Here is a 226,650-nt window from a genome sequence, read left to right as displayed (position 1 = left end):
CTTAGTTCTAGCTTACACTGGTTTTCTGTAGGAATTCAGTAGAATCATAGAATCATTTTGGTTGGAAAAGACCTTTCAGGTCACCAAGTCCAACCACTAACTTAACACTGCCAAGCCCACTACTAAACCATGTCACTCAGTACCTCATCTATGCGTCTTTTAAATATATCCAGGGCTGAGGACACTACCATCTCCCTGGGCAACCCATTCCAATACTTAGAAACCCTCTTGGTGAAGAAGTTCTTCCTTATCTCTCCCCTGGCGTAACTTGAGCCCATTTCCTCTTGCCCTGTCATTCATTACTGGAGAGAAGAGACTGACCTCCACCTCATTACAACCTCCTTTCAGGTAGTTGTAGAAAGTGATCATGTTTTCTCTCAGCCTCTAAGCTAAATAACCTCAGCTATCTCAGTCGCTCCTCATAATTCACCATCTTTATTGCCCACCTGTGGCCCTATTTTAGTGCTAAAACTAAGTATAATATTCAAGGTGCAGCCTCACCAGGGCTGTGTACAGGGACATAATCACTTCCCTGGTCCTGCTGGTCACACTGTTTCTGATACAAGCCAGGAGGCCATTGGCCTTCTTGGCTACTTGGGCACACTGCTGGCTTATATTCAGCTGGTTGTCAATTAACATCCCCAGGTCCTTTTATACTGGACAGCTTTCCAGCCACTCTGCCCCAAGCCTGTAGCATCGCCTGGGGTTGTGGTTCACAAGTGCAGGACCCAGCACTTGAACCTCATGCCATTGGCCCTGGCCCATTGCTCCAGCCTGGCCAGGTCCCTCTGAAGAGCCTTTCTTCCCTCAAGCAGATCTACACACCTGCCCAGGGTGGTGTCATCAGCAAACTCACTGAGGCTGCACTCGATCCCGTCATCCAGACCATTGATAAAGGTGTTAAACAGAACAGGCCCCAGCACTGAGCCCTGGGAAACGCCACTGGTGACCAGCCACCGACTGGATTTAACTCCATTCCCCGCTATTCTCTGGGCCTGGTGATACAGACAGCTTTCCACCCAATGCAGAGTATGTCTATCCAAGCCATGAGCAGCCAATGTGATATGATCATATTCCCTGGCTGTGCCTGTATGGGCTTAGGTCTAAGACTGCTGTGGTAAATTTTTTTTCACCCATTGATCTGTTTCTTATTCAGGTCCGGTGGCTATAGAGAAGGTTTTGTTTGTCATCCATCAAAGTCAAGCAACGAAAGGACGTGAACCTGTAGAAAAGTAAACTATAGTAGTTTTAATGAGCATGGAATTGTTAATTTAAATATATCTGTTAGGAGAAATAGTGTGAGACAGTCCCTGTATCTATATGGCATTAATGGTTTATAATATGGTTAAAAATTTAGCAGTGGCTTGCTGAGACCAGCAGAAAAATAAGAACCAATTGAAGTTAAATATGTAAGATTCAGGTCACAGATCTTTTAGACTGTGGGGAAATAGCATGCCAGATTGTTTTTCAGGGTACAGGAACTAGTTATGGATTTGTTGCTGAAGTTCTCTAGGTAGGTGAAAAAATCCTTTCTTCCCTCCTGCAAGCCTGGGCTTACAGTCTTACAGCTAGTGACAATGAGAAGAAGGGAGCAGGCTGACTGTTTGCTTTGTTAGTGTTTTTTTTACAGTCTAATGTCATAAAGCATAGTGTAGTCAAAGAGAATGGTTAGATTGAGGGGCCAAGATCTTGCTCTGCAGTAAACATCCTTTTAGTAGCTAAAATAAACCTCCTTTCTTATGACTCAGAGACAAACAGTGTGTTGGGTAGCAGCCTGAGGAGACATCTGGCAGGTTGGAAGTGAGGAGGGCTATTATGTGCCTTTGCTTTAGACTTTTTAAAGCATAGAGGTCACCTCTTGACTGCTGTGCATTTATCTCTGAGGCCTGTGTGATCTCATGGGCTAGATAGCTGGCAGGTGCACCAACAGTAAGCTGACCACGTCTTTCTGCCACATGGGACCTCGGTGCAGGAAACAGGTAACAAAACAGTGAGTTACAAACCTGTCTGCAGAGGAGCAAGAAACAGAAGCTAATTTCATCTAAATGCAGGTGAATATGTTTTCTGAGATGACAGGATGGGAGATTCACACCATCTGACATACACCCCCAGAACATGTGCACACACATCACTTCCCCAATCACTTAATTACAATCCTCACACCACGCTCTCAGAAAGAATTCGATCCTCCATTTTAGTGGGATTGAGATATGTTTGGTATGGTTAAAAAAAGATCTCATGATGTCTCAATGAGCAACATCTTCCATATGCCTTAAATGTTGTAAAATGTCATCTCCTTTTTAGAACAAACAAGGTTCAGAATTAGGTACTGTCTGAACCACGCAACAGTTCTCAGTACTTCTGCTCATACACAATGATGTAATGCTTTAGTCATGTTTTTGCAGGGACTTCTGTGAAGCACTTACTGATGACAATTATGGTACATACACATTGCATTTTATCTCTAAACTCGTGAGTATTGGTAAGAAAAATTGATTGCGTGCTCCTACTTATTAAAAATAAAACCAACCCACATGTCTATTGTAGTTCATTTACCCTTCATTTGCACTAGGAAGCTCAAACTTTGAAGTGCACTCGGGATGTTCATCAGAGTTTATTGAAGAGAAAATACACTTGGAAAAAAACCCCAAACCTGTTCCCTTCCATTGATAAGGGGTTTTTTTTCATCCATGACTCATTTCTAAAACTTGGTTGTTTTGTTTGCTTTTGTTTGCTTTTCATTCCAAATGTGTACTGTTTATTATTATTAATCACATATTTGTATTGCTGTGTTGAGTGGGGTCCCGCAGTGCTGCATGGTGTCTCCATCTCAGCTTACAGGATATGCTCCAGAGAATTTAGAAATTAACTGGAAGGTGAGGTCATGCAAGGTACAGAAAGTCTTGTGAAAACCAGTGAGAAAAGTGAATGTGTGTAATTTTTTATTTGAGTGGGCGTCACACCACATGTTACAGAGGTTCCTCTGAATGCCTATTACAGTACCTACTACTATCATCTGTCTTGCTTAGAGAATGTGATTCTGTTTTGCTGTATGCCACACCATTTTCATTCACAACCATCTGAAATGTGATATTAGCATTACAGATGAAATCCTTAAAGTCCAATTTATCCTGTTTTTTTTAGTGTGTGAATTCCAGTTGAATTTTATGTCACTTAGGGTGGAAAATCATGGCTAAAGAAAGGCATAGAATGCTTCAAAGTATTATTTGCGTACTGGTAACTTATCTACAATAACTGAAACCTCAAGGGCTGAAAAATAGGTAGAGGTCTGATGCTTATTATGCTAAACAGTCTTCATTTTAATCAATGATAATGCTGAGATTCTGCAAATATATAAATCTGGACTATTACTAGCTCTTTAATTTTGTTCTTTATCTGTTGTCTTTGTTACTGTATGAGCTTTTCTTGCTACCTAAGCCGACTTTAAAATCTAGCAGAAGGGTATTGCCATTCTCATACACACATTGCTCGTTATACATCATCCAACACCCCTTCAAAGAATAGGCTGCAGTTGATATGCCAGAGTAATCGGATTTCTGTAATCAGTGAAGTCAGAGAAGTGCTTCCTTGTATGAAATAGGTGGTGTGGAAGCACACCAATGACAGAAACATGCTCTTTCTGCCCTAATTGTTATTGTTCCTCGAGTCACCAGACTTTCACACAGACATGAGGAAAGCCCTGTGTTCTCACAAGAGAGCAAAGGAAGGGAGGTGAGGGTCGGGGATTTTGTTTGCTGATGGCAGGAGAGAGGGAGGCTGCCCTAGGGCAGCTGCTGTGGTGACTGCCATGTCATTAGCTGTTGTTGGATCTCTACCTGTTCTATGATGAAGCAAATTTCCCGTCAGCATGCATGGTGAAAAGCTAAGGGGCACAGCCACTCTGCAGTTTTGGGAAGCCTGGGGAGTTTGATGAGGTGAAATAGTTGCATCCAGCAGGAACAAAGTGCCAACACCTTGAAGGAGGTGTTAAACAGGCCTTGTCTGGGGCATGTAGCAGTTTACATCAGGAGCCTTTGAACAACCTGAAGAAATTACATTAGACTACCACGTTAAGGTGGAGAGGCCTAGAGACATCTGTTTGTGGGACAACCCAGAAAGAAATTAAGACAAGGTAAGTTAAACCTTACAAAACTAACTGCCTGTGAAGTCCAATGAGCTGACACTACTGGGCAGCCCATGGCTGTTAAGTTTAGATGAACTTACATTGGCAGACACAATTAAGATCTCAATTTTAATCATACAAAATTAATTGTCTCACCTGTGTGACCTTTATGTAGCTAACTTGTGTCAATGCACAGGCAAAATCTCTTACTCTGATCACCAGGGCATATCCTAAAAGTAATATTACCTCCTTGTAAATCAGTTGTGACTTGGATTAATCTTTAGTTGGTCCTTAAAGGGTTTTGTTATGTGTGCAATTTGTTTGTTGTTACCAATGCTTTTGGTAAGGATATAATCACCCAGCCTGTGGCTGCATTCCTTGGTAAATGCTCTTCATAATCTGTCATCCTAGAGAAAGATGCCAAAACCAAACCACTGCCAATGGTTGCAATTGCTTGCCTTGGCTGTGATTACCTGCACTACTGGTCTTTTCCTACGTCTTAGAACTTTACCAAATGATTTTTTTTTCCCCTACAGGACCCACTTCTCTGAGCAATGTGCACAATAGTCACTGAATGAGCAGTTACTCAATATATTGATCTCTCTTCACATTTCAATATGGCAGTATGCCTACTTTGCTGTACACTTTAACCTCTGCTTGACATTGAGTGTTATTAACTTTTCCGTGGCATCTGAATGCTTCACAAACACTAATGAATTTTCAAAAAGCAGTTGTTATGTCCACCCTGCAGATTACACTGTGAGGCGCAGAGTTATTCAGGTGGAGAATCTGTTTCTTGTGGGGGCTCTGTTAAGGTACATGGGCTCTTATGGGTACCTACCAATACTGTAGCACTGGCTGTGTTCAGTCCATGTTTCCCCTTCAGTTCAGTTGCAACTGTGAGTCCGCCCTTTTACACATTTGACACCAAGATTTCAAATCAGGCAGTGAGAACATAAAAAGCAAACCACTAACCACAGCTTCTGAAAAGTTTAACTAATCAGCTGATTATTACATTGTCATTCTTTGGCAGAGGCAGGGTTAGATTCCCAGGAGAGCACTTAGCTATGAGGCAGTCCTTTCTCTTCCTGGAATTTCTTGCCTTATGCTATCTGCAGCTTCCCAAATTCAGCAGCATGTTGAGCAAAGGTCAACATAAGACAACATATATTTTTAAACGTACATCCCATAGAACATGTCCATCTGGTTGTCTGTCTGGTTATCTGTCTGATTAGACACTGCTAAGGCCCAGTTGGATCTGGATGTCACAACGTACGGTTACTAATGTTAAAAATTGTTATCTGTTGGAATCTAAATGCAGCTTTTGAAGTTACATCACAACAGCTGAGTTCGTAGCACCGACTGGAATTTGTCTATTTGCTTAATGTATGGATAAACTAACTAACCAAATAGGAAGTTCATGCTAGAAAGATGATAGTAGATGATCAGTGGGAGAATACATGGTACAAGAACTGATGACATGCATATAAAGTCTATTCTTTGTATTCAAGTTGCTGAACTGGTAATCCTCCCGAGATTTGGCCAGTGGATAAATCTTGCATACTTAACTTATTATTGATAATTGCTCTGCTGCCTTAATAAAGAAACCTGGATGATGAAGCTGTTGTCGAGTAGCATCTGGACAAGACTAAGTGAGTCTGGTTTCTGGAAGAGGTAAGGTTAGAAACAAAATGAAACAATCAATCAGTGTCAGTGAAAGAGCAATGCTAACAGTACCTTCAGATGCTACAAGTTTTTTGGGGTGCCAAGTAAGAGCAAGGGGCAGAGTAGACAATAATCAGAGGGAGAGGCAACGTGGAAAGAAGCAATCAACATGATGGAGATCTGACCTCACTAAAGAGAGCTGAGCACTATAAAGGATTGCTAATAATCAGCAACATTTTCCCAGTCTCAAATCTAGATATCCCTTCCTGAAATTTAACTACTTTTCACCCTGTTAACAGCAGTCACAGGGAACAGGTTATTCTCTTAGTCTTTGCAACTAAGTCTGGAAGACAGCAACCTTCTCCCCCACTTCACTTTTAGACTAAACAATTCCAGTTTCTTCAGCATTTCCCTGTAGATGTGTTTTGTAGTTCTTGATTATTGTCCTCATACTTCTTTTTTGTCTTTGTGCTTATTTCACATATTTCTTGAAATACAGGTCCCAAACTGGAAGCCAGATTGTAGCACAAGTTTTAGCAGTAGCGTGTGCTGTAGGAACTCCTTCAAATACTTCACATATTATGCTTTTGTATGCATCCAATACAAGCACCTTTTTCTCCAGCAGTGCAATGCTGACCCAGGTTTAGTTTGTCATTTAGTGTATCTCTGACACTGTCTTCTGCAAAATGATTAAGTAATTTTTTTTTATCAGCTTGTGTTTTGTGCTATCAGTTTTCCTGCGTACAGGATATTCTGTCCCAATTTGTCTAAGTTTCTCCTCATTTATGTTGAATTGCCTGTGACTGGGACAAGTTTGCCTCTTGTTACACACATCTCAGGTTCTTTCTTCACTTTGGGTTACCCTGCAATTGTGCCATTCATGTTTTCCTAAGTACCAATTTTCTGAGACTTGGGCATATTTTTCTTAGGATCTATGAGTTTATTGAATTTCACAGAAAGCAGAGTTCATGATTTGAATTTTACTCTTCTTCACCTTCTTCATGCAAACAAGGAGCACTTAATTCATAGTCTTAGTTATTTTCCCTGTCTATATTCTTAATCAGTTCCTCCCTACTGCTTGTGATCAAATACAAAATGAACTTCCTTCTAGGTGTATTCTGAATAAACACAGCATCAGTGCCTTCCAAGACAATTGGTGGACAATCTCTTCTGCTGCCTAATATATGTGCAGATGGCAAAGTCTCCATTTTTTCAAAATCTGGAGCTTTGTCTGATTCTGCTAGCTGCTCTCAAAAAGCATGTCTGCATGATCTGCCCTGTTTAGTGTCCCTGTGACACCACCCTTGTGCATTTCCTTCTTTATCCTTATCCATATGTTAATATTACAGTAACATGGATTATCCCACTCTCGGTTGTACAAATTCAGTTGTAACTGGGTTATTATATTTAAGATACCCAACATTTCTTGTTTAGCTCCTGTGTTTCTTGCGTTAATATACAGATATCTGAGATGTTCAGGGAATTGACTCATTTTCATGACCTTTTTATGACCCTTACAAACTCACAGCAAAGATACTAAGTTTGCACTTTCTTGACAAGTCGGACTGAACAGCTACCCAGTAATTTGCAGAACAGTGTTTCAGAGAACCCAGGTCCTTCTGCTGCTGCCATATATGCAGACAGGGGCTCATTTCCAAGATATGTGTCTCCCTTGCCCTTAATTCACATCTGGAAGAAGAAAAAATGAGTACAAGCTGAATCCTTTGCTGCCTAATCCTCACTCTTTGCACCTTGCAATTGCTTCTGATCCCTTGAGGCTCTCTCCTAAAAGTAAACTTAGCACTCAGATGAAGAGCAAAAAGTGAACCAGTGGGGCTTCCTCTTCTCTTTCCAGGAATTTGAATGCGCTTTTCTTGAAACAGCAGGACAGAATATTGCACAGGTCTGCACAGTTCAGGAGAGGTTGAAGCCATCTTTTTTTCCTCTGTGGACGTTATGTGTCTCGTCTTTTGGGGAATGTGACTTTCTTTCCTTCACCCTCAGTGTGAAATCCTTCCTTGCTGCCTTAGCTCTGTCTCTTTAACTTCAAAAGCAGCTGACATCTTGGAAGCTGATGATGCTTCAGTAGTCTACTCTCTGGTCAGCTTCTTTGCATGCTGTCTTTAATACAGGGTTTGAGAAATAACTAATTAGAAGTTCCTATCCTGAGGTATTCTCAGACTATGCATGAAGACACAAATCCTGGAAAGAAAGAAGCTATGAAGCATTGACTGAGAATTTTTTGCCTTCGAAGGTCTCTGACTGAGAAGTGCACAAGAGACCAGCATTGGCTGAACCATAACTAGGACTGCCCCATATTTTGGATTCTGACAGCAGTGGTGCTGATGGTGTCAGAGAGATCTGCAATTCTATACTGAGCCACAAAGCATTTTAGGAATAAATTAAATGCTATTAACAGTTTTTGATTACTGAGTAACAGTTAATGAAAATCTATCACTCCTACTGTGAGATCTGGGATGACATTAAAAATGTAAGCAAAGTTTCCTCTTAGGAGAAAAAAAGGAGAAAAAGTGGACAGAAAATCGAACAAAAAATGACACTCGGATTCTGACGGGTCTTTGGAATTTGAAGGTAAGACCTGAGGAAGCCATGTATGAACTTTTATGCACTATAGTGGGGTCTTGTTATTTTCACGGGACAACCTAAGGGACTGTAGCCCCGCTCACCACAACTGAGGATTAGAATTTTACTGCACTGGCCCACCATATATATAGAATGTGTAGCATACATATATCATACAAAGCATTCAAGCTAACAGAAGGAGTTATAGCAATTACCTGAATGAGATGATTGTCTCGGAAGCCCCTTTTAAATAGAAGTAGATTTAAGCTGTGTCAGATATAGTTCTACATTGCCTGACCATTCAGGAGTCTTTGGATGCAGAGTATTGGTGCAAGTCTTAACAGACAAATCCAATCCCAAATGCAGTAAACTGAAATGGATAGAAAATCATAGTGGTTTAAATTAATAATTTGTTAAAAGTCTGGTTTTGCTTATGATTCAGGCTTTAGACTGCCTCTCTTTTTGTCTTTGAAGTTAACATTCATTGTACACTGATCTTTTTTGTTTTTTTCTCCCAAGCACTTTCATCCTCTGCTCCAGGCCATCCCATCTACATAGGAGGAGATCTGTGCAAAAGGCTTTTTCCAAATCCCTCATTAAAATTGACTTCTACTATGAGTCTTATGAGCACTGTTATGCTGCTGTCACTGTGCTGTGCTGTGTGTGGCATTTGCCTTGTTACTCCTCACTTTTCCCACCACACACACATTTATTTTTGGCTCAAGCTTTGACCTTTAAAAATAAAGGAGCCTAATGTGACAGAAGGTGTTACCTTGGTAAGATCCACTTTGCATCTGTAGACCTTTGCAGCTGCCTGGGGATGTGAAAGCAGAAGCTGCCTGTGAAAGTGATATCTCAGTGTAAAGGTAGGCCTCTGAGGCTTTGTTGGGACAGTGACTCTACCAGTTGCTTTTATGATACCAGAGATTAAAAATGAATTGGTGCCAGATCCTGATAATTTTCTCCTCTGGTGTCTGTTTCTCTCTCACTTTCTAAAGAGTTGTTTTATTTGTCTTGTTTAGACTATAGTGTAGCTCATGTGGTGGTTTGTATATAGACAGATAGCATGTAGTCTTATGGCATAACATCCATTCCTTGCTGAGTTAATTCTGTGCTCTGGAAGGAACAATTGAGGATTAGGCAGCATGAGCAAAAAGTCTTTTCTCAAAGCAATCCAGCTAGAGCAGCTGAGCTGTTACAGCCACACATCATTGCTTGGGAACATTAACCTGACCTTGAGAATACTACAGACATTTGGCAAGGTGTTGGGCATTTCCAGAGCTAACATCTTCTCTACTATCTCCGGAATGTCTGCATTTCTTTGCTGCACACTAGACATGCCCTGAAATTCCTACAGACAGAAGTCACCTTCAGTCAGTAATTCTCTGTGAGCAAACATGAAACTGTGTGTTGCAGGCAGAAGATAAAGATATCGAAGACCACCCACTGAAATGAATGACCTGGCTGTGAACTGGCACCAAGATTCCATCATTCTTCAGAGCTGAACACAGCAATTACTTTGTGATGCCTACCCACAACAGAAGAAAAAGCCAGAAGTTTATGTGTTCTTGGAATGTGATGAAAAAACAACAGTAAGTGTGGAGATTTTAAAAGTAGGCATGGTGCATTTATCCAAATTGGATGAATCAGGGTACTAAGACTTGCTTGCTTTTGCAAGAATGACTCCAGCTAATGACTACCAGCCATTTGGATCAGTTTTGTGTCTTGTCCAAAATACAGTGTGTTGAACAATAACACCATGGGCCGTCTCCGCCCTCTGTCTGTGTTGGCCCAGTGCCACTGTGTTCAGTTGTACAATGCGAGCTTATACCAGCTGTGACTCCAGACTATCATTTGCTTATTCATCAGATTCCAAGAGAAAAATATAAACAGTATTTAGCTCTCATACTGTTCCCTACAGAAAAATGGAGGAATTCAATCTTCATTTAAGCAGAAGGGAAAAGTCAAATATTGTTAAAGTTTTTAAAGCTGCATCTTGGCCCACTAAAACAGATAGGAATATTATCACTGACTGGTAGATGTAGGATGAATCCTCAAATTGAAATAAAAGCCATTAATGAAAGTAGAATAGTTTTCATAGGATTTCAGCATCTTCTTGCTTCTACCAGTGTTAGCAATAGATTATTTTTGTGATTGTAAATAAAGGCGGCAGCCAGTTTGTGTCCTTAAGAATTTGCAAAACCCTCAGCCTTTCTCAAAAGCATTTGCTTTGTACTGAAACAGTTGTTGCCTGAAACAGAAAGAAGCATCCTTTGCTATTACCCCTGCACTGCCCAGGGAACCACATTCCCTCTCCAGTTGGTTAGACTCCCTGCCAGGCCCCTAGCATGGCCAAGAGCAGTCTTATAGCACTGTACTATTCAGAGATTGAGACTGTGAACTGGGACCTTGCCGGCATTAGTCTATGCCAGGAGAGCTGGAGGAATCCTAGCCTAGAGTCCTATCAAGCAATCTCTGTATCTCCCATCAAGCAAGCTCTTCCACCAGTTGACTGTATCATTTGAGCTTACAGAACAAAAATGTTATATGCTGTGTGCGACAGTCAGAAGCATAGCAGACAATATCTTTTGTCCCAGGTTGCGAGCAAGTTTTAAGCTGTTCTTCATGCTACTTAATTAGGTGGGTAAAAACCTTATCCTTCAGGAGAACAAAACCAGAGTAGTCACTGTGCACCCATTGAAATGTGGGTAAATAGGAGTCTGCTTTGTGTGACGCAATGATTCAGTGCCATCTACAGTATGAAATGGGTCTTGAAGACCAAAAGCTGTCAGAGCTTTAAATTACACACAAAGTGAAACAACATGGACAAAAACAACTCCTATTGATTTTAAAATAAATATAGACATGATGAAAAAACAGAAGAAATTAAATTACAGGCTTGGTATGTATCAAAATAGAAACAGGATTTAATATTGCTTAATAAGCATTCTGGTTTTCATATGCTTTATTCCAACATAAATCAGTGCATTACGAGATTTTTTTTTTCTCAAACCATTTATTTTTGCTGTTGTTGATCACACTGAGGCTGAAGTAAATGACAAAAAAATCACCTGGTGCTCTTCTTAATAAAGTTTAAGCAACAGCATACCAACATTCTCTGAGTCCTCCGGTGTCATCAGTCAGACTGACCCAGACTTCAGGAGAAGAGAATCAGGCCTCTGTTAAGTAAATCCCATTTCATGGAATTTTCACTGTTAGCGAGTCATTCACAACCTAGAAGCATGTCACTTTTTGAAGTGCTATGCTCTTGACCAAAGCACATAAATATTTTATTGCCCTTAAGTTCTCCATGAGGGAGGTTTATTCATGCCTGACTTCCTTTCCATTATCTCTTCTCTGATGTGCTCTGTTCAGGCAGTAAATGAAAAAAGAGATTTTTTTTGTATTATGATAAACTGAATCATTCACTTCTTTGTCCCTGTGTACAGTCTTGCAGCGAGAAGGCTGAGCCTAGTTGCTTTTCAGGCTTTATATGTCATAAATTAAATTTAGGATGGTTTCTGACAATTGGAGGTAGACTCATCCTCTTACACAAATTGTCAGTTGGGCTCTGAATCATTGCAAGGGCAGTTTCTCAATTTCTGTAGCACCTTAGTGCCCAACTGCAACCTCTAACAGTGATCTCTGAGTCTCTCATAGAGAATGACATCTTAATTTGCCATTAATGACATTCCAAAAAGAGAATAGGAACTGAAACAGCAGGCTCTGATCTCAAATCAAGATCCCTCTCAATCTTCCTCACTCCTCTCCTCTCTTTTCTTCTTCTTTTCTTCCTCAGTATTTATATCTTTGTAATTACATCCATTGTTTTCCAATGACACCCATGCATTGTTCTTTGGATAATACACTGTCAAAAATCAAGAACATATTTTCTCCTGTTGTCAATGGTCTAATTCCAGACAGCAACGAAGCACCACACAGCTGCTCCCTTAGCCCCACACACTCCCACCTCCTATAGGAGACCTCAGCAAGATGGGAGGAGGAAAGATACCCAAGGGCCTTGTGGATTGAGACAAGAGCACGGAGGAGTCTCTGCCAGTTATGGTTACAGGCAAAACAGATTCAACTACTTGACTTACAGAAGAAAATAAGTACAGTGTAATTGACTAACAACTAGAAACTGAACAGACAGGAAGTAAAACTAGAGCAAGATGATGAGAAAAATACAATCAGCACTTTAAGATATACTTCCCTCACCCCTCTCCTCTTCCTGTGCTCAGCTCCCTGCTCCCAATATCTCTACCTTCTCCCTCCTCAGTGGTGTAGGGGGGCAGGAAATGGGAGTTGCAGTCAGTCCATCACAAATAGTCTCTGCCGCTTCTTTCTTCTCAAAGGAAGATGACTCTTCACATTCTTCCCCTGCTCTGATGTGGGGTCCCTCCTGCAGGATACAGTCCTTAACGAATCTCTCTGGTGTGAGCTCTTCCCGTGGGCTGCAGCTCCTCACAGACTTTGCAGAGTGGGACTCCCGCATGGCTGCTGAACTCCAGGCACGTTCAGCTCCTCTGCTGCCTCCTCACAGAGTCATGGCCTCCTCCATGCACAGTCATCACCTCTGGCTTGGCATTCTCCATGGACTGCCAACAAATCTCAGCTTCACCATTACCCTCCAGGGGTGTCAGTGGGACAGCCTGCCATCTCACCATGGGATACAGAGGAGTCAGCATGGTCACCTCTCTCGCTTCCAACTCCCACTACCACTTCTTAGAAAGAAAGACCCTCCTCTTCCAGCTTCTTAAAAGTGATTGTGGAGGTGCTCACTTGATTCAGCCTCAAAGATGGGTCTGATTTAGAGCTGGGGAAAGTTTTGAGCAACTTCTTACAGGAGTCACCATTACAGCCCCTTCTGCATTGCTAGAAACAGCTCCACACAAACCCATGACACCTGTATACACACTGTGTGGAGCAAGCTTATTAAATTTTGATGCAATACTTGCAGTAACATAATGCACTGGCCTTTCTTTCTGGTATATTAATAAATAACTAGAAAGGCCAGTTTTCTTGTATTAGCAGAGGTGTTGCTAGGTCCATGCAGAGAGCCCACACCAACCGTGAAAATCAATTTGATTTTCTGAGCCTGGCAGCAGTCAGGCATGGATTCATCCCATCAAATGTCAGTACTTAACCAAGGTATCTTAGTTAGCAGCACAGTCACTCTCCAAGTTAGTAGAAGAAGAAAAGCCTCTGTGTAATGGAAAAGGTCATGTTTGTTAATCAAATCATGAAAGTTGTGCAAGGAACTGTTTAAAGTCATTGTAAAAGTCTTGTAAAACTTTAACCGTAAAGTTTCTACAATGTGCACAGGTGCAGTTGGCTGAGGTGCTTATAGGAGGTACAATAGGTTGCCCGTGAGCTGATAAGAGCCAAGAGAAGTGTTCATGAGTGGGCCACTAGAGGAAGACTACTGACTTCATCCCAGCGACCACCCTACGACCACCAGGAGGCAGGAGAAGACCCCCTAGTAACAAGACGGGCACATGCGCAGAGTACACCAGGGAGCGGTGCACCCGACCGATAAGGACTGTATGAAAGGACTGTGATACGGGGGTGGAGCAGAGTCTCCTGGCTGCCCAGCGCTGTTTTGCCTATTTGCTTAAAAAATTTGATCTATGAGTCACTTAAATTGGCTTGTGAACTTTATCACAGCAACTTATCTACTTATCACAGCAACTTCTCTGCTCTATAGGGTAGATTCAGATTTTAGCTGCATATTAGTAGGAAGGGAAGAACTATACAATAAAGAAATCAAAAACAATGATGGAAGGAATTTATAAAGTCCATGCTCCTAATTTATATACTTCAATAAAGTCTGGGGAATGAATTCACTGGAGTCGGGAGTTGAGAGGGACACTGTTTAACTTTTCAGCATAAAAGCAGTTGTAGAATTATGAACAAGTTTGTTCTGTTTTGTCAGGGGTACAACAGTTATTCAACTGTTTTTATTAAAAGAAAGACTACATTAAACAAGTACTGGCCTTGAATTTTTCATCTGCACAGAAATAACCTGTAGAATATAAAATATTTTGTCAATGCTCAAAGAAAAAGGATGTCTATAGTTAACTTGTAAATGGTTTGTTTATTCAAAATGTAATGATGACTTGAGTGTAATCAAGCCCGCTTTGGCAATGCTCTTGAGCAACAGGTATTCTGGATTATAATCAGGCAGCATCTGCTTCCAGCATTTGGTTCCTTTCTCTCAAACACTCTTGTAATTCAGTAGCAACTTCACTGCAGAGAAGGAGCTTTTCCACTTTAATATCAGCAGTCCCCAGGTGGCACTGTGTGCACTGTAAAGACATGAAAAACCCACGTCTGACTCTCAAAGAGACAGGTTACTCTCTGTGTAGGGGCCCTGTACTCACATTTAGGGTCACATTGGGAGTCAGTTTGGTCAAGTTCCATCACTGCATTTAGAAGAATCATTGCTAGCTTTTTCCCATGATTGTTGTAGTGGTGCAAGCAATATTCACTCAAAGATGTAGAGAGTCTAGGTAATGCATGTGCAGAGACATACACAGGCAATGTAGTACAACCACCAGAGTTGACTCAAAGCCACCCTTCCTTTGCTAGCTACCTCCTTATGTGCTGCTTCTGCCCATGAGATCACCCAGGGCCCAATTGATTAACTTGCAGCACCTGTTTCTGAAGTAGCTTGCCAGCTGCAATAACTTATTCCTCCCATCTTTATTCAAGCTGACTGGTCCAAGCTACATCTGTGTCTACACGTGGTAGTTCTTCTAAGAGCCCATACAACTTAATCAAGCGTTCCAGTAAAGTTCAGAATGAAAAGGTTATGAATTTATGTTAAAACACATCTAGATTGTGTCTACCCTAGAAACAGACAATAGAGTAGTTTCTATTTGCAAATTGGAAAGTGTGTTGCTCTGTATCTGAAGAAGTGGCTAAAAGGAGAATCACCACCAAATCCTCTATCTTCTACTATACTTATTATTGATCTGCAATTTATGGAAGAATAGAATATTTCTGATGTCAGGCACATTTATAAGTATGAAGTGTATTAAATTTTGTTGAAGGGAGTTGGTTTAATGTGTCCAAACAATAGAAACAGAATTGATTTTCTTCCAAATACAAAACCTATGTTGAGAAAGCTACATTAGAAATTGGCTCTGCTCTAATTTTTCTCATTAAAACTCTCAACCAAACATCTTCCAAAAAAACAAAGTAGTTGAGGTTACTTATTTTTCAAAGTAACTACTTAAATTTCACCATAGTTCTACTGGTTAAATACCATTGTCAGTACAACTCTCCTAAATTTACATTGTTGTAAGACTCCGTTTTGAATTCCTCTGTATCTTCATGCATCTTTAATCTTCTATGAGAGTAATAGTTCAGAAACTAGTTCACTCTGACTAAAAAGCAAAGATAATCAGAAATAGTCACGCAAAGATAATATCAAGGGTTTTATTTGTGGCAGTATTGTTACAGATAGACTGTGAAAAAAAATCCAAAAGGACAGACAGTGGTTAAAAATTCTCTCTCCTATGATGTCATTGGAGTAATTTTATCAGAACTGGAAAAAATCCAGATTTTTAGATTAGTGAAAATGAATTATAATTTTTGTAGAAGTTTCGACATGGATTATAGTTCTGTCTGTTCTGTTCTCTTTAAAATAAGGATTTTAATGTCCATATCTAGGGAAGGTTAATGATTTTCTGTGCAGCAAGTTTGGTTTCCTCAGGTGGTATTCTGAAACCAAGTACCATGGAAAATATGGCCCAGCATTAACTTCCTGCACACTCACTTCAACTTTTAAATAAACAAGTGGCCTCATCCTGAAATAAAACTTCTGGAATGCCCTTACACTGTTTTCTACAATCTTCCCCCTAGGAGTGAATAAGGGAGAAAATTAGCTACAACGTCAGATGGTTGATGCTCTCTGTATGTGTTAATTGAAAATGCTTTGCTCTGGCACTGGTGGGGATGTTGTAACCTGTACCACTATAGCAGTAACTGGAGAATCTGCTCTTTTAGCTGAGATGTGAAGAAATGGTGCTAGGTAATGAACATACGAGAAGGGACCTTAGCAACTCAAATGATTCCAGTGGTAGCAGTCTAAAGAGACAATACTCTTAAAAGCAGGGCTCTGAAAGAGAGAGAGAAAGTAAATATTGGGTATGTTGGGAAAAATACAAAATATATTTTCATGGTAGCAAAGAAGAAGTCCTCCTGCCACCCTGAAGGGACCAATAACAAAATTAAGAACAGCAAAAAGCTTTTCAGATATAAATTTACATGCAAGAAAACTCCTGGAGTTTTTCTTCACAAGTGGTGTTTAAGTAGTGTTTGGCAGGCTAGCAATGCAAGTACAGGTGAGGCTGCAGCAGGCTAAGCATCCCCAGGCACTAAATGACACAAACTGAGAAGCAAAAGCACCAGTGCTGAACCTGGAACAGCTGAGCCCCTTTGAGGAGACCTTGACAAATACTGTTTACTGATATGTGAAAATACAATGCCAGGTGCAGCACTGTTGTGAGCAGAGGGCTATGGTAATGGGGAAGAGTGGTTTGGACTTTGCAGCTGAGTAGCTGGAAGGTTTGCTGGAAAAATGAGATTATGTCTCGTTTTCTAGTGAATGTACAAAAAGCAGGAAAATAATGGTCAAGCCTCATAAAATTAATGAGAGCCAATGCTGCTATTGTAGGACAGTGTTTGATTTCATTTTAGGACAGGAATTAATGCTAGTGAGGTCTGTGTAGGAGATAGCTGGTAGCTGCAAGGAGAATCTCGGCATAACCTTGTGAGGTTTCCAGTCTTCACAGCTATAGAGAAAGTTCATGTAGAAAGAATGAAGGTCAAAAGCTAAATATATGTAAACAAATGTTAGAACTTGAAAGCTGTTATTTTAAAATATGCTATATCTAGGACAATCTCTTGGTATCAGAGCATCTGTCTCATGAAGTTTGGTTGCTTAGCTGTTATCTACTTTGTGCTTAGCTGCTATTGCCACAGCTGATGAATACAAATCAGTCCTTTGCTCTGTTGTTAATTTAGACCTATGTCTCAGACATATTTATTCATTAACAAATTCTGTATTTGTTACAGACAGGTCAGACATTTAGTGTTTAGGGAGGATTTACAGGAAAAAAATTGTCTCTTCCTCCATAAAATTGAGCAAGTAAATCTACGGAGATAACCAAACAACAGCAATGATAAAATATGTGCCAGATGTGTCTGTTTAGTCACTGATCCACTATGGTTTGTTTGGGTAGACTGTGAACTCTTTTCACACCTTGCTAACGTATTCTGTGCATTGTCAAAAAAACTCAAACTGAGGCTTTCACCACCACCACTGTGTTGGAGGCTGTCTTGGAGGTGAGCTTCAAGGGTGTACTCTAATGAGAAGCCTAGAGAAGCATGCCACAGTTGTCTGCTTCAGGCTTTGTTAATTAAAGGCATGAGAAACAACAGAAGAAATGAATAGAATGTATTTAGAAATGAGTAGGAATTCTAATCAGTTGCACGTTAACTGCAGCTGAATGAAAATCTTCTTGCCTGCATGTACCAAACACAGATCTCATCTGTCAAAAATGTTTGTACTGGAAATGACACAGTCCATAGCTGAGGGGAGAATTATTTACTTCTCAACCCCTTGTTCCTCCAAGTGCAGAAGTAACACATTTTATGCAGATGTTTGTAGACTGTCAGATGTCTGATTGTGAAAGCTGAGTAGCTATAAACTAGCCTCAGTCTGCACACTGCTTTGCTTAATTAGCATGGTGCTGGTTCTGGGCTAATAGCTCCTAAGCTTCGGCTTAGCACCACAGCACAGAAGCTCTCCAGCATCCATCCAGCAATGCATGCAGAGAAGTGGGCACATCCCTGTCTGAGCCTGCCCAGCTACTTTTGTTCTTAAATAATCTCCTACCAGTAATGTTGCTAACATTGTTCTGCCTTTGCCAGCTATGCTGTCACATATTCTGCTTTGATGCTCGTCCCAAGCAGGTGGTTTGACTCTTCCCTCCTGTGGATGGCTGCTGTCCCAGCATGCAGCTGCACAGTGTCTTTGCACTCCTGGATTAGCAATGTTTTGGGTAGGATGGGGAGGAAGGAGATATTCTCTGCAGTGGGGAGCAGGGAGGTAGTTTAATTGATGTACTGGTTATTTCTGAATCAGATAATTCTTTGGATGGCAGTAAGTGAAGTGCCACCCTTGCAAGTGTGGGCAAATGAGAATTCCAGAGAGTGTGTAATTGGGGGTGCAAATAATTTGTGTAGAGAGGCACATGTGCATGAATATGGGGAATAAAAACCTGCTAAGGCTCTAGTAGATGGGAGGATAGATGGTTTTCTCCATTTCACCTCATATCGTCACCAGCAGAGACAGACTCCTCCCATCTGCTGGGTTCAGCAGAATAACTCAGTAAGCCTGTGGGAGGTGGCTGCATCGTCCCAAAGTGCTCCTTTCCCAGACATACACACACTCCTGCTGGTGCTCACTCAAGAACAGCAGATACCCAGTATATTTTCATTTGGGTTGGTGCTTCTTGCACCTAACTTTAAAATGGAAGGATTTGACTGTCAACCAGAAGGATTCCTTGCCTTCACTGAGAAAAATTCAGCATGCTACAGGCTTTGAGCAACAGAAAACAGCAAAGGGCTGGCAAACTTCTGTCAGTGGTAGTTCCTGGCTGGTCAGGATACCTGAGCCATGCTCTACCCTCGCTGGAATAAAGCAATGGGCCCTATAACATCCCATGGATCCCAACTCTTCTGCTTCAGGTCTGCCAATTGGAGCAGCCGCTGCATCCACAGCTCCCCACCTGAGGAAAAAGTGGGACTGGTGGTGAGTTCTGTCTTTGTGTCCTCTCTTTTCCTTTCCTCACCCAGAGCTTGAGTGTGAGTCTGAGTCTTCTTTGAAGAGCTCTCTTTTGCTGTCCACTTCTATATAGACAATACTAGTTTTCTTCAGCCCACTTAGAAGCCAGCTCTCTTCAAGACTGTTCCCAAAGTAATCCAATCCTTGCAAAAATCCCTCTTTTCCACCTCCTAGATGACAAGTTTATTCCTAAGAGGAAGGGAATGCTGTCACAGCATCCTACAGAGACATGCATCACAAAATCCCATTTCTGTGGGATGCCTTTCTATGAGCTTTAATGATAGTCCTCAACACAAGTATTCCAGTATGTGATTATGGAAGTCATAAGTAAATTTTAGCAGCAACTATCTCCTCTGTTACATCAACTCCCAGTGTTGGTAGATACCCAGAGCTCTTCTATATGATTAGTGGTGATCTGCACTATCGCAACTGTTACACAAATAATACTGTTTCTATAAATATTTTCTTCACAAAATGTACTAAATGTGTAGGAAAATAAGAAATTTGCCATCTCTTTTAATATGTCTTTTATGCTTTTAAATGTGTCTTGTATAAACATGTTTGTGTATGGCATGGACTAAGATCACTTCTTCCAACTGCCACGGGGTATTAGTGCTTCCAGTCCAAACACGTAAAATAATCCTCTGTGGATTATTTTTCTTTTAGAATCTGTCACATCTCTGGGATTATAGCTGCAGAAGTTCAACAATATCACATAATTTGATTGGCAATAGACTGCTTACTCTGGGAGCATTCCAGTTTGTTTAGCTTTATTTAACTTTATTTCTTTTAATTTAGGAGACGATCATTGGCTTCTCAGCATTTTCACTGGCAGTTCTTGGACCGGCTGCATGGCTCCTGTGCCACCTTCCAAGCTATAAAAAGAAATAGAAAATATCCTTTCAAAATTAAGATCTGCAGGCTGCAATAAACTATAATACATCTGACTTCACAGTAGGTTGAGGGCCAGTTTAAAATAGAATGGTTGAAAAAGAAGTTCAGATTTTGTGTGTGTCTCCCTGCTTCTGTATGAAAAAAACACAACAAAAGTCCTGATAGAGAACAGGGCTAACTAAAGGATAGATATTTCTGTAGTGTCCAGTGACAGAACTAGGGGTAATGGACATAAGCTGGAACACAAAAAGTTCTGCTTAAATACAAAGAAAAACTTCATTCCTGTGAGAGTGAGGGAGCCCTGGCACAGGCTGCCCAGAGAGGCTGTGGAGTCTCTTTTTCCAGAGGTTTTCAAAACTGGCCTGGACATGTTCCTGTGTGACCCGATTGAGGGGAACTTGCTTTAGCAGGAGGTTGGACTGGATAATCTCTAGAGGTCACTTCCAACTCTGACCATTCTGTGATTATATGATAAAGGCCCAGTTCACACACTATCATCAGTCAAACACGACTGGAACAGGTCCCAGGTCAGAAAGCTTTCGCAGATATTGTAGAACTGGACGCAGATATAAACTGGTGTAGTGATGCAAAATAGTGGTAGGTTTACTCTTTCATCAACTGCTGCAGTTGGATGAGTCTGTATGGACTAGTCTGAATCTGTCATCAGATACTGTGAGAAAATATTGGAAGATCGGTGAGGAGGACTGTAAACATGTTCAAGTGACCTGCAGCTGGGTTGTTGAAAAAAATATATATCATATGAATTGTTGTTTGGCCTTGTGTGTTGGACAGGTAGAACATCTGTGTTTAGATAGCATAGACCTGTGGTAAACTTAGAGGCACCTTACCACACATGCTTGAGGTGCCTGCCCTGCTGTGGGAGAGGTGATAAACTACACCTGCACAAATCCCTGAAATACAGGCAAAGCCAGCATACCATGTTACATGTTATAAACGATTGTCTTCTAATGATTTAATGTCTGTCTCGCAAAAACCCACAGCATATTAACCTTTTGTAATGCTTAAGTACTAGTTGTGATGCTTAAGTATTAGTAGAATATGATTTGTAATTCTATGTCTAATATCAAAACATATTCTGAAAGTAGGACTGTGAAAGTGTAAAAGTTAACATTCTTGCTATACTTTTAAAGTGTGCTTCTCAAATACTTTTTTTTTTTTCCAGAGAAGACTGTTCTCTTCAGGCTTTTAGTAATGACTAAAGTTTTTGGAGAGAGAATGGAGGGATCCTGAGTGTTTAAAAAAGGGGCACTGGATTATTTTTTTAAAAAAGCTCTATCTTTGTTACTGAATTGATCAGCCTGATCTGAAAGCATAGTTCTGTATAGGGAAAGTTTCCCACAGTTTTTGATGAGTTTTACCTACATTCCTGGTATTCAGAAAAAAAGTCCATGCACGTAACTGAAATGCAGCTGAGCAAGTACTCTGAAACTCTGCTCTGGCACTCTGTGAGAACATCCACTGAAATCAGAAAGGCTATTCTGCAAAATCTGTTGTCAGAAAAGGTTTTGAACATTCTAGCATGCCCACTTGTCCTGCATCTGATTTTGTCATCCTCCTCTCACCTAGTAAAAACTAAATAAATCAGTAAGCTGTGACACTTCTGCCATTGTACTTGTCCTCCTAAATCGTGGTCATGAGTAATAAGATTGCCTGGTTATAATGCATACTCAGGGTACGTGAGTGAAGGCCAGAGAACTGCATTAGATGAAAAGCAGTAAAACGGTCATCTGGTGTTTAATATCTGTCAATATAGATATATAAGGATGTTTATACTGTAGCAGGGATAATTTTTAGAAGTTACTTACCTAGAGGACTTTTTAGACTATTATCTTTTTCATATTTCCAATCCACTTTAAGCATTTATTCCTAAAAGTAGAACAGATTACATTTTACAGGTATTTAAAAATACTTCTGTTTTCATGTAGCCCTCTTTACTGAGAGATTGTAAATGGATCTTTAACCCTGAGACTTGAAGCTCAGAGGAATGTAGTGCATAGAAAACTAAGATGAAAAGGAGAGAAGCCAAGTCATTGCAGGCACCTTTACTGCTGTTAGCATGGTATGAGTGAGCTAGTAAGCTTTACCAAGTGCAGAAGCTTTTATTTTCTGGCTTATCTCCTTCATGGAAAATCTCATGTCTTCTTTGCTCGCTGCCACTGTGTTTGCCCAGCAGAAGCTTTTCTCGAACTTTTGGTGTAGAAATACTATACTAAAGCAAAATAAAAATTATGCTCTGAGTTTCTTGTCTTCCATGTTCATGTCTTAGCCTTTGGGCCTTTTGATACTCTTATAGGTTTAAGAGGGCATATTTTTAACATTTGTCATTGGGATTCCTAAAGCATTACTAACATTGCGATGTACTTTAGCCATGTAGGTAGGTGCTATAATCAATTCTGCATAAACCTAAATTTAAAGGTAAGAAAAAAGTTCACCTTGTAGTAGAGAGATGTAATTCAGGTAGGGTGATGGCAATTTTCACAAACACAGCATGGTAGCTGTCACATATACTGTGCTCGTAAAGCCAGTCTCTGATTTTATAACAGTTCTAGTACATGCACATCAGGTTTGTGCTAGTTCTTTATACAGGTCACCATTTATTTCTCAAAACTCCACTGCTATGGCAACAAATTAAGTATTTGGTTCACTTGGAAGCTAATGAGATTACTTTAGATGAGAAGCTGGGGGCATTTTTTTTTTTTACTGTGGCAGATACTGGCAAATGTAATAACAAAGCTAACATCCATAGAGCTAGTTGAAGTAATTGTCAGATATGGAGAAAATTGCAGATTTGTAATTACAACCAAATTACCACTGTATTTCCTAATAATGTGCAGTTTTTTTGGTTTTGGTTGGTTGGCTGGTTGGTTTTTTTTCCTGTGCCTTAATTATTCTAAATTAGGGAGACAAAAAAGGTACATGAGCATCAAAAGCTGGCTGTTCTCTTGAAATCATAGTACTGTGTCATGGTTTTGCCCAGCCAGCAATGAAGCACCACGACAGTCTCTTGCTCAGTGCCCCTCATCCACCCCCATCCTCCTTAGGATGGCAGAGGCCCTAATGAGATGGGAGGAAAAGCAATAACCAAGGTTGCTGTGGATTGAGACAAGAGCAGGGAGGGCTCGCTGCTAATTATGGTTCTGGGCAAAACAGACTCCAGTACTCGACTTAGAGAGGAAAGTAGGAAAGTTTCTTCTACTACCTACAAGAAACAGAATGGAATAAAAGCAAGAAGAGTAGAATGATGAGAAAATTACAACCAACACTTTAAGATCTCCCTCCCCCATCCCTCCTTTCTTCCCAGGCCCAGCTCACTGCTCCCGATATCTCTACCTCCTCCCCGCTCAATGGCTCAGGGGGGCAGGGAGTGGGGAATGTGATCAGTCTCTCACAGATGGGCTCTGCCGCTTCTCTGTCTCAGAGAACGACTCCTGGCATTCTTCCCCTGCTGCAATATGCGGTGCCTCCCACGGGACACAGTCCTTAACAAACTTCTCTGGCGTGGGTTCTTCCCCACAGTTGCAGCTCCTGTGAATATGAGGTCCCTCACATGGGACACGGCATCCTCTGGCCATAGCCACTGCCCTTGGCACGGGTTCTTTAATGAAGTGAGTCATTGTCCCTGAAGTGGTGTCTTTAATGAAATGCAAACAAATCTCTGCTTCACCAGTCCTCTCCACAGGATGCAGGGGAGTCTCTGCTCCAGCATACCTACTCCTCCTCCTCTCTTTCCTCAGTGACCTTGGGGTCTGCATGGTCGCTTCTCTCTCTCCCAACTCCTTGCACCACCACCAGATGGAAAAGAAGAAAGGGTAGAAGAAAGAACAGGAAGAACCCTCCTCTTCTGGCTTCTTCTTAAAAGGTGATCGTGGAGGCAACTAATTGGCTCAGCCCCAGAAGTGAGTCTGGCTCAGAGCTGGGGAGAGTTTCAAGCAACTTTTTAAAGGAGCCATCTCAATAGTCCCTTCCCCATTACCAGAAACAGCTCTGTGTCAAACCATGACACACTGATAATGAGACCCAGAGTTCTTTACTGCACAGTCTCTTACTTTAAATAAACCCAAGCCAGAGATGACTGAAATGCATTTGTCACGTGCCAGATGGCATAACTGATATGGACTGGTGGCTTCATCCAAGCTTCTGATCACATCATGATCACTTCTGTCATGACTATCAACTTCTCTTCCCTATTCTAATTTCTATCTTGTATCTATCCTATACTGTACACTTTCCTCCTCGGAATAGCTGCATTCCTGTCCTCTCATGGCAGGAGATCCCATTGGGTTTGGTTTTTTTCTGTACATACTGCTGTGTGACAGTAACACCAAAGGCAAGACAGGAAGTTTTCCTTGCATTTTTAAGTCTCAGCACAGAGGCTATGACTGGACATTTCCCCCTCAGAAGAAATTATTTTCCTGCACAATATCATACAAGCTGTTGGTAATATTGTGATACTTTTATGCATAGACATGATTTTCTGTGAGCAAGAAGAGATGCCTTTCCTGTTTGCTGTCTCTTGGCTCATGCAGGTATCTGAGCCCTGAGGAAGAGCTTCAGAAATCATCCTGTGTCAACCAGGTTATATGCTGTAGCCTATCTGAGCTGAGCCTAATGGTTTATTTTAATCCCAGATAGACTTTTTCCTCAAGCGATTATCTATTTTACCATCACTCACGAGGATTAATGCTTACAGAGAGCAAAGATTTATAGACAAATTAAATTTAACGGTTCTAACTATTGCTGTCAAATGCACGTGGCTGAGCCTGAGGGACTCTATCCCCTGTTCCAATGTGACAGGTAGGAGGCTGGTTCCTGCACAGCAGTTGTGCAGGGGCTCCGGTCAGTACCAAACACCTTGCATCTGGGTTAGGTCAGCTTGGTAATGCAAATACAGAGACCTCACCATATGGACTGAGAAGTTCTGAGTGCCAGACACGCTTGTCCTCTCCTGCTCCATCTGACTTATTATGTTTGGCTTTTCTTATTGGGATTGCTCTGCTTTCCCTTGCCTCCTTTGTTTCATCACAGAGCCTTCAACTGAGACAGGCCTGTAGTGATTAAAGCAAGAATTTGAGACATTCCAAACATTTCCCCGCCTCTACTTCAGGTTTTAATATCCCTATCATAATGCAGTTAATGATAATCTCCCGACAGAAACTGTGAACAAATTTCAAAAAATTGAGACATTGGTTTCATGTAAATGATGAAATTGGAAGTCATCTGTCTTTGTTTTGTATTGTTTGATAAAACTTACAAAGCATTTAGGTCCTTCCTCTCATTTAGGCATTGCAGTCCTCATTTGTTTCAAACATTGTTTATATTACGTTTGGGTTTCCAAACGTGTCAGGCAAGGACTAATTTTTATTTAAAAATCAAATAGTCACATAATCACCTGACTCTAGAAGCTAAGCCTTTTAAGGAAAACACCATGAGAATGTATCAAGAGTTGGTAACAGTGAACATATCTCTATACAAATGCATACATGTATACCTATAAAATTATAGATAGATGCATTATACATTCATATATTCACTTTAATTTATGAACAATTTAAGACATTTTCCGTACATGATTCAAGGTAGGAGAGCTTAGGATTTGGGATTTTTCAGAAAGGATTACCTTTCTAAAAGTAGATTTGTTAATGCTTGGAGATTAAAAGCAAATGAACACTACTAGATTTTGTGTCTCTATTCAGAGCTGAATGTATGAAAGTGTAGTCCAAAGTGAAAACACATAAAATAGTGAGTTTAGATCTGGATGACTGATTTTCTTCTTATGGTATATTTCATTCATTTATTCTTGCATTATGTTGTACCTGCAAAGCACACTGTTATGGCAGACAAAGCTTATTTAAAAACCAGCACAAAGCACATGAATGGTAGGCTCTCCATCCCTTCCAAACCTTATCTACCTTATCCTGCAAAAGCTACAGTAGAAGGCAATAAGAGAACTAAATCTCTTAGTCATGGAATAGAGAATGGTTTGTAACTGATTTCTCTGTAAGAGGTAGGTATATTTTGTAGCTCTCTTGAATATAATTTTTCATGTTAATATCCAGACATCCAGGTGGCTGATTTCAAGGATAACCTCCTTCAAGTGCCAGAATGGGCCTTCCTAACAAGAAGGAAATCAAGCACAGGTCACAGGAGGCTTGCACGGCTGAACAAAGTGTTCCTGGCAAAAGCCAAACATAAAAATGAAGTGTACAAGTGGTGAAAGCAGGAGCAGGTGACTTATGAGGTACACAGAAGCAGTGTTCAAGTGTGCATGGACAGGGCCAGGAAAAGCAAAGCCCAACAGGAACTGAATCTCTTGAGGAAACACAAAGAGCAATGAGAAAGGCTTCTACAGGGACGTTAGCAGCAAAAGGAAGGCCAGGGAAGATGTGAGCCCATTGCTGAATGGGGCAGAGCACCTACTGTTGAATTAAATAAAAAAGGCCAAAGTATTACACACCTTCTTTAATTTGATCTTCTCTGGTAGGACCCATCTTCAGGAATCCCAGGCCCCTGAGGCCAGTGGGACATTCTGGAACAAGGAAGACTTATCTGTCAGTAGGGGACACTCAGATAAGGGAATATTTAAAAAAAAAACAGGCAGATGCAAATCCATAGGACATTATAGGATGTACACAAAAGTGCTGAGGGAGTTCACCAATGTCATTGTAAGACTGCTTTTGCTTGTCTTTAAAAGGCCAAGGGAACTGGGAGAGAGCCCTGAGAAATAGAAGAAAGCAAATGTCACTCCTATTTTCAAGGACAAGCAGGAGGATCTAGGAAACTACAGGCCATTCAGCTTCACCTTGATTCCTGAGAAGATGATGGAAATCAATTGCAAACACATTAAGGACAAGAAGGTGGAGTAGTCAATGTGGATGATTATTCCCCTCTACACAGCACTGGTGAGACCTTGTTTGTAGTGTAGTGTCATGTTCTGAGATTACCAGGACAAGAAAGACACAGGCATACTGGAGTGAGTCAAGGGAAGAGCTGGGTGATGAAGAGGCTGGAGTACCTGTCATATAAGGAGAAGCTGAGAGAGCTGGGATTGTTTAGCCTCAACAAGAAAAGAGGGGATGTAAAACACATACAGACCTAAACCTTGGATACTTAAAAATTATTCCAGTGGAGCACTGTACCCATTTTATTAAGCAACTTCATGAGGATCTTGCTGAGAAATGATGACTTCTTTTCAGCATGGAGAGATGAGAAATTAATTCCTAGAATGCCATGTTCCTGTCTTTGCTCCTTTATGACACCTGTTCACAATTTAAAGCACAAGTCTCTATACTTGTATTAACAAACTAGGCAAATCTATCAAATTGTTTGACCAAACAACAGATGACTTGTATCAGGATTTATCTGGGGCTTCCACATTGTTCAGGCATGCAGAAGGACTCATAAGCAATAACTTGCTTTCCCTATACCTGGATTACATGCTGGCCTGTAAAGGACTTGTTCAATAAATGCATGCCCAGCTGAAATTTTCAGGCACTTAAACCAAAGAAGAAATTTTACCTGAGAAATTGAATCAATATTTTCTCAGGGTATTCTTGTTTTATCAACCTGAATGTTTTTAGTGGGCTCACCATTGCAGTATGTGAACACTAGGTATGTTTTAAAAGATACCTATGTGAGCTCAATTCCTCTCAGCGCAGAGTTCCCTATTGTTCTGTAATGAGCAATAAAGCAGTTCAGATTGATTAGTTGCATCAACAGACAGAAATTTCATCTGAAGATGAACCTGCCTTCAATAGCTTATTACAATGAAGTCTGGCAGTCTGAAGTTCTGTGTTTTCATCACTTATGTTCTATGTTGTGGGACCTAGGGCTGGGGGAAGTGGGGCTTGTAGTGCTGTGGACAGATCCCCAATTGCAAAAAAATTATCTACACAGGAATGCAGATAAGCAGGCACTTCTTTATTATGCAGCGCTGGGAAAACACGGGGGATAGCTCCATTGTTAGTTACCATTTTGGGGGTTTTTATACAGCTCAAACAAAAGAATCACATTTGCCAACACAAGCATGCATAAAATGTCCATCTGTCAATTTAGCCCTTCACCTTGATTCGTTCCCAACAAACACAAAATTTCCAAAATCACAGTGACTGGTCAAAAAAAGATATCAGTCCCTTTGTTTTAGTAACAACTAAGGTAATAGCCAAGGTAACCTAACAAATACATTTACCAGGGTCTTGTAGCTAAGGTAACAACTAAGGTAACCTAAGAAATACATTCACCCGGGTCTCATAGCTAAGGTAACAGGTATGTAACTCTTGCAGTTTGATCCTTATGTGATTCAAATAAATACTTACTCAGTCAATAAGTATTGGAGTTATTTGCAAGTGCTCAGCTAATTGACTGAACTATTACAAGTGCTCATCAAGTGCTTGACTACCCATTGTGATGATAAGTTCTTAACTAAAATAATTGTGTATCTGCAACAGTGCCATGTGACCTCCCTGGGTACTTCATTCATGAAACATATATAGAAAAAACTCTCATTGCCTTCCACAGGTCAGTTTCAATGGAGGAATAAATGTAAATGTTTACTCTTAAAAGACAAAACTTCAATATTTATGTAGCAACCTACATAAACTTGCAGCTAGCTCAACAGGAAGAAGGAGCAAACCATATATGGGACTGGGCCAACGGTTTTTGCTTTTGTGAAGTACTGTTCAGGGAAACTCTTGAGAAGTCCACTCCTCTAACAGTTGACTCATGCCTTTCAGTTGCTGACCAGTCCCACCACAGTCATAGTATCTTGTTCATAGTAGCTAGTGGTAGTGGTTTAACTTGGTTCCCCTCTCTCTTTGGGATTTGGAAGCAGCAGGCAGTGTAGAAAAAAACCATAGCCTCAAGGAAGTACAGTAAGAGCTCTATTTTGGGCGTAATTAAGCAGTGTTAAAAAACATTGCACATGCAATATTTTTAGATGAGTGCTTTGAGAAAAAAAGCCAACCTGTTAAATGCCATTGAACAGCACCTGCCTCTTGACAGCAGTTCCCAGCACAGAATGTGCATCGTCACCAAATCAGGGCAGCAAGAATTTAGGGGCATTGCTTTGCATGATGAATAATCAAACGTACTTATTTTCCTCCACCTCCACAACACAGTTCTCTTTCGCTGCTGCAGGCCTACTCTTATGCAGCCCAGTGTTTTGAGGAGAGTGTGTTTGCAACTGGCTTTTAATTTATGAAAATCAAGGCTCCCATGCCCTGGCTGATGAAATGTTACTGCTTCCACAATACCTCTCTGAAGTGTGAAGATATTAATAAATCCTTTGGAAAGTTTTAGGGAAGAAATTCATAATTGGTTATTCATTTCTAGGAGCTGGTAAAGCCAAGTCAGGATGTTGGAGAAGCTGACAGGAAACAGACTGAGGAAATCATTTCACTTGGAGCAAACAAATCATTACTGCTGTACTCTCACCACAACTGGTCCTTCCCACTGATGGTGCCTGGGACAGCACCTATAGCTGGGATCCGGTGACAGAGAAGGGACACAGTCCAGGCTGAGCTCAGCCATTATCTCCCGGGGAAGGCACGATGGTCCACGATGCTCCTTCACTATGGAAACCGGTGAGGAAACCCGGCCAGAAGCTCCGGACTTCGTAGCTTCCTGAAGTACACGGCTGGAGCCCAGGGTTGAGAGAAGTACCCAGGAGAACAGCACTCCTGTATCAAGGAAAGACTAGGGCCCTAGCTCAGTACCCGCCCGCCTGCCGCCCCCCGCAGAACAAGGTGTCGGGCGGCAGGTACGCTGCACCAGCCCCCTCGGCAGCCCCACCTGCCCCGCAAGCCCCAGCAGGCACCGCCGCGGCCCGCGGGACTCATCAAGATCCTCCGGCAGCTCCGGCTCAGCGCTGCCGCGAGCTCGGCGCTTTGGCGAGGCACCGTCTCCGCCCGGGGCGGTGCGTCAGGCCTGCCCCGGGCGGACAGGCCCTTCTCCGGCCCCATCCGTCGCCAGGCGTCCCGCGCGATGCCGCTCCCGTCGCGCAGCCGCCCCCAGCCCCCGCCGCTAGACGCGCGTTCCCTTTAAGAGCCCGTTGCCGCCCAGCCCCGCCCGCCGCTCGCCGGCCCGCAGCCCTGCGGCAGCGGCCCCGCTGCTGAGGCGACGCGGTGGTCGTCGTCTTCCGCACGGCCGGGAGCAGGTGCTCTGCGGCGACCGAGGGGCAGCGGGCCGGCAGCATGTCAACGAAGGCGGAGCAGTGTGAGTGGCGGGGCTGTGCGGCGGGCCGGGGCTTGCAGCGAGGGGCTCGGGGGGCGGGTGGCCGGCGGTGCCTCAAGCCGGTGGCGGAGCCCGCCGCCGGCGTTCAGTGCCCCGGCGGAGTTGCGCTGCCCGGTGGCTCCCGCGGTGCGTGGCGGCCGCGGAGCAGCCAGCGCTGGCGGAGGCAGCGGTGGAGGGGGAGGTGCTGCCTTCTGGTTCTTTCTGTGTCAGCCGCCGCCGAGCGCTTGGTGGTGGCGGCCCTCGGAGCATCTCTCTGCCCGCTCCGCGCCCGTGTTTGTGCACAGGCAGCGCCAGGGACCTGAAGGGAAGAAACGAGGGGTCACGGGATGAGAGTCAAAGATTGAGACCACCGACTTGGCCCTTGGCCCCGTGGCGGGGAGAATCCAGCCTGCTTCTGCATCCCTGTCCCAAAGGGTGTAGCCACCTCAAAAACTGGAGATCTGTCTGTAGAGAGCAGAGGTGACCTATGTGTTGCTGTCTTGAAGGTGGTCTTGCTGCGAGATGGTGAGAAGGGAGGTGTGCTGGCATGGTTGCCTGTGCTGCTCACCTTTTGGGCAAGTGCACACTGGGCGTTCCTGCCTCGCCTGCTTGCAGCCTGCCGCAGCTCCCAGAGTCTCCCGGCAGGAGCCCCCCTGCCCAGGGCCTTTCATGCCTCCTCACAGCCACGCTGTGTTAACCACTGCCTTGGCCGGATCCCATGCTAGCTACTGGCCGGCGCTGTTGGTAGTGCTGATAACAACTGATGCATCTGCAAGAACCCTTGTGGGAGGCTTAAAGTGACATACGAGTATCCTTGTATTTATATATGCCTGGAAAAAGGAAAATAATTACCTTTTTGTTGTTGTTGTTTAGGATTTGCTGCTAATTTACAGTGATGGATGATGTTGCTGTTAAAATGTTATGTGGTTGCTAATTTATTGCTGTAGGGATGCACTCCTGGCCTCATAAATAGAGACACAATGTTCTGACCATGCAGCAACCCTGAAGTGTGCAATGCTCAGATCAGTAGTGTTCTATTCTTTTTGCCTTCACTACTCCCACGTCAGTTTTGTAATTGTTTGTTTTTTCTTGTGATACTTAGATGTTAATTATGCTTCTTTCACATTGGCATGTGGAAAGATTTCTGCCACCTTTGTCCCAGCACTGCCTATGGCATTTTCTTGCTTTTCTATTCTGCCTTCTCTGCTTCTTCAATGCTGATGCTTTTGCTCTGCTCTGTTTGAGCTTCTTTCATATTTTATCTTTGACTGTGTTTTCTTTCTTGTACTGTTCAAGACACTGCATCTTGACCTACCACATCCCTGTTCTCTATTTTAAGATGTAACTGGGATCTAGGTTTCAGATCTTTCCACCTCCTAATGTTCTTTCTCGTGATGCTCCAGGTAGAGTATTTAGTTAATGGATATATCCTGTGTGTTCTAACCTACTGTGAATGTATTTTGTTTACCAAGACCCCTCCCCTGACTAGGTCTTGTGGTATTACCAAATGTCTTTCTCCCTACCACCTGCAGTTTTTGACAAATGGTGATAGACTCTGTCAACGTTTACACTGATGTGCATACATCACTGCCAGGCAAACCTTCAAACTCCAGCTGTTGCTGTTGTTGCTTCTGCCCTCCTTGACTGACAGGCAAGAACCAGAATGTCTCGGGAAGGAGTCAAGTAACCAGTCATAATGAGTCTCAATTTACCAAGAAGAGCAGCAAAACACTACGAGTGAGGAAACAGAAAAGATACTGGCCTAAACATGAGTCTGTGGCCAATCCACAGCTATTTGGCAGGTTGTATGAACAAGAGGTAAAGTGGTGGCAATCTGGGAGATCATCTTGAAGTTTACCTTTTTTGTGACCACCTGCATCTCCTATCTCATACCAGCAGTATTAACAGTGACTTTCATCGTTTGATTCATCATGACATACCTGAGGTGTTCTGTTGTGTGAAAAGAAAATTAGTTCTTTTTCACCTTAAATAACAGTAGCTGGTGTTTAGTTGTGGTAAGTAATGTCCTGGGAATGCCTGATGTCCACTCTGTTCTCTAGGACAGCGAAGCAACCAGGACCATCTTTAAGAACTCCTCACGGTTTCACTCTTGATTCAGTCAGTGTTTACACAGAGGCTAGGGAGTTCAGTTAGATCTGTGTAGATTCAAGAGAGATGCCCACCGAAGTATCCTGGAATAATTTTCATTTAAAAATGTCTTTTATGTGATGACCCTATGACATTGGCTAAGTACTTCCACAAGAGGGACATCACTTTTTAAAGTGTATCTCTGGGTGCTCGGAAGCTCAAAAATTGGGTCATTTGTGCCCTTCTGTATCTCAAAAGCTGACAAAGTTTTGCTCTAGGCCTCTCCTTCAGAAGGTCCTTTGTGTTCTGGGAAGCTGTGCTGAAATTGTCAGTGTTCTGGGAAACAACTGAGAGGTGAGGTTAAAAAGATAATGTTAATATTTAGGCTTTATAAATAAGTTTTCTTGTTTGGGTATTTTGCCTGATACAATTGCATGACAATGCTGATTAATACAAATAGATTTCCTTAATTATTTAAGAACATTGATTCTGGATACCCTATGTTCTTCACTGAAAGTAAGTAGCTGTAGAGGCACACAGTTCTCTGAAATACATCTAGACCTGAATTTTTACATAATCTGTCTTTTTATCAATCCAATTCACTTACAAATATCTTGACAGCAAACCATCACAGCCACAGTAAACTGCACATCTTGCTATGCATTGTTTTTTGTGGAGTACTGTGAAATATGGTCTGTTTTCTTTGCCCGGCTTGATAGTCTCTTTTTTTTTACTGGCAAGAGAAATTAGCATCATAAAATACACTTATGAAGTAATTCCTTTTTGAATCAAATCATCTCTAGATTAGTTTCTATAGGGGTCTTCATGACAGTTGAAAAAAGAATCTGGTAAATTGACCTGCAAATCTGGGACTAAAACTGAAGATAGCGGGCAGAAAGAATGAGAGTTGGGACGAGGAGGGGAAAACAGGCCTTGGACTGTGAAAATAAACCGTAACCTGGAGTGGAGCACATCATGACCAAATATAACTATTCCAGTGGTTTTGGGAGGGGTATAGGAACCTAGTTATGACTGTTCCACAGAGACAGGGATGACCTGCAAAACACTGGCCATGGTACCACAGGCCTAGGTGATGGCCTGAAGGGCTCTTATCCTGTTTGTAACTGTAGTGAAGTGATCTGAGTCCATGAGACAAAGATTCTGTTTTCAGCTGTTTGGGGGAAGAAAAAAAAAAAAGTGGTGACTGATTTTAATTATCCATTTACATTACCTTAAAGTAAAGGTAAAGTTGTGAAGTAAAACACTTAAGAGTGAGACGATGCATGTCATTAGTTTATTACTTTTTTCATGTACATTGTGACAGTGCCCCAATTGCATTTTTACTTGCACTTTTCCCATAGACCCCATCTCCGTTCAGTCACATCATGTGCTTTCTTCCTCTCTCTGTAGAAGCTTGAATTGCTACAGAAATTGTGAGGGTATGGTCAGCACAGCAAGAAAAAGGAGAAAGGCTGATAGTGATGAGAGCAGTTGGATGCTGGAAGACTGCATTTCTTGTCATGGAATTCAAGCAAACAGTATTTTTTTTGCTTGTTTATTATCTGACAGTTATTTTATGGATAACTGATTTGAAATTGTCAAACCTCATTTGTTGTGTGACTGAGCACCCACAGATGCTTTTGTTTACTGCATGTGAAAAGTCCAGTACATACTGCTATCTATATTGGCAAAATGGCTCTCAGTATATTAAGCTGAACCTCCAGCAACAGTTATAGACACTTTGCTCTTGGTGTCTGTCCTTCAGTCTTTTTCTGTAGTATGGATACAGTGTCACCCTTTCTCATTCAACTTGTCAGTGGTACAGAGAAAAAGCAGAATGCTCATGAAATGTTCAGGTACAGCAGCAGTGAGTGACATAGCAATGTCTCTTAAGGAAATTCATAAATCAAAGGTCTCTTCCAGCTGAAACAATTCTATAGGATCATCAAGTCCAGCCTTTGTCCCAGCCCTGTCAACCATTAGATCATTTCCCTAAGTGCAACATCCACCCGTCTCTTACAGGGACAGTGACTCCAGCACCTCCCTGGGCAGCCCGTTGCAATGCCTGACAACCCTGTCAGTAAAGAAATTCCAGTAGTGGACTTAATGGTATTCATTCTTTAATAAATGCCATTTGACAGTGAGAATAAAACTAAGTATTGACTAATTGCTCGTTTAGGAAGCACAATTTATCTTCCATGCTGGAGGAGCCCTGAGGTATATCCTGGTGTAGTGAATGACTGTCATAATCCATATGCTCAAGGACTGAAGTCATTCAGAAGCGTCTCCCGTATTAAGTACCTGTTACACACAGTCTTGATGGACTTCTAACATCATGAAGGGTTCCCAGACAGCTTTTGTTGAGGCTGTGTCTGCACAGAGGAATGCTATGAACAACTGCTAAGCAGTCCAGCTGGAAGTACATTTGAGCTGGTGCAGCAGAATGGTTAGTGAGTGAGACTGTCTCATATAGGTGATCTCAGACATTGCACCTGTGGTGGGTAATCACTTTTTTCCAATACTGAACTACGATCTCTGTTAGAAAAAAAAACCCACATATTTTTCTAAAACAACAAAAAACTGTTTTCAGTAAAGATGTAGTGCTCCTAATGCTCGCCTGCTTGATCAGACTCCCCAAGGCACTTAATAAACAGCACAGATCTTTTTGTATCTTTAGTTCACTGCATAAAGTCAATGTATGGCCCAAAGTATATCACACAAACTCTCTCTGTTTTAGCTTATATCTCTTTTGGCTGTAGGAATATTTATCCATCTCACATGAACTTCTGTGATCCAATGACTCATTCATTATAAATGAATCTTGACGTGCTTGGAGACACAGAAGTGCAGGATTTTTTTATTCTTGTTACACTGTATTTTAGGGTTTTTGTTTTTAAATTTGCTAGCACTGAATTACTCTAATACTGATGCAGACATTCACTGCTGTGCTTTCCTGTCGGCATTCTTGCACTGGAGTCTCCAATTTATTCAAAGTTGGAGGAATGGAGAGATTTTTCATTTTTTAATTATTAAATAAAACCAAATCGTAAATGATAGGGATGGGTGTGATTCTGCCAAAGTCTGCAGAAAACCTAAATGAAAGTTTGTGTATTTGTTTTTTGTCTTTTATGTAGTTGCTTCCAAAATCCGTTACCTTCAGGAATACCACAACCGGGTCCTCCACAACATTTACCCTGTGCCCTCTGGGACTGACATTGCAAATACTCTGAAATACTTTTCTCAGACGTTATTGAGGTAAGTTTTAACTAATGCTCTTGAAGAAAAAAGAGCTGAAGAATTACAGGAGATATTGATTAACCTTGAATTGGTTGCAAGATTAAATGGGTCAATGCTCAGCCAAAAAGAATCAGAGCATAATTTAAGAAAAGAGTGGTATGAATTAATCTCTTCAGTGGCTGTTGCCCAATTTGCCCAGTTGAGCTGCTTACTGAGTGGCTGATTCTAAAATAAACTTGATTACACATTTGCTTGGCCCTAAGACTTAGCTTAATGCACAAACATGCTGAACTTTTGAAGAAAGGAATTTGTGACCTGTAGAGTTAGATGTGTGTACTTATGGCCTCCTTGAGAGTCCTGGTGCCACAGGATCCCAGAGTAATGAGCCAGATGAGCAGAATGATTCTTTCTGTGCCATAGTTCAGCTGGCTGTCGGGTTTGGGTTCTGGTTCAGTCTCTTATAACAACATGAGTAGACGTAGAGTTTGTATACATGTCTGGATTTGAATGGCACAGCAGATCAGGATTGTTCTGACCTGAGGTTTTTATTTAGACCAATATTGAGTGATAATGCATAGTACCAAATACCATATGATTACAGAATACCTTTTGAATAGAAAGTACAACCTCTTGTCTTGCTAAAAAGATATGAACAATTGAGAGACTTAATTAGGAGTGACATACATTCCATGGTACTACCTGGTGGATTCATATTTTCAAATTGTTTTTTAAATGACTTTTGACAGTGAAAAGGTGATGTTTGTCTGCCCAGATTTTGGCTGACACTAGTTTTCACTAGAAAAATGCAGTTGAATGCAGTTTAAGCTGCATTTCTATGCATAGCTTCCTGATTTATACGTGCAAAGATTGCTCCTTCTATCAGAAGCTAATTTGGAAATACAGCTGTTTGCCTTATTTTATGAGAAAACATTAACAAAATGGAATTAACTCATATATTTGTATTCCTAGCCCTATGGTGTACACAAGTTGAGAAGCAAGAATTTAAACTTGAAAGACTAATGGTAGTTCATTCTCACATTTATTTAAAGCACATGGGATATATCAAACTTCTTGATCCTTTTCCTAAGGAAGAAAGATACGTTGACAGAATTTCTCATTATCAGTGGAACACTTGTGAACATAAAAGCTTCTTGTTCCCTTTCAAAAATTTCAAGAGCAGAATTGTTTAACCACTGTGAAATTTGTTTCCGTCATCATTTAGAGAGTTGAAGAAACTTAGGGCAACCAGCAGGGCTTTAAGATTAATAAATTAGATGTCTCATTTTCCCCACTGCTGCAATATAGTATGTTCAAAGAGTCAGTAAACATCACTGCAAAATCTTTGTCTATTCCCAAAATCAGGCTATTTCAATGGATTATTTGCACAACACACACACACACACACACATATAAATCACATTTAAGTGAGATTCTGCATGACAAAACAGTCTCAGGTTAAGTGCTATGGGCCTTTAAGCTGTTAAAGCCAGAGTACTGAACATTTTTCTCTTAGCTGTAACTACCAAGTGCTATAATGAGATTTGCATCTTTTTGGGCAGAAGTTCATTGAGACAGGACAGATTTAAAGTCTGCTGCTTAATAAAAGTGTCTTTATACCACTCATCTTTCTAAGCAGTATGGCTAACATGTTCTGTGTGACAAACCTGGGCTTACTGAAAAAGCTTTATACTTAGTGGTTATGAGAGAAGATTGGAAATTGGGGCAACAGTTGCAAAGTAGAGCAACTTCATTTCTTTGTATCATGTTTAGAATGGGACTGAACCAAAATCCTGCTGTTGATAGTGCTGAACCTCATGGGACAGAAGTGGTACTCAAGTCTGATATTCAGGTCTACACAAATGTCTGTGTCCTTTATAATTGGGGATCTGTTTGGCCTCGGAGCTAAAAGGGCACTAGAAATTGGACAGGACTTGGACATAAATTTAAGTAGACTGAGTTCTGATACTCAGCAAAGTCAAACGCACAAAACACAAAATCCCTGTAACTACTGAATTTGAACTGCGGGTCAAAGCCTGAGTGCTATGGTTGAACCAGCAGAAGTTTATACATTTGTTGATGCTAAGAAAGAATCTGGATAAAACAGCAAAACAAAACACACCCTGTATTTAGTGTGGCAGATGGAAAGAAGGGGACTCCCACCCACTGTGTGCAGATCTCTGCAAGGTTTACTCTAAAGCTAAACAGAATGGTTAAGAACCTTTCTGAAGAGTGTGTTCAGAGATCCCTTTGAATATTCTGCATGCTGAGTCTTCTTTCTGCCTCCTACACTGAAACTTTGCAAGATTGAACATCAGTGGTAGAAATACATGGTGATGAATTATCTTTCCAGCTTGAGACAGAGCATATGCAATGAATTTGGGCTGCTAAGAGAATACCAATCAAACAGTAGCAAAGATGTCCATTGATTTCTGCAGACTTTGGGTCTGGCCTTCAGAATAGGTTGCTTGTGATCATCTGCTATTTAAAAATAATTTCCTAGTCTGATATGTACTCTCCTTGCAGCTGAATTTTTAGAACCAACATTTCTCGATGAACATATATAGTCATAGGAATACTAGAGCAATAGCAATTAGTCGGAGAAATTCCATATGATGATTGGGTTTTACAGGTGTAGCTTTTGTTGTTTATTGTACTTTTCACATTTCCATGTTACGGACACATTGACTGTGTTCTTTTCAGTGGGGCATGCCCACTGTTTTGGATCACTTCATATCTGGTGTCATTCTGCTAGCTATAGTTGGATTGCAAAAGGGATTAATTTGCTCCTTTGCTCTGTCCATAGCCTCGATATATCACAAGCTTGGGGTGGGTGGAACAGATGTGGAATGGCTGAAAAAATTAAGTTCCATATTTTTATAAACAAGCATCACATAAAATCACCATACACTCCGCATAGTACATTGATTCATTTAGTTCTTCTTTAATTTTCTCTTTGGGCAAAAGCATTTCTTTACATTACAGCATGAATTTGTTTCATGCCCTGCTCATTTTCAGTATTTTCTCCCTCATTTGAGGGATAATCTAAGACTTAATAAACATCTTGCAGAACAGCTCATTCTTTCAGACTTTCTTGGAGAAAATTCTCCATACGTGTTTCTCAGCAAAACGTTTAATATAAAGAATAGTTATAAATGCCCAGTGACTAATTAAACGATTAAGCTTGTTTTGCTGCCTTGGTGAGTTGGAATTCTCTTGTAGTCATTTTAGGAAGCCTTTCTTTCAAGGCAGTAATTTTGGGATAGATTTGCAGGAAAGTTGTGCAAATCTTGAAACAAGCCCTGTTAGCTTTGTCATTGGTTATGGAGCAAGTTCAGTATGGAGTTATGGCTTGCAGACACTCCCAAGTTCTCAGTACTTGGCTTGAACAGAAATAGGAACACACTGCAATCATTGTCTCTTGGTATTAGGGGATTTGCTAGATTTCCAGTTTGGATTCTTCAGTTTATTGCTTTTAAAACGTATGGGTTAGGCAAAAGCCTATGTCTGAAAGTTTAGGTTGTTTTTTTTTTTTTCTTGAATTAGACATGATTGCAGCTGAAATTTAGATACAGTCTCATTGCTGTTCCTAAAGTGAACAGAAAAATACCTCGACCAAGATACAAGTCTCTGTGCTTTGGCCTCTAATCCATGCATAGGCCACAGCTCTGTGTTAAAAGGAAGGGAAACCTATAGAGTAAGCTCTCCATCACTGCCTTACACTTTCCAAAGCAAGGATTAATTAATACAATAACAACATCTCTGGAAGGAAATGCACTTGAAGTGATGTGTTGGCAAGTAAAGGGATGGGTAATTGGTATCTGTTGGTAGGTAGGGAAGGAATATAAGTTAGAATCTTCATATTTCTAAACAGAAACTGCAAAGTATGGCAAATGAATATCAAGCAAATTAAAAAGAATCAGCACTCTGATAAATTGTTTTGAAAGTCATGCTAGATCTTAGGTGATTTTTCTGACGTGAGTTCATAAACACTGTCATGACAGTCACCATGTTTCTTGTACTGGACATTGGGTAACAGAAGCCAAAATAACCTGCCAAATATATATGGCATAATAAAAAGGGGAAAAAGTGTGTAGTTTCTTAAAATAGACTACGTCTGTCATCTCTGACTGAAAGTGTGATGTGATAGTAGCCACTTATTATAGAACTGTACTTGTGAAAATGTTTTCTATAAATGGCAAATGAATGACACCTCTTATGAGCACCTTAGCAAGAGTTTAGCTTACTTGTCTAAATTGTTGAATTGCCTTATGAGGTAAGGTGTATCTTTGCTGAGGTGATTATACAATTGGGTTTGCTGTACTGTTAAAAGACAACAGAGGTTTCCAGAAGTGGTCCCTCTTGATGTAACTCTGCTCTTCATGAGTCAGTGGAAATTTTAATACCACTGACTTGCCTTTTATAAGTTTTGACACAGACTTTAAGAACAAAGTTAAACCAACAGCAGCTGCTTTTGGAAATCCTGACCACAGAGAGGTGCAAAATGTGCTTTAAAAGGAAAAAAAACCATTGTATGTGATTTAAGATATTTAAAAGGTGTATTTTTTTTTAGGCACATATGAAGTTCATGAACTAACCCTATAATTGCCTGATAACTAAAATATAACATTACTTAAGCAACAGTTTATTTAAAATAGTGGGGTTTATTTTTTGAAATAAATTAGATTAACATGTTTACAACCGTGTTTACAACATTCTTAAAACGCCATAACAAGCTGATTGACTTACACTCTCTATTTTGATTCCCACTAAATCCTTTTTATTTTTTGAAATTATCTTTCCTTTAGTTTATAGTGAGTTTTGTTGAATAATAACGTAAGTAACAGCAGGAATGTATGGTAACATACTGTCTGATCTGCAGTTACATACTTGGTCTTGCTTGCTTAGCCCTTAGATTTTTGAAGGTAACTATTTACCCAAGGAGTGTTTGTATTCATAAAGTAAAATGTTTCCTCCCTAAACATGGGCAAAATTAAAAACACACATAAACAATCATTATCATTAGCTCACAAACATATGCTAAAGACCATCTACTATATATTATTTTATAACTTTTCCAAATGTAGTTTAGTTAACATTTTAGAAATATTATATTATTTCTAGATCCATGTGCCTGTTTAAACTTCATTATCTCAAATGATACTGAGTGAGTGGTCATGAAACAGTATCATAAAATACATACAGACATTATTTTAATGCAATAAACATGTGATTTTTAAGACTCTCTTAACAAACACACATGTTTATTCTTTGCTAAAACATGTTTCTGCAAGTGCCACACCTATATTTTGCACGTTTTCAGTCAGTTTGTTAAAAAGATTATGGGGGGGAAAAAAGAAATCTCTCAAAATACTCAAAATCTCAGAACAAAATACCAGCCTGTTTTGACACAACTATTTTTCCATAGCAAACACTTAATTCTCAGAATTTTTCTTAACTGTAAAACATGGGTAGGGCACTGAAACATGCATTTTTATATTTTTGCTCCTTATGAACCAGATAGCACATGAGATGCAATGAAATTTTCCTAGATGTCAATTTTTAATTCTCGTATCTTGAAGCGTGAAAAGTGAATGGTTGCTAGATTTGTAGACATGATGGTTTTGGTAGCAATTGCATCTTATGTGGGATGTATCTGGTCTTTTATTATTTGTTTTATAGTGTCATTTCAATGTAATGTGCTGTTCTTTGTGTCTTTGTTGTCTCTTTTTTTTCTTTGTCCCCCCAACAGCATTTTGTCCCGCACAGGGAAGAAGGAGAATCAAGATGCCTCCAATTTGACAGTGCCCATGACCATGTGTCTTTTTCCTGTGCCATTCCCACTCACCCCATCTCTAAGACCACAGGTCAGTTCCATCAACCCTACTGTTACTCGCTCCCTCCTTTACAGCGTCCTGCGAGATGCTCCATCTGAACGTGGCCAGCAAAGTCGTGATGCTCAGTTATCAGACTACCCATCTTTGGACTATCAAGGACTTTACGTGACACTGGTGACACTGCTGGATCTAGTTCCCTTGCTACAACATGGTCAATATGGTAAGCAGGCCCTTGAACCCTTCCAGTACGCTTAACTTCAGTGCTGTGAATCTGTGAATTATGCATAAGTGCTGTAGAAGAGATGGGCCTAAAATGACCTGGATCCGGAATACAGATTTCTTGGGATGCATTTTTACCCAAGTGTTTGATTTGCATTTCTTAAATAAAAGATGCTAACTGGGAATTTGAGTTTGAATTTTGATATACTGATGGTGCAAAGGTACGTCACAAAAACTGATACAAATGGTCTAATGAAAAATCTGGAGCTTGAATTTGAATCTGCTGGGATATCTTCAGTCTGGTCTTTTTGGGGTGGCTTTCCTAAAAAGGGCACATTGTTTGCAAATATACATTTGACCTATAACAAATATGCAGATTGAGTGTTTTGATGAAGGTCCATCTCTAAATGGGACATAGTATACCTTTAATTGAAGAAAAAACACGGCGATGGTGACTTGAGATGGCTTTAAAATATTCCTGGATAACAAGATAGCAATATCTCTGTCTGACTTGCTGAAAAGCCTTATTTTCCTATATATTGAATTTGTTAATAACTTTTTGGTTTTTTGGGACTGTGCTGTATTTATATTGTTTTCCTTCAAGTTCTGTGTCTGTCTGGCTTGTTAGTCTGTGGTTTTCCATACTGAGATTGAGGAGTCCAGTGTTCTCCCCATGTTACACAAGCCAAATATTATTTTTTGCCATGGTATCATGGTGTATTACTTAAATAATCTGGTATAGAAAGATCGTTGTCAATCTGATAGAATAGTGAAATTCCTTAGGAGGAAGTTATTTCTGTGAAATGCTAAACTGCTTTTGAGTAGGCAGTAGCATGTTTGAATCAAAGAATACTATGCTGGGTAATAGTATGATCTTGAAAAAGGAGGGCTTCTAGCAAATTACAGACTTAACTTCAGTTGCTGGAAATGGTAGAGTTAATTACCAAAATCATCTTTTTTAAATAGATAACATGGTGATAATTAACAACAATTGGAAACCTGTAAAGAACAAATAACATGAGTGAACATAATTTCTTTTTATGGTAACACAATGGCTCTCCTGGGGGGGTTTCCCTACCCTTGGTCAGGCTTTTGTTACTATGTCGCTTGATATCCTATATAGACAGTCTGGGACATACATCTCCACTTGAGTGGAGAGAATGCTTCAGGAGTGATTGCCCATGGCTTTTGTCAGCTGGAAGGGTATATCAAGGGGGAATCTTACAGGCTGGCTCCAGTGATATTAATTTTTTTTTTTTTTTACTTGGCTGATGGGGGGTTATCAAGATGGTGAGTAGTGTGTCATTTATGTGAATGATACCTGATTCCAAACAACCTTGGAAAATTGCCTTCTGTTTTGAAACATCCTCAAAGGAGAAATGTAAAATACTGTGTTTAAGCAGGGTGAAATCAAAAGCAGAAATGAAATGGTGGAAATATTAGCCTCAAAGCTGTACTGCAGAGGGATCTGGGTGTTACAGTAGATCAGAGACATTCCATAAGTCACTAATATATTAATACTATTCTAGCAATAGATAAACAGGTGTTTTGTGCATGAGACACTCAAAGCCCTTTGTGTGTGATTCTAACAGCCCAAGAAAGGCCTCAGCTGGAGTAAAATTTTCAAGTTTGTCCGTCGGGCTTCAAGAAAGACATGCACCATTTAGAAAGAGTTCAGAAAGAAGAAACAAGAATGATTTGAGGCCCAGAAAATGTGATCAGTGAGGAAAAATGGAAAGAGCTTGGTTTCTTTAACTTAGAGGAGAACTTGATTTGTCTAACTTAGAGAATGGGAGACATGATTGTCATATGCAAATATGTAAAGGTTGCTGTGGGGAGAAAAACACTAAAAATACTCTTTGTGGTTACAGTTGATCAGGATAAGAAAATATAGGCTTAAACTGCAGCAATGTGTGTGTTTGTTTTTTAAAAAGCCTTTTTATGATAAAGATGGTTAAGCACTAGGATGAATTGACAGAGAAGTAGTCTTTAAGATTTTTAAGAACAGTTTAGATAAATATCTGCTAGCAATAATTTGGTTGACTCATGCTTGGGGCAAGGGGAGGTCACTTGCTGTTTTCTATGGCTCTGTGTACAGAGACTTAAATTTTGCAATGCAACTTGTTATTTATTTCTCCCTCGGCTTAGCATTTCACTAAAAGCAATATTTTTTATCGCAACAGTCAATGTTGCTTGGGTAAGTACAACTAGTGCTCTAGGCAGTTGTGAGCTTTGGACCGAACAGACTATACAGAACTCGCAATGCTGAGCTGGTAAATGCATATTGCAATAGAGAAGCACTCTCTAGCCTGCCATAACCACTGAAATTTAGTGCTGATTTCAATTCTTATATGACTTAGGATGTTTAGAGCTACAGATCTTCTCTGAACACTTTACAAAGGCAATTTTAAATCCTACTAGTTGTACAGATAAGACTGAAGACTTGTGTAACATACTTAAGGTTATGGAGTAGGTAACAAAAGGAATCCCTCTGATGCAGAGGATATGTATTGGAATCATCATAAAGGATCCTATTTGAGGTTAAGTGCTGTGACATTTCTTGGAGAGTTATTTGCCCCAGCTCAGTTTCTCATTTGGAAGAGTTTAAAAAGATTCCCCAATTCCCAGATACCAAATAACCCATGCCTTCCTTCACTTTGGATCTTGCAGTGTTGCACATTTCCTAAGCAACCCTTCCAAAGAATTAGAGTATAATCAATCAGAATAAGTACAGAAATTCTTTATAGCTATTTCCTTCCTTTTAAGCCTTGGCTGTTTTGGCCTCAATGACTTCCCAGGAAAACAAGATTCCTACTTTAATCACATCTTGTTTGAAAAAATACAGTGATGCCACCTGTACTCTCTACGCAAGGGGTACTTTGCAGCTCTCTTGAGAATAACTAAGATCAAAATATTGTTTTTCTATGACCGATAAAGACTGAAAAACCATTCTTTTGATATCTAAGTGCATATAAATTTCTGATTCTAATACCATCTCTGCTTAAATGCAGACCTGTGTATGTTAATCACAATATGATTAAAATTGGCATTGATTTTAATCAATTATTTTACTGCTGTAGTATTCATATTCACTTCAAACTTTTCAGAGTACTGTTGAACAGCTGTTTTGCTCTGTTTTAGGAGTAGATTATAAATGATGGATGACGCTCTTGTCTATAGGAATTTTCCCAAATTACTTTGAGGGGAAAATTTGAATTATAATGTAAATTTTTGTTTATAATTTTGTAGGCCTAAAAAGTGCATAGCCATAATTATTTTTCCATTGTAATGATTCTGTATTTATTTCATTTCATCCAACAGATCTTGGGCAATCAATTTTTTACACTACTACATGCTTACTTCCTTTTCTCAATGATGATATTTTGAGTACTTTACCCTATACAATGATTTCAACACTAGCTACCTTTCCTCCATTTCTGCACAAGGATATTATAGAGTATCTCAGCACATCTTTTCTACCTATGGCTATATGTAAGTAGAACCCATTTTAGTATTGTTATGTCTCAGAAAATATGGTGCATTGATGTATTGGTATTAGACCTGTAGGATCTGTTACAGAATTGTAGTGAGACATCAGTTCATTGTATGTATTTGTGTAAAATAATTCCATGTAAGTATTGCTCAATGGGAAATAATTCAATAATTCAATTTATTTATTATATGGTGTTACTGTGTGAATTTTTCCTTTGTTTAAAGGGTAAAGTGTAGCTTAGGTACCAAATACGCTGTTTTCAGAGTCATAGAACTTTCAGTGCCAGCAGTGGGAATTTCAAACACAGAATCTACGGGCAAACTGCTCCTGAAAGAATAGATGCAATAGCAACTTGTGTAATTTTTTGCATCTGGACTGAATTTGGATGTACAAGAACGACTCTTCTCTCTACAAAGATGTAATGGATTTCAGATTTTTTTCCTCTGTCTCTTCAGGGCATTTGCTCTTTACGTTCTGTACTGAGTAGCTATGCCTGTAATGTCTTCTATCTGTGTTAAGACTGCATCTGATAGTGCCTGCCTTTTTGTCTTCTTTCTTTTTTCTTCTGCTTGCTGAGGAGTGTCACATGATTACATAATTTCATAATTCCTGCACATTTTGAATTCTGAGGTGTGTTCTGAATGCTCAGCTATGTACCTGACAAAAAACTTGATGGGATTTCTGAAGTAGCAATATATGTTCTGCAGATGGAAGCATTAGAATCAATATTAAAAGTCACTTTTGACCAACAGCCTTTTACTTTGTGGGAAATCAAACACTGGAATGGTTTGCCAGAGAGGTTGCAGATTCTCCATCCTAGCAGATGCTCAAAAAAACAACTGGTCCTGAGTACCTGCTCTAGTTGACCTTTCTTTGAGCAAAGAGGTTGGACAAGGTGGTCTTCAGAGGTCTCTTCTAATATTACCCATTCTGTGATTCTGTGAGAATGTCTTCTCATCTGTACTCCAGACCTTTATGGAAAAAACATGAACAACAACAACTTTTGTGAAGAGATCAACACTCATGTCATTTAAGCATGTGGAAGATGCTATTAGAACATGGAAAGAAGCATGGTCCAATGTTTTGAGATTAAGATTTTATGGATGTTTATCACCTACATTTCCTGGCTTTACCAGTGATGTTGGAGAGGTCCGGAACTCTTCCATACCTCAGTTTCCCCATGTAAAATAGTCCCATGTAAGACGTTGCAATGATGTTTTCTCTGTTACCATGCAGAGGTCTTAGAACCGTATGCAAATGAAAATTACATACATATGTGTACTAGGTCTTTGGGTTAGGAACAGAATGTTGCATTTGCCTTCCATTAGTTACCTGTTAAACTGTTGACGTAGGTGACTTATCCTGTCCTGTTTGTCTACAGATCTCCTTCAGAACAAGCAATTCAACCAAATCCTTGGTTTACTTAAATACATGTTCCACGCTTGCCCTTGGCAGAGATTATGTCCCTGTAGAGAATGGAAGCAACCTTTGTCATGCTGCCTTTTTCCTCAAACAGTTTTGGTTATTTCTTTGTATAAAACCAATCTGCTGTCTTCAAATTTTGCTTCTAGTACTGTGTCATACTTTTCTGCTGACGGCAACATTTTAATTGCTAGGTTAGAACTGCGGGGTATTTTGCAAATAGACCATCCTGTAGATATAAGAGTAGGGCTCATATCTCTGGATGAGAGTCAAAAAAGAATGAACGAAGTGCAATGAAGAGAGCCATAGTAATGTTGGGTCATGTGGAGAAGTACCAGATAGAAGAGAGGAATTCACTGTTATTCCCTTCCCTTCTTTTCCAGTTGCGTGTTCTTTTAATTAGTGTCCTAGTCTTTCCCTACCAGGAATTATATGCTCCTTTACAAGGCGAGTGCAGAACCTTTCCTTTCCCTAGTGTCCAGCTCTGAATCAAATTGAAAAGGAGTATGCAAGAGATTGTGTAAGCAGCTGGAGAGCTGGATTGGAGAAATGAAACCATCTCACTGAACTGGTTGCCACAGTTCTGTGCTTCTATCCCAAATGCTTGGTACTTGCATCCTGGCAGCCAGGCTTGGGAAGGTGCTGTGAATGAGGGTGGTAAGATACATGTCACATCCCAGTGCAGGAAGTTACCTTCAAAGCCATATTACCATGTTATAGTTCAGCAAATAAACACCGAAAGTCTGCAGGGTTTTTCCAAGTATACCATTTAATAGTAACCACTTTGTAGGAGGCCAGAAGGAACTGTAGCTGCTTCATGTGTGGAGTCAAAGTTACAACAGCTTAGCTACACTTCAATGCTATTGTTTATTACTGCCTTAGCATAGTTGACATAACGAGGACCACTAGGCTTTCTGATATGTAGCTATAACTAGAACTCATACCATGTGCTTCTTGAAAAGTAATCTCTGCTGTGCACCAACAGCTAGCAGCTACCATCAGTCCCAACTCATACCCTGAGGTATGTATCAGTATACCTCAACAGCAGACTTCCATTTTTTTTCATGTTTTTTTACTCTCCACTTCCTCCTTATCTTTCCTACATCCAAGCCCTAGGTGCACCTGGCTATACAAGTGACATGATTTTGACCAGGTTGTGGTTTCTGAAGGAGGGCGCCTCAGAAGATGACTGCCTTCAGTGAATGCAGCTCTGAGAATGAAATCTTGCTCATCTGGAAGACTGAGGCAATCTCATATTCTTAGTCATCTTTTTCTTCCAACAGAAAAGGAGTTTTACCCCCTCCAATAAAACAGAATATTTCTAGTTTTTTAGGGGTTTTGGTTTGGTTCTTTTATTTAAGGACAAGATTCCTTAGGAATTTTATTTATATCAGTTGGAATCAGTTATATTTTCCTATGTAATAGATTTTTTTTCCCTTTCTTTTAAGTGGGATCCTCAAAAAGAGAAGGTGTTCCAGCACATGTCAATCTATCTGCATCATCGATGCTAATGATTGCAATGCAGTACACGTCAAACCCGGGTATGTATAAACATGCAATGTGGTATCATTCTCTGAAACTATAGTTCATGAAACACTGTCAGATACAATCAGAAGAGTTTGGATGATGGGAAAAATCTGTCTCACTATCCAACACAGGGTGAAAAAGAAGTGATTTCAGTCAAAACTGGAATTTCTGAGCATCGTGCTTGAAGTAATCATTATGTAGGTAATGGATGTCATTATGATGAAGAAATAAGATCCAACCTAGGATTGGAGGATCTAATCTTGCTTGACATCAGGAAATAGTGTTGATATGTGATGTCAATGTTGGAGAAAAATCACAGTTAACTTTGTTACGATTGTCTTATACCTACAACTAATACTAATTTTTAAAAGAAGACAGATAATGCTGGCTGCAGACTGAGCAGAGCTCTAAAAGATTTAAATGCAATTGTAAGTATCTAAACACAAGGCCATTCTCTCTTGCTGTGGCACAGTCCCAGTTAAATCAGTGAAGTCACATAACCAACCCAAAATTTAATCTGAGGGAGCTGTTATATTGCACAATAGTCAAATGTCTCCTGTTTTATGTAGATGAATAGATGGTGTGTGTGAGGAGGAGCCCTACATTCCAGTACATGGGTGAGAACTGCCACATAATGCTAGAGTAGTTCATAGTGGTAAATACAAACAGCACACCATTTTTAAAAGCTACAAAGTGCAAGTTAGGTTTTCTTCATGAAATGTTCTGTTTTTGTTTGTGAATTCCGTATTCCAGCCATCTGAGGAAGATGTTGCCCTGCAGTTTTTGGAAAGTCAAACGTGTAAAGTAGTTCATTTGGCTCTCATGTTTGTTTGATGCAAGTGGCTCCTATACCCTTTGGTATACATGGGAGTAACCTATTACATGGCACTGCCATTACTGCATCAAGGTGAATGGCAAGAGACTCATTTGCTACTTTACATTGTCTCAGAGATACAAGGTTAAGTGAATTATCAGGTGTTCTTAAACTAAATGTGTTTGAAAAATATCTCCACTGCTGTGCAAAATCTGTATGCTTGTAATACTCCTCTTACTGCATTCCCCAACAGAAACTTATTACTAATATTTAATTTGTAATCTTTTGCAATGACTCGGGGCAGTGATTCCTCAACAAACCCTTTAAAATAAAGAGTGATTAAATGAGGTATAGAGTTTTGGATAGCTGATTCATTTTGCTTTGGCTAAGTATGTAACTTCTGTTACTTGAGTTTCCATTGCAGTATTATGTCTATAGTGTCTTTTCTCTCTCAGTGTATCACTGCCAATTATTGGAATGCCTCATGAAATATAAGCAAGAAGTATGGAAAGTAAGTTCATGATCATACATACTTTGTGGAAATAGCTGTATTTGGATAGTAATGAAAATCAGATTACTTGAAAATTGAACTGACTATGTGCCAAGTGGTTATAAATGATCTTAGTATCCAGTCCTTCTGGATTATGGAGAGGAAGATTCCTGTGATTTGTAGTTTACAGAAGCAGCTCCATGTTTGTAGAAAAGAGCTCCGTTTCCTAAATATAGTATAGTAGTCGCTTCACTTAGCAGAAATGACCAATCTTCTTGGTTCATGTGGGACTGCACTTTTACAATAACTACTTGTTAATACGGTTTTAGTTAGAATCTGATCTGCATCCAGTTGTTTATCTATATCACATGTCTTTGCTCTAGGGCTAGACAGAGGCTTTATTTGCTACATGTTAGTACACTATGCAGGGTGGGTGGTAGCTGTTGGATGCTGCAGTTAAACTTGAAGGCCAGTTGTGAACATGTTGAAGTTAGTCTCCTTGTGAGAGTTTAGAAAGGATGTTTGCCAATGCATGAAATGTATGTATTTTGTGTCTTCACGTATCTTTGAACGCAAGTAACATATACTGAATGCTGGTTTGTTACCTTGCAAGGTGAACATTTTGTGTGCCTTTCCTTAGGATTTATTGTATGTGATAGCCTATGGACCATCTCAAGTTAAGCCTCCAGCAGTACAAATGTTGTTCCACTATTGGCCCAATTTAAAACCCCCTGGAGCAATCAGTGAGTACAGAGGACTGCAGTACACAGGTCAGTGCAACTGGTTTTTATAAGCCAACATAAATTAAATAAAATGATAAGAAGTGTGCTAATGTCATGTTTACAGTTCTATGATGTATTTTGAAATGTTTTGAAATGTTTTGTTTGATAAGTTAGTTACTTCATATATATGTACAGTATAATTTTCTCTTTATTGTCAAAAGGTGTTCTGAAAAATAAAAACTGTGATCGTGGCTATTAAATATATTATATTATTCCTGATACTAACTAAACCAGAACAGGAGCAGAAATAAATACAGTGTTCCAAATGGTCTTTGAAACTGCATTCTCGGCCTCAAAAGAGTTCTGGAATATGTTCCTTTCACTTATTGCTTTAGTTGCTTTTGTTGTGCCAGCTGCTGTAACTGCTGGTGTTGCTAAGACTCCTTATCTGCCTGTTATTGTTAAAAAAGGCAGGTGAGGCAAAGTGCAATCAGTATAGTGGATAAGTTCTTGAGGTTGACTGTAGAGTGAAAATGAGAAACAAAGCAATATGACTGGAGATGAGTAGGTGGATGGTACAGAGTCCTCTATTCACCAGACTCCCCAGTGATAATAATAGAATTGTGCTTCTATGGCGGAGACTGTCCAGCTGCAATTCATGACTTGTTTTTCCTGCTTGCCTGCCTCAAACCGTTTCAAATACTCTCTGTCATATGGGATATGTTTTGTTCACTTATAAAATTTATGGACCAGAATGTGATGTTTTAAGTAATAAAAGTGAGTACTTGGAAGAGAACTTAAAAGACTTCCTACAACAGTTGAACTACATCCTGAATGTTCCTGATAACATGTTTGTCTAATCTGTTCTAAAGCCTTCCCTTGAAGGGTTGAGAATTTTTCAGAAGTAAAAAAAAAGTAAAATCATTCTTCTTGTACTGCTCTGTATCACTTCTTTCATTCAAGCAGATCCATAAACTAAGCGTGAGATTCCATCTGAATTCTTACTAGCACCAAGTACACTGGAATCATTTTCCTATGTATAAATTTTCTATTAATGTGTGCCAGAATGAGATGGGAAGTATCTGGAGTTGCATGGCATTTTGACATGAAGGTACCCAGTACCTCTAAGTGATGGCATCTGAAGATACCTTTGTTGTTTACTTCTGTGGCTGGACTAGTTTTCCTTTCTCATAGATGTGTTTTCATTTATCCTGGGAATGTTGCTGAATTTACTCAGCAACTCCTACCATCCTGCTTCTTGAATGAAAGGATAATTAATTAACTTAAGGTGTTGGTGAAATCAAGAAAAGTCTACAACAGGGATGTCTGTGTCTTTTTCAATTTCTTTGTTGAGTTCATGGTTCATTTCATAATTATATCCCAAACAAGTCAGTAAGCATGTGTATTTTAGGTTGTTTATTGTAATTATTAGGCTTCCTGAGGAATGGCTAGGTCTTTTCTCATATTTGTATGGTACTTAATACAAGAGGATCTTGTTCTCAATTGATACCACTAAACAAAAAAAATATAAAAATACTTTCTCCTTCTATTAATCAGATGTATTTTGGTTTTGCAGCCTGGAATCCTATTCATTGCCAGCACATTGAATGCCATAATGCAATTAACAAACCAGCTGTGAAGGTACTTCAATTTCTTCAGGGGGCAAACCCAATTATATGAGGGATGGGAGGTTGCACATTGACCCTAGGTGTATGCTCTGGTTGTACTAGTGACCAAGAGTAGCAGCTAAAGGAACAGCAAAGCTTGTTGAGTCCAAGGGGGGCAGAACTTTGTGAATATGTTCTCAGGCTGTCTAAAGCAAGATGATATTTTTTTGGGCAACTGCTGTGTGACGTCTTGATATTAAATAGGAGAATGGTTGCAGAGTACATTAGAAAAGTCTAAGATGTCTCCTGTCTAATCCATGTAAATATTTTCACATATATGTGTGCAAACAAGTGCACAAATTTTACTATATATACAGGAAACAATATGTCAGTTGCATAGGTACATGTTCACCTTGATATCTTGATAGAGATCATGCAGTCCACCTGGTTTGATTGTGGTCCTTTTGCTTAGAATGTGTCTTAAAGCAAACAGCAACAAAACTTCACTTAACTCTTCTATAGCCGTCTTTGAGGGACGTAGATAGTATATTTCCTGTTAGTATGCAGGGTAACAAAGTAAAATGGCTTCAGCAGGATCATAGTGCAATTTGATGGCAGAGACAAACACAGCATCCCCAGTTCAGAGAGTACTACAGTTAGGTGTACTAATTAATTAGATTTGTATCTGGTTAAATGTGTAGATACAAGCAATTTTCCTGGCATCAGTTGATACACTAACATAATTACGTTAGTCAAACAGTTTTTCAGTGAGCTTTTTCCACAGGCTAAGATACTGATAGGGCATAATGGAAACACCTATCTCAAGTCCTGCAAGAGACCACTTTCCTGCCCAGTCCAATAATTCTCTACGATCCCTTTTCATGGGAAAAAAAAATGGAAGTTGTTACTTGAATTGTAGTGATCACTAAATTCAGACTAATTACTGAGCTGAGCAGAATATCAATGAAATTTACAGTTCCAATCTTTGCAGGTAAAACTCCTGAATATTTGTAATGATCGCTTAGCTTTGACAGAACCAGCATTGATCAATCATCACTCAGAAAAGTGCAGCCTGTTGTCCCTTGCATAGATGAATGTAAATTTGGTTAAGATGAGAAACATTCAAAGAGGCATTTGTCTTTATAAATAAAATCTTGCACTCGAACAGAGTAAGAAACATTTTGATTTAAGTGATTAAGATACTGTGTATGCATACTTCTGTTCAGTTTTTCCTTGAATAGTACAAAACATTTAAACAAGTGCATATGTAACTGTTTTCTGGAACTGACTAATGTGGAAGAGTAAAAGCTAATGCAAGACAAAGTTTGGAACTATGCAGCCAAAAGAACTGTAGGTCCCTATTCTTCATTCTGTCACTGGAATTATGTTGTATAGTTAACAACTATACTATCTGCAAATTAGATTTTGCTGGAAGAGATGTTACTGAGAGAGAAAAATCTAGCCTTTTATGTTACCATGTCCTAAGTGATGGATCCTCTAAGTGACTTACCTCTTTGGGAAAAAGAAAAAAAGTCTGTCATGAACTTATTTTTCGGAGAGTCATAATACTGACATTGAAATTTGTGCTTTTCTCTTCCTATAGATTAATTTTCAGTTACATCCCTTTCTTTGTTAGAAATAATTTGAGATTCTCTACTGCCAGATGGCGAGTACCATCTTTTAGAGTACTAGATGCTCTCAACACATATCAAAGCTTTGTTGTATGTCCTAACATTAGTGTGTTGAACTTTTTCAGTGAGCTTCAATTAACAGATGTATTAATTCTTTTCCTCCTCTGTGTTTCAGATGTGCATTGACCCATCCTTGTCTGTGGCTTTGGGTGATAAGCCACCTCCCCTATATCTTTGTGAAGAGTGCAGCCAAAGAATTGCAGGGTAGGTAAACCAGGAACTGGAAAATGATCAAGTGTAGTCAGACTCCAGAGTTCAGAACTCCAGAGTTCAGAACTCTGGAGTGAGTTTTTTTCAGTATGAATAGTGTATAATTTAAATAGATAACCTTATTGAAATATATGAAGCACACTGCTGCTCATTATATATAAGGATTACAGAAATTTACCCGAAATGATCAGCATTTGCATCTAGCTTGATCAGTAGTGAATTTCAAAGTTAAGGTCTCCAAATGAAGAGATACTGTAGGATGGATTGACAATGATAGGAATGCCTTGTTAATGTGCATGCTTTTGTTATTAAATGTTTTTTGTCCTCATCCTTTAGTTGTCATTAGAAGCAGGATATTACAATGAAAGATCTTGTACAGAGACTTCATTGCTTTTCTGTAACATGTATCTAAGATTATTTGTTAGGGTACACTGTGAAACAGCAAAGAACTGAGATTGGTCCAGGCTTGTCCAGTACCTATAAGGAATATAGCTTGAGATAAATTAATGTCATTTATTCTTTTTTAATTTTTAAAAACTTTATTTATATTGTTTTAAAATTGCTAATTTGGTTTGCATTACATTACAAGATGTACTAATACTTACAGGGACTTCCAAGCATTAGTTGAAATGAACAGTTATAGCAGAAGCTACACTTTTTTTTTTTTATTCCCAGTTTAAGACACCTTTATGTCATACCAACTGTACGAAAAGCAATTGTGTCTCACCTTAGACTTTTAAATCATAACTGATTTAAAGCTGCAGGAAAAAAGAATTGAATTTAGTAGACAGATACATAGCTGAGAGGAGACTCTCAGAAAATGGTACTGGTACATGGGTTTTTTTTCTAGATTTGTCTTAATTTGATTAATTTATGCCTTAAAAGTAATTTTTTAAAATCCTTAAATGTGATGGACCAACATCAGCAAAGTGATAATTTGCAATAAGACAGGCACAACAAAGAGATAATGTAGAGCAGCCTCCAGTTTGTAAAACTGCATTTGTAAAAACAGCTTCAGAATATTGTCAATCCTACCACATTAATTTATTTAAATTTCCTCTGTGCAAAAATAAATGCATATATAAGTAAAAAATGGAAAGCTAATTAGATATACAATTTTTATAGGGATCACAGTGAATGGTTGATTGATGTTCTTCTACCACAAGGTAAGAGGTATTGCAAGGGTAGGTACAAAGCAATCATAATTGTACAACCCTATGCTTACTGATATTTCTGCATACTGCATTACTTTAAATGCTGCACTCTAAAGGATTTTAAAAGAATTTTAAAGTAGCTTGTACTTAAAACTGCTTAATGTTCTTAAAGTACTATAAAATTTGACTAATCCTCTCTCTAAAATAGCACGCAACCATTTATGTGTGAGGAAACTGAGACGAACAGATTTTCAAATCTTGAAGCATCCACAGTTGGGACAAAGTTTCTAAAATTACTTGTCTCACACTGGTGTCCAAAAAAAGGGGCTAGTTCTTCTGGTAACCTAGGTCTGATTCAGAAGCTTGTAAAGCTTCTGAAATTGTGTTTGGTGAGCAGAAGGCTGTAAAGCCTATCAGAAAAGGACATAAAATATATGTCAATGATCCCGTTGAAATGGTCATTGATCCCACTATTATTCTTTGTCCAGAGAGAGAGACTGATATTTTATAATCTACTGGAGGGTAGGCAAAGCTTACTGACAGACACCTCAGAATTTCCCAGGTTTACAAGGACAATCACATTCTCTAAAATAATACTTTTAAGAGCACAACGAACATGCCCACTCTTTTTGTTCTGAAAACTGAAAATTCTTAAGAAGTAGAGATTTTTTTGTTGTTTCAGTTAAAATCCTAGTGCAGAGTAAGAGTGTTTTATTTGCTTCAGGGAAGTACTTCTTTTTACTAAACCACCTGTATTTACTGAATCAGATGTTGCTAGAGAAACAGACTGAGTAGCTACTCCCTACAGGTTGAATCTGCAAACATTTTGTTATGGATTTATGGGCCACAGACATACTGGCTACATCTACGTCATTAATCCACATTCACTGATCTTTAATCTTTCATCCTGTGAGCTTTCACAGGCAGTGTAGGCACATCTGAACCATGTGTCCTACAATTTGCCACAGTGTTGTGCCTACAGGTGTACTTTTTCAAGTCTGTCTGTGAGGCAGAATCATAGGCAGAAGGTGGATGGAATGCAGAGCACACAACACTTCATGCACTGAGGCTGTTCTTTCATTTCAGTGTAGAAATAGCCAGTAGGCCTAAGTATACAGTGTCTTACATCACGCAGTCCAACAGGCTTAGAGGTTTCAGTAATAGCTGGAAGTATAAGTTTAGGCTCAGAGACTTCCTTGCAGTGAGTCCATTTTCCCATGGCTGCCATAGTAAAACAGAAGGACTATCATTCTGTGTTGATGTTTTGTGTGCCTTCCCCTTACAGCTGAAATTTCTGCTATATGTCAGAAGAAGGTAAGACTCACTCATTGTGTGATGAGGCATGATTTCATGTTGTGTGTAGTGTCATTCCATTATGATGTGGTGCGTTCTTTTTTTGTACCATTCCAAATTTCCACAATTTGTCCATGAATGCATTTGTTGGTGAATGGGAATGATTCAGCAGCAAGATTTCTTTTTGTTAAAACTGGTGATGTTTGACTTGAGTTGTAGATTTTGGTTGAAGTGGCAATTAGTAAAGCAATTTAGTTATGCAGCTGAGCTCAGTTTTTATTCTAGAACTCTGCTTATGAAGAGGGTAAAGCAAGAGATTCATTTTAAATCTAAGTATTTATCTCATCTCCTTGAAGCCTTGGTTTAATGCTAAATTGGACAAACTACTGTAAACTGTATATTTTAAAAAACATATGGACTTGAAAGTTTTCAATGCTTGTCTCTAGAAAGATTTCTGACAAAAAGAATCTGCTTGCAGTACATACGAGCTAGTGTGTTTTAATAACATTTTGATAACAAGAAATACACTGTATAACATCTTGTAGCTCTTATGTGGTAAAGAAAGCTTTTATGTTGGACTCAATTACCAGGTGACATAAAAATTAAGGCCGTGTATACTTTGGAGCTGTGGATCGTTAGCTATGATAAGGCAGATTCTTCCATAGCATAGATTGATATGGCACCACCGATTGCATGCCTAAGGATCTGCCTGGTGCTATATGTAGCTTAAAACGATGTTCTGAAGTATAAGCAGGGGTTAAGAGAACTACCTTAAATTTTAGAGATTGCTCCAAGCCAGAAAGTTGAGGTTGATGACTTAAATGTTGATTTGGGCTGCTCCAATAGAAGAGCAACCATGACATTTAAGTCCAGGCCCAGTATTTAGGCCTGAGCTTGTCTTTCTGGAAGTTCAGTGACACTTGGCATCAGGAGTTTGCACACAGATGTGCTTATATGTTGTGATTTTGGAAATGACCAATACTTGACCAATACTTGAGCCAGTTCCCCAGTATTGACTGTCATACCTGATTTCAGTTCCACTTTCTGATCTTTGTGGCCTGATAAAATCTTTTTTATTTTCCAGAACTGTAGTTCACATGTCAGAAGAGCTGTTGTCACATGCTTCTCAGCGGGCTGCTGTGGCCGTCACGGCAACAGGCCAGTTCGTTATTGCAGGAGGTGCCATTCGAATCATCACAGTAGTGAAATTGGGGCAGCTGCAGAAACCCACCTCTATCAGACCTCGCCACCCCCGATCAACACCCGGGAGTGTGGGGCAGAGGAACTGGTCTGTACTGTGGAAGCTGTGATCAGGTAATGTGGCAGTTTATGAAGCATCAGTATGTAGAGAAGGATCAGGCTTTCATGTAAATACTGCCTGCAGATCTTGCACAAGTTGATTTTAGTTTCACCTGGATAAGTTCAGAGCAGGGGCACTTAACTCCAGCTGCATTAGAGAACTGACAACTGGGAGTGTTGTCATCACTGAAGAGGTCAGCCTTGACTCCTAGAATTTGATATTGCTTTATTACTGTTCACAGGAAAGTGATGGAATCAGATGTCTTAATCTCTAATTATTCTTGATCAGATACCTGTATCTAGTGCAGGAAAGCTGCATTCACTGACCACAGGCTTGTTTTATAGCTTGCTGAAGGAAGCAGAGTTTCATGCTGAGCAGAGGGAACATGAACTCAACCGGAGGAGACAGATGGGCCTCTCCTCTTCCCATCACTCCCTGGACAACACTGACTTTGATAATAAAGATGATGACAAGCATGACCAACGCCTCCTGAGCCAGTTTGGAATCTGGTTCTTGGTGAGAAATTCTTGCTTTTCTCTCTCATTCCTATTGCTTCCATCTCCTTTTCTTTCTGAAGCCTCGATTTTACCTCTTTTTTTCCACTTCTTGGCTTTAGTTTTATACTTTTTTTGATTTGTAAGCAAAAAGGAGGGGTTCTGTGAAGCTGTCAGACTTGATGATTTTGTAACAAGTTTGAGTGGGGTTGTTGACTTGCCTCTGAGTCCTATATAGAATTACTCCCTCATCAGGTTTTATGTGCACCATCTTCTGCTCACAAATGCCCCCTGCTGAGTGTCGTTATTTTAACCTTAAAAGGCAATCCCCTGGAGATCTATTTTTCACCTTCCATCTTTCAACATCAGTCTCTGGACGCTCAGTTTTGTGTGTTACCTCTGATCAGGCTGGAGGTATCTTTAGTGGGCTGCTTCTCCTTCCTGCCTTCAGATTGCTGCCAGTCATTGTACTCCAGCTAATTCACAAAGTGTGAGCTGGAAGAAAATAAACCCTGCTGGTTCTGCCCCTCACAGTAACTAGCAAAGATTATTACAAAATAGGGGGGCTGCTCCTGGCTGCTTCATGACTAGACCAGGCTGGAGCCCAATAGATCCTCAGAAACTGGATTCTGAAGTTCTCTTTGAGGACAATTCTCCTTCTCAGGCTCTTTCCAGTTCACCTGGAGTTCTCAGCCTCTCTTGTCCTCAGTCACCCAGTGACAAGTGGAGAATAGTAAGACACATCATCTATCATCTAAAGAGAGATAGAGACAGTGGATTGGCAAGCCTAGAATCCCATAATGCCAACAAAGTTGCTCTGCTATTTCATCAAGTGACTACACGAGTAAACTTTATATTCTGCTGATATATTGTGGGTTTTGTTGCTCAATGTTGTTTTAGACTTTAAAGCCTTCTATTTTTTTTAAATTGTGCCACATTCAAAGGATGTTTTATAGCGACTGAAGGCCTTCCAGAAGCAGAATTGAACTGACAGCAGAACAGGTTTTGTTACACTGTACATGTCTCATCCTTGACATTGAGAGTCTGTCTTTCTAAGGTAGAGAAGGGGAGTTCATTGGCATAATTCGATTCTTATAAAATCTCTTGATCTCTCTGTAGTGATTATTGGCAGAGATGACAGCACAGATTGTGACAAATAGTGGGTTGCTGTTTTCTTTCATAAAATGAACGCCTTTCATCTAGAAACAGTACAGAGTTCAAGAGTTCCTATTAAAAAGGCTGCCAGCTGACACTACCTTTGAGTTAACACTCAACTGGGACAAGCACCAGGAAACAAAAATCTTAACATCAGCCTGCAATGAAGTACAACAATGGAGACTGTAGTTTGAATTGACAAAGTTGTCATTAGCTGCCTCATCTGAAGGAAAATCATGAAGGAAAAGCACTTGTAAGATAGGTTCTGGACTTCTCTGGGAAGCAGTGCTGTCAACTGTTTCCCCAGAAATGATGCAAATATTTCTCCTTTGATGACTTGCTGTGAGACAACAGTCACTGGTGTCAGGTTGCCAAGTGCTGAGAGTACAGCTTACACTAGGAAGTGTTGACAAACAGCTGATAGATGGTTAAAGGAGCTTCCAAAATGTCCCATCATCTGTTATATTCCATTCTTTGCATTCAGTCAGCAAACTGACTTGAAACTTTGCCTCCTGTCCAAGGGTTTGGCAGTGTGCTTGGTTTGTTAACTGGGGGGCAAACTTGGTCTCAGATTTGGGACAGTTTTACTTCATTTTAGAAAGAGATAATTCTGAAGGGGAAAAGAATATGAATTATTATGTGGGAATTTTTGAGGATTTAAAACTCATATTCCCACCACAAATGAGGACAAAAATTGGATATCTTTCTGTAAAGCAAAGGTCGCTTATTATATTAAGTAGACATCTTCTTTCTTACTTCTGGTTTGTCTTTTTGCCTTATACATTTCATACAGGTGTATCAAATGTTTTACCAGACATTACATTACCTTTTGAAAGGGAAAATAATATTAAAGTTCAAATCAAAATGTTTCGGTTTTTCAAAGCATTTGGTATTGATACTTTCAGTGTTGAAACTAAGAAAAAAAAAATCAATGTTTGGTTTTTACCCCCCATTTTTTTTCATTTTGGAAATGTTTTGTCAATTGTCCCATCCCAAACTGTTTAAAACTGATCAGCACTATTGTGTTCTATATAGTCTGCATCTTCGTATCTCTGAGAACATACAAAATATAGACCACAAACAATTTGCCACCTTTAATTCTATAAATGAAACTTGATTTGTGTTTCTATCTTCCAGGTGAGCCTTTGCACTCCCAGCGAGAATACACCCACAGAGAGTTTAGCAAGGCTGGTTAGCATGGTATTCCAGTGGTTTCACTCTACAGCTTACATGATGGATGATGAAGTTGGTAGCCTGGTTGAAAAGCTCAAACCCCAGTTTGTTACTAAGTGGTTGAAGACTGTTTGTGATGTCCGATTTGATGTCATGGTTATGTGCCTCCTTCCTAAACCAATGGAGTTTGCCAGGGTAAGAATAATTTATCTGAAGACTCCTTTATTTGCCACAGAGATTAAAGTCTTAAGTATACAGACCATTTCTCCCCCAGCTCTGTCAGGGCAAAATAAATATGAGTGATCGAGGGAGCAGTGTAGTTCAGAAAGTCTTCCTCTTCATAGCATTTTTTGTTTTACTATGTTAGAAAGCAGGAATTATTTACAATAATATGAAGACAGGTTGGAAGACTATTATAGGTATCAAAAGATACTGTATATTTTTGATAGCTGCACACTTCCGTTATGCTCCTGAAGCACCCAATCTTGTCTTTAGTAGAACATGTCATTTGTCTGTTCCCAGATATAAGCCTGTCCTTTCCTAGTCTACTTTACTAATCTTTCTCTGTTCTTTGCATATTTCATCTCTGCAGCTGTGAGTTAAGGTTTATGAAATCACATGGTTGTAACTCTGGGTGTACTGATGCTTTGTGGCTTCAGATACCTAATTTAAGTGACTCAGTTAAGAGACTGTGCTGCCATAATTCACCTTATTGCTGATGGAGAGAAAGACACTTACCTGGAGGTGCCTAAGTTGCTGAAGTTCCTTCTAGAAAGACTCTTTCTGTCCCTTAATGGAGAAGCAGAACTCAGCACTTAACCTGGATAGCGAAGATAGGCAACGAAGTCAGGCGTTTGAATATTCCTCTATTAAAAAAACAAACATCTCATGAAAATAGGAACTTAGGATTTATGAGGGATTTAAGACTTTTTCCTCATTCATCACTACCAGCTATACCACATGTGCTTTTATAAGACTTTCATTTTGTAACCCTCTTAGGTGACGTGTTCAGAGGACATACTGGTTTTGTTTCCTAGAATTATGTGGCTAAACTAGGAAAGGCCATAAAGATTTGATGTGATATACTGCATCATCAGGGATGTAGCATACCTCCATGCATTTTTCATGACTTATGTGATTTGCTGTACATGGGCAGACCAGCGTGTGTATGTGTCTTACTCTGAACCATCCATCTGGCTGTGGGAGGATTGGAGGGTAGCTAAGGAAATTTGAGAGGTGAATGGATGCATAGAATTTTAGAACTGAAGAAAAGAGAGCGGGGCTTTGAGGCTGAAGGGGAAAGAAAGGAGTGAACCTCATGCTGTAATCTGTTATGAATCTTTTTCTTGTCTTGGATCCAGCTTTTGAGTTTTATTACCCCCACTGCAATACTTAAGACTAGACTGACAACTTTCCAGATTTGCCAAGGTTCACGAGAACATGAAGACAAACAGCCATGAAATTAGCCATGATGAATGGAGAAAAATACTTCATTGGCTGAGATTACCAGTAGTTGCTGCCAAAACAGCAGGCATCTCTAGAGCCATTAGTCAGGAACAGCAGATGTGAGCTGAGGTCACTTTGAATAATTAATCTCTGTAGGCCAGTTACTTATTTACTTAGAAGTATTTTTTTTTGGTCTTTTGTCACTTAAAACTTTACCTCAAAACAAATAACCACAAAACAACACTTGGTACAGATCATGTTTTCCAAAATAATGACCCAGAACTGGAACAAGTTGCCCAGAGCAAATAATTGGAGGTACAAGTTTGACCAAACAAATCTGTCCCTTGTTGAGAACAGTAATCAGTGAGAGGTTACTCTGCGTCACGGTCTGAAAGTGAGCATCTAAATCTTGGACAGTGCTTTTGTGTACAGTGGATCAAATGAGAGAGGAGAAAACCAATGCAATCCCCATGGCTGAAATCTAAATGCAGGCTGGAAGGTACTGTTGGTAACCCCCCACAATTTTCTGGCTGCAACATTCTGAGCAAGTTTATGGTGCTGGGCAAGTTACAGGGGCTAGTAGTATCGTTCATCAGTATGATTCCTGGAATTACCCACAGGTTGGTGGATACTGGGACAAGTCGTGTAGTGCTGTGACCCAATTAAAAGAAGGGCTGAATCGCATCCTTTGCTTGATTCCATACAACGTGATAAACCAGCCGGTGTGGGAGTGCATCATGCCAGAGTGGCTGGAAGCTATAAGGACAGAAGTGCCTGATAATCAACTGAAAGAATTCCGGGAAGTGTTGAGGTACATAGACATAAGTAGGAACCATTGTCATTGCATGTGTTGATTGTTGAGGGTTTTAGCACAATAAGATGGTGACAACAAATAAAAATGCCTGTATGTAATAGACAGGAGCAAGTGAATGCTTCTGAATTTTTTTGGTAACTTTTATATAGACTAAAGCATTTAAGCTTTGGGAAAGTTTCCTGTTATTGCTCTTGATGTCCTAAAACGTGTGGAGATGGCACTGAAAGACTGATGGTTTGCATTGACTTAGCTCATATCTTCTCATATTGAGCAAAGAAAACACCAGAATAAGAATAGTAGCTGTCTGAATCATTATTTTGTTTTTGTTGTGTGCCTTTGATGATAAAACTTCACATTGCCTTTTAACTGTGAAGAGGCTCTGAAACTGTAAGTTTATATTTGCAGGTATTGGTGTAAACTTTTCAAATGTAAACATGGAATAGCAGAGGAGTGGTGAGATGAGAGTTTTTCCAATTTTTACACTGGATATTGCAAAATGTATTACTATTAAATGAATTTAGGCATAATATATTAAGTGATACAAATTCTTAAGGTGCATTGCCAAATTCAGAGATGACCTTGTGCACTCAGGACACGTGATACCAGTAACCAAGCTCAAATCGTATGGAGGATGAGAGTGCAAGTAAGATTACAGAAGCATCATCAGTGCTGATATTGAGATTACCTTTCTACCAGTTTGCTGTTATATCTCACACAGTGTATGCCATGGTAACTCACTGATAATATATTTTTTTTTTACTTTTCAGCAAAATGTTTGACACTGAACTTTGCCCTCTCCCATTTTCCATGGAGGAAATGTTTGGCTTCATTAGTTGTCGATTCACAGGGTATCCATCCTCTGTGCAAGAACAGGCATTACTTTGGCTGCATGTAAGTGTCTTCTCTTGATGAGTCATACTAAAGCAACTTATGATTTTGAAAAGAAAAAACAAAAAAGAGAGGAGAATAAAAAAGAAGCCACTTAGCCAGGGATCACAGAACCTTTCTGCTCTTTGCTCAGCCCCAGTGTAAGAGTGGTTGATAGATCCCAGGAAGCTTGGCCCATCATGGGCAATGTAATAGAAACCTGGAAATTCCTCTTACCTTTGACTGTCAGTCATGTCTTTAGGGCCATTCAGCTTTCTGACTTTTTGCCAGCAGTAGTTCTTTGTCTCCACAGAATTTGGTCTGTAGATTCCAAAATTAATTCCAGACTCCAGAAGCAGCTGCAGTTGTTCCTGCATATGGAGAACTGGATTAGATTAGCCCTATACCCATCAACCTTTCTGCTGCTTTGGCCCTTTTGTGCTGTATTTGCTCCCAAAGCTGGCATTCACCCAATGTTTGTATTGAAAGGCTACGGGGACCATCATGTCAGCTGAGGGCGGTGACTTCAAAAGGGTATAAAATTTTCCAGAGCACCTCAGAATAATACCTGTATGCTTTGTTACTGCATCTTTGCTGAGGGTTATTTTGGTTAAACCTCTGGAAAGAGCAGTTTACGTGATGACTGTAGCAATTTGCTGGTATGCAGAGTTTTCAGATATGACTATTTTTTCCAATTTTTCTTGACCTAATAAGTTAAGACAAAGTATGAAGAAATTAATAATTTGTCTAAGTGTTGGTGAAAAAATAGATAATGAATATTCCCTCAGTTATTTGCAGATAACCATCCTGTCACTGTGTTGATACCCGCAGGCTACTGTTCTAACTGTGTTCTTAAAATAAATACAGGAGTTAAGTTTGAAGTAATAATAAATACAATAAATAGTTATTCATTGGTAACACTTGATTTACAGAAATATTTTTGTAGAACAACCTCACATCCTTATGTGTTTGCACATAAAACTGATATCAGGGCACACCAAGTGAGTGTCAACAAATATTTTAATAATACTCTGTTTTGCTGATTCTCTTTTGCCCCGATTCTAAAAGAAATGTAAGCTTGCAACTCACCTCATTGAATTACAAAATTAAATATTTAGAACTTGCTGAAATGAGGATCATATGATAAAAGTGCTTATAAAGGAGCTGCCATTTCTGATCAAACTTGAAACTCTTGCTTTTCTATTTATTGTCTTTCCTCAGGTGTTATCTGAACTAGACATTGTTGTTCCTCTTCAGTTACTAATCAGCATGTTTTCTGATGGAGTTAATTCTGTAAAAGAGTTAGCAAATCAAAGAAAATCAAGAGTCAGTGAACTGGCGGGAAGTCTTGCAGCCCGGAGGGTAACTGCCATTTATTCTGCTGATTTTTTGTGCTTAAAACAATTTTCCTGATAGAATGCATGTGAAGAATTTTAAAAAATCATCTTTCGATATGGCATCATATAATTGGAAACATCATCATTTTTTGAAATGGAAGAAAATTGCCATTGCTTCAAATAATTAAACTCTGTCACATGATCAGTTTAAAGCTAATACAGATAGGAACTGCAGAAAAACTCTGCAGTTTGTCTTTAGTGAACTAGTTTGGTATATATTTTTAAAGTTCTTGGTATCTTTTTCCAACCATTTTAATTTTTTGTGCCTTCTACTGATAACTGTCAACAGCAAGTTGTTATGGACAACTGATGACCCAGAGTGAGCTTTTGTATAGTAGTTCAGATTTTTTGGGCCCAGGTATGTTTTGTAAGAGTGACCAACCAGAATTTATTTGTTTCCTTGCATTTTTCCCCATCCAAGAGATGGAAAAAATGATTTAAAGTTGTCTATCAAAGGCTTATGAACTGTAAGAAAACATGTACAAATCTGTAGGCACTACACATACTTCAACTGATGTGACTAACATCCTAACAGTGCAAGTGGCACAAAAGTGTTCGAAAGTCTAATCTTGGAGGAGCAAGAGTGTTTGAATGGTAAAATCTTTATATTTAAAGGAACTACAACAGTTAGGCAGTTGATTCCTTACACATGATCTGTCTGTCTTCTGCACTCCCACATCTAGTCCATGACCACTTCTTAAACTATGAAGAGAAAACAGATGAGCTTAGTGTCTGATCTTTTAGACCATAGTGGGCCTAAAAATAGACCTCATGTGTCATCTAATTGTGTATCTCATCTTAGGTGGCCTATTGTGGTGTGGACATAAACCAGTGCAGATATGCAGATCTTGTTGCAGTTGCATGTAGTTCATTTCCACCTACCTGTATCCTTGGTATAGCCTTAGTTACACTGTTTTCTTGAGATAGCCTCCTTTATTATCCTCCTGTTATTGAAATTTGTGTCCTTGGATCATAGAGCAGAGCAGATCATTGTGACCTGAAGGCCATTTTACTGCATGCACCAACTTTCTGTTTGGTTCATGGTATTACAACTCCTCCTTTAGTAGGAGTGAGATAATGGATGTCATTCAGTTAGGTAAAGAGAATGTATACATCTGCAAAATGATGCCTGTACTTCTATTGTATTTTATCATTTAATGTCAGAGACACATGTAGATTTTGCAAAAAAGCAACAGATGCAAATGGTAAAGCTGTCAAAGTTCTTGCCATTGCTGTTGCATTTTCTTATAGAATTAAATTTCTTAAATGCGTAACAATCATTTGGATGTGTTGAATTTTTGTCTTCAGGTAAGCGTTGCTTCTGACCCTGGGCGCAGAGTTCAGCACAACATGCTGAGTCCTTTCCCAAGCCCCTTCCAAAGCCCATTTCGGAGTCCAATACGTAGTCCTTTTCACAGCCCTTTCAAGAACTTTGGACACCCCAGTGGAAAGACAATTGATTTTGACAGTGAAGATGATGAAATGAATCTCAATTGTTTCATTCTCATGTTTGATCTCATCTTGAAGCAGGTACTCACAGAAGAAAAACACCCATATTGAGAGGACATTGAAGTTTTGTAGTCACTTTTGGCTCTCCTTTAATCCTGAATTGAGTCCCTTTCTGCTAAAGGACTGGCATGAAGCATAAGACTTTTAAGTCCCTCTACAGCTATCATCTGTCTTTATCCATACAGAATTATATAGGAGTTACGAATTCATATTTAATGAATTCACATTCATGTCAGCTCATAAGGAACTTCTCCTTGGAGATACTTGTATTTTTACAGTCTAGAAGCAGAGGCTTGTTGATGGCTTAGATTAGATGCCAATTTTTTAATGGCTAAATTTGTACATTGTGAATATAAGGGCAAGTATTTTGGATAGCTGTTTCCAGATAAAATTTATGCTTCCTGTGCTTGAAATTGTCCGTTTACTCTAGCTGTTCAATCATGGTCCTCAGCAGCAGTGGCAATTAAAAATTGTGAATTCTAGTTTATCTCAGACTCTTTCCAGTAGTGTAACATAACACTAGCAGAAATGTAGGGAAGAGGCAGAATAGTCAACGTTCTGGCTTTTAAATGAATAATAAATCTTTACTATCTTCACTATCTTTCAGATGGAACTCCAGGATGATGGCGTCACTTTAGGCTTAGAGAACAGCATTTCAAAAGATATAATATCCATCATAAACAACGTGTTCCAGGCACCCTGGGGTGGTTCTCACACCTGTCAGAAAGATGAAAAAGCAGTTGAATGTGGTCTGTGTCAGTCCAGCATTCTGTGTTACCAACTGGGCTTTGAGCTGCTGGAACAACTAGCGCCAAAAGAAGAAATCAGGCTTGTGGTAAGTAGAGCAGGAATGGGCCTATATTATTGGTGTGCTGAAACTCCTTTTCTTCATTGTTCTCATTACATTGTGCACCAAGGAGCAAAACTGCACTGACCTTTTGGCATGGAGGATTCAGGAAGTTAAAGCAAAATGCCACTGAACTGTAAAATTTCCTAAGTTTGAATTGATTGAAAGAACTCAGGGAAGATGAGAATATTAATGCAGTATGAACTCTTGCCCCATCAACATTGAAATCGTGCTTTACTTTGGAAGGACACTCTTATGATACCATGTCTTAAATAGATTGTGAAATGTTAATACTTAGTAGTTTTCATCTTCTTTTAAAAGCCACAAGTGGACATTTTGAAATTATGAATGATTTTGAGTGAATCAGTTGTCAAGTGAATAAGCCTTAGTTGGTGCTTGATTGTTGAAAATGCTGAGCACTGTTGGAAACCAGAATATACTTTAGGTTGAGTGTCCAGCATTGTCAAACACAGATATGTATTCTCTAATCACTAGTCATCATTAAAGATCTCTGTAGCTTTGCAGAATAGAAGCATTACCTGTGGTGTGGTGGATTTTTAAGCTGTATGTCTATTATATAGACATTCTCCTTAATCTGAGTGCTCATTCACTGTGGCATAGTAGTGGCATAATGTTTATTAGTGGTTTTTTTTTTTCTGTTGGTGGGCATATTGATGCCTTTTGATGCCTAAAAGTTTCAGAATTTCTTTTGGATGTGTATGCAAATATATAGTACTGTGCATGTGGTATTCAAGAACTTGTGCTAGAAAAATCATCTCATGCCCTTCCAGTTCAGGTTCTCCCCTCAACTGGAACGCAGCAAGTGGTGAAGTCTTTTTAGCTTTGGGACTTGTTACCATTTCTAGGATCCACCTTGCAGTCTATAACACAGAGGTCATGATGGCAACCCCTAATCCCGAGCTGCTGGCCACAGACAGAAGTAACTCTGTCTCAAGTAGTGCAGACAGCAGGTCCTGCTCCTGTTGGGTGCACCTCTGAGGCAAGGATGACAGATAAATTTGGTGAAACCATGGCCACATGATTGTACCCACCTCAGCTCCAATATGGATATACAGTTTCTGCTAAGTGGTATCACTTAACATCCATGTTTGAAACATAGTCTTCTTGTCAGTACGCATTTGCTGATGTGGAATTTCAGAGATGCGGGTGATTTGAATGCACAAGTGTACATGGAACTAGATGGTGCTGCTTCATTTGAGCTCAGCTTATCACACCAAATGTAACTTAAACAGCAGGATATGGCCTCGTATGTTTAGATAACATCAAGAAATGAATTTAACTTATTATATTCCTAAAGGAGCCCACAGATAACCTCGAGGATAGTCTTCTGTATACTAGACCTGAGTTTATTATAGGAACTGAAGGAGAAGAGGAAGACAAATTGGCACCAAAACATGGAGAAAACCCAGGAAATCACAGAGAGACCACAGAAAATGCTGGTAGGTGGATGGTGAGAAGGTTAAGTATTTATTTAAATGAAGCACTTCTAATCATAGAATACAGGGTTCTGAAGAAGTCTTTCATGTCCAACAAAGAAAAATTAAATTATGCATTTAATCCTTTCAACATATTATTTAAATAGGAAGGCTATGTTTATGTTGATAGCAAGTGTGACTGTCTCAAAAAAATGTTAGAAGAAATTGTGGCTTTTTGAACATATAAAAGAGCAAACACATTACATTCCAAATTTGATACTGTTGTAACTTTACTGACTGCAGGGTTACTGTGGCTAGAATTAATTATCTCACTACTTTGACATTTTTTAGTTGAATTTTGAGTCCACAGATGAAAGAATTGTAACTACATTTCATGTAGCTTAATTTTTTTAACAGCAATAAAGAACGACACAGAAAGAAAATTTTGTTATCAGCAACTTCCAGTTACCTTGAAGCTCATATACACCATATTGCAGGTAACACTGATTTCTTGTTTGCTTAGTTTGAATTTTTGGTCAAGTGGTGTCATTTTGTTGAGAGTACTGTATCTACTTACACAGGAAATGTCAAGGTTTGAAGAACCAGACATTCTTTTTAACATGCTGAACTGCCTGAAGATCCTGTGTCTTCATGGGGAATGCCTGTATATAGCAAGAAAGGACCATCCACAATTTCTTGCCTATATTCAAGATCACATGCTGATTGCGAGGTAGGTTTTTATTGCACATTTTGTCTTCATACTTCGTTGATTCACCAGCTTTACATTTGTTGTTGGCATCAAAGAATTTGCAGGTTGGGTATGTAGGATTAAGAAAGAGTAGTAGGAAAGTATGGAAAGATTAAATAACTGTATAAAGACACATTGTACAGGCTAATTAAGAAGCTGCAAATGAAACCAAGGTACCCATGGCTACTGTGTTACACACCACGTGTTTTGCAGTGAATCAGCTTCTCGTATTGAATAATAGCATTGTCTGAGACTGAGGAATCTTCCCTGACACTACAATATAACTAAAGGATGATGTAGAGGCAGACATACAGTTTATAGGGCTATAGCATTAAAGGTGAGAGAACAACAGTATTGTACCATATTTTTAAAAGAACTCTTTTCATTTAGAATAAGAGTCAATTGGATTGAAATCTGTGTGTCTTAATATTCTCTTTGGAGAAAGGGACTCTTGCAGAAAACTTGCTGAATAAACTTCAGAATATCAATTATTGAAATAAAATGTGTTTCTCAGTGTTTACAGCTGCTCAGTATCAAATTCATTGAACGTATCCTTGGACTGTACAGTTTTAGCAGATCAGGGAATCTATCCTGAATCGAAATTCTAGTCCATTGGGAACACTCGACATCTCGGTCATTCATGGATGCACATGATTTGTGTGGCTTATATGCTGAAGACAATTGTGTTGAAACTGCTAATTCATAGCATAGGTTATGTTCCTTGGCAGTTCTGCCTTGGTTCGGGCAACCTTTTGTCAAATCTAAAGTGTTTCAATAGAATAAATATTTGAACCTGGGTTTTTAAGAAAAACTGCTATAGTTGAAGATTTGCAGGTAGCTCTGTTCTCCTGCAAGTAACTCTGTAGTGTTCATGTAAATGCTCATGATGGCGTGGAGATTTTTATGAAATATGCACTCCCACCAACAATACAGTTCAGGTAGTTAGAAAAAGGATGTCAAGGGAGTGTTTTTATAAGCAGGCTTGCTCTTTTTGGTCTTTCCAGCTTATGGGGAGTTGTGAAGTCTGAGTTCTCTCAGCTTTCCTCCCTGGCAGTCCCACTTCTTCTTCATGCACTTTCACTTCCCCATGGAGCTGACATTTTCTGGACAATTATAAACAGCAATTTCAACAGCAAAGACTGGAAGATGAGATTTGAAGCAGGTAGGCTTGAGAAATGTACTCTATTTGGTCTTTGTTGCTTCACTGAAGAAATAGAGCTTTCTCTTCTGTAACTGAAGAGTCCATTGTAATAGATGATTATCTTCTTGCTGCTTTGGGGCGTTTTGGAGATAGTCTGTTGCAAAACTATGGCACAACAATGCAGTAAAATAGAGCAGAACATAAGACATGTTAGGTAATCAAAGTAAAATCAAAATTACAGCACTTGCCAGCTATTTTTTGTTGTTACTTTCTCAGATGTGTGTTTTTCCAGGAGAGGTATATTAATCAGGACATAAGGAAGCCATTGACTAAATTAATATGCATATTTTCTTTGTATGGGGGCATGACTGCTACAGTGGAGAAGGTGGCTGTGTTGTGCAGATTTTTGGATATTCACTCTGTGACAAAAAACCACCTACTCAAGTACTCTCTGGCTCATGCGTTCTGCTGTTTCCTGACTGCTGTGGAAGATGTCAACCCTGCCGTAGCTACAAGAGCTGGGCTATTACTTGACACCATAAAGAGGCCAGCTTTACAGGTAGGTACATTAATGGGAAAAAATACATTCTAACAGGAATCTGTTTTCACCTCACTGCTAATACCTTATCAGGCAAATCTTATGGGTCTTGGTAATTGACATAGGCACAGCCAGCCACAGGAGCTGATACCACCCTAGCTGCTGCTTAGAATCATGGAATTTTTTATATTGGATAAGACGTTTAAGATAAGACCTTTAAGATCATAGAGTCCACCTGTAAAAAGTTTGACTGCAAAGATTCACTGTTGCATTTGAACTGCTATCATAAAAAGGTGTAAGTGGTTTTTATAATTTCAAAATGTGTTCACATTTTTTCAATTTCGAAACAAATTAATTTGTAAGTCTTGTGACACCCTGCTGAGCTGGCAGAGAGAAAATGTAATGAAGCAAAACCAAACATGGTCTTGAACTTTTCAAGATCTACTTAGGCATGTAATTTTAAGCATGGGAGGAACCTTACTAATGAGCATTCTCAAGGTTAAAACTAAGCAGATATGAAAGTGTACAAGCAAGATTAAAAAAAATTTAAAATCTCTTAGAAAACAATTCAGTTCTGGTTCCCTGGATAATAGAATGAATATGTATTTTTAAATGTTTAGTAACTGCCTATAAGAAGCTGTTAATACTTCCTAGTTTTATTCCAGACAGTGCTTTTTCAGAATAATTTCCAGAGAACTTGAATTTACTGAGTTTACTGAGAATAGTACATTGCACTTTTGTATTTAGTGTGAGGGTTTTTTTCTTAAATATATCTTGATGCTACACCCAAAATTCTAGTGCAAATAAAACACAGAAGCATTTTGAGGCAAAGTTCTGATATGCTTCACCACATAATCTTTCTTTCTCAGTTTAGGCTTGGTGGTTCATTCTTTTTGTAATTAAACAATTTAGTTGCCTAAACATAGCTTTTACTTTGGCAGAGACATGTGAAGAGAATACTTTGATAATGTGTGCCAAATGTGCAGTACACAGAACTTTGTCTATACCTTTGTATTCCTCAAAACCTTAGCAATTTCTAAATTCTAAATGTGATGTTCCTTTATCTCCTTACTTACCTTACTTTTCCATTGATGTCAGTAATATTAGTTCTGATTTAAAGGATTTGGCAGGAAAGAGGAGCAAAACCTTTATCCTGTGCTAATTAACAAGAGACAAGTTGTGAGCTTTGACCTCCCTTTGCTTTAAAGAATGCCTAAAGTTTTCTCATCTCAGTTCTGTGTTGTTTTGCTTTTTTACTCTACAGGGTCTCTGCCTCTGCCTTGATTTCCAGTTTGACACAGTTGTCAAGGACAGGCCCACAATTCTTAGTAAGCTTTTGCTACTTCATTTTCTAAAGGCGGATATTCCAGCTTTGAGCTGGGAGTTCTTTGTGAATCGTTTTGAAACCTTGTCTCTGGAAGCACAGCTTCATCTGGACTGCAATAAAGAATTCCCTTTCCCAACAAGTAAGCAGAGTCCAAATCAATCTGATCATGTTTTGTCAGCTTCTGGAATTTCAGCTGCCTGGAAGGGTCTGAGATGTAGGTCTTACCTGTATAAATTCTCTGAAATTAAGTAATCTTTCAGGCCCAAAGAGAATGATTCAAAGTGAGCATTTTTTGACTGCCTGTATACAGGTTAGGCTGTCCTCTTTCACACCTTTGGGCATCATGTTTTACTCTCACTGGACGAGATGATGGTTGAAATGCTGTCTGGTTCTATGATCAGCTGCAATCGGCATTAACCCATGTGTTTTGTAGATGTTCTTGTGCTATCAGCACTGCTGTTCTCAAAGGCCTAGGCCATGCCTGGCCCTGTTCTGTAGTAATGTCCTGGTTTTTGTAGAAAGACAGCCCTAGGAGCTGTATGACCCCCAAAAAACAACAAATGTATCTGTCATAGCAAAAGAGGTACTTGGACTTTTAGAGCCAATGCTCAGTCACCTGTTCCTGCAGTGACAGATGTTTGTAGGTGCCTGTCCTGTTAAGGCTTGGTTTCTTGATGTTTCCTTCCATTTTCTTTCCATGTTTCCTTCCATTCATTAGGAAGGGCTGAAAAATAATTTGTGCATGATTGTTTAACATACTGAGTGACTAGAAACTTACTTAGCCAGCGATGGCCCGTGAGGCAGATCTTTTTCCATCTGATTTGCTTGGAGGAGGTGGGGAAAATTTTTTGGACAACCTGTGCTCCCTCAATAGCCTAATGCCTCCTCCTACACTTCAGTGAAGCCCAGTGCCTAAAAAAGCCCAGGTGCTACTGCTCTGGTGCAGGAGATGGGTGGAACTGCAAACAGGTTTTCTTCTCCGTATGTGAGTAGCTTGACTCAAAGCTGGGAACTGCTGTTGTGGCCTGGGGAGAGAACCTCAGTACTAGTTTCTAACATCTCAGGCTGCAAATGTAGGGTCATGTCTTTAAATATGAATATTTGGGCATGATTTAAAACGTAAAGTATGCAAAAGATATATTTCAAGTTTCTTTTTAACCTTTCTCTCAGTCTTTTGAAAGACATAAATGATGCAAAGGATGGGCTCACTGACTTTAGTCGCTTAGATAATTAATTTCAAAGGGTTTGAATGCACTATAGACATGAGTATAGAAAAGTGTTGGTGACCTCATTAAGACATGCAGTGATACTGCTGGTAACACCACTGCAAACTCAGAATCACACTCACAGATTTTTGGAGGCGCTATTCAAATCCAGGACGCCACATGTAAGCAGGACATGAGGTCAGTGAGGCAAAGCTAGAGGCAACATTGGAGTACGAGTGCACTAAATGTGATCTGTGCTTGAGAGATTTCTGCCATTTTAAACAGAGGGCACCTCATATTCCCTTAGCCTGAAAATCAGGTTTTGGTTTCAAGAACCTGCTTTTGTCCAGTCTCTAAAGAAGGAAGTAACAGCACAAATTTTTAAACAGTTATGCCATTTGGGGTTTTATGGATTTCAGTATGAGAGGATGCAAACGAGTACCTTGCAGATGGACCCCTTGAGCCCATATGAAGCGTTTTTGTCTTGAGTGGGACCTGGGGCCCAGTTGCATTTGGCACTTGACAGCATTAGGGCCTCATCATGCTGTGGAATGAATCCTAACTTGGTCAATTGCATTTGCAAAGCTATCACTGCTGTCCGGACAAATGTCGCCAACCTCAGTGATGCAGCAATGTGGAAGATCAAGAGGGCTCGTTTCGCACGTAATCGTCAGAAGAGTGTTCGTTCCCTGAGGGACAGTGTGAAGGGACCAGTGGAGTCAAAGAGAGCGCTTTCCCTTCCAGAAACCTTAACCACCAAAATTCGTTGAGTATCTGTTTATATTTTTGTGATACACCCGTATCTTCTCCCTTAGGATCATATCCTATTGCTGGGTACATATCGGAATTGTCAGTATTTACCCAACTGGGATAACAAATTTAGATTTCTGACTGATTTGGGCATTATTCAGATAATGACATGCTAGTGAGTTTCACAAAGAACATAGACAAACATGTCTATGCTGTGTTTGTTTAAAATGCCAGAACAAAATGCTCCAAGACTAGTTTGTAGATAGATCTTAATTTTTATTTGTGGCAAATACACAGCAGTTTTGTCTAAAATAGATGCAGTGTTTACAGAAAATTTCCTCAGTAACTGACTTATTTATTAATTGTAGTTATTAACAGGGTACACAGATACACGTTAGATAGCTTAAGAACAAATTTTATCATCTCAAATGAGCTTTTGGATGTCATCAGAATTCCTTTGTTAAGAAAACAATGTCCACGCATCCTTCCTACAAGCTTGTATAGGAGGACCTAGGTGCTGTTAAACCATAGACCTGTATGGAGCACTGTACAGATATCTTTTCATGCAGAAATAAAGGTCACCCATTCTCATTTAGAGAATTCTACAAACATAGATCAGTCTTTCTAAGATTGGACCTCTCACATTGCTCTTACCCATATAATAGGAGCTGGTGAATTGTTCAAACCTAAGTGCTTGAGAACTTTTTAAGTTAAAGGGTAATTTCTTTCCTCCAAAACAAACACTACCATATTTTGCAACTCTTAGGTAATGCTCTTGACCAATTTCTGATCCTGCATAGGCTCTTGTACCAGCAAAACCAAATGATGGAGAAAACTAAAGTATTAGAACATGGTGTGCAAAATGACATGTTTCAAACAGTTACAATCACTGCCTGACAGGAGTGCATGAGTAAATTAACATAAATATGCTAGCACTGAATGTATGCTCAATTATAATGTGTCAGTACTGCCTTTGTAAACAGAGTTGCTCTTGTTTTATTCTGTTTTTGGTTTTTTGTTGTGGTTTTTTTTTAAGCTATGAGCTTGACCAGACATGAGCAGTCTGCTCCAGCACTTGGAGGAACACCAGAGCAAACACCAGGTGGGTTTGACAAAGGGGGTATGTTTTGATGGAACAGGAAAAGGAAGATGCTAGTGCTGTCTTTCTTGCCGACTCATGAGACAAACTTATGCAAGATAGAAGTTCTCTGAAAGGAACAGTAAATCACGTCTCAGGATGTTTTGCTCTTGATCTCTACTGAAAATTGCCTGGGGTGGGAGGTCATTCAGAGGCAATCAGCTGTGCTGGCAGTGTCTCACCCTCCTGTGTTTCACTGCCCACAGGAACAAGTAAATCTTTGTTTGGCTGGCTCCATGGGTCGCTATGTTCAGCTTGAACTTTGACCTTCAGGTTTTAGAGACAGCTGACAAAGTGATTTTAATAGTTGGTACTGTAAATTACACTCATCATCTCTGTATGCTCATAGACATTTTAAATCCCTTATTTTATGTTTACTGACGTTTTGTGAAGATGTTACCCTTCTGTCAGGTATTTGTGGAATAGCTAGCTTATCAGGGTCCAAGTAATCTGTAAGTCATTGTGACTACTGACAGTTCTTGCTCTGAGCCCTGTGTAGACTGACTATTTAGAAGTGAAAAATCCCAAGTTCAGATCTTTTCACATTCCTTTTTCAAGACTTGCAATATTTCCAACAGATACAAATTCTGAATCAGAACAGATCAGCTTACTGGGTGACCAGATGAAAGGAAAATGCCTTGCCAGCCTGGATGCTAAGCTGTGAAATGAACTAGGGGGGCTTTTAAATTAGCAGTATATAGCCCTGTCATGGACAGATGTGTCAGTGAATGTTTGTTCTTCATTTGTTGGCACCACTTACCTGCGATATACTAGGCCTAGAGAACCGTGTCACATAAGAAGTGCCAGTCTCACTGTAGACATTGTTAGCCACTCTGATTTTATGTATTTTGGTATTCTAATTAATCACACAAATTTCAAATTAGATTTCCACTAAAAATGTGTCTATAAAAAGTTGCATGTAACTATTAACCACTGATATGAAGGACAATCTGAGAATATGATTCAGAATTCACAGATGCTTTGCAGACTAGGAGACAAATGACTGTCCCTCTCCTCTTGCCCAGTATTTATAATTTCTTTGTAAAATCTTATTTTTTGTAAGTTTTTTAAGGTTTAACTCATAGTTTTTAACACTTTGCAATGGCAATACTGAGCATATTTGACTCATCTAAGGAACTACTTGATTCCTAAATATAGACTGTACATCTGTTGTAGAGAAACATTTATTTTATACATACCACTCAAATGAAGCAGTCCTCATGCTCATCTGTTCTTTCTAAACCTAAAATGGTAATATTTGCACAGTCCAAATGCAAGATGAATTCAATGGGTGTCATGTATGGATTAAACACCAGGATCATGTATTTGTTCCTGTGTCCTTTACAGTACCCTGGCCAATCACTTGGAGAGTTTGATTGATAGGCACAGGGATCACAAACGGAATGAAACATGATATAATTTTGATCTGATGTTTTATGTTGTATTGAGATATACCTTTAATTTGTAGATAAAGGAGTCTGATATAAGGGACACATGAATAAAATGATGAATCTGTAGGCAGAAGGCTAGACTGAATTCAGGAATGATGACTGTATGTTAACTAGCAAGTTGTGTGTTTGGTGATGCGATGAGTTTTTGCTAGAGGATGTGAGGTGTGTGTTTGTACACACCTTGTATGTATGTAGGCTCATGCTCACAAATTGTATTTGTATGTACACACATTTTGAGAGGTAAAGCTACCACAGCCAGTGTAAAGACAGAATTTCCTTGCATTTTCCTTCTTAGCTTGAATCTAAACAACTTGATTTGGTGTGGCATACCTTGTATCATGTGTTAGTTAAGTGTAGGTTTAGTTCAAGCTTGATACAATGTGAGACCCATTTTGGACAGCAGAAGAAAGTTTTCTGGACTCTGAAGGTCTATTGACTAAATTGGATTGTAGAGTTTTTGTTGTTTTAAACAAGCAGTTCTCCCTGGCTGGTTCACTGAAGATTTCGACATTGGATATAAGGTGACTGACATTCGCTAGACTGGGTCCCTAACAGACCTATGACAAACTACACAGGGTGAAGCTCTGTTCACTAAGTCCTCCTGTATAGTTTTCATTGAGGATAGAGTATGATAAATGAGATTTTAATGCTTCAGAAACTGTAATAGTTTTTCTGGGAAGTATCTGTTAACAAGTGTTAGTATTATGAAATACTGGCAAAGTTAAGTATTTTATCACTGAACTGCTAAATTATTTTACTCAGCCAGTGAAAGTAAAATAGATTAATCTTTTCACATTAATTACTCATTGAGTTCTACTTGGAGATCCAGGTTTTATTTAGAGTTCCATGTTCCTTTGACTCATTTAATCTTATTTCCTTCTTTATTTTATTGGAAATCTCACAACATGAAATAGAGATGAAAACAAATAGGAATGAAGAAAGCAATCTGATACCATCTTTATGAAAATAATGTCTTTTTATTAGACTTTAATGGAAAATTTTAGCCTGGATATAACACGTGGAAGGGCTGCTTCTCAGATGATGTCCACAAAGATAAAGTTATTTACTATATTCATTTTTAATGTGCTTCTGAAAATGGTATTTGCTGTATATCTGTTTCTAATTATTTCAGAATATATTGGGAGTTTTTTTGCATCTGCAAATTTTGGTCCAGCAAAAGTTTGGATAGAGAGTTTTCAACTGTTTGGAGTAAAAAATATTATATGATATGAAGTTTATGATTTCTTTTCACCAAGATGAGACCAGCAAAGGAAAGTTATTCTTAACAGAAGGGATCCTGAAAATTTATCTCCCCTAGTTTTCATTTTCACCTATTGTAGAAATAGCAACCTTCTCCCATGCTCAGCAAAACAGCCACTCAAACAAAACCCCTTCCCCACCTCCAAGTAAAATATTTAAAAATTATTTAAAAAAATTACAGACGCTGTAGTTGTGCTGATGAAGAACCTAAGACAGATGCAGTTCTATCAGCAAAAGAATCTCTTGTCAGAGTAGCATATAACATTGAGAATATTGGTAAACTAGACTATTCAAATAATTTTTAGCATTTGCTATAAATGTATAGCTATGAATTTACATAAACCCTAAGGCATCTAAATAACCCTGTAACAGACTAAGTGGATATCAGTTTCTGGCTAGTAACCCTAACACAGACATATAGGAGCAATTTTGAGATTATACTTTGATTAAGTATATTGAGATTATACTTAACCTTGCTTGTAGTTTCTGTCCTGTAAACTTGAACTTGAAAACAAATAGATCATTTTCTGATTCTGCTTTATATCAGCTTGCTTTATCTCAATTATTTGTTGTTAGATAGATTTTTAACCACAGATCAGAAAATACATAAGAATATGTTTTTAGTAACAATTAATTTTAGTTGTTAACACAGTATTTAACAAAAAACCTAAATACTTAATTTTCAAGTATTGCCCCATTTTGATGCTGTGAAAATATTTGTTGCATTTATTGATTATCCCAGTGGAAGTATTTTTATGTGTTTTGCATTTAATGCATTTTATTTGTACAGAAGCATTTAAATAGAAATTATTGTTTTTAAATAGAACATACTGGGTTTATATACTTTACTGCACTTTAGCTATATGTTTATTCAGAATTTTGATAAAAGAATCTGATATACAGGTGTGTGAAATAGCTTCTGCTTTTCATGAATTCTACTCCTAGTGTTAGTATAACAGATGTTTAGGAACTGCTGAGCACTAAAAAAAGGACTTAGACATAGGGTTAAATGGAAGAGGCAGAGAACTCAAAGGCAGTACCAGAGAATTCTAGTGATGATAAGTGGTCTTAAAGGTACCTGGAATTACTGTATTAAAAAATAAAATCACCGTATTAAAATGTAAATACTTGCCCAGTTGGCAGCTGTTACTTGCAGTGTGTCTGTTTTGCTTGAACAGTGATAGCCAGTACCTAAGCTTCCTTGTGCTTTGTAAGTGGACTCGTCTTTCACATGATCATATTCCCACATAAAGTGTTACTGATTGATGATTTCCATTCAGTGTTTATAAACAAAGTCTTAGTCTTCTCCTCTAGGAAGGAGTACTTGAAGTTTTGACACAATACAGTGTACCAGAACCCAGTACATTATAGTGCCTACATTTTGGCCCAAGTTTGAGAGAAATACGAACTCAGTGCTGAAAGGGGAAGTCTTCACTCAGTTTAATCAGAATTTGGTAGAATTTTCTCCATCTCCTACCCTTGTCATTTTGTACATCCTCCACTAGAAAAGACTAATGTCCACTCATGTTTGCTGAGGAAAGACTGAAAACTATGCCAGACTGGAAACTATGTGATTTGATTCTCCCTTAATGCATAGATTCGAAAGATTACAAACAGACAGTTTGGCAGAAATGCACTGAGATGTGAAGGTAAGCAGCTCAAATGTGGGAAAGCTGAGAACTGGAGTTCAGTGTACACTGTAGGTGTTGCAGTGCTCTTGAACCTGAGGCAACAGAGAAACAATGCCCACAGAAATGAATGCCTGTCTACTGTGAGTTCACCATGTGTCTTTGGGCAGAAATGGAACAATGACCTCTGGAAAGAAATTCTGGTGTATTCTGCATCCTGTTTGCTGTCTTACTCAGTGTCTGATACCAATGTCTGTCTTGTGCTGATAGGACAACCTTCCCCAGAGAATGATAATACAATAAAAGACCTGCTGCCAGAGGATGCTGGGATTGATCACCAGACTGTCCACCAGCTTATTACTGTGCTAATGAAGTTCATGGCAAAGGATGAGAGCAGTGCTGAGTCGGACATCAGCAGCGCTAAAGCTTTCAACACAGTCAAGCGCCATTTGTATGTCCTGCTTGGTTATGATCAGCAGGAAGGATGCTTCATGATTGCGCCACAAAAAATGCGTGTTTCAACCTGCTTTAATGCCTTTATTGCTGGAATAGCACAAGTAGGTGAAGGCACTTACTAATTTTTGCAGCTGTTTCTCATTGCCTGTTGTTGAAATGGTGGTAGCACAGCCTTCTTTGTACCAAAATAATGGCTGAGTGCTGTAATCCTACTTAAAACTTCTTAACATTGCTTCAGTTGGTGAAAGAATTTGGGAACAAGAATGATTGCCTGTTCTTTACTCTCAGGGTCAGTGTAGCCTAATCAAGTGCTTTTTGTAGGTTTTTGCAGTTAGAAAGTAAGTAGTTAAATAGAAGTATGCCAATTCATAGTTTCTTACTAGTACTGTAAACTGGCTGCACCTTTGATACAGAGATAATAGTTTTGTATGTGTGGATGCATGCAAATACTACCACTGTGTGAAAAGTAGAGATAGTTGCAAATGTCTTCTCCCTCTTTCCCTAGTCTTTGGTTGCCTTATTTTCCTCATGTGTCATTTCCTCCAGGAAGACCTAGGACCCATATGCTCATACTGTTTCCCTGTGTGAATGGTCTGTAGACTCTTTGTCATTCTTCACTATGCAGGAGACTGATTCTCCTTCCTTAGAATCCACCTGATTCTTTCTTCTTTAGAATGCACCAGGACTTTCTGTTCTCCCTTTCCTAGGGAATGGTGTCACCATGATGAACTTCTCCCTATATTGCTATGATAAATGACTGAGCACATCCTTACCTTGTACCTGCTTTCTCCAGCTTTTAAGGACTGTAATTTTCTACCTCACAAAGCTCTTCTAAGGCTCAGTTCTTACTGATTGAGCAGTTGGTGATGCTAGCCCAATTTTACATTTGCAGAGTATTACTATTTGCAGTGAAGCATCATCAGCACTTTCACACTTTTTTCTTATCGCTGCCGCTCACTCCTTACTTTAGGGGAGAGAGGGCTGTGATTTCCCATCTCCCCCTGTCTCAGGTCATCAAACATTGCTCAAAGCTAACCTAGGCTCTTCTATATCTCCAATTCTCATCGGGATTTTCTAGTTCATACATTGAACATCTTTTAGATGTCAATTACAGTGTAGATACTTGGATAAACAGTTATGGAGAAGTCAGGTCTCAAATTCTCAGCCAGCAATCTGGGTAGCTGCAAATGCATATTGAACCATTGTCTCAGACCATTGCTATATGTTGTAAATTGTTTTTCAATTGTACAGTTCTAAGCTGAAGCATGTGAAAGGAGACCTGGACCTGTTACTGTTTTATTGAGGGTCTGGAAGTGGCAGTTTAGATCACAGGGCAGTATCTTCCACAGTTTTCTACATGTTTTCAAAGTTTGGATTCCTAAACTTCAGTCATCATAACTGACCTGAATTTTGGTAGTACTACTTACTGTAACTCTAAATATCGAACCCTGCTTTTCCTCTTCTGCATTTAAAATGTCTCATGGTAGCTGAATTCACTATTCCTGTTTGAAAAACTTCATAGTTGAGTCCTGGCTCCCCTGATTTCAAATGAAGTTTGAGAACTTCAGTAGGTCAGGATTTTTCTCTGTGTAGCAGACAATAAAACTTCAATATGTATTTTGGGGAGATTTTTTTTTTTTTCTTAGCTGTATGGCTGCTTTGTGTTTGCAGTCTGAAGATGCATTTACAGAGTGAAATGAGCTCAGTATGGAGCTCATAGGAGATGTATTTCAGTTATCTTCCCTCCCCAGGTCATAAATATTTGCTTTTCACAACCAGCTCCACAAAGGCTAAGCTGACTTGCTGCTTCTTCGATTTTGATTCAAAGGTTGGTTGGAACGGTCGGTTCAAGAAAGAAAAGAAGTACCGTAGTATTTTGCATAATAAAACCTGAGTATTTAGAATTCCTGAAAGCATGAAACATCTTTTTGTCTCCCTTGCCGTAGTGTTGGCAGCCACTGCGGCTCTGCCCCGCATGGTGGCAATGTCGTGCAAGCCTGTTGGAGTGGGGACACCAGCAGAGCTCAGCGCTGCTCAGCGTCCCAGGCTGAGCTCTGCTCAGCATTTGCAGCATAGAATTATAGAATATCAAGTTGGAAGGGACTCATAAGGATCATCGAGTCTAACTCACTGCTTCTCACAGGACTATAATTTGTTTCAGATCTTCCTGTGACAACTGAAAAAATGGATCATGCTTTAGACATTTCTTACAGTGTGTGCTGTGTTAAGACAAGGCTCAGTCTTCCATGTACTGATGAGTTTTTCAACCATGCTATATAACTGTATCACACCCTGAGGAGGAGACAAGGCATTGCAGAGTAGGACCATATTTTGTGATGATAAATCATCTGTTGGACAGGCTAACCCTGCATGGATAGACATGGTGTTCATCTGTTTAGCTCCATTCAGGCGGCACAAAAACTTGAGACAGCCATGCATCGAGCTGGAGAGTTTTACAAGGAAAGACTTCTAGTCAGCTTGTTCAGGGAGGAAATTGAGACATGAGTTCTGTGTTTATAAATTAGGCTTCTCCTCTTATTGTAGTAAAAAAAAGAAATAAAATAAAGACTAACAGACCTGAAGGAAATGGATGATGTAGATGAATCCGATGTTTGCACTTGTTGAGATGTACAGGGTTCCTGATAAAGTGCACTAAATCCAGTGAAACTACAGGGTTGTGTTAGATCTTGGGGTTGTGCTGGGATTTGCTTGGCCTGCTGTTAAACCTTCCTGGGTGTCAACCCAGAGACAAGGGCTATGTATATCTTTGTTAGGATCTAGTTTAGTTACTGATTTCAGGACATACAGCTTTAAATAAAAATAACTAATGTTGCAAGACTCATAGGAAGATGATGAAATATAGCAATGTGATTTCAGTCGAAAACAGTTGTCTCAGGGTAGACAGAATATGTGGCCATAGTGCACCCAACCATCAAGAGTCAGACCTCTAGGATAGGCACCAAATAGCATGATACTCTTCAAAGGTCATGTTGGAGGCAAGACCCATGACTAGCAGTAATAACAGCAAGCTGTCTACAGAAACACCACCACTTAAAATTGATGAGACTTTTATTAAGAGACAGATATTTGTCATTAGCTATAGTCCTGGATCCTTTAGGATGTATGTGCTTAGACTTTCCACATAACATTGCAGACACACTGTTACCTTTGCTATGGTCAAGAGTGAGATTCTTGTCTCATTATCTCATTCCAGGATATGGGGTTTAAAAAAAATCCCAACAGCTAATGTTGCAAGCCTAATGAGAAAACAATGAAAACTGCCAATGCAGTGTTAATACAAAAAACCCAAATAACCAAAATACGCAACTCCCTGAAACCCTCAGTTGCATCCCATGTTTAACAGACATGGGATAGTTAGTATGGTTTTGTCTGTTGAAGCATGATCAGCTTGTGCTATAATACAAGGCTACCCCAGCACGATATATTTTATGAACTTTCCAATATATGTTGAAGTTTAGACTATGTGGGATGAAAGGCTTCAGAACACATCTTCTGTTTCATTGTACCTACCTAGCTAAAATGAGAATGTGGCAAGAAAGTATATAACTGATAGCAAGACTTCCTTAAAAATGTGTATTTCTTTTCAATTACCGAACACCTCAACTGTAGTAGTTACTTTGCTTCTCAACATCAGTGTGTTTGATTTTGATGAGCTAACCCCTGTCCTAATGTTCTTTTCAGGTGATGGATTATAATATCAACCTGGGAAAACACCTTCTTCCCTTGGTGGTGCAGGTGTTAAAATATTGCAGTTGTCCTCAGCTAAGGCATTACTTTCAGCAGCCTCCTCGCTGCTCCCTCTGGTCTCTCAAACCTCACATTAGGCAGATGTGGTTAAAGGCTTTGCTTGTTATTCTGTATAAGGTGAGTGATCTTAAAAAGACACTGTCTTCATTAAACTTTACACTTCAATTTGGAATGTCTTTCAGGGAACACCTCAATGTACTGCAAGTGCAATGAACTGTAAAGAACACCTTTCTTTGATTTGCTTGCTCGCTGTGTTTAATTTCAATGTCCGAGGTACTTAGGTTTTCATCTGTGCTACTGACCTATTACTTCTGCTGTTGATGTTGTCTTTCACATGGTTACCTGAGAAAGAAAAGTATGGATCTGAAAATAGGAAAATGCTCTATAAAGTTCCAATGAAGAGTATTTTGAGTAACTTAAAATTAGTGAAAAAAACCCAAAACAGTACTTTTAAATGGGTGGGCGTCTTAGACTGTGTTCTTCAGTTGAGTGATGCTTTTTAAGGTGTTATTAGAATGTGTTTATGCACTAAAATAGAGCTGTCGATACTTTTTATATTTCTTATCTAAAACAACAAATATCAGTACTTAATGAATTTCTAACAGGTCTATAGGGCATCCAAAGAAGTGGAGATATTAGGAATGCATTACAACATGCTGACTGAAACAGAGTATTTGGAGAACAGGTGTAATGAGAGTTCTTTTGCTTTAATAGTTGGTTTTGTCATATAAAAGTCAAGAAAACCATATATTAAATGTTACTAATAGGGATTTTAATTTTTTTTTAAATAATTCTGTGTACAAAGCTGAAAACGGTCCTTCTTCTGACGTACTTAGAAATGTATGATCAAAGGAAGGCAAAGGCCATCCAGCTGACGATATTCTTGTCATTTTTCTATTTTACTGCCTAATATCCAAGGAGAAAAGTTAGTTTTTAAGCTGAAGTTTTTCTCTTTCACTGAACAGTACCCCTACAGAGACTGTGAAATCAGCAAGATTGTACTTCACCTAATCCACATCACAGTCAATACCCTCAACGCTCAATATCACAGCTGCAAGCCCCATGCAACTGCTGGTCCTTTGTATAGTGACAACAGTAACATAAGCCGATACAGTGAAAAGGAAAAAGGTACTTTGAACACTCTCATGTATGTGACAGTTGTTGATTTAATTTATCAAGTCTTGCAGATGTTGTAGAAATGGGTAAATATGGTCTGAATTTTAAAACATAAGACTTGGAATTAAGTCCAAGGTGTGGCTTCTCTGACCAACTGTAGCCATCTATAGTAGAAAAAGTGCCTAGTTTCTCTGTAGACTAAGCATAGTATAGAAGTCTAAAGTCTCTTGGAGGGAGTGTACCTTAGACTTAGAAGTTCAGTCACCATACCTGGATAGTCCCTAGTCTTTTCTATGACAATGGTAGCTGGTCATAACTACATATAAGGTATATAACCAGCCTGACACCATATTCTGGTTACGCTTCATAGGAACGTGGCATAGTAGCAAATATTTGATGTAGAAAAGAAAAAACAATGAATTAATTCTTTAGTTCACTTTCCTCTGTAAAAGGAGCAAGCTAGTCGACTAGCTTGCATGCAAACATATGTAATGTGGATATCTAAAGGTGAAAGGGATTGGTTCAACCTTTAGAGTACTGTCTGATTATTAATTCCAAATCAGCTTGCTAGCTGTAGCAGAGGCATTGTGATGGTGTGAACTGGTGTGAGTTGGGGGCTTGAAATTACAAGGTGTCACTGAGTGTAGTCCCTGACATCTATGTATCTATGATCCAAGTTTTGTATGTTCTTTTAATGTTAATCTGTAGCTGCCTTTCAGCTACTTTGCCTTTTAGCTATTTATTTGCTATTTACATCCTCTTTCTCAGTCTTCCAAATGAGCAGCAAACTCTTCTTCTGAAGAATACAGGAAGCACTCTTTTTATACATGCCAGTACCTTCTCCTTTGCTGGTTGTTGCTCATGAAGAGATATCCAACAGAGCAAAGACACAAAATTTTGTCTACTTGAAAACTCTGTTACTCAGGTCTAGCAAATTAAAGCAGCTTTAAAATGAATGTAAATGATGTATTGCATAATTCTCACTTGTGGATGTCTTGTATTGCTAGAGGAAGGCTAAGAGGGTTCAGATAACTGTGGACTTACTATGACTTTGTTTTGGGCTGAGTTAATGTCTTAATTCATAATGATTTAATAATGCTGAGTGTAGTAATAAGAGATTTATAAAATGCATTCTATTTCTGGAGTGATTCTGAAACATTTCTAAGAGAAAGTGTGGTGCCTATGTACCCAGCTTGCTGTTCACGTTAAGTACCAAGTTAGCTATAGAAAACTCAGTGTTCCAGTCCCATGCCCGTCATTGATTCTCTGCGTGACTTTGTGTCTCACTTCATCATTATTTCCCTATGTTTAAAGTAAGGAGAATAATATTTACTTGCTCTTCAAAGCTGTTGTAAAGGGCCTTGGGCTGCTCAGAGGTAAAGGACCATAATTGGGTAAATTTTACTCTTTAAATGCTGATTTAATTGTAAGACTGATTCTCCTCCTTTGCTGAAGTGCTGCAGAATAAAAAATAATGTGGTAAAGTTTCCTTCCACCTGCAAGAAGTGGACAATATTCCATAGGGACTTGGAAAGTTGAAGCCTTTCCCACATTTTCTAATTAGCTACTTGACTAGTCTCTAATCACGTAGCATGTGTGGCTGCTGTTGTCATCAAAGGTGGCATTTAGATGATCAACAGATGGATTTAATTGTCAGGCAGCAAGATTCCCTATGCTAATGATGGGTTTCTCCACTATTGATTTTTTTAATCCTAATTTTTCTGCCGAACATTGTTGTCAGATCATGGCAAGTGAACAGACTGCTGTGGAGCAGATGATAGATCTTGTGAGAAAAAGTAGTTGTTGCCGAGGGGAAGAAGTTAGATAGATAGGGCATGACGTAAAAGTGATGTCCAAACTTATTAAATTCACTCTCTGTAGAAATTCTTACTATCAGCTTTGATTTCTTTTTCTAGATTCATCGTGTCAATTAGGTGTCTTATCCCTGATGCTTTTAGGTGGCAGTTCCATAGCTTCGCAAGTAGAAACTTTCCAGCAATTTCAAAGCTAAAGATAATGTCCAGTTTAAATCTTCAGTTTTTTGACTATTCTGACTCTTAGCCTTACTTGCCTCTTCGTTCCTAGGCAGGAAATGCATTGCCTTTCCATGTTTGCGTGCTGGAATAAACAAGGCAAACTTTTTGTTTCTTCTCTTGAGTGCTCTGTTTTATTTATTGTGCTGGTAGTGTTTATTATTTCCCTGGAGATGAATTGCTAGACACGATAGATAGGGATTTTTACTCTTTTGATTTCTTTCTTATAGGCATTTCATACGTGATTATTTCATACGTGGTTATTTTTTGATAGATAAATAGATTTGAATCTTTCTCTCTACCATTTTCAACCAGCAGGTCTCAAATTAGAGAATAATGTTTTAAAATTACTACTTGGATTGATAATTTCAGAATTCTTCTCTTAGATCTTATTCTGTTACTATTACCAGCTTCCCAAGATGATCCTTTTCTCCCTTTTTCACTTTCCTCTTTTGCTGATTTGTTACCAACCTTGCAGTTCTTGTACTAATTTTGATTTTATTCAGTTTTACCTTTTTTCACTGAACACTATGGAAGTTATTTACTTAAGTTCGGGTCAATTGTATTTCTTCCATCTAAAGGATCTGTGTTACTATCAGTAGAAAAGATCAATTTAGAACGGTAAAAGCTGTGATGTACTTTTATTGCATTATAACCCATTTTTCATTTATCTCTGTCTATTCTGACCTTAATTCAAGATGTAAAAAGAATGGCAAAGTTATACTCAGGGTACAAATTTTCTTGCAAACTTCAGATGATTCTCCATTTTCCAATTCCAGTTTAATTTAAACTAGCTTTAGGCTTTGTTACATAGACAGCTTTTCATTCAAGGAATTGCACTCTCTTAAGAGTAATAAAGTTTTTTCTTTCTCCAGCAGAGGAAGACAGTGTTTTTGATGAATCTGATATTCATGATACACCAACTGGACCTTGCAATAAAGAATCTCAAACTTTCTTTGCAAGACTGAAAAGAATTGGTGGCAGCAAAATGGTGAAATATCAACCAGTTGAGATGAATGCTCAGAGAAGTATGAATTGTTTTGTCGGTATAAACTCATGCAGAAATACAATTTCCTACTCTTAGTTTCAAGCTACCACCTATCTTGTAGAGTTTGTTTCACTGCCTAATTTGAATACAAGTAGTCTGTCTGGCTTTTGAGAGCAGCTACTCCTCATTTCCCTGAATGGATTCTCTGACAGGAATCTCAAAGTAGGCACTCCAAAATAAAATTTAAAATAAAGAATAAAATAAATCATCAGTTGTTTTCTGAAGTTCTAAACTCTTTTGAATGTAAAAATGTGTAAGAGGATTTGTTGCAATTTTCATCCACCATTGGGCTGAAGATTGTAGTCAAATTTATTTTTTCACAGAAATTAATTTCCTTGATGAGGTGAGACTCTAGGATAAGCAAATTTGTTATTGCTGCTGCAAATATTAATGGTTTTCCTTTGAGAAAAATTCATCAACACGAAGGATTTTGTTTGCAAATTTAGGTCTCTGAAATGAATACTCTAAAAAAATTTGAAGATTTCCACCACCACCCACCTGTCTTTTTCTCTTTCACGTGTTTGCACAATGGGGAAATAATTCTGACTAGAGCAAACATCTAGTTTAACTTTTCTCGCTGCTTTTTTTTATTTATGGTGATTCATATGTGGAACATTTTGAAATATGAGGATAATAATAAACAGAAATATTCTGTTTTATGTGAAAGAATGTAATTCATAGTAACAACAGTGAAATGTAAAATGTTCTGAACGAATGTGTTCACATACTAAAATAACAATGCAATGGTTGTACCAGCAAGTGTAAGTGTGCTCACTTTCCTCCTCCTGAGGATGAGGAGATATGACTATGTAATGTGATAGTTGCTGGACTCTGCTAGGGGCTAGGATCACTAGCGGAAAAACTCTCTGAACACTTGGCTGATCTCGGGCTTGTGCTGCCACATTCTCACTGCTGTTGCTACCCTTCTTAAGTATCCATTTTAAGTCCACTTTGCTTCAGTAAATAACATGTAGATGTACTTAGGTATATGCTGATGTCTAAATGATGTCCTCTATGCTGTAGTCCAAAATTGCTTTGAAACCTCTTCAGAGTGGTCTGTGTAGCTCATTTCTACTTTCATCTCTCATGCCTAATGTGGCCATCACAAGTGTCTGTAGAAATTACTTGCCATGCTTTTTTTAATCCATAAGGTTAAACAGTCTATCTTCAGCGTACATCTGTCCAGGAAGAGTAAAATTTTAATAGAATTTAGATAATTATTGGAATTTATCCAAATAATAGGGTTTTGTTGTTGTTCATGGTAAAAGTCTATGTAATGTTGCTCTGAGGTTAAAAGAAAATATAGACAATTTTGACTAATATTGGGTTTGTATTTGAAATGCCAGTCATGTTGAATTGTGAGATAAAGATGAACATATCTGCCAGAAGTCTCCAACTCGAGGTAGTATTAGCTCTTTCTGTTTTAATCAGGTGAAATAGAGCTGGCTGACTATAGAGAGACGGGGGCCTTACAAGACAGTATTCTGCGCTGTGTGAGAGAAGAAAGCATTCAGAAAAAAAAACTACGTTCTCTAAAACAAAAATCTCTTGATATAGGGAATGCAGACTCCCTGTTGTTTTCATTAGATGAACATCGCAGGAAGTCCTGTATAGACCGCTGTGACTTAGAAAAACCACCCGTCCCTGCTGCTTACGCCATACACAGGCAGAGTGACTATGGACGGTCGCGGCAGAATTCTTCTACTAAAGCTGAAAATATAGATACACAAGAAAATCTTCCTCGGACAGAGAGTTTCCAGGAAACAAGAAGACCTGTCATACCAGAAGTTAGGCTAAACTGCATGGAAACCTGTGAAGTGAAAGTGGACTCTCCGGTCAAACCTGCTGGTCCCAAGGAAGATTTAGATCTGATAGATTTGTCCTCTGACTCAACGTCGGGTCCTGAAAAGCATTCAGTACTCTCCACTTCAGACAGTGACTCTTTAGTCTTTGAACCACTTCCTCCCCTTAGAATAGTGGAGAGTGATGAAGAAGAAGATACAACATGCCACCTGAATGATGAGGTCTCTGGCAAAACTGCAGCATCGTCTCCCTCAACTCCTATCAATGTCTCTGCACTCAGCCTCAGCACAACTCCACTGGTCCAGTTCAGCATTGAAGACTGCTCCAGAGACTCTGGCTCTAAGGATACAAGCAACAGTGCTTCAGCAGGAATAGAGGAGATACTTTCCACTTCTCCCAAAGATCAAAAGGACACTTCTGAGTTAGTTAAGCCAGAAGAACTTCAGGACGTGTCCTCTGGGAACCCGCTAACACTGAAACAGAAAAGGGACCTGCTGCAGAAGTCATTTGCCCTTCCAGAAATGTCCCTTGATGATAACTCTGAGCTCAGCATGGAGGAAATTAGACCGAGTGGAGCAATTCCAAGCCCAAATGTAAAGACAGTCCTTATTAAAGTCCCCGAAGATTCTGAAAACCAAACAGAAGGTGATAAAGTTGATACTAACACAGAGTCTGACACTGAACAAAATAAACAAGAAGAAGAGACTGAGGAGTCAGAATTTAAGATTCAGATTGTTCCTCGACAGAGGAAGCAGAGGAAGATTGCTGTGAGTGCTATTCAGAGAGAATACCTGGACATTTCCTTTAACATCCTTGACAAGCTGGGAGAGCAGAAGGAGGCAGGTGAGCTCAATCACTGACTGAATCAAATGGCTTATTATTATGTGAAGATTTCAGTAACAGAGCAGTGTAAGGAGAGATGTTTGTATATAGCATCTGGTGTGGTCTAAGCTAACTGAATGCTTTCAGGTGTTTTTCTCACAAGGAATGTACTAACCATACAGGTATCATGGATGTGTGAAGGCCTATTTGAAAATGAAGTGGAGCTCAGTGACAAAGATACTGAAAAATGTTGGTTGTGATATCCAAGTTAGGGAGTGAAATTCCATGGCCTCTTTGTGAGGGGAATCAGAAAAATGTGCCTTTCTTTCTGCTAAGGTAGTCCATGCTAAACTCATTCTATTTCGTGTGTGATGATTTTTGGCCTTTATTTCTTCTGCAAGCTTAAAGCAGTGGAAAGCAGATTGAATCATGAAGTATAAAGCTGAGTAGGCTGTAGACTTCAGAACTAAGAGCACTTGGTATTAGCCACCGTTTGTATTTGAATCAGACATACACACTTATTTTGTTTTATGTACCCTAAAAAGTTCTTTGTATCCACAAAGTTTACATGGTTTATGCTTGTTAGGAATTTAAAGTTCAAGCATGGGGAAAACCATACAGTGTGTGTATCCCCATGCTGCTGCCTTTTTACTTCTGTGACTGTCCTTCCAGCCACCCCCCCCCAGATTTTCCAGGTACTAGAACTTATTAGTCTTCTTTTTTAACATATAATTATATTAAAAAAAAAAAGGTAGAATCCTTCAGTTCTTTGTTGCAAGTGAAGTGACAGGAAACATTTGTGCAATCCTGACCTCATTTCTTGTTTCTTTAATTGCTTCAGAGCGAACCATGATTTCCTGTTATGGTATTCTACTTTTACAAGGAGAAATCATTCAGTGGGATCATAGTTATGCTGTTCCCTTTGTTTCGGGCCTGTCATCCCATTTATGGTTCCAGTAAGCTGAAGAACCACTGGAGCTTTGTAAAAACAAACAAGAACTGAGTGCTTTTGAACCTTTTACATAGGTTCTTAGAGAAGAGTGGTCATGAAAGAATTGTGCAGTTGGATTTAAATGTTTTTTTGACCATAAGTATGGGCCAGTTTTTGTGCAGTAACTAACATTATTAACTTTGAAACTGTTTGGAAAGGCTGTTCTGTGGAACCTAAGATTATAGCAGATACGATGGTCATTTGGCTGCATGCATCCAAGTGTATCATCCAAGGAGAGCATAAAACATTCACAGTAACTCTTTAAGTGCTCACTTATGTTACAGGTTGATACAGGCAATTCAGATAACTAGGTAAATTAGTGACTTGGGTAGTTTAATGTTTTCTCATGTTCTGTTTTGCTTTGTGTCACCATATTGATTAGTTTATTTGAGAACGAGTTGTATTTGATTGAAGTGGGCCTAATATTGCCATCCTAATGGGCTACTTATAATTTCAAACTGTTATTCAAACTTTTTCAGCCTATTATACTTCCATATATTTTAAAATGGATTCTGATATAACAGCTCTATATTAAAAATCCATATAGGTGGTTTCTTCAAGTGCATAATGCTGGGCGACAGAGTTTCCTGCCTGAGCCTTTTTACGGCACATTTTCAATTTTATAGCATGTGGCTGAAACTAGCCACTTACATTTGAAAATGTCTTTGTTTTATTCTTCTGATATTGACAGTCAGTTGTCATAAAATATTAGTTTTAGTATTTTTTTTTCTTTTTGATGTTAGAATCTTAAACTCTTTGAATCTTCAGGATTAACTGCTTGGTCAGCAATTTTCTGAATGAAAATTGATAACGTGTTGGAGATAAGGCTTTTAAAAGATGCTAAGCTGTTGTTTAAACTAGCTTTACATCAGTGGTACTTCTCTTATTTCCATGTTGATCGTTCTGATGATCACTCTGTGAGTGGGATAAAAGTCAAACTCTATGTGCATTTGTTAGTTCTGAGCTCTAAAGAACATAGGCAAAAATCTCCTTTAAAAAGGTGATCTTAAGCAGTAGATCCCTGTGCCTCTATAAAAGTTCTTATGTCGCACACACTGACTCCTTTTAAAACTGCTGGGAATGCCAGGTGGTGAATGGATGGCTGAAAAGATGTGAAAGAGGCATACAGAGAGAAAGAAGGTGGGAAAATATTTGTTGATTCTAAATACTGAGAGTTTAAGTAAAATTTTGGCATGCAGATCCTACTGCCAAAGGACTTTCAACACTGGAAATGCCAAGGGAGTCATCGTCTGCACCAACCCTTGAAGCAGGTGTCCCGGAGACAAGTAGTCACTCTTCCATATCAAGTAAGTTTACCTCTGGTTTGAGGATTAAATAGAAGTTGATGTATTTGTGCACCTGATACATATAATGTATGGTAAATGCCTTCCACTGAGTTGCATCAATTCTTGGAAATACAGTTGTGTTGAATATCATTAGATCTGTTAAATCTCTGGTGATCTGCAGGATTTTAGCAATTAGTATCTGCAAGATTTTCTGTTGAGTAGGTAGCAGCTAAAAGCAGCATTTCACTAAAGCTGAATGTTTATTTCCAGTGAGAGAACGCATTGTCAACTGCCAGTGCACAGAAGCACAGGATGAGAGCTCTATGTGGCTGTTAACTGCGACCTTGAGTACTTTTCTTCTTGTACCTTAGGAAAAAAATCTCCTCCAATTTTTGTAAAATGGTTTGAAATGTCGTTTCCTCAGCTACTCACTGAAATATAGTAACTGTTTCTCTGAAACTCCCATACCCATTTCAATGGAAAGTGAACTGAGTTGGTTTAAGTAGACATTGAAGCATGGCTTAACAGAGCAGATGTAGATAACGTGGAAAGTTGGAGGTATCTTAGAACACTAACAAAATCCAGAGTGGTATGTCCATCTACATAATGTTAAGTAACATCGCTGAAGGTTGATGAGGCAGGACTCTGACTAGTATAAAAGGAAGGGGGAATGATAACCTGCTTAGCTACCAGTGAGCTGCCAGGTCAGCTCAACTGTTTTGCTGAACTGCAATTTCAGATTGCTGTAGAAAAGTTAAAGTTTAATTTCTGAAATACAGCATCTGTTGATATGATTGGAAGCGATGTCTGGCCTATTAAAGGAAGATGTTATTTTAGACATAGTATAGAAGTACTCCAAATTAGAGATTTCATCTCCAGTTTTACCACAAGCATCCCATGTCATGTGAATCTCGTAGTCAAAGTGCATTTGTTAGCCACCTAATGACACAGATGTCACTTACTACAACAGCTAAAGAGATACGAAACTGGGACCGGTATCTATATGATACTGAGCCTACATTCGTGTGTAAATATTCCTTCCTCTTTCTGTTTCCAACAGCTGAAAAGGACATGAATGCTTTCATTGTATCTCTTGTCCATTTAGACTGAAATATTTTTGACCTTATACTGTGTGTCTTTGCAGTGCTTGCATAATAAGCTCTGATCAGGACTGTGAGCACAAGGTGCTCCTGTAACACAAGTAGGTAACATGCCTTGTAGAGCCAGTGCCTGGCTGCAGGAGGCATATGTCATTAACTGTGATAGGAAGATTTTGCCTTTGGGCTTCTCTTTTTGAATGGAGAATTCCACAGCAACAGAAGGACCAGATCACTAGCTAACATATGAAAAGCTTGCCAGCTACTATATGAAGGTTACCAATCTTCTCATAGTAGGTTTATTGTGGAAAACTGAATCAAGGAAAACTTCCCTTCCTATGCATAGGCAAGAAAAGTCACGTGCTGGTCCACAGCCATCAGCCTGACTCCGAAACTCTTCAAGTGCTGGCAGCTGAGTTTTTTGGTTTTTAGTTTGGTTTTTTTTTTTTTTACTTATCAATATTTGAAATCGTATCAATCCTTGAGAATCAGGTAAATAACTCTGGAAATCTAAACCTGCTGAACAATAGCCCAATTATGTGAAAGATGCGTGAAATTTTTTTTAATTACAATAGCAAAAGCTGTTAAAAAAATTCAAAGAGATAATTTTCTGTATTTTGACAGTCATCTGCACTCGAAGCAGTCTTGTCAGTTCTAACGTTAATTACTATTCTTTCATCAGGAAATGCTATGCTTGATAACGTGATAAAGCATCTATTTAAAATTCCTGCCCTGGAAACAGTGGAAATTCTCTTTTTCTCCTAATATGCTGTGAAAGGCAGCTGCAATGTAATTTTTAAAAGTGAAATATATAATGTCTTAATCTGGTTCAGTTCCAAATGCTTAGTTATACAAGGACTACTCTGCAGCAATGCTGAATAAGTTTGTACCTAGACCGAAATTAGAGTTTAAATGAACTCTGATGCATCGAAAGAATTTCACGAGAAATAACTTAAAATGCTTCACCTGTTGAAATAATTTCAGTGTGCAGATTCCTACTGAAATTATTGTTATATTTATTATTCAGGACCTGTATTTGTTTTGTTGGGGAATGCTCTACTTTCTCGGAATTTGAGACTCTCAGATAGAAACTGAGTAGAGAAAGTTTATGAGAAGGCACTTAGCCCCTTGGAGCCTTCTGAAAGTTGTAGTTTATCCCTTGTCTATACTTCTTCATCACAGTTAATGATGTGAAATGCTGATCTTATTTTCAGAGCTTAGCTGGGTACTCTTTATAATTTTGGAAGAGAACTGTCTTAATACTCTTTTTAATGATGTTGAATACAGTTGCAGATGAAAATAGTCATTAGAAGATTTTACATTGTGGCCCTTGCTCTAAAGCCCTGTTGAGGAAGGCACTTAAATATATACTTAAGGCAATATTTTAAAAGCTTTTCTGCTCAGAGATTAGTATCAGCAGTCTCACGTGCCTTCTTCAGGCAAGCCCTTAAACCTCTGTCTTCATACTGTAAACAATGATTTTGGTTTCAGTGGTAGAAATAGACTGCTCTCTGACTCAGCTGTCAAAGTGACTGTTTTGTACTCATTCAATTTGGATCTTCTTACGAATGGATTAAAAATAAGAAATTTAGGAGTTGAATATGATCTGTTTCTTCGTTCATTTAAGCACTGAGAAAATACATGACCCCCAAAAGTCTTAACATTTAATTCCACAATTGTCTTTTGATTGTGTGGGAGCAATACGCAGTCAGACACAGCCCTTAAACAGTTATAACCATTAAAAGAAACGTTGCAAATAGATGGATAAGGAAAAATGCTGATTGCTTAATAGCTCATGTAAGAAGAATGGCAATGAAATTAAAAGAAGGATCCATCTTCAAAGACATGCTGGCTTCACACTTCAGAAGAATGTACAGGTGTTATGCCTGAGTGATGAGTATTTAGGAGACCTGTCCAGGTTGTGTCACCCCTGAAGGGTGCTGGTGGCACACAGTGAATTTATTTTCCTACAGTGAGCATGGACAGAGCACTCCTCTATATTTTGCTGGGAGGGGATTGAGTTTCCTTCCTCAGTACATTCTACACGAGAGATACTCATATGTATATGTATTGCCTGTCAGCATGGGAATTCTGTGGCAGCATCTTATACTCCACAGATACCAAGTGTTTTGAAGAGCTTTCGTGATAATTGGAGTCAAAAAGTCACTGACACAGTGGTTGAGATCCTGAATCCAAGTCACTTATGACTGATGTGATTGAGGCCAGAATTGTCCCCTGTGTAGCTGTGTAAAAAGTGCATATTGTCTTGAGCAAGATCTTTAGAGCAGTCATTGTTCTTTCTCATGCTGGCTTACAGTATCAGGAAATAAGAGTGGTTTTACATGTTTTATGAACCTCTGAAATCCTTTTACATTTTTGACTTGCAGCTCAGTTTAGACAAATGAAAAGAGGCTCTTTGGGAGCTCTAACAATGAATCAGCTAATGAAGAGGCAGCTGGAACACCAGTCTAGTGCTCCCCACAATATCAGCACTTGGGATACTGGTGAGCTGCATTTATTGTTCTTTATTTCTCTTTCTTAAACCAATTATGTATCAATCTGTTAAAAAAAGAGAATATTTCTATTCTACCACTGCAGAGAAGTAGTCATTTTCAAGTCTAGAGTGAAACTTTATCATGAATACCAGATTGTCACTTAATATGATTGGAATAGTTACATATCTGGGGTGTAGTGTCTTTTACAGTGATGTCCCTACAGTTTTGCTTATTACTTGGGTTCTTTCCTGGCTATACTGAATGAAATGGAAGTATCACTGTTGATTTCATTAGGTGTAGGATTTCATCCCAAGTGCATGCAGTCATTTATTTGCATGTAAGTTTCCAATTCTGTTGGTATATGAATGAGTTGTGCATTATACCAGCCAGTTTTATTTATCTTTATAGAAGTTTCTGCTAGGTTGTACTGAACACTTGAAATTTGTGTTCACTCACTGACCTGTCTTTTTCTCCCTTTACGATGAATGCAAAGCAATGAACACTGAATTAAGCACATATTTTCCTCATTACTCAAGTGTTTTTTCTTTTTTTCTTCCAGGAAAGGTTTTCTGTTAAGACCAAATTTGTAACAGATGTCACTAAACAATAAATCCATTCTGGTTTATCATAAGTGCTAGATATTTTATTGCCCATCTTGATGTTAGTGACATTACAGAGTCTTGCTTCTTAGGAACTTACCAGCAGATCCCGATGCATCCAGAGAAAGGAATGCTTAAAAAGTTGTATGAAACTTGGAATGCTGAATGTCTCACCACTGGTTCTGGTAAAATTTGTGCTTAATTCAATATTAAGTGTCAAGTTCCACCAAACTAGATCTCATAGCTGAAGAATGGCTAAAAGTACAGTATAGAGTTCAGGATTATCCTTTCTACTGCAGTGTGCTAAGTAGCATGCTCAGTGTAAGATCCTTAAATCAGAAAGGTCAGAATTTGTCAATGATAACAATGGTTCTTTTGTCCTATCAGCAGGTAAGTTTATTTATTTATTGAGGAGACTTAGCTAGTATCACCTAGTTTCTCAGGCAAAGATTTAGAGTTGAAAAGGTTATTGCTTTCATTTTGCAAGTAGATAGCCTGCATTCAAGAGGAGTACTCAAAACCAATTAGGAACTCTGTCTTGTTAATCTTGTTCCAAGTCCACTAGCTTTCTTCACATCTATGACATTACTTCCAGCTAATGATCTCCAAGCATCAAGAGACAAAGTAAAATGTTGTTTTCCAGAAAACTCTCAGTCACTTTTTCAACCACTAGTTACACAGTAAAATTATTATTTGGACAGCAAATCCAAATTTTTTTTTTCACATGGGTAAGCAGCGTGTGTCTCTTTCATTTCTTACTTCAGAGCACTCTTTTACTAAGTTTGCTGTCTGTAAAAGAAAATAATTTTCTCTTTAACTTCTGCCAGTACAAACTATAGCTGACTTTTAGTCTTGATACTTCTCAACACCATCTTTCTCTTTTTGTGACTCATACATTCCATATCTCAAAGAATCTTTATGGCTAGCATTTCCATTCTTGTTTAATGATACATTTCTAAAATGCCTTCTTTGGTATTAGGTTATCTGTGGCCTTTTTAATTTATGACCTCTTTCATCTTTATATCCTTCTCCCTCCCTCCCTTTCCTATGCTTAAAAAATAAAGTCTATTATTTGTTTTTGGTTTTGTTTTTTTCCAGTAGCTGTTGTTTGTCTTGTTTTAACTGCTTAAGCCTTACTGTGCTGATGACAGATGCTGGCTTCATAGTTCTGGAGACTGAAGTTCTGTATTTATTCACAGAGCAGACACAGCATGGAAAGCGGCTGTGTAATGTCCCTGTTTGCCTAAACCCTGACTTAGAGGGACCACCACTAAGAATCAGAGGTTAGTTCAGTGTCTGTTTGACTTGATCTCTCTGCTAAGAGTGACAGGAAGGTTTTTTGGTTAGTACCAAATGGTGCTGAATTTTATGTTCCATTAGCTATATTAAAGCCCTCAACTGTCCTGGAGAAAGTAAGTTATTGAAAAAATATTAGACAAGACATTTAATGCAAGACAGGGACTACTGACAAGAGATACTGTTTTTTTGTTAGTACTTGTTTTGGCTGGCCACGTGTAAATAAAAGACTATATGCAGAGTGTGGTTGAATCTCATTTCTTTATGAACTCTTTCCACACAGCTGAAATAAATACAGACTTTCTTACAGCCTTGCAATGGGGCAGTGACCTATCTCCTTTGCCTAAATCATGTTTTTTTCCTACTGTTCAGTGCACAAGAGAGGATATTTTTATTTTGAGCATAGTGTTATTCCAACGTTGTAACCTACATTATGACATTATGATCCTACACACGTAGGATTTGTGTGCTGCAGTTGGACTTATATCTAGAGAACAAGACAGTGAAACTTCCAAAGTCAGAGTAGAGAAGTCTTCATTCCTTTGTGTGGGGAAGAAAACTGAGTAGAAAAATAAACTTCTGTTCTTTGCATTCTGGATTATGTCCTACGTTACTAAAGCATATTCTGGACTTCTTGGAGTGTCTTCTCATGTCCAGCAAAAATCTCAGGTGACAATTGGGAAGTTCTGAACTCTGCATGTAAAAGAAATATTTCCTTCTTTACATAGTAAAATGATTTTTTTAAAACCTGTCTTATTCTTGTGAAACAAGCCCTTGTCACTCCACATGTTTTGAATTCAGAAGTTGTGAGAGTTTCTCTAGATTATTTTGCCTGAGAACTGATCTTAAATTTGCTTTTCCTGGATTAACTGAGATTATCTCTCCAGAAATTCCATCTGAACCTAGCTTAGGTGGAGAAGCTTCCTCCTGTTCCCATAGTTAACTGTTATCAGAACAAGCTAATGTTAACGTTAAATCTGAATCTGCAGATTGAAGCAACGAGTAAGAATGTGTTAATTAATCTGTGGCTGAATTGGCATCTAAAGGGTGTCGGTACTCTTCTAAAAATTGATTCACAAAATGAGCTTTTCATAGTTTGGTCTTTAGAACAAGATGACCTTGGGAACAGCTACTGATTATTCTTCTTGATGTTTTCTTTGTAACCAGACTAACTGGAGAGTTGCTTCATCTGTGGGTTTTTTTCTGCAGTTGAAGTTGTCTGGTTAATGAAAACAAAGGGGCCAAGGGAAGAAAATCACCATACTGGATTGTTAAACTGTCAGGTTAACCTAATATTGCTGTAATCCTGAAAAGCTGAACTCAGAGAAGCCAAGAGTTTTAATCTTCCATTATACATAAGTTCTCCTGTTAAAACAAGCATCTGTCAGAAGTGCACAAAAAGAACCAAAGGCAAGGGAAACCCATATGTTGGCACAATCACAGTGGCTGTGCCTGCAGTTGAGTAACTTGGAAAACATTTCTAATCATCAGCCCTCCAATGTTCTCAGTGTTTCTCCATTCCTTCTAGCTATCCTTTCCTAATCTCTCTCCATGTCTGTATTAGGGATGGTGTGACTAGATTGATGATCTGGTGTTGAGATATACAAACTTAGATACTGAGAACTATGGGAAAGTAATTCCCCATAAGTATGGTGGAAGACTGTAGAGCTGGTGTCCAGTTTCATAGGAACTGTAGAGTCATACTCCCTCCCTAAAAAATGAGTAGATACGATTACATCTGCCTTCCTGGAATTTTTGTTCTTTGTTATTTTACCTTTTTTCAAGTTCTTTTTTTTTTTTTTAATTGATAGTTGTAGGAAATTGGAATAATCTGTCAGAAGCAAGGAATGTGATATATAATGCCTTGTAGACACTTTATTTCTTATTTCTATGCACAGTGAAATCATTGTCTTTACAAGTCTGTTCATCAGGCAGTTTGTATTTCTGTTGAGTGATTTTCTTTCATTTTTTCTTTACTTTTTTACCCTAATTGCCTTAAGGTGCCACAAAATCTAGCTTGCTATCAGCGCCCAGTATAGTCAGTATGTTTGTACCTGCACCAGAAGAATTTGCTGATGACCAGCCCATTGTGATGACTGACAAGTAAGTTCTTTTTCTTTTCCTTTCAAAGAAGTGGTAGAACTTCAAATTGATCAAGTAAAAGATAGATATACTTTATGGAACTATGAAGTCCATTCTGTCATTTATCTCTGCCAAGTTATTTAATTCTTTACCTCAAGGTAAATATTTCTAAGCACTGCCAGTAAGATGTCTTTTTATTTCAGTAAGTCCTGGGTGAGACAAAACAATGACCCAGGCTCTTGCATGTACATGAAGGACAGGGGAAGCACATTTTAAATGAAAGACTCATAGTGATCCATCAGAAGCCACTTTTGCCATAGGAAAAAAAACCCCTCTTTTTTTGAAATTACTTTCTGTTGAAATAAGTAACGGTTGATATCTAATCATGTGTAGTCAATGGCGCATTTTTAATACTGATACTAACTGAACCCAAAAGCTTTTGCAAACCTTAAGTGGTTGTGTAAAATACCTCTAAAGAAAGTATTAAACAGAAGTGTGCTCGTTTACTGGAGAAGTAAAGCAGTCAGCAGGGAACCATTAATTGGTTTGATCAAAAATTGGGAAGAGAAACCTGAGGTTCTTGCTTGTGCTCCTGTGCTCAGTCCAGTAGACAGACATGCTTAGATGATTCTTGGAGAAAGACAGGGCTACTGTGCACGCTGTGACTGGAGTGGACCATATTGTGTGACAAATTGAAGCATCCCAAAACATAGACTTATCTTTGGCACTTGCTTTGGCTATTTCACCAAAGCTTTATTACCACCTGTTTACATACAGACCACCTGAGCTTGACTTTCATGACTTGTTATATTTCCTTTCTGTTTAGTAACAAAGGGAAGAAAATTGCCTGTACAGTTACATTAAGTTAAATTATCACAATCTGATGGAGTCATTAGAAACTGATTGATGAAATTAAGCAAGCCTTCCTACTGGGCTGAGATAAGCCAATTTCCCACATTGGTTTGCCTTTTTTGTGGGTTGTGAAAGCCTGTCTCATCTCTTCTAAATCTGACATCCCCTTTATAATTAGACATTACGGGGCCCTTTCAGAACTTTATCAGATGTTTTTTGGCATTTCTGGAAGGATAAGTGACTCAGCAGCAAGTCTGCCCCGAGAAAGGAGACTTCTCTGAAATCTAAGGATCTCTGCCCCTGAGAGGTCCTTTCATTTTTTTCTTGATAGCTGTAACTACTGTGGGAACCAATCAGATCATTGTTTCCTAATTGTATAATTTGTTATTTGTAATTCATGAGTGTCAGGAAGGACAATGTGAAATTGTTCTATCTATTTAAGGTCATCTATGAGTGTCATTGTGTCTATGCAGCTAAAGAGTGCCAAGGACCTGAGCCCTCGCCTGAGCCCGTCACGTGAACTGACTGATGTTCATATTGCTGAGGGATAGTCTTCACTGCTGCAGATTTCTCTTGAATAGTGCAAACTGAAGCAGTCCCATACAGTGAGGGAACCTGGCGAACAATTACCAATAAAGGACCCAAAACAAGGCCTGACCTGTGGCCCTCTTTCATTTGTCAGTGAAGAAACAGCCAGTGCAGCTAGGGAAAAGTTATTGTTAATGTTTGAAAGCTGTGGACTGTTATTTATTATAGCAAGATCACAATTACATTGTCTTTCTAAAGAGATTTTGAATAGAATGTACTAAATATTAGGACTTTAAGGGGATCTAATTATACACATATGTAGTAATAGTACTACTTTGTTTTAAATTTGTTCATGTCAGTTTTTTAAACTGTTCTTTGCAGGTGCCATGACTGCGGAGCTATTCTTGAGGAATATGATGAAGAAACACTAGGTCTGGCCATAGTTGTGCTCTCAACCTTCATTCACCTTAGTCCAGACTTGGCTGCTCCTCTGCTGTTGGACATCATGCAGTCTGTAGGACGGTAAATTCAAGGATTTCCTCTCTCTCCCATGTGACTGAATTTTGTGCCCAGAACTGGGTTTACATAAACTTCACTTTATGAAGTTATGTATTTTAGAACTCTTACATGAATAACACCTCTTTCTACTTACTGCTTTGTTTCTTATCACTTTATCAGTTTCTTATATAACTTTTCCCACAGTTGCTTCAGTTTTGGGCAACTCCTTTCATGTCCTCCCATTTACTCTCCAAAGGGAGGTTCCACCTCAGGAAACTCTCCCCAGTTTGTCCCACTGTAAGCAGTGATGCAAAGAATTAATTCAGTTTTTCTGTAGCCACCTTTTTCCTAACAACGTCCCTCACCTTTCCTTTCTTTTGGTCTCTGGAAGTCTTTCTTAACAAGTGGGTTAGCTTGGCCTTCTGTTTCCACTGTAATTGTTCTTAAACAGCTTCTGTGCTTTTTGTAAAGGCTGAATTCTCTGGGCTATCACTTTTTTGCTGCTCTAATAGGATTTTTCACTTTTATATAGTTCCTGCTTTAAAACTTTTCTGAATTTTCTTGCTCTCGGAGGACTTTCAACTCCTAGATATGATCATTCACTGGCATACCAGAAGCTCTTCAGGTTTTACAACCATATTTTATATGCTAATTAAGACTAAGGAAAGAGTTGCATCTCCTTATGAGGGTTTCCTAACTAGCTGCTACATGAGATCATCTCTGATAACATCTTAAACATTTATTGTCCATTATTTTTGTCTTGTGACTTTTACCCAGTATGCTGAGGATAATTGAAATGCACTGTTACAATTGTATTACTTGTCATTGCTGCCTTGGCCACTTCCACAATTTCTTGCCTAAGAAAGAGGTGGGAGGGATGCATTGGAGGTGTTTCAGAATAGGCTTCTGAGCAGCACTAGAAGTGCAGAAATGTTATACAGCTCTCCTTTTCCATGTTCTTTTCAGCAACTGAAGTTAAAATTGCTTCTTCTAAAAACTGTGACTTGTGCAGGCGCACAGCTCTTTACAGCCCTGTCTCTCCACTACCACCCAATTCCATTTAAACACAGCAGCTATTCAAGTCTTCCATTTCCATTAATTGCAAACTGCAGTTCCCTGCTGGCACTGTTAATGAACTCTGATGGAAATGAAGTTTTTAATCTAGACAGACGCTATCCATTCTGCATGATTCCTGAAAATACAGCAGTACTATAGCCACAGAGAGTAATTCATTTGGAAGATCAAGGGATAAGGGCTGAGTAGGTTACCTTTTTCTGTGCTTTGCTGCATCTTTGGAGTTAGACAGTTGATTGTTTTAGAGCAGCAGATGGCATACAACATGGGGTACTTCTGGTAAATGTCTTGTATTTTTCCTACTGGCTGTCATTCCTGACAAATTCTATGTCCAGTAAGAGGCTTAATTCCCTATAAAAGAATTATTTTAAGTACATGCAAAATAAGTAGCATATACAAGCAGAGAGGCATTCAGATGCCCCATGTATATAGCCAAGTTTCTGTCTTTCATCAAGCAGTGCCATTTTATTACCTCCAAATACCCATCTGACAGCAGAGGTAAGAATGAATTAGATTTCTTGTATTTGTATTCTTAGAAAATACCTACTACTTTCACACTAAGAAGAGTAGTAATTCAGAAATCCACAGTCTCCCAGAACACCTAAACAATATACAGAAAGATTTTCAAAAGTTATTTGGATATCCACAGGTACAGATAGGCATCTATTGGGATTTTTGGCAGAGAAAAAGTTCTGATTTCAAGTTGATGACAATTAGAGGATGTCATATTTGTAAAACTCTGGCATGCACTTAACTCTATGCTCTAGTTTTTACTCGTTGATTCTCATTTCATTGGTTTCAATCAAGATTTAGCTTTCCAAGCATCAAAGCCCAGTTTGAAATGACATTTAGACTCTGGAGTTAGTGTGAAGCTTTGAAAAGCTTAACTTCTGTTCTTCACATGTACAAACTTGAAAATATCCATTCTCTGTTCTACTTTGTGGTCTGCAAAGTGGAGGTTATGGTAGGGGTTCATGGCCTTTGTGCAACAAAATATTTAGATTAGTAAGGATAAATACATTCAAGTAAATTTCAAAAAGTTTCAGGTGTTCCCAAGTGTTTAGTGTAGTTCGTGTCTCAAAGTTTTTCCAAAACTAGAAACTGAAGTTCTGTTTATCATAAAAGCCACATTTGCCTTATTGCATTATCAAGAAAACTTTTGCATAAGCCTTTAATTTCTTTTAGAATAAATATTTTATGTTGTTGTATTTATATGCTTTAGTAGATTTTTAAAAATAAGTGTAGTGGCCATTGGGCATGTGAGTAATGTTCTTGCATTCTGCAGAAATCCTGATGTGCTTTAATGTAAGCATATGCTGCAGTTATTCCAGAATTGAGGTCTGTATTGCTTGAAGGTAGCTTCAAGCGTTTCAGAATTAGTCTTGCATACCAGAGTTACTGTGTTGCATTTTAGTGTGGACTTCTCTTTGCAAGGGTGGAGTTGGGAACTCTGATGAGTTTTTCTGATTTTTGCTGGAACAACTAAAGATAATGTAATCCTCTGTCCCCTGCACCGTCCAGCCTGAGATTACTGCACTGTTGATAGTATGCTGTGTCCCTCACTAGCCATGTGTCATTAATGAAAATCACCATCCATTTTGGTTTACATTTATGCACTTGACTGAGCTACCTTAGGATTCTTTTTGGGTTTTGTAGCGGTGACTAAAGAGGAGACTGTTTTCAGAACAGAGGCTGACAGAGGATTGAGCAACAGTTAAATCCAATCTAAAAGAAACATGAATCAAAAATAAACTTTGAAGGCAAGTTCATCAACAGATGTAAATTAGTGTAGTTATGTGAACTTTTTGTTTAGATGTATCAGCTTTCAGCAGCAGACATACTGGTGCGCAGCAGCAGCAAGTTCAGATTGCATGTTATATTGTGCGTAAGAGATGCTTCCAGTGTACATCTCTATCATTACTCTTTAGTGGCTTTTAGTATTAAAAGTGTGTTGCTTTGATATTATAAGCCCTAATTCTATATGTTTACATGTCCTGGATATTGAAGTGCATGATTTTGCTTTAAGATTGTGTTCTGTATTTTTGTTACTGAACACCCGTATTAGTCTATATTTAGGTACTAAAATAAATGACCTGATTTTTGAGAACCCAGTATTTATTTTCTGACTTTTTAAGAGCTTGTAGGTACTTAGTGTTTCTGAAATGAGGCCAGTTGTTTAGGTGCCAAAGCCTGGAACTAGAAGCCTCACTTCAGACTGACAAGTTAAGAATTTTGGATTAGTCTATGTTCCTGTGAAACAATTCAGTCAGCAAACAGCTTCTGGTAAACTTTTTTTTCCTCTCCAAATCCCTCTAGGTTCATAATTATCCATGATGTGCTTTACTTCATTATCTTCACGCAAGCACAGGAAGGCAATTAGAATTTTCTTTAGAGTTGTTAAGTATTTGTGAGACTGCAAGATTGAACAGAGTTTATGTCATGCAAAGATATTTCAACTGAATTTAAGTTCTCTTCAGAAGACTTTTCTGGTGACATCTTAAATATTTCCTAAAATTCTTATTTATTATTTAAAATAGTTGATAATTGTCTTAAACATGAAACACAAAAAAAATCATATGACCTTCACTTACCTTTCAAACTTTTATTTCAGGTTGGCATCAAGTATGAGTTTCTCTAATCAAGCAGAAAGGTATGGTAGAAAAGGATATCTTGCCCAAAATGAAACAATTAATCTAAAGTATCATTCTCCTTGTCTCTGAAATCAGTTATATTTTACTTAAAAAAAATGTAGTAAGGTTTGTGAGAAAGAAGAAAAACTTATCCGTTCCCATTTGTTTCAAATGCCTTGTGTGTTCTAAAGATGAAAAGGAACCCATGATTATATGTATTGAACTTGAAAAACCTCAGATTCATACATAATTTAAAGATACTTTCTGTGATTCTATGATTTCAATGCAGCTTTTTCTAACTTGCTCTGTGTTCAGTATTTGTCTTGATAAACTGTGTCATGGAATCATAGAATGGTAGGGTTTGGAAGGGAACTTTAGAGATCATCTAGTCCAACCCCCTGCAGAAGCAGGTTCACCTAGATCAGGTCACATAGGAACATGTCCAAGCGGGTCTTGAAGACCTCCAAGGAAGGAGACTCCACAACCCCTCTGGGCAGCCTGTGCCAGGGCTCCCTCACCTGAACAGGGAAATAGCTTTTTCTTATACTTAAGTGGAACTTTTTGTGTTCCAGCTTCATCTCATTACCCCTTGTCCTGTTACTAGCTACTATAGAAAAAAGGGATGTCCCAACCTCCTGACACCCACCCTTTAGATATTTATAAATGTTAATAAGATCTCCCCTCAATCTTCTCTTCTCCAGACTAAACAGCCCCAGTTCCTGCAGCCTTTCCTCATATGAAAGATGTTCCATTCCCCTGATCATCTTGATGGCCCTGCACTGGTCTCTCTCTAGCACTTCCCTGTCCGTCTTGAGCTGAGGAGCCCAGAACTGGACACAGGACTCCAGATGAGGCCTCACGAGGGCAGAGTACAGGGGGAGCAGAACCTCCCTCAACCTGCTGGCCACACTCTTCTTGATGCATCCCAGGATGCCATTGGCCTTCTTGGCCACGAGGGCACATTGCTGGCTCATGGTTAGCTTATTATCAATCAGGACTCCCAGGTCTCTCTCTGCAGAGCTGCTCTTCAGCAGTTCGACTCCCAGCCTGTACTGGTGTGTGGGGTTGTTCCTTCCCAGATGCAGGACTCTGCACTGTCCTTGTTGAACCTCATGAGGTTCCTCTCTGCCCAACTCTCAAGCCAGTTGAGATCCCGCTGAATGGCAGCACAGCCTTCTGGGGAATCAGCCAGTCCTCCCAGCTTTGTGTCATCAGCAAACTTGCTGAGGGTACACTCTGTCCCCTCATCCAGGTTGTTGATGAAGATGTTGAACAAGACTGGCCCCAGAACCGATCCCTGTGGAACTCCACTGGCCAGAGGCCTCTAACTCGATTCTGTGCCATTGATCACCACTCTCTGGGCTCTGTCATTCAGCCAGCTCTCGATCCACCTCACTGTCCACTCATCCAAGCCACACTGCCTGAGCTTTCTGATGAGGATGTTGTGGGAGACAGTGTCAAAAGCCTTGCTGAAGTCAAGGTAGATGACATCCACTCATCTGGTTATGCACTCATAGAAGGCTATCAGTTTGGTCAAACAGGATTTCCCCTTGGTGAAGCCATGTTGATTCCCCCTGATCTTATCCTTCATATGTTCAGTGATAACATTCAGGATGAGTTATTCCATCACTTTTCCAGGGATGGAGGTGAGACTGACTGGCCTGTAATTTCCTGGGTCGTCGTTCTTGCCCTTTTTGAAGACTGGAGTGACACTGGCCTTTCTCCAGTCCTCAGGCACCTCACCTGTCCTCCATGATTGTTCAAAAATGATAGAGAGAGGCTTGGTAATCACATCAGCCAGCTCTCTCAGCACTCTAGGATGCATCTCGTCAGGACCCATTGACTATGAGCCTTAAGCTTGGTCAACAAGTCTTTAACCTCTTCCTTTTCCACCCAGGGCAAGTCCTCTGCTGTCCTGGCCATCCTGTTATCCTTGCCGGACTGGGCTTCCCTAGGGTCAGCCTTGGTCGTAAAGACTGAAGCAAAGAAGGCATTCAGTACTTCGGTCTTTTCTGCATCCTCAGACACCAGGGCACCCTCAGCGTTTAGCAGGGGGGCCATGTTCTCCCTCGCCATCCTTCTGCTGCTGATGTACTTCAAAAATGCCTTATTGCTGTCCTTAACATCCCTGGCTACATTTAATTCTCGAAGGGCTCTGGCCTTCCTAGTTGCACCCCTGCATGCCCTGGCAATGTTCCTATACTCTTCCCAAGAAGCCAGCCCCTGTTTCCACCTCTCATAGGTAGCTACTTTCTACCTGTGTTGTCCCAGCAGATCCTTGCTCATCCATGGAGGTCTCCTACCTCCTTTTCCTCGTTTCTTGCACATTGGGATACACTGATCCTGGGCTTGGAGGAAGTGGTGCTTGAAGATTGACCAGCTCTCATTGGCACTTCTTTCTTCTAGAATCATATCCCATGAGATCCGTCCAAGCAGATCTTTGAAGAGGCCAAAGTCGGCCCACCTGAAATCCAGGGTCATGGTCCTGCTTTGTGTTCTGCCCCTTCCACAAAGGATCTTGAACTCTACCATCTCATGGTCACTGCAGCCGAGGTTGCCTCCAACCTTCACATCCCCAACAGGGCCCTCCTTATTTGTCAGTACCAGGTCCAGCAGCACACCCCTCCTTGTTGGTTCCTTGATCATCTGTGACAGGAAGTTGTTGTCAACAATCTGTAGGGTGGTTGAAGTCCCCCATGAGGACCAGGTCCATACATTCAATCAAAGGAATCATCCTTGGCCATGGACAACCCCTGGTAGTGATATCTCATTATGTAAGTCAGATGCTGAATAGGATAAATTAATTTTGAGAAGCTGTAAAATATGTTGAGGTATGCAGTTTATGAATAAATAGAGAATGCTGTAGCTTTTTAAATGAAACCATTCATTTTAGGAGTGATTAGAAAGTACATCCTCTCTTGAAGGAAACCACAGAGACAAACTAATATTATAATATATATGTTTACTCATTGTTCATGTATTTTACAGTAAAGCAAGTAACTTCATCCTATATGACTGAAATACACAAATAAAACTATATGGAGAATTAGGAAAAATGTAGCTATTTATTGAGACTTAAATGCTTTGGGTATGTGTATAAAACTTTTTCATCTCTGAATAGTTGAGCTGAAGTCATAAAATGAACACACTGTTTTTTTGGGATCATGGCAGTTCTGCTTTTGATTGTCTTAAAACTGAATGCTTCTGTAATGAAAAATAATAGAATCATCTTTGTTTCTTGATTCAGTCAGCTTTGAGAAGTTTCATCTGCAATGCAATTTCTTCTTCCTTTTCCTTCTCTTCTTTTTAGCATGATGATCCCTGGAAATGCTGCAGGTGTGGCCAAGCAGTTCCTCCGTTGTGTGTTCCATCAACTGGCTCCCAATGGCATCTTTCCCCAGCTCTTCCAGAGTAACATTAAAGGTAATGTGTGGTACTTAGAGTGCATTTCAGCTACCTCTGTGTGGATAGCCAGTGTAAAAATGTCATTTGAATTTCAGATGGAAGTTTTTTACGGACCTTGGCCACATCTCTCATGGATTTCAGTGAGCTGAGTTCCATTGCTGCTCTGAGCCAGCTTTTAGAGGTATGTTGGCAATCAGCTCTGTGGATGGTGCTAGTTTTATTAGCCTTATCAGGCATATTGGATCATTTCTTCTTATTCATTAAGAGTTCAAGTTTGGGTAACCAAAAGCAATGTGAATTTTTGTTTTGACCTCCCTGGAAGCAGAATTAGACTGTTTTCACCATTGTCCTGGATTTTGCTTTCACTGAGTTATTTGGTTGGTTGGTTGAGAGATGGTTTTTTTGGGGTTTTATTCTGTGATTGCCTTCTGTGCACTTGGCTTGTTTCTGCTGTTAACTTTTTTCCTCTCACTAGCACTAGTCACTTGCATGTATCCTCATCTTCCATAAACATGACTTTTGCTTCATACAAAGTTTTTGACATCACTTTAAAAGTGCTTATGTCTTTCTGGGCCTGTGCCAGTGCTCCGTCACTGTCACAGTGAAGAAATTCTTCCTTGTATTTCTTTGGAACCTTTTATGTTCCAGCTTGTACCTGTTGCCCCTTGTCCTGTCACTGGCCATCACTGAGAACAGCCTGGCTCCATCCTCCTGACATCCACCCTTTATATATTTGTAAACATTAATGAGGTCACCCTTCAGTCTCCTCTTCTTCAAGCTAAAGAGCCCCAGCTCCCTCAGCCTTTCATCATAAGGGAGATGTTACACTCCATTCATCATCTTTGTGGCTCTGCACTGAACTATCTCCAGCAGCACCCTGTCCTCCTTGAGCTGAGGGGCCCAGAACTGTAGGCAATTCACTGCTGAATACTTGATTTCTACTTTTTTACTACCATGCCAGTTGAAGCTGGTTGAGTTAGGACCCTGGTTATAACATTTTGTCTCAAGATCTTTTGGTCAATACTTTAGGAACTGAACTAGACTTAGCTGTCACAATAGTTTGAATTACCTGCACAATGTTTTGTCATTAGTGTTACAGAAGATCTAAGTAGTATTTTGTCTCAACAAATTGTTCTTATCATTTCCAAATTTAAGGGACAATTTCTGCCTGTATACATTTGTTTGCAGTTCTCCTTTTGTTTCCCAGGGTTTAAACAACAAGAAGAATTTACCAGCAGGAGGTGCAATGTTACGGTGTTTGGAAAATATAGCTACCTTTATGGAAGCCTTGCCAATGGACTCCCCCAGCAACCTCTGGACCACCATTAGTAATCAGTTTCAGACCTTCCTTACTAAACTCCCTTGTGTTTTGCCACTTAAGGTATGATGTATGGGCACCTGAAACAAGCTATGCTGCCATTGGTTGGGATGTACTGAAACAGTGAGAAAGCTGTGAATGAGAAATCCGGGTTGTGAATACTTTCTCTCATGTCAACTAATGTTTCCAGAGGACTGAATTTATTGTATGTCTGATCCATCCCTTTAATTATATTTTCTGTGGGTAACAATAACAACTTGACCAGAGTACTGTCCACCTCTTCATTGCCTGTTTTTCTCTACACGTTCCGTGCTCTATCTTTATCAGATTTGAGAGATACAGCATTTTGGTAATAAAAATCTATCTGATTTTAGCTGTTAAAACAAAAAAAACCTCTCAAGAAGAGCAGCACCGTGTGATTAATTTGCTAAAAGTACACAATAGTCAGACAGGCAGAGAGAACTGAGACTACTATAAACTGAGCATAGCCTGTTTGGCTGACCAGATTGTACTTCTGGATGTAATCAGAATATAGTTACAGAAACTGAATTTAGAAGCTTTAGGTTCTGATTTCTGAGTGTGCAGAGGACATACAGAGGGATCTTATTTCCAATTATGTGTATTTCCAGATATCTTTTCAGTAAACATGGTAAAAACTTTTCCGAGTCTTTCCAGTAAACACAAGATTCTGATGCCCTTATTCTGACTTTATTCCCCATAACAGGAATGAGCCAAGAGATAAGTTCTTCTGTGTGAAGAAGCATTGCTCAGTGTGAGCTGAGGGGTCCAAAATCTGGCTTTGTGACTTATAATATTGTCTTTTAAATTAGCTGTCACCACTGAATTACATGAATGATATTAAATTCCTTGGCACTATTGTGCAATAGTCAGATCCTGAAACTTCTTTAGATTTTGATAAACTGAGCCACTATCTTGCAGCACTTACTAAACCAAACAGGCAGTAACATTTTCCTTTGCATATAAGCCACCCCAGTCTGTGGCATCTTGTGTAACTGAAATAAATAAAAATAATTAATTATATCTAAACAGCTCCAACTGCATATCTGCTATTCACTGAGCATTTAGATGGAGTGTTTACTTTCATTTCCCTTTTATTCATGGGAGGTATCATTAACAGAACAATTTCTTGCTCCTGAACTGTACATCTCTTATTCCTTCCGCTAGGGTTAGAAATTACTCTTTGCTCTTCTAGGTGTTTGCAGCAGGCATGAGGAAGGACAGTGGACAGACCCTGAAAAGCCTCATTCACTGCTGCAACATATGTGATTTACTCAGAAAAAAAATCAATTGCCCTATAAGGAACAACTTTAGAGGGGCATCTAGAGCAGCTGTTACCAGAGTGCACTCTGGTATTATGGGCAGTGAGTTGTGCCCTGTCTTGGAGTGTGAGGGAAGATGCCATACCTCAGGTCAACCACAGAAATATAAAATGAGATAGATGGTGCATACCTGTGATTCTGTACCTCCTGCTAACCCTCTTATATTTTTTCCCCAGTCCATCTTTGTTACAGTGGAAGTACAGGAAATTTTTTTCATAAGAGGAAGGAAGTTAACTTTTCTGAGCTAGCCATTTAGTGACATTTCCTCATCTCAAAGTCTATGCTATGGTATGTTACTATTGAAAGGGTATGTTACCATTTAAGGGGTATGATTATGTGTTTGGGAATAACCATTTTAGACCAAGTAAAGATCAGTCATCAGAGATAATTTTTCAGACTTCACCTTTAACTTGTTCATCGCTACTACTACTGAAAGCAAGATGTGCACAAAAAGATACTCACTTTGTTTTTTTTCTTTTTTTTTTTTTAATTTTCCTGCCTTCAAATATGTGTATAGTGTTCTTTAGATTCTAGTTTAAGAATCATGATTTGCTTGTTGAAGATACCTACCACTAGTGCCACCAGGGTAAGTTTCAAGAAGACAAAACTCTCGTCTCACATTTAGTTAGCTTGTGCTGTTCTATGAATGTGTTCTTACACCCTAGCTTGGTAAGTATTTTATATATAAGCATAAAATTGTGCAATCTTGATACTCTTAGAAGCATGATAGCAGCTTTGGAATCTAGGTTACAGCAAAATGCGGGTAGGAATACATTTCTTTGTGGATATGAATGTATATCTTCTTAAAGATTTCCAAGACGATCAGGGAACTGGAACATCTTCTTATGAGGAAAGGCTGCAGGAACTGGGGCTGTTTAGTCTAGAAAAGAGAAGCCTGAGGGGAGATCTCATTAATATTTACAAATATCTAAAGGGTGGGTGTCAGGAGGTTGGGGCATCCCTTTTTTCTATAGTAGCTAGCAACAGGATAAGAGGTAATGGGATGAAACTCGAACACAAAAAGTTCCATTTAAATATAAGAAAAAACCTATTTTACTGTGAGGGTGAGGGTGCAGTGGCACAGGCTGCCCAGAGGGGTTGTGGAGTCTCCTTCCTTGAAGGTCTTCAGGACCCACCTGAACATGTTGCTATGCGACCTGATCTAGGTTGACCTTCTTCTGCAGGGCGGTTGGACTAGCTGATCTCTAAAGGTCCCTTTCAACCCTACCATTCTATGATTCTTTTTTTTCTTAAATAAAATAAGATAATAATGAACTTCTATGAAAGTTCTGCAATACAATTCCACTGAGGCCATCGAGGTCTTCCTGCAAAAACACTACAGAATGTCTTGCAGCTCATAAGCACTATGCCAGAGGTAAAACTGTTTTCTGATGTTTTTCCTCTATTTTTTCACACAAGCATGAAGGTAAATGCTAGATGGAATAGCCATTTCACTGAAATAATGTAAATCCCAGCAAGGTAGCCTCTGAGCTAAAAATAGAGCTGTTCACTTCAAGCATTTTGGAGTTGGAAAGGTTTTTGTTTTCCTGAGCAATCAGTTATTTGTTTTTCTAAATTATGTCATTGCAGAGTCTTCTGGAGCCTTTTTCAAAGTTACTAAGCTTTGTAATTCAGAATGCCATCTTCACTCTGGCCTACTTGGTGGAACTGTGTGGTTTGTGCTACAGAGCCTTCACTAAGGTAACTGTCTTCCCTTAGGAACAATCTGAAAATAGGACAAAGTCTTACTTCCCTCAAGTAGTATGTTTGTAAATAAAAATTAAATCAGTGACACGTTTTAGATATGTCAACAGTTTTAATGTAGTTTTGCTAATCAATAGTGATTGTGATTCATTGCCTTTTGAAATACTGAGTTTCACATTCTTGGTATAGACACGGATAGAGGGAACACAGCAACAGAAAAGTATTTTAGTGTATTTCTTGACTTGGAATTTTTTTTCTCTTGTAGAGATAACTGGTATTCATGTATGACTTAAAATGTCTGCACAGTCATATTTTTCCTATTGCACAAGTTTAGCCCCATTCCTTATGCAGTAAAAACTGAAATATTCCTAGTAGTGCATTTTGAGAGCGTAGCCGTTAGGGGAGCCGATGGATAGCTAAGTAAAGTGCAAGACTGTTGGGAGCTTCCTAGCTTAGATCCTGTTTTATTCAGCTTTGGTGTGCATGGCAGTCAGTAGAAAAGAGATATGTGTGCACCTTTAAAACGTTTTTTAAATTCCTGGATGTAAGCTATGGTGTGCAAAGAACAGTTATTACTCAAGTTGATTTTTGTAGCTATTGGTGAGAAGATGAACAACAAAATCCACAAAACCAATCAAACTTTCTATTAAGGTCATATATGCTCCATTCTGTAGATTACTAAGGTACTGAGCAAAAATATTGCTTCAGCCACTAAACACACAGTTTTCCATCCTTGATACATTTTCAAAACAGTAATTAATCTTCAGGAAGCATTCAAAAGTAGCTGCATGATTTTCAGTATTGATAATGTACAACTGGAACACATATTGCTTCAGTCTTGATAAGAGAATGTCATTGGACAAACAGTGAAGATGCTAAAAGCAATGACACTCTCACTGAAAAACTGCACTATAAAAAAACCTTTTTACTAGATGTAAAGGTTTGAAGCATTAAATAGAGATTAACAATGTGTTTAATTACAGCAAGCAAATACTACCTTTTTTTTAATCTTATTGGAAGAAATGAGTTTATGAAAGAAAAAAATCCTGAATACAGAAGGGACTGCCCAGCTTTTGGAAGTAATTTGAACTAGATCTTTGGGCAAGGCAAAATGAGACAAATGTTAAATTAAGGTCCAACAGCAGGGTTTTTCCACTGAAACAACATAAAAAAGAGCCTCATTTAAAACCAAAGCAAAGACATTCTTCATTTGCAGTCTGATAAGACTGTTTTGTGTATGCTTGCTAAAGAAAATTGTGAAATACAGGAAATGTTTCACTCCCCTCATACTTCACAGTTTCAATTATTTCACAAATATGCTATTAAACTCCTGATATTAAAAAACTCTATGTGTTTCTTGCATGCTTCCTGTTCAATGTTCTATTAATACATTGAGTATTTAATTGCACACAGGAAGCCTGGATAATCTCCTTAATTTAGTTTATTGCAACCTGTTGACCTAGAAATAGAATCATTAATGAATGGTCTCCTGCGATTTATAACTACAAATTACTTCATTTAGTGGAACTCCACACGTATTTGTTATTTCTGAAAGCTTAACGTGGTTTTGCAGTAAAAATGTGAAATTAATGACTGCTGTAAGGAAAAAAAAAACCCAAATCAGTTTAATGTCTGTGTTTTCCTACAGTGGAAATCACCGTAGCCAAGTAAGATTGTTGTTTGGGATCAAATTCCATGTAGAAGTGAATTCTAGAGTGTATATAATTAGTGAACATGGAAACTGTTCAGATTTATTTACTGTTTTTGCAACTTTGAATGTACTCTCTTGAACTAAACACCAACTTTCATCTAAGCTGTGAAGGATTCATATCTTTTTAAAGAGCAAGCCACTCTCGTGTTTTGTGGAGGTCAGTGCTGTACAACCACTCCAAATCTTTTTTTATCTCCAGCATTTTCTTAATACCCTGTGGCAAGAATATCTCAGTTTCTCTTGTCTTGTAGCTGGAAGACTCACATCAATCTGATATTTCCTTGTCTGAGTTTCCATTCCAGGTCAGCAATTTGATTTTTTCAGTGCCTTTGGAACTCTCAGTTGAGAGCAGCATCTCTTCTGTGGATTGTAATCTTATCTTTAGTTTTTCTTTCAAGTATCTTAAGGTCTTAAATGGGCACTTTTTGGCTTTCCTATCTCTTAGAGCTGCAGAAGCTTGAACCTAAACTTAACCTTTTTTCTAACATTCTGTTGACCCTTAGTAAGTAAATGTAGAGTGACACTGAGTTGGACATGACATGATTTTGCTGTTGAATTTTTTTAAAGAATATTCAAGCATCTAGTCTTTAGTAATTGTAATTACTGGAGTAGCAACAGAGATAAAATAATGAATTTTGCTTTATACTGGCTTGCATGGAGGATAGCATACTACTCTACTAAAGAAACAAAATTACCATTGTTATTACTAAGTTTGGGCCCTGAGATACTGCTAGAAACAAAGTTCAGTAATGTTCTACATACAGACTTCTGGCAAGTCACAGTTTGAATACTGCAAGACATTTTTTAGAGGAATGTGTAGATATTTGAGAGGGTTAATTTGGCTGAACAGAGGCTAAAAGGGTTTTATGCTTTACTCTTTGCTGCAAGATTTACACATGACTCCTCTGGGCACTATTCTTACGAAACTAATACCCATTTACAGCTCTGTGTCAGAATACAAAGTTCGTAAAGTGTGTCAAACTATGCTTACACATATTTATCACCAGTGGAATGATAAGAATAAGTAGACTTTAATAGAAAGAGTATTTGAGACTATTGACTTCAGTGTCATTGCTCCCGATTTACAGTGCAGGAAGCAAGAGGTCAGATGCCAAAAATATTTTGCTTGATTTTGCTTCATCTTTCTGCACTGTATGTGCTTAACAGACATTAAGAATTTAGAATGTTAGATGAGAGACTTCTTTGAGAAAGTGGTAGATCACTGTTTATTATTCTTAGAGCAAAGGAAAACTGAGATTCATGAAGCCTGCGCTTCCTTCCCTGTGTTCTGACAAAGCAATCTACTATGACCCAGTTATATCCTGTGTAGCATAGGTGTTAGCCTGTAAAACAGCTGAGTGCTTTTGAAGGGATTTTTACCACTCTTCTTTTCTAGTATGTGCAGGCTACTGTGCTGGATTATTGATAGGAACTTTTGTCCAGTGTTTTGGGGGATGTAATCGTCAACTGTTTGAGCGTGGCACTGTGTTGTGTGTGTCTTGAGACTGCGAAGGCATGTGGTGATGTGAAGAGTCACTCTTGATGGTGGATTCTAGCAAGTAATCAGGGTCTATTTGTACCTTGAGTATTGTGCATATTTTTGGTTCCCCATTTGCAACCAGAATATATTAGAATTAGAGAAAGTTCAGATAATGGTGACAAGAATGATCAAATAGTAGAATGAGTTCCACATATAGAGCATCTGACTTTGGGCTCTTCAATGTGAAAAGGCAGCAACTGATGGGCATGTGAGGATGGTCTGTAAAGGTCACAAAAGGATGGGTAATTTCACGCGTTTCTAGTACAAAATCAAGAACGTATTAGTTTGTAGGAACCAGTGTCAAAGCAAGTAAATGCAAGTGGTCTTTCAGCAGTATGTGGTGCCAAGTCCTGTGAATGCTAAAAGTTGACATGTGTCCAAAAAGTCAAAGGACACATACATGGAAGAGAAGTCTGCTGAGAGTTCTGAATGATACAGAAATCACACTGAGCTCAGCAGTTCACTTAGCTGAAAATAGTTGGTGGCTAGGAGTGGGCATTGCACATACTTCCATTGTTGTTGTTCTTCCTTTTGCATCTGCTTATGGCCTTGTTGTAGGCAGGTTACTGAGGACAGTTGTTCCAGTCTGACCTATCCTGGATATTCTTTATGTTTTATTGTTATTATGAGAGCACCACTCATGCATGTGGGATGTGTGACTTTTGAGTACTTGTCCCCTCAAGTAATGGTTGCATTATATAGCTGAACTGATTCAGTGTTTGCTGCTCCCATAAAGAATGTTTTAGGGCTTTTTAAACGTTATTTTTTACTTTGCAGTGTTAGCTTTCTGTGATTTTATCTGCCTAGAGTGCAGCAATGTGGTCAGACAAGGACAACTGCAGTTTGCGGCCCATTCCATCAGCTGTGTTGTCTGTTCGTGCACCTTGTGTAACTGAAATAAGACAAGAAGCTTGAAGTGAGGTCTCTTGATTCACAGACTGGCATCCTAACATGCGTGAAAGACATACCATTCTGCTGTTTTGGTGCCTTATCCCAAATCTGGGGCAATATGGAGGACAAGTGCTGTTGCTTAAGCTTTGTTTGGCAGTATACTGTGCAGGTGCAATGTGGTGACATCGACTCTCTGAGGAGAAATGCTGGTGATTGGCTTCTTGGTCTGCAGCAACCAAGGCTCACTCTTACTTCTAGCTATTCGTTTCTTCCAACTCCTTCCCTTTTGGCTGCACTTGCTACTGTGTGCAGCTGGAGGTGGCTTTCAAACTCACCCTTGCTAACTAAACCTCATAAGACTTATCAGAGGAAGAAGCAAGTATTATTGTCCCCTTTTACAAATGTCACAGAGGAATTGAGGCCCTGACTCAGTAAAAATTTCACATATTTAACTGAAGTGAACAGGCAAGTGCATGAGATTGACAAGACTGAAGATAATCAGCTTTATCTTAAACAGGGATATGCTCTGTGTTAGACAAAGTTATTTAATCTCTGATGGTAATTTCAAGGAGAGCTCAGTGGAAATCATCCTGCTTATCACAATTCTTGAGTTGCTGTGGTCAGTAGCACATCATAGGTTTGCTCCACATTTTTATCTCATCGTCTAAAGTCAGAGAATGTCAAAGTACAATGTATAACAGGCTCATCTCTTGTACCTCCTTGCTGTCTCAGCTTTACAACTCTATTCTTAGGCTTTTCTTAGGCTTCTGTGTTCTAATCTTCACTGTCTGGTTTTCACTTGTTTTAAAACATTTCTGTTGTAGCAGCATTTTTTTTATTGTGTAAGTGGAAAGGCAATGCATGTCTAATGAATGAAGGTAGATGTTCAAGTTATCTTGGTGCAGACACTCTTAAGGGGAATGACAGCAGAAAAAAGTATGGTAAAATGTAGACTATTTCTGGCAGGTTTAATGAAAGAATTAACACTAAATACTATTTCCAGTTTTGTTCTCCTGTGTCTATCCTTACTACTTTCCCCTTTTGTCTTTATATGGAACTACTAGTGAAGGCTGTCTGTCTGCCTGGGCTTTTTAACTGTTTTATAGAATCCATTTATATTTCATGTGTGAAATATTAAACTCTTGGATATAATGTCTAATACAATGTCAAAAGAGAATCAGCCTCATTGATGTCTTTTCCATCAAGTCTGTAAAGTTACAAAAATAATGAATAATGTCTGCTGTTTTGTAAGACGAGAAACCAGTATGGTTTTATAACTTTTTGTTCTTAAACTTAGATAAAAAGTATCTTTATGGTTTACTGGTGGGTGTCAGTGAATTTCAGGACATCCATAATTTTGTGTTTTTCTGTTCTAGGAAAGGGACAAATTCTACTTAACACGGAGTGTCATATTGGAATTACTGCAGGCACTCAAGTTAAAGTCACCCTTACCAGACATGAATCTGCTGCTGTTGGTGCAGGTACAGGTGATTTTTGTGTATTTTTTGTTCTGATCCATAGGTGTTTACATTTAGACTCTCACACATGAAAATTTAAGAAACTAAAATGAGAATCCAGCTTTCCCAGGAGGATAATGACCAGCAACACATCATTGCTGATGTATTGAGGATCATAGGATATTTCTCAAGTTGGAAGAGACCCATAAGGATCAAATCCATTGAGCTTCATACCATGTCCCAGTGGGGCAGCTTCCCCAGCTGCTGCTTTGTCTTCACATCATAGTCCCCAAACCAGTGAGCAGTTGCTGTGAGCAGTTTGTGCTAGTTGATCATGGGCCAGAGCTCAGTTTCTGTCTATTCAGGCAGGCAGTAAGCCATCTCAAGTCCCTGAAGGCTGGTTACTTTTAACATGGAATTTTCCAGTGAAGAATCTGTAGACAGTATTTCTGTTCCTTTCATTCTGTAGGTTGCTGAGGTTGGAGTTAAGCTATCTTAGTTTTTTCCATAGGAAAATATGAGGAAATAAGACACAAATCTTTCTGCCTCTAAAATGCCCAATGTGGCCAAGGCTGTCCCACTAAAACTATTTATTGAAACCTCGATTTTAATCACAGGTAGTGGCCTCTTGTTGTTTAAAATAAGCTAACTATTATTTGTGTTTAGTAACTTTAAATAATAAAGGATCAGCATTAGAGCACTCCATAAGGTTCAAGCAAGATGTTCATTATGTTGATCATTCATAGTGCTCCCAGCATCACAGCTCAAATTCACTCTGTCCCCTCCCATTACAGGGTCAAAGCTTCACATAGCTTATTATGGGCTCATTTTGTTTTGAGTGCTGGTACATTGCTCATAATAAATAAGTGGTTGACAGTTGACAGAGAAATAATACTGATAAGTTAAATTATATAGCAGTTAGGATAAATCTGAAAACAATTATTGTGCCATCAGTGATAGGGGAAGTTGGGACGGGGAAGAATACACTTGGGTCTTTGCTTTTGATGGTAAAAGGTTATTTTTTTAATCCATTTTCATGTAAAAAGCAGACATTTCCTACCTTTTTTGGTTGTTTTTTTTTTTTTTAAACCCAGATTTCTTTTTTCAGTCCCAGTCAAGACCATCTAATAACAACAGGGCTCTTTTTTACAAGTGCAGTGATATAGCTTGATACCACGTGAATCGGTGTTTGTTGACTTGAACTGACTTTTTCTGTGTTACAGAATAAAGCAATTTTTCTGCATTGCTGCGTTCAGGCCTATAGCTACCCCAAAGGGTGCCAATCTCCCAGTCTAGTCAATCCTGAATTCCCCATTTGAGAATGTAAATGTGTCAGTTCTGGCAGTGGGATTTAACTGGTAAATACTGTTCGTTCACATTGAGTCAATCGACTGGTAGACACAGTAAGCAAAACTCTCTCTTGCATTATATTTAACTCATAAAGATAAAAAGATAATTGCCTGGGTTTTCCTTCTAACACTGTTCCCATATGCTGTATTCATTTTGAGATGTATTCATACCTTACACAACAGTATCTAATGTGGATATAAATGTCTTTTATGATGTCTCCCTTTCAGAGGCTGATGAAGTGATTCATATTTCCTGCTGTCCAAAGCAGCCAGCTTCTGTTTTTATGCAGTCAGTGGTAAAGAATAGAGGCTATATTCAGACCATCTGCCACAGATGCCTACTGGAGGCATGAAGACTACTTCTTCCATTGACTGTGCGAATTGGCAGCCCTCAGTAGTATGTGGTCTGAATCACTCAACAGTCTCTTTAATTTAAATACCATAGTAACCACTAAGCCTGTCTTGAGCACCATTGTAATTTAAGAAACCCACTAGTAAAAACACAGATGTATCTGATTATTTTTTTAGTGTCATTAATAGAATGAAAGGATTGGTTCACCTCTTTGCCACACAAAGCCACTACAATATTAATTAAAATTGTATGGTTAGAATCTATAAAGCTATAGGAGTGTTGACACAGCACCAAATGGAAATAGTTTTAATTTCTAAGACAGTTGTATTCTTATGGACATGTTAATCTGTACACAAGATTCTATACAGATACTGCACACAGAATACACAGATTGAGTCAAAGTGTTCAAGATAACGAAGCTAGGAGCACTTTGATTTAGCAATAGATCAGTCGTGGGCCGACTAACAAAGGAATTCCTAGGAATGTACATTTGACACCCACATTCATCCAGATTACATGGTGCCATCAGTGTCACTGGTGACATCAGTGCTAAAATGAGAGTTAACTTTATCCCACTTTACAGTGGAGAATTTTAACCAATCACCCCAATCATTGCGTAGATGTCCCAAATGATAAAGAGTACAGAAAGCCTGTCCGTTTCATTTTCCCTAGCAAATGAAAGCCATCATGTACATGCTGCTGTTCCATGGGTTTCCATAGGAACTACTTCTTCACCCAGCATTTTGTTTCCCAGTGCTTTTCTCCTGCTCACATTTCACCAACACACATCTTCAAAATTTCTATTGGCTTCAAATAATATTAGTGTCTCATTAGGATTTGCTTGTTCAGTCAGGCTCTAAGGTTCAGTGTATCTGATCTTTTTTGTTTACTCCTATTTTGGGCTGGACCTTCAGCTAATGTAATTCATTGTTTATCTAGGAGTTCCAGTTTATGTTTCTGTGAAGATCTGATCTGCTAATTACTGAACAAAAAGGTTACACTTGTAAGAATATATATTTTTAAGAACTCTGGTTATGATTGAAGGTATAATATAGCTAGATTAAGGTATGTAGGTAATTCACTACAGTCAGCAAACATTCCCATTTAGACGTTATTCTGCAGCTGTATCTTGGCAGACAATGTTAGTAAGATGCATGGCAATTATTTAGCTAATTCTCATCTTTCTGCAGTGTGGGGGTATTTTTATTTCCCTTTTTCTTTACATATGGGTGTCATTAATCTCTTGCCAGTAACATCTTAATGTATTGCAGTATTTGTAGAGAGGGAGACAACATAAATGACAGTGAATTGGACTGGAAATGCAAGAAATTGTTTATTTTGAATTTGGTTTGCCCATCCTCTTTTGACTGCATTGCAACTTTAGGAAGGATCCTTGAAACTGGCAGTCTGATGATGAGAAAGATAAGCTAAACAAAGAAGTGGAATGTAGTTTGTCAGCTGTTTTTCGTATATAAATTAATATCTGCTATTTAACCCAAACTCCTCTCTGCAAAAGATTTAGAAAGCTTACAGGAGCCCAGAGGTTACTTTGGCTGCTGTTTCTTATTGTTATTCTTAAAAGAAAATATTATCTGAAATAAATGACATTTGTCTTTGGCAAGGGCTTTTTGTTGACTTATATGGTGAGTGCTGTACAATGTTTGTAGCAGTACACTGAACTCACTGTTGGATGCTAAATATATGCAGCCAGATTCTTCAGGGAATTATGGTCTTTTTTTGTAGCTAAAGTAGTACAAGGGAACTTTAATCTGCACACAAATGGTTGACTCTTTCACACAGGAAAGCAAAATAGCTGTTGTCCAGTGGACCTAACATCAGCATTGTTCTTTCTGAGACAGAGTGCATCAGAAGAGAATCTGTCATCTATTTGCCAGGAGAAAATCTATCATCTGTTTACCCAAGTCCCTTAATGGTTCTTTTAAGAGTAGAGAATCATGTCTGCTGTTTGAACGAAGACTCAACTGTCTTTCATGGACTGATAGAGCCTGTATCCCTAAGGCTTTCTTCCCATGTAATTGTTAGAGCTGTGGTACAGTAGAGTACCAGGCCATCTCTCAACAGAAGTATGAGTTAGATTCCTGTTATATTTTCATTTGTCTTATTCTGGTGTAAAATAAATTCTAACCAGAAGAGTCACTTGCAGCCAGGCCTGTGTATGAGGAAACCTAATTAGATTATTAATCTAAACTCAATTATGTCTTTGTGGTATTTGTCTAAAAAAACCAAACTCTTTGTCAAGGCGTAGGTTGAGTAGTTTCCAAGTCTTGGTAGACACTCTGGTTCAGATTAAATCTGTCATTGAGAGGTAAAGGTCTTGGAAGTATAAGAGTAAATTCTAGATATGTGAAGGATATGTGGAAACATTTTCAAGAGAAGCAGTCAGTCATTGAAAGTTAACACACGTGCATCAGATAACTGTAAAAATATATTGTGTAGTCAATATCTGTCTCAGATTGTGAAGGTACCATAGTATTACATTTCAAGAAAAAACAAATGAAGGCTTAAATCTTAGTTTGACAGTTGTTTTCCATCTGCTCTTTTTTAGAAAGTTATCTTGCATCACTGTAGGCAGAAATTGCTCCAGTGCTAATATAGCTTGAGGACAAGAAAATTTAGGAGCAAGCAAATCATCTGCCAAGTGTCCAGTGTATTACTGAAGCTTATAATGGTTAAATTACAGTTATTAGGGAGTCCAGTGGATGAATGATGTGGACATCAGAGATTTTGGGTCAAGGGATTTGGAAAAGAAATAAGCTAAAGATAATAATAAAGCAAGAAAAAAAAAAGCGTAAGAAAAACAATTAGAGATATTGTACTGTAATAGAATGATACTGACCTCTCAGAAACAGCTTGGTTTTTTTGTAGTATTGTGGCCTGAGTTTTGCAGAAGTTATACCGCACCATTCCAACATGTTCTCAGCTTAAAGGGTTCATAGGATTCATCATTGTAGAACTTCAGTGAAGGTTTTATAATATCACAGTGAAGAACATAGCGTGCTGCCTTATCATTCTCTACTATGATTTACTCTATAATGAAAGTAGATTTGATATATGCAAAGAATACTAAAGATGTATATGTTTGCTTATGAAGTCTGATTTATTATATAATATTCTGCAAATTACTTTTGCACAGCATATGTGTGTTAATTAAGCACATTAAAATTAGATTTTTTTTCATTAAAATTAGCTTATCTATGATGGTAAGTTAACTAGATTGTTTATAAAGGAGGAGAGCTCTAAAGGCAAATTACCACGAATAAAAGCACGAAGAGAGCCAAACGGATTTTAATAAAGTCATGAATAACTTAGTGCTGTCTTTAGGTTCCTCCAGGAATAATTAAAAAAAATAACTTGTCTTTAATTTCTTAGTTTATTTGTGCAGATGCTGGAACAAAACTAGCTGAGTCAACAATCTTGCATAAACAGATGATTGCCTCTATGCCTGGAGTAAGTACCAAACCTAACTCCATCTCTTCATTTTGTTTTTTAAAAAATGTATCTTAATTTAGCTCATATTTCTTCATTTTAATGTTCTTACCTTTTAATTATTTTCTAGTTTGCAAGGTGTATTGCAGGCAGAGGTTAAGATGCTTCTTCCTTTTTCTTAATATTGGAAAAGTTCTGAACTTGATGTTGCTTTCCTCAATTTCAGTGATTATCTTTAGTCATGTAACTGACTTCAGCTGGAGCCTGTGTTCAAAAAGACAACGTTTATGGAACAGACCAGCTGAATGCTTCAAAAAAATGGCAAAAAAAAAAAGGAGGAAAGCTACAAGCCCTTGCCTCCATTCTCACAAAATATTATGTGGTTAAAGAAGGGAGATAATGGTGTTTTTCTGGTAGTATATAAGGCATTCATCTATATCCTGTTGGTGGGCATAGCTAAATTCCCATTACTCATAATTGCCTAATAGCTGAATATGCACCTAGTGAATTTGCAAGGAATTAGCACAGTTGGAGGTCTGGATTTGTCCCATGACACATGTGATAAAGTACCCAAAAGAGTGGATGATGGTTAGCCCAGATTTGCTTCACAAGCCGAGGAAAACTTATTTCCCTATGTGAGTATCTCTGTCAGCTTTAGGGGTGACCTAATAGGATATTTCCCATATATATTCTGAAGAGAGATTTTTTAAAACACTAATCTTTAATAATACCTTTCCTCCCAACAGAATATTTTAATTTATACTTGCTTGAAATAGATAGACTAACATTGGTGTTACAAGTTATGATAGGAACACGATCATTCCTGAAGGAATCATAGAGAATCAAGCTGCCTGCTGTTTGTGTGAAACAGAATAGGTGGCTGGAGAGAAGCCTTTTGCAACTGAGTGTTATTGTGAGTATAGTATCTTTTAAAATTTGTTATTCAATAATTTAGAACCCAAGTGGAATACTTAGTCCACATAACCTGGGTGGAGGATAATGCTGCCAGGGCTGCCAGTGACCTTATTTTACTGTTTCTTATTCTGTCAAGAGAACTGACAGGCTTAGCATTTGAAAAGCCAGGAGGTGGCATAGTTCAACATTGTGTAGACTTGATATTAACATACAAAAATGAAAAGTGCCCAGGTCAGTTGCTTTAAAATAGAATGCTAGCAGTTTTTCAAATTTCAGCCACTAAAACTCAATTATGTCTTAATAATTTTGTGATCAAAACTAAATCTGGCTCATTTGTGTCCCCAGATAAGATAATCAGCTTCTGCACTTCAAACTGTAGGTAATTAAAGAGGTCAAAGAAGAGTAGTTTGCTCCTGTAAACTTTACTGCAATCTTTTGCCCTGAGTCTATGACTTTGCATATAGTAGTTTTTGTCAAGTTCAAAAAAACCACCTAATTTGATAATTTCATTATTTAGGCTCTGAAGTTAGGCATTGCATTTAGTTGCCTACGATGAATGAGACATTCACAGTTCCCCTTTAATTCAGATAGCATTATCTTCACCTCAGACTATTAACATCTAAACAGAAGTTTATGTGATACCTAGTGGGTCAGTGATATCACCTTCTGAAAGCTTCTGTCCAGGGTTCTTTGGTCTGTTCAAAGCTTTTATTTAATCAGATAGCTTTGTTCCATTGACTGCTTTGCAGGCCTTGAGTGCATCTTATACTATCTGAAGGCCAGATTTGTATATCTCCCTGTGTTATAGGAAAATGATTTTGAAAATCTGTACTGTGGGAATACAGTGAGCACCACATTGGGTCCTTGTGTTTTTCCTTTGAGATTGTTTGTGCTCTGGCACAAGTTGCTTCTCAATGCTTACATCTTCATGATCAAACTGGAGCAGTTCATGAAGGATTTAATTTCTCTCTTATAGTATTTGCCTCCCCTTTTGAAAATTGTGAGTAGCTTAAGTGTCATCAGAATGCTATATTTTGAATTATTTTTGCTTCAGGAATATCCCAGTAACTTTTGTTAGGTTTTTTTTTTTTTTTAAAAAAAAGAAGTTATGCTTAAATTTCAGTGGTGTTCACTTTAGTGACACTTGTACATAAGATACCTGAAGGCAGTCGTTTAAACTCTTTCTCCAAGATGATTAATTTGAATACAAAGGCATCTGTGCTTGTGACTGAATTTTGCTTTCTGAGATAGTAGCTGATTGGTTCTACTTGCAGAAATCCTATTGCTTGAAGAACTGTTAAACTCTCATTGACTTTTTAAGATTTTGATTCTGGATCACTGTAAATTTCAGGATGACATGACAAGGTTATTCTTGAAAATTTAATTGGTTAATCTTTTATTGCTGTCACAGGTAGGTGCACTTTATGATGCCTGAAGAAGCTACAGTAACTTGGCTCTCTTTTTATACTATTGTCAGAAGACATTGTTACCTGTTAGTAACTAAACTAATCTAAGAAGTAAAATTTGAGACAGACATTGTATTCTGGTGGAAAAGAAACAAATCAAATGGACATATTCAAAACCTGGCACTTAAACTTATTTCTTTTATGTTCTAGTGTGGAACAGCAGCAATGGAATGCATGAGGCAATATGTTGGGGAAGTCCTGGATTTTATTGCAGATATGCATACTTTAACCAAATTAAAGGTTGGTTTTGGGTGTATATTGATCTAAAGCATATGTGATTTTTTTTTTTTTTAAAGAATATTTTCTGTAGTGAACCTGCCTGGGAGAAAATATTGAAATTCCTTAAGGATGACTAGCAGGTGTTTGGTTTTTTTTCTCATAAAAAAGTACTGTTATAGAGACTTCTAGGGGATCAGTAAAAACTAGCTTATGCAGTGTTGAAATGGAGGCTGATTCAAATACAGTCAGCACACAATAAAAATGTATGCTTGAGTTTTCTGAAATGTTGATGATAAGTTAATGTCACACCAAAATCACTGTGAGTAGTAGTCTTGTGTAATATAACCCATGGGAACTTAAAACTCCTTACATTTATGACTAATTACATATCCTTTTGGGGAAATCTCATTTCTCTTATATGCACAAACGGGCACTAATTGGAAATTCAGAGATTATTAAATTGCAGTAATTGAGCTAACAAATAAAAAAGAAAAAAATAGGTGTGGAGATGTCCTTTTTTGTATGGACGCTATTGCTTTCATTGTTGGGTTGCATTCTCTTGAGATGGGGTCCAAGTTGCTTTTTGGTTTCTGGAAATTGTAAGAGGATTTTGATTTAAGAATGAATGTCATGAAAACATCCTAGTTTTAGAATAAATATTGACCCCTCCACAGCTGACTGTTAGGGATATGTTAGCTGAAATACTATGTAGGCAAATGAATAAAAAATGAGAGCATCTGGTTTTCTAGTTCCACAGAAAAACATGAACTTATCTGAAACTAAGACTGTGGAAAATTTATTTATAAATAGTTGCAGGTATCCTCCCTCCTGTGAAAAATGTTTTTATAGAAAGCTCTGCTATTTGCATTTTTTTCCTTTTGCCTCTTCTCCTTTGAACTGTAGCCTGGTTTTTAGAAATGCTCTTACAGCATTTATCTGATAAGATGATAAAAATTTCTTACGCTCAGTAGGACTATTTATTTTTTTAATTTTTATACATGGATATAAGTAGAACATCAGCTAAAACTTTACCCAGTTCTTCACTTCTATATTTTGAAATTAGACAAGAAGCTTCCCACAGGTGCAGTCTGGCCAGTTAACACTAAATCAGAACCAATTGGTCTAAAATTTCGTGTTGTTTTGTTTTAGTCATGTAATACAGGAATCTGAGGATAAGATGAACATAATAGGAGAGTCAGATATACTAGAGTTTCATGTAGTGTAAAGAATAAACTTCGAAAGATAGTTCTTACTTAACCAGACCAGTAAACTTCTGTTACTCTAACATAGTTGGAAAAATACTTGTAAGCATTTCCAAGTTTCCAAGTAGACAGAACTTTAAACAAATTCACAACATCTAGATTAAAATGGAAAATTATGGGTTTATTAACAGAGATATTCCTAGGAGGCGAGTCATGACATTACCCAGTTGTACAGTTTCTTACTATGAGTATGTATTATCAACAGTATCTTGGCTAACAAATTAACACAAAGAATACTATAAAATTTATATGACCAGTAACAATCCCAAGAGAAAAATTTGAAGTTCAAATTTTGAAGTTTTTACTCTCTGTGGAAATTCAGTGAACATAAATAGTTACAGTTGTTTATTCATTTCCAGTGTCTTATTATGCGTGTCTGAGAATAGTTTCTTTGAAAGATGATATTTTCAGTCTTGTGTATTAGCAACTACTGTATTATAAAAAAGTATAAATGTTATTGTCAATATAATCACATTCTACTTTATTGTTTCTGTTCAGTTTATTATCTTTTTTTCCCTTTGGAATGACATTTTAATTGATGGAGCTCAGCAAGGTTTTTTGTGGGTTTTTTTTAGAAAATTCTACCATTTTTTAAGAAATATGTCAGCCTATATACCTGTGTGTCCTTTTCACCTGGCTCTGTAACAAGGTCATTAGGTATTCATGCTGGCACTTTTTTTTTTCGTCTTGAAAGAGGCTACAAGAGAGCTGTGGTTTTTGAGAATATAAGTTGCTGTAATGAGACACCCGTTATAAAATATTATTAATTCACTGATTTTTTATCCTGTTATTATAATTTAATAGCTGATGACATGGATTTTCTTGTGCAGCAAGCAAATGCACTCAGCATGTGCTCCGTTAGTTTAGTAACAGAGAGTAATGCAAAGTTAGCTTAATTAGTAATATAGAAGTATCTCATGAAGCACCAATGCAGCATTCCTTAGAGCTGACAAAGCAGAGCAAGAAATCATCTTTCCAGGCATAAATATTTGCGTGCATCTTGGTAAAGGGTTTAGCTTTTTAATTTCCTGGGCTTAAAGGCATTTCTAGCAGCAAAGTAGCACAACATATTCATATTGCTGGTGAATGAGTGCTAGCTTGTTTCTATACATGTAAATGGCATCTTGTACAGGGAAGGCATTTCCTGCCCAGATGCTATCTTGTTAAATGGTTATATTCTTTCATCATCACTTAAGCTGCCTGGATGTGCAGCCATTAATTTGTATGCATTGGCTCTTGAGTTTGCTGATTCAAAAGGTGCCTATACATTTTTCCCAATTCACATTTTGCGTGGGCCTCTGAGATTGTGTCCCTCTGTGAAAAGATCTGCAGTGTAAAGCTGTTACTAATATAGGGATTGGAGAATTAAAAAAAAAATCTGTCTCTAAATTTTCTTCTGTAGTTTGGCAGACCCAGTTAGAGACCCTGAGAAAGGAATTGAAAGGAAATGAAATAGAATATGCTGTTGTTTGGAAGAACTTAGTTCAAGTAAAGTACTCTTTTTGGATTGAAAATCAGATCTTTGCCTTGCAGAGTCACATGAAGACTTGTTCTCAGCCACTGCATGAAGATACCTTTGGTGGACATCTGAAAGTTGGTTTAGCTCAGATTGCTGCTATGGAAATCACACGGGGAAACCACAGAGACAACAAAGCTGTGATCCGATATTTGCCTTGGCTTTACCATCCTCCTTCTGCAATGCAACAAGGGTGAGAATGCTTTTACACAAAAAGGAATACTAAAATGAGTTAGAAATTCTGTGTTTATTGTAGGATTCTGTAGACAAAACCCATAGGAGGGAATGTTGGCCATGGGACATCGAACTAGCTGGTCAGCAGCTCTGCGATCCTTAACTGAGGAGTCAGTCAATGCAATATTTAAAGTACATGCCAAAGGGACAGTGGAGGTAAATATATTGTCTTGACTAGAGATACTCTGGCAATTAGCTTGTTTCTTGGTCTAGAAACCGACAGTGAAAAGCATGCAGCTGCTTGTTCAGTGATAGAATTACAGAAAATATGTTGGGAATTATAGAGAATACAATGGGAGATGTGCTTTGAAATCATGGAGTACAAATGAGAGGGAACTGTAAGTGTATGCATATCGGTACAATGATAAAAATACGGACTTCATCTGGTTAAAATTATCTTAAAAAGGTATTTTTATCACTTTTTACTGTGAGAAATCTTAATCTGCAGTCTTTTATGTTCAAAAAGAAAAGAGATCTAACTGTCCCTTAACATGACAACAAATGATGTTTTGAGTGTAGACCATAAACCTGTATTCTTATCTCAGCTTTGTCCCAGATTACCTGCCTGATGATTTTGGGGATTAAGCTGTTTAGGCTCCAGTTCTGTGGATATATCTGCATGTACTTTAATTTAGAGCATGTCTAGTTTTGGATGCATGGAGCTGTTGTCTCCTTGCACTTCAGTTTCTTACAAGTTGAAAAAGGACTAAGTGTTCTGAGCTGGGAGGGCTGAAGGTAGTAAATTCCTTTAAGACCATATAAGTACTTGAGGAACAGCATCATATCAGACTCTATTTAAAAAAGTGAGTTAATGGAATGCCTCTTAGGTGCTCTGAGTCCTTCACAATGATGCCAACTTAGAAATGAAAAACAGTAGTGAGAGTGGCCTACTAAGTAGTGATTTAATGATCAAAACCAATTATTTTTTTTCCCAATGCCTATGAAGTGAAATAAGTATGTAATCTGAACTTCATAGCAGCACGGGAACTGACAAGATGACACCAGAAAACTTATTTCCTTTACGTTATATAAGCACATTACTTTACAACTAGCCCTTGTTAGACATAGATGATGGATGAATACTTAAGTGTCACGAAGAAGCATAGTCCTTGCCTTCAAAAGCATGCAGTCCAAACATCCAAAGAGAGCCTAAGGAAAAGAGAAATTAACTCCACTTTACCAGTGGAGAAGTGGAACACAGTGCAAGTGAGGCACGGTGCCTTGTGCTGTCCAGGGGAGCTGAGAGGCAACCCTTACCATCTGATGAGTTCTGTGTAAAAAAATCACTGTGTATAGAACTAGGGAGTCTGTGAGTGGTTACTCTTTTGTAGAAACTGCTTCCTAGATCCTTCAAATATGTTCTGTTAGACTTAGTATGTTAAGTTAGCTAATTTCTGCATGGCTCTAGTCTTTCCATAAGCTGAAGTAATGACCTGTGCCTCCAGTACACTTGAGACTGAATCTGCTTAATATGCACAGGGAGATTCCATGTTTTGGGGAAAACCAGAAAAATTAACGTCATTGTAAAACCATCTTTTTTTGACAGGCCCAAAGAGTTCATAGAATGTGTCTCTCACATTCGTTTGCTGTCCTGGCTGCTTTTGGGGTCTCTGACACACAACGTTGTCTGTCCAAATTCTCCATCATCTTGCATGCCTATTCCTCTGGATGCGGGTTCACAAATTGCTGACCACCTTATTGTTATTCTGATTGGATTTCCAGAGCAATCAAAGGTAAGGGATTCTGTATTTTAACAGAGATATGTTATGTATTTGCCTTATTATTGCAAACACTGATTTATTTTTTCATAGGGAAAAAAAGGAGAGGTAAAACCATATTAAAACCTGTTACTTAGGGAAAGAAATCATCATAGAATCACAGAATGATAGGGGTTGGAAGGGACCTTTAGAGATCATCTAGTCCAACCCCCCAGCTCAAGCAGGTTCACCTAGATCAGGTTGCATAGGAACATGTCCAAGCGGGTCTTGAAGACCTCCAAAGAAGGAGCCTCCACAACCCCTCTGGGCAGCCTGAGCTGCTCTCAAAGTTGTTTCATTATCTAGTAGAATTGGATATCCTGTAGATAATATTATAGTCAAAAGTTTCACACCAATCAGCTTTTTATTAGCAACAGAAACAGAATGATCACACATTTACCTTGTATATAAAATCCCCCTTTCTTTCCCCTTGTGCTTCCCATTTCATTTCTTTAGCCTTTTTTACTCTTTAAAATACCTCTTTCCTGTTACCAAGCAACCATTGCAATGTTTGTTGCAGTCATGCTGCCACAGAGCATGAATCACTGTTCCACTTGCAAACTGAGAATACGTCTCTGACCAGAAGCAACTTTCTTGTAATTAAGCAGTCAATGTCCACCAATCCTAGAGGCTCAGACGCTATGATATATAACACATATTAGCAAAGAGCCAAGCTTGAGTGTGCAAAAGGAATTCTCTGTTACCTTTTCAAAACTTACCTTCCTTAGCTGTGAACAGTTCTGTCCCACCAAGTTAGAAATGGATGACAAATGCAGAGAACAAATGTAAGATAATGTATTTTGTAGGATAGCTTTTGTTTCAAGTGATAGAATCTAAATGCCTTAACTTCAGCATCATTTTTGAAATGACATACATGCCAGAGCCTCCAGGCCTTCCACAGATTGTGCTACAGTTTTCCATCAAGGAAGTCTCAGAACCCAAGTACCTGTTCTGCAAAACCAACCTTTAGTTAAAAGTTCTCTTTAAAGGGACTGACCCTTAATGCTGTACACTAAGACTGAATGGGAGTATGTGTTAGCACTCACAGCTTTTAATCTGTAAATATAAAACCAGTTTTTAAACATGGAGAAGATATTATCAAGTGTACTTGACTTGCTAGTTCCTAATGGAGGGAAATGTGGTAAAGTGAGGGGCCAGACTGCACAGTGGGATGCATGACACAGGGGTGCTTTGATGCAAGCTTCTGCACTATAACCCAATGTCATTATTTAAATATTTTCCTCTGTTTTCTCTTTCTGCAGACATCTGTTCTGCATATGTGTTCCCTCTTCCATGCATTTATATTTACGCAGCTCTGGACAGTGTATTGTGAACAAACAGCGGTAGCTCCAACAGTGCAGAATCAGAATGAATTCAGCTTTACAGCAATCCTTACAGCCCTGGAGTTCTGGAGCCGAGTGACACCCAGCATCCTACAGCTAATGGCACATAACAAAGTGGTGAGTCAGGTGCTGTGTACAGATTTAGCACAGATTAAACTCAGGGGGCTTGGGTTTGTTTCAGTAGAATAAATCGGACCATGGATAATGTCATAGAGCAACTTAGATGCTTATTGAGAAATTAAAGGGAAAGCTCACCTTGCAGTGGGTCTGAAACATCATCTAGCCAGGATCTGCCTGAAACAGAATCAAGAGCTAGAGTCGCTGCTTTTTGGATTAAGAGCTCCCTACATCAGGTCTCATTTTATATATCTTTCTGCTCTTTACACTGGTCCTGTGGTTTAATCTGACTGCATTACAGGAGCAACTAAGTGAGGATAATTTTTCTGAATGTCCACGTGAATATTTTTTTAATCACCTGATGGTGAAAAAATACACAAATGTTGACACTTTACTACTCTTTACCCATTGGTTACTTATCAAGGATAAGCTACATAAATATTTCTGAAAACACTTTTGAAAAGGAAGTGTTCACTCTGTCTAATTGTCCAGATTAATTTTTTCGGAAATGACTTTTAAGCATTTATTTATCTCAGCTACTCACTGCTGTTGTCACAGCTTTGTACAACAAGAACCTAGATGGATTCTAGCAGCCTTCTCATAGGTGCTATCTTTGCTTCTCATTGATTAATTTTTCTCTGCCTGCAGGCTTAGGTTTGAGAGCTTGTTTCTGATGGGCAGGATGTGTTTCCTGTTTACAAGAAATGGGAATAACTTGTTATAACTTGTTGAAACTTTTTAACTTTAACTGAGGTGGGAGCTAGTAGCTCTGGCTCTGGAGAACCTGACATTAGCTTTAAGTGAGAATGGTTCTTTATATGTGGTCTAGTCCTCTCATGTCAAATGTTCTTAAGATTTTGAGTTTTCATTCTTTGTTTAGGGCTTTTTTTTAATCTTTAAATTGAGAGCTGCTATCTATATAGAAATTACTCAGTGTAATTCCCCTTTCCCCTTGCAAAATATGTTCTACCTCAAGCAGGTATGAAACTTCGCCCTTTTCATTGTAACTGCACAGGCTGCACTTGGTGTCTTTGAGTCACTTATTGTTCCCTTGAATATTGTCACGTCAGGCAAGGACCATCTAAAGATGTCTTGAAATGGTGTTTTAGGTTCTGACAGGCATCTAGTGAAGTCTCTGTGGTTGTCGAGACACCATTGGGAACAGTAGCTCATAAAGCTCCATTGGAATGAACAGGAAACATGCATAATGCTTCTAACTAGCCAGTTGTTTGGTCAGACACAAAGGCTTCTTGTCAAGCCTTAGAACAAGACTATGACTGGGAAGTCCCAAGATCCAATCCTTATTCTGAAAGTGTCTCCTTATATGGCTTTAGTGCAAGTTATTAAACTCTGTCTCAGTTATTGCTCTGTGAAATGAGATAATAATACTTGCCTATCTCACAGGAGTGTTGTGAGGTTAATTAGTGTTTGTAAAGCACTTTAAAGATGAAAAGCACTACATAAAAACTAAGTTTATTATTATGGAGGGGAATTTACACATAGTTCAGACAGGCACTGTAAATACTCACTGCTGGCTCAGGATATTTGTCTTGTACCTATGAATTTACACAATATAAAACATAAAATGCTATCTGCTACCAAAAACTGATATTTGAATCTGTCATAATTCATGGTACAAACCAGAAGAATTATGGACTATCTGCCAGTTCAGAACAATAGATTGTGTTTTGATGGGGGGGGAAAAAAAGGTATTTTTTGTGGGTATGATAATTTTCAAAGTTCAGTAAATAAAAATATCAGTTTCTGGCACAGTGATTGATGAAAACTGCACAGCAAAGGCATGTAAAGGGATTATGATGTCTGAAAAGAACAAAGCTGAAGGCAACTTGTTTTGATGCATGATATAAATTAAAATGCATCAAGCACTTTGAAATATTTAACGGACAGGTGTTGCTGCATCAAGGGAAAACTAAATAAACTGTCCCTTATGTGTTCATGTAGTATTTAATCTTATATGTCAGTGGTTATTAAATGCAAATCTAATGATTCAGTTTAACTGCCAAGGAAGGACAGGAAGATTCTTTTTAGAGACTGTTGACTTAGCTTACAACACTGATGATGGACACTAATTTATTTTTACACTTGATTTTTTTTTCCCAAGATGGTGGAAATGGTGTGCCTGCATGTGATTAGTTTAATGGAGGCTTTACAGGAATGCAACTCAACTATCTTTGTAAAGGTAGGCATACCACACCATGAATATCTAGTTGTGATTTATAGACAGACTGTCCTCTGCTTCCCCTTCCAGTCAAAAAAAAAAAAAAGAAAGTTGTAGAGGCAGATGTTGAATGCTAATGCAGAAATAAATCCTAGTAGAGTATTACAAACAATAAAATCTCTGATAAGAAGGCCAGACCATAATCTGAAATCCAAGTTCTCCTGATGGTTTTTTAACTGAACTTTTGATCTACTTCCTCCTCCCTTTGTTGCAATGGTCTTATTCCTCCAATAGACGAAACTGTTGTCATTATGAAGACCTTTAGGTACTGCCTGAATTTTCATATTTTCTGTAACTTTTAATTACCATAGGTCTCTTGCAGATCACCTCACTGTTCTGATACTCAGGTTCTTGTAGATTCATAATAAAAACTCGGTGCCACAGTGGTTTTCTTATTTTTATATATCTACACGTCTGACTTAGTCAATTATTATTTGATAGTGAATCTTCTTCTCCTAGAATGTATAACAGGATAGTCTTTGGTTAGAGAGTCAAATCCTGCATGCTCCATACTTGGAAATAAGTAGTCAGTCTCCTGTGGGTCAGTGTTTACAGAACAGAATTCCAAAGAATTGGGGTAGTCTCACAAGCATAAATGGATTTTACTAGCCTTGTTTTACAAGTTTTCCCATTGCATTATTCTGAAATGAGTTTTCATTTAAAATATTGTGAAATGCACTCTGATTCTGACTGAAATATGTTGGTTTATATAGTTCTTCTGTGGCCATGTCTAGTGTTTTATGGTAAAGCAGGAATTGAAAATAAAGTAGGTAAAACTAAAGGTCTTAGTGTCAACTGGAATGAAAGTGTTCACAGTCATTGGGAAAATACAGATTTATAGTCAGTAATGATAGGGTTCACTCCACAGACCATAACTAAGGGATGTTAAAGTGGTTGTGGCCATCCCTGGAGGACATATTGGCTTCTCTTTCAGCCAGTCCAGTGTGACTAGAATTTGACAAGGATGAAGAATGCTTTAAAGCTGTGAAGAGAGGGGCCTTTGGGGCCAAATTTCTGTCACAATTAAAATTAATGCTTTCAGGGAGTTATATTTGAGAGTATGTATCAATAATATTCTGAGTCACATTAGAAGGACATTGTTGTTGCTACAAAATCAAGCTCATAAACCTGTGAAATTCAGAGTTAAGGTGCTAAGCTTTCTTTCATATTCATCTCCCAGGGATGGCAAATGGAAGAGAAGAATCTCAGTGACCGAATCCCATTTACTTAGCCCTAAACTAAAATCCAGCAAGAACAATATACATAATAATAATATTATAGGATTTGGAGTCCCAGGTTACAATTTCTTTTCAAAACTAATTGTAAAAATGTTCATTGTAGGCCTGAAAAGTAAGTATTATGACTTGGGGAAAGACTTACTGTATGTTTCAAGTCCTTCAAAGAGGCTGAAGTGTAAAGCTTATTCACACAGGAACCAGTGAGTGAGTGGCATCTCTATAACTGTAAAAAAGGTCAGCTTTGAGACTGTCTCTTCTTCAGTGGCTGTGAAGAAGATCTAAACTTTGTTATTCCTACTTCAGAAGTGTACAGAGATTCTTTGAATATTAGTTGACTGGGCAGTTTTTATGGCAGCTTGGTTCTTTCTAGGTGATCTTTTGTTGCTCTGCGTTTGGTAATTAAACAATTTTATCTTGTGCTTTAAAGCTTTTTTTGCTTTAATTTTAGATATAAGCTTTTCAAACAAGGTTTAGTTTTCACTGAAGGAAAGGGCACAGTGTAGTGAGAGAAATTTTTTAAAACAAAACATTTTAATACTCTTTTGGAGATTAATTTAGTAAAATTAATAATTCTTAATTACTTCCTCTAGGAAGCACAGTATGTTTACTGCAGTGTCTTTCATTCCACATAAGGAATCAGGTGCTGCAAAATTTCATTTGTTAATGAAGTCATTGCATGATTCAACACACATTTAATTTTAATTCACCACAATGAGAAGGTGGTGCATATCATATGATGCCAGATGTTTTATGGGATAGCTTAGATGACCACTTTCTGTATAAGGGGAGGGATAATGTCCTAAAATGAGAGAAAGAGAAGACATAAACAATTCAGCTCTCCTTAACTAAAATAAGAGCTTTATTTTTGCTTGAGATAAGCACTCCTTCTCCTTGTGTTTGTGCTGTGAGGTTTTCTCCTCCTGGCAATGACTTGGCCTTTGCTGTTAAACTCGCATTGATAGTATTGAGACATGTATTGATTGCTTCCTATAGTGTTTGAGCCCTTCCCTATATTCTCAGAGGTTATTTTATGGATCTGATATTAAACTATCTTTACCAATCTGATGAGGAAAACTTTTCTTTCCTGTGAAAACATTATATATACACACATTTTTGCAGATGCACATATAGCCATGGATATTGAATTAATTATATTTTCATCTGAGGGTAAGGTTTCTGCTTTAGGAGGGCTGGAATGAACATGTTCAGCTTTCCTTCTCTTTTTCTGTGTTGAATGAACTGGGATGCTAGCGATCCCAGGGGAGCCATGGATGATGGAGACCAGCTCCTTGCTGATCACAGCTGTCTTTTCCAGATAGGCAGCTCTAGCAGCTGTTGAGTAGACTTCTAGAGAACTGGGTAGACAGCAGAGTTTGAGAGCGAGAAAAGCACAGTGACCATCCTGTACTCCAGCCCGGTTTCCATCAAAACTTGTACTGGAATAACCAAATTCTGTTGAAAATACAAACCCCCAAAAATGTCAGCTTCTGACTGCAGTCTGTTCTTCCAGATGTTCTTTCTAACTAGCGTTATGTATTCTTCCTTTGTGGAGAAAAGACTGGCTGGGGATTAGGTAATAAAACTCAAGTGCCTCAATAAAAATATCTTCTTGTCTCATTCATCTAACTGGCAGCTGTCGGAGTGGAGGGCTTGCTTGCTTGTGCCTGCAGCAGAATGTTTCATTTCCCTAAATGTGTTCAGACCCTGGAAGACAAAAGTGGTGCTGGAGGACAATGATCTGTGTTTCACCTTGGACCTCTACAGCATGGATATCAATATGGGCTAGTTTCTATGAGTTCTCTTTATAGTCAGTGGAGATAAGCGGGTATTTTTGGCCATGATTCATCTTGATCTATTTTAGATACTTGCTTTGGGACAAGAAGAACTGGATGTGAGAAGTGCTTGAATCTCTTAGGTGACTGTAAAAGTTGTCCAGTGAAATAGTTCAGATTCAGAGAGGTACTCTGAGTTTTCTGCCTAGATTCCCTTCTTGACATACTTCTGACACCAGTCCTGTCACCACTGCCTAGCTTCATAGGTTCTTTATTAATGCTGAATGAAAGAGATTGTTGATGGCAGTGAGGCATGGAGCACGGCTTCCTAGTGTGCTTACCTGTTCCCTTCTTTCCAGAAAGCACATCAGGACTTGCAGCCACTGGATCTTATTAAGCACTTTGTTAGTGTGAGAGCCCACAGAAGGAAGTACAGAACTCACATGTCAGCAGCATCTGGCTGTATTCCAGCTGTTTTGGCATTCATCTATCTGTAAATGCTGAGGTTTGAGTATGGTTCTTCATGTGTTAGGCTAAATAATCAGTCCTGGCAGAGCTGAGTATGATTCTCCAGCAAAATAGCACTGAAATTGAAGCAATTATTGTTCCTTGCACAGGGGAAACAGCACTTTATCTCATGTTGTCAATAGTGATTAGGTATAACTTGCAGCTCCCAGTAGCATAATTGGCAAATTGGAAATTTTAATGCCATTTGGAGGAACATTTTAGAACAGTAACCTCAGTGGTTAAATTAATATTGGAGAGCATAAATACTTCTTCTAGAAATGCCTCTCTGTCTTCCATAAGCTTGTCATGTTATACTTACTCAAAAATAAAATTCCTCTGCAGAGCAGGAGGCTGAAGTCTGCATTGATGCAATCATGAGTGATGGATTCGCAGATCTCCTTGTCTTGTTCTGGATAGTTAAAAGAGTTTTCACCTGTGCTCCCAGGCCTACAGGTCACATTCTGCACCAAAGGACTGTTTTGAACAGTGGCTTATAAAATGATGATTGCCATTTAAATATCTTGCCCATTATTGAGAACCTCTGCTGTGTGTTCTTGATGTATACCTTGCCATGCAGAATGTTTACTGTACTTATTCCAATATTGCTCACCTGCACATGCAGTAACACCCTCACAAGGAATATAAGAATTGGTTTCCTTTAACAAGTTTTTGTTCTGTACTTTTCATCATTGCCTTAAACAGGATATCGGTAATTGCTACTGTTGATTCATCAAGCAACAAATAAGGGAAGCTGGCTTATTTACCATTGAGAGTTACCTGCCCCAAGACAGATGCATAGTTTAAAAAGAACCACGTTTTCAGATTTGTGATTCTGGCTACTTCCCTTCAGACAGCTAAATGTATTACATGTACCCTTCCCTGTCTCACAGAAACTGGAGCATGTTTACAGTCACTTATGTAATAACAAAATATACCTCTATTCTTACAGCTCATACCCATGTGGTTGCCAATGATACAGTCAAACCTGAAGGTAAGTTGTTTCTAGCACTTACCCTTTTTTTCCTTAGTGTTACATATTTCTGTAAATTCTGGAAATAGGATTACTAGGTGTGGTCTGCAAACTCTGAAAATAGATCATCATAGGGTATTCAGATGCATTGGGTGGCTCAGCACTTGAAGATCTCATGTGTGAGCATACACGGAGCATCATCAACTGAGATACTTGTCCTGGAATCAGTTGTCATGGGTTTGTGTGGAGCTGTTTCTGGTAATGGGAAGGGGGCTGTAAAAATGGCTCCTGTAAGAAGTTGCTAGAAATTTTTTCCAGCTCTGAGTCAGACCCATTTCTGGGGCTAGGCATAAACCATGACATCAGTACTGCTCTCCCTTTCCCTTCTGAAACACTTTCCTCTAGCCAGGTTCTGCAGCAGGGCTTTTCCTCCCTGTTACTGAGATTGGTTATTCCTGAGCTGTGGTTTTCTTGATGTCTTAGGCTTGAGTGTTGCCTCACGGATCAGGATTGAGGTCTTGACTCAGGAGATGGATTTAGGTTCTATAGCAGATATTATGCACCTGCTTGCTTGGGTAAAACTGTGCCATCTGGCTTTGTTTGTGAGAGAGAGCAAGGTGTATCAGTGTGGTTTGCCAGTCAAGAGTATTTAAATGAGAATATAAGTGTTGGAGTTGGTCTCGGTGTGGAGTTGTTTCTGTAAGCACATTTCCCTTTCATGGCAACACTGCAGTGCAGGATGTGGAAGAAAGAAATGAGGCACTGAAGCAATGGAGGAACCTTCTCTCACCAGCAACTAGTATCTTTTACAGTGCTATATTAATGTCTGTATTAGAGGAAAGAAATGAGATGCTTCTCATTGTTTCAACAGCATTTATCTGCTGGACTTCAGCTACGCCTCCAAGCCATCCAGAGTAATGTCAACCATCATAGCCTAAGGATGTTGCAGGGGTCAGGACCAATGAACAACAGCTCATCTGTGCTCCGCAAATGGCTACAGTGTACCCAATTTAAAATGGCTCAAGTGGAAATTCAGTCATCAGAAGCTGCATCTCAATTTTATCCTTTATGATTCATGTAATTTGTTCCAAATGTTTATTTTTAGCTGAGCAATAACAGTGTTAGAGCTGTAAAAGACCTTTTGTATAAGTCAGTATACAGAGTATCTACTGTATCTATACTTTTTAGCCTAGGATAAATTGTGGAAAAGCTTATAATGGGTGAAGCTAAGAGCCTGATCTTGTTAGTCTTTAATGATGCTTACTCAGGATCAACAGGTTCTCAAGTCTGCATTCATGAACGTGTATTTGCAGGACTGGACTCAGATCTGTCATGTTGTAGATATCTCTCATCATTGAAATATCTTGTTCTTAAATGTTTCTTTACATTATTTTTGAAGCTAAGACAAAAACCACTTTTCTTTAACTTCTATTTTTTTTAAAATAGAATTGTGGGTATTCACAAACATAGGGAAGTGCTATGTTGCTATTTTTTGATGATAACAAAATATAACAGGGTTTTTAGGAACCTTTTTAGGACTTTTTTTTTTTTGGAGAGTGTCTTTTTTTTTAGTTTCACAGCTGGCAATGCAATAAAACCTGTCACTATAAAACAGTGATGTTCTAATGAGGCTTTTTGTCATCATCTTCTGGGAAAACAGCAGCTTGCAAGGAGAGCTATTATAAAGTGCACTTAGAAATTAGGTTGTTAAACTGTGCCAGTTCATTTGTCTGTTCTTCAGTACTGTTTTCCAAAACTGCTGATTTTTTTTTAATATTGCTTTTACTTCATTGAATCTGTGTTGCTTTTCTTTGCAGGTTTCATAGAAGCGTCTTTAATTTTGTGACTATTGTACTGTATTCTTCTGTCAATAATTGTATACAGTTCAATTAAAAATGGATAACCCATTCATGTCTACACAAATTATGTTGCAGACTTCAAAAGAAGTGTGATTGGACCCAAACTTTAGCAATATGACAATCACAAATCACAGCCTTTGCATACTGTTGTATTAAACATGATGTTTAAGAACAGACAGATTTTAACATCATGAAGGGACTCAGCCAAAGCCCATTGGGATCTGAGGAAACTCAGTGAATTCAGTGGATTTTACATAAAAGCTCAAGAGCGCCATGATTTATCATCTCTTGTAATTAATGCTTGAGTCCACACAATCACAGTTGTATCTTCTGTAATTTTTCCTGCAATGCACTGATTACAAGAATAGCAAACACACATTCAGGTTGTGTATTATAATGCTATTAATTTCCTAGTCTTTATTACCACTCTCCGGATCAACATTTTTCCTCCCTGATTTCATGGAAGTGTAAAGGCATGTCTCTAAAGAACTACCTGAGTACATTTCAGTTGTTGTGGAGGGTCAGTCTTTCCTCAAGGCATTTACCAAAGGAAAGTGGAAGTGTTTGCAGGTATACCATTAAAGTACCATTATGCTTTAAAAAGCCCACAACACCCAACTCCAAAACAAACAACCAAAAGACAGTAAACCATGTACTAACTTGCCTAAAAGATGCTCCTCACTATGTTTTCAGTGGAGAGAAAAGCATTTGTCTTTCCTTCCTTCTCAGATTCACACAGATTCTCAGAATCAGATTAAGAGTCTAAGCTTAAAATGGACTGGTCTATCCAAAAGCAAATCTAAAATTTGCCATAAGATATTTAACTGTAACTAGTTTTGCTTGTTATTTGTATGAGGTCACTGACTTGCATCCAACTAAGCAGAATTTTTGAGTTTCAGGAAAAATTCCTGTCTTGATGTGAGGATTATTAAGAGATCCACCAGATAATAATTTCTCAGTGATTCAGACATTGATTTTTGTCGTGCTGAAATGACATTGCACAGACCTAAATGCATTGATAAGGGAGGGTTTCTTCCCAAATTTTCATAGTGATAAGAGAGGGAAACAGCATTTTCTTTCTCCAGATTTTGACTGGCTGTGAGGAACAAAGAACAAAGTGATACAGAAATGATTATATATGTTCCCGTCTCTTCTTGTTTCCCGTCCCTTGTCACTCACTAATCAACTAATAGTCATTACAGAATCACAGAATGGTTGAGGTTGGAAGGGACCTCTGCGGGTCACGTGGTCCAACCCCTCTACTCAAACATGGTCACCTAGAGCTAGTTGCCCAGGAACATGTCCAGATGGTGTTTGAATGTTTCCAAGGATGATGACTCCACAGCCTCCCTGACCAACCTGTGCAGTGCTTGATCACCCTCAAAGTAAAGTTTCCTGATGCTCAGATGGATTCCGGAAGGCTAGTCTCGCCAATAAAGACTGAGGCAAAGAAGGCATTCAATGCTTCAGTCTTTGCCATGTCCTTTGTAACCAGGTCCCCTGTGTTATTCAGCAGCGGGATGACATTCTTCCCACTGTTCCTTTTGTCACCTACATACTTACAAAAGCCCTTCTTATCTTTGACATCCCGTGCCAGGTTCAAATGTTCCTGGGCTTTAGCTTTCCTAACCTTATCCCTGGATGATTGGTGTCTCCTTGTTCCTCCCAGGATATCTTTCCTTGCTTCCGCACTCTGTATGCTTCCTTTTCCTGTTCTGAGTTTGGCCAGGAGCTCCATGTTCATTCACACATGCAACTCATCGGCATGGCCTGCTCTTGAGCTTGGGGGAGATTATCACGGAATATTAACCAGTTTTCTTGGGTCCTTCTTTCCTCCAGGGCCTTATTCCACTGGACTCTTCTAACTAGGGTTTTGAAGATGTCAGAGTCTGCTCTTGTGAAGTCTAGGGTTGTGAGCTTGCTTTTTACCCTTTTCCCTCACCTCAGGGTCCTGAACTCCACTATCTCAGGGTCACTGCAGCCAAGGCTTCCCTTGACCTTCATGTCCCCAGTGAGCCCTTTGTTGGTGAGCATGAAGTCCAGCAAAACACTTCTCTTCATTGACTTCTCTGTCACGTGAGTGAGGAAGTTGTCATGGATGCACTCCAGGAACTTTCTGGACTTCTTATGTCCTATGGTGGTATCCCTCCAGTAGAAGATGACATGGTTCAAGTTTTACATGGGGACAAGGACCTGAGAATTTGAGGATGCTCCTACCTATCTCTAGAGAGCCTCATCTGCTTGTTCTTTCTGGTCAAGTGGCCTATAGCAGCCACCTATAGACACCTACTACAATGTTACTCCTCCCTGTCATTAATCTTTACCCATAAACTCCCCATTGGATTCTCATCCATCCCCAGGAAGTGCTCCATGTGCTCCAGCTGCTCTTACAGAAAGGACAGCTCCCCCTCCTTGTCTTCCCAGCTTGTCCTTGCACAAGAGCCCGTATCGCTTTGTTGCAACAGTCCAGTCATGGAAGCTTCCCACCACATTTCCATCATCCCAGTGAGACTGTAGCCTTGCAGCTGCACACAGATCTCTAACTCATGTTTATTCCTCAAATGGTGTGCATTAATTAATGTACAGGTATTTCAGAGAGGTCCCCAAGCATTTTCATTTCCTGGAAAGGGTTTGGGGGATTTCTCCATAATGCTGCCCTATAGGCACTCTCTTGTTCACATGCAAAATGCTGGTTGAGCTGCATTTTGTTGATTTTTGTGATGCCTTCTTGTCACATCACTTCAGACCCTTTGTTCATTGAACCTGTCCGTCACTCCCTCACAGGTGTGTAGTTCAAAACTAGGCAGTAGGGAGTTCTAACTTTGGCCCTCAGGCAAAAAGGAGATAGGTATTGTGCTTCAGTGGATCTGCCACCTTCTGTTCTTGGGCTGTGTCTTCTTCCTGCTTGGATCCACAGTACAGATGATAACTTTTCTGGGTAGCCACATAAATAGAGCCCACGTTCACTTATTGTGGGGTCTGGGGTCCCCCTAGTGAAGTGGAAGCTCTGTTGGAACTCTGAAAGCAGGACATACAGGAGAGAGACAGTTCTGTATTTTGATCTGCTGTGACCTGGTGAATCTGAAGGACAACTGAAAGGCAAAGGAGGGAAGGAGCATGAGGCCCTTGGGTGTGAGGTGGATGAACTCAAATGGGTCCAGTGAGGACTGTGGAAACTTAAAGGATGAAGACAGATGATTTGTGGGGGAAAACAGAGCCCAAGAAAGTTTGACCTTAAAAGTCACCTCAAGAAAGCAGAAGCCATGATCAGACTTCTCACTCAATAGATGATGAATGTAAGCAACATGGCGCAAGTGCTTTCCCTGCCTAACAAAATCTCTCAAACATTTAGCATTCAAACTGGCAAAATGCAAAAAGAATGCAAATATAGTGGTGGGTAGTTACTAAAACAAACCAAAACCAGATCTACTGAATCTAGGTCCACAACTAAACACTGTAAGACTAAAGGAATTTAGATCTAAATTCAGCTCAGGGTTTGGAGCTCGTCATAGAATCTACTTCCATGTCTGAACATAGTGTTTAGTATGGATCTGTCACTGATTATAATTAATATGGTTCTTATAAAGCTGTAATCTGTGGGAAAGTTAAAACTGTAAATATGAATAGAGAAGCTGCTTTAGCATATGGAATACAGCCTGGAAGATGTTATGACTGATGATTAGGGATGTGTTGACTAATAATAGGAAATAACATGGGGCTTGGCCAGGTGTGTGTAATTTAACACCTCATGAAAATCTCTTAAGTGCACTCTAGTCATCTTCAGAGGCACAGAAATCTGCATCAACTCTTTTAAAAACCACTGCAAAATACATCTTTACAGCGCCTGAGGTCAATACACCACTCAAGTGAGTCACTCACATTATCTCTCTGAAATAGCCCAGAGCAGCAACTCCTTATATTCTGTAGGAAGATTAGCAAGTAAACAACCATTTGGTGTTCCCTGAGAATGCTACCAAATAGCAGAGACCAATCTTCCTTCTCTGCCACGTTCCCAGCATGGCTGTGTCTTGGGGACGTATCACCAGGAGCAGAATCCATCCTCTATCTGATCATAGAGAGCTGCCATTTAGGAACAGCATTTAGTCATCTGTTGCAATAAGCTGCTTAAATCAGTGCCTGTTACCCGACCTAGTAAAAGAATCAATTTCCTGTGTGCTGAGCTGTGAAATTTTGAGCAGCACGGGGCACTTGAGATGAAGCGGTGGTTAGAACCCCACACCGGCTGCAGTGCAGCCTGTCCTACTGCCGGGTTACGTAAACGGATGTCCCGAGCGCGAGGTCAACATTCATGCTGGGTACCTCGGCTGCTTTCCTGCTGCCTCTGGAGAAAACTGCTGTCTGAGTTACATGTGGGATTGCACAAACAAAAGGCTTTTGCAGCACATCAATTCCTATCTGCATACGTGCCTGATCTCATACGTAACATTTCTGTAACATCTCATTAGAGCTGTGGCAGGTCAAAGGCCTCGAAAACACTCAGTTGGTTTCTGGCTCTGTTTTTCATGCTATGACAACAGTTGATGTAGTCTAGGACTGATGAATGTTCTGGACCCAAAAATCTCTCTGAACTCTGGCCCTCACAGCCGCCTTTCAAGCTGGATGAGGATTACCAGAACCCAGGGCTGTTTAGTCTTTGCTAGCGTGCCCTGTAAATGAGTTCTGTGCAAAGGTTCCTGTACTGTTCCCCTAGCAGCACACAGCTGTGGCGGAGTTTCATCCACTCTTTTTCTTGTTGCGTCTTAATGGGAGTCTTCAGCAGGGCCAGAGCCTATATTCTTTTAGCAGGGTCTGAATCTCGGTTACACGAGGGCAATTCGTTGTTTTAGCAGTCTGCCTAGACTTGGTGGAGGCAACAGCCTTTCAGTTGGTTTAAAGTTGGCATGCTGTTTGTTTGGCTGGATGCAAATTTGAAAGGAAGGGCTCTGCATTTGTCTGTTATTTATAACTCTGAATTACTCCACCTACTTCTGCTCCTCCTTGCTGAGCGCAATTTCAACTGGGAGCTGAGCATCATGGGACAGCAGTGAGAACAGCAGTTGGAGGGGAAGGTGTCCTGATGCCTCTCCAACTGCAAAGGGATCAACTGGAGAACCTGAGTCCACCCTTGGCATCAGCCTCCCCAGGGCTTGCTACAGTGTCAGGGGCCACTGCTGGAAATGCCTTGGGTCAAGTACAGAAGGCCACATGGCAATGAAGCCCGGCCTGCGTGGTGAGCTGCTGTGGTACCTAAATGCTGCAGCTGGGAACTGGGAGGCTTTCAGCTCTCACCGTCTGTGGTTTGTGTATTGGAACTTGTGTGCAAGGAGCAGTAGGTTGTAAAGAGCTGGCAGTGCTTAGGACGGGTGCCTGGTTTCTCATTCATAGTTACGAAGCATTAACATGGAAAAGCAGAACCCATGACTCCATCACTGGAAGTCTACTGTTACTTTCCAGTCTTTCGCTGGATTTGATGGATATGGCAAGGCTGCCAGCCCCCTCTGAACCAAACCAGGTCACCTACTCTGACATTGCATTTAACCAGCTCCCCATCAAAACTGACAAGCTGTGACTGGAAGCTGGGGGGCTTGAAATTTGATAGACACAACATAGTACCGGGTCAATTTTCTCCATTTATAATTCAGCAGCTCAGCAATATAACCGTTTGACTGTTTTACTAGTTCAAATCCTTCCAAAAAGACACAATAGCATGCCTGTGAAGGATTACACACAGAATGAAAATGTTATAGGTAATAGTTTCTTTAGGCAGGTTAGCTTTTCTGACAGCTCCATAGCTTTCATCTGAAGTTAAATGGATTGCAGTGAAGTTCTTTACAAAAGCTTTTCTAAACCTGTGAATCCTCACTATGCAGGGAAGTGTCAGTAAAACAGAATATACAGGTCCATTATTAAAAGAAGTAATAAACTGGTACCTATTTTGCACTGCTGAGGAAATCCTATGTACATATTGTTGATTACTGAGATCCAAAGAAAGTACAAACTGGTAGACATGTACTAAAATCTATAGAGAGGTACAATTTATACCTGTTAAGGGTCAAACCTCATATTTATAGCTTGCAAGGAACAAGGATTCATACCATGAAGCAACTCAACACTGCAGCAAGATGTGTTTCTGTTCCTAATCAATTACAGGGAGGTGTCAGATTAAAGTGCTAAACTGATGCAGTGATGATGGGATCTTCTTCCTCCAGGTACGTTTATTCAACACCAAGTTTTGCCATCATTGCCCAATCAAGCCAATAGTGGAGGTTTTCTTCTTTGTCATGAGGGGAATGACACTTGTGTTCTCCTTTGTTCATCTTGCCTCTTCATTTTGCTTCAATCACATACAACTCAGAGCTCAGCATCCTCCTAAACCATTATAGTGGTCCAGTAGCTGCAGCTCTATCTGTGCTCAAGAGATCCTGTCAACTGTATCTGACTGAAGCATTTTTGAGCCTTTCAATACTGTATAAAATAACACTACTGATGTTTTCCTTCCAGTGATCATCAACCTGAAGACACTGAGCTGGCTCAAATATCAGATGTTTTTCTGCTCTTTGTGTCACTTAATAACAGTAGCCTGACACGTTTCCAAACTTTCCTAGGAAGAGTGTGAGTGGGACAGATTATTTTACTGACTGATTTTCTTAGGCTTGCTTTCAAATCGAAAATGACTTCTTTAGTTTTCCCTGGGACACTCTGGGACCCATATATCGAATTCAAAACCATACATGCTTGGATCGCAATCAGAACTTTCTCAGCCCATCTCTAATGATAATTTAAAATCCATTGAAAGTTGTCAGGGTGATAAAGACTATACTAGTCAGGAAAAAATATGCTTCATACTGATATTATGAAACTTATACCTATGCATCCCCAAGCCTTTTCAGACCAAAACTTACCCATAGCGACTGCTTCCCTTGAAACCTTTGGAGCAGCAATATTTATCTATGTTTCACTGTAAGTACTTTAGTCTTTTTAACATTTCCATAAAAATGAATTGCAGCTGATTCACCTAATGTGTACTAATATGCAAATTAATTCTATTAACTAGATTAGGCTTAACTGATCTGTGTTATCCAGTTATTCATCTGACACCCATCCTCACATAGGAGAAGTAGCCTCAGCACATTATTGTTTAATTCCTTTTGAATCACAAACAGCTGCTTGTTTTCCCCAGCTGTGATGCTGAGATCAAACATTAGGGCTGCTGAAGATGCTCTTTTTCAAATGAGGGCATTGGAAGGGAGGGATTTAATAATGTTGCCTCAAGTGTCACAAAGCAGAGCAGGGTAGCATGGCTAGGAAGTTAAATCCCTATCAGCATGTCAAGGCTCTGTTTGGTCCTGGCTTGAGAGTGTTTCCTATGTACTATGACATTTCTCCTGGGCTTCATAGTGAGTGTGTGCTAGTTAGGTTGTGTAGAGGGGAGGGAGTCAAATAGCCAGCTCCACTTAAGCCTCCATTCATGGACCAGCCCCAAGAGCAACACAATGCTACTGCCTCACCACTTGGCAAAGCGAGAGGGGGTTTGGTGAGACTTTGGTCTCATTTACCTCTTCGTGAGTGCAAAGAGCATGGCCTATAGAAACCTGAAGACCTAAGGAGGAGCTCTTCTTGCCCTGTTCCAGGTGTGAGAGGCCACACTTACATGCTTTGGGATGTGTGGTTAGACCTCTGCCAGTCTGAGGCTTCTCTGACCAAATTTTCCAGCTGGTGTTTTACTGAGCAACCTGAATCTTAAATTTTAGCCAGAGGTTATTTTTTAGGAAATTTATAGCAGCTGGGAGAACTTAAAATCGCACACATACTAAGTGTTCAGATGAGGTACTGTACGAGGGTTACAAAGCAAAAGCTAGGAGTAAGCAACATTGACAATGTAATCAGCACAGGATCAGTTTCTCCTAGGGCAACTAGCACTAGAAGATACTGGCAAACCCTTCAAGCTACATCTCAAAACATAACTAGAAGGGCACTGCAGGTGTTCACTCACTGTCCTTATCATGGCCCAGGGCTATAGCCTCAGAGGCAGCATATCATAAGCAGGATGGAGCAGTAGCACATTTCTCAATTGTGTCCAAGATGACTGCAGGGCCTGAGACTGAGGTACAGCTTAAGCAGAGCCTCTACTGCACTTCTAGGCAGCCTGAACCAAATCCTTGCAGGCTCTGTAGAAGCTGATGCTCAGACCCCTCATGGGAGGGCCCCAGGCCATCTTATTTACCTAGCATTAGTCACCACCCATGTCCCTGCAAAGGCAGAGGGGAGAGCTGGGCACTGGAGAGTGAAGGCACCTGATGGAATAGGGGGATGTGGGTCCCTCTCGAAGATGCCAGGGAGTTACCTGGGAGCTGGGCCTCTGTTCAGTAACAAGGATGCAGCAAGCTTTTAAATGTGAAGCCTTCCTTTGGAAGGAATCAGCTGCTTTGTTTAAGGAAGGCCTGCATATGCTGCATGTTGATTTCTGCTAGCCCAAAGGGCATCATCTTTACAACGCAATTACCTTCCTCTTTAGGTAATTTGACCAAATGAAGTTGCTCCAGCTGTACTCTCTTCTCAGGTGCCATCTGCAGAAGGAGGATGGATTCTGACTTTTTACTGCCCATTTTGCTTAAGGAGATGAACTTGAGGGTCCTGTGGGAAAAATTGAGTGGGACTGAGCTTTTTACTTCCTTTTCAGTGTTTCAGCAGGTGAAAGCTGTAGGTTTGGACAACTGACCTGTAGCAAAAGATTTGGTGAGAACAAGCTTAATTTTCAACTTGCTTTTATATTAGAGGACAGTTTCAAAAAAAAAAAGGAAATGAGCCTTGGATGTTGAGATATTTACATCCCTTGCAGATAATTTTGATGTTTGAGATGAGAGATATTTTTGCTGGTACTTAGAGAAAAAGGAAACATAGCAGGCACCTCAAATACATTTTTGTAGTTTGGGTTGAGCTTACATCTAAAAGTCACAGGGGCCTTTGTCATGATTCCAATGCAAAAAGGAACAGTTGATCTTGTAGCCACAGACAACAGGAAGGATCCTGGCATTATCAAATAAAAAAACCTAGATGTGATTTAATTTACTAGCTCTAAGCCAGCTTAGAACAACCTGAGCTTTCACACTATTTTGAAGTGGACTCAAATCTTACACACCCTCCTTAGTCCACTGTTATTCATCTCAGTAAGATGTTAATTCTCAGTGCTGTTGTCATATGAAAAGCTGAAAGTACCAGTGAAGTGTATTGATTTTTGAAAGTGAAAAGTGAGTCTCAGGGGAGTCTGGCTAGCTCAAAGGGTTGCTTAATACATGGATGAATCCATCAGCCATTGCTGTCTGCAGAAAAGAATAGTAGCTCATGATTGTACAGTGATGCTCACTTTTGGCTCACTCTCAGGGAATTAAATCCTTGACCCTTAGAGGTTTCTGAGCATTCATCTCAAAGGGAGCAGGCGCTAAAGGCCTTGAATTACTGCTTGATACTTAAGCATTTTTTGTTTCTACAGAGTGTTCTGTTGATGAAAATCACCCTTTAGGACCTTAATAGAGATGGATAGCACCCTAAGAACTGCATAAAGGAAAACATTTCCATGAGAAATGAGAGATTTGATACATTTGAGAGGATTGATACCTTTATTTCAGGATAAAGAGAATATTTCAAATTTGATGACTGCTTCTCTGCTATGGTATGCTTAAGCAATATCAACATAGCTCAGAAAAATTCCAAGGGTGATCCCCAAAACACCTCTGTAAATACCATCCTTTTTGTGCTTTGAATACTGCAGAAGCAGTTATGCTTCCCAGAACAACTTTTTAATTAAAACAACAAAACATGCCACTCACCACAGAACTGAAGTGGCCTCCCCTTTGCCTTCTAAATAGGAATTATGATTTCAGCTTCTTAATTGCCACTTCTACTGAGCAAGAATCAAAAAGCAATCAAGTCTGAAGGACCGTAGGAATCTCAGATTAATACAATCAGCCTGACAGTAGGGAGAGTTCTTTTTTTTCTTTTTTTGGGTATAAAAATAGCAAATAGCAATGCTACAGTAGGTCCTGTTTTGTTTTTTTTTTTAATTGCCACTTGTTTCACATCATTAAGTGCTTTGGAAGAAAGGTACAGTAACTGCAGCTATTATAGGTAAACTTTAGATTAATGTACCTGTCAGAATATAAATGCAATCCTATATCACTTTGCTCATTTTGTTTGTTTTCTCCATCCTAAATGAAATTACAGAGAATTAAATTTTTGAAGCATGACCATTGCACAGAGAATTATTCAGCTAAGAGCTGTCCACCTGAAAGAGGTTCTCTCCTCCCTCCCCTTAAGCTTGTTATTCATTGTCTCTATTACTAATTAGGTTTTCTGACTTAAACTTAGTTTGCAGATGATGGATTTTAAAGAATATTGTAAGAGACAGCACATCAAGGTCAATATTTGAAACTGGCAGAGAAGTAACCTTCAGAGGGCTTATGCTCTGCAATAGCCCAGGAAAGAGAGAGGCTGTGTGCTGAGCTGACACTCTCGTTACTGTTTTTTGTTGTGGTGAGTCTTCTTTATACTCTTAAACCACAGCATGCAGCAAAAAGGACTGCTGGTAGCGTCACCACAGTTGTGAAAGTTAAAAGTCTTACTCATTAAAAGCAGCATGTGTGAAAGTCTTCCCTAAATGTCGGGGAAAGGCTTCTGAGGTGGATAGATAGTATATTTTATTTCAATCTAAGGACAAACTGACAAGAAGCACAGGGGAGAGGGGAGACATATAAGTGTTTTAGATAAACTGCCTTATTGCTGACTGCAAATTCAGAAAGGGAGCTTTAAAATGTTGAAAGAAGAAGAGCCATAATTGGATCCATGGCTAATTCTGCAGCAACCTGGTGTAGTTGCAGTCTAATCTTTCACATGTATAAAATGGAAAATTCCACTTCAGGCCAGTCTGGTGCTAGATCGTCTTTAAATAGCTCATTTCTCCTCCAGTAGGCCTAATGTCTTCATTACAGTCATTACAGTGATGTAAGACACTGCTTGGAGCAAATAGAGTGCTTGGAGTGTGGTCCTACACTGGTTTTGTGGTTCAGGAAGCCTTCTCAGGAACAGAGTTTCACCGTCTTTCCTATGAGGGCTAGAAACCACAGGGAGAAGTATTCTCTGAGAATAGAAAAAGCAAGGTCTTTATGATTTTTTTTTCTTTAAAGCATCTGCTGAATATATGCAGTACTTTCAGAGAACTTTGTGCTTGTCAACAGCAGCATCCTTGTAGCCCGCAGGATGCTGTTTGGGATTGTGATCTCCCATCCTGGGGACAGCTGTGTGCTTGCCCATCTGCAGCAGCGAGTCATGTCCTAACTGCTGGGGTGAGCCTATTTACAGCCGGTTGTTCATCCTGTATGGGAAGAGAAGTCAGCTTTACAGGTAGTGGGCAGCTACATTTCAAGGCACCTGTGGCCAGCAGTAATACTGCCCCAGCAGAACAATATTAGACTAAGTGGTACTTTTTGGAAGAGTCTTGTCTCCCCCACAAATCTGAGTTGTTTGTCTGGATAAGCTGGGCAGTTTCTCCCCCTAACTGATACAGTGGTGGTGGACTTGTTCTGAAGTCCAGCAGACCTCCCTGGCTTCCACAGTACTTTTCCCTTTGCCATGGCAAACATATGCTTTAACTTGTGAACATCCCTGAAGTGGTCAGGCAGTTGGACTAGATGACTGTTATAGGTCCCTTAAAACTGAAATTGTTCCATTCCCTTCCATTCCATTCCATTCCATTCCATTCCATTCCATTCCAGATCCGGGATGCAATGTTCAAGGCTGGGAATCTGTGTTGCTCTTGCCCCTGAAGACTCTTCTTTCAGCATGAACTGCAGTCACGAGGAGGCTCTTGGACAGATCTGCAATAGCTTATTTAAGATTTCTTCCTATGAGACGTGGCTGGCTGGATCTAGAGCCTTGAGATCTCTCCTAAAGACATCTAATAAGTTGTAATTGTTATGATTCATTCATATACAAAGCTATAGCTAGAATGGGAATCTGAAACAAGCCTGGAATCATCATCCAACTGGTTTATCCAGTACTCCAGTAATTCATGTAGCACTGACAGAGTAAGGCACGTATTTCAGCTCATTAATGTTCCATATTTGCTTGAGATAACTTGGTATTTATATATGCAAAGTTTTGTTTTCTCACACTGGGATTAAGTGGAGAGAATCACTAATTTCAATCAGTTTTACACTGTTAATAATTCATGTCTCCCTGGCAGGTTGATTAGGTTCACTACATAAGACAGCTGTAGGATATCCCATAGCAGGACAGATGACTATTGGCTGAAACCACTCTCCATGGAGGCAGTTCATTTGGGAAAAGTCAACAGTGGGTGAGATGGAGAGGATGTGTCTGAAAGTTAAAAGCTAATGGTGGGGTAGACTGCTTGCTGCAAGGGAAAGCAAAGGACTTGGAGTAATTGTTGCTGTTTTTATTCCAAGTCATTGGTCTTTATTGGATTAGCCAAGCTAAAATTCCCTCTAAATTAAAGCTTAGGAACAAAACATTTGGAATAAAAGAAATGATAGTTACGTAATTAAATTTATGTGTCCTCAAATTATCTGATCTCCTTTGCCATCACAGAGGTCATAGTTTCAAATGTGTATGCTTTGACATTACATTAAATTCCAGCGTTCACAGGTTTAAGTTGTCCCTGAAGCACTGAAACAACTGGTTTATGCTTTTGTGAGGCAAACTAAATCTGGAAGTTGTATAGATCTGTTATGCAATACACATATAGGAAAAAATTGTTAAGTGAGATACAGTGATTATGTTGACTAATTATCAGCAACCAGATGAACTGGCATAGGAATGCCCTGGGACTGGATGTGATTGCCATCCTCTCAGTCCCAGAATGGGACCAGTTTAAGACAAAGCATCTGTGTCTCAGTTCCTTTAGCATACCATGAAGGAGATTAGACTAACCTTCCTCAGAGCAGTTTTATGAAAATGGGGTTTATACTGGTGAAGCCTTCTGAGAAATGTAAAACGAATTTTCCCACCCCCAGTGTCTCTGTGTAAAGATCTCCTAAGCACAAAAGATGAGCAGGATCAAGGGGAATTTGAAGGGCCCAAGGTAGCTCTGGGGTCTCAATGGGCCAGTGGAGGAAATTCCACATGGACCTGTAAGCAAAACAAATTAAGCCAAAACAAAAATTTGACAATTCTTGGTAGATTCCAGCACTCATAGAAGGGAAATTAACTCACTCAACAAGCATTTCAGATGCAACGTTTTTTGGATGAGACACTTGGCTTTGAAAGCATATAAAAATTAAGTGAAAAAGTAGATTAGCTCACATATCAGATGGAACAGAAAGCGTTTAATTTATTGAACTTTCACAGATTGCATCATGTTTTGAAATTTAGAAGTGAACTTCAAGTCCAGATTTAATTGGGATGGACTTCATGCCAGAAAGACTGCTTACAACCTGAGAAGGGCAACTTTATATGTTTTTATAACAATATTTTGTTAGCATTAGTAGGGAGCCAAGTGGAAGATTAATTGAAAGGATAGGGAAGAGATGAAGTTTGACTGGGAAGTCCTTAATGAGCAAAACACAAATTGTGTGTTGTCAATGACCCATAAACATTTCTGGGATGAAATACTTCTTCCTGTTAAGAACCAAAGAGATGATCTTAAATTTAAACAAAGGAAGAAAATGGGGGGAAAAAAAGGCCTTAGCCATAAAAAGGCAAAAAGGAGGAAGTGATGAGCAAGAGCACGACAGGCTGCTGGAATAGTTTGTATTTTCTGTAGAGAAGTGGTCCATAATTTTCTGAGTATCTGATGCCTTCAGTGCTTTGTATCACTCAAGTTCTTGGCCTGAGCTGCCAATGTGCTTACATAGAATCATAGAATGGATGGAAGGGACCTTTAGAGATCATCTTGTCCAACCCCCCTGCAGAAGCAGGTCCACCTAGATCAGGTCACAAAGGAACATGTACATGACACAATATACATCTGATCTCTTTAGGGTAATGTATGTTCTTGAAGTATCTTAGTATATGTAGGACATCTAACTGTGATGCAAGAGGATAACATTAAATTGTTCGTCCTGCTCAAGGAAGCTGGAGCCCACCTTCCTCCCAGAAGAGTGGTGTGTGTGGTCCTGCTTGTGGGGAAGGATTTACTGTTAGGAGAAACTTCTGAAAAACATCCAAACTTCTTCACTCCTTCAGTGATTCAAAATATAGTATCAAACAAAGACTGAAAAGAGGGAATTTTCTAAATATGAGTCCAAAACCCAATGCTACCCTTTTACAATTATCAGCAATGATAGTTCAGCTTTGGGTTGGCAATAGAATGGGTTCAAGGTACAAAGGATGGCAGAATCTGGCCCATAAAGGCAATGCAGTCTGCATTTTTTCTCTAGACATGTAAGTGAATTAATTTTTTGGTGAAAAAAATATTGCTGCTCACAAAAGTAGAAGATTTTTTCATTTTCTTAGTTTTGATGAGGTATTTTAGTAAAGAATATCCAAAGGTTAAGGCTTATATCAAATTCTGATCCTGCAGAAAATGTTTTCTCCTCAAATTCAATTTCTAATCTTCTTCTCCTCAGCAGAACAACCTCAGGCTTTGCATGGCAGAGGAGTAATATTTATTAAGCTTCAGTGGCAGGAATTTATTAGCTTAGCAAAAATGTCACAGGGTACCTCACTTGCAGGCATGTGTATAGAGTCACAGTTCAGACACAATCACTTAAAAGTCCAAAACAGGCAACTACTTGATCAATGCCAAAACACACTCAGAAAATTAAATTTGTTAAAAGTCAAGCTTGGTTATTTCTTTTTCTAGAGAGGATGATGGAGTATGAAAAGCATGAGAAAACAAGCTCTCTGGACCCAGACCTGCTAAATCCACTCCGTGCTAGCCCCAAGAGGTGTGTGAGCCTGTGCTGCAACAATTTAATTACCCATCCCAGAAATTTTGCTGGGGATGCTGTGCACTTCACCTAGTGGAAGTTTGGGCTGGACATCTCTCCTCTCCCCTGATCCTGCTGTGCACTTCACCTAGGGGAAGCTCAGGCTGGACGCATCTCCTCTCCTCTGATCCTGACAGAGAAACTAAAGGCATCCTATGAAATGCATCCACTTTTCCTGCCATGACTGGGAGACTTTCTAAGCTTTTAATCTCAGAAACTCCCCTGAGGAAGGGAAGGAGCAGAAATGTACTGAAGAGACAGCAAAGCCTTTTAAAGTCTGATATAGTGATGGTCTCAGGATGGAGACTGTGCCACCTGGCTGCAATCTGCTGGCCTGCTCCACTCCTCATCTTTCTTCTCTCTATGGGCTGAGGATGTGAGTCCTGGTACTCAGTGTGGGCCTGCCTCCTTTGCCTGCTTGGTGTGCTATGAGTGAGGTGCAGGAGAGCCATCCCAAAGGAGAGCTGTTTGTTTCCTTGGTGTCATATAGAGTGCATTGGCTTCAGTGGTGACTCTATATAGGACAGAGAAGAAGAGATAGAGAATAGATGCACTATTGCAAGATATGAATATTTCTACAAAATACAGAGCATGAATGAGTTATTGCAAAGGAACAGAGTCAAGTAATGTAAGCACCTCTGCATGCCCACTCATACTCAGTCATGAAAATGGAGGTGTTTACTTTCAGAGGTGATTCAGAGCTAAGACCTCTGTATACTGCTACACTCAGAGCATAGACATGTTTTTGATCTCTAACGATGTTTTTTAACATTTCAAGCCCCTGGGAGCCTATGGAATACTTCTTGGGAAGCTGTGAAAGCTGATGAAGACAAGAAAGCTTGTATATACCTGCAGTAGTCTTTATGTTTGATGCTTCTGGAGGAGGCCACAAAACAGAAATGACTGACCACTGCAGCTCTGGCTGATGGGCTTCAGTGCTTAAATGATTCCTAGAGGTATCTGGTATCTCCTAGAGGTATGGTTTGTGAAAACCATATTTAAAACACCTGGCTCCTTTCAGTTAAACACCTTACTCATTTCAGTTCTGCTTGCTTGCAGTACAGCCACCACGGGGGACATGGGGAGATGCAAAGTTTCCCACTTTTCTGGCAGATAAAGCAGGTGCTTTGCCAATTTTATTTATTCCAAGGACTGATACTGGCTCTTATCTCCAGTCTGTGACCATTCCCAGCATTGTCGGGTAGGAATTTATTTATTTTCTTTCCCCTCCTCTCTCCCCATTTTACAGAATATGAACAGACCAGGGCACTGCTTACAACCCCCTCTCACCTCTGGTCAGTACCCTAACTCCAATTTCTAAAGCCACAGTCTCCTGCACATCCTAGTCAGAAAACGCAGAAGCGAATGGTTTGAGATGCTTAATGAGTTCTAGTGCTCAGTGCTGCTTGGATGGATGGAGAAAAGTGTGTGCCCAGAACAAAGCTACCCTACTGGGGGGATCCCTGAAGATTTAAGCCCCTCTCAAGGCAGGCAACAGCTGAAGGGGAGCTCAAAAGCCCTGCATTTTGGATTGCTCTCTCAGATGTTTTCTGGAGATCTGGCTTTCTTTGTCGTGTCTGTGTCTTACGACAAGTTCATGACAGAAAGGGGATTTACATTAAAGTGTCCTGTCATCCATCTCCTTGTTGCTTTTTAAAAATAACAGTCTTAAAAGGAAACTTATTTTTGAGTGAAATTAATTGTTGAGGGAGGGAAAAAGGAAGTTGCTTGTGAAGTCTGAGTCATTGGTTCACAAAAGAAGGGAAAAGAGAATTTGTGTAATAGGTCACATATGTCACACTGTTCAAATTTCAGGTTGTGGTTGTATAGAGAAAAAAAATTATCAGCAAGCTGTTTGCAGAAGAATGCTTGTATATTGGGGTTTGTTTAGATTAGAAACAATGAGAGATCTCCTTGCATGAAGAATGACAGATCTCAAGTGAAGAAAAAATGTCAGGTCAGAGTGTCAGCTGCTTAACTAATTAGCTTAATGGATTTGGCGCTCTCTAAAGTAGAAGTGGTTCTGCATAATTTTCTGGGGTTTTTTTGTTGTTGTTGTTTGGCTTTTTTTATTTCCACATTTGTGAACTGTTAATTTTGATCTGTTTTTTCTTACCCTGTGTTGTTTCAATATCCCAAACCTTCATACAACAAAAAGCCAAACCCTGTCAACACTAAAACATAAGCTGCAGTTTTAGCTCTAGCTGGGACAGTGGAAGCCTAAGAGGCTCTTCTGATTTTGATGGATAAATTCCTATTTTGACCTTTATCTGTCATGAAACTGATAAATATAGCAAAATGGTTTTTTACATCTTCAGGGTAGATAATTTTATATCTGAAATATTACTCTGAGGCATGTTCCTTTTGTTTTATGAAATTTCTCCCCCCGCTAGAAAGAAAAATAGAAACCTTCCAGTCCTAACTAGTTTAGATAAGCAGCCAGGAGAGTGTGCAGATTTTTAAAGTGGTTACAAGAAAATGCCAGCACATATGACCTCCTTTTTGTCTTTAAGAAAATTAGGGAAAATATACCTTGCCCTTGAACTGCTTTCTTCATTGAAAGAAAAATGCATTTCTTCCAAAAGGAATAATGCCAAGGAAAGAGCAGCATCAAAATGCAGTAATTTCCCTCAGAGACAGTGACAGAATATGAGTGTTTGTGGCTCAGACTGTAGCTGTAACCAAAGGTGGTTACTTGGGGTTTAGGGCCACATTGACATCATTAGACTCTGAAGACAGAGGTAGCTTCCTGGTCTGTTGCTGAGACTTCCCCAGTGGACGCTTCAGGCATCCCAAGAAGTGCGGGCTTTTGAGACTATTCCTTGTGAGCATTCTTCTTTTTTTTTTCTGCAGGTCACTGTGTCCCACAATTTTCCCATTTTAAAATGAGAGTAAAAGGTCTCAATTGCTCCTAGCTTTTGCTATCTCTTCAGTTCTTTGGAGACAGAATCTCTCTTGTTATGTACATGCACAGTGCCCAGCATAACGACCTCTCTCATGATATGCCCATCTGTGACGAGGCAGAGCCCATAGTTGCATGGAAATTCACACATGGAGCCAAAATAAGATAATTATTCTACTGCCATGACTGGAATTTTATCCCAGTAGACAAGTCAGAAAATTGAGACTGACTCTTATAACTCTTTTTTTGTGTGTGTGTTTTTGGCTCAAAAGGAAGCTGTATTCCATCTTAATTCATGATCTAAATGAGATTTGTATATTTATACATACAATGTTTCAATTGTGATCTGCCACATTTTTGAAACACGTGGTCCTTTTCTTCTTCTCCTCAATAATGTAAAAGCATTATCTTGTTTGTCCTAAGTAGCACAGATAGAGCCCCTGGAAGATGCCATTTGCACACGTGCCTACATTTATAGGATTGTGTTTTTGAGAAGCCCTCCTATAATTTGTAAAACATTAGGAAGCCAAAACATAAGGAAAATACACAGATTTCCTTTCCTCTGATGGATTTTCATAACCGGGCATTTAAAAGGAGTGATCCTCAAAAAACCCCATGTAAAGTATGTCCCCCCAAAAGCTCTCTGTCTTTGGACTGGTTTGCTACAGGATCGATTCATGTAATTCCCAGGATAAAATAAATGTTATGAGCTTCCTCTTTCCATGTAATTACATGACATCATGATTAGCCCAGGGACAAGCTGACTGTGGCAAGATTTCACGGGCAGTAGAGTGACAAAGGAAATAGCTATCATTAATGTCACAGGTTCAGGACACCTTGGCTACCCTTTGCCCCTGACCAGCTGGGTAAATGCATTAAAGCTAAGCTCCTTTGAATGGCTGACACAGGTCCCATTAAATAGATCATGATTGTTCTTCAAACTGGTTATTTAACAATAAATATGCAGATGGCAAGTGGCCAAGTGATGTCGGAAAAGCAAAACAAGAAGCAAGCAGTGAAACACAGCCTAGAGGGATCAAAAGGGAAGGCAGTACATCTAGTACCACAGCGTGGAGATCCCCCCATTTACAGAACATTAATCAGTGATTGATTTTCAAGGAGAGGCTGGATACTGTGGATAAAGGCTCATTATAATAATAACACAGATAAACTGGCGCCCTGCAATCTGTCTGGAGAAGTGTCCTGCATTTGTCTAAATAATGGAGATAAGGTAATGAAAAGCTCTGGGAGGCTGGAAGCCATCCTGCAGCTTCAGGTGAAGGGCATAGTGCTCTGCAGGAGCAACCACGGCTCACACAAAAAGGGAGAGGGAATAAAGCAGATATTGGCTCACAACAGGACTGCTTTTTAGCAACTTATTGAAAGCAGCAAAAACTGAAGTTCCTCAACTTCAGTGGAACTACATGACTATTTACCAGGTGAAGGTTTCAAATCATTTCTATGAATGGAGCAGGTTTATGGCAGCTGGTCTGTTTTGCATGAAGTACTGTAATTCTATGGGAAGGACATTAGCAGGGCAAGACTGTACATTATTTCTATTCTTGGGTGACTCTATCAGAAACTGATGTTACTCATCAGACAATTCTTTCTTTCAGTACCTTGGTTTTTGTGAAGAAAAAAAATGCTATAAATCATGGTAATGTTCAGGAGGTTAGGAAAAGAAATGTAATTGGGAAAAAATTCCATTCATGGAAACAGAATCAACCAGTAAATATTTAAAATACTGAACAAAAGAGAAAAAAAAAAGAAAACAAAAGAGAACAAAACTTTGAAAAGCATTGTCAGTTCTGAAACCTCCATCATTTGAACTGAGTGATTGCAAAACGGGATTAGACAAATGACCTTTTTTTCCTACTTTATCTTTTCCTAAGGAACTCAGTGCCTGTAAATGTAGGGTATATGTTCCCATTGGAGAATTTAAGGGGATCTATCTGTGCAGTCACATCTGCCTTCAGGAAGGGGAGGCGTGTATATGGAAATAATTACCTCTGGTTCCCCAAGGGCACTGGAAATTTTTTTTCCTGACTTCAGCAAATGCTCTTTGCAGCTGCACTGATGTCTCCAAATTAGTTGCCTCAGTTTACCTCAACTTTGAGACTGTTCACTGATGCTAGCTAAGACAGAGACCAATTGTACTCTCTGTGAACTGGGTAGACTAGTGCAAACTCAGCATGAGGTGATTTGCCTGTTGCTTCATTCATCCACATGATCCAGCAAGAAACCACGACTTTGATTCTTTTGTTTGATTATTTGATTCTTTGATTCTTTTGAAGTACAAGCTAAATCCAGAAAGCATTTGTCCTTAAAAAAACAGCCCACCAAATAAATGAGAAATGCAGCCCTCTATGAAAGGCAACACAGGTAGGCAACCAGGAAAGAAGCAGCAAATGCTTGTATGAGCTGCAGTGCTGTATCTGGAGATGAGCGTCTGGGTACCTGCATCCTCTTGGAGCCTGACATCGGCCACAGGCTCTCGTGCCACCAGACAGGTACAGAAGAGCACCTCTCAGCAGCCTCATGCAGATCCCTCCAGCCTGCCAGGGGTCAAAGCTCCTGCCACAGTCCTTAGTTCTGTAAATTCAGTTTCCATACAGCTGATGATGCTCCCTAAACTGGCGGGCAATGTCCACCACTGGGAAGATGCTGTGGGAGTCCCTTGGAGTATAGTTGCATTTATAACACCAGAAGGGGCGGGGGGGGAGGTGTTAAATTTGTCCTGAAAATGTGGCTCTTTACTACAAATCTGTCTTTTTGTTGTGTTATTTTGAAACAAAAAGATGAAGAACCAGGAAAAGCCCAACATCTTCCTTTTCCAGAACAGTTTCAAGTTGTGTTTTCAAGGACCCAGTAGCTTGTTTCGCTTATCATACCAATAACACTGGTTCCCTAAAAGCTGTATCAAGAATGCATAGGCTGGCCTTGTGGTCATCATTTGACATCAGTCCAGAGGGGAGGACGTGATCTGCACTGTGGGCCTCCTCAAAACCTGACAGCTTTTCCCTTCAGTGCATGTCTAGAGCTGTGACTTCCCATGAGGATGGCTGCAGGCAGCACATGGGGCTGCGATGCACAGTCGGAGCGGTAAGTCAACGAGTGGGATGACTTGCCCATAGCTCAGCTCTGCTGAGTCAAATATTCCAACAACAACAAAAAAAAAAGGCATCTGCTGAGAAAATCACATTTAATTAGAAGAGAATAAAATGAACATACTGAATAGAAGGAGACCGGAGCTGTTGCAGAAAGGAAGTTGAATTAATCCTTCTGGGAATTCTCTGAATAATGATTATTATTAATAACACTGAGCACTTATGTAGCATTTTTGGGTCAAGTTCATTGCTATGAATCATCACAACAAATGCAGAATGTAGGTTATTCTTCAGCATCCAAATGTCAGGTCTAATTTATATTAGTTTAGTTGTCACTTATCATATGACATATGGATGAATTCTGTCTTTGTTATTGAAGGGGGTTTTTTTTCCTCCTCTCCTGCAAATAAGAATCTCTTCACTTCTGCATCTCCTTAGTCTGTCTCCTAGCATATTAAGAATGGAATAAAATGTGTAGAATGTAATAAGCAATAACTGTTTCTGTCTCCAGCATAATTTTAAAATGTGTTCCCTTATGCAAAAGGAAATTTCAGGTAAACCTTTTATACTTTGGTTGCAACAAACATCCTCTTACCTACTTCAAGCCCCAGAACTCTGCACAAAATGTAACCATGCTCTCTTTGGTCTTGAAAGTCTGAATGTGAACCCCCCAGCAGTCAGATCCTAAAGCAGCCAAGACTGTGGGAGCTCAGTCACTGAAATCAGCACATGTACAGCACTGCCCTATGAAAAACATTAACCACACAACTCTGTTTCCCCTCCTCAGTTCTTCAGATCTGATAGCATCAGCAAATCCTTGATTGTCATCAGCCAGCATCATGCACTGGGCATCAGACCTTCTGCAATGATTTTGATAGTTGAGACTCTCTTTCTCCAGCCCAGCACCAAGGGTTTGCAGATGCAGCTGATGATCTGTCTCATTTGCACACATTATTTACAGGTCATTGTCTTAATTCAGCTACAGCTGAAAATTAATGCGGGTCAAAGCAAGATTTTTAAATTGTGATCATTTTCCAGGCAACCTCTAGAGATACTGAGGTATAATCTGACTGAGACAAAATATTCTGAAGCGTGATCTGCTTCAGAATAGATGAGTTGTAAGTGGGAGAGCAGTTACCAGGTTTGAAAAACAATTGTGAAACAGCTATTTAAGAAAATTCTGTTCATGCTACGAATAACATCACCAGGAACCTTCCTGGAACAAAGGTGCTCCTGGAGTAAACAAGGCTTGAGAGCTAAAAATGTTTGGGAAAAGTGGGTTGGTAACTGGTATATTTTAGATTATCTTTTTTTAATGTATTTTTTTTTCTTATTTTCAATGATTAAATGTAAGTCAGGGCAGAAAATCCCTGAAAACCCCTAGACAAACTCAGCGCTGTTGTTTTTAAGCTTCCCTAAGCTGATGGAGTGTCATGTTGCTTTCAGCTGCGTGGTTCCCTTGGAGAAAGGGCACGTCTGTGCAATGTGTGCTGAATTCAGGCGACAGTGACAGACTGCAGCCATCAGAAGGGATGAGTTGGTTGTTTCGGCACCTCCAGTCATTCTTGTCAATAGTGTGTGACCAGCTCAGGCAGATTATGCAGCCCCCTGCCCTAGAGACAAGTCACTTCAAAGGCTGTTCGTTTCCTCACTCACATGTCTGAGTAGTTTTCCCTGATAAAAGAAACTGCTCAAAAACAGAAGGAAAAACAGATTTGAAGGAGGTGTCTTATGGCCACTGCAGATTTTCTTAAGATGAAAAAGAAAATGAGTTGTGGGGAGGTTTCATGTTTGAATTTATTTGCAACCTGTGTTTCCACGTTCATTTCAACATTGGAGAGATGGCCTTGCCTGAAAGCTGGGCTAGGACCCTGGGCTCCTCTCTTGTGTGCTCTCCAGGCCTCTGTAGGTCCCAGTTTGAGTTTCTTTATCCAGAGAGGAAAGCTGAGGCTCCAAGCAGCCATAACCCCACAACTACTGTGGAAGCCTGCACTGCTTGTGCTGCTGCTAACAGGGAGTGAAGAGGATGCACTGCAGGCTTTTCAGTTGTCTGGCTCAGTGGATGCTTGACCAGATTGTGCAAGTGGCCTCAAAAGTATTGTCTGACCAAGAATTATTATTTTCAGAATAACATTTCTCTACTCAGGGTGAACTCAATTATATATATGTATGCACATACATACACACACACACACACACACACACAGAGTGTTTTTCTTCAAATTTTGTAAAGTCTGGTTTTGTATTAATTAATCCACTGTATTTTCCAGAATGAGGTTGGATTTTCTGTCCAGTGTTGGATGACCTGTTCCTACTGATTATCGATGATTATTATTATTTTCACTACTTAATTTTGCATTATTTCTCACTAGGAGAAGGGTCTGACACCATTGGACTGGGTGATAACCCTCTGCTGCAATGCCTGCATGCAGCAGCATCTGACCTCTCATCATCAATAAGTTCAGACTCTGGGAGCCACGTTTTTTGTAACAGCATTTATCCCTGTGTAACCAAACCGAGGGGGGCTGTTCAGCCTTCCAGGCATAGGGACTTACCTGGGGTAAGATGGATTGCCATCTGGAGGTGCTGTCTTAATCCACTGCAGACAAGATTCTAGATAATTTAGGTATATTAAACACCATATTTTTAGCTTATTTAAAATCAGGTGAGAGGAATCCTTCCTCAAGTATTCAGTGGCTTTTAAAATCATAGGTGTTGAGAATAAACCTGTCCTCCTGTATAACAAATGAAACTGAAATATTATTGATATCTCTCAAGGTCCTGATGGCAAAAGTTGAGTCTGTTCAGATGACACGGTGATGGGTGGAGAATGTCTCTCATCACATTTAGACAGCAGCCAACACAGTAGAAATAGCAAATGGGATTTCATCACAAGGCTCATCTTGGTAAATTAAAGCTGATGGGTGATCAGGTGTGTTTGTATTTTAATCTCTCTCTCTGAGGAACACACATGCCTTGAAATATTCTGTTAAGTATATGTCTGCAAATGAGGTGTGAAGCCCCCAGCCAGGATACGTCCCTCATTCTGCCATTTGTACTTCTCCCATCCTCCTTGTCTCTCCTTGCACTTCCCCCTTTGTTTTTTTTCCTTTTTTTTTTAAAAAAAAAAAATTCTGGTAGTCATCAATTAGGTGAGGGCTTTCCATTGTAAACATTGGGATTTTTACTTGGCCTGCTAAGGCTGTCAGGTCTAGTTTGCTGCTGAACAGCTCATGCTTTGGTGCTGGACAATGCATGAATGTTTAAATTGCTTGAAATGTCTAATTGAATTATCCTCAAATTACACATCAAAATAGGAAAGGCTGTCTCTGGCTCACAGGCTCATTCACTGGGATGTGTCTGCCATACTGCTGCTTTTCTTTAGATTTTCTCTTCTGCTTCCGACTCCGGCTGTGTTAAATGAAACTTAAATACTGTGAACATTTCTGTTTGCGTGTGCAGGGGGAAGCGATGCTGAACCTAAAGGGAAATTTATTCACGTTTCAGCTCCCAGTTCTTTTTTTTTGTGCTACATGAAAATGAATTCATGAAATTTATATCAATGCATAAAAAAGCAAAACAGCCAGCTGCTATTTACAAAGAAACTTCCTTTCTCTTTCAGTCACAGTGATATATAATGTAAACTACTTTCAGGCAGATATATATAAATGCCATTTAACTGTGGGTTGGTTTTGGTTTGGCTTTTTGGTTTTTTTTTATGAGAGCTCAGATTAAGGAAACCGACAAGCCAGAAAGATTTGATGTATCTAGCCAGCTTCTTAAAGTCTTGTCATCTACACAGAAATGAAAGCCTGTAGGATTTTCTTCTGCCAGTTGTTAAGGGAAATAGAGCTGGCTCTCCATGTATTCCACTTGACCTGTCCAGACCCTCCCTAGCAGCATCAAGACATTGATCAGAAACTCTAGTCAGTCCAACAACGCTTCTTTCATGGGTAGAATATTTTTGTGTCATCTTATAAATATGATTAAGGGGGTTTGATCACCTACCCTCATCCTCAATCATCTTGCAGCTGTACTTTAACTTGCTCAGTGACTGTCCTAACCAGGGACACAAAGTGGGTGTTGGTACTGTGTCCCATGCCCAGCAGCTGACTCATCCCTCCTTCTTGCCAGAAAATGCCACTTCAGGGGCTGCACACTTCACCCAGGCATTGCTGACTGCTTTTATGGCTGCCAGGACTTCCCATGTGCTATAAGTTAGCTGCTCAGGTAGGGACCCCTTGCCAGGGCTTGCAGGACTGCATGTATCTGCACACTGGAATAGGCTTGACTGGGAGGACATTGGTATGGTACAGGCATTGCTCAGATGCTGTGCTCATTCCCATTGATATACCAGTGTGCCATGGTGCAAGACAGGAGCAGCAGGACAAGTGTTTTAACATGTCAATGAGTGCTTTTGTTTTAACTAGAACCAAAACAAAACAAAATGTTCAGAACATGCCAAGAATGTTGGTATTAATATTCCAAGATTTTTTTTTTGGGTCACTTTCAAGGGCAACTTCTCGTTAGCTTGCAATTAGACAATTGTTTTGGTGCTATAAAAATAGTTGAAGACATAATAGTTAGGAAAGAACCTTAAGGAAATGGCTTAGATAAAATCTGTATTAAATAGTCAGCTATGAAGGGATATTTTTGACAGAAAAGAAATATCTCCTAATACTAAGAATGTTAACACTTTAGTAGTTACATATTAAATACATACTAAAACATCAGTTGTGGGGTTTTTTTAGACATCTGATTGTTTGGGGCAAAGATTACACCTGCATGAATCAAGCATGCCCAAACAAGAGCATCTTGCAGAAATGGAGACAGCTGTAATTTGAAACTAATTGTACCACACATCTACTGAAATGATGTAGACTTTAGCCATGCATGGGTCCAATGCATGAGTCTAACCAGATGAAGCCAGTGAAATGCACTTGATAATGATTGTATATTACCAAAATCACAGGATACACTGCATCTCTCTCAGTAGAAACCTCTTGCTAACTCTCCAAATAATATTAAACGCCAGTAATCTAATTTTTCTCTTGGTATTGTAATGCTGGTACTCAGTGATGGGGCTATGGAGGAAGAGCACACCAGGCTCTTCAGCATGGCTAGTTGCTGTGGTTTGTGTTATTTAGCAACCTTTTCAGCTATGCTCAAGACATAACCCCAGTTTTAGGTTTGGAGCAACTCTCCTGTGCTTTAGTCTAATCAGATTTTCACTCAATACTCTTGTTTGCTGAAGAATATCAGTACTTCTGTCATTTTTTTGACATGCTCATGCATCAATTCCATGACTAAAGCAGGATGAGAGCTCAGCCAAATGACAGTGAATTCTAGGCTAATATTTTTGACTTTAGTAGGACTTGAGCGACCTAAGCTGAATTTCACCCAGGCTATGCCTTACCTTTTTCTGCTGTCTGGTCCCCTAGTGGTCTTCTCCCAGTCACAACTGTGTCATAGAATTGTTTTAGTTGGAAAAGACCTTTGAGATCATTGAGTCTAACCACTAACCTAACACTGCCAAGCCCCTCACTAAACTAAATCATATCCCTCAGCATCTCACCTATGCATCTTTTAAGTAGCTCCAGAGATGATGACTCCACCACCGCCCTGGGCAGCCTGTGCCAATGTCTAACAACCCTTTTGGTGAAAATGTCCTTCCAAATATCTAATACCCTGGTACAACTTAAGGCCGTTTTCTCTTGTCCTATTATTTGGGAGAATAGACTAAACTCCACCTCGCTATAACCTTTTTTTATGTAGTTGTAGAGAGTGGACCTAGTTGTAGAGAGTGAAGGTGATTGTAGTAGAAGGTAGTCTCCTCTTCTAAGTGATGTTCTTCCTCTGCTGCACACTGGAGGTACTGATGATGTTCACCTGGCAGCTCCCATGCCTAGAGCAATGGCCAATGCCTTCCAGAGGCATTTTCTTTTTCAGTGGACACGGGGAGATATTAATGTAGCAGTTTTCTTTTGCAAAACATGTCTGATATTTTGAGTCTGCTGGATATTATAGTGTATGGTTATTGCTGCAATTCATTGTTGGCCTGTCCCATTCAAGGGCTTCTTTAAACTGGGATATGAAATCATTCCTAAGGGACCAACAAAAAACTGTTATGGAATACTATCCTGGTAACCAAAATGCCTGCTTGTTTAAAATAGAATTCTCCTACCCCCTGGCTGCTACTCATCTGGCCTGAGGCACCTGGCAGACCCTGGGGAGTTAATTGAGGCTCCTTCTATGGCTGGGGAAGGAAAAGCCCTCTTGTGAAGGAGGGTTCAGGTTCTAATGGCCCCTTGGCTTCAGAGGACCTCACACAGACTGTGCTCTTCATCCCCTTCTGTTAAAGACATAAAACTATGAGGGGTGGATCCTGACCAAAGGATCTGAGTTCAGCTGCTGTCAGTATTTTCTGCTGAAGGACTGGTCTGTAATATCTGTTTGTTCTTGCACAGAAAAAGAAAGTCCACCCAGGGAGTTAGAATATAAAACAGTGAACATTATCTCTAGCCTCCCAAAAAACCTCAAAGCTATGGAGTATTACGTGAAAGATAAATCACTCTAAACTAGACTATGTTGTAAGGAAACTTGCAGCACCTTCAGCATAAAGAGAAGGGGTTTCTTGAGCTTTGGGAGGTGCACCAATGTATGAGTGTAATTCATTTATCTGTGAAGCACCTGCAGTGTGCATATCTGCATATCTGAACTAAAACTGCATGGTTAGGTGAGACAGAACCAGAATCCAGTCAGATGCAGGTGAGTGCAGCAGCCACGAGCTTCTCCAAAGCCAGAAGAGAAAGTGTTCAAGCAAGCATAGTTAGTTTGGACAGGAAGAGAAGTGCCTGAAGAGGCACTGCAGCCATTCCTTCTTTCAGCATTTCTCTCCAATGTATAGACTCTTCTTAGTTACACAACAGACAGGACACAGGAAACTTTTTACAAGTACATTTTTATTTAAAATAAAAATTAATTATGATGCCTTTTTAAAATAGGGTACTGCACAATCTGTATATGCAACACAGTTTTTGGTACGGAACATACTTATTGAGCAATATCCTTAAATACTAAATATACATTAATGGCTTGTTTGAGAAACATGACAACATTAATTATGATTTTTTTTTCTCTTTAGTCATTTAACCACTGATACAGAATTTCTATAAACAATATTCTTTTTCATCTGTACATGTGGTACACAGTCAAGAAGGCAGATCTTAGAATATTTACATTCATGCATTGATTTAGACACACTATTTTGCGGTTTAAAATAATATATTTTTGTTTGTACAGGTGCAGGGAGTATTGTAAATACATATCTACCATAGGCCTGATTCTCCATTGCTTGGCAGCATCCATGGTCATGACCTGTTTGGAGCAGGAGGCCCACGCTCACTTCACTTGCTGAGACCATATGGCGTGCAAGACCAAACAATTAGGTCTTTGTATAGATACATATCAATATATTTATATCTTATTCTTAGTAGAACTCTCCTCTTTCCTTCCATGTCTGTTTTTGCAGAACGTATCCAAGGTAGAGATGCTTTCCTGGGCACACTACTGTGGTGAGTCTGAGTCAGGAAGGGTGCCGGGGCTAGGGCTGCAGCTCTACCTTCCTGGTGCTGCTGAGCACCCGGGAAACTCAACAACCTACAGCTGAGGTTCTTAAAATGCATTCCTGGCTTGTGTCTGCTAGTGGTGTTCCTTGAGAAGAAATTTTGAGTTGGTGCTCTCCCTCAGACAGAACAGAGCAGTTTTCTGAGCCTGGTGGTGGTCAGAGCAGAACAGTAAACTTCTGCATAGAAAACAGCCACCTTTGCAGCTGCTGGGGATCTGGCTATTTTGTGAACAAAGCTATGTAGGACCTCTGTACACCTGACATTTTGGTGGCTAAAAACAAACAGAAAATGCTTGTAAAGCTGCAATTTGGATTGATCCAGGGTCACTGCTTAGTGAAGCCCTTATGCATCAAGCCTATTCCTTCCCTTTGTATTTAATTACAGTACAATAAGGAAGCACAGAAGCCTCTTTTATAAAAGCTTTGCAAGTAATCTGCAGTGTTATACACAGCCTTAAACCACATCAGCAACCTTCAGAAATCATTCCTCAATGACACTGCGTTTCTAGCCTCTCTTTCTGAAGACTTATGCCTGCTTCCAGTATACTTTTCCAAATGCATTTCTGAAGATCACCTCAAATTCTGGTGCAGTGTAGTCACCTGTACTTACACAAGAATCTAAAGGCAAAACTACCCCGTGCAAGATTTCCCATGACTACCCACCGTGCAGTGGTGTGAATGCTGAGAGGGAAAGCTCTGGACAAGCAGAAGAGCAGCCCCCAGCCTGATTGCTGCTGCCCTTCTGTGACCAATAGATTATAAAAGCACACTAGGGAATGTTTATTTAGGAAATATTCTGGCTATGATGCACCCAAAACCATTTATTTAACACCAGCATATTGGCTATAATTGTAATGTACATCTGCCTATGCAAATCAGATACATCTATATCTCTCACAACACTGCCACAGAGCTGGTATTTCTATTTTGATTATACAGATGGGTAAATTGAGGCACAGAAAGGCAAATTTGCTTGCTAACAAACAGCAGATCCATGGCAAAATTGAAAATAGATCCTAGTCCTCATGTGTTGCTCCTTAAAATGACCTGCCTCCCGGCTCCATGAAGTTTTTAATGTCGATGTTTTCCTGATGAGATTTCAGGGGACCTGGGGTGGGTTTGCTTGTGTGTTATGTCACACACCAGTGAGGACATTTTACTCTTGACATGACTGAAAATCAGTGTCCAGTGACCATCTCTTTAGACTTCTTGCAAAAACAGACACATTTTGATGAACATAATGAGATATAAATCTCTTTTGTGATTTTGGCCTTACAGAATATGCCTTTAAAGCTGTATTAGGAAATAAATAATATCAACAACCTTTAGGAGAAAGTGCTAATGCTGAGCCCATATCATGCTAAACTCATCTGCATTCATACTTGATACTCTCAGCTAAACATGCAACTAGTTTCAAACTATGTCATGTTTAGGCAGACACAACTGGAGTAAAAAAAGAAAGGCAAACAGAGGTAACTACACCAAAATAAATGTTATAGTTTAAAAAATATTCTAGAAATATACTTGCAATATTTTTTCTTATAGTATTTTGGGGCTAAGTGCTTTAGGCAATCAACATTTGGGATACTAGACTCAAAGTCTAAATTCTCTAAATTCTGTCATTTTAATCCCACTTTGGATCTAAGAACATCACTGTGTCTTGTGCAAGCACACAACGTGAACATGGCAGGGACCGATCATACTCTTGAGCAAAGGGTTGCTTATTCCCTTTCACTTTTTGTAATTGCATTCACTTCTCAAGAAAGTCTAGCCTTTAAAAAATAGTTTTATGTGGCTAAACTTCTACATAGTAATGACAGGCTAAAAAGCTAAATGAATAACTCCATAAATTCCTCAACAGTGGTATATAGCAGCATTTCATTTGATCACTGAAAAGAGACTTATATTTACATACAACCTATTGTTCAATAGGTAATAGAAAAATAGAGATGGGCCTGAGCTGAAATTGCTGACTTGAACATCCTGGAGCTTTTTTGGGGAAGGGCTGCAGAATATCATCTTCCTCTATCATCAGGCCAAACTCTACAATAGCCCAACTGCAGACAGGAATGCATTCAAAATCCAGGTCTGATTTCTGCAGTTCAGGCACATCCATATCTAGAACTGATGTGTTGGTGTTGGTGTGTTGCAGTACTGAGGGACGCGATGGCTGAGATGCAGTGAGCCCCGGAGCGGGACGGTTGGCGTCTGGGAGTTACTCACAGACACAGAGACCAAGCGGTACCAAAGCCTGATGTCCAGACAAGAAGCCAGAGTAGGAATTTGTCTTTCACTGCATCACTACTTTCAGCACAGAGGTAAACGGAGACATACGCATGGAGGCGTGACATGAAGGATAGTTTTCAGGAGGTGGAGAAAGACCAGCATCTCAGCTAGGCTCATCGCCTTGGCTAGTTTCATCACCTTTATCCTAAGGGCTACTGACTGAGTCTAACATGAGATCCTACATGAAATGAACTTGAGTGTATTCAGCTTTGCTTTAAATAGTCTGCAATCCACACGGACAGTACAACACTAAGCTATTATGCTGAATTTGGCACAATCGTCAGCCTCTGCCCAAGAGAGGCAGAGACTGAGTTAACATGGGCACAACCAGCTTACCAGACTTTCAAAAGTGATCCTCCAAACCAGGCCAGTTCAAGAGACTTGACACTTTTGGGAAACAAAACTAATCAGTGAATGAAGAGGACTTCAAAGGGCTGCTAGTCCTTTCAATACAATCCTGTCCAAATATTCATGCCAAGATGTAACCAACATCCTTCCTGTAGGGGTTTCTCTGGGGAATGAGCATGATGCAAACACAGAGAAACGTGTAGAACTTCACAAAGGAAGAACTTTTTTAAAGATAAAAATTAAAGTGTGATGCAAAAAGGAGGCTGATTAAGAAGTAATAACATTCAAAGCACCTCAATAATATTCCTTTTAATAGCAATGCTGATTGCTAAAATCTTACATTTTTATTTCTTTTGCCTGAAAAATCTTCAGCCATGGAAATTGCATAGTCAACAGACTGCAGATGAATTTCCTGGGATAAGTCACAAGTTCATGCAATTTTTGGTTGCTTGGATGGCTTTACAGAAACCTTTTGTTTCCCTTTTAATAATGAAATAACAAGAATTATAAGAATGAAGTAGAAGCATTCAAAACTGCACAGGCTGGAGAAGCTCATACGTGACACCTCTTGCCCTTGATCCTCAGACTCATTTACAATAAACTGCTGCCACTCTGGCAGATCACCTTCTCCTCAAAAGATTCCATTTCAGCAGCTTTTTGTGGACACTCAATTGAAACTGAAAAGTGGGGAGGAAGAGAGGAAGAAGAACTGGGAGGCATCGCAACATTGCTTTCATGAGAGACAGCATGCAATGCTTATGCCTTTGTGAGGCCTTTTCTCCAGGCAGCCCGGGTGGGCGAGTTTATCCTCCCTTGGAGAAGCAGCAAGTCTGAAGAGCAGCCTGCTTTTCTCTTCTGAATCACTGATGCGTGCGCTATTTCTGAAATGAAGTCCTTGGCCACAGAGCTCCTTTCGTTGTCTTATTTCACCCATCCTGCATACTCCATGTGTGTGCTTTGAAAGTTTACCACCTCCTGCACCTTGGGCGGGTTTCAGGGATTACACAGCCGCATTGTTATCAACTGTTTTGTTGTTTTGGGAGGAGGTCATTGCATATTCAGCCCGATTGGTTCCGTTCTCTTCTTTTCTCATTGGTTTCCTTGGGTGATCCCAGGTTTGGTGATGTACAGGCAGGTTGGGGGGAGAAGAAAGGACAGAGATAAACATTGTCTTTGTCAATACAGATTGAAAGCAAGGACATGTAAGGTCATAATACTCAACTTTTCCTGTCTATTTTTCCCTTTCTGAACACAGACCAAAACAACAGTTAAATTTTGTCAAGCCTCATGATCCACCTGGAAGGTGTGAGGTCTGCTCCTAAGGCCTCATGATGGGCTACTGGTCTTCCTGTGCTAGTCAGTGTATAGATACAGGTGTGAATGTTGTATCAGATGAAGGATGCTGGAAGGAGAGTCTTCCACCACCACCTTCATCCCTGGAGGGCTGGGGCATTGGATCAGGCTCTGCCTTGGAGCAATCCTGGGCATTTCTTCTCAAAGTGCCACATTATTCCAATTGGGATGATGACCAATCGTGTCCACTGAAGAGTCAACTCACTCACCAGTCACCACAAAACCACTGTGTTCAGTCACTAGAATAGGATATATCTGTAGATATACACAGTAGTGGTGACCACCCCAGATTATCTTCACAGTCAATAAAGAGGAACAGGTACTTTTACAACACAGCTCAGAACAGCTTAAGGCGGATACACAAATAAATGAGATGCTTTGTGCCCAAGGCATTCATGTTTCTCTGCATTGTCTGTGAGGGAAGGCTGGTTTGCTAGCCCAGACATAGATGTCTACATTCTCTGTATCTACGTCAGTCATTGAAACATGGTGCCTGCTGTGATCTACCAGCCCGCAGCACCAACTACCCTTTCTGTTTTATTTGGTGTCCACTGATACCATTTGGTAACACAGTCCAAGACCACCACTGTTAATTCTAAGGCAATTCAGGAAATGCCCAGAGAGTGCAGAAAACTAACAAGTATCTGCACATCACAGAGAAATATCACCTTATTTGTGATTTCAAAGTGACTCTGAAAAGGGAGACCTGAGTAACAGACCACATTACATCATGTTTCCTCCACGACTTCTCTAAACTGATGTGACGTTTCTTTAGAAGCTTTAAACATAGCAGAAGGAAAAAACTTTGTGCTTTCGACACAGATATATCAGACATTTGTGACTTGAGCTGAGGTGCTTCTGAGGGCAAAAAAAGAACCAGATGAATGTAATATAACAGTCAGCCTGTGCTATTGTTCTGGGCAATTTTTAGCAAAACAAACAACAGTTCATAAAAAACAGTTAATGACTTTTAATTTCATCAAAGTATTAATGAAAGATTTATGGAGAATTATGACAGGAAGATAAAATTGCTTTGCTTGTAATCTCAAAGAAAATACTTTAGATTGTGATATGTCTCTTTTTACCTGGTAAGAATTAAGACTTGTTAATATTAGCCATGATTCCAGCTGTTAGAGAATGGAAATAGTAGTTATTGAGACTAAGGATTTGTTGAACCAGTTTTCAGACCTTAACATGCTGTGCCTCTCTGTATCTGACACAAGGTCCTGCGGCTCTGTCTTTCATGACATTGTAAAGCACCTATGCAACCCACCACATCCCTGACGAGGAATGGACAATCTGGTGTCAATACTTCTCATTTTTTACTGGGCATGATGTGGCTGTCTTCAAATATCTCTTCTGCTTTAAAAAAAATCCCTTTTTAATTTGCTTTTTTCCCCCCTCCAGTTCCAACCCTGGCAATCAGCTCTGTGAATCGTCAAAAAATGAAGACATTTTGGCTACTTCTACTTGGTATCTGTTTCCTGTTTAGCCCTCCTTTCTTTATTTTAGTCTCCTATGTGCTTCTTTACCGCTCTAGTTCTATTATCTTTCCCTACCTAGTGTTCCTCTTTCTTGTTTTTCATGTTAAACAATTTCTTCCTTTCGCTGTTATCCACATTTTAATTTTTTTTTCTAGAAGTGATTTAAAGACTGACTTAGAATCATAGAATGGTCCAGGCTGGAAGGGACCTTTAGAGATCATCTAGTCCATTCCCCGGTGACTTCTTCACTACCCCTGCAAGTCATTTTCCTTTCCTTCCACTTTTTTTTTGTGTTTCAGTTTCTCTCCCCTGGGAGCTGCCATTTGCCCCTCTCTGGGCTGGTGTTCACTTGATTTGTTTCCAAATGCATGGAAACTAAGGCATGGATCTGTAGTCAAGCTTGCCTCAATTACACCACTTAAATCACTGTCTTGGCAGACTTGTATGCACTTGTCACAATGATTAAAATGGACCTACGTATTTAAATATGCAAAGTCATTTGGCCTGTTATGATTTTTCAACTGCCCTTTTGCATTAGGGCACTACCTCTTTTTGTGTCACTAGCTTTTTTTTATCTCAACTGTCATTGACTGTTGAGATGCAGGGGTGCAAGTTCTCCTCTTACACACCAAGGGGGACTCTTTTATCCTATTTTCTGCCTGATAAACTAGATTATGCATAATCTTCCTGTGTGTAATACCCCGTTCAGATAAAGTGCTATGGCCACGTATTTATGCATTTCCCCTCCAGTGCTGCTCTTCATTGGTTAAAGGGATGTTTCACATTAGTAGGGAGTAAGTAAGGAACTATTAATATCTGTGATATACTCACTTGGTGGCAGGTGAGACAAGCTGTTCACTAACAACTGCTTTGCACTGCTTTACAGTATGATTTGCTACACATTGTGCTTTGATGTTTAGCAAACGAGTTGGCGTGTTCTTCATGCCAAACATCTGCGAATGAAAGGGACATGCAACTGTGTACAGCTTAGTACATGTCTGAAATGATGCCTCAGAGTCCATAATGACCTCTCCGCCATGCATGCATTAATTTGCATGAGTCCTAAAACCAAGAAAGCATCAAACAGACATTTAATAGTGTATTTCACACATCAAGCTTAAATTTCAGATGAGGTTCTGATCACATTGTAAACCTTATCAAAGAAATTCATATTGTCTTGTCTTACCAGCTTGTATCAGTTTTCTGAAGAGTCTGTAAAGGTCAACATAACCATGGGCATTCAAATATGATCTGTATGTTCCATCTTTAGAAAATTTCCAAGAAATGCAGTTTTTGGCCCTTTATCACGACTAGTCAGAAAACTCAGTATATTTGACAAGACTCTCCCTGCCAGCTTCAGCTACTAGTGTAAATTTGACATAGACTTACTGTCTGTAAAGCAATTATCTGGTAGAGTACTAGAGGAAGGCTTCACTTCATGTCTCCCTTGGATGCAAGAAAATGTCTTTATGTGACTTTTCGGAAAAAAATCAAGCAGAAGCTGAGCAGACTATTCATTTAATTGTGAGTGTATTATGCTTCAATACTTAGAGGCTTATTGAAGCTCTGAGGAGAATAAGATCCCCTAGAAATGGGAACACAAATCAAGAAGTGTAAACTGCAACAGAGTTTAAAAGACACAACACAATCCACATGCTCATACTCTTCAAGGTACTTTGCACCTGGAAGGCATGAGAGTTAAGAATAAAACCTGGTTTCCTAAGACAAGCCTGAACACTGAAAACCTGTTTCCTACTGCTTACGTTAGTAGCAGTCTCTCTGTTGAATGCTGGCTCGCTCTGGCCAGCATCTAGGAAGGATGGGCCCCAGGGAAGCCTGTACCCCAGGGAAGCCCAGCCAAGTGAGCAAGGGGTGACTATGGGCTGTTAGAGAAATTAAGGGATCTTCAATTCAACTCCTTCCAGGGCTATCATACCCAATTCAGCACTACCAAGAGACACCTGGCTGCACTTAGAATTTGCTGTCCTGGATTATCCTTCAAGAGAACATCTATCCTGTTTCTTACAAAACAGGAATAGAGTGTCATTCTTCTAAAATATAGTTAGAGGAATAAAGGCCACTTTGCCCTCCCTGCAGTGCACTGTTGGAGGAGATGCCCAGGCTCACAAGACGGCACTCCACTCTTTCCTGAGCAGTAGTACAAAATTATAAGTAGTACTTAAAAGACATGTATGGGTATCAGTATGAACTGAGAGAGATTTTTACCAGCTGCAAAAGCTCTGGGGCACCTCTGTACTGCCTTTGCACAGCTGCACCTGTGCCAATGTACAGGTACCTGTGCCAAAAATCCTTTTGCATTTTTAGTTCTTATGATGAAGGTGCTTTTAGTAACATGAAAAGGACTTGTCTCTCCTCTCAAAGCACCTTGAGGTAGCTCCTACCATAAACAAACCTGCCATCCAAAGCTGCCCATAAAGCAATGTGGGCAGCCTCACTTTTGCCTGTCACAGCACACGGTTGTGCTATGGGAGAAGATAAGCAGCCAGTAAGCAGCTCTGCCACAGAATCACAGAGCCACAGATTCACAGAAACACAAAATGGGAGGGTTTGGAAGGGACCTCTACAGATCATCCAGTCCAACTCCCTGCTAAAGTGGGTCACCTCAATTAGGTCACACCAGAACACATCCAGGTGGTTTTGAAAGCCTCTGGAGAAGGAGACTCCACATCCTCCCTGGGCAGCCTGTGCCAGGGCTCCGTTATTCTCACAGCAAAGAAGTTTCTCCTCATGTCCAAGTGGAACTTCCCGTGTTGCAGCTTGTGCCCATTACCCCTTGTCAAGTCACTGGGCACTACAGAAAAATGACTGGCCCCATCCTCATCATTCACTATTTGGGTATTTATAAGTGTTGATAAAGGTCTCAGTCTTCCCTTCTCCAGGCTAGACAGCCTCAGGTCTCACAGCCCTTTTTCATAACAGAGATGTTGCAATCCCCTCATCATCTTGGTAGCCCTCTGCTGCACTTTCTCCTGAAGTTCTCTGTCTTGAAGTGGGGAGCCCAGAACTGGACACAGCACTCCGGTGAGCATCCCTGCAGGCTGCCTGCCCCTCCTGCTCTGGCAGTGGTACATGTCAGCTGCTCGTGTGCTGCCAGCCCTGTGGCAAAGCAGCAGAGGGGAAGGTGCTGATCAGAGAGCTGCAATTTATGGCTAATTCAGCTTTCCCTCACACCCATTTTTTAGCTGACCAGTTTCTGGAATATATTTAAGCAAGCCATGCAGGCATGGGGGTGATTTCTGTTTTGGGGTAGTTCAAGTTACCCTGTGACAGTCAAATCCCTTTTTCTGTCTACAGAATCAAGATCTAAAATTTACTGAGTACTTCTCTCAGGGGAAAAAAAGTAATCCATATAGAACTGCTTTGCAGCCATGCATCAGCACTTAGAAGTTGCCTGAGCTCGTGCGCTCAGGCTGCAAAATGTGGTGGGCAGAATTCTTTCTGTAGAAGCACCTATCCCAGTCTGTTGCAGTTACTCTAGTTATATCTGAAGGGAGGATTTGGCCTGTTCAGATTGCAAGTAATTGCACTAGATTGCTGAACCACTCGTGAAATTTGAGAAGTGGAGTTTAGTCTTCATTTATTTTCAGCAGTGCAAAGTCAGAGTAATTCCACAGACTTTGTTGGACTTGAGGAGGATTTGTTCTGATGTTACAGAGGAAGATCTGTCCCTGGGAGACTAAATTGATGCATCACATTTCCTACTAGGCTCTCAATTAAACTAACTTCAGAATTATGCTCCTACACAAAATCAAACTTAAGGAAGAGAAGCAACTTTATTATTGGGATACTGGGCTATTAACTGGCATAATTGATAAAAGCACTTTCAGTGATCCCTCACAGTAAAACTCATTCTTTGCATTCCCTGCAATGATCTTTAAAAGCTCGTATTGACTGGAGGGATGTTACAGCTGATGTTATCCATTGGATATTCTCAATGCAGAACACATCATTGATATATTTTGATGACAAAAGGAAAAAAAAGAATGGACCTAATGTAAAAGAATGAGTTTATGTTGCCTGGCAAAAAGCCACTAAATGAAAAAAAACCCACAAAAAGCAAAAAACCGCACAGACAGACATTAAATGTATAGAATGAAAGCACCCTGCTTTGAGTAAAGCCAAAATGTAGCTGAAGGATGGTCATGGCCCTGGCCATGCCTGTCCGTCAGCGTGCTATGTGCTGGCAGTGCCTTTTGGGGATGAGCTGGGCATACTACTGTCCCCAAAGGCCTGTTGTGCCACAGAGCAGTGTAGGCAGCTAAGGTACATCCGTGGAGCTTGGTTCGTGGCACACCATGCTCTGCTAAGCAATGCAAAAAGGGCTTGGGACTGTCAGCCTAGGATATTGGTAGCACCCAGATAACAGTGATTATATGTTAACTGCATTGAATTAGGTATGATCTGCCCTAACAAGTCTGTAATTTACCTCTGTTCTAATTTCTTATAGAAGACAATAAGCAAGCTTGAACAATCCAGTCGTATGAAGAGGGGATGGGATTAGTCTCAGGGAACACCAGAAAAAGAAAAAGACATTTGAAAGGAAGAAATTGGAAGAAGCCATGGGTAAATTTAGGCTGGAGATGCAAAACAAGTTCTTTTACTCTCAGAATAATAATGATTTGAACTGGAGGAGGGAGAAGAGAGAGAGGGAAAACTACACAACCTTCAAGGATACTGATATGTCTATGAAAAACGATCCAATGTCACAATGCCCATAATACTGGGGACAAGACAAGGTAACCCAAGGGCCTTGTTCCAGTCCCATGTTACTAAAATGTCTAGGCTGCCACCTTGGAGCATCAAAGACAGAATACTGACTGCTTCAGGGAACTGAAACAACCAATTAACAATAGAAACAATTTTACTGAACTTCAAGTGTTGCCTCAGTTGCCATAGGGTTGTTTCTCAGTGATCAAGGTAATACCTGTGGTCAGAGCTGGACATGGGGTGCGTTGCTCTACCATGGCACCCAGGTCTGGGCAATGTCTGGGAACAAGTAACAGCTAATAATGAAGGTGGTACACTCTTGTACTTTGTTTTTTCCCCATTTCATGCAGATCAGAAGAGAGAAGAGAGTAGCATTCCCCGCAGCCCTCCTGTGAATATCCTTTGGACTAGCACAGGCTGGACACATTACTGCAGTAGTGGCATTATGCTGGTGTTTCACTGAAATCAAAGTCATCCAGCTTGTGTAATGCTAGATAAAAAATTAAGGCTGCCCTCAAACTGGACTGCACACACTCTCTTCAGTGCCCACGAGCTGAAAGAATATGCAGGTTTGATCCTTCCTTCCTGCACAGACCTGTGAGAGCTCTCTGTCACCTACACAAAACTGAGACGTGCACATTCTTACTAGTGCTGGCACGCAGGCAACAAACACTCAAACACCAGTGGAAGCCCAAACGCAGATCTTTCTCTTAGCCCTTTAAAATCCCCCAGCCCTTCTGGTATGGACTGAACACCTATGACTTTTCAATGCTTTCTATCTTCAAGCTACTTAACATCTATTAATTAGGAAATCTGAAGAAACATGCTTCTCAAGTGCCAAGCTGTGCCAATCCTGATCAATACCTTGCTCTTTTTTATACAGACAACACATCTAAACACACACATTGAACATGACAACTACCTGCCTGCTTCTGCTCAGTGAAGCCAGTAAAAGACTCTTTAAGTAAAAGAGTGTCCTCATAAATAAAACATTTTTGTAGAAGTTGTCCTTGCCATATATATATATATATATATATATATATATATATAGGAGAGGCAAGTGGATGAGGGAAAAGGTACAGGGGTCCCCTACCATGTCTGCAAACTGGCTGGCTGTTGGTGCCCTATGCTCCATTTGGGTGTCAGTACTGGAAAAACATGGGGTTGGTATAATACAGGGCAAAGAGAGGAGATGAGCAAGGGCTGCTCTTCACTTTTCCCTGATGAGAGATATTATGTCTCTTATCAGCCAAGTGACTGTAGATATTGCCATTGTAGGCAATGGAGTTTTCCATCCTCCAAACAAAGCTGGGTCTTCTGTACTGCTTTGTGTCCAGATTTTTTGTTGAATGTAGATAACTACCTTGATATCTGATCCCTTGCAAACAGAGGCAGCAACCTGAATGATGGGCTTGATCCATACAGAAGAACAGGCTACTGCTATTTCACAGAATCGTTTAAACAGTAGTGATTAATTTCTGTGCAGATGAACCAAAATTCTGCAGATTTTCTGTCACAGAAATGTCTTTAATAAAACAGTGTCTGCAACACCAATATATGCAAGAAGCTGAGAAAAAAATGAAAACCTGTAAAATGAACTGACCTTTGCAACTACCTAGAAAACTTTGCATCTCAGGCAATGTATCTCTGCCATCAATTACAGTAAGACTACTGATTTCCAAGCAGTTGCTTCTGATGTTCTCCACTCATAAAGAAAAGTCTGCAGAGTCAGACCTTGCTCTTTGCAGGACAAATGCAAATAGAGCACATCCATACAGAGGCAGAGCAACCAGCAAGTCCTGTACACCTTGATGTATACACAAAGATTTGGGTTTGAGCAGTTTGAGAACTAAATGGCTTTAGACACATGTAAGTGGGGTCAATTTCTGAGGAAGGATATGAGTTTAATCAGTCTCCACACTGGCTTCCCAGAGCTCAGAGCAACTGGGGGGAAGAACCAGGTTAGTCCTGCTGCTTGGGAATATTAACATCTTTCATAAGGTTCCATGCTACTGCCTGAAAAAGCAGACACCAAAGATGTCATAATTTCTCCACCTGGGATCACTTTTCATGGACTCTTTTCAAAGGTCAGAATGAGGAATTACCCTCTTCTCCCACCCTTGCCTTGCACACAGCTGCGATCAGACCCTATATGTGAGACCCTCTTAGTGCTTTGCTCTATCACCTGGCATTAGCTTGGGGAATGGATGCTGCAATGCCCATCTCCACAAACTCTCTCTGACATAGCTATTTATAGAATCATAGAACTATTTTGGTTGGAAAAGACCTTTAAGATCATCAAGACCAACTACTAACCCCACACTGCCAAGCCCATCACTAAATCACATCCCTCAGTACCTCATCTACATATCTTTTAAATATCTCCAGCACAGCCTGTGCCAGTGTCTAACAACTCTGAAAAAGCTCTTCCTACTATCTATCTAAAGCTCCCCTGGTGCAACTTGAGGTCATTTCCTCTTGTTCTATCACTTGTTACTTGGGAGAAGAGATTGACCCCCCACCTTGCTACAATCTCCTTTCACACAGTTGTAGAGAGTGATCACGTCTCCCCTCAGCCTCTTCTTCTCCAGGCTAAACAATGCCAGTTCCTTCAGCTGCTCCACATCAGACTTGTTCTGCAGACCCTTCATCGGATTCATTGCCCATCTCTGGACACACTCCAGCGCCTCAGTGTCTTTCTTGTAGTGAGGGGCCCAGAACTGAACACGTTAATCAAGGTGAGGCCTCACCAATGCTGAGTACAGGGGCACAATCACTTCCCTGGTCCTGCTCGTCACACCATTTCTGATACAAGCCAGGATTTAGCCAAAAGCTCTCAAAGATGGACCTATCAGGAGCATCATTCTCTAGCCCAGCCATACCAGAGTGGTGGCAACATGGCAGCTGACAGAGGGGACACTGGAGTCAGGGTGAGGTAAGCCTGTGGTGAGGCAGGACCACCCCAGCAGATGCCATCGTCTGTCACCACTCAAAACCATGAAGCATGATAAATATTTAGCAATGAGTATCAGAGATGGACGGTCAGACCTAGCAGAAATCAGACCTTGCAGGCACACAAGTGGCAGCACAGCTCAGGGGGCTGAAGGATGGCTACAAGTGATGGATGTGTGCCTGAGAAACAGCAGGGACCCTTGTCTGCACCCTTTTCCCTGCCCCAGGCAGTGTGGCTGCATGGCAGCAAACAGCAAGGTGGGGTGATGTGTGATGTGACCTCCCTTCAGTGCAATGGTGATCTCTGAAACCTGATGCTTTGGACAAGCATCCCTGAGCCTCCCTTTATCAATACCCACCAGCTACTCAGCTAGTGCATGGAAAATCTGAGAACTGTTTGCATACCAAGTTGTGACCAATTAGACACATTTAGGTGTGAAATTAATGCACATAAATTACAGTGGGGATTACTGTTGTGAGATGCCTCATTACCTCTGGCTGAGAGTGCCTGCACAGGATGAAGCACGTCTGAGCATCTGCCATTCCCTGAGCCCTACCTTTCTCTAGGGTCTCTGCACACAGAAGTCCAGGTTGGAGTCAGGCATCCAAATCAGGCAGCAGAAGCCAAGAATTAGAGGAGTGAAGGGTGGCACTAGACCAAGGCTACTGGCCAGAAGCATGCTGAATGGTTGGGCAAGAAGGGGGTATCTTCTGCATGGTCAAAGGTGCAATGTGGCAGTGATACCCAAAACAAAGCACTGCAGAAAGCAAGAAAGGGCAGAGACTGGGGGAATGGGACATGCACATTCTGAAAGGTGCGCTGAACAGTCCTGATCATCTTGAAAGAGGTTGAATACACGTGATGGGAGGGGGCCAACTGATACCTAGCTGTGACTCTTTTCCTTGCTTTTCCAAAATTTTGAAGTTATCTTTCAGCTGCCCTCAGTGCCATTCCCAGGTCTTACCAATGAAGATCATATTCCCTTTTGAATGACACTTCTTAGGGGTTGACCCCTTTTGCAGAGCTGAATTGGTTTGATGTCAATGAATTGCATTAAAGACACACAGATCACTCCCCATGGACCTTCTTCCCTTTGAGCGTCTCTCACTCAAACACTACTTTTTAACCCAGCTTTTCCACCAATTACCTCACTTTATCTTCTGAGTAGTTACCATTTTTTCCAAGCATCTGCTCAGAATTAATTCATTTTTTTCATTACAAACCCTTCTAACGTGTCAGGGAGAGTAGGAGAAATTAACAATCTCAATCCACTATGACCTGAGTGTCATCAGCCATGCTGTGAATATCCAGTTCAAAGCAATTAAATAACTTTAGGACACTGTTCTGTCTTCTCTTCCCACATTGCAAAGCATGTTTTGTTGCAACTAATAACAGTTTTGGACTAGATTGTTCTTGGCCTCAGTGGCTCACAGATGGTGGCCATGTGGAGGACAGTCCTTGCTCTTTGGGGGAGTGAGTGGTACAAAATGGGTTGGGGGAGAGGTGCAGGGCCATGGTCTGCTTAGTGGGACATACATTCTTGTATCATGGAACATGTTCACCACAGGCCCTAGTGCCACTTTCTGTCCTCCTTTAGAACACCTCAGTGCCTTCCCCTCACAAGAATGCCTCTCATTTTGTTAAACAAAATCAAATTTCAGAACTTGGCTCCTGCTACTGAAAAGAGACTTTGCAGCATACAGATTCCATAAACCATACGCTAATGCTGAGTACTCCAGAAAAGACCTGAGCAATGAATTTTAAGACAGCTTAAATACGACTGGTCATCTTATTGTTTCTTCCATGGAATTATTATTTGAAGGTGAACTCAGCACCTATTTAAGGAAATGCATATGTAGGCATTTCATAGAATTCTAGAATGGTAGGGGTGGAAGGGACCTTTAGAGATCATCTAGTCCAACTTCCCTGCAGAAGCAGGTTCACCTAGATCAAGTCACACAGGAACAGGTCCAGGCAGGTCTTGAAGACCTCCAGAGAAGGAGACTCCACACCCTCCCTGGGCAGCCTGTGCCAGGGCTCCCTCACCTGAACAGTGAAGTAGTCTTTTCTTATGTTTAAATGAAACTTTTTGTGTTCCAGCTTCTCTCAGGCCATGGGACACATATAAGACAGTAGCTTGACAAAGTTAGAATAGTGAGTAAAAGGTATAGGGAGCTACTTGAGAGAGTTCAGCACAGAGCAACAAAGACGATGGAAGGGAATGGAACATCTCCCTTATGATGAAAGGCTGAGGGAGCTGGGGCTCTTTAGCTTGGAGAAGAGGAGACTGAGGGGTGACCTCAGGTGCAGGTGTCAGGAGGATGGAGCCAGGCTCTTCTCAATGACGACCAGTGACAGGACAGGGGACAATGGGTACAAGCTGGAACATAAGATGTTCCAAAGAAATACAAGAAAGAATTTCTTCACTGTGAGGGTGAGGGAGCACTGGAACAGGCTGCCCAGATGGGTTGTGGAGTCTCCTTCTCTGGAGACATTCAAAACCCACCTGGATGAGTTCCTGTGTGATCTACTCTAGGTGGTCCTGCTCTGGCAGGGAGGTTGGACTAGATGATCTTTTGAGGTCCTTTCCTACCCTTAAGACTCTGTGATAAAAGTTTGCTATCATCAGACAGCTTTCTCTGCTGACATAGCAAGAGTGGTCTTTGGCAGCAAACTGTGGTACATCTGAGAGTAGATCCTACCTAAAATTCAGTAGAGCCAAGGCACAATGGGCTGTTCTTAGGTCATCTCAGACTGTATATGTGTTCTGGAGATACTAAGTACAGGCTTTTCGCATGTTGGAAAACCACCTGAAACACCTTCTGCCAGTTTGCATAGCTGGTGCATCAGCTGGCATGGAGGATGCTCAGCTTTGCTTTCCCTTTTGAGGTTTGAGAGATGCCTCCAGGATCTTAATTTTACACAGGGAGATAGGGATTTATTTTTCCCTTTTATGTAAATATCTTACTCCCCTCACAGACATTGACACATCAGTGAGCTGCTGAAATTGGATTACATACTGCAGGATCCTCTCTCCTCCATCTCAGTTGCTTATTTACCAAACAACTCTCGTTAATCCTCTTTACTGTGTTTACTTCCCACTTCCCTCCAGTCTTACTATTATTCAGGTGCCTGGAGATTTTGAAGAGAAAGCTTAAGAGACAACCACCTCCAGAGCTGATTAAAATGAATTGAGCTCCAGTGATTGTTTTTGAATCTGCACTGATTTACACATTTCTATTTACAGATGAAGATTTGTTAGAGCTGCTGCTGTAACTGTGCACTTGCTCATGTCCACAAGCCATGTAATACTGAAATGATCCATCTTCCTACAGCCTGTGCTAGTTTATGAATTGTCCTTGGACCTTCTGCTTTTACTTGGCAACAATCTTCTAGAGAAAGAATGGTAGGGTTTTTTTAGACATAGTAAAGAACTAGCTGGACGTATTCCAGATTTTGAACAAGTTATTTGTCTGCACTTGCTATATGTTACAGAAATTGTTGACTGTGAGAACATTTTTCTTGTCCATGAAATGAGCAGGAAAACCAGACTGCTCAGACAATGGGTCTGAGGCTTGGCCACTGATTACGCCTGTCCTAGAAATCTACAAACCTCACAGACTGTGATTGTTGCTGATGCTAAGTGACAACCCTTAAATTTCTTCTAATGTGCCATGGAAATGCTTCTTAAAGAGAAAATGTACCTTTTATTTTGTTACAGAGAAAATGTACCCCCCTGTCACTAAGACTGAGGAAAATAGCTCTTCTTCCACTGCCAAACTGAGGGTGCTACAACACTGTGTGCAACCCTGCTGCAGCACAACACACTATCACATGTGATGTCCTCTGGCACTTGATCGCTGCAGCCACATGCATCTATACCCAGTGTGCTGCTCATGAAGCCTTCAACACTGCAGGCTCCAGCATCACACCTCAGAAATTTAGAGGTTGCTTCCTTAAAAACCTTAGAAGAATCACCCCATATATATCTTCCCAAGAGTTTAACCTGTCTAGCATTTCTCTGAGCATTAAAGCTGCTTGTCCCATTTTGGTTTTAGTTCTCTCATGGACCAAAGAGATCCAATCCATCCATGGTAATAGAGTCCAGCATTTCTTATGACCATTTAATATCGGTAGAACCTGAGTATTTCCTTGAGACATGAAGGGATAGAGGTAGCAGGATGGTGGCTTGGTTCAAGTAGTTGTTTTACACAAAACACCAGTTCACTAGGTTGTATTTCATAGAATCATAGAATCATAGAATGGTAGGGGTTGGAAGGGACCTTTACAGATTATCTAGTCCAACCCTTCTGCAGAAGCAGGTTCACCTAGATCATGTTGCATAGGAACATGTCCAGGTGGGTCTTGAAGTCTTGAAGGAGACTCCACAACCCCTCTGGGCAGCCTGTGCCAGGGCTCCCTCACCTGAACAGTGAAATAGTTTTTTCTTATGTTTAAGTGGAACTTTTTGTGTTCCAGCTTCATCCCATTACCCCTTGTACTGTTGCTGACACCCACCCTTTAGATATTTATAAATAAGATCTCCTCTCAGTCTCCTCTCCTCCAGACTAAACAGCCCCAGTTCCCGCAGTCTTTCCTCATATGAAAGATGTTCCATTCCCCGATCATCTTGGTGGCCCTGCACTGGACTCTCTCCAGCAGTTCCCTGTCCCTCTTGAGCTGAGGAGCCCAGAACTAGACACAGGACTCTAGATGAGGCCTCACCAGGGCAGAGGAGAGGGCGAGAAGAACCTCCCTCGACCTGCTGGCCACACTCTTCTTGATGCATCCCAGGATGCCACTGGCCTTCTTGGCTACATTGCTGGCTCATGTTTAGCTTATTATCAATCAGGACTCCCAGGTCTCTCTCTGCAGAGCTGCTCTTCAGCAGTTCGACTCCCAGCCTGTACTGGTGCATGGGGTTGTTCCTTCCGAGATGCAGGACTCTGCACTTGTCCCTGTTGAACCTCATGAGGTTCCTCTCTGCCCAACCCTCAAGTGGGTCGAGATCCCGCTGAATGGCAGCACAGCCTTCTGGGGAATCAGCCAGTCCTCTCAGTATAGTGTCATCAGTCAACTTGCTGAGGGTACACTCTGTCCCCTCATCCAGGTCATTGATGAAGATGTTGAACAAGACTGGCCCCAGAACTGATCCCTGTTGAACTCCACTGGCCACAGGCCTCCAACTCGACTCTGTGCCATTGATCACCACTCTCTGGGCTCTGTCATTCAGCCAGCTCTCCATCCACTTCACTGTCCACTCATCCAACCCACACTGCCTGAGCTTTCTGATGAGGATGTTATGGGAGACAGTGTCAAAAGCCTTGCTGAAGTCAAGGTAGATGACATCCACTCATCTGGTTATGCACTCATAGAAGGCTATCAGTTTGGTCAAACAGGATTTCCCCTTGGTGAAGCCATGTTGATTCCCCCTGATCTTATCCTTCATATGCTCAGTGATAACATTCAAGATGAGTTGTTCCATCACCTTTCTGGGGATGGAGGTGAGACTGACTGGCCTGTAATTTCCTGGGTCGTCCTTCCTGCCCTTTCTGAAGACTGGAGTGACATTGTCCTTTCTCCAGTCCTCAGGTACCTCACCTGTCCTCCATGATTGTTCAAAAATGATAGAGAGAGACTTAGCAATCACATCATCCAGCTCTCTCAGGGCTCTAGGATGCATCCCATGAGGACCCATTGACTTATGAGCCTTAAGCTCGGCTAAAAAGTCTTTAACCTCTTCCTCTTCCACCCAGGGCAGTCCTCTGCTGTTCTGGCCATCCTATTATCCTTTCTGGACTACACTTCCCAAGAGCTGGCCTGTGATTTCATCACAGAAAGCCTTACTATCTAAAACTGGTGATATGTTGAAGTTTTAGCTTTCATGAATGAAAACAAACCACCCCTGCAGAAACAGGTTTTATATAGATTGAAAAAAAATACAGTGGAGTTATGGTAACTTCAGGACAATCACTCTTTCTCTTCCTGCTACAGGAAAGCAGACATGAGAGAGTTTGATTGGATCTGGCCCTTTGAAACCAATAAATGAGATTTTAACTTAAGCACCATAGGATTTTTCTTTTTCTTTCTACTTCAAATTTGATTCTTATGGAAGCGAGGGATTACTAAAACAGATCCCAGCTCTGTGCAAATAAATTTCTGCCTGCATTTTCCTATTAAAACATTTAACTCTTGCTACACCCTACAAGCAAATGACTGCTGTTATTCCACTCTTCAGCATTTCTTCAGTGGACCTGGGTGGCAGATTTGTCAGTGATGCTGCAATGACAGAGGTCTGAGTTGCAGGAGATATGCATGAATGAGGGCCTGGAAGGAGGAGTGCAGAGGAGAGCTGGTGGGATGAGGAGGTGAGAAAGGACAGGGCAGAGCATACTTATGGAGCTGAAGGCTGGGAATACACCAGATGAACTCTTGGGTTCAGCATCACTCAGGAGCACACCCCTTGCTCCTTCTCTAGCCACCCTCATCTCTCAGCAAAAATTAGAGTGACGGATTTCTGACACTAGCAAAAGCCAATACAGTTCAACAATATGTGATAATACTCCACGTCAGAGATGCTTCTTTTGTGAATCATGTTATTTCCCAGCATTTATCAATAGGTATTTTTTACAGTAGATCAAGGAACCTAACTACTGGGTAATGCTGCCAGGTACCTTAGGGGATCTTTTTAGCTGATCTGTTTAAGAAAGGACTCATTGATGAAAATAAATGCTCTAGTTACTCTGTAAAAACATGATTAATAAGATATTCTTTATAGCTGTCATTCTCCCATCCGAGCAGTTTTCAGCTTAGTGTTTCTCACCAGTGTGAATGTGAACAATAAGAGGATCACGTCAACAATGGATCTAAGAGGAATTTTCACTTTTCTCCGAGCCTAATGTCTGTTCAAATGGCTGACTTGTACATTGATATTCACATCATTGACAAATAATAGATGTCTTCATTAAGTATTGGTATTCATAGAATCAGAATGGTAGGGGTTAGAAGGGACCTTTAGAGATCATTTAGTCCAAACCCCCTGCAGAAGCAGGTTCCCCTAGATCAGGTCCCATAGGAACACGTCCAGACAGGTCTTGAAGACCTCCAAGGAAGGAGACTTCACAACCCCTCTGGGCAGCCTGTGCCAGGGCTCCGTCACTCTCACGGTGAAATAGTTTTTTCTGATATTTAAGCGGAACTTTTTGTGTTCCAGCTTCATCCCATTACCCCTTGTCCTGTTCCTAGCTACTATAGAAAAGAGGGATGTCCCAACCTCCTGACACTCACCCTTTAGATATTTATAAATGTTAATAAGATCTCCCCTCAATCTCCTCTTCTCCAGACTTTATATTATTCTTCACTGACATGAAACATGAGACTGTTATGTTAACCCTCAAAGCCTTTTCAAGGCAGCTTTAAATTTTTCTGTTTAAATTACTTTTCTGTTCCTCCCATCTACCAGCATCACACCAGATTTGAAGAGTAATCTCTTGCTAGTCACAAGTTGCCCTGGAGTATTACTGCCACCATAGATATATTTTGAAGCCTTGTCAGAGATCATTCACAATTTGGCACTAGGCAGAAAAACGTAATAGCTATTTTTGAAACTAATACAACTTTCCATATAGAATTGGACCAATCCCCTGTGAGCTGCCAATAGCTTAGGAATCACAATAAAAGACTTTGCACTGAGGTACTCCATAAGATGATTTTTTAAAAAGATGTTAGAGTGAAAGCGTTCCAACTCTTCAAAGCTAATAAGCATTCATTTTAGCTAAACTAGAATAGCAAAGATACTTAGGTAATTTTAATAAGAAATTAAATACAGACTTCCATTTTCTCATTTGAATTCTCCCTTTTTGCTGTGCTTGGATACACTACCCTTCAAACCCTGCATAAACTTTTCAGACAACTACCAAGCATGTGCAGTACTCCACCACTGTGATATCGCTGCTGAGGCTCATAGAAAGTAATAAAAAAATAGCATTTTTCATGAAAGTTATTGTATTTTCTTTATTTTTCCCCAAAACATCATGTAAAAATCACAAGGTTGAAAAACACCCATCATTTAATCCCAGCTGCAACTTGGATGTCACTTCAGTCTGTCACTAGAGTTATAGATTGTGTATTGCATTCTCTAGTGCAGGCTGAGTCACCCAGCTGTACTGTCAGTCCTGACCAAGACCCCCACAGTATAAAACTGTGACACTACGAAGCCATGACCATGGGGTGTTGTCAAAGCCATACTGAAACCAACAGAAGAGAAAAAAAACCTTCTCCCATCTGGGAAACAATTCCCACAGGCTACTTTCTTCTTTAAATCTATGCTTTGGACTTGCAGATAAAGCCTTCATACAGAAATGTTTAAGTTTTAACTTCTTCCATCAGAAATACAATATATTACTCAGGTGAAGAAATTATTCCTGCTTCCATTTTTCTGTGTAACTGAAGTCAATACTTTAAAATTATCAGAGGCCTAAGCAAGCACACCTATTGCAAAGACAGAGAGCTGAAATGGTTACTGCACATCACATTGCACATAGGCTTTAACATTAAAAGACAGATGTTTTAAACCTGAAGCAAGAATAAAATAGAAGTAGTCTTTAGATGCAAAATCACATGAATTACCCTAGGGTTTCAGTTAAAAGAGTTTGCATGAATTTGAAATGCTACTATTAGTCATGGGCCTGGGCCAAAAATCCCACACACCATGTCTACATTTTGAACACTACTAGAAATGAATAGGACAGTGTTTTCTAACTCTACACTTTGCCAAGCCAATGCTATCCACATTCCTCAGCAACCTGCAGCAATTTGACTTCAAGGATGTTTTTATTAATCTGAACATTGTGTCTCTGTCCCATTTCTAGTTTTGCTCTTCTTCATGCCTATGACTACGCATTGAACTTCGCCCTTTACATAGTCAGGTTATGATACATAGTGACGTTCCAACGCAAACACATATTGACTACAGGGTGCATCTTGCCTTTAGGCTGTATTTAAACAAAACAAGATGTCAGCCAAATCTTGGGTCAGCCTTTGTGAGGTTGCACTGCCCTAAGCACAGTAAAAGTATCTGGAGTCTTACCTTTTTATGGCTTTGTAGCAAATGATGACAACTATGAAGAGGAACACTAGTGTGGCGCAGCATACTGCAATGATAATAACCAGGCCTGGCCACCAGGTCTCTTCAGTGGGACAAAAGGTAGACTTGGGAGCTGTAAAAGGAGTGTGGAAAAACACATGAGTTCTCCCAAATGAACAGTGTATAATCAGATACGCTTCAGTCACCCATGCAAAAGCACTATGCCAGGGCCACAGACACATGCAAAGAGGCTCTTTCACATTTAAGACACTTTTTTTTTTTCTCCAAGCAATCAACTCCTTGGTTTGATACTAGATATTTCTTGTCGTGGTCCCCAGATGACTTGAGTTCTCTGTGTCAGTGCTGTCCACAACCTGGTGCTCAGCGCAAAGGAAAAAAGCTCAGCTCTGCTACCTGTGGGAAGCCTCTTCTCCCTCTGCATTTGCCATCTCCTCCTGCATCTGATTTAGTTTGAGAGAGAGAGATGGTACGCTGATAAGGGCAGACTTTCAAACCCCATTAGGGGAGCTTTATCAGGGAGCTGCAGCAGTGCCTACCAATCAGTATTGCAGCTGCTATCATTGTAACCTTGGAGGAGGAAGGGTGATTTCTTTTAAAAGAACAGGAATTTTATTACATTTATTAATTGCTTTTAGAGGACTATAGTTGACAAGCTTCTTTCCCATTACTTTGTCTTTGAATCTGAATAGTTAAGAAATGTTAACTCATGAATATATAAGCAATTATTATTACATTTTTCTTACTTGATCAAGGGCTTGAATTGTCTGTGTAGGCACCACTCAAAGCAAGCAATATTTTGCATCAGAAGGAATACTGGTGGCATTTAGTTAAGATATCAGGGCCATATTCCTTTTCCCATGCTTTGAGGGGACACATTTCCTGAAGAATGGTCAGCAACAATGCCATGAGTATCCTTGTGTTGCAGTGGAGGAAGAGACCCTTAACCCACTGTGTGCAATCACATAAACTCTGTGGGAATTTGGGTCACCTTAAATGAAGTTAAGTAGGGGAGGGAATTAAATATGGAAAAAGGTTTGGGGGTTTTTCTGAGCTTAATTATTTGATCTGATATATCCTGTGTTCTCAACTTCCTCTCTTATACACATCATGAATAGCTGCAAAAATTAAAATATGTTATCACACCTGCATCATTTATTGTGATCTGCCAACTCCTATGCCTCCTGTGTTCGAATAAGAAAAGGCATACTCATAGTCATAGGTTAATACTCATTAGGATAAATCCTGAAGTTCATGAGTACTGAAAAAAGAATTTTTTTTCCAGCTGCATGATCTACAGAAGAATTGGCATAATTCACACAGAGAAGCCTGCAGGAGGATCTTAGAAAAAGACTAGGTAAAGAATTATAAGAAGCAACCAAAACAATAAAGCCAACTGCTTGATAATCTATAGGCAATTCACCATTTGGTGATGCATGAGAGGGCTTACCTTTCTCACCTGCATCAGCCTTCAACATGTGCTATCACTAATGATCATAATTGTCTAGCAAATATTACTGCCTTCAATGTATTGTACACATATTGACTGTGAGGGTGGATTTTTTTTTCCTGTGGGAGAAAAAAAAATGCTGAAAAAGTACATGATTTGAAGAACTAGTGATTCCTGACTCTTCTTTTGACAACGTGTGCGCTCCGAACTATCTCAGCAACTGAATTCTGCTTTATTACCATGTCAGCTGCTGAAGCCAGTTTTCAGTGTGTGATGGAACTATTTATTGTGCTGTGATAAAGCTAATGTTTTTAATATTCTCTGAAAGTTTTGAATAATGATATTTTTAAAGATTCCAGAACAGAAGGCATTTCAAAGATGACAGAATGTTTGCATGAAGGAACAGCCAGTCTCAGGGCCAAATCTACCTTCCTGATGTTGTCCTGACAAACACAAAAGGTTGCAGTGAAATGAAAGGAAACACATTCATCAGCAGATGTCATGCAAAATTAGACAAGATCATAAAAAATGGGGCAAGTACAGTTCTCCTTATCTAGTCCTTGTTCTTCCTCAGAGGCAGGAAGATAGCCAGGTCAAAATAGCTGTAAAGCAAAACAAGGTGGTGAGACTTGGTTTCTCTTCAGAACAACAAATGAGACTGATGAATGGCAGAGACTGGGTATAAAGCAAGACTTGTCACATGCCTGAGCATCACACGCTCTTTGACGGTTTATCACAGTATTTTTACATGAAGACTAAACAGATATGTGTGGGACTGAATAGTGAGTATGACTCTTGACAATCTACATAAGTGACAGGAACATAAGGATTGCTGATGGGGGGGTGACCCCTAATCCAACTGTCTCAGTTCCCTTCCCCACAGGTTCTCAGAAAGAAGCATGAGAAATCACACTGGAAGCTGGTGGGTTTAAAAAATCTTTTCTATTTCTATCCGTTACTATTATAGTGCTAGATAATTTTGTTTTCCTTAGAAATGTCCACTCTTTTTTCCAAAAAGCTCATAGTCACATACTCTTTTCTGCCTTTTTCAGTATGCATTTACATAGCCCTTGTTACTGTGATGTTTCTATATCCTTAATGCATTTCTCCTTACCATTATCCTCTGAGGAAAAGCAGAGCGGATTTTAATCCCCTTCTACTGATGGGAAGCCCAAGCCTGGCCTGCCTGGATGCCTTTGTGTGCAGCTGGGAAAGTCAGCTGAGAGGGGAACTGCCCAAAGAGTCAGCAAAGTAATCAGGATGTGTCATGTCCTCAGAGAGGTTCCTCCTGGTGAGTCCCACACTGACCTCTTGATGTCTCTGTCCCCTTGGCCTGGGTCTCTGCTCCATGGGGCAGCCCAAGACTGTGAAGACTTTCTGTTCTGTCACAGACCCCAGTTTATTGCAGTGCAGAAAAAAATAGGTTGTACCTGAGAGGGGCTGAGCCTGCATATACCGTGCCCTCAACATTCAAAAATTATACTGCAGCATCCTCTTGCAACTGTGCCATTTGGCATGGAATAACAATGTATTTCTTGGGCACTGTCTGGAGGAGTGAAGACATGGGTCCCAAACCTTTCTGGTGGTTTAGCCCTGGCTGAGTCCCAGATCCACCCCCTAAACTGGACAGAGGAGAGAGAAATATGATGAGAGGTTTGTGAGCAGATATAAGGACAGGGAGATTGCTCTGCAATTAGCGTCACAGGTGAAACAGACTAAACTTGTGGAGAAAAGGTTTGATTTATTAATGAACAATCCAAACAGAGCAGGGAAAATGAGAAATAAACTCAATCTTAAAACACTTCTCCCCACTTCTCTCTCTTTCCAGGACTTTCCTTCCTTTCCCTACAGCAGTGCAGGGGATGCGGGTTGTGGTCAGTTCATTAAAGATGGACTTTGCTGCTGCTTCTTCTCAGGGGGAGGCCTCCTCACATTTCCACTGCTACAGTATGGGGTCCCTCCCCACAGGAGACAGTCCCTCAAAGACTTCTCCAGCATGGGTCCTTCCCACAGGTTACAGTTCTTCATGAGCTGCTCCAGCATGGAGTGCAGCGCTTCACAAACTGCCCCAACATGCGTCATCCACCAGGAGAACAGTCCTTCAGGAACAGACTGCTTCAGCGTGGGTCCCCCACAGGATCACAAGTCCTGACAGCAAACCTGCTCTGGCGTGAGCTCCTCTCTCCCCACAGGCTTGCAGATGCTGCCAGGAACTTGCTCCAGGGTGGGCTTCCCACAGAGTCACAGCCTCCTTCAGGCATCCACCCGCTCCAGCATGGGCTCCTCCATGGGCTTCGAGTGGATCTCAGCTCCCTGGTGGCCTCCATGGACTGCAAGGGCACAGCTGCCTCACCATGGTCCTCACCACTGGTCACAGGGGACTCTCTCTTCCTGGGCCTAAGCACCTCCTCCCCCTCCTTCTCCACTGACCTTGGTATCTGTGGAGATGTCCTCACATTCTCACTCCCCGTTGCTGCTGCAGTTTAGCAACTGCCTAGCAACTTCTTCCTCTTCTCAAATACGTTATTCACAGAAGTGTTACCTCAGTCACTAATTGGCCAGGCCTTGGTCAGCAGCAGGTCCATCATAGAACTGACTGGCCTTGGCACTACCAGCTACAGGGGAAGCTTCTGGCTGCTCTTTTGTTTAAAGAAGCCACCTCTGTAGCCCCTCGCTACCAAAACCTGGCCACACAGAACAACTATAATCCCTCTCTAAGGAGATAGTGACATTATAATAAAAAAAAACTGTACAGAGGCATTTCACACTACTTGTAAGAGTGACAATATCCAGTTGTTTCATTGGCTAACAAGACCTTGAACAAAATGCAGGAAAATACTTCAATTCTCATGGTTGCCTCCCTCTTTGCATCACCTCTTTGAAATCCATTATAAACCCCTCAAAGGTGTATGGTTTCAGAACAAAAATGTGCCCTTTTTCATATATAGAAATAAGCCACATACTGCAGTCATTTGCAGTGGTGTATTTGGGGAGTGGAGAACAACACTGCACACAGGAAGTGCCTTTGTCACCACCACAGGGCTACTGAGAGCTAAAGGCTGGCTAGCCTGGCCATGGTGTTTGCTCCCTTGGCACCCATCACCTGTCTCGTGTGAGCGGCTTCAGCTGCTCAGTGTGATTGCCTCCTGATTTGACTCTTTCCTGGCTTTTCACTGGTCTCAAAATCAGATGAATGGAGAAAGTTATTTTCACCATTCAAAACAATTTGAGGAAAATGTGATTTTTCTCCTAAGCATTTCTGCACATTGAACACACCATGGAATCACAGAATCATAGAATGGTAGGGGTTGGAAGGGACATTTACAGATTATCTAGTCCAACTCCCCTGCAGAAGCAGGTCCACTTAGATCAGGTCCCACAGGAACATGTCCAGGCAGGTCTTGAAGACCTCCAGAGGAGACGACTTCACAACCCCCCTGGGCAGCCTGTGCCAGTGCTCCATCCCCTTCACAGTAAAATAGTTTTTTCTTATATTTAAAGGGAAGTTGTTATGTTCCAGCTTCATCCCATTACCCCTTGTCCTGCAGCTACATACATTACAAAAATGTGATGTCCCAACTTCCTGACATCCACCATTTATATACTTATAAATGAGATCCCCCTGCAGTCTCCTCCAGACTAAACAGCCCCAGTTCCTGCAGCCTTTCCTGATAAGGAAGATGCTCCAGTCCCTTGATCATCTTGGTGGCCATGTGCTGGACTCTCTCCAGAAGTTCCCTGTCCCTCTTGAGCTGGGGAGCCTAGAACTGGACACAGTACCATCAAGTTGAAAGTGGTAGGAAAGTGATGTCATTTTAAAGAAGATAATCAGGGCAAGTTAAGCAGTCAGAGCCTGCTATCCTGACAGAAATCCCACCAAAATAATCATGCTCTCATACAATTAGTAAAACGTTAAAATAAAGAATTGATTCTAAACAGCATAGGTTTAGGAAAACGTGTTTTGTCAAATTAACTAGATATCTTCTGAGGAAGTTATTGGTTTGATAAACGGATGTATTAGTGCAAGTGTGAAAACTTTACACTTTGGTATGAGATTCTATTTAAGTCCACATCATGTTGGGGGTTATGAAACTATAAAGCTACACAATGAGTGCGGCACAAATAAATTGAGTTAAAAGTCAGAGATCTGGTTATGTCTTGAAATCTAACTGTAACTGGAAAGTCACTTCTGGGAGAAAGGTTTTTTTAACAGTGACTCACCACTTCCCCCCCAAAATAGGGTGACGGATGATGGTAGAGTTTGTAATTGGCTCAAGAATGTACTGCATTACAAGCAGAGACTGAGTATATTTAGGTTAGAAATGGGTAATTATTAGTATTAAGGGTAATTATCTGTCTATCTGCTCTGGTGGAGCATTTCACTGAAAAATTTAGTTTAAAGTAGACTTTTAATTTTTCCTAAAAGAAGTCTAAATTCAACTAAAGAGATTAGACACAGGATAAGAATTAAGTAAATAAAGAAGATGCTCTGTCTCCAGAAAGTCGACATGAGCACAATGCTTTTTTTCCTCTTGTCCTTAAAATGTATGAAATACAAATATTAGTTAGGTTTAATCTTAAGAGGGCCAATACCTTCTCCAATTCCCAACATTTCAGACCTACAGTGAGTGGCTGGATGCAACTTACTGAAAACAAACTAATAATAATGTATTTTTAGAGCAAAGGTATCTTACAAACTATTTCAACACCACAGAAATCTTAGACACTTGCTTTCTTTGACTAAATTTGTTTTGAAGGCTCAGCATAAAGACTCAGCTCCAGATCTAATGTTAGCAGTATCTGTATACACATAGCTTTAGCCAGAAATGTGCATACCAGGAAAGATTAGCTCAGCTGCAGAGAGCTTCCCTCAATGTCCAGGCACAAAAATAGAGGTTGTGTCCCTGGAAGAGAAGTTTCTGTAAAATTACAAGGAAGTCTCTGCTTTCTGTTTAGCCAGTCTCATAGTGGGTCACTCTCAAAATTGCCCCCAGCTACCAAAACGAAAAAAAATGTTATGAAGTGGTTTTAATCTTCTGGATTAAGTATTAAATTGTTTTGTGTATGTTACAAAAGCAAAACACACTTCATACAATCATAGAATTGTAGGGGTTGGAAGGGACCTTTAGAAATCATTTAGTCCAACCCCCCTGCAGAAGCAGGTTCACCTAGATCAGGTCGCATAGGAACATGTCCAGGTAGGTCTTGAAGACCTCCAAGGAAGGAGACTCCACAACCCCTCTGGGCAGCCTGTGCCAGGGCTCCCTCACTCTCATGGTGAAATAGTTTTTTCTTATGTTTAAGTGGAACTTTTTGTGTTCCAGCTTCATCCCATCACCCCTTGTCCTGTTACTATCTACTATAGAAAAGAGGGATGGCCCAACTTCTTGACAGCCACCATTTAGATATTTATAAATGTTAATAAGATCTCCCCTCAATCTCCTCTTCTCCAGACTAAACAGCCCCAGTTCCCTGGGGTAAAGATGTTCTATACCCCTGATCATCTTCGTGGCCCTGCACTGGACTCTCTCCAGCACTTCCCTGTGCCTCTTGAGCTGAGGACCCCAGAACTGGACACAGGACTCCAGATGAGGCCTCACCAGGGCAGAGGAGAGGGGGAGAAGAACCTCCCTCGACCTGCTGGCCACACTCTTCTTGATGCATCCCAGGATGCCACTGGCCTTCTTGGCCACAAGGGCACATTGCTGGCTCATATTTAGTTTATTATCATTCAGGACTCCCAGGTCTCTCTCTGCAGAGCTGCTCATCAGCAGCACTTGTACTGCCTGCAACAGAATTACAGAAGCAGGACTTGTAATGCTTGGATACACCCTCAGATTACCTTTAGTGGTCACGGCTGTACTTGATAAAGCTCAGAATTTGGAATTCTGGTCTTCTCATCATTTTTTTTATTAGAGTTATTACTTTCCATGGAAATATGGGTTGTAGGCTAATCACTCTTGGCATGGAAATGCTGGAATACTTGAAAGCAACACCACCAAGTCTGTCAGGAGAGAGTAAGTGCTCCCTGATGGAGGTTATGCTGGGCTGAACTGATGTCTCTGCACAACCCTCAGCAGCGATGCTGAGGCATGGAGCCTGAATCAGGGCATCCCTTCCCATCAACGCTTGTCCATCAGCCAGCCCAACAGAGCTGAAAAAAAAATAAGCAAACAAAACAGAACTGAATAAAACAAAACAAATCCAAACCAAACACAAGGCTGAGATGGAAAATAGCTAAGGGAGGCAGTGACCCATGCTCCCTAGTGCAATCCTGAATGAGGTCTGAGTATGTCAATCCGCTTACAGGTTCAGTCCCAAGCAGCTGGCGAGTGTGAACTGATGTGGTATGGAAAGGTGACAGTGACCCCCTCATCCCCACCTCTCCACAACAGTAACCTCATGCCTGAAAAAGGAAGAGTGCTTTCATGATAAATAAATTGATTATTGCTTTCCTCCTGCTTCTTTGTTTTGCTTTCATTGCTCTTGCAGAAAGGTCAAGAGTGCTGGCATATTCATCCTTATGTGACATCTGCCTTTTTTGAATATTGTATACTCACAACAAGCTAAGCCTAGCCATTTCTATGCCTGCAGCACAATTCTTGTTATTTGGCTGCCTGAATCGGCCATGCACTTTTAATTAGCATGCTAGGAAGTGAGACTGGATTTTATCTTGAAGGTAGGCTCCTATTTTAAGGGTCTTGGGTGTTTTGTCAGTCTTAGTTGGAACTTGAAAGTAACTGGAGATGCAGGCAATGTGTTCCTAGCAACCTCTATGTATGTCACATATTTTAGAGACCTGTTGATTTGCTGGCCAAGGAAGAGTTTGGGGTTCTAGTCTCATCTTCACTTTTATTTGCCTTATTACTTTGATATATTTATATAATTTGCATATTGGCATCTCCACTTGCAAGACAGAAAGGCAGCACAGGTTCTTACAGCCATTTTAACACTGGGATGCAGGAACAAGCTCAGAAAATGTGGAAAAGTTTGGAAGTGGTATCAGATATCAAAGTATATGAAAAGACTAGGTGCAACTGCTTCTGCAGGGAGGTTGGACTAGATGATCTCTAAAGGTCCCTTCCAACCCCTACCATTCTATGATTCTATGATTCCATGACTCCCACGACACTACATGACTAGTTAAATATGGAGAGGGAGTTTGAAACTGTTGCAGTTTGGCTCTTTTTGTCCAACCTCCTGTAGAATATAGGAGTTCAATGAGTCCCCTGATAATGTGAAACAACTTGGGTTCTGAGAGGAGAAATCCTACAGAGGAATACACATACAGCCACCAAGGCTCAGACACTTCTTGATAAGCATTGTTCTGTGTATAAGGTGAGAAACAAGGAGATGCCCTATTACATGCCCACATCTTTTTTGAGAAAGCCAATTTCAGGGCTGAGTCTGAGATCTCTTGTCTACTTTCATATAAAGCCCTCCCTCCCTCCCAGCAGTGTTAATTCACCCCAAAGTGAGTGTTGTTTAACTTAATGCTGATTAACTTAATTACACATCAGAAGTCTTAGGCAGCTAATAAAAAAGGGGTAAGAAGTGATGTAAACTAGCAGAAGTTCACCCAGCCATATGATTGGTGACACTTAAGGACCTTGTCCTAGCAGTGGCATTGACAGCCCTTATAAGCCTTGCTCCAAATTTAGCTGAAGGTCAGGAGCTCAGTCCCCAGAGCCCTGGAGGCTGTGGACTCTCCACATGCAGGTTTTGTTACCCAACCTGGGGTAATGGGGAGTGGTCTGTGAGTCAGTGTCATCTAAAGTGTCCCCTCTTTGCTATATTTGGTCACATAGGAATTGCTGCAGATGTGTTTGGATAATCCATGTGATGAGAACATGTTGTGTGTAGCTAACACTGAGAGACAGCAGCACCAGAAAAACACATTCTCCAAAAGAGCTTTTAATGAAGTTTGTGGTACTGCTAGATCTTGATGCAAATATAGATCTTCAGCTGTTATTCTAAAAGGCATTTCAGGCAAAGCACGTGTCCCCTTTGAACCATGTCCATAGATAGTCTTGGATTTAGGGCAGGATTGGATTTTCCTGGAGCATTAGGGAAGAGGAGGCTGACCAGGAGATGGGGGATGATAGTGCCTCCTCCCAGGGCAGAAAGCCATGTCTATGTCTGCCATGCAGCAGCTCCTCCACTCACCCCGGCCACACAGCTACCCTGATGCTCAGGCCCTGTCAGCAGGTGCAAGGACACAATACATATGTACAATCCATGTATGTACATATACGCATACACATACACTCATATATACAAAGACTTACATATTTAATGTATATATATAAAAGGGTATGTTTATGCATCGATACAAATGAACCTGCTGCCAATAGGGGTTTTTTAAATGTGCTTGCATTCTGAGTGGCTCTGCAGGATTAATTATGAAGTGTTGGTGACAGAATATCTATAAATCCCTTTTTTTCTTTCTCCCTTTTCCCTGCACTGTGAATCCGTACATTGGCTGAACACATAAAGGCAAAACATTCACATTTGGGGCATCCCTGTAGGTGTGTGAAATGATTCATTTTGAAAATACAGGATATGAATATATGAATGGATACCCTTTGCTGACTCCTTGGCAGGTCCAAAAGTCACCTCATGAACCTCTCCTCACAGTTGTTGCCTGCAGACAGCATACATTGCCATGATTGAACTGCTGAAGGGGAGATGTAAGAGCATATCACATCAAACTCCAAATGCAAGGCTGGTATCAACAAGTCTGGGTCCAATCCAATAAAACACAAGCCTCAGAGGCTGGCTCAGTCCCCCTCCCCAGCGGGCCAGCCGCAGCCTTGGAGACAGCCTGCAAGAGACCATAACCCTCCTTTGCACTGCCTCCAGACCACAGAGCAAAAACTGTGAGCGCACTCAAGGAGGGGAAGGTGAAGGCATTCCCAGATTTCAGCTATGGTAGATCCAAGACAGGAGGAGTCTGAGCAGGGCCGGCCTCAACCACAGGAACTGGTGATGGCACCAGATGCCATTGCCAGCAGCATGTGCACACAGTTAAATCTTGAAGACAAGATAAACTGGATATGTCCACAACTGCAATGGGGCAATTTCTCTGCCCCATGGTAAGGCATGGTAATAGCTAAATCTATTTAGTTGCTGGCTTGGAGGGCTTTGTGCACATGCTGCCTTCTCCTGGCACCTCTATTGCAGCTACAGTCTCAGCCCCTGAGAAATATGAAATAATGTAGAGGAGATACTGGGAGCAGACTGCCCTAGAGGAGGAAGACAGTGTCACATACACTGCCATACACTTGCACGTATTTTGCCAGAGGAGATGTGGGTGCTCCATCCCTTGAAGTGTTCCAGGCCAGGCTGGATGGGGCTTTGAGCAGCCTGGTCTAGTGAAAGGTGTCCCTGCCCATGGCAGGGAGGTTGGAACTAGAAGAGCTTTAAAAGTCCCTTCTGTCCCAAACCATTCTGTGATTTTATGATATTTAAATGTCTGTCATGGAGATGCTTTGGCATTGCAGCTTCTGGGCACAACGTTTAGGATGTGGTTCCCCCCACAGGAAGCAGAAATAAAGCAAGCTCCGATGGAGAGCTCCAAACACTATGGCAGTGTCAAATATAGCAAATACAATAAAATACGAGATTCCCACAGCACTGTGACTTCCTAGGGCTGTTCTGCTTAAAGTGAGGGACACACTGTTACCTCTTTAGAGAGCTGGGAGGAAAAAGGGCCCACGATGGGGAGCATAGAAAGCCACATCTATGAATAGCCATCAGTAACTTGAGGCATGAGGCCAATGCAGCAGGAACGTAAAGCAGGAATGGTTGACAGCTTCAATAACAGAGGAAGTCCACTTGCAGCAAGTTCATCTCCAGTAAATCAGAACATAATGGAAAGGATTTGGATTATCACAGATCCAAAGAGCAGTGACTCAGAAAGCTACTCTGCTGGACCTGTTCCCTGAGATCCTGACACAGAGAACATACACAGGAGGAAGATGCTACCCAGCAAGGAAAGACCAAAGAACTGCTTTAAACTGGCAATATCCTGTCCCATGACCCTCATCAGTGTATCCCCGAGATCAGTGTATCCCCAAGAGTAAAAAATCAGGTAAAGCAGGTAAGAGACTGGCATGGATGAAAAGGGAGCTTCTGAAACAACTCAAATGGAAGAAAGAAGTCCATGGAATATTGAAAAAGGGACTGGTTGCTTGGGAAAAGTATAGGCATGTTGTCAGACTATGAAGGTATGAAACAAGGAAGGCTAAAGCCCTCTTGGAATTAAATCTGGCAAGGGATGTAAAGCAAAATAAGGGCTTCTTCAATTACATTTGCAGCAAAAGGAAGACTAGGAAGAATGTGAGCCTGCTGCTGAATGAGGTGGGTGCCCTGATGACAAAGGACACAGAGAAGGCAGAGCTACTGAATACCTTCTTTGCTTCAGTCTTTACTGCTAAGGCCCTTAGGAAAGCCAGTCCCTGGAGGATAGAGAGAAAGTCTGGTGAAAGGAGGACCTTCCCTTGGTTGAAGAGGAATGTGTTAGGGCTCTACCAGGCAAGCTGAACAGCCATAAATCTATGAGTCCTGATGGGATGCACCCACAAGTGCAGAGGGAGCTGGCTGATGTTATTGCTAAGCCACTCTACATCATGCTTGGATGATTGTGGGGCATCTGAGGACTGCAGGAAGGCAAATGTCACTCCAGTCTTTAAAAAGGGCAAGGAAGATCTGGGAAACTACAGGTCGGTCAGTCTTACCATCATCCCTGGAAAGGTGATGGATCAGCTCATCCTGGATTTCATCTCTACATCATGAAGGACTATCTTGAGTTCAGCAAAGCCTTTGACACAATCTCCCATTAACATCCTCATCAGAAAGCTAGGGCAGTGTGGCTTGGATGAGTGGACAGTGAGTTGGATCGAGAGCTGGCTGAATGACAGAGCCCAGAGGGTGGTGATCAATGACACAGATTTGAGTTGGAGGCCTGTGGCCAGTGGAGTTCCACAGGGATCGGTTCTGGGGCCAGTCTTGTTCAACATCTTCATCAACCACCTGGACGAGGGGACAGAGTGTACCCTCAGCAAGTTCCCTGATGACACCAAACTGGGAGGACTGGCTGATTCCCCAGAAGGCTGTGCTGCCATTCAGCGGGATCTCGACTGGCTGGAGAGTTGGGCAGAGAGGAACCTCATGAGGTTCAACAAGGACAAGTGCAGAGTCCTGCACCTGGGAAGGAACAACCCCATGCACAGGTTGGGGTTGTGACCTGCTAGAGTGCAGCTCTGCAGAGAGAGACCTGGGAGTCCTGATTGATAATAAGCTAAACATGAGCCAGCAATGTGCCCTCGTGTCCAAGAAGGCCAATGGCATCCTGGGATGCAGCAAGAAGAGTGTGGCCAGCAGGTAGAGGGAGGTTCTTCTCTCCCTCTCCTCCCTGGTGAGGCCTTATCAGGAGTCCTGTGTCCAGTTCTGGGCTTCTCCGGCTCAAGAGAGAGAGAGAATTTCTGGAGAGAGCCCAGCAGAGGACTACAAAGATGATCAGGGGACTGGAGTCTTACAAGGAAAGGCTGCGGGATCTAGGGCTGTTTAGACTGAAGAAGAGGAGACTGAGGGGAGATCTTATCAACACTTATAAACACCTAAAGGTCAAGTGTCAAGAGGATGAGGCACAAGCTGGAAGATAGGGAGTTCTGCTAGAATGTAAGGAGGAACTTCTTTCCTGTGAGAATGACAGAGCCCTGGCACAGACTGCCCAGTGAAGTTGTGGAGTCTCCTTCTCTGGAGGTTTACAAACCCGCCTGGACACGTTCCAGAGTTGGACTGGCCGATCTCTAGAGGTCCCAATCCCTACCAGCTGCAGATTCTGTGATTCTGTGGAGTCACTAGGTTAAATAATACTGGTGGAAATCAGCTATTCCTGTAGCAGATGATACTTCTGCTTATCACATTATGTTGTAGACAAGTTTATATCATGCAGCTGCTCTGTGCATATGTTCCTACTACACTTTTAAGGGGTATATTGCAATCACTACACAGCAGGAACTTCTGCTATAATAAAAACATGTGTGGGATGATGCTGGAGAAATTCCCTCCCCCGCAGCTTTTACACTGTAGACGCTGTTATTCTATACTCTTGGTTCCCTCATCTAAGTTTTCTGCCCCTTTCTAAAAATACTTCCCTCCTGAAACAAGCAGCATGCTCAGCTTTATGCTTAGTTTTGGAGACTCAAGTTTGCAGGCAGTGGAAGAAGGGGCAGTTTTGCAGGAGTTTTCTGAAGGTCATGGGCAATAGAGGGGTTCGTGGGTCATTGCAGGAAATAGAACTGGAACTGCCAGTAGACAAACTTGAGCTGGATAAAGCCACTGAAAAAGAGAGGAGCTGGGTGGAGGAGTTTTATGTGTGTGCTTCAGATCTAAGCTTTAGAAGTTATTGAACCTGCACACATTTAGGTCTGGGTTTTGCAGTGGATTTCACTGAAATCCCATGTGCTGTCTTGGTAGGTGTCATACAGCTGCTTTTCCCTGACTGGTTTGAGAGTCCTTTAGAAAATGAAGATATCAATAGGATCAAAATAAAAATAATAGCAGATGAAAGTATTGGCTGCCCAGGCATAAGTGAAGCACATTGTGAGGAAGTGGCTTGTGCAAAGTCACTGCAGCCCAGTGAAAAAGCCAGGAAACAAAATGTCTTTTGACTCACAGCCAATTCTACCCTCTGGATCATGTTGCCTCCTCCTTGAGAGTCGATGCAAACACTGGATTTGGCCATAACTACATTAGAGGGGTGGAGGCAGCAAACTCCCTTGCTGACTTCCCGGCAGATGCCAGATCTCTGCCTCAAGCTGGAACGCTGATGCTGTGCCTGGGAGCTCTGTGCTTCTGAGACCCACAGACAGAAATGTGGCGAGATCCCATAAGGTGCCCAGGAAGGGCTGATGCTAAGCTTGTGGTATAATTTGTGTGCCTGCAGAGGAAAACTAGTATTTCAGTTCAGAGTCCTACATACTTAGGTTGTTGGTGAAGCTGATGGGACCCAACAGAATTGAGGTGAAACCCTGCAAATAGGAGCAAACCGTGGTTTCAGCTGCCAAGGTCTTTTGGAGGAGAGTGGGGTTAGGGAGCACAGAGGGAGAATTTCTTCTCTAAAGCATGATCTGGAGAAGCAGTAGCATTTTAAAGGCCTTGTGGTAAAGGGCTTTTAAGGAGATTACATCATAGCTAGTTTCTGTGTTAACACTTGGCTCTGGCATTTATCTTTACAATGGACGCTTACGTCAGCCATTGCCCTCTGATCTGACTTTGTCACATGTTTTTCCAACCAGCAGTCTCCTGATGAGACGCTGTTTCTCCCTCGCCATCTGATTCTCCCTCAGCAAAAAGGACTAAATTGCTTTTTACCCTGATTAAATCACACACTATCGGTTTCTGTCCCGAGCAAATGAGAACTGAAGCCTGTGCCTTGCAAAGTAGCCTTCTCACAGCAACACGGTCATTCTGGAGAGTCTCGTGGGCACTGTCACATTTCCCTGCACTCTGCAGTTTGGATTTGTGCCAGGCTGGGCAGTTCTGAGACGATCCTAGCGACATCCGTGGATAGTCCTAAGCACTGCCTCTTCATCGTAGCCATTGTTCAGGTGAATCCTGCCATACTTGATGACCTATTTTCCTAAATGCATGAGTCATTGATCAGATTAATGTTGCCTCTAAGAAACAGGTCACAGGTACTTGAAAAAATGCTGTTAAATTAGTACCTTGGAATTTATTTTAGAAGGAGATCTGATTTCCAGAGGTTCTAAGCACTCAGAACCTGTCAGCACTGAGGATGCTTTACCTTGGGTATGTAGATATATAACCTTAAGTTTAATTTTCTGAGTTTCATGATACAGGCTACACTTAGGCAGAGTGTCATCATGGGTACAAGACAGAAATTCCTCTAAGGACATGGTTCCAGCCCCAGCTCTCCACCTTGCTTGTTAGGTGATTTTGGAAAGATCTTCACCCCTAGCCTCTGTTTTTCCTTCTCCAGGACGGGGAAAGTAGTTCCAACTTTTCAAGCTGTTGCTAGATATAGGGATAGAAAGTGCAACATAAGGCTGCATGTCAGCACTGCTGTTATTCCTATCTATAATTAATCTATATTTCTACAAGAACTAGATATATTTCCTTAACCTTCTTGACAACTACCTATTCAGGCTAACAGCAGCAAGGCCATGGAATATGGCAGAACAACAGCAGCACGGCACTGACCTGGGGACAGTAATTCTCAGTTCTTTTGAACAGAGGCACCACTGAGAGGCACAGAGACGTGCCAGTGCAGTACCATCCACATCATTGCACAAACACACAGTCTGGCTCTCTACAACGTGCACACAGAGCACTGGCTATTCTTCACTGGGGAAAAATCAGTGCTGAGGATCGTCCATCTGCTTGCCGCGGCAAACCCTGAGACCTCATCACTTTACAGCAGTGAAAAGTGTGTCTTGGAGAAAAGAGGCCTGAAAACACTGAACCTTCATGCTAAATCTGCCTTTGCCATTTTGGCACTTAGATACCTGAAAGCATATTAGCATGTTGATATCAGTATTCAACAAGTACATATATACAGCTGTTTATATTCATGTTCCTTCCCCATTCTGCTTTGGCTGGCACAGGAGATGGGTTTTTCCCACGGAGCTTTTCTCCTACACTACATTGCCAATATTACCTCCCAGATGCATTGCAGTAAGACAGGTATGAAGAGAAATGAGTCTTCTGGACAGCTGCCTCTTGACCACTGGCTTGCTTTCAGGCTGTTTCAGAGGCTATTTTACAGCAGGAGATAGGATCATCACCAGCTACAAGGTACTTCAGAGAGAGATAGGCTACTGCATGGGGTGATGCAGTTGCAGAGGGCATTTGATGAAGAAGAGACTGTCAAGGAGCAAAGCCATGAGTAGAAAACTGGCCTCATCCTCCCCGTGCCCTCTCTCATGACCTGTTGGCCATTACTTGCCTCAGATGAACACTGAGGAAGTGCTTAGTACACCTCCTCACATAGAAAGCATCTCTCCTGTCCAAAATAATGTGGGGTAGGCCATGGCTTAGGACACTTGCTGGGAGTTAAATGTTTGGGAGAGCTCATTCAGCACCTATCTGCATTTTTAGGTGAAAAAAATCCCTTGAAAAGCTAACCTTTGATTTCACTGAGCCTCAGGCACCCTTGAATAAAATCCATGTCTCAAGAGGTGCTGTGAAGGCAGGTACAGATGAGCCTCTGAAGGTACTGTGGTAGTGGCACTGTAAGTACATGTAGCAATAGTCCTTCCAGGCTGTTAACTCCCATATCTGCTGATACGCACTCCTTTGTCAGGGTTTTGTTGAAGCTGTATCATCATTAACAGAGGAGAAACAAGACATGACATAATGCTGTTTTGCACCATGGGTTCAGTCCCTCAGGCTGCCTCCTTTCCTTCAGTACTCTGCAGTGGTGGCATGGCCATAGGCTCTATCTCTTGTTCCTGGCACAGCGAGCAATTTGTCCTCCTGTCTGTGTGGTGATGTAACCTCCTCATCAATGAGGGGTAGGACAGAACACAGCTGATCAGTTCTATAGTAATTACCGTTCACTTCTCAGCCTAATTGTAGTAATAATATTAATAAAAATATTCTTCAGTGCTTGACATCCACTAGTCTCAAATCCGAGATTTACAGAGGTGAAAAAAAATCTTCAGTTTCAGGTATGAGAACCCTGAGGGGCTGGAAGGGTAATTGGCTCTCTCGGTGTCACCCAGCAGGTTGGTGGCAGAGGGAAAAGCAGCACCCTGGACTCTCTTTTAGCCATTCCCCATAGCGAAACTTGCAGTGAACAGGACTTCAAGGGAGGGATGACACAGGCTGAAAGTCAAACAGTTGAAACAAGATTTTGGAATTCTAAGCTCCTACCCTGATGACCACTCTTGTGCCAGAAAATTATTAATAAGATACCTGAAGGCTCGAAGATTCAATCCCACAGAAAGATGACAGATGTTCGTGGTGTAATATACACAGATTGAATTGAGATCTAGATCTGCACAACATCAGTCTGAATGGTATTCACATGAGTGGTGCCATCAAAGTCTCAGGCTATGAGATATGGGTAAAATTCAGTGCTACTGCTATGATTAAGATATTATCTCTTAGATCCTTAGAGGCTTTTTAAAGAGCTCAGGAACTTCCAGATAATAGCAAAGATTGGACAAGGCTCCTATCTTAGAGCTGAAACTTTCTCAAAATTAGTGCCTTCAGAGAAGGTACAGACAAAGCCAGAGTCAGGAAATTGCAGACTGGATTTCCTGACACACACTGTGGAAGACTTGGAAATACTTGGAATATTTTCCTAACATGTTAGTAGCAGCAGTTCCTAAGGCACTGGTTTGTGTGACTACCTGAAAAGTTAATGGTTTGCCTGCTGGGCATTCAGACACTATATGGAGAGTGTGACTATAACAGACATATACTTAGATTGGTAAGTACAGATGGCTTAAAGACTTCACTTTACAAAGGAAGCCATATTGTCAGTCATATATCTGATTTTTAGGGAACAGCTGTTTGACTATGTAGCAGATAGCTCTGTTACTGTATGGCATCTATACAAACATAAACCTTCTGTTTGATTTGATATAATTTATTCAATTTAAACATAAGGAAAAACTATTTTACTGTGAGGGTGAGGGAGCCCTGGCACAGGCTGCCCAGGGAGGGTGTGGAGGGTCCTTCTCTGGAGGTTTTCAAAACCCCTCTGGACATGTTCCTATGTGACCTGATCTAGGTGGACCTGCTTTGGCAGGGGGATTGGACTAGATGATCTCCAACGGTCCCTTCCAACCCCTACCCATTCTATGATTCTATGGTTCTATTATTCCTTATTTTGCTTCAATGGCTCAGTTATTGCTGGAAGTAAGGTCTACAGATATCACCTAAAAATGCCCTGAGAACAATAAATGATTCCCATACCTAGTGCACTTAAGTTCCTTCTCCAAATTGTATTCAGGTTCAACTTGAGGGAAATAAAACTGATGACCCATGAGAGTAAAATGGAACTAAAGTGTGAAATGCCTTCCAAATCATGGATAAATTTAATTCTAATTAAAAAAGCAATTAAATTTATCTACTGATAGATTTTCATGAAGTGTCTACAAAATATAGAATACTTAAAATGGCAATTATATCACATTAACTGCTCAAGCTATTTCAACATGCCAAATGCCCAACATGAAGTCCTCAGTCACCACTCTGAGTACATTTGTAACTCTCTTAAGCTAAAAGACAAAGCACAGGTTATCTTACAGTCACAAAAGCAAACAAATTAGTTACTGGTTGCTATCTGCACTCTCCTCAGGCTTTACACAGAAGTCTGGACCTGCACAGGTAGGTAAGCTTTAATAGAGATGCTGCTCCCCATCATCCCCTATTGAAGCCTACAGCAGTAGGCAGCCTCCACTGAAGAAAGATGCCCCATAAAGCTGAGATAGAGCACCTGCAGCTTGCCAAACCCAGGGTTAAACCAAACCCTAAGCAGACAACCTCCAGCTTGCCAAACCAAGCCCAGAGTTAAACCAAACCCTTCCTCCCTATCAAAGTAATCTCCAATGAAATAAGGTTACGCAGTCCTTCCAAAACGAAAGGAAGATGTTCAGGGACAATTCAATAGAATCTGCCTTATTGGTAAAAGTCCAGTTTAATAGCAACATTTGTCAACAAACAGAATTTTGTGTAAAATATTTCTAACCAATGAACTGATGCAATATCATCTAATGGAAAAGACACTTCAGAATTATAAAACAATTAATTTCAATAATCAGAAATTCACAATTTGCTACTATATACATACACGGTTATAATGTAATATGATTTACTAGTGGAAGTGTTAAATTAACTTGAATAATTATGACAGGTTTTGGCAATGGCATCAATTATTAACCTATGCTTGCACCGTAGTAATGGACATTATGTACTCACTTTGGCTTAACATCCACAAGGTCTAGACTGCTCCTTCCTTGGTCTGCTACACTGACTTAAAAATCACCCGTTGAGTTGCAATTATAATGGAATTACACTGCCTGTGTGTCACAGTGCACAAGAACATACATTTCTGCGGGTCTGCTTCACCAAGGTCAGCTTCTTAGCCTTCCTTCCCTGCTAGAACAGCTTGTGCCAATTAAGAGTTTACTTCTGATTTGTCAAGATGAGGCACAACTCCTTCTGCAATGAGCAGGGGAACCTACAATTAGTTGTAAATCAGCAGCCTCTGACTCATCAGTAACTTCACTGAAGATTTGTTATCTCCTTAATCAGGGAAATGGTAGGCACGTATAAATGGACTGCCATCCACACAAGGAATTAATGTCTTCAGTTTACTCAACTCCCTTTGCTTAAAAAACCCCAAAACTGTTGCAATATGCATCTCAGAGAGGACTGTTCTACTGCAGAATCAGTTTAATATCTGATGTTTCTTTCTTCAAAATTAGACAATGCTTTTAATCTATAGATAGCAGAACTCCCACTATTCCTGCACTGCAAAATCTAGCCTGAGGCTCTAACTTTTAAATACTTCAAACTGTATCAACGAGTGCATTTTCAAGACAGTGGATTTTTCCATAATATGGATTTATGACTGCATGAAAAATTCAAAACAAATCTGCAAGGCCCCAGACAAGGAGGAAGATTCATCACTTGCCTAAAGACCTGACAAAACATTTCAAAATTTATTGTGGTGAAAAAACACTGAACTGTGAAAGCAATGGAAGCTCTGATTGATAGTCTATCCTAACCAATGTTTCACAAAGATAGACAGAGAGTTTACAACAGCCCAGTATGATGAGATGCTTGGTGCAGGAGTGATAGCAGAATCCTATCATGAAAGTGTTTGCATGAACCTTTCCAGTCTTACCTGCTTTCTAGTCCCTAATCCAGCTCTTCAGACTTATTATAATATCCCAGATGCCCCAACTATTTCAAACTTCATATTTGATCTCCTCACCCTAAATAATTTCTCATTTTGACTTTTAACATTTGTTTCTATGCCATAAATAACTGTGCTAAATGCAAAACAAATCCCCAAAAAACCCCAAACCAGGATTTTGAAGTCTTCATGGCTTTAGTGATAAAATCTGCAATTTGAGGCAGGAAATCTAATCATTGCATTTCTGATTTAGATGGATCAATTCTACCTAAATCCCATCTTAGAAGCTCAATGATTTGGTTCACTGTGCTAACACAGAAAGGTAGTGTCTGTGAGGTGAAAACAACACAATGGGGACCTGTAGTAGACTCTGCATGTGCCATCACCCCTGACTCCAGGATGCAGGGCTGGATTTCAATTTAGATTTGAAAGCCTCAAAACCCTACTGTAAGTTCTTAGTTATAATCTTCCAGTAAAATAAAAGTATATGTGGGAGAAGACAGGAATCAAATTTTGGTTTTGCTTTGTAAATTATAAACAATGCTCTCACACAAGACTGTCATTCATAGTATGACAGCTGTGTTACCAAAAATGAAAGGGCTCCCCTGTTTCAGCATTCTGCTTGCATTTAAAAAAATCACTGTCTAGACCAGACTTGTGGTAAAACAATATTCTCTGACAGTAGCTGTCATTACTATAAATGCCTTGGTGTAGGAGACTATGTGCCCCCTGACATTTTGGTGATACCTTTGCTTCCTTTCCATTACTGTCCAGTCTTGGTAGTTGCTATGTTGTATGCAGCATGGAGGAAAACATCTTCTTCATATCATAAAACAAACCCACCCCTATCTGTTAGCTAACAATTTGAGCATCAGCACTTGGGAGGAGTTAATCCAAGACTCCTCAAGAGTGCTGAAATATTTCAAAACTACTCAGAACTGGTCCTTCTGGTAGAGGGTGGTAGGTAAAGGCTGGTCCTGCCAGCTGATGCCTTAGGGACCAAACTGCATCTGTGTCAACTGTTTGGAAAATTGCAAAGCACTCACAAGACAAAAGGCTTACTCAAAGGGAAACTCACCAAGACAGTCAGCTCATACTGCAGTTACACCAGATTGCCCACAGAAAATTCTTTGGCCTCTCATGTTCTAAAATGTGTGGTGGCTTTCAGAAGGATTTCAATTCGATTTGCAATCACAAACTCCCCTCAACTCCTGGGAGACAATCATAGATCACTGCCAAGGACTGAAGCCTTTTTGGTATCACGTAGGCAAGCACATCAATATCTGTACCCAGGTAGTACAAGAAGCAATGCTGTGAGCATCAGCATCGTGCTTGGCTCTCCTGCTGGAATGGCCATGTGCAGCCAGTGCTCAGCATGTCCTCAAACTCATTCTCTGCATCTGCACTGGGTCACTCTGTCCATTCAACTACCAAGATTTAAGTTGTTGAAAAGCCTAAGGAAAAAACATTTATTGTGTCTCAGAGCCCTATGGATTTTATTTCTATGGCAGGTTCCTGCTGTGATAGGCTACATTGTTAACAGTCAGCAAGCCAGATCTGCAAATTTTAGTTGCTTTAAAGCCTACTCAAAGTTTAAGAAGTTCCAGTCTGTTCCTGTACTTCAGATTCCTGCCTATATATACACATTGTGACCATCTGTCCTAAAAGATCCAAATGTCCTTAGCTCTCCTATGTGCACTGAAAGGACCCTGCACATTTTCTGAAATGAAGCTTTACATTTGTGTTCCTATAGTTGCCAAAAAGTTGCACTCTTCCTGCAGTTGGTCATTTTTCTTTTGCCACTTTCATCAGCCCAAATAATTAGTTAATTAGACACACTATCTCCAAAGATAAAAGATTTCACCTTGAAAAACAAAATCGTACAATTACAGCCTGGAGATGAGAATCCTCTTCAGTGCTGTCATTCACTTTGGTTTTACACTGACTTGATTGCACTTTGCCTCACTTGACGGCTCAGTGAAAACTTTCACTGAGGTCAGGAGCTCTGAAGACCTCCCTGCATACCTCTGTGCAAGTATCCAACGATTCAACGGTTGTTCATACATCCAGAGTCAGCTGTACCAGTGCAGCTGGTAATGATTTCAGAGAAAAACTTTTATTTAAGTACCTTCCTCTAAATTTTGACTGAAAAAAATTTGGACTGGACACTTCCATCATCCAGAGAGGTCATGGCAGCACCATGGACTGCTCATTCAACACGGGAGATGGGTAGAGCAGAAACAGCAAATGTTGCTTCTTAACCAGCAAGTGGAGAGTTTGTGCTGAACATCCTTCTCTTCTTTGTACCATTTTAAAGAAGTCACTTTTGAGATGTTTCTTTCCTTAAACTTTTTCTGTTTTGAAAGCCTAGCTTCTACTTCCAAACAAAGTCCTTTCTTCTTTACCATGCCTCTGGAGAAACCTGCGTGCTCACAAAGTATTTAAGAGTCAACATCATTTGAACTAGCTTAATCTCATGGGTCTGTGAAGCTGGGTTAGAAAAGCTGCTGAACCACGGACTCCATCCACTTTACCTTAGTCCTGGCTGAAATCCAGAGACAAAAAGGAAAGCCGATTGGAGGGTGGGGGGAAGTGGCAGTTAAAGAACTAAAGAACGGCCAGGTTCTGTCTCCTTCAGGTCATTACAGCCACAGCCAGGGAATATACACAGTTTCATTTAAAGTTCTTCCTTTCTTTGCTGTTAGCATCTAAGCTTAGTTGTCTTAAGTCCCCTCAGAGCCTCATGAGCTTTCCCTTCACTTCATCAATGTGCACATGTTAAAGAGCAGGCTGCTGTTTGCATAAGGAGAGTTACTGCAGAAACATCAATATGCCAGACCATCTGGAGGGACCACAACTGGCCCAGTGACCAAGTCTCCTGATAATCCTCACCATCCCCATTACTTCTGACATGGGCTGGAGCCCCTCTCCTTAAGGGCGTTCAGTAAGATACACATCTATACCAAACAAGACAGCAGTATCTCATGGGATGCCAGCAAACTCAATCTGGAATGAAACTCAGGAAAACTCAAACCTGAAATGCTCCACGTGTCCCACTTTACAGAAGGAGACAAGGCTGGACTAGTAATACTGAGAGAAGCAGCATCCATAGGGACCAGAGTCCCTGATCCTAGCCTTCACTTAGGTACTGTAAAGCAGATTCACTGGTGCAGAGCAGGAGCCCTCCACTTACTGAGGAGCAGGCACATGGATATGTGGCCATAGGGAATGTCCCGTGGCAGCTGCAAAGTAGATGCAGTGAATGTACATCACAAACACCACTGGTCGGTGAGAAGGAGTTAGAAACATGAGAAAAGGATGCCTGGGGTCATGGTTGAAGGAGGACAAAAGCAGTCTATGTTTTCTTCCCTGAGGCCTGGAGTTCTGGTGGCAGAGGCATTCTCTGAATTCATCAGTCCATAATTTTGCTGTCTGTATGTGGAAACATATGGGCCACATGATCTAATTTAATTTCCCATATTCCTATTGTTGAATGAATGATATGCCTCCTCAGAGTGCACTGAAACACACTCCACACACTCCTGTTAAAAATCCATGACTATAACAGAGAAGTGTCTCCTGAGGCCTGGAAAGTTGGTGCTTCTACCATCACTCACTTAGGCTGAATGCTAAGTTGTGTGTGATTCTGCGCATTTTCCGTGAAAGAAATTAGCTTATTGTCCCTCAGAGTAAGCACAACATTTACCAGTAATTATATTCTGGCTTTCACAACATTTAACGGATTTTGTATAAATGTATTTGCAGAAAGATCTGTCCCTGGTTCACCCTGTCAATATTGAAATGTCTAAAGAGACACTAAATGCACTGTAATTGTTCCTGAAAGTCCTCAGTTGTCCTCACGCACAATAAAAATCTTTCAGAGAGTGATTCAGCTGCTTACAGTTACCCAGTGCCATTCCATACATCCAAGTAGGGTCTGCAAAAACATTTAGGTGGGACTGACAGAGAGGAGAGAAAGGGAGTCTCTTGCTCTCCCATAGCAGCAGCTGGAGACCAAACAGGACACGTCAAAGAGCACTAGGTGGCTTAAATTAGCAGATAACTGAGCTGTCAGTGTCTGTGGCAACTGGATGAACAGAAGTTCTGTCCTTTAGTCATCCGGCCCAAACCACAGTAGCTGTTTTAGAGGGATGTAGAGCTCATCTAAACCTCCAACAATGTTGTGTTTGATTGCAAAGGGAGTTTTTAAGGACAAGGCCGAGCAGGTTGCAGCCTTTTGTGGTTCACAAAGCTCTCAGAGCAATGCCAGCAACTTTATGAAGGGTCTCGTGATGCAGATACTGTACCTTTCAAAGGTAGAAACCCTGCAGCTCCTGGGCTGATTGTTTTTGGGGTTTTTTTGCAGAGGTCTTTCCAATACTTCACTTCAGTCACTTAAAGTGCAAAGTGCAAGTCTAGCATCAACCACTTAACAATAGCTGTCTCTTCCCTTTACCGCCCTCGCCTCTGAATGTTGTTTAAAAGCACTGTCTAAAACATCAATATTTAACCACGAGATTTGCTCACCCTCACAAGGATGAGGATTGCTGTACACGTGGGCTAAATCCCAGTGCCTAGACAGCTGATAAAAATGAAAGCATCTTTCAAGATGAAGCTGTTGATTGCTACTCTAAAGCTAACTGGTGAAAGGAATGTGTAATCTGTTTTTTTTATTGCACTTGAAATGAAATAACTTGTTTAAATATTAGTCATCTGGATTTATATAGTTCATTTGTAGAACTGGGTTAGCACCTGGCACTCCAGCCTGAGTAAGCATCAGGCTATCCCAGTTGCAGATCTATTTGATTACTCTTTCCTCTTTTTGCAATGTGTGACAGACTTGTTTTCTGGTATTATTTCCTTCCCAATTCACAGGGGCAAATCCACACACTCAGATCAGCTGCTTCATGGCAGCCTGCGAAAGGAAAGCAGCCTGGCAGCAGGGCTGCTCCCTGTGCCTACACTGCTCTGCAATGTCTCAAGTGGAGAGCAGCAGCAATCTCCGGGCAAAGTGCTTTATTTTTTGACTGTGACACCCCTCAAGGGAAATTTTCAGTATTACTGCCCACGACACTTTCCTGAACATTGAAAGAGAGTTTTCCTCCTATACGAAACCCTCATCTGTGTTTTCCAATCTGTCTTTACACTTCCTTTCCCCAAGTGTTTTACTGTTGTTGTTTTCCTGCCTTTGCCTCAAATCTCTGCTGCATGGCATAAATACAAAGCATGCTCCTGGCAGAAAACATACTGCAAAATTCTGTCTGTCCTCTGTTTAAATGCAGAAGCCTTCTTCATGTCTTCTGCACATCTAGGCATGGCGCTGATAAAGACAAGTAGACAAATGATGCTGCCTAATGATTCCTTTTCCCTTGGGGTAAGCGCCGAGCAGGATACTAGATACACTTTGCAATACTGTTCACAGGGGAGTTTATCTAAGCAGGGAGAAGAATTAATAGGTGGCCTTTTAGGAGAGACAAATGTGAAGAAGTATAAAAGCATTAAGGAGATCTGCTGGCATACCAAACTTGGGACTCAAAGATGTCTGCACAGAGTGGAGTGCACGTCCTTGCACCCAGGCAGCACAGTGGGCATGGGCCAGTTCTGTCCCGCTGCGGAGGGACTGCCTCTCCAGGAGCCAACGGCACAGCCATTGTGCTCCAGAAAGCACTTGCATGCCAGGGATGGCAGGAATGCAATAGCCATGTGGAAGGAAGCTGGCAGAGCTGGCCAGCGAGAACTGCAGGCACAAGGTGCGCTGGACAGGGGGATGCACGGCTGGAAATTAGAAGAGCTCAGACAGGCTGGATAAGGCTTGAGAGTAGTGATTTCTATGAAGAATACAGGACTCAGCCTGTATGTGCATCAGTGGGAAGACTGCCCACTGGCCACTGACCCCTGGCATACCTCTGACCTCTGTTACAGTGGTAAGTAATTTAAATCCAGTGAGCCTGACTCATTGCCATGGTAAACCAGCAGAGCTCCAGTGTCTTGAAGACAACCAAACCTACAGGATGGTATAGGCAAAGTGTTTGAATTTTTGCCTGCTTATAAATTAATTTGCCTCCAAGCCACAGACCTGGTGAAAGACGAGGTCACAGAAGTCAAGGGGAAGCACAGCACTGTGTCTCTGCAGGACAGCGTTTCCCAGGGCAAGGGCCATCAGGGAACCACCTAAGCTGGGGAATCATATATAACACAATGAAAGGAGGGAATTTCTCTGTCTCTCCTCAAAAAGCCACACATTATTCATTGATCAGGAAACAGATCTCAGTCTCTACTGAGAATATTTTTTCCTCTATTTGCTAAGCAGAAAGTGACAAACAAGCTAGCTGTGCCCTCTCCCACAGCCTTTCTCATTCTGTCTGTCTAGAAATCCCCATCGCTTTGCCCTCCCTAAATGTACCACAATCGTACCAGTGGCTACTTACTCGGCACCACAAGCAACCTCGGGGGCGGTGGAGGTGGAGGTGGTGGCGGTAACAGTGGAGGTGGCCTGCACTGGCAAGTTTGCTGGCAGGTCTCTGGCACCTTCTCTGCTACAGGCTTGGAGCATGACTTCTGGGGCTCATCCTGTGCGATCTGTGAAGAAACAAGTCATTCCATGAGCAGCAGAAACAGTGAAAATTGGTTTTCCATGAATGTTTCTTGAACTTGAGTACCCAAGCAGCACCTCAGAGCTGTACTTAGAACTGAGCTCCCATTCCTCACCAAGACCACTACGAGGAGGTCTCTTCACTACATGTTATCTGCTTTGGGTCTTTTTTTTACTTAACACAGTTTCTTCAAGACCTCTTTGTCTCTGTCAAATTTGGTTGAAATAGGCCAGCTGGTTTGTGAGTTATTATGGGGCAAGTTCCCGAGTTATTCTGCAGGTAGTGGCAGACAATATGATTGCATAAGTCTTCTTTCCTTAGAAAAGCCACCAAGCAGCATGCATTATTCACAGGGTCATTGCTGCAAGCTAAAGAGAGCTAATAAAAATTACACGACAGTTAGGGTCAGGATTATGTTCATTTTCCTTATGGCAGAACTGAATGCCTGAGGAAATCTCTCCTCTGCTTTGCCAGCCTCTCTTTGATGTTCAGAGAGCATTTTACAGAGTGTTTCTCTTCCCACCAAGAGGAGAAGTAGCCCATATCTTAGTCATCGGCAGACCACAGCAATGACACGGTCAGAATGGAAATGCCACAAGCTGTGACTTGTAGCCTTCATAATACGTATCACTTGGCTATGGGTAATGATTTAGCCAGTACCGGTACACAATACACTCATCAGTTTGACCTCATGACAAGGTACTATTTATTAACAGCATATTTTTCTTACCATCAGTGAGTGACTTGGGATTTAAGCAATATCCAGTAAAACTCCTAACCTAACACTATGAAATGGAGTAAGTCCCTAATAAAAAGAAAATTTGTGAGCATTGCAGGAGCTTCTGAGAGGTGTTAACTCTGGAGGCCTCTAAGCCAGCTCTTTTTGAATGAATTGATACTCATATGGGAAATACCAAACTCAGTTTTAAGGAGACAAAAACTAAAAGATGAATAACCATGCTATCTAACAAGCACTTTGAATGTAGGATCAGGAGACCATCTGAGACAGAGCAGTGTCTTGCTGAAGCTAGGGACAGTTATGCTAACTTCCAACTGTCGCCTTGAACAGTTTTGTCCTGGGCAGGTTATTGCCCTAATAGTTTTGGCCTAACATCATCTTCTTTAATTAAATCTTTTCGATGACATGTTGGTGATTACAAAGAGGATGTCTCTTGCCACTCTTTATGACATGTTTTAGCCAGGCCTCTTCTGCATCCCTGCCTATCCCCATGGTCACCCAGTGTTGCCTTCTACGCCCTCCTCTCTCCTGCTGAAGCTTTGCTTCCCTTTGCCTACCAGGTCCATACACGTCTGTCTCCTCTCCCTATACAATCCTCGCCCCCAGCCCGCAGCACAGCCAGAGAGCCCCTCCCACCACCAAGGCTGCTCTGCTGCTTCTTGGCTGCAGGAAAGCCACCATCATTTCATGGATTTCTGGCTAAAGAGAGAGATGAGGCTAATTAAAACAACATCGCTACACAAAGGACGTGTTCACATGTGTAGGCGGTTTCTAAATGCAGAGAGATGCATTACTCTGGCCTCAGGGAACTGAAGGTAGCACTTTGTTGCTTAAATATTTTTAGAGAGGACGGAAAGAATGGAAGAGGCTATGCATAGCTGAGTTAGAAGGACAGCTCCGCACAGCACAAGTCAGAAGGCTCAGTTCTTTAAACAGCTTGTCAAAATCTATTACCAAACACAGGGAAAAACAAATTCAGCACAAATGCTTTCCAACTTTCCTTTTCACCATCAGGTAACAGTAAGAGGATGGTTAAAGACCATCCCAGACAGCTTCCAGGAATTTAGAAAAACTCTCTGAATGCTCTAACGAGTTAAAGTGTCTCGGCTTCATAAGCCCTCATGGTTGCTAATAAATCTGTCTGCTAAGCGGGCTTATTTATTTTTGAAGCAGCAGAAGATCCTCCACCCTGGCAGCTCTTCCAGTGCAGCTCACACGGGGAGCCGGGGTGCTGGGGACTCCCGGGAGCAGCCCCGCAGGAAGAAGCACACTCCGTGTGCCAGCAGTGGCACACCTGGGCTCCCTCCTCCCTGTGCTGTGTGACATCACTTCCACTGCTGACTGAGGAGATAGGCTAATATCTCTCCACTGACCCCAGCAGCTGATTGGGAAGCAACTCCTAACTGCTAGCTACAATTTCTGTCCCCTGACTAGTTCACAGGTTGCTGAATCCCAAGGCTCACCACAGCCTCGCAGGAGCCAGTGCAATGAGAGAGGATAGAGACAGGGAAAAATAACATTGAGCAGACTCAGAGCCAGTTTCATTTGCAGACCAGAAGCAGCTTCGTGTATATGAGTTTGAAGACAGTGCTAGTATGGAAAAGCTACATTGACTTACTGCTTTAACTTAATATCAACCAGAACCAAAGGCTCACTCTATCTTTTTTTTTAGAGCTATTGACTGCTTTTAAATCCCTGGAGGCTCTTCTACCCTAGGTTGGTAATAAGAGTGTCTTCCGAAACCAGTGGGTATTTTTCTCAATTACTCTGCAGGCAAGATTCAAGATTAACCCTATCTATGCTCAGCCACTCTGTGCTCCTGTATACTTTAAAAATATGGTTTCTGTTGGTTTGTCTGTCTGTACCTTAGTCTGAACCTTTAACAAAATTCCCCATGGTTGGGAAGGAACTGACATTTAAAAGCATGGGCTTTGTCACCTATTTGTTTCCCTTCCCTTGTCACTCAGTAAAATGTCTGGTTGTTAGAAGGTACCTGTAGAAATACAGATATTACTTTGCCAGAGTTAGTTTAAAATAACAAAGATATCCTAAGCTGGCTAAAATTCACTAGGCAAAAATCTGAATCGAAGCTGAGGGCCCTGAGAAGCAGAGAAATAGGAAAGACTGCTGCAAGAAGATTAACTAACAGTAGGAAGATAGAATTAAGAGAATATGTTTGTCTCTTTTTCATGAAAAAAAAAAAATCCCACTGTTGATGTCTATTAGTCTTCTTATGAAAGGAATAAAGGCTATTACTTGTGTCTTCTAAAGGTAAACAGAACACATCACTAGAAAATATGCTTTGGGGAACAAGCTTGCTCTGGCAGAGGATGATGAAATAAATTACTCCGTGTTTCTTTCTTCGTGTTTGCAATTCAAGGTAAGCTGCCTTTACAGGAAATGGCAAGGGAAAAAAGGCATGTTTAAAGAGTCTAATCTTTCTCTAGCCAGGTCTGTTAATTTGAGGCCAAACTTGACTGCTTGTTTGACCTGACAGACACTACCACAGCCCCAGAATGGCTCTGGAAGCACTTTGCAGCTAATGACTAACCAGACAGCCACTGGGCTGCCAGGCAGTTCAGAGATGCCCTTGGTGAGGGATCATCTCTGGAGACAGACTACACAGAGCTTGCTCCCTAGTTGTTACTTTCCAGTCTTTCCTCCAGGTGCTGGAGGTGCCAGAAGTACACATCTCCTTGGCCTGCCTAAAACTTGGCTGCTTGTTTGTCAAGAGGCTTTCTCAACATAATCATCAGTTGGCCAGTTTGGACATACATGTTGACTGGATGTCAAGCTGATGCATTTTTTTTTCCCTGCTCTTAAAATACAGAATTGACTTCATGGATTTGTGCATTTGATACAACTGTGCTTTGCAAATAGGACAAATGTTTCTGGGTACTCATGGAAATTAAAATCTGATCCACAAATGTCCAGCGAAAAACAAATAGAAAGTGGTAACTGGTAGTTTCCTTTTGCAGTCTCTCTGTTGAAGTTCATGCCTATGATGTATATATTTTTAATCTAAGATTTCTCTCAGAAATAGTGGTCCTAGTTCTGCTTTGCATGGAGTGGAAGAATAAATCTAGATGTGGTCAGAACTGTTTAGTGTTTCAAGTGGAGTCCCATGGGGTTACAGCAGTCCATGAGTGTGCTCTACAGAGTGTGATGGGAAAAGAGGATTAATAGTCCCTGGAGGGTTACCCTCTTGTGACTTTTTGAATCAAGTAAAAGAAGGAAAGCTTGAAAAGAAAAGTGCAGTTGACTGAAAAGGCACAGAGACTTCTAAAAGCCTGCTGATGTTGCAAGGGCTTTGTCTCTTGGAAGCAGTCTACTGAGATGAGATCTCAATATTGCTTGGTAAATCCCAGGATAGCTCTGCATAATTCACATCAGACTTAATCCAGATCCATGTTTATGAAACCAGAAAAAAACCCTAAAAACGTGACCCCGCTATTTATCATGACACTTACGGCTCTTTTTTTAAATTATGTCAAAGGCCTCAGACAGACTTGTCCCTTCCTTCTTGTCACAGTGTTGGCCACAATGCTAATAAGAAAAGATTGTGGGTTGTGGTTTGGTTTTGTTTTGTTCTTTTCCTTTTTTTTTTTTTTTTTAATAAAAAAAAGCTTCTCCCCTAATTAGCATCTGACTGATCTCTTAAGTGCCTCAAGGCAGGGCCTGAGGAGGGTATGCAAAGATGTGGCAGGGAAGGCCATGACACACATAAGTCATCACACAGACAATTGAGTGAAAGAGGGGCTGGGAGATGTGGGAAAACGTGATAGCTTCTAAAGATGGAGCAGGGGCAGGGGAGTGACACCATGTAACATCACTGAATTAGTTGGGGAGAGTATGACTTGAGACACTTCAGAGAAATGAGCAAGGATTGCGACTCAACATGGGGAAGGGAGTCACTTAAGCAGTTCGAAGATGAGAGAGTTTTGGTCCTGACAGTGAAAGCTCCACATCTGCCCTTCCCATTGGTACCTGCTGAAGGGAGCTGTAGGTACATCCCAGTTTTGGGAAAGCTGTTAAAAGCTTGCGTATGAGCAGATTATTGATTGCCTTTCCGTAGAACTGAAGGAAATGGCACAAGCACAGTTAATGAATGGGCCAACAAAACTTCCAGATTATTACAGGTAAAGTCCGGGCCCCTTGGATTTGCATTTCTCAGAGTCTGTTTCAATTCTTGTAATTATTTTTGAAAGATTTGCTTAGATAATCTGAGCAGGGTGCCAGAAAGATGTTTATGCAAGGGTTTTTTTTGCTGGCTTAATTGACTGATTACAGGAGAGAGGTTACAGAAGGCATCTCCTTTTACACAACTGTGCTTCCCTTAAAAATGCAGTTAGGGTTTATAACTTAAGCTTAGCTACCTGAATGCTTGAGCGGGACAGCAGGAAGATAGCACTGGCAGAGATCTTAATGATGGGGGAAGTGGTTTAAAGGAAGGTGTTTCTGTTGAATTTCTATCCACTTTAATCTGTAAGAATCACAAATCCTCTTTGTCACTCATGGCAAGTGACAAGATGCTGAAACAAACAACATCTCTCTTTAATCTCTTGGGAGTCAATAAGTTTAGAACAGTAAAAGACATGGAGTCTCCACTGTGTTTTCTCCAAGAAAGAAACTGTAATTGTTTTGTTCTTGAACAGCACTTGGCTGGCTCATCAATCACTCCTCTGAAGACATGTATTATAAATAAACTTTAAAATATCAAAGTGACGCATTTGAGTTGAGCTTTGCTGCCGTTTCGACTCTCCGAACCGGATGGGCGCTCTCCCTCACCATAATACTGATTTCTCCCAGTCCATCCTGCAGGTCGCCCCTCATTACAATCAAGGTCACAAAACATCACAGCAGCGGAGTTGGCAAAAGCTGATTCAGCCCTTTACCCAGAGAACCCTCAATTAGCAATCAACATCGAAAAACCATGGCAAAACATTACCAAAATTAGCCCGCCGGAGCCTCGCTCCGCGCATCGCTGCTTCCCGTGCATCTTGCCACCTACAGCAAAATGCGCTTACAAACCTTCTGCCGCCGGCGCGCAGAACAAAGTCAACTACACCGCGCTCCGACAGACCACACCGAGTTCCGCGCCGCCTGGGGCTCGCAGCCGCCCGCCCACCCCTCACCCCTTCGTCCCGCAGCAGCCGGCCAAGGGAAGAGGGGGCGGACCGCGCCGAGGAGCAACAGCTCCCGCCGCTCCGGGGGCCGCCCGCGCGCCCACCGCCCACCGCCGCCTCCCCGCACCGCCGGCGCTGCGCTCGCTCCCGGCGCGGCCCCGGCCAGGCTCGGGCGGCCCTACCTGGAGGGAGCCCCAGACCGGATGGAGGGCACAGTGCAGCAGCAGCGAGGGCCAGCAGCAGCGGAGCAGCCCCAGCAGCTCCCGGAGCAGCATCCCTCCTGGGTGGGCGAGCGGGGGCGCGGGCTCCGGGCGACCTGGGGAGGGAGCAGAGCGAGCCGGCAGCACAGGCGTTGGCTCGCACCCATCCCCGGAGCGCCACCGTCCCAACTTTAATTCTGGAGGGGAGGGAGGGAAGGAGGGAGGGAAGGCGGAGAGGGGACGGGGCGTGGGGGGGGGGGGGAGGGAAGCAGGGAGATGGGCGGGTGGGGAGGGGAAAGGGTGGTCGGGAAAGCCCAACGCTCTGCAAGTCCCGGCTCCCTCAGCAGCGAGACGTGCCTCCACCCCCGCCCTGCCCGCCTTCCTCCCCGCCCGCCTGGCCGGCTTCCCCTCCCCGGGATGCGCCCGGCGCTTGGCAGGCGCTCACCGCTCCGCCCGGGGCTCCCTCACGCCCAGGGGGAGCGGGTGGCCGGAAAAGTTTGGAGCCGGGCGCGGGGGTAGAAGGGCCGGGCGCTGCCGGGGTCACTGCCGGAGCCGGCGGGGAGAGCGGCCTGGCAGCGCAGCCCGGGGATTGCTTCTCCCCCCTGCCCGCCGCCGCTGCAGTGATTTT

At 40.3% G+C, this 226,650-nt stretch overlaps 2 protein-coding genes across 10 annotated transcripts; one reads left to right on the top strand and one right to left on the bottom strand.

Annotated features, from left to right (window-relative positions):
• The first annotated feature begins 30,246 nt into the window (after positions 1 to 30,246).
• On the top strand, positions 30,247 to 142,216 carry UNC79 (unc-79 homolog, NALCN channel complex subunit). 8 transcript variants are annotated; one of them, XM_061998332.1, is made up of 52 exons: positions 30,247 to 30,353; positions 35,573 to 35,693; positions 41,425 to 41,729; positions 45,050 to 45,220; positions 48,092 to 48,184; positions 49,440 to 49,495; positions 50,115 to 50,244; positions 51,773 to 51,837; positions 53,610 to 53,698; positions 54,830 to 54,870; positions 56,144 to 56,172; positions 57,236 to 57,465; positions 57,796 to 57,967; positions 60,238 to 60,468; positions 62,340 to 62,530; positions 63,301 to 63,424; positions 64,622 to 64,762; positions 66,106 to 66,327; positions 66,914 to 67,141; positions 68,472 to 68,613; positions 69,007 to 69,086; positions 69,171 to 69,319; positions 70,342 to 70,499; positions 70,856 to 71,037; positions 72,281 to 72,482; positions 74,134 to 74,313; positions 75,335 to 75,400; positions 80,046 to 80,332; positions 83,934 to 84,116; positions 84,965 to 85,127; positions 88,024 to 88,176; positions 89,754 to 90,842; positions 93,012 to 93,119; positions 96,583 to 96,699; positions 98,489 to 98,572; positions 100,586 to 100,688; positions 102,429 to 102,569; positions 106,231 to 106,269; positions 109,560 to 109,672; positions 109,750 to 109,835; positions 110,862 to 111,035; positions 112,830 to 112,898; positions 113,903 to 114,013; positions 119,535 to 119,639; positions 124,707 to 124,784; positions 127,295 to 127,384; positions 130,159 to 130,334; positions 131,922 to 132,108; positions 133,395 to 133,592; positions 135,715 to 135,792; positions 140,298 to 140,339; positions 141,190 to 142,216. In XM_061998332.1, exons 1-52 carry the CDS (start codon positions 30,332 to 30,334, stop codon positions 141,388 to 141,390), a joined length of 7,995 nt encoding a protein of 2,664 aa, XP_061854316.1. In that variant the 5' UTR covers positions 30,247 to 30,331; the 3' UTR covers positions 141,391 to 142,216. The 8 variants fall into 8 exon arrangements, with proteins under 8 accessions (XP_061854316.1, XP_061854312.1, XP_061854318.1 ...); XM_061998328.1 differs by having other exon boundaries at positions 89,628 to 90,842; XM_061998334.1 differs by lacking the exon at positions 74,134 to 74,313 and having other exon boundaries at positions 89,628 to 90,842.
• Positions 142,217 to 170,125: 27,909 nt separating this feature from the next.
• Positions 170,126 to 226,402, bottom strand: PRIMA1 (proline rich membrane anchor 1). Of its 2 annotated transcripts, XR_009818962.1 has the most exons (5): positions 226,005 to 226,402; positions 219,793 to 219,943; positions 192,999 to 193,128; positions 177,061 to 177,291; positions 174,418 to 174,492 (listed from the first exon to the last, which is right to left on the bottom strand). XR_009818962.1 is itself a non-coding variant. In XM_061998668.1 (4 exons), the coding sequence occupies exons 1-4, from the start codon at positions 226,095 to 226,097 to the stop codon at positions 174,393 to 174,395; spliced, it is 474 nt and encodes a 157-aa protein (XP_061854652.1). In that variant the 5' UTR covers positions 226,098 to 226,401; the 3' UTR covers positions 170,126 to 174,392. The 2 variants fall into 2 exon arrangements, 1 of the variants encoding a protein (XP_061854652.1); XM_061998668.1 differs by lacking the exon at positions 177,061 to 177,291 and having other exon boundaries at positions 170,126 to 174,492; positions 226,005 to 226,401.
• Between the last annotated feature and the right edge of the window lie 248 nt (positions 226,403 to 226,650).

This window comes from Colius striatus, chromosome 6 (assembly GCF_028858725.1).
Source record: "Colius striatus isolate bColStr4 chromosome 6, bColStr4.1.hap1, whole genome shotgun sequence".
NCBI lineage: Eukaryota > Metazoa > Chordata > Aves > Coliiformes > Coliidae > Colius > Colius striatus.
The sequence above is the reverse complement of the archived record's forward strand: the minus strand, read 5'-3'. Positions and strand labels throughout refer to the sequence as shown.

What these genes read in the sequence shown, in the direction of transcription:
- UNC79 (XM_061998328.1), top strand. Translation starts at nt 30,332, where the DNA reads ATGTCAACGAAGGCGGAGCAGT. An exon ending in AGTTTGGAATCTGGTTCTTG is followed by an intron (nt 57,968 to 60,237) that starts GTGAGAAATTCT and finishes TCTATCTTCCAG; the next exon opens with GTGAGCCTTTGCACTCCCAG. An exon ending in GATCACATGCTGATTGCGAG is followed by an intron (nt 69,320 to 70,341) that starts GTAGGTTTTTAT and finishes TGGTCTTTCCAG; the next exon opens with CTTATGGGGAGTTGTGAAGT.
- PRIMA1 (XM_061998668.1), bottom strand. Translation starts at nt 226,097, where the DNA reads ATGCTGCTCCGGGAGCTGCTGGGGCTGCTCCGCTGCTGCTGGCCCTCG. An exon ending in CGGTCTGGGGCTCCCTCCAG is followed by an intron (nt 219,944 to 226,004) that starts GTAGGGCCGCCC and finishes GTTTCTTCACAG; the next exon opens with ATCGCACAGGATGAGCCCCA. An exon ending in GAGGTTGCTTGTGGTGCCGA is followed by an intron (nt 193,129 to 219,792) that starts GTAAGTAGCCAC and finishes CTCCTTTTACAG; the next exon opens with CTCCCAAGTCTACCTTTTGT.